The 288,358-nt window shown below is 36.4% G+C and overlaps 5 protein-coding genes, 1 long non-coding RNA gene, 2 other non-coding genes and 2 pseudogenes across 37 annotated transcripts in view; 9 read left to right on the top strand and 1 right to left on the bottom strand.

The window, feature by feature from the left end:
- Positions 1-85,606, top strand: part of HYCC2 (hyccin PI4KA lipid kinase complex subunit 2) — a 118,780-nt gene extending 33,174 nt beyond the window's left edge. For 6 of the 14 annotated variants that reach the window (XM_077154655.1, XM_077154648.1, XM_077154654.1 and 3 more), the window contains 12 exons: positions 17,140-17,239; positions 35,774-35,855; positions 36,838-36,939; positions 47,870-48,049; positions 53,148-53,228; positions 56,051-56,166; positions 60,713-60,808; positions 63,500-63,616; positions 64,205-64,292; positions 72,834-72,993; positions 73,737-73,904; positions 77,740-85,606. In XM_077154655.1, the coding sequence (XP_077010770.1) occupies positions 35,805-35,855; positions 36,838-36,939; positions 47,870-48,049; positions 53,148-53,228; positions 56,051-56,166; positions 60,713-60,808; positions 63,500-63,616; positions 64,205-64,292; positions 72,834-72,993; positions 73,737-73,904; positions 77,740-78,341 (1,761 nt within the window). In that variant the 5' untranslated portion in view covers positions 17,140-17,239; positions 35,774-35,804 and the 3' untranslated portion in view covers positions 78,342-85,606. The other 8 variants (XM_077154651.1, XM_077154652.1, XM_077154657.1 and 5 more) reach the window with 8 other exon arrangements.
- On the top strand, positions 23,289-23,359 carry TRNAH-GUG (transfer RNA histidin (anticodon GUG)). Its single transcript has one exon. It is a non-coding gene; the product is annotated as a tRNA-His (tRNA).
- A 30,680-nt stretch (positions 85,607-116,286) lies between the features above and the next one.
- ORC2 (origin recognition complex subunit 2) lies at positions 116,287-179,473 on the top strand. 7 transcript variants are annotated; one of them, XM_077154640.1, is made up of 19 exons: positions 116,290-116,506; positions 119,256-119,304; positions 120,935-121,038; positions 121,523-121,666; positions 128,946-129,035; positions 141,839-141,931; positions 142,405-142,440; positions 143,471-143,502; positions 145,942-146,002; positions 148,322-148,515; positions 152,949-153,047; positions 155,637-155,746; positions 157,487-157,619; positions 161,048-161,144; positions 167,447-167,593; positions 168,095-168,266; positions 173,425-173,486; positions 174,177-174,295; positions 177,695-179,470. In XM_077154640.1, the coding sequence occupies exons 3-19, from the start codon at positions 120,945-120,947 to the stop codon at positions 177,779-177,781; spliced, it is 1,770 nt and encodes a 589-aa protein (XP_077010755.1). In that variant the 5' UTR covers positions 116,290-116,506; positions 119,256-119,304; positions 120,935-120,944; the 3' UTR covers positions 177,782-179,470. The 7 variants fall into 7 exon arrangements, 5 of the variants coding, with proteins under 5 accessions (XP_077010756.1, XP_077010755.1, XP_077010754.1 ...); XM_077154639.1 differs by having other exon boundaries at positions 119,223-119,304; XR_013172992.1 differs by lacking the exon at positions 173,425-173,486 and having other exon boundaries at positions 116,287-116,506; positions 119,223-119,304; positions 177,695-179,473.
- LOC143677951 (lupus La protein homolog pseudogene) lies at positions 129,055-138,372 on the top strand (annotated as a pseudogene).
- A 97-nt stretch (positions 179,474-179,570) lies between the features above and the next one.
- Positions 179,571-203,422, top strand: LOC143677953 (uncharacterized). 3 transcript variants are annotated; one of them, XR_013172994.1, is made up of 4 exons: positions 179,571-180,072; positions 193,050-193,132; positions 196,008-198,184; positions 203,315-203,422. It is a non-coding gene; the product is annotated as an uncharacterized LOC143677953 (long non-coding RNA). The 3 variants fall into 3 exon arrangements; XR_013172995.1 differs by lacking the exon at positions 203,315-203,422 and having other exon boundaries at positions 196,008-196,107; positions 197,945-197,965; XR_013172993.1 differs by lacking the exon at positions 203,315-203,422 and having other exon boundaries at positions 196,008-199,291.
- NIF3L1 (NGG1 interacting factor 3 like 1) lies at positions 198,402-242,201 on the bottom strand. Of its 3 annotated transcripts, none has more exons than XM_077154645.1 (8): positions 242,173-242,201; positions 240,800-240,876; positions 240,219-240,679; positions 231,183-231,345; positions 228,419-228,545; positions 227,050-227,188; positions 223,182-223,265; positions 198,402-198,987 (listed from the first exon to the last, which is right to left on the bottom strand). In XM_077154645.1, exons 3-8 carry the CDS (start codon positions 240,652-240,654, stop codon positions 198,803-198,805), a joined length of 1,134 nt encoding a protein of 377 aa, XP_077010760.1. In that variant the 5' UTR covers positions 240,655-240,679; positions 240,800-240,876; positions 242,173-242,201; the 3' UTR covers positions 198,402-198,802. The 3 variants fall into 3 exon arrangements, with proteins under 3 accessions (XP_077010760.1, XP_077010762.1, XP_077010761.1); XM_077154647.1 differs by lacking the exon at positions 242,173-242,201 and adding an exon at positions 241,869-242,166; XM_077154646.1 differs by lacking the exon at positions 242,173-242,201 and having other exon boundaries at positions 240,800-240,994.
- A 16-nt stretch (positions 242,202-242,217) lies between these two features.
- Positions 242,218-253,933, top strand: PPIL3 (peptidylprolyl isomerase like 3). 6 transcript variants are annotated; one of them, XM_077154638.1, is made up of 7 exons: positions 242,218-242,295; positions 243,155-243,232; positions 244,253-244,327; positions 245,524-245,617; positions 245,894-245,961; positions 249,773-249,891; positions 252,846-253,933. In XM_077154638.1, exons 2-7 carry the CDS (start codon positions 243,230-243,232, stop codon positions 252,970-252,972), a joined length of 486 nt encoding a protein of 161 aa, XP_077010753.1. In that variant the 5' UTR covers positions 242,218-242,295; positions 243,155-243,229; the 3' UTR covers positions 252,973-253,933. The 6 variants fall into 6 exon arrangements, with proteins under 6 accessions (XP_077010753.1, XP_077010751.1, XP_077010750.1 ...); XM_077154636.1 differs by having other exon boundaries at positions 242,229-242,295; positions 243,094-243,232; XM_077154635.1 differs by having other exon boundaries at positions 242,230-242,592.
- Positions 253,934-256,682: 2,749 nt separating this feature from the next.
- Positions 256,683-265,353, top strand: CLK1 (CDC like kinase 1). 2 transcript variants are annotated; one of them, XM_077154629.1, is made up of 13 exons: positions 256,683-256,828; positions 258,853-259,013; positions 259,431-259,659; positions 260,675-260,765; positions 261,159-261,225; positions 262,192-262,308; positions 262,398-262,564; positions 263,106-263,200; positions 263,287-263,416; positions 263,707-263,789; positions 264,134-264,213; positions 264,812-264,902; positions 265,015-265,353. In XM_077154629.1, the coding sequence occupies exons 2-13, from the start codon at positions 258,853-258,855 to the stop codon at positions 265,156-265,158; spliced, it is 1,455 nt and encodes a 484-aa protein (XP_077010744.1). In that variant the 5' UTR covers positions 256,683-256,828; the 3' UTR covers positions 265,159-265,353. The 2 variants fall into 2 exon arrangements, with proteins under 2 accessions (XP_077010744.1, XP_077010747.1); XM_077154632.1 differs by lacking the exons at positions 256,683-256,828; positions 258,853-259,013; positions 260,675-260,765 and having other exon boundaries at positions 259,546-259,659.
- On the top strand, positions 257,714-257,816 carry LOC143678548 (U6 spliceosomal RNA). Its single transcript, XR_013173337.1, has one exon. It is a non-coding gene; the product is annotated as a U6 spliceosomal RNA (small nuclear RNA).
- A 14,524-nt stretch (positions 265,354-279,877) lies between the features above and the next one.
- LOC143676495 (E3 ubiquitin-protein ligase RNF146 pseudogene) lies at positions 279,878-281,868 on the top strand (annotated as a pseudogene).
- The last annotated feature ends 6,490 nt before the right edge of the window (positions 281,869-288,358 follow it).

Below are 288,358 nucleotides of genomic sequence, written 5' to 3'. Positions count from 1 at the left end.
TAGTAGGTTAGAAGATCAAAGTTCTTCTGATCTAAATAGTCCAGGGTCTGACTTTACCACTTGTTAGCCATGTGTACTTGGGCAAATTATTTAACCTCTCTATGCTTGTTTTTTCATCTGTAAAATGGAGATAATAATAGTACCTACCACATATATATGGTTGTTATAAATAGTAAATGAGTTGTGTAATCTACTTAGAATAGTGCCCAGGATGCAGTGAATGCTATATAAATATTAGTTTTTTAAAAATGCATATATAATACAAAGTCTAAGGAGAAAATATAGGTATCTTTATAATGTCAGAAGACAGAAGAACAAAAGGTAAAGTGAAAACTCAACAGGAGTTTTTATCTTTTGGGCTCTGAGGGGTGCCAGGCTTTCTCTTATACCATTTTATCAAGACTGAGGGACAGTTGTCATTTTTAGGTATATTAATCTTGGGATTCTATTTTTTTAAAGCACCTTTTTAAGTACTCTCTTTATAAATAAAATCATAGTATGTGTTGAATTTTCTTTAAAATAAACCAACAGGGAAGAGGGAAAGAAGGAAGTATAGACAAAAGGATATTGAACATATTAATAACTTATTGAAGTATAATGACCACATACGGGTTTGAGATACCATTTGCTATACTTTTGTGTATGTTAGAAAATTTCCAAATTAAGAAGCTTTGTTTTTGCTGAATCTCTTAAAAAAAAAAAAAGGAAGAGGGGAGGATTTTATTAAAAAACAGAAAAGCACAATATTATAAAAAAGAAAAAGATTAACAAATTTGATTAGGTTTTTTTCTTTATTACAGGAGTTGTGGATTTACAGAACAATCATACATATAATGCAAGATTCCCAAATATCACTTTCTATAATGCTTTGCATTAATGTGGAATATTTGTCCCAAAGATCAAAGCACATTTTATAATTGTACTTTTAACTATAGTTCATGGTTTAACTTATGGTTCCACAGGTTGTGTAGTATAGTTCCATAGATTAAAAAAAAATTTATTCTGTTACCATATATACAACCCAACATTTTGCCTTTTAACCACATTCAGATTTTATTTCAGTGCTGTTAATTATTTTTTTTGTACTAGCATCACCAGCATCCATTACCAAAACATTTCCACTGTTCCAGATAGGAATCTGTAGATTTTAAGCCATAACTTCCCATTCCCTATCCCTACCCTGTTGCCTTATAACCTATATTCTGGAGTCTGATTCTATGGGATAACCTTTGTTCTGCATTTTGATTTATGAGTTTGCTTATTCAAATTATTTCATGTCTGTGAAATCATACAATATTGGTTCTTTTTTTGTGTCTGGCTCATTTCACTTACCATATTGTTTTCAAGTTTCAGCCATGCTGTCGCACAGATGAGAACTTCATTCCTTTTTTTTTTAATTTTTTATTTTTATTGATACATCTTTGAGCACACACAGTCCATACATGGTGCACAACCAGTGGCTCACAATATCATTACATAGTTGTGTATTCATCATCATCATCATTTTTTAGCGCATTTGCATCACTCCAGAAAAAGAAATAAAAAGAAAAAACTCATACATTCTATACCCTTACCCCTCCCTCTCATTGACCATCACTATTTCAGTCTACCCAATTTATTTTATCCTTTATTCCCCCTATTATTTATTTTTTTTCTGTATTCATCTGTCCATACCCTGGATAAACCTTCCAGACACAAGGTTTTCACAATCACACAGTCACATTGTAAAAGTTATATATCTTTATACAATCGTCATCAAGAATCAAGGCTACTGGAACACTGCTCAGCAGTTTCAGGTACTTCCCTTCAGCCACTCCAATGCACCATAAACCAAAAAGGGATATCTATATAATGTGTAAGACTAACCTCCTGGGTAACTTTTCAACTCTGGTTGAAATCTCTCGGCTACTGAAGCTTTATTTTGTCTCATTTCTCTTCCCCCTTTTGGTCAAGAAAGCTTTTTCAATCACCTGATGCTGGGTCCCGGTTCATCTCAGGAGTTCTGTCCCATGTTGGCAGGGAGATTTACACCCCTGGGAGTCATGTCCCACATAAATGAGGAGGGCAGTGAGCTCACCTGCTGATTGATTTAGAAAGAGGGGCCACATCTGAGCAACAAAAGAGGTTCTCTGGGGGTGACTCTTAAGCATAATCATAGGTAGGCTTAGTCTATCCTTTGCAGGAATAAGTTTCATAGTGGCAATCCCCAAGTTTGAGGGCGCGGCCTGTTGATTTGGTTGTCCCTACTGCTTGCAAGAATATCAGAAATTCTCCAAATGGGGAAGTTGAGTATTTCCTCCTTTCTCCCCAGTCTCCCAAGGGAACTTTGCAAACACTTTATTCAGTGCCCAAATCACTCTGGGATAAATCAGGGCATCGCACTACCCTGGACAAACCAACAAAATCTTTGTCCTGTTCAAAATCCCATGTACTTATGGTGTTCAACTAAACTGACCATGCAAATTAAATTAGGAAATGCACTATTCAAAATATAAATTTTGCACAAAATAAACATCTCTTCCCTTGGTCTCACATAGATATTTAAAATATGACAATATTACTCTTTACCCTGTATCCTGCTCTGCCTTAGTCCTACCCAGATCTACTTTGTTCGTATCTCTAGTCAATGTCTGATCCCTTTTCAACAGTTCCCGCCTGGGGTACTACTGACTTTCATAACTTCAGAAGCTCTAACCCTGAGTCTCAGTTGTCACATAAATACCGGAAGTTCTTGGAAACAACCAAGTGAGATACAACTAGCTCATTTTCTCAGAATTTAGATATAATAATTACTACTCCTGACTATATGTGACTGCTGTTTAAGAGCTTACAATCTAGGACCCTTTACAATAGACCCCAACCTGATAACCCATGCTCTCAACATCAATTCACTGAGTTTTTATATTGTAGTTAGTCCATATCAGTGAGGCATGATAATATTTGTCTTTTTGTTTTTGACATTTCATTCAACATCCAGTCCTTAAGGTTCATTTACCTAGTTGCGTGCCTCACAGTTTCATTCCTTTTTATATCTGAATAAAATTCTTTTGTGTGTGTACCACATTTTATTTATCCATTCATCAGTTGATGAACTGTTAGGTTACTTCTATCTTTTGACAACTTTGTATAATGCTTCTATGAACATTGGTGTACAATATCTGTTCAAGTCCCTGCTTTCAGTTCTTTGGTGTATACACCTAGTAGTGGGATTGCCAGGTCGTATGGTAATTCTATACTTAATTTAGTGAGGAGTGGCTAAACTGTCTTCCACAGCAGGCACCATTTTACATTCCCACCAGCAATGAATAATGTTCCTGTTTTTCCACTTCTTACATGTATAATTTTCCATTTTTTTAATCGCAGCTCTTCTAATGGGTGTGAAGTGATGCTTCATTGTGGTCTTGATTTGCATTTCCCTAACAGCTATTGATGTTTGAGCATCTTTTCATGTGCTTTCTGGCCATTTGTATATTCTCCTTGGAGAAATGTGTATTGAAGTCTTTTGCCCATTTTTAAATCAGATTGTTTGTCATTTTGCTGCTAAGTTAAATGATTTCTTTATATAGTCTGTTTATTAAATCTTTATGGGATAAATTGTTTCCAAATATTTTCTCCCATTGTTTAGTTCTCATTTTACTTTCAAGATAAAGTGCTTTAAAGCACAAAAGTTTTTAATTTTGATGAGGCCCCATGTTCTAATTTGCTAGCTTCCGGAATGCAATATACCAGAAGCAGAATGGCTTTTTAAAAAGGGGGAATTTAATGAGTTTGTAGTTTACACTTCTAAGGTCAAGAAAATGTCCCAATTAAGACAAGTCTATAGAAATGTCCAATCTAAGGCATCCATCCAGGAAAAGATACCTTGGTTTCAAGAAGGCCGATGAAGTTCAGGGCTTCTCTCTCAAGTGAGAAGGCACATGGCGAACACAGTCAAGGCTTCTCTCTCGGCTGGAAGCACATGGTGGACACGGCGTCATCTGCTAGCTTTCTCTCCTGGCTTCCAGTTTCATGAAGCTCCCCGGGAGGCGTTTTCCTTCTTCATCTCCAAAGGCCTCTGGCTTGTGGACTCTCTGCTTCGTGGTGCTGCAACATTCTCTGCTCTCTCTGAATCTCCCATTCTCCAAAACGTTTCCTCTTTTATAGGATGCCAATAAACCAATCAAGACCCACCCAAATGGGTGGAGACATGTCATCACCTAATCCAGTTTAACAACTACTCTTGACTAAATCACATCATCCGGGGAGATGATCTGATTACAATTTCAAACATATAGTATTGAATAGGGATTATTCTACCTTTATGAAACGGGATTTTGATTAAAACATGACTTTTCTAGGGGGCATACATCCTTTCAAACCAGCACACCCCATTTATCTATTTTTTCTTTTGTTACTTTTGCTTTGGTTGTAAAGTCTAAGAAACCATTACCTAACACAGGGTCCTGAAGATGCTTCCCTATGTTTTCTTCTAGGAGTTGGAGGTTCTGACTCTTATATTTAAGTCTTTGATCCATTTGAAATCAATGTTGTATATGGTGTGAGGTAAGAGTCCTGTCTTCCTCTCTCTTTTTTTATTTTTATTTTGCAAATGGAGATCTAGTTTACCCAGCACCATTTGTTGAAGAGACTTTTTTCTCAATTGAGTGGTCTTTGTCCCTTATTAAAATCAGTTGGCCATAAACGTGAGGGTTGATTTCTGAGTTCTCAGTTCTATTCCATTGATCTATATGTCTGTCCTTGTGCTACTATTGTTTGTTTTGATTACTCTCCATGATCAAAGTTTTTTGACTCTGTAATAAGTTTTTTTTCAAATATTTTTATTGACAAATCTTCACACATATACTGTCCATACATTGTATACAATCAGTGGCTCACAATATCATCACATAGCTGTGTATTCATCCCTATGATCATTTTTAGAACATTTGCATCACTTCAGAGAAAGAAAGAAAAAGAAAAAGAAAAGACTTATACATCCCGTACCCCTTACCCCTCCTTAGTATTTCAGTCTACCCAATTGTAGTAAGTATTAAGATTGGGTGATGTAAGTCCTCCAACTTTTTGAAGATGGCTTTGGCTGTTCAGGGCCCCTGATTAGCTTTTCCCATAATTTGCACATCTAAATTTACAAATGTTAACTTTAGAGGTAAGCTCTTTTATGTACATTTAATAAAGTTTAAAATTAAAAAGAGTATATCAGAACTTTTCAAGTCTCTTCAAGAACTAATGGAGAGATAAAAAAGGAAGAAATATTTAGTCACTTGAGGATAAAGCAGGGACAGGCATCTACCTATTTCGTTTGGTGCTTTTTCTTTTTACTGATTGTAGTTCTGGATTATATTTAAAATGATACCATCCTTTGACTGAAATATTTTTTGCCTTCAAGAAGAGCTTTTTTGAACTGTCTTAAGAGGGAAATTCTTTTAGTGGTAAAAGTGCCATTAAAACCAGAAACTGCCTTCCGTGATGCAACTCTTTGAATACCAACTGCCTTAAACATTTATTCAGTATTTGTAAAATTTATTTTAAGATTTAGGAGATTTTCCTGGAGTTTAATTTCCACTTTGATTTGTTCTTTGCCTACATTACCTATACATGCTGTATATTCAGTATATTTATAGATTCTTCTGAGATAGATACTACTTTTTGTGGTGGGAAAATGTTTTTATCTCTTATACTTGGAATACAGGGATCTGAAATTGATTCCTTCCTTCCTTCCTGCCCCCATCACTAAATGAGAAGAAGTTTATAAGACATGCCCAGCTTTAGCATTGAGAATGTGGTCTCAATATTATTTCCCACTGAAAGAGCCAGGGTTCCTTAGAGAAGTAGTTAATTTCAAGTCTAGGACAGAAAAAGTACAAGATGAGCCTGGAACATCTTGTCCTGGCAGGAACCTAGGTGGCTATCATCAATTGTAGGTTTATGACAAAAGGTCTTGAAACTGTTTTAGGGGTCCCCAAAACCAATCCTAGGTTTGATGATTCACTAGAATGACTCTCAGGACTCAGGGGTCATTATTTTCACTGTTATTGTTTGTAGCAGCAAAATGATACAAAGCAAAATCAGCAAAGTATAAGGCACGTGGGACAGAGTTTGGAGGAAAACAAGCACAGAGTTCTCTCCTCATAGAGTTGCACAGTATGCACTTAATTCCTCTGGTAATGAGTTGTGACAGTAAGAGTGAAGTGTTGTCTACCAGGGAAGCTCACTTGAGCCAGGTAGTTCTTACTGGGGTTGATCACACAGGCCACTGTTACTAAAATTTCAGACCACCTGAAGGAAAGCAGATATTTACCATAAGTCATTTGGTTTGCACAAACTATCTAGATGAACTGCTGTTATAGTGTGATTCAAGGTCCCAAGGGTGCAAAACCCTCTTGTCAGAACATTACAAGAGCTCAGTTCCTGGGAGTCAGCCAAGTCCACTCATGGAAATAGGGCCTTCTTAGAAATGGGCAGGGTTTGAGCCATCCAGGACTGCTGAGTCACCTCTTTCCAGCACTGGAACCAAGTCTAAAGAAGCTCCCACTGACCAATGATAGGATGACAATGTGTTGAAACATATCGTGTATATTTAAACCCAGAATTTTATAATGATACTTCAAGCAGATCAAAACAAAACTAATTGGTTCCCAGTAAAGGATGCTAGTAAAGCAACTCATTTGGAAAACTGTTAAATAAATGGAAAGAATTAAGCATTTATGCCATTTTTTCCCATAAAAATTCTTTACCAAATAGTAAAGGAAGATTTTCTTTATAGAAGTATTCTAGGTTAATAAATGAAGAAGAAAAGCTGGAACTAAATAATTAAATTACTACCATTTTGCAATCCCTGAAAATCCCTGAACATTAATCACCAATGACTGCTAATATCATAATACGTTGACAACCAGGTATTATGAGCCTTTTGATTGAAGAACATACCACTGGTAGTCATCCCTCCTCCTTCCCCATAATTAACCTAATCTAATCAAAGCACTATGTACAAAACTACCATTCTACAAGAATTATCGAGAACAGAGAAATATGTTGACATAATGAAGGTACAATTGGCAAAATCCAGACAATGGTAAATAACTCTGTTTCTTCAATAAATAATTATAAGACACACACAGAGACTTCTGCACATAGATTAAAAGAGACTTGAGGCAAATCATCTACTCCTGGTATGTGAACCTCATTTGGATCCTGGTTGAAACAGTGTTTAAAAACATTGACACAATTGTAAATATAATCACTGTTGGGATAGTTGATGATATTAAGGAATTATTGTTAAATTACTTTTATGATATTTTGGTTATGTTTTAAAAAGTTATCTTTTTTCTTTTAATTATTTTTAATTGATGCGTATTATATATTCACATGTTATGTAATCATCCAGAGTGTACAATCAGTGGTTCACAATATCATCATATAGCTGTGCATCTGTCATTACAATTGACTTTTTTTGTTGTTAAAAATAACATATATACAAAAGCACATCACAACGATTAGTTGTACAATAGATTTCAGAGTTTGATATGGGTTACAATTCCACAATTTTAGGTTTTTAATTCTAGCTGCTCTAAGATACTGGAGATTAAAATATCAGTATTTTAATCAGCACATCAGCACTCATTAGTTAAACCTGACCTTCTCTGTATAACTCCACTGTCATCTTTGATCTTTCTCCTGCTGTTTAGGAGTATTGGAGCTATGCCCATTCTAGCTTTTTCATGTTGGAAGGGGATAGGGAGATGAAATGAGTTGATGCGCTGAGAGGCTGGTCCCTCTGCGTTCAGGACTTCTCTGGTCCAGGGATTCATCTGGAGGTTGTAGATTTCTGGAAAGTTATCCTAGTGCATGGAACCTTTGTAGAATCTTATATAATGCTGTAGGTATTCTTTAGGATTGGCAGGAATGGTTTTGGTTGAGTTCTTATCTTTTAGCAGAACCGTCTTATGAAAGTTCGTAAGAAATATATATATAAGGAATAAAGTCAGCTACTGTGATTGAAGTATGGTCCTGATACACTTCTTGTTTGAAAAACATTGGGTGATTTAATTTACTTCCTAAGAGAATTTTATTATAACATTCTTTGTATTAAATGGACAAAAAGGGTCCATAGGGCCAAGATGGTGGCTTAGCAAGGTGTGGGATTTAGTTCATCCTCCAGAGCAGCTAGTAAATAGCAAGTAACAGTACAGAACAACTGCTGGGGCCACGTCAGTGACCGGACACAGAGTGTACCCCAGTCTAGACCAGCAGGACTGTCTGTGATTCCACCCAGAACCATGAGTTCCACAAGCTGTGGCAGCCGGTGCCCCTCCCCCCACAGTCTCCTTCCCAGAGGGGAAAGGAAAGAGACTTTACCAGCAGCAGGGGCTGAGCACATTCAAGCGCCAATTGTGGAATTAATTAACAAATTCTGACTACTAAAAATAGGCCCCCTGTTCAACTGAACCTCAAGTAAAAGTAGAGGGTGTTGGTTTTGCCCCAGTGCAAAGGGGGCGGGGCTGACAGAAAAAGAAGAAAAGAAACAGAGGTATTTTGGACCAGATAGCATGTACTACTTGAAAGGTTCTATGCCCTGAAGGAAAGGAGGGAGCACATAGGACCTGAAGGTACACAAAGCAACATACCAATTTAAGCTCTTGATTGGCAAACCCGAGGAATGGGGGCACTGCTCTGAAGAGGATTTTTATTTCTTTTTTGTGGCTGTGTTTCTATGGCTTGACTGCCATTTGGGTACAGCTACAAGGCTTCTCAGGCTCCAGCTGCCCCCGGCATAGACAGAATTGAGCTTCTTGGAGTGTTTGTCTGGAGCCTGTGCCTTCCCCAGGAGAGGGGTGGGGCCCAGCTCAGGTGGAATCCCCCCCTCAAGGAAGTCAGACCCCAGGGTCTGGAACAGTGAAGCAATTAAAGCCAGCCTACAACCTCTCCTCTATCTCAACCACGGCCCCAGCAGGGAGAGTCTGCTGAAGTTAAAAGTACCACATTACCTTATGCTTGTGGGACCTGCAGGCAGAAAAGCACCACATACTGAGCAGAATAGGAAAAACAAAGAGTCCAGATGCTTCATAGGAAAGTCTTTCAACCTGCTGGGCCTCAACCTCTTGGAAAACTGATGCAGGTGACTCTTCTCCTGTTAGGAGGCCAGTTTGGTCTGGGAAAATCTGGCTGGGGCCTATAATACCTAAGTAGACCCTCCTAAGGGTGGGGGGAAGGCACCATGCAGGCAGGGCCAGAAACAAGAAAACAAAAATTGAAAAATTCTCATCTTTTAAGCAAAATCTAAGCTAGAGGTCCAGAATAAGCTGCACTGAATGTCAAAGAACAGATAGTTGACAAAATCATCCAGCAATAAAATCCTAGGTAAAAAAAAAGTGAGAACAATCTCCAGAATAAACTAATTAAGATAATTAAACGCCTAGAAGCCAGCAAAAAATAATGAATCATACTAGGAAAATTGAAGATATGGCCCAGTCAAAGGAACAAAGCAACAATTTGAATGAGATACAGGAGTTGAAACAATTAATTCAGAATGTTCGAACAGACATGGAAAACCTCATCAAAAATCAAATTAATGAATTTAGGAAGAATATAAAGAAGGCAAGGAATGAACAAAAAGAAGAAATTGAAAGTCTGAAAAAAACAAATCACAGAACTTACAGTATGAAAGGCACAGTAGAAAAGATGAAAAAGTAATGAAAACCTACAATGTCAGATTTCAAGAGGCAGAAGATAGGATTAGTGAACTGGAGAATGAAACATCTGAAATCCGACATGCAAAAGAAAATACAGGGAAAAGAATGGAAAAATATGAGCAGGGACTCGGAATAAAATGACAACATGAAGCACATGCATATGCATGTTGCGGGTGTCCCAGAAGGAGAAGAGAAAGGAAAAGGAGGAGAAAAACTAGTGGAGGAAATTATCACTGAAATTTCCCAACTCAGGAAAGACTAAAAATTACAGATCCAAGAAATGCAGCATACCCCAAACAGAATAGATCCAAATAGATGAACTCTAAGACACTTAGTAATCAGAATGTCAGATGTCAAAGAGAAAGAGAGAATCTTGAAAGCAGCAAGAGAAAAACAATGCATCACATACAACAGAAGCAGAATAAGACTGTGCGTAGATTTCTCAGAAGAACCCATGGAGGGGAGAAGACACTGAGATGATATATTTGAATTACTAAAAGAGAAAAAATGCCAATCAAGAATTTTATATCCAGCAGAATTGTCCTTCAAAAATGAGGGAGAAATTAAAACATTTTCAGACAAAAAATCACTGAGAGAATTTGTGACCAAGAGACCAGCTCTGCAAGAGATACCAAAGGAGCACTAGAAGGAAAAGACAAGAGAGAGAGAGGTATGGAGAAGAGTGTAGAAATGAAGACTACCGGTAAAGGTAAAAAGAAGAAAAATTAGATATGACATACAAAATCCAAACGGCAAAATGGTAGAGGAAAGTACTACCCATACAGTAATAACACTAACTGTTAATGGATTAATACTCCCCAATCAAAAGACATAGACTGGCAGAATGGATTAAAAAACAGGACCCATCTATATGCTGTCTACAGAAAACACGTCTTCGACTCAAGAATAAGCATAGGTTATAAGTGAAAGGTTGGGGAAAGATATTTCATGCAAATAACAATCAGAAAAGAGCAGGAGAAGCTATACTACTACCCAACAAATTATACTTCAAATGGAAAACAGTTAAAAGAGACAAAGAAGGACACTATGTATTAATAAAAGGAACAATTCAACAAGAGACATAACAATCATAAATATTTATGCACTGAGCAGAATGCTCCAAAATACATGAGGCACACACTGAAAAGAGAAATAGACACACCTACCATTATAGTTGGAGACTTCAATTCCCCACTCTCATCAACGGACAGAACATCTAGACAGAAGATCAATAAAGAAACAGAGAAGTTGAATAATACGATAAATGAACTAGACTTAACAGACATTTATAGAACATTACACCCCACAACAGCAGGATATACCTTTTTCCCAAGTGCTCATGATTCATTCTCAAGGATAGACCATATTCTGAGTTACAAAGTAAGTCTCAATAAATTTTAAAAGACTGAAATCATACAAAACTCTTTCTCAGATCATAAAGGAATAAAGTTGGAAATCAATAATAGGCAGAGTGGCAGAAAATTCACAAATATGTGGAGGCTCAATAACACACTCTTAAACAACCAGTGTGTCAAGGAAGAAATTACAAGAGAAATCAGTAAATATCTCGAGGTAAATGAAAATGAAAACACAACATGTCAAAATTTATGGGATGCAGCAAAGGCAGTGCTAAGAGGGAAATTTATTGCCCTAAATGCCTATATCAAAAAAGAAGAAAGGGCAAAAATTCAGGAATTAACTGTCCACTTGGAAGAAGTAGAGAAAGAACAGCAAACTAACCCCAAAGCAAGCAAAAGGAAAGAAAAATGAAGATTAGAGCAGAAATAAATGAAATTGAAAACAATTGAGAATGTCAACAAAACCAGAAGCTGGTTCTATGAGAAAATCAATAAGATTGATAGACCCTTAGCAAAATTGACAAAAACAAGAAGAGACAGATGCAAATAAATAAGATCAGAAATGGAGGAGGAGACATAACCACTGACCCCACAGAAATAAAGGAAGTAATGAGAGGATACTTTGAGCAACTTTATGCTAATAAATATGACAATGTAGATGAAATGGACACCTTTCTAGAAAGGCATGAACAACCAATTCTGACTCGAGAAGAAATAAATGACATCAACAAACCAGTCACAAGTAAAGAAATTGTATCAGTCATTAAGAAGCTCCCCAAAGAGAAAAGGCCAGGACCAGATGGCTTCACATGTCAATTCTACGAAACATTCAAGAAAGAATTAGTACCAATCCTGCTCAAACCTTTCAAAAGACTTGAAGAGGAAGGAAAGTGACCTAACTCATTCTACAAAGCCGACATCACCCTCACACCAAAGCCAGACAAAGATGTTACAAAAAAAGAAAACTACAGACCAATCTTTCTAATGAATATAGATGCAAAAATCCTCAACAAAATTCTTGCAAATTGAATCCAGCAGCACATTAGAAGAATTGCACTCCATAAGCAAGTAGGATTCAACCCACGTATGCAAGGATCATTCAACATAAGAAAATCAAATAATGTAATACACCATATCCACGAATCAAAGCAGAAAAACCACATGATCATCTCGGATGACGCAGAAAAGGCATTTGACAAAATTCAATACCCTTTCCTGTTGAAAACACTTCAAAGCATAGAAATAGAAAGGAACTTCCTCAACATGATAAAGGGAATATATGAAAAACCCACAGCTAACATCATCCTGAATGGGGAAAAACTAAAAGCATTCCCCCTAAGATCAGGAACAAGACAATGATGTCCACTATCACCACTGCGATTCAACATCATGTTGGAAGTTCTAGCCAGAGCAGTTAGACAAGAAAAAGAAATAGAAGGCATCAAAATTGGAAAGGAAGAAGTAAAACTCTCACTGTTTGCAAATGGTATGATTCTATATGTCAAAAACCCTGAAAAATCCACAGCAAAACTTCTACAGCTAATGAATGAGTTTAGCAAAATGGCAGGTTACAAGATCAATGCTCAAAAATCTATAGTGTTTCTATACACTAGTAATGAACAATCTGAGGGAAAGTCAAGAAAATAATTCCATTTACAATTGCAACCAAATGAGTAAAGTATTTAGGAATAAATTTGACTAAAGAGCAAAAGACCTGTGCACAGAAAACTCCAAGAGATTGTTAAAGGAAATCGCAGAAGACCTAAATAAATGGAAGGGCATACCATGTTCATGGATTCGAAGACTAAATATTATTAAGATGTCAGTTCTACCTAAATTGATTTACAGATTCAATGCAATGCCACCTGAAATCCCAAAAACATACTTTCCAGAGCTAGAAAAACCAGTAACCAAATGTATCTGGAAGGACAGGGTGCCCCAAATAGCTAAAATTATCCTTCGAAAGGAAAATGAAATCGGAGGATTCATGCTACCTGACTTTAAGGCATATTACACAGCTGCAGTGGTCAAAACAGCATGGTACTGGCATAAAGATAGAATTATTGACCAATGGAATCAAATAGAGTGTTCAGATATAAACCTTCTCATCTATGGACAATTAGTCTTTGATAAGACAGTCAAGCCATCTCACCTGGGACAGAACAGACTCTTCAATAAATGGTGCCTAGAGAACTGGATATCCACATGCAAAAGAATGAAAGAGGATCCATATCTCACATCCCATACAAAAATTAATTCAAAATGGATCAAAGACTTAAACATTAAATCTAAGACCATGTAAATTTTAGAAGAAAATGTAGAGAAGTATCTTTTAAATCTTATAATAGGAGGCAGTTTCCTAGACCTTACACCCAAAGCATGAGCATTGAAGAAAGAAAGAAATGGAAACGCCTCAAAATTAAACACTTTTGTGCATCAAAGAACTTAGTCAAGAAAGTAAAAGACAGCCTACACAATGGGATACAATATTTGGAAACAATATATCAGATAATGGTTTGGTATCCAGAAATTATAAAGAGATTGTTCAACTCAACAACAAAAAGACAGATAACCCAATTACAAAATGGGCAAAAGACTTGAACAGAGACTTCACTGAAGAGGAAGTACAAATGGCCAAAGGCAGATGAAAAGATACTCAACTTCCCTGGCTGTTAGGGAAATGCAAATCAAAACCACAATGAGATATCATCTCACACCCACCAGAAGGCCATTATCAATAAAACAGAAAATGACAAGTATGGAGAAAGAGGCACACTTATCCACTGTTGGTGGGAATGTCAAATGGTACAACCACTGTGGAGGGCAGTTTGGCATGTCCTCAGGAAGCTAAGTATAGAATTGTCATATGACTTGGCAATACCATTGCTAGGTGTCTACTCAGAGGACATAAGGGCAAGGACACAAACAGACATTTGCACACCAATGTTTATAGCAGCATTATTTACAATTGTGAAGAGATGGAAACAGCCCAAATGTCTATCAACAGATGAGTGGTTATACAAGCTGTGGTATATACATATCATGGAATATTATACAGCTGTAAAACAGAATAAAGTTATAAAATACATAACAACATGGATGGACCTTAAGGACATTATTCTGAGTGAGATTAGCCAGGAACAAAAGGAGAAATACTGTGTGGTCTCACTGATATGTACTAACATTAGTGAATGAATTTGAAATACTTCAGTTGTTAACAGAGGCCATCAGGAGATAGAAATAGGGTAGATATTGGGTAACTGGAGCTGAAGGGATGCAGATTCTGCAACAGGACTGATTGTAAAAATTCAGAAATGGATAGTTCAGTACTGCCTAACTATAATACCATAATGTTAGAACACTGAATGAAACTGAATGTGAGAATGATAGAGGGAGGAGGCCTGGGTGCACAAAGGAGATAAGAAGGAAAGATAAACGATAAAGACTGAGATAGTATAATCTAGGAATGCCTAGAGTGTATAATGATAGTGGCTAAATATACAAATTTAAAATGTTTTTGCATGAGGAAGAACAAAGGAATGTCATTACTGCAGAGTGTTGAAAATAGATGGTAATTAATATTTTAAACTTTTAACTTATGTGTGAGACTGAAGCAAAAAATGTTTATTTGGTACAAAATTTTTATTTTGACTAGTACGTTTCTTAATATAGCTTATGTGGGCAGCTTAATTGAACACCATAAGTACATGGAACCTTGGGTAGGGCATGAAATTTTGTAGGTTTGTCCAGAGTGATGCTCCGATAAATCCCAGAGTGATTTGAACAGCGAATAAAAAAGTATTTGTGAAGTCCCCTTGGGGAATGCTGAGAAGGGGAAAATTCACCTTCCTACAAATGGAGAATTCTTGATATTTTCACTAGCAGTGGGGACAGCCAAAGCAATAAGCTGAGCCCCCAATCTTGGGATTTGTTCATATGAAACTTCATCCCACAAAGGACAGGCTAAGACTACTTAAAATTAGGCCTAAGAGTCACCCTCAGGAGAACCTCTTTCATTGCCCTGATGTGGCCTCTCTCTCAGCCACCATGACAAGCAAACTCACCGCCCTTCCCCTCTCCATGTGGGAACGACTCCCAGGGGTGTGGACCTTCCTGGCAACGTGGGACAGAAATCCTAGAATGAGCTGGGACTTAGCAACAAGGGTTTGAGAAACCTTCTTGACCAGAAGGGGGAAGAGTGAAATGAGACTAAGTAAAGTGTTGATGGCTGAAAGATTTCAGACAGAGTCAAGAGGTTATCCTGGAAGTTATTCTCACACATTAAATAGATATCACCTTTTTAGTTAAGGTGTAACGGAGAGGCAGGAGGGAACTACCTGAAAATGTAGAGCTGTGTTCCAGTAGCCATGTTTCTTGAAGATGATTATATAGTGATACAGCTTTCACAGTGTGACTGTGTGATTGTGAAAACCTTATGTCTGATGCTCCTTTTATCTACCTTTTTGACACAGATGAGTAAAACATATGGATTAGAAATAAATAATGGGGGACAAATGTTAACATAAATCTAGTAGATTGAAATGTTAGTGATCAATGAAAGGGAAGTGTAGGGGTGTGGTGGTTAGATTCAGTTGTCAGTTTGGCTAGGTGAAGGTGCCTAGTTATGTTGCTGTGGACATGAGCCAATGATACGTGAACCTCATCTGTTACTCATTACACCTGCGGTCAACTAGGAGGCATACCTGCTGCAGTGAATGATGTTTGATTTAATTGGCTGGTCCTTAAATGAGAGACCTCAATGTAGCGCAGCCCACACAGCTCAGCATACCTCATCTCAGCACTCATAGCTGAGCCCAGGCCTTTGGGGATGCAGAAAGAAAACACCCTGGGAAAAGCTGTTGGAACCTAGAGGTCTGGAAAGAAGCCCAGCAGAGATTGTCCTGTGCCTTCCCACGTAAGAAAGAACCTCAGATGAAAGTTAGCTGCCTTTCCCCTGAAGAATTAATGAATAAATCCCCTTTTATTAAAAGCCAATCTGTCTCTGGTGTGTTGCATTCCGGCAGGTAGCAAACTAGAATAAGGGGATATATGGTATGTATGAATTTTTTTCTGTTTTCTTTTTATTTCTTTTTCTGAATTGATGCAAATGTTTTAAGAAATGATCATGATGATGAATATACAACTATGTGATAATATTGTGAATTATTGATTATATATGTAGAATGGAATGATCATATGGTAAGAATGTTTGCGCTTATGTCTAAAAAATTAATTAAAACACTTTGTTAGTGAACATACTTTAAAATGTTGATTTTCTTTTGGGATGTGAAATTTAAAATAATGATTTAGATTTTAAAATGGTGATTTTTAAATAGCATTTTGTGTCCTTTTTTCAGAGTAATTTTTTCAGTTTTGTGAGACTTATCCAGAATGATTTTGTAGCCTTTAATACTTTATTATTTATTCTTGGTTTTATACTGCTTATTAAAATTTAATGGGGCAGTTGTTAAAAGTATTTTTACTGACAGATCTTCACACACATACAGTCCATACATGGTGTACACAATATCATCGATGGCTCAGGATATCATCACAGAATTGTGCATTCATCACTATGATCATTTTTTAGAACATTTTCATCACTCCAGAAAAAGAAATAAAAAGAAAAATCTCATACATCCCATACCCTTTACCCCTCCCTCTCATTGACCACTAGTATTTCCTTATATCCAATGTATTTTATGGGGTTATTTTTTAATGATCATGTGTATGAGCATTGTGGGAACATGTTTCAGAAGTTAAAATCATAGAATTTTAGGACTGGAAGGGATAAAATAATCTATAATTTTATAGATTATTTAAGTGAGGCTCCAGACAATGTAAGTAGCCTCCATAAGGTCTTACAGATAATTAGTGGCAGAATTGAGATTAAAACTCAGACTTTCTGTCTCTAAAACAAATGTCTTTTTGTTAGATCTAATAAAGGTATACAAGCATTCTATTTATCAAATTTCTTGGATTCCTGTTTTTTAATTAGATAAATCACTTACCAAAACTATTCTCTTTTATTTTGCATTCTTGAGATTATTATCTCTCAGTATCTCACATTTGTTTATTTTCATTTTTTATAGACTTGGAAAATATTTAAGTCTCAACAAATGAATTCCACACTTGAAATCTGCTGCATTCCTGTGCCACCTCCTCCTTTAGAAAACTGATCTTAAAACAGAGGTAAAGTTATAGATTTCAGGTTTTCAGAGGATAAATAATGAATCTCCCCATATACTTAGGTATATTAGGGTTTTGTGTAATCTTTCATGAGTAGCTATTTGTTGAGCAGTTTTATTTAGAGGACTTGAAACAATCACATCTTAAATTATTGCCTTTGGATTTTACTTTTAAAAGTGTTTCCCTTTTAATAGTTTTGTTTTATAAAACCTTTTTTATTGGGTAAACTCTTAATTCATTGAATTATTGAATTTACTCAGCATAACTGCATTATCCAGCTGCCTCTCTAGTCAGTGGTATCCTATAGTACTTTGTTGATAGTTGGAATATTCTGTATCTGTGCTGTTCAAAGTGGGAGGCAGTGGCCACAAGGAGCTACTTAGCACTTGAAATGTGGCAAATGTAACAAAGGAATTCAATCTTTGAATTTAATTTTATTTTAATTAATGTAAGTTTAAATAGCCACATGATACTGGCGTCAGCTATATTGGACAGTACAGCTTTAGGTTTTTCTTAGTGTATTTGGTATTTATAATAATAGCACGTTTATACTCTAATATACATTTTGATTCACTCAAAATCCTTTAGTGGAGGAATTAGAATCAGTTTTATCCACTTCTAGATCCTCAGCATCCAGCTTAATACTTGGCATATAATTGTTGTTCAATAAATATTAGTTGAATAGATGGATGAATAATATCTGTACTTTATCTCTACAGTAAAAGTGCCCTCTAAATTGTCCAGAAAATTAAATAGTTGTATTAATATTTGTATAATAATAATAGCTAACATCTACTCCTGTTGTTTTGCCAGTCGCTGTTTAAAGTACTTATCTATGTTAAATTATTTAATCTTTTAAAGTAATCCTTTTGGTTAAATAACTTGAATCTCAAGGACGCAGCTTGTATGTAGATCATGGAGCTGGAATTTGAACTCATGAAATCTAATACCAGAGCTTCTGCTCTTTAGCCATTAGCCTATACTGCCTCTTTTGTTCTGATTCTCTGTAAATTGGCAATTCCTGAAAAAGATGCATGCTCACTCTCAGCTAAGGCACCACCTCTAACCATGTATATAGGGTGAAGAACTTATACTTGTGCAGGCACTCTGAGTTTGTTTTCTGGTCTCCTTTAAATTATGTTCTAGCAGTTTATTATCTGTTCATTATGTTGTAGTCAGTTCTTGGTAATAAAGTTTGCCATTACCATGGTCACTATAAAGATAATAATTTTCTGTGATATCCTGCTTACCTTGTCACATACTCTGGAAGTGAAATAGTATGGGCCTGAATTTTGTGCTGCATGCCAGAATATAGCTTGAGTGCTTGCTATTGAATATAGTTTGTACATATCAGGTGATGGGATGGGCAAAATATACAGTACAAGAAATGATCCTCAGAATTCTACATTGGTTAAATAAAAAAGAAGCTTGCAGTAGACTGACACCTGCATTCTCTCATTACCTCTGTGAAATACTGAGCCTAGTTTGGAAATATAAGTTTATAAAATTTCTCTTTAACAAGATTATTCTGTTTTTTTCAAATGATAGCACTGAAATATATTTATAGGATTTTAGGGTTGGAAAGTAACTTAACCATTGTAGGGAAATTGAAGTGATTTATCCTAGGTCAAATAAGCAGTTTGGTTCATTGATTAAACAAGTACACATTAAGTGTCTGTCATATGCCCAGGTGCTATAGTAAGGTCTATGAGCTCTGAGTGTATAATAGTGAGTAAATCAGAAATGGACTGTGTTCTCTTGGAACTTACAATCTAATGGGGGAAATAGATTACAATCTAATGGGGGAAATGAGGGGAATCTGAGGGTAGAGGGAGTTAATGCATAATGGGTATAGGATTTCTGTTTGGGATAATGGAAGAATTTTGATAATGGATGGTAATGAGGATACTGCAACATTGTGAATGTGATTAATTCCACTGAAATAGTATGCTTGGGAGTAGTTGAAATGGGAAAATTTAAGTTGTGCATATGTTTCCTCAATCAAAAAAATAAAAAGAGCAACTAAAGAGACGATGACAATGCAATACATGGTTTCCTAGACGGGATCTAATATGGGAGGAGAAAAAGCTCAAAAAAAGACATTATGGGCCACGTTAGCTCAGCAGGCAAGAATGCTTACCTGCCATGCCAGAGGACCCGGATTCGATTCCCGGTGCCTGCCCATGTTAAAAAAAAAAAAAAAAAAAAGACATTATTGGGACATGAAAAATTTAGAATATACTACAAAATATACTATAAGTTCAAGAAATTTAACATTGGTATAACTATACTTAAGGTGGTTACATAAGTGAATATCCTTGTTCTTAAGAAATGTACATGGCAATATTGTGTTCAAGGATCATTATGTATACAATTTATTCTCAGATACTTAGAATAGGTAGACAATTAGAAAGATTGATAAGTAGATGGGTGGATAAAATGATATGGCAAATCTAGTAAAATGTTAAAATTGGTGGTTCTGGATGTCTGATTCTCGATGTTGGAGATCTCTTTATGAGTTTTGTATTATTTTTGCAACTGTTCTGTAAGTTTGGAATTGTCCCAGAATAAAAAGTTTAAGGAAAAAAATCCAAATCCAACTTCTGCCACTTAAACTGTGTTACCTTGCAGAGGTCACTCAACTTCTTTACAATTTCATTTTCTTATCTGTTAGTTAGAATAACAGAAATACACAGTACCTAGTATCATGAAGACTAATTATATAATACTAATAGAAAACATGTAATGTTTACCATTTGATATAAACTCTTTTAAGTACACAATAACTATATGAAGTAGGTACTGTTATCCTCATTTATGAAATGAATGAAATGAGGCACACAGAGAGTGCACACAGAGAGTGCCTCATTACTCAAGATCACAGAACTAGTAAGTGACCTTAAATTTATGCCATCTGGCTCCTGAGTCAGTGCTCAAAGTGTGTTCTTTGAGCGTCCTTTGGAGCGGGAGCGGGAGTGGGTGGTGGGTTGGAGGGTCCATGAGGTCAAAACTATTTTCATGTTAATACTAAGACAGTATTTGCCTTTCTAACTCTCATTTCCTAATGAATAATCAATGAAAATTTCCAGCGATGATAGAATGTAGAAATAGTTATGAAATTTATTTTAAAAATATGGAACAATGCCACAAAAAATGTTTTTGTTTTGGAAAAATACTGTTACTCTTCATTTAAAAATGTGAATTATGTTGACATGTAATGGTAATATTATTATTATTATTATTATTATTAAATGAATTAATAAATATTTTTAAGATGTAAGAGTGTAAAGGGATCCTGAGACCAAAAGTTGAGAACTGCTGCTGTAAACCACTGGATTCCACTGCCTCTCATTAAATTAGGCAGTAATGTAGAAAACATCTGGTACAGTGTATAAACTAGATATGCTCAATAATAACTTACTTGTTTCTTCAGTTCTAAGATACATTTTTTTCCTCACATTTTAACACTTTCACATCAGAATGTGTCTTGTCAGAAGAAACTTTTCAGTGACCAGACAAGTAAATTATGAAACAGCAGCAATCATACATACTTGGTATTTTGATAATTTAACTTTGGAAATTTTTTTATTCAGTTATTGTTTCAGTTGACATGAGTAGTACCACATGGGACCACATTTTAAAGGGAATTTGATCCCTTAGTGTTGCTTAAAATATCATTATATTTTACAACTTGGAAATGAACAGTTGTCTCAACAGAAAATTGCCTGGCACATGCCAATTAATTGAAAGGCATCAAAATTGCCAAATCTTTCAGTCTCTAATTTCAAACCTGAGCAGGGGGAGTACAACTGGCTCACGTAAATGGAAAAATACCAGTCAGATGCTTCTGGGTGACTTCTAATGGAACTATTTAACTTCTGTAGTTCTGTACTCAGTTTGGAAAGATAAAATGATTAATTAAGCCTAACCCAGTGGAAAACACAGAAAAAAATCTCAGTGGGTTTTATTATGACCATAAGTAAAACTGTCGATGCTAAAGGTGCTAAATGAATTTAATTCATGAGCACAAGTAATTAAATCCACAAATATTTTAGTGCCTGCTATGTGTACGCTCTGGTACTGCTACTTTTTTCCCAAAAGGCAACTCTTTTTCATGTCTTAAAAGATAGATTTGATATAAAGACTTATATAATCATAAACAGATTAGGAGGAAAACTGTGAAATGTAAATGACATCCTGGGACTGGCCGGGTCCCTTCCTCCTTGCCCACCCTTTCCCCCAAAGCCACCTCCCATCCACCCTGAAATCCAGATCCCTCAGGGTTTAGAAGGTCAGGGTCTGGAGGGGGTCCCCTACCCTTGGCAGGCTTCTGGGAAAAGGGAAGAATCAAATTCAATATGAATCCGGAATTTCCTTTGGCTCTACATCTACTGGGGCCCATCTTAAGCCTCCAAAGTAAAAAATCCCCTTGCTGGGAGATCAGGGACCTAACACTTCAGCTGGGAGCTGCCCAGAGTCCCACACATTTAGGTTTTCCCCTCCCTGCACACCCCATTCTCCCTTCCCTGCAACCCAGTCCCACCAGCCTCAGGATGTCCCTCTCCCTCCACACTGGTGGCCAACTGAACTCTTCCTGGCTCTCCTCTCCCTGCATCTCTACCCCAATCCCACTTCTTGCACACTGACTCCAGATTCCACCTGCTCAGGCTCTAGGATAATTTATAAGCAAAGGAGATGAGACTATTTTCCTCCTGTACCAGAGGCCCTGGGTTGCTGGGAGAGAACCAAGCCTGTGCTGCTTGGGAGGCTGGTTTTGTTTTCTGCCTCCCACACTTCCCCTTTTTATCTTACTTGGCCCAGGTCCCTGTTTGTAAGGACGGAGGCTCAAAGAGGCGTGCCTGGTATCAGAGGTCAGGCTCCAGAGGCCAGGTTCCAGACCCCAACCCGCGGGCGGTCACCACACCCCCAGGCCCCAGCCTCTTTAAAGTAGCATTGGGTTGAAGGGACAAGGACAGGGGACCAAGCTTGGGGTGGGGCTGATTCTCCTCAGAGGGTGTGTTCTGCTGAGTCATTTGTGGGGTTCTAAATGGCAAGGATAGAAGGGCAGTTTTGATGGCAGGAGGTGTTAAAGGAAGGCCGAGATGTCCTAGACTGCAGGTATTTATAGGGGACGAGAAGGTGCTGAGAAGAGCTGAGGCAGAAACTGTGGAGGCCTTAGATGGTGCCCTGGGGCAACTTTGAAAGGTGTTTGAGCGAGGGAGAGGTAACCAGGTGGGGGCAGCCTCCAGGGTCCTCAAGCTGGGCCGGTTGCTCCCTTCCCCCTTCTCCTTCCCAAGTGCATGGAGGCAAAGGGGGTAGCTCACTGGCCAAGTTTGACAAAGGAGCCCTGTGCCAACCCTGGCTCTTCATGACAGGCCAGGGCTTCCCTATGAATGTCATGGGGTAGGGGTCTCTCCAGGGTGTGAGGTCTCTGTCTTCGCCCATTTCCTAAGCCATAAGAAAGCAATGGCCCACAGCCCCTGTAGGCCATCAGAAGGCCATATCCAGCCCTTACACAGAGGAGGAGAGCAACTGAATCAATGCCTGTGCCCTGGTGGCTGGGATGTACAAGTCCGATCCGAGGCCTCTGTTCCAAAGGCCCCCTGTGCACTCCCTCTCCCTTCCCCACAACACAGCTGGTCTCTGCAAGGTTGCATTTCATAGGACTTCTCTTCCAGCTCAGGTCTGGATGCAAGCCCTGCTCGTGGATGTGGGGGACCTTTGCCTTGGCTGGATCGGGCCCTTGTTAGGGAATTGGATTTCACCTTACCCTGCTGGCAGTGTGGGCCAACCAAAGCTGGCTCAGCCTCACCCTGCCCCCCTATGCAGCCAGGCTGCCATGGAAGAAAACCAGGGAGCCATCCTAGTTCTAGTTCTAGAGGGGGCCAGTTTGGCTCTAGAGTAAACAGGAAGGCCTCTCTGAAGAGGTAACGTATGAACTGAGGATAATTCAGCCATATACAGAGACCTGGGAGAAGAGTATGCCAAGTGGCACTACAAAGACCAGACGTATGAAAGGTAATTGAAAAATATATATATGCTATGAGGGAGTGCAAGGGTAGTTCAGTGGAAGAATTCTTGCCTGTGATGCAGGAGACCTGGGTTCGATTCCTGGCCCATGCACTTCCCCAAAACAACAAACAAAACAGAGCAAACAAAAATTCAACAAATGGTGCTGTAATAACAGGATACTCACATGGAAAGAGAATGAGTATCCCGCCATACAGCATACAAAAAAAAAAAAGAACAGAGAAAAAAATATATATATGCTATGTGATTATATAGATAAGCTTATGCTTTTTTTCCTTAGTTAAACATTTTCTTTTTAATAAAGTATTCTTAAAATTAGTGGCATCATTTTTGGGAAGCTGGAGGAAAGATGGCAGAATAGGATAGGTCAAGTTCACCCCTGCTTCAAGGAACAGTTAGAGAAGGGACAGGAGGGCGACTGAGATGGCGATTCCAGGGTATAAGTGACCTGGAAGGGTCTTCTGCACCACATAGGGAGGCCCTGGTTGCAAAAGCTGAGAAACTGAGAAGCAGAGAATCGAAAATTGAGAGTGTTGATGGACTGTGAGCTTTGGGCATTGTACATGATGCCTGATAAATGCACATGGCTAAAGGATGCACTGACTGAGAAGTAGATTGGCAAATGATGGTGTATACTTTTGAACGAATGTTGTGCTACTACAGAAAAGGAATGAAGTCATGAGGCAAGCAACGATGTGAATGAATGTGTGGGACACTTGTAGGAAGACAAAATAAACCAGAAACAAAAGGACAACAATGGTATGGTCCCCTTTAGAAAATGCTTACAAGAAAACAGGGACCTAGATTGTAAGCTTTCATAGCAAACACATTTAGTCTGGAGTGATAATTCTCATTTCTGGATTTTGAGAGTGAATCAAACACCTAAATATAAGAACTAACACCATAAACTTCTAGAAGAAAATGTAGGGAAACACCTTCAAGACCTGGTAATAGGAGGTAGGTTCCTAAACTTTACATCAAAGCACAAGTAACAAAACAAAAAATAGATAAAATTTAAGTTCCTCCAAATCAAATGCTTCTACACCTCAAAAGACTGTCAAAGAGGTGAAGAGGCAGCCAACTCAATGGGAGAAAATATTTGAAAATCACACATCGATGAAGGTTTGATAGCCTGTATACATAAAGAAATCATACATCTCAACAACAAAAGAACAAACAACCCAATTATAAAATGGGCTAAAGATATGAATAGGTATTTTTCTGACGAGTAAATAAAGATGGCTCAAAAGCACATAGGGTGGTGCAACAGTGACTCAGTGGCAGAATTCTTGCCTGCCGTGCCAGAGACTTGAGAGCGATTCCTGGAGCTTGCCATGCCAAAAAAAAAAAAATAAATGAAGAGATGCTCATTCTCATTAGCTATAAGGGAAATACAGATGAAGACTACAATGAGATACCATGCCACACCTATAAGAATGGCTGCTATTAAACAATCAGGCAACTGAATATTGGAGAGGATGTGGAGAAATTGGAACATTTTTGAACTGCTGGTGAGAATGTATAATGATACAACCGCTTTGGAAGACAGTTTGGCATTTCCTTAGAAAACTAATATTGATTTGCCCCATGACCCAGCAATTAGCACTACTTGGTATACACACCCAGAAGAGCTAAAAGCAGTGACACAAACAGACATTTTGCACACTGATGTTCATAGCAGCAGCATTCACAGTCACCAAAAGATGGAAACAATCCAGGTGCCCGTTAGCAGACGAGTGGATTAACAAAATGTAGTATTTACATATGATGGAATATTATGCAGCAGTAAGACAAAATGACAACCTGAGGCGTATGACAAAATGGATGAGCCTTGAGGACATAATGCTAAGTGAAATAAGCCAGACACAAAAGGATAGATACTGTATGACTCCACATTTATGAGCATGGTAAAGGTAAAATCTGAGGCTTATAATATAGAATATAGGGGACTTAGAGATACATAGAAGCTAGAGATGGGAGAATGGTTAGCTAATGAGGTTGAACTCCAATGTAAGGGAATACATTGAAGTGAAGGCAGTTAGTAGGTCTACAAGTAATATTATCATATTGAAAGTGAACATGATTGAAAGGGGTTGTATAGACCTATGTGTCCCACTGATTAACACTAGAAATATAAATAAGTTCTTGCATGATCTACTTCAAAGGTATGTATGATTTGTGTATAAAGAGTGTTTAAGTCCAGGGTACAGGGGGAAAACTGGTATCACATGCTATGGACTACGTTTATCAGGAAAACAGCAGTACCACAACAACAGCAGGTATAAATAATGGGGGAAGGGGCAAGAGTTAAGAGAAGGTTTAAAGTTCCTATTTAGTGAGGGTGTGTTTATTGATTATTTTTCTCTCGGAAACAATGGCATTATCTAAAATTGAGAGTATTGATGGCCTGTGGACTTGGGTATTATACATGATGCCTAATGAATGCAGGTGCTCAAGGATGTACTGACTGAGAAGTAGATTGGTGAACGATGGAATATATATATATGATCAAATATTGTGCTGCTACAGAACGGAACAAAGTTGTGAGGTGTGCAGCGATGTGAATGAACCTGTGGGACATTTGGAGAGGCAAAATAAGCCAGAAATGAAAGCAATTGTTATATAGTCTCCTTTAGGAAATGCTTATAGGAAAGCAGGAGCCTAGATTGTAACCTCTTATAGCAGTTATAGCAGAGACGTTTAGTTCAGAGTGGTAATTGTTATTTCTGGATTTTGAGAATCTGTTTTATGTATGTATAACCTGGTATTTAGAGATAAGATGAAGCCAATTAGTTGAGGATTAAGGTAATCCAGAACACAGGGGTAAGGAAGACTTTGGGTGTATTTTAGAACTGCACCTAGTCTTTGAGACCAAACGAAGAAATTTTATTTTGTCCATAGCCTAAATTTTCTGTAGCACATAACACAATCTGTCTGAATAGCTTATTTGAACAGTTGAAACAAAGGGAGCCCAAAACAAGAATGAGGGCCTTTAATCCTGTATAGCTTAATGTAATGCCTGAATCACATTACATTAGGGACTCCTAAATCAATAGGACAAGCCCTTGATCTTGAGGGTTACTCTGGTGAAGCTTATGTAGGTAGCAGAGAAGCTTAGCCTGCCTATAGGTATGCCTAAGAATTATTTCTGGAGGACCTCTTTATTTGCTCAGATGTTACCTCACTCTCTCTAAGCCCAACTCTGCAAATGAAATCATTGCCCTCCCCCGTACATGGGACATGACTCCCAGAGGTGAATGTCTCCCTGGCGGTATGGGATATAACCCCCAGGGATGAGTCTGGCCCGGACGCCTTGAGATCAACAATGCCATCCTGACCAAAAAGGGGAAAAGAAGTGTGACTAATAAAGTATCAGTGACTGAGAAAGTTCAGATAGAGTTGAGAGGCTACTCTGGAGGTCACTCTTATGCAAGCTTCACTTAGACATTGCTACATATCATAACTTGCCAAACTCCAACCAAAACCATTCCAGCCAATCCTAAAGAACACTTAGGGCAGTATATAAGATTCTGCAAAAGTTCCATGCACTAGGGTAACTTTCCAGAAACCTACAACCTCCGGATGGATTCCCGGACCAGATAAGTCCTGAAACCTAGGGGGCCCAGCCTCTCCAGAATATCAGGTAGTTCTATCTCCCCACTCCACATTAGTGACAGACCCTTCCAATATGAAAAAGTTGAATGGCCATAGCCCAAATACCCATAAAGAGAGGGATGGAAAGATCAAAGGTGATGGTGGAGTTATAAAATGAAGATAGGATTTAACAAACGAATATGAATGCTGAATCATTAAACTGATATCTCTTTTAGTCTCCAGTATCTTAGAGCAGCTAGAAGTAAAAACCTAAAATTATGGAATTAGAATCCATATCAATCTCTGAAATCTGTTCTACAACTAATTGTTGTGCTGTGCTTTGAAATTTATTGCTTTTTTGTATATATATATATGTTATTTTTCACTAAAAAGAAAAAAAAGTTGATTGTGATGATAAAAAAAAATGTTCTAGAGCAGCTAGAAGGAAAAAGCTGAGATGATTGTATGGTAGCCCATGACAAACTCTGGTATCTGTCCTGTAACTATTTGTTGAAAATGCTTGAAAACTATTGCTTTTTTCTTTCCTTACTTTGTATATATGTTATATTATACAATAAAAAAAAGTGAAAAAGATAGTGGTATCATAGAGATGAGGAAATAATGGTAGTATTATGAGTACACTTATTACTACCACTACTGTATTTCTCTATTTAAAAATATTTAAGTTTATTACTTTTAAAATATATTAGTAGATACTAAAGAGATTTAATGTACCAAATCTGTGATTATAGGGGAGATGAGAAAGAATTTCAATAAGAAATTTAACCTGTGATATTTTTTTTTTCTTTCATTGGAGAATGGTCATCAGAATTACTTGGGGAATTTTTTCAAAATATATATGTTGGGTCTTTGTTGGATAGGGATTCTGATATGCTGTGTATCAAGTTAAGATTTGTGTTTCTTTTTTAAATTAATGTTTGAGTTTCTTTTACAGTCTATGTTCTTTGAAGAGAATTTGAAAAAAATATTGACTAATCATAGTTTCATCTTGTCCTTATCTATAAGGTAATATAGAACACACTTTTAAAATCTTCTGATCTCTTATAGTTAACCAAAACATTGCTTAGTAATTTAGTGATTTTCCTAAGACATAGAAATCTTGATTTAAAACATTTTCAGTATTTTAAATAATTATCTAGTAACATAGTGATTTTGATTTTTTAAGACTTTAAAAATTTTGAGGTATAACAAGATCTATTAATTAGGAAGAATATTGGGGAAAAAAAAATCCCAATCACAATTGCAGCAAAAGTATTTCTATATATGCAAAAGTATATCTATCTATCTATTCATATATATATATATTTATATATATATATATACTACCTAGGAATTAACTTACTTGGAAATAAGTCAACTTATATGAAGAAAATTTGTTCTAAGACACATAAAAAATAATTGTGAGGATATTACTTGAAATTAATTTACAAATTTAATCGCAATGGTGTGTGGAAGAAACTTATCAAAATAGGTTTAATATTTATCTGGAAGAATGAAGCAAACAGGAATTCTAATTTGTACTATTATATAATAAAAAGGATATGTAATGTGGTGGAGTAGAATGCTCGAGGACTCATTTCATCCTCTACGGCAGGTAGTAAACAGCCAGGAGCTGTCTGAAACAGCTGTTCAGGGGCTCTGCAGACCAGAAGAACAGTGTACACAAGAGACTGATAAACTGTGGTAAAGATCAATGAGTAGAGCTCTCAACAGTGCAGAGGCAGTTGCCTGTTCCCTACTCTCATGGCAGACTGCCATGGGAGCCAGTGTCTAGCTGTACATAAAAGTTCTCTTCCCCAAGAATGGGGGGTGGTGAGGAGAGTGGGAGGAATGGGTAGCTGAAAGGGGGCATGGTGGAACACTGAGCACAGCTTGTTTTTAGCAAATTCAGAACAATGGGTCCTGTCTCTGAGGACCAGCCCAGGATAGAAAGCAAGTGGAAGCTTCTGTTTCAACCCTGACTCTGTTGGGTGGAAGCAGGGGTGATTGAAAGACGCAGTATCTTCTTAGGTCTTTGGGGAAAAGTATGCTGAAGAAATTTCCCAAGGAAAGGGGAGGGGGGCATGGCCCAGCACTGTTGATCACTTTTGATTAGCAAATTCAGATTGATGGGTCCTGGCTCCAGCTGTGGTTTCAATGGCTGCAGACGAAACTGGCTGACAGCCTCTGTTTCGACTCCTCCTCTCAAAGGGACAGAGTCAGTTGAGACTTAAGGGCACAGTACCACCTTAGGACTAAAGGAAGCAGTTAGCTTATGAGTGCCATCTGCTGGGAATGCCAGAAAAGCACAGATTTGGGGAACCATCAGAGAAGCTTGGTGTCTTTCAGGTCTCCTTCCCAGGGTACTTTGGAACCGAGCTATTGCCCCTTTGTGGGTCCATGTCCCTATTTGACTAGGAAATTCTGACTTGGGAGAGTCTTCTACGGGGTGACCCACCTCCTAGAAGTTGTCCTCCAGGCAACAGCAGATAGAACAACAAAAGGAATGTTGAAAACCTATAGAGGCAAACAGACAAATGAACAAAGAGAACAGATCAACATTCCTGGAAAATAAACAGGGGAAAGGAAACTTTCTCCTGGGGGTGAAAAATTGCACAAATATTACATCTCAAAAATTGTACCATATATCCAGGGCAAGAATCAGAAGAATAAGAGCTAGAAAATCTGACCAGTTAAAAAGGAGCTATGTCACAGGTCTAGAATAAGTGTCAAAGAAGAGCTTTAGCACAAAGTCAAGCGAGAAAACCCTAGGCAAGTAAGAGAAACTGGCCTCCAGAGTAAACTCATCAAGATAATCAGATGCTTGGAAACCAGCAAAAGATTAGGCAAGAAGTCAGTAGTAGTATATATTTAAGTTACCGAGAAATTAAAACTGCCAAATATTCTTTATTTGGAAAAACTGTCCTTCAAAAAAGAGGGAGAGTTCAAAATATTCAAAGATAAACAAAAATTGAAAGAGTTCGTCAACAAGAGACCGGACCTCAAGAATTAAACTAAAGGAAGTTCTCCAGGCTGAAAGGAAAAGACAGGAAAGAAAGGTTTAGAGGAGAGTGTAGTAATGAAGATTATGAGAAAGCATAATTAAAAGGATAAAAAGAGAAAAATAAAATATCACATATAGAAACCAAAGGATAAAATGGTTGAAGTAAATACTGTTTACACAGTAATATCTTTGAATATTAATGGATTAAATCTCCAATGGAAAGACAGATTTGGAGAATGGTTTAAAAAGTATTATCCATCTATATGCTCACCTTAAACTCAAGGACACAAATAGGTTGAATATGAAAGGTTAGAAAAAGATTTCATGCAAATAGTAACCAAAAAAAGAGAGCTAGGGTAGCTATGCTAATATTGGACAACTGAGACTTTAAGTGAAAAGCTGTTACAAGAGTCAAAGAAGAACAATCTATATTAATAAAAGAGACAATCCACTAAGAAGAAATAATCATCAATATTTATGCACCTGACCAGGGTGCCCCAAAACACATGAGGCAAACATTGGCAGAACTGAATGGAGAAATAGGCACCTCTACTGTAATAGTTGGAGACTTCAATACACCACTCTCATCAATAGAAAGAACATCTAAGAAAAAGATCAGTAAGAAAACCGAGAACTTTAATAATGTGATAAATGAAGTAGACCTAACAGACATCCACAGAATGTTACGACCCAGAACAGCAGGATATACATTCTTCTCAAGTGCTCATGGATCGTTCTCCAGGGTAGATCACATGTTGGATCACAAAATGCATCTCAATAAATTGAGAAAGACTGAAATTAAACAAAGAATCTTCTCTGACCAAAATGAAATGAAGCTAGAAATGAGTAACAGGCAGAGAATGGGAAAATCCAGTAGATGGAAGGTTACTACACACACATTATCAGTGGGTCAAAGAAGAAATTACAAGGGAAGTCAGTAAATACCATGAGATGAATGAATACTAGATCACAGCATATCAGAACTAAAGGATGGAGCTAAGGCAGTGCTGAGAAGGAAATTTATAGGCCTGAATACCTACGGTGAAAAAGAAGAAAGCACCAATACAAAGACCTTATTGTACACATGGAGGAACTAGAAAAAGAACAGCAAAACATCCCCAAAGCAAGGAAAAGGAAAGAAATAACAATTAGAACAGAAACAAATGAAATTCAGAATTAAAAAAAGAAGAGAGAAAATCAACAAAATTCACAACTCCTGACAAAAAAAATAAAGAAGATGTAAGAAATAAAATCAGAAATCAGTGGGAGGATATTATTACTAACCTCACAGAAATAAAAATGGATCATAAAAGAATACTTTGAACAATTGTATGTCACAAAAGTAGACAACTTAGATGAAATGGACAAATTCCTAGAAACACCAACAACGTGCACTGATCGAGAATAAATAGTGGACATCTACAGACCAATTACAAGTAAAGATCAAATCTATCATTAAAAAAACACCCTACAGGGATGTGCAAGAATATTTCAGTGGTAGAATCTTCACCTGCCATGCTGGAGACCCCAGTTCGAGTCCTGGCCCGTGCCCACCTCCAAAAAAAAAAAAAAAATCAACAAATGGTGCTGTAATAATGGGATAGTGACTTGGAAAAAGAATGAAATGTGACTCCTACCGTGTAGCATAGAAAAAAAAAAAAAAGAAAAGAAATCTCCCTACAAAAAAAATTGAAGAGGAGGGAACTACTACTTAACTGATTCAGTGAGGACAATATCACCCTAAATGTCACAGCCAGGTAAAGATACTACGAGAAAAGAAAATTACAGATGAAATTCTCAGATGCCTCTAGATGTAGAAATTCTCAACAGCATTCTTGTAAATTATATCCAACAGTATGTTAAAGTAATTATACCCTATTATCAAATAGGTTTTATCCCAGGTATGCATGGCTGGTTCACAAATTAATTAATGTAATATACCACATTAACATAATCGGAAGGGAAAAACCACATGGATATCACGATCACCACAGAAAAGCCATTTGACAAAATTCAGCATCCTTTTTTGATGAACATATTTCAAAAGATAGAAAAAGAAGGAAACTTCCTCAACAAGATAAAGGTTATATATGAATCACCCACAGCTAACATCATACTCTGATGAAAAACTGAAAGCTTTTCCTTTAAATTCTTTAAATTCCTTTAAATTCTAGCAAAAGACAAGGATGCCCACTGTCACCACTGTTATTCAGCATTGTGCTAGAAGTTCTAACAAAGCAGTTAGTCAAGAAAAAGAAATAAAAGACATCCCTTTTGGAAAGGAAGAAGGAAAACTTTCACTATTTGCAGATGATATAATCCTACGTATTAGAAAATCCTGAAAAATCTGCAAGTCTACTGGAGCTAATAAACGAGTTCAACAGAGTCACAGGATACAAGATCAACATAAAATCAGTAGTGTTTGAAAATGGATGGTGATGATGGCAGCACATTATTGTTAGTGTAATTAACAGTGCTTAATATGTCTGTGATTATTATTGAAAGGGGAAATGTAGTGTTGTGTATGTCACTAGAAGGAAAGCTAGAGGATAAAACATGGGTTTGTATGACACAGTGAACCCTGTTGTGGGCTATGACTTTGGTTAATGATAGAAATATAAGAAGGTTCTTTCATGAACTATAACAAATGTATGTCACTATGACATGATATTAATAATAGGGTGGTATTTGGACAAAAATACACCTAATGCAAACTATGAAATATAGTTAATAGTAATTCAATATTTTTTTCATCAGCTGTAACAAAGATACAATAGCAGTCAATAATAGGAGGGTACAGGGGGATGGAAATTTTCTTTTTGGAGTAATGAAAATATTCTAAAATTGATTGTGGTGATGAATGCACAGCTCTATGACTATACTGTGAGTCGTTATACAGTGTGGATGGATTGCATAGTGTGTTAATATATCTCATTAAAATACATTAAAACTGCTTTTAAAATGTATTATAAAGCGACGATAATTAAAATGGTGCAGTTGAGATATAAAATTAATGGGGAAATTAGCTGAGAAATAATTCCAAGTATATGTAAGAATTTAGTATATGATAAAAGTAACATTTCAAGTCAGTGAGAAAAAGAATGGATCTGCAAACATGGTATTAAAACGATTGGAACTATTGAGAGAAATAAACTAATTTAAATCTTAACTCATATCACATGAAAGTAACTTCTAGATTGCTTAAAAAGTTAGCTATAAGCCTAGTTTTTAAATTTAGAAGATTCAAGCCTTAAACTAAGCAAGCAAGATGATTTTTAAAATACAGTAAAATATATTATGACATCTTTTTCCATGTCCCTTTCATGTATATTACAACAATTAGGTGTATTAATTTTTTAATGTTTTGGCAATAGAATCTCTTGAATGTTCTGGTATCAGTTTTGAAAATCTTATAGATCATGTTAATAAATGTTGGAAATAGAAAGCTTTATATTTAAATATATTTAGGCTTCTATGTTCAGGTAGTCCATTTATAAAAAGAACAGGAAGAAATTGTTATGTATATGTAACAATCATATGCTTTAAAAATGTGCTGGAGGGTGGGCCATGGTGGCTCAGTGGCAGAGTTCTTGCCTGCCGTGCCGGAAACCCAGGTTCGATTCCCGGTGCCTGCCCATGTCAAAAAAAAAAAAAAAAAGTGCTGGAAAGGGTTATGGTTTGAAAAATAAAGTCTTGACAATTTAATATCCAGTAATATGGGAGTTTTTGAAAGTTTCTAATTATTTTGGAAAAGATATTGTTTCTGTCACCACTGCAATGAAACTGTGCTTTTCTTCTTAACATGATAGTAAATATATTGCAAGCATTTCTCCTTGTCTGAGTATTTCTCTAAGAGAATATAAAATTCAGTATATCTTGTTGAGTTTGTGGGTCACAGGAGTAATTAGAGGTAATGAAGTAGTAGAAGAAGAGATGTTATAAATGCAAATTAACAACTCGGCTTCTTTTGTTTTAGTTTCATAAACGAATTGGGAGGAAAGGGAAATAAAAGAGTAAGATGTTGAATTTAAGTCTTAAAAATTACTTTCTAAGAAATGAATGTAGGCTTTAATTATTTGTAATTTATCTGAAGCTTAATAAAAATGATTCTAGGACAGGCCATGGTTGCTCAGTGACAGAATTCTCACCTACCATGCCAGAGACCTGGGTTTGATTCCCGGTGCCTGCCCATGTTAAAAAAAAAAAAAAAGGTTCTACCATACTTAGGTACTTTGTAAATAAAAATCTTATTTGCAGTCAGTAGCTATTAAAGTTTTTTTTTAACTTACAGAGATTTGACAGAAAACCTGGAATTTCTACTCTTAATAGTACTAAGGAATTTCTTTGGAGATATATGTATTCAAGTCCTTTGCCCATTTGTAATTGGGTTGTTTGTCTTTTGTTATTGAGTTGTAGTTCTTTATATAGTCTAGATATTAAACCTTAACAGGTACATAATTTATAACTGTTTTCACCCATTCTGTAAAGTGTCTTTTCACTTTCAAAATCTTCCAACTTTTGTTCTTTTTCGATGTTCCTTTGACTGTTCTGGACCTCTTGCCATTCCATTTGAATTTGATGATTGGATTTTCCATTGCTGTATAAAAAAAGGCTGCTGAAATTTTGATAGGTATTGTATTGGATCTGTAAATTTCTTTGGGTACTATAGACATCTTAATAATATTAAGTCTTCCAAGTCATGAACATGGGATGTCTTGCCATTTATTTAGATTTTCTTTAATTCCTTTCAGCAGTTTTTCATAGTTTATAATATACGTCTTTTACATTCTTGATTAAATTTATTCCTAGATATTTTTTTTTCTTTTAGAAGCTATTGTAAAATAGTATTGTTTTCTTGATTTTCTTTTCAAATTGTTCATTGCCAGTATTTGGAAGCATCGCTGATTTTAGGGTATTGATTTTGAGCTCCACAACTCTGCTGAATTTGTTTATTAGCTTTCATATTTCATAGCTTTCTTTAGAATTCTTTGGGATTTTCTACATATGGGATCATGTGATCTGAAAATAGATGTGATTTTGCTTCTTCCTTTCCAGTTAGATGTCTTTTATTATTATTATTTTTTTCTCATCTAATTGGTCTGGCTAGAACGTCAAGTACTTTGTTATTATTTTCTCAGTCTTTTTTTTTTAACTAGCATTTCTTTTTAAAAATAGTACATGCTTATTTTTGTTTTTAATTCAAAACTACATAATTAGAATAGTCTCAATAATCCCTTCCCTTGGAGGGAAAAGTTTAATAGTTTAGTTATAAGCTTTTTTAGTTCAAGTATTTTTACATTTTATGTAATTTTTAAAGGAATTGTGTTTTAGTTCCAAGCTCTTTTCACATTTTTAAATAATTTTTTAATGGACTTGTAGTCTGCATATTCTTGTATAACTTGGTTTTTTCTACATGGACATTTTTCCATTTAGAAAACATAGCTCTACCTTTTTCAAAAGCCCTGTTCATAATATAATACTTTTATAATCAGTTTGTGAAGTACATGACTCCTGATTTCTAGCTCATTTAGCTCTTTCATTTATAATCTCTCCCGTGGTTCATTCCATGATGTGTAAGTTATTCCAGTTATATATTGGGAAGAGCTCCAGTTATAGACTATGCATTTATCTTGCCCAGTGTGCAGTTGATTTTACTTAGTAAACTTATCTTTACTACTTTTTAAGTGCAGTTGCTGTGGAAAATATGAAAACATTAAAATAATATGTTTAAAACATGTCTTTTAAAAAAAATTTCTGAAAAAAATTTTTGGTTTAATTGCACTTCATTCTAAACACAAGCCTCCTTATATAAAATATCTACTAGATAAATTTCTGTTTTAGTGAGAAGCATACATAATTTACCTTTAGTAGCTTCTGTTAATAATATGTTCAGTGCTTTTTTCTTTCAGAGATAGAAGAAAGAATAGAAGGTAGAAGAAGATGCTGGGATCTGAACGTGGTGTTGTGGAAGAATGGTTATCAGAGTTCAAGGTACATTGGATTGGTAATAAGAATGTGTTATGTGATTTTAGATATTAGTAATCCAAACAGCTAGTGAATATGTTTTCTATGGAGAAACCTATACGAATGTTATATGATGTATGGAGGTGCATGGGTGGTTCAGTGGTAGAATGCTCACCTTTCATGTGGTGGACCCCGGTTTGATTCCTGGACCATGCACCCCCCCAAAAAAAATTTGGTGTGAAATTTTTATATGATGTTAAAATGGTAAAATATGAAATCATGTGTTTCTATAACTACAATTCTGAAAAAAAAATACTAATAGGTTAAGGGCTAGAGAATAATATGTAAAAATGAAAATAGTTTTTTGTATCCATGTCCTGCATATCTGAATTCTAAAATTTATTCAATAAAAGAGAGGAAGCCTCCAAGCTTTAATAAGGCACAAAATAGAACTAATGCCTTAAGTTTGTATTTCCTATAATTAAAAGCCATGCAGTGGTTTGATTGAAAACTATGTAATTTATTAACTCCATGGATATAAATGTTTTTTTTTTAAACATAAAATGCTAGAATTGAAATATACTCTAACATTATTTGATTTTTCAGGCCAGATTAGTTTAAGATGACCTCTTTTGGCAAATCTTGATGTAATATTTATGATTTCTAATCAATTTTCATGGTTAAGTTTTTAGAAGAATTGTATAATATAATTTGTTTTATTAACTCACATGTTTAGTTCCTTGTAATAATTTACACTTATCCTGAAATTATTTATCTACTAAAAAGAGCATATTATTTACAGAAACTGTTAAAGGTAAATGGTGTATGCTTTTCACTACAACAGTAATTTATCTAGTAGATATGTAATTTTATATATCTTCCTTATATTAATTGTTTGCGCTTTTCCTAAAAATTGTAAGTTTTTTTCAGGAGCAAACATGTAAAATGATGTTCATTACTTCCGAAATAGTAAGTTCACTTTTTGTTTTCTTTTCGTGGTTTCTTGTAGGCATTACCTGACACTCAGATCACCAATTATGCAGCAACTTTACACCGGAAAAAAGCACTGGTACCAGCCCTCTATAAAGTTATCCAAGATTTGAATAATGAGGTAGGAGAGTTTGTAGGAAAAGTAATTTCAACATAGTAAAATGAAATATGTGAAATAAAACACATAAAAATTTTATGATTTTTCCCTCCTTTAAAAAAATATCCTTCCTTGTGGAATTAGAAAACTTGCCACTGTTTTTCATTCTAAATTGCTTTGACTTTCTCTATTTTCTACCTTTTTGTATTTTAAAATATGTTCCTGTTGAGGACAGCATGTTTTGATTCTTGATTTGAGGGACCATTATCTCAATAGATAATTTAATTTGAAACTTTTGTCTGTGACTATTTCCCATTCCAGAATCCAGATTTTAGCATTATACTGATTTGAGATTTATTTTAAATATTGCTTGCTTTTATTTTGTTGACAATATAGAACTATATATAATCACTCTAATCAGTGAAATCAAATGTGTGTAACATGAAATGATGATACTAGCAAATATAGCTTTAAAATGATCAGGGAAAGCATTTTCTCAGTCTAAATACTCAAGATTAATGAACTTAGAATAAGAATTCCTAGTATTCAGTCTTGAGCTGGAAGAAGCAAAAATGTATCTATATATTGCAGCTATAGAATCCATATGTCAACTTATACAAAATACACACACTCCCTTTCCATTTACACTTTAGTATGATATACAATTTTATCACCACTGATTTCATGTATGCTTTAAATGAAAGGAACACACAGGAAAGTAGCTTCTTATCTTCCCAGATACAGCCTCCCAGAGTGCCTCTGCAGTGTACTGGAGTGAGTTTGAAGAAGTTCAGGTAATCATCTCCTAACCAGCAGCTTAACTTAAAAGTGCATATTCAGTTTTGTCCTATCACTAAAAGCTTGCTTACTAACTGTTTTCTATCTCCTAAACTTGGATTGACTCACAGTTAGGCTTGCATCTGTTGCTATTTGTAGCAGCAATTGCAGGATTCATTTGGCTCTTTTTCTCTTGCTGTGGATTTCTAAATGTTTATAACTGTAGATATGAGTAATGTATATACATACATATCTTTCTTGGTCAGCAGTTTTCAAAGTTCTGGGTTTGAATAATGAATGTGTATATTCCCTATCTTTTGTTTTGTGCTAACTTATTTAAACTTTGCTTATTAAGACTTGTGTTTTATGTTTTTTCTTTAGAGTATAAGCTCTTCATGGGCAGATATTCTATCTTTGTTACATCCCTGGAATCTAGTACTTTGTAATGTACATAATAAACAATTTATAAATATTGATTAGAAGAATGGTGAAGTAAAAAATGAGGTTCTTAAATGCTGTCATTTTTGTTGAGATTCACAAATCTGTAAAAAAGTATCCTTTTCCTTCTTTACTTTTTACTTGCCTATTCCCCCAAAATATATTCTTTACATTGACAGGTTGCACAAGGGGCAAAGTAGTTCTTTATCCTTATTTCTTTCCTTTGATAGATGATCATTGGTGCTGTTGGCAAATGAGAATTACCTGGCAAGGCTGTGGGCCCTTTGTAATTGGGTTGATAATGAACCCCATTGAAGAAGGGAAAGGGGATAATGACAAGGAAGGAAAGGCTAGCATTACTAGAATCTGGTAAACTTGAATAAATATATATTTTGAACATTTTTTATTGTATAATATAACACATTCACAAAGCAAAGAAAGAAAAAAGCAATAGTTTTCAAAACACTCTTCCACAAGTAGTTACAGAACAGATACCAGAGTCTGTCATGGGCTACCATACCATCTTAGATTTTTCCTTCTAGCTGCTCTAAGCATTGGAGGCTAGAAGGAATAAATATTTTTGTATCATCACAATAGATTTTTTTTTCTTTTTTGTGAAAAATAACATATGTACAAAAAAGCAATAAATTTCAAAGCACAGCACAACAATTAGTTGTACGACAGATTTCAGAATCTGGTATGGGTTACAATTCCACAATTTTAGGTTTTTACTTCTACTTGCTCTAAGATAGTAGAAACTAAAAAAATTTCAATATAGTGATTCAGCATTCATACTCATTTGTTAAACCCTACCTTCTCTGTATAACTCCACTGTCACCTTTAATCTTTCTTTCACTCTTTAGGGGTATTTGGACTATGGCTAGTCTAACTTTTTCATGTTAAAAGGTCCTGTCAATACAGAGATGGGGAACTAGCTGATGTTCTGGAGAGTCTGGGCCTCTAGGTTTGAGGACTTATCTGGTACAAGGACCGATCTGAAAGCTGTAGGTTTCTGGAAAGTTACCCTAGTGCATGGAACCTTTGTAGATTTTATATATTGCCCTAGGTGTTCTTTAAGATTGGCTGGTATGGTTTTGGTTGGTATTTGGCAAGTTATGATAGGTAGCAATGTCTAACTGAAGCTTGCGTAAGAGCAACTTCCAGAATAGCCTTTTGACTCTATTTGAACTTTCAGCCACTGATACCTTATTTGTGTACACTTCTTTTCCCCCTTTTGGTCAGGATGGAATTATTGATCCCACAGTGCCAGGGCCGGCTTCATCCCTGGGAATCATCTCCCATGTCACCAGGGAGACTTTCAGCCCTGAATGTCATGTCCCATGTATGGGGGAGGGCAATGATTTCACTGGCAGATTTGGGCTTAGAGAGAATGAGGCCACATCTAAGCAGCAAAAGAGGTCCTCTGAAAGTAACTCTTAGGCATACCTATAGGTAGGCTAAGCTTCTCTGCTACATACATAAGCTTCAGAAGAGCAAGCCTCAAGATCAAGGGCTTGGCCTATTGATTTGGGTGTCCCTAATGTTTGGCACAATATCCGGGGTTTCTCCAGCAGTGAAATTTAATAATTCCATATTTTCTCTCCCATCCCTCAAGGACTTTCCCAATACTTTTTTATTTTCTGCGTAATATATTATGGGATATATCCAGGCATTACATTAAGCTATACAGGATTAAAGGCCCTCATTTATATTATATATTTGTTTTTATAAACATCTGGCTTAATAATGTGCCTTGAAAAATTCTGAAATTAGAATATTCCAAATAATTGTCAATAAACAGTCATGAAATGAAATGGAAAAAGAAGGGAAATGATGTATTCCACAGAGACTTGTTCTTAATTATGTTCAATTATTTGAACCTAAAAGAAGATTTTAAAAAAATGTCATTTCTTTTGATTACCATAAGTTCTTTGAGGATGCCTTGAGACAACCCTCAAATGTGTTTATAGGTTTACAAGTGTGATGAGGAGTTGAGCTAGAATGGGTTATTTCTTTTGTTTCATTTTAGTATTTTATTAACTTTATTTACATTACAATTCATATATTAAATTCTGGCTTAGAAAAAACAGCACAGGTACATAAATATTATAAAAATTTAAGTCAGAAGTCAGAAATTTTAATTTTTGAATAAAAGACTTGTTTCTAAGTTGATGAAAGTAAATCATTAAAAAAATAAACATCTGAACTTATACTTTGAAATGTCTTCTACAAATGTCACTTTGTGAGGCTCTCTGGTTTTCCAATAGTGCTACCTAACAGTACCAAAAAAATCCTATAATTTTTAAAAATTGCTTTCTAAAACTTTTTAGTTTTGTTGTTTAGTTTTAGTTTTGTAAACTTGTAATAGTTCTAAATTTTTTCTCTTGAGGAAACATTTAATTTTTAAAAAACCACCATAACTTTATTACATAATAGTATGTAAATAAAATAGGTGTTCGTGTGTGACATTTTTAAGGGCTCTCTTGGAGTAAAAGCTTTAATATCCATAAACTCCCAAACAGATCACCATTTTAGATTACTTCATTTTACCCTTACCTCTATCCCTCATCCCCAGCATTTTTGTTTGTTTTCTTTTTGGAATTATAGATCATTTCACAAGAATCAGTATTTATATAAAGACAATAAAATAAAGGCAACCCAAATTGCTTTTCTGATACTGGGAAATCCTAAAATGCCAAAGGCCTTTTATACTGTTTTATGGCCAAAGTTGTGATTAATTATGAAATAACAGAACTCTTTGTCTAATGTGATTTCTAAACTAACACTGAAATTATTTCCCAAAGATGTGTTCTATAATATTTTGAACAGTTTCTTATGTGGAAATGAATATATAACATTCAGAGATTATTATATTTTGGAAGCTGTAGCATTTAAAAAATTATTCTGGCAACTGGCTGATTATAATGAACGATGCATCTTGACCTCTTATCTCTGAAGTCATAATTTTTTTATTTCTAGCCATGATAAGATCTCATATTTAAGATACTGAAAGAAAACACTGCCAGGCAAATGTTCTTTATCTGGCAAAACTGTCCTTAAAAAATGAGAGAGTTTAAAATACGCACAGATAAACTGAAGCTGAAACAGTTCATCAACAAGAAAACTTGCCCTACAAGTTTTTTGGGTTCCTATTGGCAGAGCCTAATAAGGAACCAGTAGGAATATGAGAAATGGGGTTTCCAGAATCCCAGCCCCAACCTCCCAGAGCAGAATAGAGAAGGGTGGGTTGGGAGCTGATACACAATGAATTAATAAGTGGAGCATTATTCCTTTAATATTAGAAGGAAAGGTTGATGTATCAGTTAGCTGCTTTTTTTTTTTTTTTGCAATTTTATCAAGATGTAGTCACATGTCATACAATCCATCCACATGCACTTGTCCCCCAAATCAATTTTAGAACATTTTTATTAATCTAAAAAGAAACATTCCATACCCCATAGCAGTTACTGATTTCTAGCTTTGTTTCATTTTGGTCAGAGAAAATCCTTTGTATAATTTCAGTCTTTCTCAATGTATTGAGATGGGTTTTGTGACCCAACCTGTGATCTATCCTGGAGAATGATCCATGAGCACTTGAGAATATATATCCTGCTGTTCTGGGTTGTAATGTTCTGCATATGTCTGTTAGGTCTACTTCATTTATGATATTATTAAGGTTCTCTTTTTCCTTATTGATCTTCTATTTAGATATTCTTTCTGTTGATGAGAGTGGTATATTGAAATCTCCAACTATTACCATAGAGGTGTCTGTTTCTCCATTCAGTTTTACTGATGTTTGCCTCATGTATTTTGGGGCACCCTGATTAGGTGCATAAATATTTATGATTGTTATTTCTTCTTAGTAGATTGCCGCTTTTTTAATATATAGTGTCCGTCTTTGTCTCTTATAACTTAAAAGTCTGTTTTGTCCAGTATTAGCATAGCTACCTTAGCTCTTTTTTTGGGTACAATTTGCATAGAACATCTTTCATCCTTTTACTTTCTACATATTGGTGTTTTGGGGTCTAAGGTGAGTCTCTTGTAAACAACATATAGCTGGATCATGCTTTTTAAGTGCATTCTGTCCATCTGTGTCCTTTGGTTAGTTTCATCCATTAATAATCAGTGTTACTACTCTAAAGGCAGTACTTTAGCCATTTTGTCTTTTGGTTTTTATGTCATATCTTTTTCTTTTTTTGGTTTCTCTTTTCGTCTATTGCCACCTCCTGTTCTATACAGTTGATCTTTTGTGATGTATCTGATCCCTTTTTCATTTCTGTTTCTGTATGTTTACAAAACATTTCTTTGGAGATACCCTTTAGGCTTTATTACACAACCTACACCTAATTTGGAAAGATACAAACTTAGCATATTCTCTGCGCCTGAATCTATCTGCTTCCCCTTTTCATTTTGTTTTTGTCCTACTTTACATTTTGCATGCCCGTATCAGGAAATATGCCTTTTTCTTGTTCAGTTGTGTTCTGACTCATATTAACTAAAGAGTAGTGTTGTATATTGAGGTTACAGTACTATTGGGTCTAGCATTTACCCATTTAGTAGCCTTCACTGATGATCTTCATTTCTTTACACTACTGCAAGCCACTCTCTCCTGTCTTTTCCTTTCATCCTGTAGAACTCCCTTTAGTAATTCTTGTAGGACAAGTTTTTTGTTGATGAACTGTTTCAGTTTCAGTTTATCTGTACATATTTTAAACTCTCTCTCAGTTTTGAAGGACAGTTTTGCCAGGGGAAGAATATTTGCCTGGCAGTGTTTTCTTTCAGTACCTTAAATATATCATACTTCTGCCTTCTCACTTCATGGTGCTGATGAGAAATCGGCACTTAGTCTTACTGAGGATACCTTGTATGTGATAAATTGCTCTTCTTTTGTTGCTTTCAGAATTTTCTCTTTATCTTTGGCATTTGACATTCTGAGTAGTGTATAGTCTTAGAGTGGGTCTATTAGGATTTAAACTTGTACATTATGTCTTTCATAAGATTTTGGAAATTTTTGTACATTATTTCCTCAGATATTCTTTCTGCCCCTTTCCCTTGCATTCTCCTTTTGGAGCATCTAGGATGCATATGTTTGAGTGCTTCGTACTGTCGTTCCAATCCCTGAGGCACTGCTCAGTTTTTTCTATTATTTGTTCTTCTGACTGTATGATTTTGATTGTCCTATCTTCTTATTCATTGATTCTTTCTTCTGCCTGTTCACATCTCCTGTTTTATGCCTCTAGTTATTTTTAATCTCTACCAATGTGCCTTCATACCTATAATTTCTGTTACTTTTCTTTTTATACTTTCAAATTCTTATGCTCACAAATTGTCTTTTTAATATTCTTTAGTTCTTTATGCTTTTTTCCCTTCATCTCTTTGAATTGATTAGAAGATTTGTTTGAATATCTTGAGTAGTTGTTCCAACTTCTGAGTCCCTTCTGAAGTTTTAATTTGTTCCCTTGACTGAGCCATATCTTCTTATTTCTTAGTATGGCTCATAATTTTTTGCTGATGTCTAGGCATCTGATTATCTTGACGAGTTTACTCTGAAGGTCAGTTTCTCTTTCCTTGGGTTTTCTTGTTAATTGGCTTTGTGTTAAAACTCTTCTTTGAGGGCGGGCCGCGGTGGCTCAGCGGGCAAGAGTGCTTGCCTGCCATGCCGGAGGACCCCGGTTCGATTCCCGGCCCCAGCCCATGTAAAAAACAAACAAACAAACAAAATATAATAAAACAAGAAAATGTTTAAAGATGTTTCCCTTTCTTCCTCCTTTCCTTCCTTTCATCCTTCCTTCCTTCTCTGTCTTTCCTTCCTTTAAAAAAAAAAAAAAAAAAAAAAAAAAACTCTTCTTTGATGCTTGGTTCAGCTTATTCTAGACCTGTAAGCGTAGCCCGTGTTTAAATATTCAGATTTTTCTCTGCTCTTTTTCATCTGATTCTTGCTCTGGATATGCCGTGTAATCTTTAAGATTTCACTTTTAGTTCAGTTGTTTCACCTCCAGGAAAGAGCTTCCTTTCCTCCGTTCCTTCTCCAGGAATCTTGATCTGCTCTTTTTGTTTTTGTGCATACTTTTCTCCCCACCTCTGTGATTTGTTTAAATTCTCTCCCTCACTCAGTGCCCCCTTTTCCTTTCCTTCAATTCCAGTACCCATCCTGTCTTACAACAGTTCTATTTAATCCCCCTTTTTGTTTTTCTGTGAGGCTTTTCTGCCTCTGATTTCTTCCCCATTAGAGTATCCCGTCCTTGAGAGCCAAATGTGGTCAGTCCAGAGAGGTGTGTCACTTCAGAAAGGTCCATTTTGCCTTTAGGTGGCCCAGTTGACTGCAACGGGATTGAGTGAGGGTGCAGCAGTTCTTGTCAATATTCTATTTCTGTCCTGCACCCACTGGGGGCCCTTTTGTATGCAGGACTCTTCAGTGGTTTGTGTTCTGCTTGCATCTTTACAGACTTAGGTCTCTGTGCGTGGATATAAATGGATTTCAAAGTCTCTGCTGTGAATTACTCTACAGTTTTTGTGAAGGAAGGGAGTCAGGCCATGCTACCTCTGTGTGATTTTCAAGCAGTGCAAGATAAGTGAGGGCAGGGGGAACTGAAACAGATTGGCAGGTCTAGAATGGAATTTTCCTACCTGAAATTTTTCTGTTTCTTCTAGTCAGCATTTGTGGAGTCTTTCTGCAGTTTCTCCTGTCCACCAGCGTTCTAACTAAGTGGGGTTTGTCCTTTTATTCCTTAAATCTCTGGGAAATATTATTTAGGAAATATCTTATGTTGCCATGTGGATATTGTCACTGCAACCTAAATTTTAATGATGCATTTTACAATTATTCCCTCACAAATATTCTTAGCTTCTTTCCCTCTCATTCCCTCAGTTTATACTTTTTGGGCACAATCTCAACATTGGATAAAACCTAGCCATTCATCAACTTTATGCCTGTTCCTAGAGCGGCTAACGTGCCTAGAAAAAAACAATTTTATTGACTTGCTCCACTTTAAATTCAGAACTGCAAATTTCAGATGAGTACATGATCCTGTCATGCAGCCTTCTTTAATTCCTTGCTGTTCTACCTTTCATTTTACATCTTTTCTCATACTCTTACCCTACTTCTTCCACATTTTTAGTTTCCTTTCTTTATCATTAAAGAATAAAAAGAAAATAGTTGAGAACTCGCTTCTTTTGCCATTTTGCAAGCATTTCTGCCCACACTCTTCTGCACTTTCTCTTTTTCAGTAGATGAAGTATCCAGGTTCTATCAAAGACTACCTCTTCCATTTGGGTCTGGATCCCCTCTTCTCTTGCCTCCTCAAAGACTCTGCTCCTACAATTATTCCCTCTCTCGCCATCATTGGTTTTTTTTCCTTTTCTGCTGAATGGAATAAGGTCTCCTCCTTTTTATCGTCTATTCCATTTCTCTGTCCCTCTTCACATATGAACTTCATAAAATATTGCTTTATAATTTTGTCTTTACTTCCTTACCTCACATTCTTTCTCTAACCCACTCATATTGGGCTTCATTCTCCATTATTCCACCCAAACTGCTATTAGCTTCATTATATTCATTAGATTACATGTCTCTTAGTAATCATCACGTCAAAACAGTCTTTGCTGACTTTGGGGAATGTTTCAGTTATTTTTAAGCTTATTTTTTAACCCAAAGGATAATATTTTTTAACATCTTTTAATGTGAATTATAGTGTCATTTAGGGGAGATCAGAATAATTTATTATTTTGAGAATTTGAGAACATGATGATATGATTCATATGTTTAGAGGTAAAGATGTTAATAGATAGAATGGCTAAAATTTATACCTCTTACTTTGCAATGATATCTGCTTAAAAGCTACTGGATTGATTGCCAGAACAAAGTAATAATTTTAGCAAGTATATTTTTTCTCTATTTTCAACTAAAATAGAATTTTCTAAATGCTTTTTCCTACTGAGGAAGGAGATTTACAGGTCATTTGTAACATACACTCAATATAATTATACCATGACCAATCAAATTTAGAGAAGGCAATCTTTGAAGAGTCTTTTCTTACTCAAGAGGAAAGTGACTTTGAAACATAAGTGTATTTTTTTATTAAAAGTATTTATGAGAGCAACAATCTTTAATTCCTGAAAAGACCTGAATATTATCATCAGCACTTAAGAAGGATTCTAACAACTGACTATTTTCAAAAGCTTGTTACCTTTCATTATTGGCACCGCATGGAATATACTATTTTGTCATTACACCGCTCTCACTCCTACTGCACCTCCATTTTAGTATAAGAAATATGATATATTGAAAGCATCAGTTTGGTGTGAGATGACCTGGATTTAACAAATTCCTCCACCACTAACTTCTTGTGAGTTAGGTCAAGTTGAGTGATCTAGACTTCAGAATAAAGGAAGAGTTGGAATTTTTTTTTTTTTTTTAAGATTTTGACATTCTATGATAGTGACTCACATATAGGGCTTAGTAGTTACTAGATATGTATGTGTGTATAAAATTTTAACTTTAGAGCTATGCTGAATGCATATATATATTAACTATAAAACTGACATAGGGTTTGCTGACTTTTAATTTTACATTTGTTAAAGTAGTGATTTTTCAGAGTCTTAGATTATTTTATAAGTATATATAGATGTAATGTATATATATATATATATATATATATATATATAGGGTGGGCCATGGTGGCTCACTGGCAGAGTTCTCACCCACCATGCTGGATACCCAGGTTCGATTCCCGGTGCCTTAGCCCATGTGAAAAAAAAAAAAAAGAATATATATAGCTACATTCAAGCAAATTCCCAAATGTATATGCATTATTTTAATCATTCAGAATAGAGGTATTTAGATAAAATTACTGGATTATTTTTCATTTTGTAAGGAGTGTTAAATTTTAATTTAAAATTATTTTATACTTTCTTGTTACTGTTTGATCTTCATTTTAAAACCATAGCCAGTTTAGTTTTGTGCAATCTGCAGTTATTCCAACAAAACCATTCTAAATTAGTAGTATAATTTGGGGGGAAAAGTAGAGAAGTTTATTTTAACTTTTGCTCATTATCTTCAGGTTTCAAGAGCATTAGGTTTCCTCATAAGTTATATTGTATAATATATGAAAAATTAGCCAACTAAATATTGAAAAAGATATTTTGGTATACTTTTCAAAATCTCTAATATAAATACTATACTGGAATTTAAATCATTCTTAAAACATAAAGGTAATCAATTTGTTTCACTTATATTTAAAATATTAGCTTGCATTTTTGATTCTCAACTGTAATGTTAGAAAATTATATACTGCTCCATTGCTGAGTAGTATATAATTTTAAATCATTCTCTGAATTGAAATTTAATGTCTATTTCCAGACTATTTGAAATTATTTTCTTTCTCTGGAAACTTTAAAATGGAATATAGTAAGAGTTGGTAAGAACAGAAAGAGAAACTCACCAAATATATAGTATCTTGGCTAAAAAACTTATCATCTAATAATTTAGTAGTATAATATTTTGAAAGGTATGCTGATATTATATGGGCACAAATACTTCTTATAGTTAGTGATTTGGTCAATTTAATGTGTGGTTTCTACATATATAGGAATTAAAAGGTTTGGTTGAGTTAATTCAAAACATATAGAAATTAATATTGAGAATTTATTTTTAAAATGCCATAAAAGTGTATGTGCCTTTTAAAAGTACAGCTGTTCTCTAAAGAATGGAAATAACTAATGAACTTTATTTTTCTTTTAGCTCCTGGAGCCTGTCTGCCACCAGCTGTTTGAGCTTTACCGTAGCTCGGAAGTTCGACTTAAGAGGTTCACACTGCAGTTTTTGCCTGAATTGATATGGGTTTACCTACGACTTACAGTTAGCCGAGACAGGCAGAGTAATGGTTGCATTGAAGCACTTCTATTAGGAATTTATAATTTGGTAAGTTGAAAGTGATAGGAAGTTTTGGAAATTTTCAGTATTTTTTAAAAGTCCTCTGAAATAGGTCTTCTGTGTTCGTATCTGTCTCTAGTGCTCCCTTTAGTATTTCTTGCAGAACTGGTCTCTTGGTTACAAACTCTCTCAGTGATTTTTTTTGTCTGAAAATGTTTTAATTTCTCCCTCATTTTTGAAGGACAATTTTGCTGGATATAGAATTCTTGGTTGGCAGTTTTTCTCTTTTAATAATTTAAATATGTCATCCCACTGTCTTCTCGCCTCCATGGTTTCTGCTAAGAGATCTATGCATAGTCTTATTGGGCTTCCCTTGTATGTGATGGATTGCTTTTCTCTTGCTGCTTTCACAATCCTCTCTTTCTCTTTGACCTCTGACATTCTGATTAGTAAGTGTCTTGGAGTATTTCTATTTGGATCTATTCTCTTTGGGGTATGCTGCACTTCTTGGATCTGTAATTTTAAGTCTTTCATAAGAGTTGGGAAATTTTCAGTGATAATTTCCTCCGTTAGTTTTTCTCCTCCTTTGCCCTTCTCTTCTCCTTCCGTAACACCCACAACACTTATATTCGTGTGCTTTATATTGTCTTTCAATTCCCTGAGTTCCTGCTCATATTTTCCCATTTTTTTCCCTATATTTTCTTTTTCTTGCCAGATTTCAGATGTTCTGTCCTCCAGTTCACTAATCCTATGTTCTGTCTATCGAAATCTACCTTTGTAGGTTTCCATTGTTTTTTTATCTCTTCTATCTTGCCTTTCATTCCTATAAGTTCTGTGATTTGTTTTTTCAGACTTTCAGTTTCTTCTTTTTGTTCATTCCTTGCCTTCTTTATATTCTCCTTCAATTCATTGATTTGGTTTTTGATGAGGTTTTCCATGTCTGTTCATATATTCTGAATTAATTTTTTCAGTTCCTGTATATCATTTGAATTGTTGGTTTGTTCTTTTGACTGGGCCATATCTTCAATTTTCCTAGTGTGATTTGTTATTTTTTTGTTGGCGTCTAGGCATTCAATTACCTTAATTAGTTTATTCTGGAGATTGCTTTCACTTCTTTTACCTAGGTTTTTTTTGCTGGATGAATCTGTTGTGTATCTGTTCTTTGACATTCAATTCAGCTTTATCTGGACCTCTAGCTTAAGTTTTGTTTAACAGAGGAGAATTTTTCAGTTCTTGTTTTCTTGTTTCTTGCCCTGCTTGTGTGGTACCTTTCTCCCATACACACTTAGGAGGGTCTACTTAGATATTATAGACCCCAGCCAGATTTTCCCAGACCAAACTGGCCTCCTATCAGGAGGAAAGAGTCACCTGTGTCGGTTTTCCCTGAGGGTGAGACCCAGCAGGTTGAAAAGGTTTCCTGTGAAGTCTCTGGACTCTGTTTTTCTTATCCTGCCCAATATGTGGTGCTTGTCTGCCTGCAAGTCTCACCAGCATAAGATGATGCGGTGCCTTTAACTTTGGCAGACTCTCCCTGCTGGGGGCGTGATGGAGACAGAGGAGAGGTTGTAGGCTGGTTTTAATGGCTTCAAATTACTGAGCCCTGGGGTCTGAATTCCTTGAGGGAGGGATTCCACCTGAGTTGGGCTTCACCCCTCCTCTGGGGAAGGCACAGGCTCCAGACAAGCCCCCAAACGAGCTTGCCTCTGCCTGTGCCTGGGGCAGTTGCAGCCGGAGAAGTCCTGCTGCTATATCCAAAGGCAGTCAAGCCTTTGTAGAAACACAGCCACAAAAACCTCTGTTTCCTCCCCCCTCCTCCCCTTTTTCCGTCAGCCCTGCCCCCTTGGCACTGGGGCAAAAATGAGCAACCTCCGCTTTGACCAGGTTCACCTAAGCTGGGGGCCTATTTTTAGTGGTCAGAATTTGTGAATTAATTCCACACTTGAAGTTTGGTTGTGCTCAGCTCCTGCTGCTGGTAAAGTCCCTTTCCTTTCCCCTCTGGGAAGCAGCCTGTGAGGGAGGAGCTCCGGCTGCCGCAGCTTTGGAAACTTAAGGTTCTAGGGGGGCTTTCAGCTAGTCCAGCTGGTCCAGACTGGGGTACGTTGTGGGTCTGGTCACTGACGTGGCCCCAGGAGCTGTTCTGTACTGTTTCTGGTTATTTAGTAGTTGTTCTGGAGGACAAACTAAAATGCGCACCTTGTTAAGCCGCCATCTTGACCCTGAAGTCCGAACATAAAAATTTTATATAGCGCTTTGTAAATTTATTTTTTAGTTATTTTTACTTTTATTAGAGAAGGTTTAGGTGTACAGAGAAATCATGCAGAAAAGATAGAGATCTCATATACCTCTCCTTCACACACATAGTTTCCCTATTTTAACATTGTGCTTTGTGTGATACGTTTGTTCTAATTGTTGGAACAGCATTATTATACTAATAACTTTTGTCCATAGTTTGCATTAGGGTTCAGTCCTTTGGTTTTTTTGAAATTTTTATTCTAATTATATATGTATACACACATATTATTATTCTAATAATATATATATACACACATATACACACACTCCCTAAAAATTTCCTTTGGTTTAATGACATTCAAATATATAATTCAGTGGTGTTAATTACATTCACATTGTTGTGCTGTAAATTTATTTATTTATTTATCTTTTTTTATTTATTTTTGAATTTTTTTAAAAATGTAACAAACACAAACATTCTTAACTTATGATCATTTTAATAATCATTTGATAAAACATTATTTATGGAACTCTATTCCTCTAAGGAATTCTTAAGTACCTGAAACATTATTTTTCTATTTTTTCTCAAGATTCCTAGTTTAAGACTTTTGTTTTAAGATTCCTGTCCTTTGGAATTTTCTATTCTGTGCATTCAGTATGTACTATAAATGAACACTGCACATAATAAAGTTTAGCTCTATAGTTGAGAGATAATAAAATGTAGGAAGATGCAGTTTTACAATAAACAAATTCTGTTCTGCTCCAGTGCTCACCTTTTTAAGTATTATCAATTAAAAATTATTCAAATACATTTCTATCACTTGAGCATATGTCTGAAGGAAGGAACATGGGTTTTAGAGTCACTTGTGGTTATTTCAAAATTAAGCAAGCCCTGCCACTTTTGGCTGTTTTACATTTGGACAAGTTATTTAACATCTTCAGTTGCTTTTTCTGTAAAACATGTAGGTATAAAAAAAGTTAGTAGAATTAAAAATAATGAAAAAAATAATAATAATGTGAAGATCCCAGCATGTTGCCTGAGGATTGCTAAATGTTTATTATTATTATTATCATAATTAAGGTGAGTTTTTTAAAGTAAAGAGCTGGTTTAGATATAAAATTCTTTTTTGCTTAATTGCTTCACTGTTTTTTCTTTTAAAGTAGGAAATTTGTTTTATATATCACCATGTCTCCCATAATACCTAGCACAAGCATTTAATAAATATTTTTGAATTAATGATTGAGTTTAGGGCTTTATGCATTTAATGTTAAATTATCATTTTTATTAAACTTTTAGCATAATAAAATTCCTTAGTAGGTCAAGTGAAAAAGAAATATTGGCCAAAGTGGAATGTTTGACAAGCTATAAACAGTATTTGTTGGTGTGCTTTGTTTTAATTATCTTTTGGCATCTCAAAAATAGTGTATTGATTTGAAAATATATAGTTATATGTCAGAAATATAACTTGAAGCTGTTGATTTCCTTTAATTCCCTTGATATCTGTGTTCTCTCTTCTTTGTGATTCTGTTTTTCTTACCTCACTGGGTTTCTTCTATATATTCATTTCTCTTTTTTTCCTCTTTCCCTCCCAATATCCTAGGGAGAGTTTTATTTTGCCCTTAGCTTAAACATATTTCAGAACATCCTTCTTTATGAATACAAAGATAAAGCAAATGTATATGGCTCAACTTGAAATTTAGGTATAAACATAATTGTACAGATGTGATGGTTGCTAGAGTTTGAATATGAAGGACTCACATGATCTCTTTAGGGAATTTTCAACCTGTTTTCCTGCCCAAATAAGAAGTATGGCTATTATTTACTTATAATTGGTACTCTCCTATGACATATTAAACTCAGAAATGAGCCCTATAGGGAAGGTCCTTTGGGTTTATGTTTTGGTTTTGATAGTTGTTTTTGATGTTGTTTTTTTCTTTTATGCTGTGCAGCAATTCCATCTGTCTCTGACCACCTACTTCTAGGTTTCTTGAGGGCGATATCCTCTCTATACACTCTATACCAGTGATGTACACTGATATGAGTTATAAAAAATATATAGACTGAAATAATGCAAAGGAGAAAAGGAATGATGCAGCAGTATCTCCCCTCTCCAATTGCTGACCTATAGACAATTATTTATTGATTCCTGAGAAAAATTGTGGGTACCATAGAATGAAGAAATAAAAGACAGCACTGTCTTCTGTATGAAGAAAAAAAATAGTTTTAAAAATCAAAAAAGTTTTTTTGCAGTTCACTAAAAATTACCTAAATATGAATTTAATTTTTATCACTTGGACTAATATTAGGTTATATGTAGTTAGTTCAAGTTATTAGTTTATTGTAGAAAAACTGTAAGAGTTTCTTTTACTCCAGATTCATTCTGCATTAGTACAATGTGTTTTCGCATTTTATTAAGTGTGAATCTCCTAGCTAAAACCTTTAATTTTAATCTTATTTAGCTCAAACAAGTTTCTACTGAAAGAAGATCTAATCACATGTAATCTCCCTTTCCTGTCTGTAAATTTAGCATGAAAATTTATTTGTATCCCTTTTTCATGGTTTTACTGTCATGTCATCTTTTTGAAGAAGAAGAAATCGAACCTGGGTCTCTGGCATGGCAGGTGAAAATTCTGCCTGCTGAGTCTCCGTTGCCCTGCCCTGTCATGTCATTTTTTATTCAGTATAGTATTATGCTCAGTATTTCTCTTTGGATTATAACTTTATAGCAAATTGTACAAATTTGTTAATAAATTAAAAATGATATACTATGGTAGTAATAGTTTTTATATATTCCTTTATAAAAATATCTTTCTCAATTGCTAGTGATATATTGAGTAAATTAAGAAAGTAATTGTTACTTCTAATAAAGGCCTGTGATTAGTTCATTATGTCTGTATATTTTTTAAATTATAGGAAATTGCTGATAAAGATGGAAACAATAAAGTTCTTTCTTTCACTATTCCTTCCTTATCCAAGCCTTCAATATACCATGAGGTAAGGTTGGAAATGTGGAATTATTTAAAATTATATTAACAGATGAAATATCTATTATCTGAGATAAGTATTTCTAACATATCTTTAAGGTTTGTTTCTTAAAAGTAGATTTTTGTTTTAATGACGTAAAGCTGAGCTGTTATTATTAGTGGGAAAATTTCCTCTAGCCTATTTATTTCTTTTTTGTTCTTCTATCAGTGTCATTTTTGATCTTTGTTTATTACTCTTTTGTGGTTTTTCAAAATATTCTTTTATTTTTGAAGTCTTACATATTGTTTAACACTCACATATATTAGATTGATTTGCTTGTGTTATTCTTTAGGAAAATGACTAAAGAGATTTTTTTTTTCCCTCACAACCAATAGCCTCCACTTCAGTCCTTTTTTTTTTTATATATAATTTAAAAATTTTTTTTAAAAATACCAGAAAACACCAAACAAACGCAAACATTCTAAACTTTTGATCATTCCATTCTATATATATAATCAGTAATTCACAGCATCATCACATAGCATATTCATCATCATGATAATTTCTTGCAACATTTACATCTATTCATAAAAAGAAATAAAAAGAAAAACAGAAAAAAATTCATATATACCATGCCCCTACCCCTCCCTTTCATTGATCCCTAGCATTTCAATCTAAATTTATTTTAACATTTGTTCCCCCTATTATTCATTTTTATTCTGTGTGTTTTACTCGTCTGTTGACAAGGTAGTTAAAAGGAGCATCAGACACAAGATTTTCACAATCACACAGTCACGTTGTGAAAGCTATATCATTATACAATCATCTTCAAGAAACTTGGCTACTGGAACGCAGCTCTACATTTTCAGGCAGTTCCCTCCAGCCTCTCCATTACGTCTTGACTAAAAAGGTGGTATCTATTTAATGCATAAGAATACCCTCCAGGATAACCTCTCAACTCTGCTTGGAATCTCTTAGTCATTGATACTTATTTTGTCTCATTTCACTTTTCCCTCTTTTGGTCGAGAAGGTTTTCTCAATCCCTTGATGCTGAGGCTCAGCTCATTCTAGGGGTTTTCTCAATTCCTTAATGCTGAGTCTCAGGTCATACTAGGATTTCTGTCCCACATTGCCAGGAAAGTCCACACCCCTGGGAGTCATATCACAGGTAGACAGGGGGAGGTGAGTGAGTTTGCTTGCTGTGTTGGCTGGATAGAGAGAGGCCACATCTGAGCAACAAATGAGGTTGTCTTGGGGGTGACTCTTAGGCCTAATTTTAAGTAGGCTTGACCTATCCTTTGTGGGATTAAGTTTCATATGAACAAACCCCAAGATTGGGGCTCAGCCTATAGCTTTGGTTGTCTGCCCCTCTTGTGAGAATATCAAGACTTCAACTTGGGGAAGTTGAATTTTCCCCCTTTCTTACCATTCCCTGAAGGAACCTTTGCAAATACTTTTTATTCACTGTTAAACCACTCTGGGATTTATCCAGGCATCACTCTGGACAAATCAACAAAATCTCATGTCCTACTCAAGGTTCCATGTTCTCATGGTGTTCAATTAAGCTGTCTACATAAGTTATGTTAGGAAATACACTAGTCAAAATATGAATTTTGTACCAAATAAACATTTTTTACTTTAGTCTCACACGTAAGTTAAAATTTTAAAATATTAATTACCATCTGTTTTCAGCACCCTGCAGTAATGACATTCCTTTGTTCTTCCTCATGCAAAAACATTTTTTAAATTTGTACATTTGGTCACCATCATTATACACTCAAGGCATTCCTAGATTATACCATCTCAGTCTTTATCGTCTGTCTTTCTTTCTGATTTCATTTGTGCCCCCAGCCCTCCTCCCTACTAAAGAGAATTTTTACACTGAATTGTTATGTTTCAGTTTAAAGGAGTCTACTTGATGTATTTTAGCTGTTCAATATTACTCTTGATTTTTTGCTTATGTTTATTTGGTTGAAGATTGTAAGAGAGCACTTGTAATAGCAATATGAGCACTGGTAATCATATAGCTAAATGACTCCTGTTAAATTAAATTCTTCTATACGCTCTCATTAAAATCCAGTATATGTTATGAAATAAAATTCTTGTCTTTAGTGGTCTTTAATACATAAATTCATAAAGAAAGCATTCAAAGAAACTTTACCAGTACTAAAAATTATGTTCCATTTCCTGTCAACAAACAATATCTTGCTTGTCTCATAGCTCTATACAGCTATTTATTTCCTTAATTAATTCCCCAGGGACTTTGCTTTGTGATAGAAGTTGAATGACTCATAATTTAGCCAGGATTCATTTCAGCACAGACTGTTTCTCAGTAATAGATTTTAATTGTTTTGAGTATATTGTTATAAAATAAAATGTAGGGTAGTGAAGCATTAATGAATGGATGCTTCTAACTTTAGAAACATGAAATCAATTATATCACTGTTAAAGAAACATTTGATCATAATCTGGAATTTTTTTTTTGTAAATGTATGGGTTTTACTCTGTGTTCTAGAATAGAAACAAATTTTAAAATATGTGTCTTTAACCCTTATTCTTTATAGCGATTTTCTTACTCTTTCTTAATATAGATTCATTCCATAACCTTTCTAAAAATTGAACAGTATATTTTTAGTTATATATATTGTGTGCACATGCATGTGTATTTATATATATATTTATCTTTTCCATAAAGAGCTGAAGAAATTTGAAAGGTTTTGAAAAAGAAAAAGTGGGTCTGAGATTGCCTTTCTTGAAATAAAAAGTGTTGTGCAAAATTAAATATCATTATATGATACAGATTTTTACTTCATCTTAGAGACATCATCTCATACTCTACCTTATTTTTGTAGCCCTCAACAATTGGATCGATGGCTTTAACAGAAGGGGCATTGTGTCAGCATGATCTCATCAGGGTTGTTTATAGTGATCTGCATCCTCAGAGGGAAACATTTACTGCACAAAACCGGTAATGGTGAAAATTGTAAATGGTAACAATTAATTTATTCTTAATAGCTAACTATAATTACCTCATTAAAGTTTAGTATGAGAGGAGGCCAAAAGGTAAATACATCATACTAGTGAAATCCATCATAGTAGTGAAAAACCCATCTGTTTAATGCTTAGTATTATGTTATGGTCATCTTATATAAAGCAATGTAAAAAATAATAGTGTGTGCTTGAAGTTTGCCAAAACCGGATTCATGTACTTGCACTTAGAAGCTTGCTGTCTCACACAGCTTATCAACTCTCTATACTTTGCTTTTTCATTGTACGATGGGATTAATGGTAGTATCTGTCTACTCAGAGTTAGATAAACTGCACAATTTGAGGGCACAGTCCCCAAGATTTGCCTCTGAAACCACCTGCAAGTTTGAGTAGTTCCCAAAACCAGACTTAGGTTCAATAATTCATTGGAATGACTCACAGAATTCATTGAAAGCTATTATATTCATGGTTATGGCTTATTAGGGAAAGGATACAGATTGAAATCAGCCACAGGATGAGATGCATAGAGCAGAGTCTGTATGTTTGAAACACAAAGCTTCCATTGCCTCACCCCATGGAATCATGAACTATCCTCCCAGTATCTATATGTGATAATATGCTCAATGTTGCCAACCAAGGAAACTCACCTGAGTTTTTACTGGGGCTTCATTATGTGGACATGATTGATTGAAAATCCCAAGGCTAATTTCAATGCACAGGCTACTGATACCATGTGACCCAAAATCTCCACCCAGATCACTTGGTTGGTTTTTCTGGTCTTTAAACAGAGACACTCCTAACAGGTATGACATAGACTACTTCTCAGAAGCTGAGGGCAAAGGCCAGACCTCTCTTTGGGCAAGGTGAAATTCTTTACTACATCCTACCCTATATGGTTGTTGTGAGGAATAGATGATGCCTAAAATGTACTTAACACAGTGCGTGGCATATAATAAATATTACCTGATACTATTATTCATTATGTGATATTTTATGTTTGTAGTAAAACAGTACTCTTATCTTAATGGTTTATTATATTAGAATTAGAGAAGGACCATAGGCTTATGCAAATATCCATAGTTATGACCTTTGATCTCATGGTTTTATTTAGAATTCTGGTTCTTCCTGATATTACACAGATGATAGAAAATATAATGCTTCCCTTGTGTCCTGATACATTGTTTTGAAATCTGCTTAGTGATTGTCTTTTATTAGTCTGCAGGGTGCTATATAAAATTTGAAGAAGGTCTTATCCCCTCTAAAGTAACAGCTTAATGTTAACTACGTAGTTGGTTTACTCAGATCACTCTACAGTATAAAATTTATATTAGAATAACAGTTTGTAACTACAGTCTGTAGCCTGGCTTGCATAACAATCACTAGATACCTGGTTTCTTTCTTGTTTTTTAAATTTAATTTTTTAATCCATAAAATTCTATATTTGTGGCAAATTTAAAATAGAACAAGGTATAAAATGAAAATAGATGAGAGTATAAAGAGAAAAGAAAATTTGTCCTCTTTCCTCTGCTACCTGTCATTTCCTGGCTGCTATGACAAATATCACACAATGGGTTGGTTTAAACAATGGGAATTTTTTGTCTCATGGTTTCAGAGGATAAAAGGCTGGCTTTCTCCCAGGTTTGGTAGCTTCTGGCTGGCCAGCTGACAATCCTTAGGTTCCTTGGCTCTCCTATCACGTGGTAATATCACTTCCTTTCTCTTCTGGGTTCCTTTGACTTCTAGGCTCTATTCCTTCATGTGACTTTCTTTGTAAAGCCTCCAGGACTAGGATTAAGGCCCAGGCTCATTTAGTTGGGCCATACGTTAACTAAAAATATCTTCAAAAGTCCTATAGTGTGTTCACACCGTGAGAATGTATTAAGACTAAGACCTTGTGCCCTTCTCCATCTTCAACTGCCCCCCACCGTTGGAGTACATAATTCAATCAACCACACCATCCATTCCCACTTCCCAGAGTTAAACTGTTAGTAGTTTGTATGTATCCTTCCAGAAAGTTTTAATGCATGCAAAAGTATATATTCAACCATAAATACAGGATGCAGGCCCATATAGAAGAGATTCAATTGTTATTATTCTGCCACTTACTTTTTTCACTTAAAAATAAATTTAGTACATCTTTCACTAGCAATACATAGAGATCTTTTTTTTTTTTTAAGCTTGAACAGGCTCCGGGAATCGAACCTGGGTCTCCGGCATGGCAAGTGAGAATTCTGCCATTGAGCCAACATTGCACTGCCTGAGATCTTAATTTCTTTTTTAATGATTACTTAACATTTTGTTTCATATGTGTTTACCATCAGTTTTTAACAGTTTTATATTGAGTAAAATGTGATTGTTTTTAATTTTTTGCTATTGTAAACAATATTTCAAGAAGCACATTCTTGTTTGTATGTTTATTTGCATAATAGCAAAAGTTATCTGTAAGATGAATATATAGCTGTGATATTGCTATACTAAAGAATGTCTCTCTGCAGTTTGAGTGGATATTGCCACATTCCCTTCACCAAAATAACTGCACCAATTTAATCTCCTACCAGTAATCTCAGAGTGCCAGTTTCCTTACTAACCCCCAATACTGGTTATTTTCAATTTAAAAAAAATTTTTGCCAATCCAATAGTTAAAAATTGTTTCATATCTTTTACTTTGCATTCCTTTAGTTGTGACTGACCTTGAGCTCTTTTAATATGTTCATTAATTATTTTTCTTAACTGGGGAGCTTCCTATTCATATCCTGTGTCCATTTTTCTTTTGAGGCATGTATTTTTTTTAGTTATTTACAAGAGCTTTTATTGAGGAAACTACATTGTGTTTTACGCATTGCATGTAAGTTTTTCATTGATTATTGACTTATTTATTTTTTAAATTGAGATGTAATTCATATAACACATTTTTTGTGTTTTTTTATAAAAGTACCCCTTCTTTATTTACCCACTTTAATTTCAAAACAAAATAAAACAAAAAAACCTCACAGTACACAGCATCCAACTCCATTTCAAATGGGATGGGATTCATGGCCTTGCAATCTGAATTAGACACTAGAACAGGAAAGGGGAAAAAAAAACCACTAGATATCAGTAAATGGAGCCACGTGGGACAGGGCCACTCAACACAGTTTTGAACTTTTCATTTTGAAATAATTTCAGACTTACAAAAAATAGTACAAAGGTTTCTGTTCTAGTCTGTAAAAGCTGCTGGAATGCTATATACTAGAAACAGAATAGTTTTTTAAGAAGGAAATGTATTAAGTTGCAAGCTTACAGTTCTGTGGCCATGCAAATGTCCAAATTAAGGCAAAGATATAAAAATATCCAAGGCAAGGCATCCAAGGAAAGATACCTTCGTTCAAGAAGGCCAGTGATCTTCAGGATTTCTCTCTCAGCTGGAAAAGTCACAAGGCAATGTCTGCTAGCTTTCTCTCTAGGCTTCTTCAGTGGCTTCCCCAGGGCTCTCTCCATTCTGTTGGCTCTGTCGGTTCTGATGGCTCTGAAGCTTCTTCCAAAATGGTTCCCTCTTAAAGGACTCCAGTAAGCAACTCCACCTTGAATGGGTGGAGACACATCTTCATGGAAGCCATCTAATCAGAAGTTACCACCCACAATTGGATGGGTCATATCTCCTTAGAAATAATCAGAAAGATCTAACCCAGCAATATTGCATGAGGATTAAAGGACATGGCTTTTCTGGCATACATATAGCTTCAAATAGGCAGTTTCCATGTAACCATCATCCATCAATGGGAAACTTGTTAGAAATACATCTTCCTGGGCCCTGTCCGTGAAGATTCAAATTGAACCAATCTGGATTGAGACACAGGAATCTCTGTTTTTAAATAGCTCCTTCAATAACTGCACATTCAGGTTTAGGAGCCACTTTCTTAGAGATTATAAAGATTAGGAAAACATTCATTTAATAAATATTTATCAAGCAATTGTAATATAATGTATTAGACACTGTTGGGTACTGGTGATAAATGAATAAATCACGGTCTGTGTCCTAAAGTTGTGTATTGTTAAATCTTAAAAACAGAGCTATAGGTGAAAGAATTATGATTCAATGGGGTAAATGCTATATTAGAACTGCACAGATGAAGGAACAGCTTCATTTAGCTGGGAGAATAACATACAGCTTTATGGCTAAGGCAGAAATGTGAACCAGTGCTTGAAACTAACAAAAGTTTCCTACTGCCTTGATAAATTTGGATTTTATCATACAGTCAATTGAAAGACAGTGAACTTGGTAGCTAGGAGAATGATTGTTCAGGCATGATGATTTTTTCTTTAAGGAAGAAAAGATAGGTGAGAGCAAGAAATATGATCTTTAATAAGGAAAGCAGAAACAGAGAAATCACTGAGGAAAATGTTAAAGTAACCTAATTGAGAAATCATGAAGGTCAATATCAAGGCATTGTTGTTATAACCATGCAGCAAATAAATAATTTACTACAGTCTCGAGTAGAAATAATTGTTTGTAATCCTTTTCCCTTATGTTTATTTATTATTTCTAGGTTTGAAGTCCTGAGTTTTCTCATGTTGTGTTATAACTCTGCTATTGTGTATATGCCTGCCTCATCTTACCAGTCTCTTTGTCAGATGGGCTCCAGGTGAGAATAATTATCATTAACTTGCATATTAATTCATTTATTTAACAAATATTTTTTAGTACACTTTCTGTGCCAGGCACAGTTCTAACTTTTGGTGAGACAGCACTAAGCAGAACTCATGGAGCTTACAATCATTCATGTAAGAGTCCTTATCATCTCTCATGTGTCATGATTTCTTGAAAATTAATTAAAGTATTAGAGATTTTCTAGCTAAACATCAAGTTAAGCTGATGCATCTAAATTTAGGGTTATTTATTGATCACCTAATTACTCACTGAGTATCAATTTTTATATTTCAATTTGGGACCATTGAATAAATGGTCCTATAAATTGTCAAACTCTTAAGGAATGTGAACATTTTTCGTAGGATTCTTTGTATATTTCCAAATGACTGCCTTTGTGTTGGGTAAGAAAACTAACAATAATGCTCGTTTTCTGTGTGTCTCATTTGTGTGTGTATATTCTGTGTGTTTAGATTATAAATCAGAATTTCTAATAATTTGGACAGATCTGGGCTGAAATTTAAATTTCCATTACAGAAAAAAAAAAGTAAATTTGTTTTAGAATGAGGATCTTTAGAGTCACAGAATTTCAATTCTAGAAGGGAAACTGAGTCTCCCCCCACCCCCAGTTAAATGTTGTATTAGCTTTCTAGTGTTGCAGAACAAATTACCACAAACTTAGTGGTTTAAAACAACAAACAGTTATTACTTTACAGTTTCTGTTGGTCTGGAGTCTAGGCACAACGTAAGTGGATGTTCTGCTTAGGGTCTCACAAGCCTATAATCAAGGTGTCAGTTGGAGCTGAGGTCTCATCTTAGGGTAGATTGGAGAAGGGTACACTTTTGTTGGCAGAATTTAGTTTCTTACAGTTGCAGAACTGAAGCCTTCATTTTCTTGCTGGCTGTCTGCTGAAGGCCACCTTCACTTCTACCAAATGTATCTCCCAAACTAGGCAGCCTACGTCCTGGCAGCTTGCTTCTTCAAAGCCAGGAAGGGGTGAGAGAGACTCCAGCAAGATCTTCACTGCAATCCGATGTAACGTAATCATGCAATCATACACACTTAATCATTATATCCTGTTAGATTTGCAGTGTTCTGTTCTTTAAAGTAAGTCACAGGTTCTACCCACTCTCCAAGGGAGTGGATAACAAAAAGGCAGGATGCCAGATGGTAAAGATGATGGGAATTTTGGTCTCTTAAGAGTCTGTCTGCAAATGTATTTCTCAGGTTACCATGCTGCTGTAGGCTGGAAAGAGTGTGATCCCATTTCTAACAAACTCATTTATTTTACCAATTGGAGTAAGTCAATCTAAGTTTGCTGTTTGGTTTGATAAATTATATTAAAATAAATATACTATTTTAGTTGCCTATAATAACATGATTAATGGCTAACAAACTTCTTGTCTCTAATCTAGAAACTGTTGTCAAGATATATACTGTTTAAGCACTTATTGCTTATCTACAGATAAATTTGCTTTTAAGTGACTATTTTGGGTTCACTAAATAAAACAAACCTGTCCGCTCTCTAACAACATTTTTATGACTTTTTCATGAAGTTTATTAATAACCTAAGTGATGGCAGATTTCAGTAGTCGTTAAAGTTTTGTCACATATGAAAGAATTTTGGAAAACTATGTGACTTTGCACATTTGAAGTTGACATTCAAAATTGTTTTGTCTTATCTTAATTAGTTACAAACGATATACTTTCTAGTCTGTAAATAGTGATGTAATGAAAATAAACTTTTAGGTCATTATTCTAAATGTATAGAATGGAGTAAGCCACGGTGGCTCAGTAGGCTCAGTTCTTGCCTGTCATGCCAGAGACCCGGGTTTGATTCCCGGTACCTGCCCATGTAAATAAATAAATAAATGTATAATGTATAATGTATTATAGATATGATTTGATACCCACCATCATACATTTGGGAAATAAACAAGTTCTTAATAGTCTGATGTTACATTATTCCTTTGTCACCTAGATGCAAGTCTTTTATTCATTGCCCAGTCATACTTCTCTGTCACTCTATATGCATGTGTGTGTATGTGTGTAAATTGAAATTTAAATGTTTTCTTTTCTTTTTGTAATTTCCTATGACTATAAGGTACTACACACTAAAAAAAATCTTCTGGATATTGTCCAATTATCCTAAGGAATTAATTGATTAAAATTACATAGGTACATTGCAACTTTTGTAATTATAAATATGACTTTTTTGGAAAGCATCTCATTGAGGTTTCATAGACAACAAATAGATACTTTGATTAAAGGAGACCTCACACACACCACTATTTGAAAATTTCTCTTTATTTGCTTTGAGATTTCTGTACCTCCCAGCAATTTACCATGAAGCAAATTTGGGATTAGTGAGAGTTATGAATTTCTTTTGTAAAGAGAGAAAAGGATGATTCTGAAAGAGGTAGTCATCTCTTTAAGAAAAGTTTTTGCTCTTATTGAAAATAATTCCACTAGAATATATATTTTATGTAGGAAAGGATTTTATTTTAATTTTGTATCTTTTTGACTTTGCAACTGTATCTCTCGGTCCAGAACAGTGACTGGCTCATAATAGACACTCAGTAAACATTTGAAGAATGATCAAGTTGGATAAATAAATTTATGAAAGCAAAAGGCTATTTTACTTAATGAATTAGGAAATCACACATGGTGTATATGGTATTTCCCTAGGGTTTGTGTGAGTGGGTTTCCCCGGCAACATGAAAAGCGTTGGAAAGAACTCTGTGGTCGAGTGGTATTGGATCCTGAATTTATGGTACAACTTCTCACAGGGGTCTATTATGCCATGTAAGTAGGTAGATTTGAAATTGAGTGTTTTCCTTTATGCTTGGAAATTTAACATTTCTCTTTCTTCCTTTTCAGTTTTATAATACTGAATTTATTATTTTGTTCCTTGATGGACACATTAGCTTTCTTTTCTAATATGGATTCCTTTTATTTCTTTAAAAATAGCCAAAATATAACATAACTAGTCATTTAAAAAAATAGTCAAAATATAACACAACTAGTTATTACTATTGGAGTCTAGAAATTGTTAAGTTCTTTTTATGGAAAACCTTGTATCACTACCATCCTTAAGCATATTTACAACCATGTGTTTATGAATACTTTTTAAATAGATTACTTTGAATATTAGGACATGATAAAAATCAATTTATTAGCAGAAAAATCTGTAGACTGTTTTGAACATTGGTATTTGAAATCTGTGTTTTGTTCTTAAAACCAAAAGCAGAATAGTTTACAAATGAAATTATGCAAAAATTGTATGAAAAGCTTGTTTCAGAACCAAAATAACTAGGATCTGAAACAATAAGGACGTTGTGTTGAAGATTAGACATATTTGCTAAAAATAATAAATGATCTGTTTCTTTTTAGGTATAATGGACAGTGGGACCTTGGCCAGGAAGTTCTTGATGATATCATTTACAGAGCTCAGCTAGAACTCTTTTCCCAACCACTATTGGTAAGTTGCTATATTTGCTCTTTATTAACTCTCCTGTGCCTGAAAGAGTAGCTTGAAAAAGCTACTATTCTATAAAATAATTCAATATGGTAATATGAGGCAATCCAAAATCATTGGGGGGAAAAGGTTATTGCTTGATAATAGTTTGTTAACTCAGTCTGTTAACTGCTTGACAGAAAACAAAAAATGGTTTAGGTCTTCCTCCTTACCTATCACATACCAAAATAAAGTTCAGATTAATTAAAGACTTAAATGTTTTTAAATCCGTTAACTAAATGAAAGAGAAAAAAAGCTGTAAGAATTAACTCAAATATCTAGAGAAGGAAAGACATTTTAAGCAAAGTAATGAGAAAAGTCACTTAAAAAAGACTGATTTTTTTTTACATAAACATCTAAATTCTGACCATCAGTTTTTTAAAGTAAAGTCATTTTTCAATGGAGAGGATTACGGGAAGATGGTAGGGTAGGACACTCCAGGAATTAGTCCCTCCACCAGAACAACTATTAAGCAGGCAGGAACTATCTGGATCAACTATTTTGAAACTCTGGAGTATAGTAGAGTATGGTGCAGCATCCAGGGAGGAGAGGGAGGAAGAGACTGGTAAACTGTGGTAAATACTGGTGTATTGTACTTTCTGGGTAGTGGCTACCATCGCCCATGTCCTAGCTTGTGGTAGGCAGCAGTGAAGTACTCAAACCCACATCCTGGTGTACCTTGCTGGTACCAGGGTAGGATATAAAGACTTAGTTTCCCAAGATCCAGGGCTGTGCAGTCTGATAGCTGAACTGCTTTTGATTAGCTACTTCAGATTGTTGGGGTGCCTGGCTCTGAGGAAGACTACTGATCCAACCTGCCATGGGCAAAAGTGGCATAGGAGCTTTAAAGACCCTTCCTTGAAACTACAGAAAAGAGTTAAAGAGCTACATTTATTGTACAAGTGCTGAATCAAGAAAATGTATTTTCGAAGAGCCATAGAAGAAGCCCCTGACACCCTTGCTTGCTCCTCCCTTACCCTCTCCCTAGGGCAGTGTATAGCCAGCCACTGTTTTCTTCCTTTCCAGCTGGGAAAAACTGACCTGGGAAACTCTTCTCCATCTCCCTCTCCTAGAAATTGCCCTTTAGGCAAAAGCAGCTTGAGATGGTGAAAGCAGTATAAAATACAGTTGAGTCAAGTGGTCTTGGGCAAAGGCTTACTTGCTTTAAGTCCTGTGATGTAGCACCCAGGAGAGGGAGAAGGTCTGTTTCCTAGGAAGTGGGGGTGGGGGGCATTCAAATTCCTGTAAATAGGAAAACGTCTAAGCCCCTAGCGAGCACAAGCCTAAGACCAGACAGACCGGGAAAAAGACAGCAAGTACCCTGCACTTGGCATTTGTCCTGGGCTGACCTTCTTGATAGGAGGACTAAAGGCTGAAGGAGAGCACCTGCCAATGCAAAGTCAGTTTGCAAAGATTATGAAAGGTGTTTTTTGCATTGGGTTTGTTTTGTTAGTTCCTGGCTTTCAAGAAAACCTCTGTCATATCACTGCTGGGTATAAACTTAAGAAAGAGACATCTCAGAGAATAAAGCCCAGAGTTAATATTTTAAAACACTACAATGTACAGTGTGGGGTACACGGGTGGTTGGTGGTAGAATACTCACCTGCCATGCGGGAGACCTAGGTTTGATTCCTGGCTGGTGCACAAGCACCACCTCTCCCCCCAGAAATTAAACTGTGCAGCAAAAGATCACAAGACAAACAGAAAATGATGGCACATCCAAAGGAACAAGAAAAAAAATCAGTGAAGATGACCAGACTATGGAGAAACTGGACAAAATCTTTCAAAAATGATCTTCATTATACTCAAAGAGATTAAGGAAAATCAGGGAAAGAATGAAAGGATAACCGGAAGACAATGAATGAACACTATCAGTATCTCAATAAAGAGAAATTTTTTAAAGGACCATAAAATTACTGGAGTTGAAGACCACTGTAACTGAAATGAAAAATTCCCAGGAGAGTTTAATCAGCAGATTGAATCTGGCAGAAAGAAGAATCAGTGAACCTGTAGACAAGACAATTGAGAGAGTCAGGATGATGAACAGAAAAAAAAGAATTATAAAAAGTGAAAATAGCCTGAGACCTCTGGGACACCATCAAGCATATGAATGTACACATCTATGGCAGTCCCAGAAGGAAAAGAAAGAAAGAGGCAGAAGGAATATTTAAAGAAATAATAGCAAGACAGTTTCCGAACCTAGGAAAAGACGTGAATATACGCATCCAGGAAGCTCAAAGAATACCACACAGGACAAACTTGAAGAGAAATACACCTTGTCACATATGGATCAAACTGTTGAATGCAAAGCATCAAGAAGAGAATTCTGACAGCTGCAAGAAAAAAGCAACTTGTTTTATACCAGGGAGTTCCAATTAGATTACATGCCAAATTTTCATCAGTAGCCATGGAGGAAGGAAGGCAGTGGGTTGAAACTCTTAAAATCCTGAAAGAAAACAATTGCCAATGAAGAATTTTATATCCAGCAAAACTTTATTTTTAAAATGATGGAAAGATTAAGATATTCTCAGGTAAACAAAAGCTGAAGGAATTCATCCCCACTAGACCTGCCCTACAGGTAATGCTAATGGAGTTCTTCAGACTGAGAAGAAAAGACACTAGACATTGGTTCAAAGTGGCATAAAGAAATAAAGGGGCCACGGTGGCTCGGCAGGTAAGAATGCTTGCCTGCCATGCCCGAGGACCCGGGTTCAATTCCCGGTGCCTGCCCATGTAAAAACAAAAAAAAAAATGAGGGCAGGCCAGGGTGGCTCAGCAGGCAAGAATGCTTGCCTGCCATGCCAGAGGACCAGGTTCGATTCCCGATGCCTGCCCATGTAAAAAAATAAAAAAATAAAGGAAAACATTTTTTAAAATATTAAAAAAAAAAAAAAGAAATAAAGATCTCCCATAAAGGTAACAATATAAATGCCAGTATTGTATTGTATTGTATTTTTTGGTATGTGACTCACTCCAGCTCTTACTTTCCACAGATGCTAAAATGCAAATGCATAGAAAGTAATGATAAATGTGTAGTTTATGTATACACTATACAAAGATCTAATTTGTAACAAGTACCAAAAAAAGGTGTGGGGGGTAAGGTATAGGAACACTGTAGGTGCGTATGCTATTGAAGTCAAGTTGCTATTAAATCAGAAATGATTGTTATGTATTTAGGATGTTAAATTTTAATGCACAGGTAACCATAAAGAAAATATATATCTATATAGAAATGAGAAGGGGCTTAGTATGGTACAAGGCAAAGAAAATCAAATAAATATGAAAGTAGACATTAACAGAAGAATTGAAAGTTGAAAAAAAAGATCTAAGACTTGCAAAAACTAACAGCAAAATGGCAAAAAAAAAAAAAAAACAGCCTTGCAATAGCACTAGTTAGTTTAAATGTAAATGGATAATAATTTCTAGTCAAATGGCAGACATTGGCAGAAAAGATGAAAAAGCAAGATTCAACTGTATGCTGTTTATAAGAGACTAACCTTAAATTCAAAGACTTATGCAGATTGAAAGTGAAAAGATGGAAAAATATGTATATCATGTGACTAGTAATCAGAAGAGAGCAGGGGTAACTTTACTAATATCAGATAAAGTAGGCTTTAAGTCAAAAACTTGTAAGGGACAAAGAAGGTCATTATATACCAACAAATGGGTCAATTCAACAAGACATAACATTTATAAATATATATGTAGCTAACAGCAGAGCCCCAAAGTATATGAAGTAAACATTGACAGATTTGAAGAGAGAAATTGTAGGTTCTACACTAATAGTAGGAGACCTCAGTACACCACTCTCAATAATGAATAGAGTATCTAGATAGAAGATCAGTGAAGAAATAGAAGACTTGAATGATATGCTAAACCAGCTAGACGTAACAGACATATATAGAACTCTTCACCCAGCAGCAACAGATAACACATTCTTCTTATGTGCTCATGGTCATGTTCCCTGATAGACCATATATTAGGTCACAAAACAAGCCTCAATAAAATAATAAATATTGAAGTCATTCAATATATCTTCTCCAAGCACAACAGAATGAAAACAGATAAATAACAAGAGGGAGAAATGGAAAATTCAAAATATGTGGAAGTTAATCAACATGCTCTTAAATAACCAATGGGTTAAAGAGCAGATCACAAGAGAAATTAGGAAATATCTTGAGGTGTATGAAAATGATAATATAGCCTAACAGCACTTATGGGACATAGCAAAGGCCATACTGAGATGGAAATTTAGCTCTAAATGCTTATGTTAAAAAAGAAGAAAGACTTCAAATCAAAGATGTAACCTCAAGACTGGAAGAATTAGAAAAGGAAGAGCAACCTAAATCCAAAGCAAAGGAAAAGGTAAGAAATAACAAAGATTAGAGTGAAGATAAATGAAATAGAAAATGAAAAAACAATAGAATCAGCAGAACCAAAAGGTGGTTCTTTGAAAAGATCAATAAAATTGACAAACCTTTAGTTAGACTGACAAAGAAAAAAAGAGGGAAGATACAAATAATGAATATTAGAATGAAAAGGGTGACATTACTACCAACCTCACTGAAATAAAAAGGACTATAAAAGTACACTATGAACACCTATGTCAGTAAATTAGATAACCTAGAAGAAATAGGCAAATTGTTAGAAAAACACAAACTATCTACATTGACTCAAGAAGAAATAAAAGATCTCAACAAATTATTACTAGTTTCTGAATCAGTAATCAAAAACCTCCCAGCAAAGAAAAGCATAGGACCAGATGGCTTCAAGGGAAAATTTTATGAAATATTCCAAGAAGATTTAAATCCAGTTCTTCTCAAACTCTTACAGAAAACTGAAGAGGAGAGAACACTCCCTAATTTATTCTACAAGGCCAACATAACCCTCATACCAAAACCAGATAAAGATACCATAAGAAAAGAAAATGACAGACCAATATCTCTTATGAATATAGGTGCAGAAATCCTCAACAAAGTACTAGTAAACCAAATCTAACAACATTTTATAAGAATTATATACCAGGATCAAATGGGAATTATCCTTAGTATGCGAAGGTGGTTCAATATAAATAAATCAATTAATGTAATACACCATAGTAATAGAATGAAGGATAAAACCCACATGATCATCTTGGTTGATGCAGAAAAGGCATTTGACAAAATCTAGCACCCCTTATTGATAAAAAAACATGTATACATGATAAACATTACAACATGATAAAGGGCATCTATGAGGAATCCACTGGTAACATCATACTCAATGGTGAAAGACTGAAAGCTTTCCCTCTAAGATCTGGAACAAGGCAAGCATGCCTACTGTCTCTACTGTTACTCCACATACTGCTCTAAGTTCTTGCCAGAGCAATTACGCAAGAAAAAGAAACTTAAAAGGCATCCAGATTGGAAAGGAAGAAGTAAAATTTTCCCCATTTGCAGATGATATGATCCTATACATCAAAAATCCTGAAAAATCCACAACAAAGCTCTTAGAACTGATAAGTGAATTCAGCAAAATGGTGGGATACAAGATCAACAAACAAAAATCAGTAGTGTTTCCATACACAGGCAAAGAACAATCAGAACAAGAAATCAAGAAAAAACTTCCATTCACAATAACAACTAAAAGAATCAAATATCTAGGCATTAACCAAGAATGTAGAGGACTTGTACACAGAAAACTACAAAACATTGCTAAAGGAATTCAAAGAAGATCTAAATAAATGGAAGGAAACTCTTTGTTCATGGATTGAAAAATGAAACATTAAAATGTCTGTCCTACTCTAAGTGAATTATAGATTCAAGGCAATCACAATAAAAATTCTAACAGCCTTTTTTACAGAAATGGAAAAGCCAGCCATCAAACTTGTATGGAAGGGTAATGGGCACAGAGTTGCTGTGCTGGCCTGAATCTGTGGTGGACCCCAGAAAAGCCATGCCCTTCGATCCTTATTCAATATTGCTGGGTGGAAGCATTTTGATTGTTTCCATGAAGATGTGACCCACCCAGTGGTGGGTGGTAACTTTTGATTAGATGATTTCCATGGAGGTGTGTCTCCACCCACTGAAGGTGGAGTTGCTTGCTGGAATCCTTTAAAAGAAGAAACATTTTGGAGAGAGTCCCTTTTGGTAGAGCCACGTGAAAGCCAGCAGACATCGCCATGTTCGCCATGTGCCCTTCCAGCTGAGAGAGACATTGAACGTCGTTGGCCTTCTTGAACCAAGGTATCTTTCCCCGGATGCCTTAAATTGGACATGTCTATAGACTTGTTTTAATTGGGACATTTTCTTGGCCTTAGAACTGTAAACTAGCAACTTATTAAATTCCCCTTTTTAAAAGTCATTCCGTTTCTGGTATATTGCATTCCGGCAGCTAGCAAACTAGAACAGTTGCCAATTCCATCTTGCAAAAAAAGAATGAAGTTGGAGGACTCACACATTCCCAATCTTTAAACTTACTACAAAGCCACGGTAATCAAAATAGCATGGTACTGGCATAAGAACAGACATATAGACCAGTGGAATTGCGTTGAGAGTTCAGAAATTAACCCTCACATTTATGGCCAACTGATTTTTGACTAGGGTACCAAGTCCACAGATGTGAGAAAGAATAGTCCCTTCAACAAATGGTGCTGAGAAAACTGTATTTTCATTTAAAAATGAATGAAGGTGGACCCTACCTCATACCATATACAAAATCAACTTGAAATGGATCTCAGCATCTTTAATTTTATCCTAAGGTTTCATTAAAAGTAATAGGTAACAGAAAAAATGATATCCTACTAATACCATACCTTGTATTTGTGACCCTCTTTAACTTCAGTGTTGTACCAATCTTGTATATTAAGTACCAGTGGCATTTTCAAAGCAGTCTAGGTATAAAGAGATTAGTATTGTCTATTCCTAGAACATTCTTTTATTGTTTGGGGCTTTGAGAAACCCAGTAAATAATATTACCTTTCCCTATTCAAATCTAGAGCCAGGTGATAAATGGACAAAATAGTTGGCAGTTAAAGAAGGAAACATCACATTTAATTAGTAGTAAAGGGTGTATTGAAAGACTTAACTCACTACCCCTCAGTCTAGATCTTGGAATAGCCTACCTGGAGAGAAGGTTTGAACTAGCAAAGCTGGCACATTGATCCACATTGCTGCATTCCACTCATTGAAGTGTACAGGGTGGGAGAAAAACAATCCTCTAGCTCAAGATCTCTGCTAATTAGTGCAAACCAATTAAGAAATGTAGACTTTCTCTTTCTAAGCCAACTTGGCAGGTAAACTCACTGCCCTCCACCCTCCTTGGGACATGACTTCAGGGGTGTAAATCTCCCTGGCAGCGTGGGACAGGACTCCCAGAATGAGCTGGGACCCAGCTTCATTGGATTGAGAAAACCTTCTTGACCATAAGGGGGAAGAGAGAAAAAGTTTCAGTGGCTGAGAGATCACAAACAGAACCGAGAAGTTTTCCTGGAGGTTATTCTTATATATTATATAGATATCCTTTTTTAGTTTATGGTATATTGGAGTGGCTGGATATAAGTACCTGAAACTATTGAGCTGTGTTCCAGTAGCCTTGATTCTTGAAGATGACTGTATAACTTCAGTAGCTTTTACAATGTGAATATGTGATTATGAAAACCTTGTGTCTGATGCTCCTTTTATCCAGGGTATGGACAGATGAATAAAAAAATGAGGATAGAAAATTAATAAATAACAGGGGGGAATAAAGGGCAAAAATTGGGTAGATTGAATTGCTATTGGTCAATGAGAGAGAGGGGTAAAGGGTATGAGATGTATGAGATTTTTTTTCTTTTTCTTTTTTTCTGGAGTGATATCAGCATATGTTCTAAAAATGATCATGGTGATGAATACATAACTGTGATGATATTGGGAGCCATTGATTATATACTATGGTTGAACCTTATGTGTGTGAAGATTTCTCAATAAAAATATTTTAAAATATTAAAGAAAAAGAAATGTGACCAAGCAAGGTAGTTACTCTCCAACCAGATATCTCCCTCTTCCTCCATGGGGAGCAGAAAGTGATGGGACGAAAGCCCAGAAGTGCTTAGGGAAAATTTCTTTTCATGGAAATAGAGATTTGGAGAAAAGTCTGATATTTATCAAAGATTAAGTTTTGCATATTATCATTGGAAGGACCAGAAACCAATCATTCTTAAACTTATTCTAACTTTATGCCAAGTTTTCATATATCACTGTTCAAATGTTAGTTTTTCTTTCTTTGGAATGCCATTCTTTTCTCTTTGAAAGTCAACAACTTCAAGGAATCAGTGAGATATGTGACTCACATTTTAAATAAATAAATCCTTGTTTGAAAAGCCTGTATAAAGAATACAGAACAATGGAGATACAAACATTTCTGATATATTGTGTTTTCAAAATACAATTTTAAATACATTTTCAAAAATTTTGGAAACGTAATAACAGAGTAAGCATAAACTATATATTGATTATAAATTTGCATAGACTTTTATTATTATTTTAGGTTGCCAATGCCATGAAAAACTCATTACCATTTGATGCTCCTGATTCTTCACAAGAAGGCCAGAAAGTACTTAAAGTGGAAGTCACTCCAACAGTGCCGAGAATTTCTCGGACTGCAATTACAACAGCTTCAATTCGTCGTCATAGATGGAGGAGAGAAGGTGAGTATAAGATCTCCTTAGTCCACTTACAGATTGTAGTAAATTTATCACTGTTTTTACATGATAGTACATTATATTGTAGTACTTCTGTTTAATTAAACTAAATTTTTTTTTGGTTTTTAAAATAGCACCATAAATTTAATTTAAATGCCCAAAGTTATTTTACTATGACTCTTATATATATATAAGTAGGAAGATGTTAGACTATTCCATAAATGTTAAAACAGAAGATAAGAGCAGGTTAATTTTTGCATTTTTTTAAACTAGTAATAACAATAGGAAAGACGTTTCTTTGAGCCTGTTACCATAATAAAAAAGGTGCATGTATGAGCATTGTGGGAATAAACTATATAACTGGCCAAACTAACAGTATAAACCAAGCTATCTGTAAAAGAATTGGTTCTTGTTTTTAGATTTTTATCTTCACTTTTCCTTTTTTTTGTAAATGCTGAATCCAGCGGTGTTTTATAGGCATATGGTACTTGAATTGTCAAGCTGTCTTGCCTAAAAGATAGTGATTGCCATTTTAATGATCCCTATTTTTCTGTTCTATTCATTTGCAAACCTTACATTGTTCATCTGCTGCCTTATGTGTGTGCATCTGGTGCACACACATGTAACTATATATATAGTGTTTGTGTTTATATCATATCCATATATACATTCTCTTATCTGCCTGGGTCAAATGCTCAGAAAGAATAGAGCAGCACAAAAGCACTAAAATTTTATATGTTGAATCCCAGATGGCTTTGACTTCTCAAACGAGGCTGACTCGAGTATTCCTGGCTCCCCGATCCAACACGGCTCCACTGACCTAGGGATCAAACGTGTGCAAGAGGGGGAGGTGCTGGTGCGCAGGACCCCTGAGCATGGCTCGCCGGAGCCCAACTCAGCAGCAGCCACAACAGAGGGTAGGACAGAGATGAGGAGGCAGAAGTCAGTGAGGCAGTTGCTGGAGAAGGATCCTGGCTCTCTATCCCCAAGCAGAACATCTTTCCGTTCTAGTGTGTGTTTCCACTATCCTAGGGTGTATTAGCTCCTCCTTGCAAAGCGCACCCCCTATATGCCTAGCACAAGGTCAGGTACAATCTTTAGTTACCATTTGTGCTGGCCTGTAGTATGCATCCCTGTGTGATTCAAGAACAGCTTGGCATGGCTACTAACAAGGCAGAGGCCTGTATCCAAAAGGTCTGCAAATGCTTGGAAGTTTTGCATTACTGAGCATGTTTATTCTAACATTAGGAATGGAAGAAATGCACCCAATGTACATGAACCTTATTAGTCAGAATTAATTGCATTTATGTAATAACTTATTTTTTAAAAATCAATGAAGAGACTTTTAAAGCATAAATATATTATCTTTGAAAAATTAGACTGAATTGGAGCCAACTAATTTATAACTAATTTTAGTATGATCAGTTAACAAGAATTTCTTATCTGTTTGATAGTGTATAAAAGATTGACTGGCTTTTTATAATCTGTAAATCAAGTTGACTGGGTCTAAGTAGTGAACCATTAATATGTTTCCTCTACAAATTGTTATCCAGGTACATACTACATTTTGTTGTTTATTGTAAATAATGTTTGTATTATGTAGCTCCCAAATGGAATTGAAATGTATTATTTTGAGGTTAAATATCCTACTAGGTCTTTGTTTCTGCATGTAGTATCTCAAAATGAAATTTTTTACCCTCCCCCCACCACTGTCTATAAAAGAACACTTCTTTTTGATGAAACAGTATTGCTGCTTTGCATGTTATGCCATAGGAGTTGCCTTTGTGAAAGAAGGAACTATGACCTAACAGCTTTTTCATTATTTAATATATTGCTACAATGGAATCTTTACACTAATTTATGTTATGTAATAAGTAGTTTAAAAATAGTTTACATTGTTTTACTTATTTTAAAGACAAACATACATAAGGCAGTTTACCTTCCACCTTAGAAAGGTCTCTTGCTCTTTTGATGCATTAAAAATTTTAGCATGCTCAGTAAGAATCTAAATCTACCCTCTCTTCCCTTGCCTATGTGTCCAGATTGACATTACTTCATTTAACAGAATTGCATGTGCATGAGTAAGGGATCCAAAGAAGTTGGTGCTCTTTTGCTGAGATGGCTGTGAAAAATGCAGCCTTCCCTTTTTCAGTTTTTCTATGTATCTCTTTATGTTAAGTGCATAAAATAAGGATATGAGTAGATGTAGAATTCAGAGTCAGCCTAAATTGAACAATAGTCTATTTCTTGATGGCTGAATGAGCCACTTGAGATGTACCAGTGTTAGAATATTGGAGTATTTTTGCTAAAGGTAGAGCCATGTCAATTGACAATTGTTGAAATTCTAGAAAGTATGGGATTAGGCTGAAACATTTCTTCCAATTCATCAGAAGCTCTACACTCTGTAAAAGGAACCAAAATTGTAGTTAATTTTGATATCTCCTATTGTTAGTAAAAATTTTAGTTGGTGGATGGTATAGCCACAAGGATAGAGGACTAAGTTCCTTGACTATGTTTAGAATCTCTAAAAAAGTATTTTACCTTTTACTTTAGATTAATTGTAGATGAATTTCTTATAACATTTATAGGTAATGGCAGTTATGAATAGAAAAAGCTCATTAAAAATCCCTTTCAGTTGTTTCTTCTTTGGATCAATAATAATAATAATCAACCATAATAGTATTGTTATCAAATAGGGAGAAAATTAGAGAGGAAAAGTTGTGAGGCAATTTGCCTTTTTATTTCCTGAGGTCTATTAAATGGAAAGAAATGAGTTACTAATCTATGAAGAATTTTGATTCTGAAGTCTGCTGGAGCTTTTGGTTAATGTCGATAATTGACTTTTTTCTTTTAAAAGGAAGCAAGTTTTCTAGGATGCTGGTTTTAAAATTCAAATTGTGTTTATCATATTTTGAAATTGAAAGGAGAATATGACTCCATCACTTGCCTTTTTTTCTGATTGTCAAGTAACATTCTATTGCAACTTTTAAAGCTGGAATTAAAATTATTGTTAAACTGAGGACAGTATCTGTGATTAAAGTATATTCAGTGTTCCATTACAGTGAATCAGCATTTCTTAATATATAAAATGTCAGTAGATTCTTTTGCATGGTCGCTTTTGTTATCATCATATCTTTTATGGCCATATTGCTTGGGCATCAGATCTGCATGTAGCAAAATTCAGAAGCTAGCACTAAGTCTCTCAGTCTCATCTCCTAATTAAGTAGATATGCTCAGTGATACATTTCTGCTCATTCCCAGTTTTATATTACTAATATCAGTATTGAACCAATAGCTGCCTTTTCTTTGGCGACAGAAATGATATTGTACAATATAGTTTGAAATTTTTGTTTTGAGGTACTTTTTATGCTATTCTTATGAAGAAGGGGTTGAGAGAAGTGGTGTCAGCTGCTAGTATTCTTACTTAGTAAATGCATTTTCATATGGCTTTGCATGATAATTAAAGATTATTAAACTGCTGGATATAACAAAAAATGCCTTTTGTTTTAAGGATAGCATATTTCATTTTTCTTTTGAAAGGAAGGAAGTAACTAATCCCTATGAAAAAATAGAACTAAGAAAATATTTTTATTTTTCCAGGTACTATGTTAAATAAAAAATTAGATTTAAATATTTCATATGTGTGTATATATATATATATATATTATATAGGTAACCTTTATCTCAAAATAATATGTTTAGAATTGTCTTTCTTAACATTTTAACTTAATTGTAATATTGATGTCTGTTTTTTAGATACAGCCTAAAGTTTCTTGCAGTCTGGGAAATGTATTTAATGAAAAAAGCAACTGTATTACTTTCTAAGACATTTTAGTAATACTTTCAGTAAGAGAATTGAGTTTTCAATATACATATACTTCGTCTCTTTCCACAAAATCCCCAAATAAGAATTTTTTCACTAACTTTGGTTTTTGCATGAAACGTTTGGGACACTATAGTATTTTTTTGTTATAGCAATAATAGATACTCATTGCTAAAAACTTAAAATATGAGAGAAGTACATAATAAGAAAGTAAAAATTGCTCTTAAATATACTTGGTGGTTCCTCACCCTGCTTCCTGATAACCCGGCAAATACTTTCTTTACAATAGTGTATCAAGAAAATGTGGAAAACAGTAGATATGGCCATAAGACAAAATACATTTGTAAAGTTACTGAAATCAGTGCAGAGTTTTTTCAGTTTTGGGTTAGAAGGTTTACTAGTTCCACATTTAAGATTCTAAAACCATTTACAAGCATTTGGCTGTTGAGTAAATGTAAAATTTTATTATAGCTAATATGGGTTTGGCCTGTATGGATAAGTGAGTTTTTAGCGTAATCCTGGGTAATTTTTAGCATGGTTTATATTAAGGCGTGTTTAGGAAGACTAAGGAAAAAAGTTTTGTTTTGTTTTGTTTTTAAATAGGTAGATGTGGCCACCTGAGATTGACAAAGTGTATTATAAAGATTTATGCTAAAAGAATGTATTTTACCTGAAGTTTTTTTATGTGCCTAAATTTTGATATTATACCAAGCTTACAAGAGCTGGATTAATAAAAGCTAAATCCAAAATTAATAACAGAATAAGGTTGAGGTTTATTCCTTAAATAATTTAGGGAGAATGTTGCTACTTGGGTCATTATCAACCTATAGCAAACATAACCCAACAGATAAGGTCAGTGTTAAGTTGTTAGTCACAGCTGCTGCTTATATAATTTAGCTATTGCTGAGTGTGTCTGATTTGTTTTTTAGGTGCTGAGGGTATAAATGGAGGAGAGGAGTCTGTAAACCCGAATGATGCAGATGAAGGATTTTCATCAGGGGCTTCCCTCAGCAGTCAGCCAGTTGGGACCAAACCATCAACCTCCTCTCAGAGGGGAAGCTTAAGGAAAGTAGCAACTGGGCGTTCAGCTAAGGATAAAGAAACAGCCTCTGCCATCAAATCCACTGAGAGTCCTCGAGATCCATTAGTTCGCAAGCAGTATATACAGCAACCAACTGATCTTAGTGTGGATTCAATTGAACTGACACCGATGAAAAAACACCTGAGCCTGCCTGCTGGCCAGGTGGTGCCAAAAACCAATAGTATAAGTTTAATACGGACAGCCAGTGCTTCCTCAAGCAAATCATTTGACTATGTAAATGGCAGCCAAGCAAGTACCAGCATTGGGGTTGGCACTGAGGGAGTTACTAATTTAGCAGCTAACAATGCTAATCGATATTCAACCATCAGTCTGCAGGAGGACCGGCTAGGTCAAGCTGGAGAAAGTAAAGAGCTCCTCAGCCCAGGAACTCCCTTAACCAAGCAGTCTCGATCCCCAAGTTTCAATATGCAGCTAATATCCCAGGTGTAGTTTTGACATCCTCTCTCCTCTTTCTGCTTTCCTTTTAAATTGAGCATTTCATTGTGCAAGAAGACACTTCGTCTCACATTGTGAAAATATTGGTCATTGTAATCAGATTTGATTTAGTTTAGATATCTTCATACTGTATTTTGTATGGAAACAGCAATAAGGTTTTCTTCCCCTCTTCCTCTCTCTTCTCTTTACCTACTCTTTGTAAATGTGTTTGTGAAGCAGTATAAAATGTATGCCTCTTCCATGCCTTCCTTTCCCCTTGGATGATGTGCAATCCATTGTAGGCTGATCGGTCCCATTTCAACACTGTGAGACTGAGGATACATTAGAGGAAACGGTGTATACGATCTCTATGAAATGATTCTTTGGCTTTGTTTAAAAACAAAACGGGTTTGTTCTTTTAATCAATAGAACTATGAAGACTACTGGATCATATTTTTTTCTCTTAACCAGGAGTGCCTCAGAGATTCTGCTATGACTTTGGACTTCTCTGAGTCTGTGCAATCATGTTCTTGAGAAGCATGGGGAAAGGTAGCAGACTGCTGCACTTTTTCATTCAATGAGGATAGCCCTTTTTTCCACATCTCCTTTTATCCATCTCCTTTGTCTTGAGGACATAAATATTCAATTTCCAAGGCATTCAAATCAAGTCATGGCCCCTCTGTTGGATAGAGGGAGAAGGGGCTCTAAGTTGATTGCGTAGTTGATAATGCACTTTCAATGGCTCTTTAGTCGTAATTAACATGTATTCCCTCCTCCCCACAAGGACATAGTGTCATTTATGTCCTTAAAGCTTGAACAAGTAACAAATCAGAGAATCCAAGGGTATGTCCTATTTTCCCGGAATGATTGACACTTTGGTGCTGGGGTTTTGTGGGGGAGGGGTTGTTTTGTTTAGCTTGTCAGGGGTTATGTCTATGAAGGGAGGTTTGATTTTATATTGTTTGCCTGTTTTCCTTTGTGAACTGATGATGACTGAAAGTAGAACAAGTACGTCTTCAGGTAAAGGGAGGGATTTCTCAATCCACTTTCTGTGATGTGAGACTAGTGGAGAAACCCTTTCAGCTGCTTTCTAGATGTACCTGAGTTCAGTCAGATATTTTGGATCTGAAGTCCTGATAGATTGTATATTCTAAGGAAACATATCAGGGACGGATAATTGGCTGAAAACACTGACACTTCAATGTGACACATTTTTATAGAACATTTCTACCAGGGGCTACAGACTTTATTTCTCCTAAAAGGACCACACTGCCTTTGTGTTTATTGTAATGCAATTTGTGTACCTTATATATCTGCAGAAGTTTCTCATTTTTATAAAACTTTGAAAATCATGCCAGTAAGCAGCTAGATGTTGAATGTATGTAAGTAGCATTTTGGTAACTGTGCTAAGAACCTACAAAAAAAAAAGCATTGTTGGTTAAAAAAAAAAAATTAGTTCTGATTTGGTTGGATAAGATTTTGTTATATACTCTTTTGGGTCTTAGGCACTAAGACTTGAAGTAGAAGGGAACTATGTTGAGTATGTGAAAATCAGTGAGTGTATTGTGACTTGAAATGTTATAAGTTAACCTCTACATAAAAATGTTAATGCTTTGTATATGTAATAGTTTTACTTTGTTATTGTGAAAGAAAAAATACTAAATAATTTATAGAAAGCAAGTATTCTCCTAATTAGCAAAGTTTAAAATTTTTTCTCTAGCAATTAAAATTACAATAGATTTTTTTACTAGAGAAGTTGTAGGTTTACTGAAAAATCATGCATTAAATATAGAGTTTGCATATACCTAAAATAGATTTTGATGAATAAACCAGAAAAATCCCTCTTGTTTATCTCACACCTAAAAATCCCTTTCCCCCCTTTTCTCTTTTTTGATTATAAGAGCAGTTTTTAAAAGGGATTTTCTGTTAGACTCTTTATAAAAGAATAATGAGATGCTTGTTTGAATTTGGTAATCTGTGATATTTTTTTCAGCTCACAGAAAATAGAAAGCTAGAACCTACTGGTATCTACAACATTGCCAAAGTCCAGGATAAAGCTAAAAGATGATAAGTAGATGATTTATTGATTTGTGTGTCTGTATATGGTGTGTGTGTGTGTATACATATATATAAATATATGTATATATATATACACATATATATGTATACATATATATATACGCACACACTATGTATATGTATATATCACAACATATTTTAAATATCCCTTACTTCTTCTAATTTGACAAAGAAATGTCAGATAAATGAAAAGAATTTACAAAAAAACAGCCAAAATAAATGAGGGATAAATATCTATGACACCCTAAGAAAAACAAAGTTTCAGAATATAGAAGGAAAGGAGCATTGTACTTGGCAGGGAATGAGATCTTGGCCATGGCTAGAGGTCAGTCACTTAATGGCAGGGATGCCTGTTTTTTATTTAGAAATGCTGAAGAGTTGTTTTAATTCAACAAATGGTGCATTTTTTTGGCATCTAAATATAGCATGATTCTAGTTAAAGCACAAAGAAATATCAAATAATAGCAAAGCTGTAATAAATAAAATAGAATAAAACGTTATCTCCCTTTGTTTTTTTTAGAAATTTATTTTATGCCAGTAAAATTTGTTTTGAAAAAGTTTCACCTTGCTTAGGGGGTTTCATTTATCTAGTGTCTATATATGTATTTTGCATGTATATATACCCATTATCATTTCATGACCCTCTAGCATTTGTATTTCATTCTCTTGGGTGATGTGATTTGGAACCAATGAAGAAACATTTCATTTAGTTAAAACTTTACATTCAGATTCTTAGAGCAGATTTTTTGTGAAAGATATAAATAAACAGTTAAAATGGATGAGTTAGTTTAACAAATCATAAGTCAAATTTCCTGAAAGTTTTTTGATATTCATTTGCATTATTTACTGGTCTTTAATTAAAATAGTTTTGTTTCAGATGCACAACAGTTTGATTACAAATATTGGCCAGTTGTATTCCTACTTTATCCTTGAATAACCTCTGGTTTTATGGTTCCTAGATACTACTAAAAAGTCCAGCCAACTATGGAAAAATTATTTAGGGAGAAAATACGTATCTATAATAAAATAATGATTGATGCCATTTGCGCCAGGTAGGATTAAGGAATACAAAGAAATATCTGAGGGCTTTGGGAACTCTTCTCTATGACATTAACTAAAAATCATGTTACTAGAAAGCAAATAAAAGTGAAAAACTGAGAGGTAATATTTAAAATATGAAATATTTTAAGAAGCTAGAGGGAGACATAATTTTAAATCCTGATCATACCCTCCCAATTCACTCAACTGTGAATCAGAATTTTTGTGCTAGAAGCTGGAAATGATCTGGTTATTCTCCCAACATGCTTCCTCCCTCATCCAACCTAAGGAAACTGAGACTCAAAGTTTACGTTGTGACAATATCAAGGTCTCACTACTAAGAAGCACAGCCAGAATCAAATCTTTGTCTCCTGTCCAATGCATACTAACACCCCACTACCTCTGCTACCTCCCTTTACACATACTACAGTAAATGTGGTACCTAACACTCTCCATTTCTGCAGGCTTTTTTACAGTTTTGGTCTAGTAGTTGATGAATACATCACATTAAGAAAAGTATTACATCCAGAAAAATTGTAGAGTAATAAACATAGATGGGAAAGTGTTGGAAATGTCTGTATTATACAAATGTAAGGATCAATACAATATTCTGTATTCTGATTTATACCTTACTATTTTCTGCCACGTAACTGTTGTATGCTGCCATTTTATAGTTGGTTATATTTCTGGGCATATATTTAAGTGCAAAATAAACCCTGTGAAATGGCTTTGATTCAGTGTTTCTAGCTATTTTAATGTAATTTTTTAATCGGCCAGCTTTCACAATCAGCAAAGTGGCAAGTTCATTTTTTTGCACAATGGTGATGCAAGGTAAAGATTAAATAAATTTGATTTCATTAATGCCTAATGTAAAAGAAGATTGAAACTTACTTATGCTTAGAACAGATACAAGCAATATTTCCTTATGTGACTGAAAAAAATTTAGAGTGTGAAGTTTATGATTCCTCAGTGGAACAGTGACCATGATGCCATTTAAAGTGTATGTACAGTATAAAATGTCTTAAATGTGGTAGTCTCAGCTACGTAAGCTCAAAATTTACAATTTATATTCTCAGATTCCACTAAGTAGCTTAAAATTAATTAAAATTATTTATGAGACACTGGAATACCGAGAATGGCTTCTTTAGAAGTGTTCTGTTTGCACTACTTTTGTGAATATTTTAATGAAGTGGGTTATTTTCCTACACCTTACTTTGTGAGGTTTGTATGGGTCCGTTTTTGAGTACTTTTAGTTGTTGACAATCACTTGTCTCATTTAACTCTGCATGTTCATTTCTAAATAAAAAAAGAACAGTATCTGCCTTTAAGGAATAGTACAATATTTACCAAACACTGGCAAGAGGAAACTCTCCATTACTGAACTTGGATTACAAAGTAAGTTTTATTTTACATTTTAAAACAAAAAGTTACAGTTTTATTTTTCAGTTAAAAAAAGTTTAATAGGTCATGGTAGTGGTTGGGAAATCTATGAGAATTTTAGGTCATCTTTACCATGGCTGTGTTAGACAGTCTGAAGTGAGACTTTTTATCTTTCAAGTTAAATCATTATTGTCATGTTTCAAACCACTAAATTGATTGAGACACTTATTTGTAATACTTTAATTTTTTTTAAGTGCTTTTTAGAAGCAAATTACTTAAAAAACAGCTAGAAATTGATAGGTTAAACTCTAAAAAAATTAGGATATTTATCAGATTATAAAAAGATGGGATGCAGTGTAAAATTAACAATGCTAATAAAATCATAAGGGTGATTTTCCATTGCCAAGGTTGTCACATTGATAATGTGAGACATAAATTTTAATATTACCTGTGTTGTGTGTACCTGTTGGATACATCATATTGGTATACAGAACATACATAGGAAATACTGTTCATAGTCAGCCAATGTGCATTTTAACCATGTTAGATTTTTGCTCGTGTCCCTAGAATTAAAAGAGCCCAACCTTCCCTACCCATGTAGAAACAGTCCTTCTAAACTTGATGGCACAACTGTAAAATTCTGGTAACTTCAATCTTTTCAATATTTTTGGTTTAAAGTGATCGTTACCATTAGTCACATGAGAAATATGCACAAGAGTAAACAATTCAGGGTAGAATGTTATTGGTAAGCTGAGAATGCTGTGAAATAACTGGCAGCATAGTATAGAAATGTAGGCTTTATGTTTTGTTTCTGAATTTTGAGAAAATGTTTTTATAATGTTTACACATTAAGGTACTTACAGATGTCTGCTGTTAATGAATTTACCAAAATATATATATATATTTATTTATATATATATAATTAGGCATAGCTTAAATTATGTGAGACTTTTTTTTAATTGCATATCTGGCGGTAGGTCTAATTAAGAAGTCCTTTTATTTTCAAAGAGAAGTGAACTCAATTGGACAATCCATCCCCAACTACAGAATTGATGTCAATCTGGCTTGCTGTATTTGCATGTCAATAGTAGTGGTAATTATTTCAGAAGAAATTCTTTTCATCTTCATTGATAACAAAATTTACCAAAGAAAATGTATTTACCAAATAAAAGTTTTAATGCCTAACTATATAAAGGAATGAAGCCTCTTTAACATAAAGGATTATTTCTAAATCTGGAGGAAATAAATATTAAAAGATTATTTGACCTGGAATATAGGTTTTCAGTGGCTAGAAGATTTCATTTTGTATTTTCCTATGTCAGTGAAACATCAATATTTTACTCTTCCAGCAAAAATTCCAGTCAAAATGTTTAAAATTTTAGAAAAACGAGTGAAAGGTTAAGTTTAAATAATATTCCTCATGGTACGTTTTCATGTTTCCTTAACTAAAATTAAGGATTCTGCTCATCAGTATTGAATTTAAAAAGGAGGGTAGGATTTCTAAAACTGGTAATAGTATGACATTGATTTGTCTGTTTTTGTTGTTAATGAAATTGAGAAAATAATGGAAATGCATCTCACAATGGCAGTTGCAAATATTTCTAGTATGATATTGGTTAAAATGGTACAGATTGTTTACATAATTTGTGTATGGGATCACTCTAGGTGTATTTTTTTGCAAAGAAATAATAATTGGGTTAAGGAAAGCTAAAATACTGGTTTTATGAATGTATAGAATAATAAAAGCTAAGATTCAATTAAACTATTAAGTAATGATTTTTTAACATGAAATTATTGTAAATTAACTGATATTCCACACATGTTCTATGTATTATTTTTCTCTATCAGGTGGTAGATAAAAAGTAAAGAATATATTGATCAGACTGTCTTAAAAAGAGATTTGTTCTCCAGCAATTATTAATGTGGTCGGTTTTTTGTTTTTTTGAGTTTTATCATCCAAACTGAATTGAGATGATCAATGCTTACTGTGGTGATTTTTACACATTTGTAATAAGTTCCTCTACTACTTTGCGGTGAATATTTTTATTCTTATTCTAAAAACTTTGCTTGTTTTTACATTCCGTTTAAGTGTTTGAATGAAACAGTTTTTGCATTCAGAGTTTATTTTCCCACTATTTTTCTCATGATAATTTAGCTCTCCTGAGCTACAATCTCTGAAGGATTTTTACTACTTTGACATTAAGTAGTCTAATTTCTGTCACAATGGACAAGTAAGCAGCAAATATCCTACTTTCATATGTTTCCCTGATAAAAGGATATGGATTGTATACAACAGCTCTTTTTCACCAGCATCAACCTGTAGCTTGGTATAAACTTCTCAAGTATTCAGACAATGGTGCTGGTGAAAATTTAAACATGATAGACATGAAGAAAATATGATCTCTATTGAGTGATGTCCTTTCAATCTAGGACTAGTGGAGCCTTCTTTTTTTTTTTTTTCCAGAACTGAAGAAAAAACCCTGCACATTCAAGATCATATTTATTTGTGCATGTAAGCCATTATCTTAACTGTCTTACTGAACTGGTTAATGCTGTTGGTAGTTGAAATGTGAAATGTAATCACTGTTGATCTTGTAAATATCTGCCAGAGATGAAATAATATTTTAAGTTATTGTAAATAAAGATGTATAAAATTCAGTATCAGTCTGCAATGCAGAAATAGATCTAAAATGTTAAATATTGTGTTTCTTGAGAGATGTGTAATTTTTCCCTAGATGTATGTAGTTACATTAGGAATGTAAATTTTCTTTTGTACAGTATAAAAATACAGCTTTATTTGGCTTTTGACTGAGTTCCCGGAGTTTATTTTATATTTTACCTAAATTTTATACCTTAAAATAATCCCTGATGGTATTTTTCCAAAGCAGGCCATTTTCTTTATATAAATCTGAACTTTTTATTTATACTATAACACCCTATTAAATTAAGGCAATATATAAAATTACATATAACACCATTAAATTAAAAAAAATAGGCATGCAGTAACATAAAATATGTGCCATATTATTGAGCTTTGAATTTTAAAGCAGTCAATTACATGACTTACAGATATCTTTAAGATAAAGCCAATTTCTCAGGTGAAGCACAAATAGCACTGAGATGTTAGAACAGTTTCTTTGCTGGATCCTTATAAAGAGGAACCAATATATAGCATTTGTACAAGTCTCTTTAACAATTATGAAAGTACCTGTTTCCTCACACACCCTCACCAGCAGTGGTCGTTCTCACATTTTGTACTTTAAAAATACTTTAGCCTTCTCTTGGAGCATGAATTTATGCAAGGTCTGAGCCTCTAGCCCTCCATTCCTTCCTGTTTACATGTACTTATCAGAAAAAAATCTCTTTTATGCCCTATCCTTATGGCTTTTATTCTTTGCCTATGCACTTAAGCTGTATTCTCCATTTTATTTCAAATTCAAATAATCAGGCTTATTGGCTTTTGGGTATCTTGTTTATTATGCTTGAACTCAAAACTGCAGATAAAGACTAACAATTCCAAAAAAGAATGACCTAAGACAACTCACCAAGTCTGTTTTTTGCCTCCTTGAATCTGGATCTGCATTTGTTTGAAAGGATAAGATTGACAAGTTGACAGCTTTAATTTTTTTCCTTTTAGTAAAAATGTAATTCTCGCTCATTTTGAAAACCTTAGAAGATACAGAAAAGTATAAAGCAAAAAAAATCACTATAAGTTATTGTTAGATTGAAAGGATAGTGCAGACACTATCCTCTACATACATGCAACTCTGGTCCAGGCCACAGTATTTTTGGTTCAAGGATTCTTCTCACATGAATGAAACAATAACAGCTAAAATCTTCTACATTTAGGTACCATTCTAAACATTTTAAAGAAAATGCAGTATTGGGCTTAATAGTCAATAAAACACTATGAGATAAGTACCATTCTTTGTAAGAAAAGGAAAGTACATTGCACAAGGTCACAGAGTGGGTAAATGGTAGAGCTGATATTGAACTCAGACATTCAGATTTAGGGACTTGTGCCCTGAACCCTCATAAATACTGCTTCATGCAGTGTTGATTGTTCTCAACTGTTAGTGTGCTTGCTAAGACGACCAAAGGCACTGTGGGAATGGGAAGTGAGACAGGGTTGGATTTCAGTAGAGCTAGATTACTAATAGGCAAACTAAATCAATGAAAGAATGAAGGCCTAATGATCTAGGCATCTATAGTTGATTTCTTTCTTATGCATATACAATGATTCTGGTTATGTACCATTCTATTATGTACAGCCCTTCCTGTGTGTACATAGAAGGAACTGTAGTTAAGAAAAGCTAATTTAGAGCATAGTAAAGCAAAGAAGGATTCCAAAATATGATATTTAAAAGTATTTGGCAGTCCCTCTACCCCCTGAAAAAGCCTGAAAGGAAGCAAGGTAGCAAGAAAGGAAGCAACTTTGTGGGATTGACTTACAATTATTTTATTATTTGCTGTTATAATGTTACTTTAAATTACACGGGAGAGAGCAGATATATAAGATGTTTTTGCTATTTAGAGTCCCTTTCCCTTCCAAATAGATGTAATAATTGGCTTTTCCATTTCTTTAAAGTAGACTATTGGAATTTTGATTGATATTATGTTGAGTCTAAATCATTTTGACTAGAATTGACATCTTAACAATATTTAGTTTTCCAACCCATGAATGTGGAAGGTCCTTCCATTTATTTAGGCCTTCTTTGATTTCTTTTAGCAATGTCTTGTATTTTTCTGTGTGCAAGTCATTTTATCCTTCATTAAATTTATGCCTAAATATTTGTGTCTTACAGTTGCTATTGTAAATGGAATTTTTTTCTTGAATTCCTCTTCAGCTTGCTCATTACTAGTGTATAGAAACATTATTGGTTTTTATTTGTTGATTTTATACCCCACCACTCTGCTGAGTTTGTTTATTGGCTCTTATAGTATTGTTGATTTGGGGGGACTTTCCATATATACGATCCTGTCATCTGCAAATAGTGAAAGTTTTACTTCTTCCTTTCAAATTTGGATGCCTTGTATTTATTTTTGTTGCCTAACTGCTCTGACTATAACTTCCAGTAGACTGTTGAATAGAAGTAATGACTGTTGGTATCCTTGTCTGGTTCCAGATATTAAAGGGAAAGTTTTCACTCTTTCATCATTGAGTTTGATGTTAGCTGTGGTTTTTTCATATATGCGCATTGTTGTGTTGAGAAACTTTCCTTCTCTTACTGGTTTTCTAAGAGTTTTATCAAGAAAAGATGCTGGATTTTATCAAATGCCTCTTCTGTACCAATTTAGGTGGTCATGTGGTTTTTTCTTCTTCATTTTGTTAATGTGGTGTATTACATTAATTGATTTTCTTATGTTGAACCACCCTTGCATGCCTGAGATAGCACCCACTTGATCATGGTGTATAATTCTATTACTGTGCGTTGGGTCCAATTTGCAAGTACTTTTTTGAGGATTCTGCATCTATATTCCTAAGAAAATTACTCTATAATTGCCTTTTCTTGTAATTTCTTTATCTTGCCTGGGGCGATGTCATTCTCATGGAATGAGTTAGGCAGTGTTCCCTCCTCTTCAATATTTTTGGAAGAGTTTGAGCAGGATTGGTATTAATTCTTCCTGAAATGGTTGGTAGAATTCACCTCTGAGGCCAGCTGGTCCTGGGCTTTTCTTTGTTGGGAGGTTTTTGATGACTGAGTCAATCTCTGCTTGTAATTGGTCTGTCGAGGTCTATGGTTCTTCTTGAGTCAGTGTTGGTTGTTCATGTGTTTCTAGGAATTTGTCCATTTCATCATGGCTTTCAATTTTTTTTTTTTAACTTTTTAGATTGAATAATAGAACATATATACAAAGTAAAGAAATAAAAAAGCAATAGCTTTCAAAGCACTCTTCAAGAAGTGTTTACAGGACAGATACCAGTGTTTGTCATGGGCTACCATATGATCCTCTCATATTTTTCCTTCTAGCTGCTCCAGAATATAGGAGGCTAGAAGGCTTAAATTTTTTTTATCAAATTGACTTTTTCTCCTTTTTTTATGAAAAATAACATATATACCAAAAAAAAAAAAAAAAAAAACTATGAATTTCAAAGCCCAGCACCACAATTAGTTGTGGAACATATTTCAGACTTTGACATGGGTTACAATTCCACAATTTTAGGTTTTTGCTTCTAGCTGCTCTAAAATACTGGAGACTAAAAGAGATATCAATTTAACGATTCATCATTCATATTCATCTGTTGAATTCTATACTCCACCATCACCTTTGATCTTTCCATACCTCTCTTAAAGGTTGTTTGGGCTATGGCAATTCTAAATTTCTGATATTGGAAGGGTCTGTCACTAATATGGGGTAGGGAGATGGAGCTATCTGATGTTCTGGAGAGGCTGGACTAGGTTTCAGGATGTTTCTAGAACAGGGACCCACTGGAGGTTGTAGATTTCTGGAAAGTTACTCTAGTGCATGGAACCCTTGTGGAATCTTATGTATTGCTCTAGGTGTTCTTTAGGATTGGCTGGAATGGTCCTGGTTGGTATTTAGCAGGTTATGATAGGTAGCAAGGTCTTGCATAAGAGCAACCTCCAGAGTAGCCTCTCGACTGACTCTATTTGAACTCTCTCTGCCACTGATACTTTATTAATTACACTTCTTTCCCCCATTTTGGTCAGGATGGAATTATTGATCCCATGGTGCCAGGTCTGGATTCATCCCTAGGAGTTATCTCCCATGTTGCCAGGGAAACTTTCACCTCTGGATGTCATGTCCTGTGAAGGGGGGAGGGCAATGATTTCTCTTGCAGAGTTAGGCTTAGAGAAACTGAGGCCACATCTGAGCAACAAAAGAGGTCCTCCAGAAGTAACTTTTAGGTGTGCGTATAGGTTACCTACATGAGTTTCACAAGAATAAGCCTCATGAGGGCATGGCATATTGATTTAGGTGTCCCTAAAGTTTGACACAGAGTATCAGGGGATTCCCTGATAATAAGGTTTAATAGTTCCACATTCTTTCTCCCCTCCCTCAGGGGAGTTTGCCAATACTTTTTGATTATCTGCTTAATATACTTTAGGGTGTTTCCAGGAATTACAATAAACTATACAGAATTAAAGGACTTCTCTCTCATTCTGTGCTCCCTGTGTTTCAGTTGTTCAAACGAGCTATACAGATAGGTTGAATTAGATTATGAACTACAGAAAATTTCAGTTCCTGATCAAATAAACCTTTCTTCCTTTGGTCTCAAAGAGTATGTGTGGTTATAAAATATAGATACTGTATTCCTTACCCCTGTGTTCTGAATTACTTTAACCCCAACCTGTTCAGCTTCGTTCTTATCTCTAAGTGTCAGGTTATATATATAAACAGCCTCTCAAAATCCAAAAATCTTAATCACCAATCTGGACTTAGTATATCTGCTTTAAAAGCTTATAGTCTAGGCCCCTGTTTTCTTATAAGCATTTTCTAAAGGTGACCATACTATTGTTCTTTTGTTTCTGGCTTATTTTGTATCACAAACTGTCCCATGTGTTCATTCACATTGTTGCATGCTTCACGACTTAGTTCCTTTTTGTAGCAGCACAACCTTCGTTCATACGTATACACCATTGTTCACCGATCTACTTCTCCATCAGTGCCTCCTTCAACCACCTGCATTCATCGGCATCATGTAGAAGGCCCAAAGTCCACAGTCCATCAACGTTCTCAACTTTAGAGAATTCCATTGTTCCCAAGAAAAAGAAAACCAATAAACACACCCTCACCGAATAGGAAATCTAAACCTCCTCTTAACTCTTGTCCCTTACCCCATTATTTACCTCTGCTGTTGCTGTGGTAGTGTTGATGGTTTCCTTTTGAACATAGCTCATAGCATGCAATAGTAGTTTTCCCCCCCTGTAACCTGGACTTAAACACTCTTTAATACAAGAATCATACCTTTGAAGTAATTCTTACTAGAACTAATTCATATTTCTAGTGTGAATCCATGGGGCACATAGGTCTATACAACCCCTTTCAATCTTGTTCATCTTGAACATGGCAATATTACTTCTAGATCCACTAGAGAATCATCTTCGCACCTGTCTATTCCCTTATATTGGAGTTCTACCTCATTAGCTAACGGTTCACCCATCTCTAGTTTCTATGTATCTGTCAGTCCCCTATATTCTGTAATATAAGCCTCTGATTATATCTTTATGTTGGTCATAAAAGTGAAATCATACAGTAGCTATCCTTTTGTGTCTGCCTAATTTCATTCAGCATTATGTCCTCAAGGCTCATCCATCTTGTGTGCTTCAGGACATAATTTTGTCTTACTGCTGCATAATATTCTATTGTATGTATATACCACATTTTGCTGATCCACTCGTCTGTTGATGGGCATTTGGTTTGTTTCCATCTTTTGGCAATTGTGAATAATGCTGCTGTGAACATTGGTGTGCAAATGTCTGTTTGTGTCAATGCTTTCAGCTCTTCTGTTATTGCTGGGTCGTAGGGCAGCTATATTTAGTTTCCTAAGCAACTGCCAAACAATCCTTTATAGTGGCTGCACCATTATACATTCCCACCAGCAGTAAATAAGTGTCCTAGTTTCTCCACATCCTCTCCAACGTTTATAGTTTCCTGTTTGTTTAATATTAGCAATTCTTATAGGTGTGAAGTGGTATCTCATTGTAGTCTTGATCGGCATTCCCATGTAGCCAATGAAAATGAGCATCTCTTCATGTGTCTTTGAGTCATCTGTATTTACTATTCAGAAAAAATGCCTATTCATATCTTTAGCCCATTTCATAGTTGGGTTGTTTGCTCTTTTGTTGTTGAGTTCTATGATTTCTTTGTATATACAGGAAATCAAACCTTTGTCCGATATGTGATTTCCAAATATTTTCTCCCATTGAGTTGGCTGCCTCATCACCTTTTTAACAAAGTTTTTTGAGATGCAGAAGCATTTGATTGTGAGGAGTTCCCATTTATCTATTTTGTCTTTTGTTGCTTGTGCTCTAGGTGTAAAGTTTAGGAAGCTATCTCCTATTACTAGGTCTTGAAGATGTTTCCCTACATTTTCTTCTAGAAGCTTTATGGTTCTAGTTCTTATATTTAGGTGTTTGATCCACTTTGAGTTAATTTTTGTATAGGGTGTAAGATAGGGGTCCTCTTTCATTCTCTTGGCTATTGATATCCAGCTCTTCCATGCCCAGTTATTGAAAAGACTATTTTGTCTCAGTTTAGAGGATTTGAGGGCCTTGTCAAAAATCAGTTGACCATAGATTTGGTGGTCTATTTCTGCACTCTTGATTCAATTCCATTGGTCAGTGCTTTTGTCTTCATACCAGTACCATGCTGTTTTGTCCACTGTGGCTTTATAATAGGTTTTAAAGTCAGGGAGCATTAATCCTCCCACTTTCTTCTTCATTTTTAGGATGCTTTTAGCTATTCAGGGCAACAGCCTCTAGGGAACAGGGAGGGGGAGGTAGTGCTCAGGAGAGGTGCAGGAGAGGTGGGTTGGGCTGTACTTGGGGAGGGGGTGGGGGAAGGTACATACACTGGGGGCTGGGAAAGGTCATGTTATATACAAACAGTATCTCAGAATTTAGAATTAATAGTTACACCTCCTAAATATATGTGACAGCTGTAAGAATTTACAGTCTAGGAACCTTTACAATAAGCTCCAACCTGATAACCCATGCTCTCAACTTCAATTCTCTGAATTTGTATATTATAGTTATTCCATATGAGTGAGGCATGACAAATGTCTTTTGTTCCTGACAGTTCATTCAACATACAGTCCTTAAAGTTCATTCACCTAGTTGCTGGCCTCACAACTTCATTCCTCCTTGCAGCCGCCCAGTAGTCCATTGCATGTATACATCATAGTTTTCCCTTCCAATCCTCAGTCATACCCTTAAGCTACCTCCATTCATTGTGGATCAGGAACACTGCCACCAGAAACCCCAGCGTGCAAATGTCCATTCATGCCCACAAACTAAGTTCCTCGAGGTATATACTAAGCAAGGGGGTTTCAGGATCATATGGCAAATCCACCCCTAGCCTCCTATGGGAGTACCATATTGCCCTCCAAGGGGCTGCACTTCTCATTTCGCTATCAATAATGAATAGGTACATCTCTTTCTCTGAATTTTCTCTAGCCCTTGTTTTTCTCTATTCATTTTTAAGGTTTTACTCGTACATCATACAATCCAACCTAAGTAAATAGACATGCCTTCACCACCATAATCTATATGAAGACATTTCCTTTTCTTCCACAAAGAATCCATACCACCCAGATAAATCCGAGAGTGATTTGAAAAGTACATTAAAAAGTATTTGCAAGGTCCCCTTGGAGGAATGGTGAGAAAGGGGGGAAATTCAACTTCTCCATTTGGAGAAGGCCTGATATTTTCACAAGCAGTGAGAACAATAAAATCAATAGACTGAGCCCTCAATTTTGGGGGTTGTTCATATGAAACTTATCCCTGTAAAGGAAAGGCTAAGCCTACTTAAAATTAGGCCTAAGAGTCATCCCCAGAGAACCTCTTTTGTTGCTCAGATGTGTCCCATCTCTCAGCCAACATGGCAAGCAAACTCACTGCCCTCTTCTCTCTGCATGGGATATGACTCCCAGGGGTATAAACCTTCCTGGCAATGTGGGACAGAAATCTTAGAACGAGCTGAGACTCAGCATCAAGGGATTGAGAAAACCTTGACTGAAAGAGAGAAATGAGACAAATTAAAGGGTCAGTAGCTGAGAGATTTCAAACCGAGTTGAAAGGTTATCCTGGAGGTTATTCTTATGCATTATATAGATATCCCCTTTTTAGTTTAAGGTGTATTACAGAGGCTGGAGGGAAGTGCCTGAAACTGTAGAGCTGTGTTCCTGTAGCCATGTTTCTTTAAGGTGATTGTATAATGATATAGCTTTTGCAAAGTGACTGTTCTGATGCTCCTTTTATCTATGGTATGGACAGATGAGTAAAAAAATATGGATAAAATTAATTAATTAAATAAATAATAGGGAGAACAAATGTTAAAATGAATTAAAAATAAATAATCGGGGAACAAATGTTAAAATAAATTGGATAGAGGGAAATGCTAGTGGTCAATGGGAGGGAGGGGTTAGGGGTGTGGTATGTATGAGTTTTTTCTTTTTTCTTTTAATTTCTTTTTCTGGAGTGACGTAAATGTGCTGAGAAATGATCATGGTTATGAATATACAACTATGTGATGATACTGTGAGCCATTGATTGTACACCAAGTATGGAATGTTCATACATTAAGAATGTTCATGTTTGTATGTTGAATGGTTTTACTTAAGAAAAAAAGAATCCATATCCCTTTTCCATGCATCTCATCTATTGACATTTACTTTAGGCATAATGCCTTTGTTACATTCAGTGGAAACATATTGCAATGTTATTGTTGACTCTAGACCATAGTTTACATTGATTGTAGTTTTTTCCATATTCCATACATTTTCAACACCCTGCAATATTGACATTCATTTGTTCTCCCTCATGCAAAAACATTTTTTAATTTTTGCATTTAATCACCATCACTGTACTCTCTAGGCATTCCTAAATTATACCATCTCAGTCTTCATCCTCTATCATTCCTTCTGGTTTCATACATGCCCCCAGCCCTTCTCCCTCTATCATACTCACATTCAGCTTCGTTTAGTGTACTTATATTATTGTACTACAGTCAGGTAGTATTGTGCTATCCATTTCGGAATTTTTACAATCAGTTATTGTTCTAGTTTGCTAGCTGCTGGAATGTAACATACTAGAAGTGGTATGGCTTTTTAAAAAGGGGACTTTACCAGAGTGATTTGAATAGTGAATAAAAAAGTATTTGCAAATCCCCATTGGGGAATGGTGAGAACGGGGGAAAATTCAACTTCCCCAAGTTGAATTCTTGATATTCTCACTAGCAGTGTGGACAACCAAAGCTATAGGCTGAGCCCCCAATCTTGGGGTTTGTTCATATGAAACTTAACCCCACAAAGGTTAGGTCAAGCCTACTTAAAATTCGGCCTAAGAGTCACCCCCAAGAGAACCTCTTTTGTTGCTCAGATGTGGCCTCTCTCTCCAGCCAACACAACAAGCAAACTCACCACCCTCCCCCTGCCTATGTGTGCCATGACTCCCAGGGTTGTGGACCTTCCTGGCAACGATTTCTAGGGACAGAAATCCTGGCATGAGCTGAGACTCAGCATCAAGGGATTGAGAAAACCTTCTCAACCAAAAGGGGGAAGAGTAAAATGAGATAATGTGTCAATGGCTGAGAGATTCCAAACAGAGTTGAGAGGTTGTCCTGGAGGTTATTCTTACACATTAAGTAGATATCACCTTGTTATTCAAGAGGTAATAGAGAGGCCGGAGGGAATGCCTGAAAAATGTAGAGCTGTGTTCCAGTAGCCATGTTTCTTGTAGATGATTGTATAAGGATATAGCTTTCACAATGTGACTGTGATTGCGAAAACATTGTGTCTGATGCTCCTTTTATCTACCTTGTCAACAGACGAGTAGAACATATGGAATAAAAATAAATAATAGGGGGAACAAATGTTAAAATAAATTTAGTTTGAAATGCTACTGATCAATGAAAGGGAGGGGTAAGGGATATGGTTTGTATAAATTTTTTTTTCTGTTTTCGTTTTATTTCTTTTTCTGAATAGATGCAAATGTTCCAAGAAATGATCATGATGATTAATATGCAACTATGCGATGATATTGTGAATTACTGATTATATATGTAGAATGGAATGATCAAAATAGGAATGTTTGCATTTGTTTGGTGTTTTTTAGTATTTAAAAAAAATAAAATAAATATAAAAAAAGGGGGGAATTTAATAAGTTGCAAGTTAACAGTTTTTAGGCTATAGAAATGTCCCAATTAAAGCAAGTCTATAAAAATGTCCAATCTGAGGCATCCAGGAAAAGATACCTTGGTTCATGAAGGCCAATGAAGTTCAGGGTGTCTCTCTCAAGTGAGAAGGCACATGGCGAACAGAGTCAGGGTTTCTCTCTCATCTGGAAAGGCACATGGTGAACATGGAATCATCTGCTAGCTTTCTCTCCTGGCTTCCTTGAAGGTGTCTTCCTTCTTCATTTCCATAGGTCACTGGTTGGTGGTGGATTCTTTGCTTCTCCTGGCTATGTTGTTCTGCTCTCTCAGAATCTCCAACTTTCTCCAAAATGTTTCCTCTCTTATAGGATTCAAATGAACTAATCAAGACTCACCTATTCTAATCCAAATTAACAGCCACTCTTGATTGAGTCATATCTCCAGGGAGATGAATTTAATTACAGTTTCAAACATGCAGTACTGAATAGGGATTAGAAGAAATGGCTGCCTTTACAAAATGGGAGTAGGAGTAAAACATGGCTTTTCTTTGGTACATACATCCTTTCAAACCAGCACAGTTCTGTTGCACAATCTGTATTCCTTCAGCACCGATTGCCCAATCTCTACCTTATTCTTATCTCTCGATAACCTGTGTTCTTAAATTCAATTCCCTAAACTGATTAATGTTAGTTCATATTAGTGAGATCATACAGTATTTGTCCTTTGATTTCTAGATAATTTCACTCAGCGTAATAGTCCTCAAGGTCCATCTGCATTGTTACATGCTTCATACTTTGTTCTGTGTTACAGCTGTGTAATATTCCATCGTATGTTTAGCTACTCATCTGGTGATGGACATTTGGGCTGTTTCCATCTCTTGGCAATTGTAAATAATGCTGCTGTAAACATTGGTGTGCAAATGTTCATTTGTGTGCTTGCCCTCATGTTCTCTGAATAGATACTTAGCAATAGGATTGCTGGATCATATGGCAATTCTATACTTAGTTTCCTGAGGAACTGCCAAACTGCCTCCCAGACTTTTTGCATTCTCACCAACAGAGGATAAGTGTGCCTCTTTCTCCACATCCTCCCCAGCATTTGTGGTTTTGTTTGTTTTTTATAACGGCCATTTTAGTGAGTGTCAGATGGTATCTTATTGTAATTTTGGTTTGCATTTCCCTAATAGCCAGTGAAGTTGCGCATCTTTTCATGTGCCTTTTAGCCGTTTGTATTTCCTCTTCTGAGAAGTGTCTGTTCATGTCTTTTGCCCATTTTAAAATTGGGTTGTTTATCTTTTTTTTTTTATGCATATGCAGGCAATGGGAATCGAACCTGGGTCTCTGGCGTAGCAGGCGAGAACTCTGCCACTGAGCCACCATGGCCCGCCCTGTCTTTTTGTTTTTGAGCTGAAGAATCTCTATTTTACTGGATGCTAAACCCTTATCTGATAAGTAGTTTCCAAATAGTTTCCCATTCTGTAGTCTGCCTTTTTACTTTCTTGCCAAAGTTCTTTGATGCACAAAGCTGTTTAATTTTGAGGAGTTCCCATTTATCCATTTCTTTCTTCAGTACTTGTATTTTGGGTGTAAGATCTAGGAAATCTCCTCCTATTACAAGTTTTATAAGATATTTCCATACATTTTCTTCTAAAAGTTTTATGGTCTTAGCTTTAATGTTTAGATCTTTGATCCATTTTGAGTTAATTTTTGTATAGGGTGTGAAATATGGATCTTCTTTCATTCTTTTGCATATGGATATCTAGTTCTCCAAGCACCATTTATTGAAGAGGTTGTGCTTTTGTTCCAGGTGAGTTGACTTGACTGCCTTATCAAAGAGCAATTGTCCATAGATGAGAAGGTCTGTATCTGAACACTCTATCTGATTCCATTGGTCAGTATATCTGTCTTTTATGCCAGTAACTCTTCTCTTTTCACCACTGTAGCTTTGTAATATGCTTTAAAGTCAGGTAGTGTGTGAATTCCCACTTCATTTTTCTTTCTCAAGATATTTTTAGCTATTTGTGGCACACTGACCTTCCAAGTAAATTTGGTTATTGGTTTTTCTATTTCTGCAAAGTAAGTTTTTGGGATTTTAATTGGTATTGCATTGAATCTATAAATCAGTTTAGGTAGAATTGATATCTTATCTATATTTAGTCTTCCAATCCATGAACATGGTATGCCCTTCAGTTTATTTAGGTCTTCCATGATTTCTTTTAGCAATTTCTTGTAATTTTCTGTGTATAGATCTTTTGTGTCCTTAGTTAAATTTATTTCTAAATATTTTATTCTTTTAGTTGCTATTGTAAATGGATTTTTAAAATTTCCTCCTCAGATTTTTCATTACTGGTATATAGAAACACTACTGATTTTTGGGTGCTGATCTTGTACCCTGCCACTTTGCTGTACTCATTTATTAGCTCTAGTAGCTTTGCTGTAGATTTTTTGAGATTTTCAACATATGGTGTTATGTCATCTGCAAACAGTGAGAGTTTTACTTCTTCCTTTCCAATTTGAATGCCTTTTTTTTTTTCGTCTGATTCCTCTGGTTAGAACTTCCAGCACAATGTTGAATAACAGTAGTGACAGTGAGAATCCTTGTCTTGTTCCTGATCTTAGGGGGAAAGCTTTCACTGTTTTCCCATTGAGAATTATGTTATCTGTGGGTCTTTCATATATTCCCATTATCATATTGAGGAAGTTCCCTTCTGTTCCTAGCATTTGAAGATTTTTCATCAAAAAAGGATGTTGAATTTCATCCATTGCCTTTTCTGCATCAATCGAGATGATCATGTGGTTTTTCTGCTTTGATTTGTTGATATGGTGTATTATATTACTTGTTTTTTCTTATGTTGAACTTGCATACCTGGAGGAAATTCCATTGATCATGGTGTATAATTCTTTTAATGTGCTGTTGAACTTGATTTGTATGTATTTTTTTTGAGGATTTTTGCATCTATATTCATTAAGGTGATTGCGCTGTAATTTTCATTTCTTGTAGTATCTTTGTCTTGCTTTGGTATGAAGGTGATATTGGTTTCCTAGAATGAGTTATGTAGCTTTCCCTCCTCTTCAAATTTTGAAGAATTTGAGCAGGATTGGTACTAATTCTTAAATGCTTACTAGGATTGACATTTGAAACCATCTGGTCCTGGATTTTTCTTTTTGGGGAGTTGCTTGATGACTGATTTAATCTCTTCACTTGTGATTGGTTTGTTGAGGTCATCTATTTCTTTTGAAATCAACGTTCATTGTTCAGGTGTTTCTAGGAAGTTGGCCATTTCATCTACATTGTCAAGTTTATTAGCATATACTTGCTCTTAGTATCCTTTCATTACCTCCTTTATTTCTGCAGGGTCAGTGGTTTTGTCTCCTCTTCAATTTCTGATTTTATTTATTTACATCTTCTCTTGCTCTCACTCTTTTTTTTTTGGTCAGCCTAGCTAAGTGTCCATCAATTTTATTGATTTTTTTCAAAGAACTAGTTTCTGGTTTTGTTGATTTTTTTCATGTTCTCAATTTCATTTTTTTCTGCTCTAATCTTTGTTCTTTCCTTTCATTTGATTTGGGCTTAGTTTGCTGTTCTTTCTCTAGTTCTTCCAAGGGACCATTTAATCCCTTGATTTTTGCTCTTTCTTCTTCTTCTTCTTCTTCTTTTTGCATGGGCAGGCTCCATCTTCTTTTTTTAAAAAAATTATTTATTAATTTAAAAAATTGACAACAAACGAAATAAAACATTAACATGTGATCATTCTGTTCTACATATATAATCAGCAATTCACAATATCATCACTTAGTTGCATATTCATCATTTCTTAGAACATTTGCATCAATTCAGAAAAATCCATCTTCTTTAACATAAACATTTAAGGGAATAAGTTTCCCTCTAAACACTGCTTTTGCTGCATCCAATATATTTTCATATGTTGTGTTTTCATTTTCATTTGCCTCGAGATATTTACTAATTTCTCTTGCAATTTCTTCCTTGACCCACTAGTTGTTTCAGACTGTTGTTTATCTTCCATCTATTTGTAAATTTTCTGGCCCTCTGCCTGTTATTAATTTCCAACTTCATTTCATCATGATCTGAGAAAGTGTTTTGTATTATTTCAATCTTTTTAAATTTATTGAGACTTGCTTTGTGACTCAGCATATGGTCTCTCCTTGAGAATAATCCAATGGCACTTGAGGAAAATGTGTATCCTGCTGTTGTGGGTGTAATGTTCTGTAAATGTCTGTTTAGTGTAGTTAATTTATTGTATTATTCTAATTCTCTTTCTTTATTGATCCTCTGTCTAGATATTCTATCCATTGATGAGAGTGGGAATTAAAATCTCCAACTATTATGATAGAGGTGTCTATTTCTCCCTTCAGTGTTGTCAGTGTTTGCCTAATGTATTTTTGAGCACTCTGCCTCTTGGTGCATGAATATTTATGATTGTTATGTCTTCTTGTTAAATTGTTCCTTTTGTTAATACTGTGTCCTTCTTTGCTTTTAATTGTTTTACATTTGAAGCTTAATTTGTCGGATACTCCTGCTGTATTCTAAATGTTGTTTGCATGAAATATCTTTTCCCAGCCATTTACTTTCAACCTATTTTTGTTCTTGGGTCTAAAATGAATCTCCTATAGGCAGCATATAGATGGGGTCCTGATTTTTCAATCCATTCTACCAGTCTGTGTCTTTTGATTGGGGAATTTAATCCAGTAACATTTAGTGTTATTACTGTAAGGGCAGTACTTTCTTCTACCATTTTTCCTTTTGGATTTTATATGTCATATCTAATTTTTTTTTCTATTTACTTTTACTGATAGTCTTCATTTCTACAGTCTTCTCCAGACCTCTCTGTCCTGCCTTTCCCTATCTGTCTGTTGTTCTCCCTTTAGTATTTCTTGCAGAGCCAGTCTCTTGGTCAGAAATTCTCTTGATGATTGTTTTTTTTTTTATTAATTAAAGAAAAAAAAAGAAATTAACCCAACATTTAGAAATCATTCCATTCTACATATGCAATCAGTAATTCTTAATATCATCACATAGATGCATGATCATCATTTCTTAGTACATTTGCATCGATTTAGAAGAAGAACTAGCAAAACAACAGAAAAAGATACAGAATATCTTTTTTAATATAGAGAAAAAAATAAAAATAATAATAATAGTACAAAAAAAGACAAACAAACAGACAGACAAGAAAAAAAAACCTATAGCTCAGATGCAGCTTCATTCAGTGTTTTAACATGATTACTTTAAAATTAGGTATTATTGTGCTGTCTATTTTTGAGTTTTTGTGTCTAGTCCTGTTGCACAGTCTGTATCCTTTCAGCTCCAATCACCCATTATCTTACCCTGTTTCTAACTCCTGCTGGACTCTGTTACTAATGACATATTCCAAGTTTATTCTCAAGTGTTGGTTCACATCAGTGGGACCATACAGTATTTTTCCTTTAGTTTTTGGCTAGACTCACTCAGCATAATGTTCTCTAGGTCCATCCATGTCATTACATGCTTCATAAGTTTATCCTGTCTTAAAGCTGCATAATATTCCATTGTATGTATATACCACAGTTTGTTTAGCCACTCGTCTGTTGATGGACATTTTGGCGGTTTCCATTTCTTTGCAATTGTAAATAACGCTGCTATAAACATTGGTGTGCAAATGTCCGTTTGTATCTTTGCCCTTAAGTCCTTTGAGTAGATACCCAGCAATGGTATTGCTGGGTCGTATGGCAATTCTATATTCAGCTTTTTGAGGAACCGCCAAACTGCCTTCCACAGTGGTTGCACCATTTGACATTCCCACCAACAGTGGATAAGTGTGCCTCTTTCTCCGCATCCTCTCCAGCACTTGTCATTTTCTGTTTTGTTGATAATGGCCATTCTGGTGGGTGTGAGATGATATCTCATTGTGGTTTTGATTTGCATTTCTCTAATGGCCAGGGACATTGAGCATCTCTTCATGTGCCTTTTGGCCATTTGTATTTCCTCTTCTGAGAGGTGTCTGTTCAAGTCTTTTTCCCATTTTGTAATTGGGTTGGCTGTCTTTTTGTTGTTGAGTTGAACAATCTCTTTATAAATTCTGGATACTAGACCTTTATCTGATATGTCATTTCCAAATATTGTCTCCCATTGTGTAGGCTGTCTTTCTACTTTCTTGATGAGGTTCTTTGATGCACAGAAGTGTTTAATTTTGAGGAGCTCCCATTTATTTCTTTCCTTCTTCAGTGCTCTTGCTTTAGGTTTAAGGTCCATAAAACTGCCTCCAATTGTAAGTTTCATAAGATATCTCCCTACATTTTCCTCTAACTGTTTTATGGTCTTAGACCTAATGTTTAGATCTTTGATCCATTTTGAGTTAACTTTTGTATAGGGTGTGAGATACGGGTCTTCTTTCATTCTTTTGCATATGGATATCCAGTTCTCTAGGCACCATTTATTGAAGAGACTGTTCCGGCCCAGGTGAGTTTGCTTGACTGCCTTATTAAAGATCAAATGTCCATAGATAAGAGGGTCTATATCTGAGCACTCTATTCAATTCCGTTGGTCGATATATCTATCTTTATGCCAATACCATGCTGTTTTGACCACTGTGGCTTCATAATATGCCTTAAAGTCAGGCAGTGCGAGACCTCCAGCTTCATTTTTTTTCTTCAAGATGTTTTTAGCAATTCGGGGCACCCTGCCCTTCCAGATAAATTTGCTTATTGGTTTTTCTATTTCCGAACAATAAGTTGTTGGGATTTTGATTGGTATTGCATTGAATCTGTAGATCAATTTAGGTAGGATTGACATCTTAACTATATTTAGTCTTCCAATCCATGAACATGGTATGCCCTTCCATCTATTTAGGTCTTCTGTGATTTCTTTTAGCAGTTTTTTGTAGTTTTCTTTATATAGGTTTTTTGTCTCTTTAGTTAAATTTATTCCTAGGTATTTTATTCTTTTAGTTGCAATTGTAAATGGGATTCGTTTCTTGATTTCCCCCTCAGCTTGTTCATTACTAGTGCATAGAAATGCTACAGATTTTTGAATGTTGATCTTATAACCTGCTACTTTGCTGTACTCATTTATTAGCTCTAGTAGTTTTGTTGTGGATTTTTCCGGGTTTTCGACGTATAGTATCATATTGTCTGCAAATAGTGATAGTTTTACTTCTTCCTTTCCAATTTTGATGTCTTGTACTTCTTTTTCGTGTCTAATTGCTCTGGCTAGAACCTCCAACACAATGTTGGATAATAGTGGTGATAATGGACATCCTTGTCTTGTTCCTGATCTTAGGGGGAAAGTTTTCAATTTTTCCCCATTGAGGATGATATTAGCTGTGGGTTTTTCATATATTCCCTCTATCATTTTAAGGAAGTTCCCTTGTATTCCTATCTTTTGAAGTGTTTTCAATAAGAAAGGATGGTGAATCTTGTCAAATGCCTTCTCTGCACCATTGAGATGATCATGTGATTTTTCTGCTTTGATTTGTTGATATGGTGTATTACATTAATTGATTTTCTTATGTTGAACCATCCTTGCATACCTGGGATGAATCCTACTTGGTCATGATGTATAATTCTTTTAATGTGTTGTTGGATATGATTTGCTAGAATTTTATTGAGGATTTTTGCATCTGTATTCATTAGAGAGATTGGTCTGTAGTTTTCTTTTTTTGTAATATCTTTACTTGGTTTTGGTATGAAGGTGATATTGGCTTCATAGAATGAATTAGGTAGTTTTCCCTCCACTTCAATTTTTTGAAGAGTTTGAGGAGAGTTGGTACTAATTCTTTCTGGAATGTTTGATAGAATTCAAATGTGAAGCCGTCTGGTCCTGGACTTTTCTTTTTAGGAAGCTTTTGAATGACTGATTCAATTTCTTTACTTGTGATTGGTTTGTTGAGGTCATCAATTTCTTCTTGAGTCAAAGTTGGTTGTTCATGTCTTCCCAGGAACCTGTCCATTTCATCTAAATTGTTGTATTTATTAGCGTAAAGTTGTTCATAGTATCCTGTTATTACCTCCTTTATTTCCGTGAGGTCAGTAGTTATGTCTCCTCTTCCATTTCTGATCTTATTTATTTGCATCCTCTCTCTTCTTCTTTTTGTCAATCTTGATAAGGGCCCATCAATCTTATTGATTTTCTCATAGAACCAACTTCTGATCTTATTGATTTTCTCTATTGTTTTCATGTTTTCAATTTCATTTATTTCTGTTCTGATCTTTGTTATTTCTTTCCTTTTGCTTGCTTTGGGATTAGTTTGCTGTTCTTTCTCCAGTTCTTCCAAGTGGACAGTTAATTCCTGCATTTTTGCCTTTTCTTCTTTTCTGATATAGGCATTTAGGGCAATAAATATCCCTCTTAGCACTGCCTTTGCTGCGTCCCATAAGTTTTGATATGTTGTGTTTTCATTTTCATTCGCCTCGAGGTATTTACTAATTTCTCTTGCAATTTCTTCTTTGACCCACTTGTTGTTTAAGAGTGTGTTGTTGAGCCTCCATGTATTTGTGAATTTTCTGGCACTCTGCCTATTATTGATTTCCAACTTCATTCCTTTATGATCCGAGAAAGTTGTTGTGTATGATTTCAATCTTTTTAAATTTGTTAAGACTTGCTTTGTGACCCAGCATATGGTCTATCTTTGAGAATGATCCATGAGCACTTGAGAAAAAGGTGTATCCTGTTGTTGTGGGATGTAATGTCCTATAAATGTCTGTTAAGTCTAGCTCATTTATAGTAATATTCAGATTCTCTATTTCTTTATTGATCCTCTGTCTAGATGTTCTGTCCATTGATGAGAGTGGTGAATTGAAGTCTCCAACTATTATGGTATATGTGTCTATTTCCCTTTTCAGTGTTTGCAGTGTATTCCTCACGTACTTTGGGGCATTCTGGTTTGGTGCATAAATATTTATGATTGTTATGTCTTCTTGTTTAGTTGTTCCTTTTATTAGTAGATAGTGTCCTTCTTTGTCTCTTTTAACTGTTTTACATTTGAAGTCTAATTTGTTGGATATTAGTATAGCCACTCCTGCTCTTTTCTGGCTGTTATTTGCATGAAATATCTTTTCCCAACCTTTCACTTTCAATCTATGTTTATCTTTGGGTCTAAGATGTGTTTCCTGTAGACAGCATATAGAAGGATCCTGTTTTTTAATCCATTCTGCCAGTCTATGTCTTTTGATGGGGGAGTTCAGTACATTAACATTTAGTGTTATTATTGTTTGGATAATATTTTCCTCTACCATTTTGCCTTTTGTATTATATATATCATATCTGACTTTCCTTCTTTCTACACTCTTCTCCATACCTCTCTCTTCTGTCTTTTCGTATCTGACTCTAGTGCTCCCTTTAGTATTTCTTGCAGAGCTGGTCTCTTGGTCACAAATTCTCTCTGTGACTTTTTGTCTGAGAATGTTTTAATTTCTCCCTCATTTTTGAAGGACAATTTTGCTGGATATAGGAGTCTTGGTTGGCAGTTTTTCTCTTTTAGTAATTTAAATATATCATCCCACTGTCTTCTAGCTTCCATGGTTTCTGCTGAGAAATCTACACATAGTCTTCTTGGGTTTCCCTTGTATGTGATGGATTGTTTTTCTCTTGCTGCTTTCAGGATCCTCTCTTTCTCTTTGACCTCTGACATTCTAACTAGTAAGTGTCTTGGAGAATGCCTATTTGGGTCTATTCTCTTTGGGGTGTCCTGCACTTCTTGAATCTGTAATTTTAGGTCTTTCATAAGAGTTGGGAAGTTTTCAGTGATAATTTCTTCCATTAGTTTTTCTCTTCCTTTTCCCTTCTCTTCTCCTTCTGGGACACCCACAACATGTATATTTGTGCGGTTCAAATTGTCCTTCAGTTCCCTGATCCCCTGTTCAAATTCTTCCATTCTTTTCCCTATAGTTTCTGTTTCTTTTTGGAATTCAGATGTTGTATCCTCCAAATCACTAATTCTATCTTCTGTCTCTTTAAATCTATCATTGTATGTATCCATTGTTTTTTCCATCTTTTCTACTTTATCCTTCACTTCCATAAGTTCTGTGATTTGTTTTTTCAGTTTTTCTATTTCTTCTTTTTGATCAGCCCATGTCTTCTTCATGTCCTCCCTCAATTTATCAATTTCGTTTTTGAAGAGGTTTTCCATTTCTGTTCGTATATTCAGCATTAGTTGTCTCAGCTTCTGTATCTCATTTGAACTATTCGTTTTTTTTTTTTGACTGGGCCGTATTTTCAATTTTCTGAGCGTGATCCGTTATCTTCTGCTGGCGTCTGGGCATTTAGTCAGATTTCCCTGGGTGTTGGACCCAACAGGTTGAAAGATTTTTCTGTGAAATCTCCGGATTCTGTTTTTCTTATCCTGCCCAGTAGGTGGCGCTCGTGGCACACGTTTGTCTGCGGGTCCCACCAGTAAAAGGTGCTGTGGGTCCTTTAACTTTGGAAAACTCTCGCCCTGCGGGAGGTTCGCCAGCTGAAGCGGCTTGGAAGAGTGACAGCTGGCTCGGGGATCCGAACGCGGGGAGGGTCGCCGGCCGCCGCAGCCCAGGAGAGCGCCTGTCAGAATCTCCTAGTCGGCCTGGGGCACCAAGCATGGTGGGAGGGCACCAGCTGCCGTGGCCCGGGAGAGTGCACCGTTCCCAGTCGGACCGGGAAGTCACGTGTTTGCAAGGGACCTCGGTCACCGTTCTCTGGGGCTAGGGATCTCCGATCCAATTCTCCCAGTTGGTCCGGGAGGCCACGCATGGGGGGGGGGGGCACCAGCCGCCGCGGCTTGAGGGGACCGCCTGTCCAATTGTCCCAGCTGGCCCAGGAAGGAGGAGGGGCAGGACTCTGGCCGCTTGCCGCCCTGGCCCGGGGAAGCCCACACCCCTCGGCGATCTCACCCTAGCAGGTTCTCTCAGCTAGTCAGCCGTTCCAGGATGGGGTACGCTGTCTTTTTGATCTCTGTCTTGTCTCCGGGAGCTGTTCTGTATCGTTTCTACTCCCCTAGTAGCTGTTCTGGAGTTGATGATTGTTTATCTGAAAATATTTTAATCTCCCCCTCATTTTTCCCCCTCATCTTTGAAGGACAATTTTTCTGGATACACAATTCTTGGTTGGCACTTTTTCTCTTCCAGAATCTTAAATATATCATACCACTCACTTCTCACCTCCATGGTTTCTGCTGAGAAATCCACACATAGTCTAATTGGGCTTCCCTTGTATGTTGGATTGGTTTTCTCTTACTACTTTCAAAATTCTCTCTTTCTCTTTGACATCTGGCAATCTGACTAGTAAATGTCTTGGAGTAGGCCAGTTTGGAGCTCTTTTGTTTGGGGTGTGCTACACTTCTTGCATCTGTAATTTTTTGTCTTTCATAAGAGATCGGAAATTTTCAGTGATAATTTCGTCCGTTAATCTTTCTTCTCCTTTTCCCTTCTCTTCTCTTTCTGGGACACCCACAACATGTATATTTGTGTGCTTCATGTTGCCATTCAATTCCCTAAGACTCTGCCCATATTTTCCCATTCTTTTCCCTATGTTTTGCATGTCAGATTTCACATGTCCAGTCCTCTAGTTCACTAATCCTTTCTTCTACCTCTTCAAATCTATTGTTGTAGGTTACCCTTGTTTTGTTTTGTTTTTTCATCTCTTCTATTATGCCTTTCATTCCCATAAGTTCTGTAATTTGGTTTTTCAAACTTTCAATTTCTCCTTTTGTTTGTCCAGTGCCTTCATCATATCCTCCCTGAACCCATTGATTTGATTTTTGATGAGATTTTCCATGTCTGTTTGAACATCCTGAATTAGTTGTTTCAATTCCTGTATCTCATTTGAATTGTTGGTTTGTTCCTTTGACTGGACCATATCTTCAATTTTCCTAGTATGACTCCTTATTTTTTGCTGACATCTAGGCATTTGATTTCATTAATTCATTTATTCTGGTTGTTGTTTTCACTCTTTAACCTAGAATTTTCTTGCTGGATGGCTTTGTTCTTTCCCTGTTCTTTGACATTCAGTTCAACTTATTCTAGACCTCTAACATAGGTTCTGTTTAACTGATCAGAATTTTTCAATTCTTGTTTTTCTGTTACTTGCCCTGCCTGAATGGAACCGTTTTTTTTTTTTTTTTTTTTTTGAGGAAGTTCTTCTCAGATATCATAGACCCTTGTCGGATTTTCCCAGACTGGACTGGCCTCCCCACAGGAGGAAAGAGTTGCCTTCATCAGTTTTCCCTGACGGTGAGATCCATCAGGTTGACAGACTTTCCTATGAAGCCTCTAGATTCTGTGCTTTTCCTGTCCTGCCCAGCATGTGGCACTTGTCTGCCCATGGCTTCCCACCAGCATAAAGTGATGTTACGTCTTTAATTTCAGCAGATTTTCCTTGCTGGGGTGAGGTTGAGAAAGAGGTGAGGTCATAGGTTGGCATTACTTGCTTCCGTTTTCCAGTCCTTTGGGCCAAATTCCTTGAGGGAGGGATTCCACTTGAGCTGGGCCCCACCTTTCTCTTGGGAAAGATATACCTTTTAGTGAATTAATTCCTTTCACCTGACTTGTTACTTTGTCCCTCAGACAAGCTTAATTCTGTCCTTGCTTGGGGCAGTGCTGGAGCCTGAGAAGGCTTACAGTTCTACCTAATGAGCTGTTTAATAGTAGAAAAAAGCAAAAAAAAAAAAAAAAAAAAAAAGCCCTTTCAGTGATGGATCCCCCTCCTTGGGTTTGTCAATCAAGAGCTTAAACTGGTACATGGCTCTATTTGCCCCCCCTTATTTAGGGTCCAGCCCTGTTCCAGTATTTTTTGCTGTCTGACTCAAAAAGCCTCTGTTTGTTTGTTTGTTTTTCCCATCAGCCCCACCCCCTCTCTGCCAGGGCAAAATCTCCTAGTACCTTTAGTGCTTATTCCAGGTTTATCTGTGCTGGGGGCCTATTTTCAGTAGTCAAAATTTGTTAATTAATTCCTCTATTGGGGCTTGGTTGAGCTAAGCCCTTGGTGCTAGTAAAGTCTGTTTTTTTTCCCTTTGGGGAGCTAGCCTGCCATGCCTATAGGGGAGGGACACTAGGCTCTGTGGCTTGGCCCCTTACAGTTCTGTGTGGGTTCTCAGGTGGACCTGTTTGTCCAGACAGGTGTACGCTGTATGTCTCATCTCTGATGTAGCCCCAACAGTTGTTCTGTACTGTTCCTAGTTATTTAGTAGTTGCTCTGGGGGACGAACTAAATTCCACACCTCACTAAGCCACCATCTTGCCCTGCCTCCTCCAATCCAAGGTTATTTAATTTCTTCTTTTTTAATGTGTTTTACAGCTGTAAATTTCCCTCTCAGCACTGCCTTGGCTACATCCTTCAGTTTTTATATGTTGCAATCTAGTTTTCATTTGTCTAAAGATATTTACTGATTTCCCTTGTAATTTCTTCTTTGACCTACTGATTGTTTCAGAGTGTGTTGTTTTCATTCCATACATTTGTGGATTTTCCAGCTCTCTCCCTGTTAACTGATTTCCAGCTTCATTCCATTAGGTCAGAGAAGATGCTTTGTATGATTTTGATCTTCCTAAATTAATTGAAATGTGATTTGTGACCAACAGGTCACAGAATCTCCTGGTCTATAGTGGAGAATGATCTGTGAGCACTTGAAAAGAATGTATATCATGCTGTTTGGGGGTACAGTACATGTCTATTAGGTCTAGTTCATTTATCATATTATTCAAGTTCCCTGTTTCTTTATTGATCTTCCATTTAGATTTTCCATCTGTTGGTTTGAGTGATATATTGATGTCTCCAGCTATTGTTGTGGAGGTATCTATTTCTCCATTCAGTTTTGTAGTGTTTGCCTCATATATTTTGGGACATTCTGGTTAGGTGCATAAATATTCATGATTTTTATTTCTTCTTAGTGGCTTGCCTCTTTTGTTAATATGTAGTGTCTTTTGTCTCTTATAACAGTTTTTGACTTAAAGTCTTTTGTTCAAAATTAGTATAGCTACTCCTATTTTGGTTACAGCTTGTATGGAATATCTTCCTCCATCCTTTCACTTTCAATATATTAGTGTTTAGGGGTCTAAGGTGAGTTTCTTGTAAACAACATGTGGTTGGGTCATGCTTTTTTTTATACCTTCCATCCATCTGTGTTCTTTGGTGAATTTCATCTATTAACATTCATGTTATTACTCTAAAACTAGTATTTACTTTAGCGATTTTGCCCTTTGATTTTTCTATGTCATATCTTTCTCTTTTTTTAGGTTTCTCTTTTCCTTTATTGCCACCTCCTGTTTTGTATAATTGATCTTTGTGATGTATCTGATCCCTTTATCATTTCCGTTTTAGTATGTTTTAAAATACTTCTTTGTGGTTACCCTTTGGGTTATATTATACAACCTATATCTCTAACCTAATTTGAAAAGATACAAACTTAGCTTCAGTATACCCACAATTTCTGCACCAATACCTCTGTTTCCCCTCTTCATTTTGTATCTAAAATTATCTCATTTTGTATATAATTTTGTATATTAAATTATCCCATTTTATATTTTGCATGCCTCTTATCAGAAATATTCCTTTTTCTTCTTCAATTGTACTCTGATTCCTAATAAGTGAAGAGTAGAATTTCTTACTGAGGCTACAGTACTATTGGGTCTTGTATTTACCCTTTGACTTAACTTTACTGATGATCTTCATTTCTTCACACTACTCCAAGCCACTATCTCCTATCTTTTCTTTTCAACCTACAGAAGTCCTTTTAGTAATTCTCATAAGGCATGTCTTTTGTGGATGAACTTTGTCAGTTTCAGTTTATTTGTGAATATTTTAAACTCTCATTTTTAAAGGGCAGTTTTGCTAGAGAAAGAATATTTGCCTGGCAGTTTTTTTCTTTCAGTATCTTAAATACATATTATACCTCTGCCTTCTCACCTCCATGGTGCTGATGAGAAATCAGCACTTAGTCTTACTGAGGATTCCTTGTATGTGACAAATCTCTTTTTTCTTGCTGCTTTCAGAATGTTTTTTACCTTTGGCATTTGATATTCTGAATAGTGTGTGTTTCAGAGTAGGTCTATTAGGATTTATTCTGTTGGTAGTACATTTGATTCTTGGACATGCTTATTAATGTCTTTCATAGGATTTGAGAAATTTTGGCCCTTATTTCCTCAAATATTCTTTCTACTCCCTTTCCCTTCTCTTCTCCTTCTGGGATAGTTATGGTAGGTATGTTTGGGCACTTTGTGTTGTCTCTCAAATCCTTGAGACATTGCTCATTTTTTTTCTTTTTTCTATATGTATTTCTGACTGTATTATTCTGATTGTCCTGTCTTCTAATTCACTGATTCTTTCTTCTTCCTGTTCACATCTGCTGTTGTATGCCTCTAGTATATTTTCAATCTGTACTATTGTCTCTTTCATCCTCATAGTTTCTTCTTATACTTTCAAATTATTATTTATGCTCACATATTGTCTTCTTAATATTCCTTAGGTCTTTATCCATATTTTACTTCATCTCCTTGAATTTATGAGATTTGTTTGAATATCTTGAGTAGTTGTTCCAACTTCTGAGTCCCTCCCGAAGTTCTAATACATTCCCTTGACTGAGCCATTTTTTATTTCTTAGTACAGCTTGTAATTTTTTGCTGATTCTAGGCATCTGATTACCTGGATGAGTTTACTCTGAAGTTTAGTTTCTCTTGCCTGGAGTTTTCTTGTTGGTTGGCTTTGCATTAAGGCTCCTAAGAGAAGAAATGTATTCTGGATCTCTAAGAGTAGCCTGTGTTTATTCAGATTTTCTCAGCTCTTCCTCATCTGATTCTTGCTCTGCATATTCTGTGCAATTTTTTTTTTTTTTTTTGTGCATGGTACAGGAATCGAACTTGGGTCTCCTGCATGGAAGGCGAGCAGTCTACCACTGAACCATGCATGCATCTCCATTCAATTTTTAAGGTTTCATTTTTAGTATGATTGTTTCATGTCCTCGAGAAAGCTTCTTTTCCTCGGTTCCTTCTCCAGGAATCTGAATCTGCTCTTTTTGTTTTTGTGCAGACATTTCTCCCTAGCTACTATGATTTGTTTAAATTCTCTCCCTCACTCAGTGCCTGCTTTTTCTTACACTTTTCAGTTCTGTGATCTCTCCCCTCTCTCAGGAGTTCAGTTTAACCCCTGTTTCTGCTTTGTTTTGTTTTTTCCCCCCTCCCTCTGTGAGGCTTTTCTGCTTCTGCTTTCTTCCCTGTTAGGGTATCCTCACCCAGATATCTAAATGGGGTCAATTTAGAAACATGTGTCACTCCAGAAAAGTCCATTTTACATTTGGCTGGTTCAGCCAACAGAAACTGAATGACTGAGTGCAGCTCTTTCCAACAGTTCTGCCATCGTCTCTCTCTTGCTTCCCCCAGGAGTCCTTTTGTATGCAGCATGACTTAGAACCTTCTGTTCCACACTGGGTCTCTGCAGATTTGGGTCCTTGTGCCTGGATATGTGTGGGATTCTAACGTGCTGCTATGGCTTTTTCTGCCTCAATGGCAGGAGGGACCTGGGTTTATGCCTGTGTGTGACTCCCATACTGTAGGTCCAAGTGAGGGGGTAGAGTATGGATGAGTGTGTCTGGGATAGAAATTTCCAACCTGTTATTTTTCTTTTTCTTCAATTCAGCATTTGTGGAGTCCTTCTCTTGTCTCTAACATCCTCCAGAGTTCTAAGCAAGTGATATTTGTCTTTAATTTGCTGATTCTCTGAGATTTTTTCAGGTGAGGTCTTATGTTACCCATGTTGATGATGTCACTCCACTGATTCATTCCTTTTTATAGTCTTTGTTTTATACATAAAATATTTTACCTCTTTCAGATTTTTAATGATGGTTTTGAGTATATTTCCTTTTAGATTCTACATTGTCTCCTCCTTGTGCACTTGTATTGTCTCTTTCAGGGTTAAGGCTTTATTCAAAAGTTTGGTGATGCTAAATCTGATTGGAGCTGTGCTTATAGGGGTAGGGCTTTTCAACCAAGAGGTTTTAATATAGTTATCAGGTGAATAAGTATTTTCAACAGGGACATTCTGTACTTTCTGATTAGTTAGGAGGGGAAGCCTCTAAATTTAATGCTCAGGGATTATATAACTAGTTGCCAATGATCAAGGAGCCAAACAAGAGGAATTTCCTATACTCAGTTTTATCATGACTTCTCATTCTTACTCTTAGTTGTATCCCTGAGCATTAAGCACATTTAGAACCTCTTTGGTTCAACCTGTAAACTCATGGTCTTCCACTAAGTAGGATAGGAGATCAGTGATCTAATTGTTTCTTTCTTTCTTTCTTTTTTATAAAATAATTTTATTGAGAAATATCCACACAGTCCAACTATATTATACAATCAGTGGCTCACAGTATCATCATATACTTGTGTATTATTCACCTGATCTTTTTTAGAACACCTACATCACTCCAGAAAAAGAAAAAAAATAAAACAATTCATGCATCCCATGCTCCTTACCCCTCCCTCTCATTGACCCACAGTATTTCATCTACCCAGTTTTTACCCTTTATCTCTATTATTTATTTATTTACTATCCTTTCTTAAAAAAAAAAAATTATCTCTCCATACCCTGGATAAAAGGAGCGTCAGACACAAGGTTTTCACAATCACACAGTCACATTGTAAAAGCTATATAGTTATATAGTCTTCTACAAGAATCATGGCTACTGGAACACAGTTCAACAGTTTCAGGTACTTTCCTCTAGCCACTCCAATACACCATAAACTAAAAAGGGTTATCTATATTATGTGTAAGAATAACCTCCAGGATAGCCTCAGCTCTGTTTGAAATCTCTCAGCCACTGAGACTTTGTCTCATCTCTCTCTTCCCCCTTTTGGTCAAGAAGGATTTCTCATTCCCATGGTGCTGTGTCCCAGCTCATCCCCAGGAATCAGGTCCCATGTTGCCAGGGAGATTTCCACCCCTGGGAGTCGTAGGGAGGGTACTTGCTGAAGTGGTTTAGAGAGAGAGGCCACGGCCACATCTGAGCAATAAGACGTTCTCTGGGGGTGATTCTTGGGCATGATTATCAATAAGCCTAGCTTCTTTGCAGGAATAAAACTCACAGGGGCAAGCCCCAAGATTGAGGGTTCAGACTATTGAATTTGTTGTCCCACTGCTTGCAAGAATATCAGGAACTCCCCAGATGGGGAAGTTGAATATTTCCTCCTTTGTTGCTAGTCACCCAAGGGGACTTTAAAAATACTTTTTTTATTTTCTGCCCAAATTACTCTGCGATATATCGAGGCATCATAATAACCTGTATAAACCAATAAGATCTCACTCCCTATTTAAGATTCCATGCAAATATGGTGTTCAAGTAACCTGACCATAGAAGTTAAGTCAGATAATGTGCTACCCAAAATATAAATTTGACACCAAATAAACATCTCTTCCTTTGGTCTCGCACAGAGATTGAAGTTTGAAAATATGGTCCATATCATTCTTTACCCAGTATTTACAATTTCCTTAGTCCTATCCAGATCAGCCTCATTTATATGTCTGCACAAAGTCTGATCGCTTTTTCAGCTTTTTTAAGTTGCTGAATGGGGTAATGCTGACTTTAATAGCTTCAATGCTCTAACTCTGAGTCTCAGGTATCACATAAATACCCAAAGTTTCTGGGAACAACCAGGGTTATATACAAATAGCTTAGTATGGGATCTAATTGTTTCTTGCTTCAGACTTCCAACCAGTTCTCCAGTTCTCAACCCCATAGTGCTCTTCTGACTTCAGAGGTTCATATACACTAATTCCTGGAACTATCTTGAGTTCTGTGACAAGATTAGGCTTGATTCTTAACTGGCCTTCCCCTCCCCATTTGGATTTCAGCCTACTTTGTTTTGTCTAATCATTTATTACATATCTTACAAAATTTTAACTCCTTTCCTGTTCTTTGAATTATATTGATGCTTAAATTCAATTCCATCATTTTATTGACATTTTAAGAGATTGTTTAATTAACTACGTCTAACCAAATTGTAGACTTTTATAGCCAAGCCCTGAATTTCAAACCATAACCCAATTAGCTGCTGGTGATTCTACCCCTTAAGATGTACATGAAATTTACATAAAATCCTCTGCTATGTAAAGCCTAATGCTCTATCTAAGATTTCTGTGACTGCCTAGGGGATTTCCCATTTTATCATCCCCTCTGGTTTCAACTCCCTAGCTCTCTTTAAATTTTTTATCTCTATTCTGCATGGAATGACTGTTTATATCCATCTGGTATTGATTCAAATGTGAAGTTCAGCCCCTTCCCTTTCTTTTCCACACATATGCCATAAAAAGCAAAAATACCACTCAGACTGAGGACTTTGACTCTGTAGCAGGCTTTATTGCAAATTTGAGGGGAGATGGAAGAAAGCTTACCTCACAGAAACATAAAGAGTACAGTAATTGAGTATTTTATTCATGATTCTTTGATTTCCAAATTTTTAAGAACTCTTCAAGTAGTTCACTGTTAATTGTTAAGTTATATTCTTTTGCTTCTCTCCCTAAATTCTTTATTTCCAACGTATAGAAAATTATGTCTCTTATTGTTTTAACTCCTGCTAATCCAAATGTTCAGTTATCCAGGAATACTGAGGTATCCAGGCTTACACCATTTCTTTTTCTTTCCTGGATTAACTAAACAGCTTCCAAAATGGTATGATTCCATCTTTTTGTGAATCTCTCACAATTCCACCTCTACCTCCTTGATCTAGTGTGACCTCTCAATACAGATTTAACCAGTATCTTCAGGGCCAGACTAATACTTCATAATAAAGGATGCAACTGTTGGTACTTCCCTCTGCACTTTAAGCACCTATGTTAACTTGGGCCTTCTACGTGGAAAGATTTCCCCCTTCTCTTTGCCGGGGTTAACTGAAACTCACGCCTGAAGTTTCAGTTTAAACATTGCTTTCTCGACGGAAATTGTTCCTGTCTCCTGGCCTTTAATTAGATACTCCTGCCACATGCTCCAATGAACAGGTCACTTTCCATATCATAGTATTTTTCTCAGTGTTGTGCGTTGAATATCTTTCTTCCCCTATAGGATATACTGTGAGGGCAGAAATCTCATTTGTCTTGCTCAAAATTGTATCCTCAACACCCCATAGGCAGGGGACTTTTTTTTTCTAAATGTACGAATGAATTCAAAGGAGACAGTATTTTGTAAGTGGCTAAAAAGGCATCCCAGCAAGGTTCTTTCCTTTTCTTCCTCATTAACTCTTTCTGCAACTATTTCTTCTGTCTGTTCAATGGCTCTAATTTTCTTTTTATATAGGGATAGCGGTCTCTTCCCTCTATCCCAAATCCTTCAGATGCACGCGATCCTACCTTCACACCAAATGAAAAGTTTAAAAAACAAACCGTGAATCCGTCCCCATTTCTTTTTCTTCAAAGAAAAAAGCAAGATGTTTAGGAAGCCAATTAACATTTCTACGATTGCCTCAAGACAGAGCCATCACTCAGCCGACTACACTTTTCAAATAGTCTCAGATACAACCAACACTCCTTCCCCGGAAACGGAAATAGGCAAGGAAAGGCCCAGAGTCCTGCGCCTGCGGATTCGTTTTCCCCAGGTTTCACGAACAGCGTCAACTGGAACACTCCAACTGGTCGACAGAGCCGTCGCTCTCGGCAGTCTCCGCTTTTTACTGGCTGCTCGGGGCACCGCCCCTTGGGCAGGGCGGGAGATTCGGTGTGCTGCAGGTTGGACTTCCCATTCCCCGCCCGCCTCCGGGGCCCTTCTGAGTTTCTCAGCTCGTCCTGCTGGGGCTGTCGCTTTTTCCATGCCGAGACGCCACAGTTTGGCAACATCCAACGAGTTGTTTTGCGGGGCTGCCGGGCAGTCTGTCTCCCTCTTCTCCTAACCCTTGGCTCCTGAGGTGAGTCCAGGTGCTCCCAGCCTCAGCGGCCGTTTTGGGCACCCGGGTCCGTGGCGTTCATCTTCGGGCTTATTTTCGGCAGCCGGGGTAGGGCCGTTGCACCTCTTGCTCCCCCCTCCCGAGGTTGCCGCCCGGCCCCTACCACTTCGAGGTCCCCAGCGGAGCGCAACTGGCTGCTGAGCTGCGGGAGGCCCACGCCCAAGTCTCCCTATGTACTTGTTGCGGTGAGAGGTCCCCTCTGAGAAAGCTGTTAGTTCTTCTGTCTTGCCTCTCCAACTGTCTTGCCTTACGTGCAAAGGACCCCCAATAACAAGGTACCTGTTGCCGGGTTTAAGCAGTCTCCTGCTTGTGAAAGGAGAATACATGAAAATCTGTAACCAAAGTAAGCAAGCGCCCTGTGAGAGGAGCGGGTACGATGAAGGATGAGGAGGAAGAGACCATATATCCCAGAACTATCACTTGTAGCAAGAATTTTTTTATGTCTTCCCAGCCTGGAAGCCCCAAATGAATGCTGCTAACCGAACGGTCACTTTTGGGCGATGCATGGTTGTAAAATGTTGATAAAACAGGATCTTTTGGCAGAGCTTTTATTTTTCAAATTAAAAAGATGTTGATGCATTGCTTTTCATTTTACAGTTGAAATCAAATTAGACTAAAATTTCTTAATGGAACCGTTATAACATCCCTGAGGTAAATTGCAACCTGAGGAAACTAGCATAGTCCTAAACCTTAAATTCAGTTATTGGACACGGTAAATGGACACAATTCAGTTATTTATTGAACGCATTTTCTGTTATTAGATATTGAACAAGATATAGAGAAGTACAACATATGTGATTAAATTGAATTTTAAAGCAAAAATACCAATAATAACAAACGTTTTATTAAGCACTTTCCTATTCCAGGCACATGATCTCATTTAATCATCACAACTCCGTTCAAGATCACACAGCTGTAAGGTGTGGAATTGAGATTAGAACCGGGTTTATCTGATGTTAAAATTGTTGCTTAACCACTAGTCTGCATCATCTTCTTTTTAAGTATATATACATGGACAGGCACTGGGAAACGAACCCGGGTCCCCCCGCGTGGCAGGTGAGAACCCTGTCTGCTGAGCCACCGTGGCCCTATACATATATTTTTTAATGTAGTAAATCTTTTGCTCCCAAAGGAGTATGTTTTGCTGCTACCATTCACTTGGTGCTACTATACTATCTTGTACTTGCGTATTCATTTTTTCCCCCTAACTCAGAAAACTCCCAAGACAGTAAAATGGTTACTTAATATTTGCATTTGTTGTTGTTGGGTAGTGTTTTTCAGGAACTATTGATGATGGTAGAAATTTCTTCAGTTTGGTGATTCTGTACTGTTTAATATAATGCCTTAACATTTAGATAAGAAAATGTACATATACATGCATTCAGGTACAAACAAGACGGGGTTAGGTTACCTCTGTCCAGGTAATTGTTATTAAAAGAAAACTGCCTAGGACCATTATTTAACTGCCTAGAATATTTGCTTTAAAATTTTCCTTCAAAACCTCACCTCACCCCCAACACACACACAAGGAAGGAACTACTAAGCTTTTCTTAAAGAGAATTATGTAACTGACCTTTACTCCATTTTCCTTTGAGTCCCAGGAAGCTCAGAGACAAAAATCCTTGTACGATTTTTATTTTCTTCTTTTCATTGTTTTTTCTCTGGCCCAGATTCCCTATCAGTATTATAGTTTATCATTTGTTTTATTGCATTTCTTCATTGTCACTGCCTCAAATCCTTTGTCGAACACTGCAGTGTTTAAATAAAAATACAGTAGATTATGAATCTGTATAGATTCATAGAACTAGGTATGTTTAACCTAATTCTCAGGGAATTTATGGGAAACCATAGAGGTCTTTGGTTATTTCCTGCCATGTGGGAAAATGATTGGACATATTATGATTAGTTTCCAGAAGTCAAAACAATTGTTTGGAATAGCAGACTTTTAGTTAATGGCCAGGAGAGGTGTGTGGTATAATAAAGTCAGGGGCTTTGCAATCAGTCAAACCTCGGCCCTAACACACTTCCTAACCATGTAAATTTCGATAAGTAATTTAATATCTAATTCAGTTTACTCATCCATAATTGTGGAAATCATGTATATAATATATATAAAATCCCCCCTCAAAAAAATCTGTATTTTATGAGTTGGTAAATGTGAAAATGCCTAAGTGCCTGATATAGTACCTGACAAACAGCCCTTCAAAGAATTTGTTAGTTTATTTATACAAATAACATGTAGCTGCATTAAACTTTTTCTCTGATATATCAGGATTTCCTGTAATAGGAAGCTATATTATGACTAGAAAAATGGCCCTGAAGCATGTGCTTTTACTGGCAGTGGCCATATAAATTATAAGTACTATCTTTATATAAGAGTATAAACTTTGTAGAATTCTTGTGAGAATTAAATGAGAATACACATAGGGTACTCAAAACTGTCTAGTACATAGTTAAGTACTTAAATTTTGGCCTTTTCCCACCAGTCTAATATACTGATCTTCTTAGTCTATAAAGTTTCATGGCTAAAATGGTAATGACAGTTATGCTCTTTACTATGCCATCATAATTTACTAATTTACCTCTGCTTTTAAAAGGTTTAAATTTACCTTTCCATTCTTTTTTTTTAAAGACTCATGGATTTCTTGGTTTTTCCCTTGTGCTTTTGTTTCGTTAGCTGACCCTGACTGAGTTCTTCTTTGATTTGCAGAAGACAGTACCTGTATTTTCCAGCTGCAGAATGTGTAATAACTTTGCAGGTAAATGAAAACTGAAACAAGTCATTTCAGCGTGATAGTTGTGAAAAGAAAACTTGGCAAGCTTTAATTAGTTATCTGCATGCATGCAGCTGTCTCATGAGGGATGCAGTTCATCTAGTCAGGAGAAAAGACAAAAAGAGGGTTTATAAGAGGTAGAGGAAAAAAATCACAGGGGACACTTTTGGGGTTTATATTTAAATCAGTTTATAACTGATTGACTCCTAGTTTGAATCATATTAATTAGTTTCAGGTCATTAATTTTGTAAATTCTGAAACTAAATTTGGTCAGTCCTCAGAATTGATCAAGCTTTTGCTTGCTAACTAAACTCTGTAGTTTCTTTAGTGAAGAACTGACTGTGAAATATTGGAAAGATTCCTGTTTACTATTTAGTTACTGTTCTAGTTTGCTAGCTGCTGGAATGCTATATACCAGGAATGGAAAGGCTTTTAAAAAGGGGAATTTAATAAGTTGTTAGTTTACAGTTCTAAGGCCAAGAAAAATGTCCCAATTAAAACAAGTCTATAGAAACGTCCCATTTAAGGCATCAAGGGAAAGATACCTTGATTCAAGAAGACCGATGAAGTTCAGGGTTTCTCTCTCATCTGGAAAGGCACGTGGAGAACACAGCTTCATCTGCTAGCTTTCTCTCCTGGCTTCCTGTTTCATGAAGCTCCCCGGAAAGCATTTTCCTTCTTCATCCCCAAAGGTTACTGGCTCCTGGACTCTCTGCTTCTTGTGGCTGTGTTGTTCTGTGGCATTCTGTCGTCTTTCTCTGCTCTCTCTGAATCTCCTCCTTTCTCCAAAATGTTTCCTATTTTATAGGATTCCATAAAGTAATCAAGACCCACCTGAAATGGGTAGAGCCACATCTCTACCTAATCCAGTTTAACAGCCACTCTTGTTTAAGTCACACCTTCAGGGAGATGATCTAATTAAAGTTTCAAACATACAGTACTGAATAGGGATTAGAAGAAACAGCTGCCTTTACAAAATGGGATTAGGATTAAAACATGGCTTTTCTATGGTACATACATCCTTTCAAACTGGCACAGTTATGAAGATATTTAGCTGGCCACATTGGTAATTGTAAATTTGTTTGGTACGTGTGCAGAGAAAGGGAGATGCTTGAGGTATAGTTGATCCAGACTTAGTGTACCAGTGAAGTATCACAGGCTAACACCCAATGGATTATATCTCTTAGTGAGCAGACAATAAAATAAAATAATAGTGAACACATAATAAAATCCACCAAATCAATAGTCTTTGTTTGGCCTCCCTTTTCTAAGCTCCTCTTAATTCTTTCTGCTAATGTGATTGTTCTGTATATGCATTACATCTTTCTTTATAATCAGAATTGTTTTTCTGAGATTATATTTTAATTATCTTGATTGAATTTGGCTCTGCCCAAATCTCAGGTATCTCTTCTCCCTTCTTTTTTCAGATTAGAAATTGAGTCACGTATAATCAAAAACATAATACAGTAATGCATACTATATCTATCTTTCTTGCTTAAAAAAGAGTTTTTGAAGTGTTGTACAAATACATGTATTCTTCATGTTAATGGTAATTCATTTGACAGGTTGGTATGAATTCTTTATCACTTTTGAGTGATTTTTTGCTTTTGTTTAGATTGGCAGTGATGAGTAAACTGGAATTAAAAGAAGGCAAGATGCTGGAGGTTCAATTCGTGGGAGATGATGATGTTCTTAATCACATTCTTGATAGAGAAGGAGGTACTGAGTAATTATATGATCTAAGAAATGTTTATATAATGTTTATGAATTATGCACTTTTTAAAATGTTAGCATTCTTTCTATTTTGAAAATGTAGCATAATGTATTTAATCTAATAAGATTGTGAATAAAAACTGCTGTAATTTTTAGTTTGCTTCCTTAAACTTTTAATTGAAAAATTAAATGTAACAAAGCCTCATGTAATATGAAATGCTCAGCAGTAGTGGTAAATGATAATAACCCATGTGATTAAAATGTGTGGTTATTTTTACTTTATGTATACTTTAAAAGCATTTTTTTTAAACTTAATTGCATAAACTGTGTAAGCATAGTCAGTACTTCTAATGAGACAGAAAACACTGATAGAATTTTTTCCAGCTTTTAAGTAATGACAGTATAAGTAGTATAATTTTCTACTTATTTAATTGTAATGTTTAAAAGAATTTGTACCTGTCATGTTCTAATTCTTTGGGTGTAATTATAGGAGCTAAATTCAGAAAGGAGCGAGCTCAGCTTTTGATCAACGCAAAAAAAATAATGAAGAAGCCAGAATATGACTTGGAAGATGATGACCAAGAAATCTTAAAAGATCAGAACTATGTGAAAGTCTTGGGAAGAGATGTTCAAGGTATTTGGGGGTGGGGGTATATGTTCATATTTCTGCTAGTAGCAAATACTGTTTTGCAGGAAACACAAGAATAATCTGGGTAGAAAGGCATTGATGTGCTGTGTTACTACGTTTTTAATCAGAAAAGCATTTTTTTTCAGGTTTTTCCTCTGCAGTTTTTAACAAACAACCAGCCCTATCTTTAATTATTTTTAGAAAGAAGAACTCTACAGGGCAAGTACTCTAAAAGTTATTTTGTAAGGTATTTGTATTTTAACTAATTTAAAAATAACTCCATAAAGCAAGCCACTTCTTTGTTACCTTGATGTTCTTTACAGAAATAGTTGGAAGGAATGTTCCAGAAGTAGTGTTGTGTCTTGTTTCAAACCTATGCATGCTGGTGGTGTTTTTGTTTTTTTATGCCTAAACTAGATTACGCCCAGATTATACTTGATTTACAATTATTTGTTGGTTTGCAATTATATTTTAGTCATGGCTATATATATTTAGTAATGGTTCTTAAGAGTACAGGGAGCACAGATCCACTCACCTTGGCTTAAAAAAATATAGGTCAAGAAAAGAAATCAGTATTGCTGGGCATATGTTGGGTGTTAGAATTGAGATGATACTAAAAACTGAGAGACTTTACTGTCATGGGTCTCCTGATCTCCCTCATGTTCTCTTGCGTCTGCTCTGTTTTCTCTATGCTACCTAACTCTCATGTATGTTTTTTACTCTCTCATACTTGTTTTATAAATGGCTGTCATGGCCCCTCCTGACCTGTCCCCTCTCCTTAAGTCACAGTGCTTCTTGTTTGGTTATCAGTGTTAAATCACTTGGTTTATCAGTTCCTTAGTTCCAGATTCTCAAGAGTAGATTTAGTTCAGCTCATCTTTTTTTTTTTTTAATTATTTAATTTATTTTGTATTATCAAACCAAAACAACATACAAACATGAACATTCTTAACATACAAGCATTCCATGTATGGTGTGCAATCAGTGGCATCACATAGTGTATTCAGCTCATCTTTTTAATGAAGATGAAATATAGAAGTGACCTATTATTGGAAAGCCCATAGATGAATCACATTGGGTTATCTGTGCCTACTCCTTAGTTCACTGACTTTGATGAGGGCAGGGTTATATGATACAGAAAGGTAACTGCTGCCCCTAAATAGGCTTGAGATAGGGTAGATTCTCTTAAAAATGTCCACAACTAGGCAGTTAACATTTTTAGAAAATATTCTGAATAGAATTTGAGTTCTGGATTACTTGTTCTGCTATACGTAAGAAGAGATTGAAAACAATATTCTTAAAGAGAAACTTTTTTTTCTTAAAAATTGTTTTTTATAAAAGTAATACATATGTGTTGTAGAAACTCTGAGATAGTATTGTTTTGCCGTAGTATTATTGGGCAAACTTTTTCACATAAAAATACCAACAACAAATGATGATTTTGAGAGTCACACTGAAATAAAAGGAGGAGGATGCTCCAGATTAAGGACAAATGCTCCAGGGGTGCTTAATCCTGTGTCCTCTAAACACTCTGATTGGCATCCTCAAAAGCCCAAGGAGGGGAAAGTGGGTGGTTCAGTGTCTCAGCACACTTGTAAAACCCATAACTTTTGTTTCTGCCCATTGTTTGGGAAGCTATGTTTTAGAGTAGTGTTTCTCAACCTTTTCTCATTATTGTCCTCTAAGGAGCCTTTTTAGACATTTTTCTCTTAATTGCCCCCTTCCATGAAATTTTTTTTCTTTTTTTCTTTTTTAACTTTTTGTATTGTACAGTATAACATATATACAAAGCAAAGAAATAAAAAAGCAATAGTTTTCAAAGCACTCTTCAACAAGTGGTTATAGGACAGATCCCAGAGTTTATCATGGGCTACAATACAATCCTCTCATATTTTTCCTTCTAGTTGCTCCAGAATATAGAAGGCTAGAGGGCTTAAATGTTTTTTTAATTGTCACAATCGACTTTTTTCCTTCTTTTTTTGTGAAGCATACATACATAAAAAAGCTATACATTTCAAAGCACAGCACCACAATTAGTTGTAGAACATATTTCAGACTTTGACATGGGTTACACTTTCTCAATTTTAGGTTTTTACTTTTAGATGCTCTAAAATACTGAAGACTAAAAGAGATATCAGTGTAATGATTCAGCATTCATATTCATTTGTTAAGTCCTGTCTTCTATGTATAATTCCATCATCACCTTTGATCTTTGTATACCTCTCTTTGGAGTTGTTTTGGGCTATGGCAATTCTAAATTTTTTTTTATTGTAAGAGTGTGCCACTAATACGGGTTAGGAAGGTAGAACTATCTGATATTCTGAGAGGCTGGGCTAGGTGTCAGGACTTATCTGGACCAGGGACCCATTTGGAGATTGTAGGTTTCTGGAACGTTACTGTAGTGCCTGGAACCCTTGTGGAATCTTACATATTGCCCTAGGTGTTCTTTAGGATTGGCTGGAATGGTCCTGATTGGGAGTTGGCAGATAATGATAAGCAGCAAGATCTACCTGAAGCTTGTATAAGAGTGACCTCCATTGTAGCCTCTCAACTCTATTTGAACTCTCTCTGCCACTGATACCTTATTAATTATGCTTCTTTTCCCCCTTTTGGTCAGGATGTAATTGTTGATCCCACAGAACCAGGTCTGGATTCATCTCTGGGAGTCATCTCTCACGTCTCCAGTGAGACTCACCCCTGGAGGTCATGTCGCATGTAGGGGGAGGTCCATGAAATTTTTAATATCACAAATATACTGTATATCTGTTTATGTACTATGACCAGTTGGAGGCCCATAGACTATTTTAATATCTAAGTTTTTTTCACCCACCTTTTGCCAAAGAGCCATTGTTTGCCCCATTGGAAACAATATCATCTCTATGGGAATGTATGCTTTAGAGAACATGAAACTTAAATGTTTTGATATATATCCTCTGTTTGCACATACATAAGCTTATATAATTGTGTTTATTTGTTAAATAGGATATTGTGTTATGCTTTTGTACTTAATAATGTATTGTATATGGGCAGTGCGATGATGGCTCAGTGGCAAAAATTCTCACCTGCCAAGCCAGAGACCCGGGTTCGATTCCTGGAGCCTGCCCTTGTAAAAAATAATAATAATGATAATAGCAAAAATAATAATAATGTATACATATTATGTTGTTAAATATTCTTTTACAGTACTTTTATTTGCTATAGAGATTTTTCCATAATATGGAAATACCATAATTTGACCTATCCCCTATTGTTGGACATATAAGTTATTTCTAATCTTTTGCTATATCTTATACTAAATCTTTATGTACAACCATTATAAGTTCCTTCAGAAACTTGAAAGAGGGAGAGTTGCTTTCCACATGATATAAACATTGTTAAGAATTTTGACATATATGATGCATATCCCTTCCTAAAGTTTATGCTGGTCACACCCTTTTTATATCATAGTATATCTTCCTGAAGAGTCAGTTTTGCCTCTAGTTTTTTGAGGGGGTGGGGGTACAGGTAGAGGTGTTATTTAAATTTTATTTTATTTTGTAAGAAGTGCTCATTGTATTAAAAAAGATCTTTTAAACAATATATCCCATTCAAGTATAGAGAGTAGAAAAACAATGAAAGGAGCCCTCAATCTACTTTCCAAAGGTAACCACTGTTTAAAGTAAAAATAACTAGTAACTGTATCTGTGGTGTGTACTGGGGAAACACCAAAGCTGAAAGAGAATTTTTTTTTTTAATTTTTTTTAAGCATAGCAGCAAACACAAACATTCTTACCATATGATTATTCCATTCTACATATATAATCAATAATTCACAGTATCATCACATAGTTGTATATTCATCATCATGATCATTTCTTAGAACATTTGTATCAATTCAGGAAAAGAAGTAAAAAGGAAACAAAAAAATTCATACATACCATACCCCTTACCCCTCCCTTTCATTGATCACTACCATTTCAATCTACTAAATTTATTTTGACATTTGTTCCCCCTATTATTTATTTTTAATCTGTATGTTTTACATGTCTGTTGAGAAGGTAGATAAAAGGAGCATCAGACACAAGGTTTTCACAATCACACAGTCACATTGCGAAAGCTATGTATTATGGAATCATTGAAGGAGGATTTTGATGTGTGTTCTCACAGCTTACTTCAGTGTGAAGAATGATAGACTGTTGTTTAGGCAAGTATTTTTGTCAGACTCCTGTATCACAAGGGGTCTGTTACCCTGAGCAAACTTAACTTTTGATATTTGCTGAACAAAACTACATAGTCTCAGACTCTTGCCAAAATCTACGTAAAGCTAGTTTGAAACAGGGTTTAGGTACAGTTGCCTGTTGATGATATAGTCTATTTATCCAAATTTTTAAAATCTATCCCTGAAAGAAATCTTGGTCCTGTGTTGGTTCCAAGATTTTACAGAATTACAATTTATTGTGATGTCATATGTTTTTATTTCAGGAAACCTATGATAATAGAGTTCTGTGAAACTCGGATATAAAGATATTTTTGAGTTATTGATATATTACTGTTCTGAGGTCTGCCCAATAGTGAGTGGGGAAATGCAGAATAAGACATCTCTCCCCATGAGATTCATTTTATACCCATTAGATCAACAAAGATTAAGAAACTATAGTGCAACTGCAAGGATTAATGGGAACTCTTAAACAATAAGAAAAGTGAACATTGATTTTGGAAAAGCTTGTCACTATTTTCTAACTTTGAACTTTCACAGACCCTATGTCTCAGTAAGTCCACTACGTAAATACCCTAGATAAAAATCTTGCACATGGGGCGGGCCACGGTGGCTCAGCAGGCAAGGACACTTGCCTGCCGTGCCAGAGGACCCGGATTTGATTCCCAGTGCCTACCCATGTAAAAAAAAAGAAGAAGAAAAATCTTGCACGTGTGCATTGAACCTGAAACAATTTAAGATATTCATTTAATACTACTTGTAATAGCAAGAATTGCAAACTAAAATGTCTGTTAATAGGAGAATGGGTTAATTATGATATATTTCTGCAGTGGGACATTACAGAGCAGTGAAAGTAGATGAACTACAACTATATGAAAGAATGTGGGTAAAATTTAGACATAATAGTGAGAAAAGCGAATCAAAGGTTACTACATATACAATGGTATTATTTTTTCACACACATCAAAAAGAAGCAGAAGTAGACAACACTTTTCAGTGTTACAAACATTTATGGTGAAACTTTTTAAAAGCAAGAAATAAATTCAAGAAAGCAGTTACTTTTAGGGAAAGACAGGGGAGAGGGAACAGGAAGGTGGACCCAAGTAGGCAAGTAGTATTGTTAATGATGTGGTTCTTAGTTGGATGTGGGTACATAGTTTGTTGTTTGCTTTATGACATATGTGTGATGCATGTATTCTTCTGTATATATCAAACATATGATTTTAAGAACTTTTTAACCCCATTGGCATAGACATGCTTAAGAACAATTGCAGTGGACTCTAGCATAAATAATTAGCTGGTGGGAGCTACTATACAGATATACTAAAGGAACATTTCTCCTTTAGTTCTGAAAACATTTTATTCTCTAGGTTTCTTTATATTTTTAAGAAATATTGCAGGGCACAGAGACCTTTTGTTAATGTAAGTTATATCTGTTGATTTTTATTAGAAATTACAGTTGAAAAATTTTTAGAATATTTAATAATTTATTTAAAAATAGTAATAATAAATCCAGTATGTTACATAAGTTGCATTTTTTTTCCAATAAAAAGCAGCTGTTTCCAAAATTTAAAAATGTAGTGAAGAGGGCATTGCTGTACATTTTTGTAAATCTGTTTAATGTCTGGCTTAATAGCAGACAGCTGGATTTTCATATCTGTTTAACAAAACATTCTGTTTGCTAACATGGTAATGACATCATCTCATGTCACATAGTCTCTGGAATGTCTTACTGTACACACTTTAGAGACAAAGTGAAAATCATATTAAGATGTTATTTGACCTTATGAAATTAAATTTGACCTTGGAAACACTGAAAGATCCCCAGACCACACTTTGAGAACTATTATTCTATAAAGTAGGCTACTAGCTATGAATGTTCAATATATTATAGGTAACAGTTGCTATTTAAGGAGATAATTGGAAAATGTCAATTAAGTCAAGGTATATTAAGAGAGCTTCTGTCGTATAACAGCTATCTAAATCATATCCTCAATTAATAGTTATATTTTGAATGTTTGCTTCAAGAAAGGAATTAACTAATAAAATCCCTTTTGTCTTCTTTCCCCAGGGGCAACTGCTATCATGAATTGAATTCATACCTCTAGTCTAGGTTGTTGTTTTTGTTTTTTTGAATTTTTGCATACTTTTGTCTGAGTTTAAAAATATATAAACAATGTAATTATGTATCATTCTGTAACTTTTTTCACTTTACCTTATATGTTTAGATCCATATATTGATATATAGAGAGACCTTATTTATTTGTATTTAACTTATACAGTATTTATGTGTGTACCGCATTTTATTTCCCAGTTTCCTGATCGATGGACATTTATGTTTGTTTTCAGTTTTTCGCTATTGTAAATGATTCAACAATAAACATCGTCTGTACAAATTTTCCTGCACATATGCACTGGATTCTTCAAAATCCACAGACAGTGTAGGAGACTCCCATTTTTCCAAATCCCCATCAACCATGATATGAGTACTTTTTGTTTTGTTTTGCATTTCATTTTAATGTATGGATTTTTGTATTTAAGAAATCCATCTCTACTCCTAGGTCATAAATTTATTCTCCAATTTTTTTTTCTAGGGAGGCTTAATAGCTTTTTTCTTTCTTAATTTTACGTGAAGTGAAAGGTAGAGAATGAATTTTATCTTCCCCAAAGCCAGTTTTCCCAACAACTTTGAGTAGTCTTTTACTCCACTAATTTGTATGTTGGGACCAATTTTTAAAAAACATACGTGACCACCTCTGGTTAAGTTTGAGACCATGAAATAAGGTTAAGTCTGTGTCAACTGAACTGAAAATTTGGCTTCATCTTGGTGCAGTGAAGCTGACCTAAGCAGCTACCAACATAACTCTAATACAGTCCCTCTAAGTTCTTGGCGTCGTTCTCTGCTATTATGTCTTGTTTTCTTCATTATATTATGTATTTAAAAATATTTGATGTGTAACTATGTATTATTAAAACAGACCTTTATGCAGGGCATTAAGGGTTACAAATCTTAAGTTTTTATTTTTAGTTATACTTTTTTTTCTGTTAAATTGCCCAGTTCTCCTAAATGCTTATTTTGTTCTCTTTCAGAATCCTTGGAAAATGGCTCTGCTGCAGATGGTAGCAATAAAGTTTATTCTTTTCAGAACAGAAAACACTCTGAAAAGATGACTAAACTAGGTATGTTCCTTTCTGATTTGTATAATCAGTATCACTTTTTCTAAGAAGATGTATGTAACTAACCACATTCCCTACAATGCATTCCATTGCATTACTTAAAAGAATGATGAGAGCTTGTTATTTCAAATTACATTATCAAACATACTTTCATTAGGTTTTTTTTTCATTCTTTTCTTAGTTATCTTATAAGACAGTGAAGAGTTCGACCAGATTGGAGAAAGAAATGCATATAGGGAAATCATTTAAAATAGATTGGTTAGATAGGACTGGATAATAGCCTGATGAGAAGCTATTAGTAGGCAAAGAGGAATTTTTATTTCAAATTCTCCAATATGTTGCAGACCGTTCTTGTGTAAAATACAATGCAAATTAATTAATTACTAAAAAAATGAAGCCATGCAATATATAAACCCTAATTTCTTTATTATTAAAGCAATAGCCATGTAACTTTATTTCAGTAACATCAGAGCAAAATAACATAAGCAATAAAAGAATTAACCAAGTTGTTCACATTTTATTGAAGGTGGGCATATAGACAATGTAGAGAAGGGGTCAGCAAATCTTTTCTGTAACATGCTAGATGGTCTCTGTTGTGACTACTCAGCTCTGCTATTGGAACATGAAGGCAGCCACAGACAATGTGTAAATAAATGGTGTGGCTCTGTTCCAATAAAACTTTACTTTAAAGTGGCTGTGAGCAACAAAAGAAAAAATAGATGAATGGGACTTCATCAAAATTTAAAACTTTTGTACATCAAAGGACTTTATCATGAATGGTAGAAATATTTGGAGACCATATACCTGATAAGGGTTTAATCCAGGATATATAAAGAGATAGTACAACCCAATGATAAAAAGACAAAAAAAAAACAGGCAAAAGATTTGAATACACACTTCTCCATATATAAAATGGCCAAAAAACACTTGAAGAAATGCTCAACCTCATTAGGGAAATGCAAGTTAAAACACAATGAGGTACCATTTCACAACCACCAGAATGACTGCTAATTAAAAAAAAGAAAAGAAGTGTTGGGCAGGAGTACAGAAATAGAAATACTTGTTCATTGTTGGTAAAAATGTAAAATGGTTCAGCTGCTATGAAAGACAGCTTGGCAATTCCTCAGGAAGTTAAGTATAAAATTATCGTATGACCTGGGGATCCCACTTCTAGGTATTTGCCAAAAAAAATTGAAATCAGGAATTCAAACATATTTTTACACTGTTGTTCATAGTGGCATTATTAACAGTTGCCAAAAGATAGAAGAAACCCATGTGTTCATCAACAGAAAACTGAATAAACAAAATGTGGTATATACCTAGAATGGATATAAAAAGAATGAGGTTCTGATAGATGGATGTATCTACAACATGGATGGAGCTTGAAGACATCTTGTTGAATGAAATAAGCTAGTCACAAAAGGACAAATACTATATGACCTCACTGATATGCAATAGAATTTGCAAATTCATAGAAACTAGAATACAAGTTACCAGGGACCAGGATGAGGGTGGGGAATGGAAACTTTATGCTTAATTGGTACAGTTTCTGTTTGGGGTTATAGGGAAGTTTTGCTAATGGTACGTGGTGATTGTGGCACTACACTATAATGTAATTAATACCACTGAATTGTATATTCGAAGGTGGTTAAACTTCTAAAACTAAATTTTTGCTTGTATTTATTTTACTAGAATAAAAGTTTTTGAAAAAAACCATAAAACTACAACACAAACAATGAACCCTAATGTAGACCATAATTAATAATATAGTTATAATATTGCTTCATCAAATGTAACAAAAGTACCACACTAATGGACGATCTAAATAACAGGGAAAACTGTGTGTGCGAGAGATGGTATATGGGCACTCTATACATTGTTCATGATTTTTCTGTAAACTTACAACTTCTCTAATAAAATAAAAATAGATAAATAGATGGCAACCTGGGATTTGTCCCACAGATCATAGTTTGCCAACGTTTGGCATTAAGAATCACTATTAGTAACTTTGTCATACACAATTGCAACTGAACAAAAAAATTATGTATTAAATAGTGATTCACTGTATTAAGTGCTTATACACACATTTGAGGAAACACTTTGTATATCTGTGTTTAAAGTTTTAAATTTCACAAATGAACTTTTTCTTAGGTGCCTAAACATCTTCTGTATTTTAATAACACAGAAGAAACAGCAGTCTTATGGAGGTATACTGACAAGAATAGACATTTTTAGCAATGTCAGCACATTCATTTTTAACTTTCAGTCAAATGAAGCAAATGATATTTTTTCAAAATTCATTTTTAATCCTTCATCAGAAACCAGTTCACCCATATATCCTTTAAAATTATAGTTAAATTGAAATATTTTTGGTGACTGGAAAGGATTCCATATGAATATACATTTGGATTGCAGTTGACACATGAACCTTGAAATACCCCATATTGTAATGTACTTAGCTAATATGCAACTTCAGCCGCATGTTACTCTCCCATGATTTTGACAGCCATCAAACTGGTCTTGGGTTTAGTGAGATATCTTCATTAATTTGGATGTCACAGCAATATTGAATAACTATAAAAATTTTTAAATGTTTATTAATTTCTAAACTCATCTCATTTTGATCAGTAACAGTTTATGGGCTGTTACCAGTCTGTGGACAATAATTTGAATAACACTGATTTATAACGTGTTGGAATAAGGAAATTAGGAGTTACCTCATAACAGTATTTCATTTTGACTCTAAACAAGAGATTTAGATATGGAATAAAAAGCATTAATTTTAATTGTAAAAAAGACTGAAGAAATGACAGCACAAAGGAATATATTATAGACAAATCAACTGAAAAAAATTCCCACTTTTAACAGGTGTGGGGAAATCAAAAAGGAAGGTTTCACTGAAAGAAAATTTTTATTTTGGACATAGCGACATAGTGGTGACATATCTGTGTAGAGTAGGAATTTCCTTATGGCGTTCCTCTTGAGTGACAACTCATTGATTGCAGATGGCTACTAGAAGCATTACATTGAGAAGGATTCTTAAAGACCAGGGTTAGTAGGAAACAGTGCAGTGATTGGTTGGCCATAGGGATGGGAGGGCCAGTCTCTATTGAAGACAGAACTAGGACAGGAGATACAGATATTCCTCAACTTAGAAGGAAAAGGTAGGCAACAAAGGATGAATTCACAAAGGAGATGTTTGAGTAAGGGTCAAGCAGTGATATCCATTTGCCAATATTTATAAAAAGCAGTTCTGTTTTAAATCATTTCTGAGCAGTAATTTAAAGTCTACATCATGGGGTTGTTACTCTTTGATAATGATTCATTCTGCAGACATTTATTGACCACCTACCGTGGAAGTGAGGATACCCAAATGATTAAGACAGTTCCTCACAAATTGTTGAAGATTTTGTCATACTATAAAGAGATAAAAAAAGAAACTTAAGTGTAACAGATGTGTTATAGACAGTATACCAAGTGCTGTACTTTGTACGTTATATATTCTCATTAACCTTTGCAAACAACCCTGTGAGAGACTGCAGAGATGAAGCTTAAGAGAGGTTAATTAATTTGTCCATAATCACAGATAGATGGTAAAGCCAGATTTAGATCCTAAGACTATTTGAATCTAAAGCCTGTGCCCTTAACCACTACTACCCTACCTCCATAGAGTTATGTACAAGCTACAGTCATTGTTCAAAGTAGAAAGGGATCCTCTTGGGGTAAATCAAGGAATTCTTGAAAGATGGTGATATCAATTCTGGATGTATAGGAGTTCATCAGGATGACAGAGGGGTGAGTTATTCAAATAGGGAAAAAGGCATGATCCATTCAGGTAACTACAAGTCATGGATGACTTGTATGACTGGATCACAAATGCAAAATGAACTGTAGTAAAGATAAGACTAGACAAGTATTACGGGCTGGATAATGAGGACTTACATATCAGGCAAAGAAATTTAAATTCCATCCATGGATGAGGTGAGAAATCATTGGATGATTTCAGGGATGTTACCTGATCAGATATGTGTCTTGGAAAGTTCATGCTAACATTGTGAACTGACTACTGTTAGAGTCCAGACAGATATGTGAAAGCCAGAACAAAAGTAGTAGCTGTTGGGGGTGGGATGAGGTGATGGATTAGAGATGTAGTCAGAAATGGGAAAAGAGGGTGAGGCAACTGGATTCAATGATGATCCTGGTATTTCTGAACTTGTGTTGGTGGATAGAATTTAAGTACTATGAAGTAGAATAGGGAATTCTTAGACACATTGAGTTTGGGTCACCCAAGAGGTATTTTGGTCTTTGCCTATCTGTGCATTTGCAGATAACTGTTTTCCTTTCCCTGTTTAGTACTTTCTCTTTCTTCCCTTCTCCTTATTTCCTTTATATATACGTTAATAGTTATATGAAAGCAGATAGGGTATTTTTTTTAATTTTAAACCAAAATTGATCTCTGTGTTAAATTTTACTTATATGGCTTTTGGTTGATTTGAACTGGTATTTTTTTTTTAGTGTAAACCTTAGACATTTCTGTGAGTAGAATGTTGGAGAGGATAAAGACTGTGAAGAAGAGATGGAATAACTATAAACAGTAGTGGATTGGGATAATGTCATGGAACACAAAGGGAGAAATAGTTTCAAGGAATGATTTAGAAACCCTAGTAAATAACATAGAAGATCAAAGAGATGAAGGAAAAAGAAGCCAGTGCACTTGTGGAGACTGTCTTGGGAATCTTGGACCTATTTTAAGATTGAAAGATAAAAATGAGAGCCGAGTTAAAAGTGGTTTTGTAGGCAGTAAGTAGCATTACACCATGTGCTTTAAACATACATAAATTCAGCTATACCTTCTTGAAAAAAGGGCAGGGTGTGGAGTAAGTTAAACATGCTCACTGTTTAAGTGAGCATAACACTTAACCTTTATACTCTCAATGAGTGATCTCCCTGTGAGCAGGTTAGCTTGAGAGATTTAAGTCTATGCCCTCAGGCCAAGATGGCGGTATAGTGAGTTGTGGAATTTAGTTAGTCCCCCAGAGCAGCTAGTAAATAGCCTGGAATTGAATTAATTAACAAATTCTGACTTCTGAAAACAGGCCCCGAGCACAGATAAACCTGGAGTAAACACTAAGGAACCAAGAATTTTCACCCCTGCAGAGAAGGGGCAGGGCTGACAGGGGAGGGGTGGAGGCTTTTTTAGTTGGACAGCACAAAATACTGGACCCCAAGAAAAAGGCAGCACATAGAGCCATGTACCAACTCTAGCTCTTATTTGGCAAACCTTGAGAGCAGGTATAGGGCTCTGAAAAAGCTTTTTCTTTTCTTTTCTTGACAGCTCATTAGATACAACTGCAAATACTCTCAGGATCCAAACTGCCCCAGGCAAGGGTATGATTAAGGCATGTCAGAGAGGCAAAGTAAATAGGTGGACTATTCCCTAAAGGCTGTATCTTCCGCAAGGAAAGGGAGGTGGGGAATTCAGGGAATATGGGCTCCAGGGGATAGAAAACAGAAGCAATCAAAGCCTGCCTACTACCTCAGCCTGGTAGGGAAAGGGTGCTGAAATTAAAGGCACTGCACAACTTTACACTGGTAGGAAGCTGCAAGTAGACAAGTACCACATGCTGGCCAGAATAGGAAAAATAGAGTTTAGAGGCTTCATTGGAAAGTCAACCTGCTGGGTCTCACTTACAGGGAAACTTGGTACTAACTGCTCTCTTTTCCTGATACATGGGCCGGTCTGGGGCCAGTCTGCTCTGGGAAAGTCTAACTGGGACTAATCATGTCTGAGGAGACCTTCCTCAAAAAAGAAAAAGGCTTCATAATGGCAGGACAAGCATCAGAAAAACAAGAACTGAAAAAATATGATCAGTTAACCAGTGCTAGAAGTCTAGAATAAGTTGAACTGAATGCCAAAGAACAGATAGAGAACAAAGCCGCCCAACAAGAAAACCCTACGTAAAAGAGTGAAAACAATCTCCAGAATAAGCTAATTAAGGGAATCAAATGCCTAGGTGCCAGGAAAAATAATGAGTCACACTAGGAAAAACAGATATCCCTCAGTCAGAGGAACAAACCAACAGTCAAATGAGGTACAGGAGTTGAAACAACTAATTCAGTATGTCTGAACAGACATGGAAAATCTCATCAAAATTCAAATCCCAGTGAGTTGAGGGCGGATATAAAGAAGACATTGGATGAACATAAAGAATTTTCAAGTTTGAAAAGATAAATCTCAGAAAGGCACAATAGAAAAGATGAAAAAATTAATGGAGACCTACAACAATAGATTTGAAGAGGCAGAAGAGAGGATTATTGAACTAGGGAGCAGGATATCTGAAATCTGACACCCAAGAGAAAATATAGGGAAAAGAATAAAAAAATATGAGCAGGGTCTCAGGGAATCGAATGACAATGTGGAGCGCATGAATATACGTATTCTGGGTGTCCAAGAAGGGGAAAGTAACAGAAAGACTAATGGAGGAAATTATCATTGAAAAAATCCTATCTCATGAAGGACATAAAATTATGGATCCAGGAAGTGCAGCATGCCCCAAACAGAATAGATCCAAATAGACCTGCTCCAAGACACTTAATAACCAGATTGTCAGATGTCAAAGAGAACGAGAAAATGTTGAAAGCAGCAAGAGAAAAGCAATCCATCACATACAAGGTGAGCCCAATAAGATTATATGTGAATCTGTCAGCAGAAACCATGGAGGCAAGAAGGCACTGGTAGGGTATATTTAAGATTCTGAAAAAGAAAAACTGCCAACCAAGAATTCTATACCCAGAAAAACTGTCCTTCTAAAATAAGAGGGCGATCAGAATATTTTCAGACAAACAGTCACTGAGAGAATTTGTGACTAAGAAACTGATTCCACAAGAAATACTAAAGGGAGCACTACAGGTAGATAGGAGGAAAGAGAGAGAGGTCTGGAGAAGAATGTAGAAATGAAGACTATCAGTAAAGGTAAAAAGAGAAAAAAGTTTATAACATCTAAAATCCAAAAGACAGAATGGTGGAAGAAAGTACTGCCTTTACAGTAATAACTGTTAATGTATTAAACTCCCCAATCAAAAGACATAGACTGGGCCCACTTGTGCCACACAGGCTGCTGGGTCAACCCCTGTATTAGCTAGGGTTCTCTAGAGAAACAATCAGCAGGAGATATCCATAGATATAAAATTTATAAAAGGATTTTCTGTAACCATGGGAATGTAGAGTCCAGGGTCTGTGGGGCAGGCCACAAGCTGGTAACTCCGATGAAGGTCCTCACAGAACTCTCAGGAGAGGCTGGTTGGGCAACCATAGGAATGTAAGGGTCCCAGGTCTGTAGGGCAAGCTGCAAGCTGGTAACTGAGGAAGTTCCTCAAAGAGCTTTCAAGAGAGGCTGGCTGGACAGCTGTGGGAATGAAAGAGTCCAAAATCTGTGGGGCAGGCTGTGAAGCTGACAACTCTAAAGAAAGGTCAGGACAAACGCTACAGAAGAGGCTCACTCCCTGAAGCAGGAAGAGTGACTTTCTCTTCTGAATCCTTAAAAGCCTTCCGGTGATTAGATTAGCTGCCACACATTGCAAAGACACTCCCCTTAGCTGATTATAAATGCAGTCAGTTGTGGATGTAGTCAATGAAATCATGATTTAAGTTCATGAAATGTCCTCATAGCAACAGACAGGCCTGTGCTTGCCTGACCAGATAACCAGTCACCACCACCTGGCCAGGTTGACACATGAACCTGACCATGACAACGCCCACCTTGTTTAAGCGCATTAGGCCAGGCAGAGGTGTTAAAGTCCAGGCTATCACTGCTAGTGCATGGTGCAGCTCTGTGACACCAGGACCCTAAAGGTTACCACAATGGCCAAAAATGGTGATAATGAAAAAATGGCTGCTCTAGCAGCCAAAATCTGTCATCAAATTGAGTATTATTTTGGCAGCTTTAATTTGCCATGGAACAAATTTTTAAAGAAACAGCTCAAACTGGACAAAGGCTGGATACCTTTGGAGATAATGATAAAATTCAGTAGGTTAAATCATCTTACAGAAGACTGCAATGTAATAGTAGAAGCATTGAGCAAATCTAAGACAAAACTCATGGAAATAAGTGAAAATTAAACTAAACTCAGAAGATCTCCAAGTAAACTGAAGTGACTGACGAGTATAGAAATGATGCAAAAAAAGGATCTGTTTGTATTAAAGGCTTCCCAACTGATGCAACCCTTGATGATAGAAGAATGGCTGGAAGGTAAAGGTCAAGTACTAAGTATTCAGATGAGAAGAACATTGCATGAAGCATTTGAGGGATCAATATTTGCAGTGTTTGATAGTATTGAATCTGCTAAGAAGTTTGTGGAGACCTCTAGACAGAAATACAAAGACACAGACCTGCTAATACTTTTCAAGGAATATTACTTTGCAAGAAAGAAAGCAAGATGAAGTGGAAGCTAAATTACGAGCTAAATAAGAGCAAGAAGAAAAGCAGAAGTTGGCAGAGGATGCTGAAATGAAATCTCTAGAAGAAAAGATTGGATGCTTGCTGAAATTTTCAGATGACTTAGATTATCAGACCTATAGAGATTTGCACATCCTTTTCTCAAGTCGTGGTGAAATGGATAGACTTTGTCAGAGGAGAAAGAGAGGGAATAATTCTATTTAAAGAAAAAGCTAAAGAAGCACTGGATAAAGCCAAAGATGCAAATAATGGTAACCTACAATTAAGGAACAAAGGTGTGACATGGCAAGTACTAGAAGGAGAGGTGGAGAAAGACACATTAAAAAAGAATACAGAAAATCAACAAGAATCCCTAAACAAATGGAAGCCAAAGGAAGAGGAAAGGGAAGTAAAGCTGCCCAGGTTGGATCTGTTAAAGGAAATGTATAGTCTCGGGGCAAGAAAACTTAAGTTTGATAGTGATGCTGAACATAATGAAAATGGTGCAGCTGGAACAGTGAAAAAAGCAAGAGAAGAAGCAGACAGGGAATAAACTGTATCAATACAGCAGAAAATTTTTGTATTGAGACCAGTAGCCTAGGAAATAAAATTTTTATACATCTTAATTAGACTTTAAACTGCTTTTTCTTTGGAGGTTTTTTAAAAGAAAACCAAATTAGGTCCACTTCAATGTCCACCTATAAGAAAGGAAAGACTTTTTTGTTTGTCTTTTTTGTTTTGTTTTTTATCCAGTTGAGAATTTTTTTTAACATATAGATCTGTTGGTGTTATTTCAAATGATTCCAGTGTCAAAGGGAATGCTCTTCCACTAAATTGCCTTTGTAATATGAGAATGTGTTAGTAAAACTTAATAAAATATGTAAACAGAGCAAAAAAAAAAAAAAGACTGGCAGAATCGATTAAAAATCAGGACCCATCTATATGCTGTCTACAGGAGCCTCACTTTAGACCCAAGGAAAAAATAGGTTGAAAGCAAAAGGTTGGAAACAAGGTACTTCATACAAACAACAATCAGAAAAGAGTAGCTTTTTTGAGTAGTATAGAGTAGTATAGAAGTAGCTATACTAATGTCCGACAAGTTGGACTTAAAATGTAACAAAAGAAGGGACAAAGTAAGACAGTATGTATTAATAAAAGGAACAATTCAACAAGAAGACGTAGCAATCATAAATATTTATGCACCGAGCCCTAGTGATCCAAAATACATGAAGCAAATACTGACAGCAATGGAGAGAGAAGTAGATACCCTTACCATAATAGTTGGAGTCTTCAATTCCCTGCTGTGATCACTGGATAGAACATCTAGACAGGATAAATAAGGAAGCATTTTGAATAATATAATAAATGAACTAGACTTAACAGACATTTACAGAACGTTATACCCCACAACAGCAGTATACGCATTTTTCTCAAGTGTTCATGGATCATTCTCAAGGATAGATATGCTGGGTCACAAAGCAAACCTCAATAAATTTAAAAAGTTTGAAACCATACAAAACCCTTTCTCAGATCACAGTGGAATGAAGTTGAAAGTCAATAACAGGCAGAAGACCAGAAATTCACAGATATATGGAGGCTAAACAACACAGTCATAAACAACCAGTGGGTCAAGGAAGAAATTACGAGACAAATCAGAAAATATCTCGAGGCAAAAAAATTGAAAATACAACATACAAAAATTTATGGGATGGAACAAAGGCGGTGCTGAGAGGGAAATTTATTGCCTTAAATGCCTATATTAAAAAAAGAAGAAAACAAAAATTGAGGAATTAACAGTTTTCCTGGAAGAACTAGAGAAAGAGCAGCAGACTAACCCCAAAGCAAACAAAAAGAAAGAAAGAATGAAGATTAGAGCAGAAGTAAATGAAATTGAGACTACGAAAAAATAGAGAAAATAAGCAAAACCAGAAGATGGTTCTTTGAGAAAATCAATAAAATCAATGGTCCCTTAGGCAGTCTGAGAAGAAAAAAAAAAGAGGATGCAAATAAATAAAATCAGAAATGGAAGAGGGGACATAACCACCAACCCACAAAAATAAAGGTGGTAATGAAAAGATACTATGAGCAGCTATATGCTGATAAACTAGACAACATAGATGAAACGGACAGCTTCCTAGAAAGGCATGAACAGCCAACGTTGACTCTAGAAGAAATAGAAGGCCTCAACAAACAAATCACAAGTAGAGATTGAATCAGTCATCAAAAAGCTCCCACAAGGGTGGGCCGCGGTGGCTCAGCGGGCAAAGTGCTTGCCTGCTATGCCGGAGGACCTCGGTTCGATTCCCGGCCCCAGCCCATGTAACAAAAAACGGAGAAACAGAATACAATAAAACCAGAAAATGTTTAAAGATGTTTCCCTTTCTTCCTTCCTTCCTTCCTTCTATCCTTCCTTCCTTCTCTCTGTCTTTAAAAAAAAAAAAAAAAAAAAAAAAAAAAAAAAAAAAAAAGCTCCCACAAAAGAAAAGTACAGGACCAGGTGGCTGGCTACACATGTGAATTCTGTCAAGCATTCAGGAAAGAATTAGTACCAATCTACTCAAACTCTTCAAAATTTGAAGAGGAGGGAAAGCTACCTAAATCATTCTATGAAGCCAACATCACCCTAATACCAAAGCCAGAGAAAGATATTACAAGAAAAGAAAATTACAGACCAGTCTCTTTAATTAATATAGGTACAAAAATCTTCAACAAAATATTGCAAATTGAATCCAACAGCATATTAAAAGAATTATACACCATGACCAAGTGGGATTTATTCAGGTATACAAGGGTGATTCAACACAAGAATGTCAATTAAATATTTTCTAGTCTCGATATCCTTTATGTCATTAGCCAAACCGTTGAAGATTTGTATGAATGTCTTTGATTAATTGTTCCAAATTCTGTGTTTTCTCTGGTGTTTTAATTTTGTCATTTGTCTAGGCCATATCTGCCTGCATCTTCATATTCTTTCTGTTGCCTTCAAGGCATTTGATTATTTTATAAGGTTATTTTGAAAGTTGATTTCCCTCACTTGTCTAAGGTTTTGCATTTGCTTGTGTTTGCGTTGAAGGTCTCCTTTCACTCTTGGTTTGTCAGTATTCCCTGCCCAGATGTCATGCAGGAACTGCAACTCTATTGGAAGATCTGTTTAGAGCTAGATAGGCAGTTTGCCAAACTTCACTTTCCATGTCTTCCCAGAAGATTGTGCTCTTGGGCCTCTTCTTCCCATCAGGCTCACTTCTCCCCAGCTGTGGCAGCTGCTGAGTAAGATGGAGACCAGTTTCAGTTCTAGCCAAGGCTTCTGGTCTTGGTGCATGCTGAAAGCCGCCCATCCTAGGGCTGGAGGTGGGCACTGTGCATCTCAGCAGTGAATCTGCTTGTGGGCCCAATGGGTTTGGTGGTTGCCAGGCTCCCACTTGGGATGATCTTGGGCTGTGGAACTGAGTATTTCAACTGCACCTGCCCTCAGCTGCCTGGAAAAGCCTGGCAGCATGACACAGCTCGCATCTTTGGCTACCATCTCCTCCCAGGCAAACCTGAGGGCTCCAAGCCATGTCTTTTCACTGGTACACATCTGAGGGTTCTCTCGCCACACCTCTCCATCCTTGCATGCCTGAGGGCTCCGGGCTTTGTGGGGAAAGGAAAGTGGTAACAGGACCCAACAAGTCTCTTTTCTTGACCAGTTGTCAGCCTGGCTCCACTTTTCATTTCCCCCTCCTCCCAAAAGCAGGGCCCTCCCAGTCTTTGCCACAAAGCAGGCTTCCACAGCAGCCTTTGTCTGGGGTCAGAGGCAGGCACTCTATACTAGCTGGAAGTTCTCTGTGCACAGGCTAACCAAGTCTGCTGGCTTCTGGGGTTCCCATGGGAGACCAGAAGCTACAGAACTGAGAGGGAAGCTCTCCCAAGCTTGCTGTGGAGGCTGGGGACACCTTCCTGTGCACCACTAATTGCCCCAGGTGGAATCAAACCTAGCATACTCACCCCATTCTCTCTGTCCCAATTTCCCCGCTTTTTCATCCAGGATCTCCCTATATAATGTAGAAGTCCTCTCTGGTCACTTGCACCTTGAAACTGCTGTCCTAGTCATTTTTTTGTCACTTTTAGTTTTCCCATGGAGCAGGGATGAGCTTAGCCTATCCTATTCTGCCATCTTCTTTCATTTGATTTTAGATCATACCTTCTGGCCCTTCCCAATCCCTAGCAAAAATGTGCCTCAGATAAAGAAATGTAAGGAGTGTAAATTTGACAATGGAGTGGAGAGAGTATGATAATTAATGTTTTTATATAAGTTAAGGCTATTTCCCTCTTTAATCGATAGTTGTCCATTAAAAAGTTTTTTATATATTTCTTTTATTTGACTATTTACAGCTTCAGAATTAGCAAAAACACCAAGAAAAAGTGTTTCATGCGATTTGAAGGATGATCCTGCAATAATGGTAAACGTTCCTCAAAGTAGCAAAGGTAAGGTTTTACTTAAGTTCTTTGAAAAGAGTTTTCATAGTTGCTTCAGATTTATAGCATGTTACTTTTTTTACTTATCTAAGTAAATTTTTATGTATTTTATTCTTTTCTGCTTTGAAAATTCATTCAACAAAATCCAGTTAATGCCCCAACCTGTGTGCATTAATATATCTTAATATAAAAGAGGAACATATATTTGTGCTCATTCATTGTATGAGTTGACAGGGCCAACTAAAAACAGTGTTAAAATTGCTTTCTTATGTGTTTAACAGCTAAATCTTAATACCATTTGAAATAAGACTTTTAGAATTTGAAATTCTTATGGTTTGTAGAGGATCTATTTTGGGGGGGGGGGGGGTGCATGGTCCAGGAATCAAACTGGGTCTTCTGCATGAAAGGCAGGCATTCTAACTACTGAATTACCCATACACCCCAAAGCAATAGTTTTTTGTTTTTTTTTTTTCCATGGACAGGCACCAGGAATCGAACCCCAGTCTCTGGCACTGCAGGTGAGAATTTGCTGCTGAGCCACAGTGGCCTGCCCTATAGGGTGCTATTTTTGAATGATCCATTCCAACTAGATTACATATTTTATTCTTTAGTAGTTAACAGCAAAAAGCGATCCATTTTTCCTTGTCATACAAATGCTACAGAAGAACGGGAAATAGCTGTCACTAATGAGAACAATCATGGAATTAGTGAAAATTCATCTTCTTGTGGAGATGCAGTTAATTCAGAATTTCATAATATATGGTGTTACATTAGTTTGTTAAGCTGCTGGGATGTAGTATGCCAGAAATGGAAGGCAATTTAATAAGTTGCAAGTTTACAGTTCTAAGTCTATAAAATGTCCAAACCAAGGCATCTATGCAAAGATACCTTAATTCAAGAAAGAGTGATCTGGGAAGGCCATGGCTGGCATCTGCTGGTCCTTGTTCCCGGTTCTGTTTCTTCCAGCTTCTGATGCCAGTGGTTTCCTCTCTAAGCATCTGTGCATTCACTTAGTGCTCTGGGACAAAGTTCTGGGGTTCATCTCTTAGCTTAGCATCTCCTGGGGGCTGGAGATTTCTTCTCTTCAGGTTCAGGCTATTTCTGTGAGTCCTTGCTTAGTATCTGGGCTATTTCTGTTTCAGTCTCTAAATATCTACCTCGACTCTGCCTGTCAGCTTTGAGCTCTCTCCAAAATATTTCCTCTTTTAAAGGAATATAATACAATCAAGACCCACCTTGAATGAGCAGAGTCACATCTCCATCTAACCAAAAAGCACACCCGTAATTAGGTGCAGCACATCAGCATGGAGATAATCTAATCAAATGTTTCCGCCCTGCAATGTTGAATCAGGCTTAAAAGAAATGGTTACCCCCCAACGAGATTGGATCAGGATTAAAACATGGCTTTTCTGCATTACGTAATAGCTTCAAACTGGCACAGGTAGCCTCTGTATGCAAACTGCAACTTTGCTTTTAATGACACTAAACCACGATGAAAAGTGAAATATTTATAGTAAGTCATGGCTTTTTTCCCCCTCCATTATTTAGGACATTCTACTTCAGACAAAAGTCAGATGAAGGTAAGCAATTGACTTAAAAGGAACAAAATGCAATGGGTGTTTCAAAGTAAGACATTTAAAGTATCCATTTAATCTCTTAATTTACATGGTGCTTTATAATTTACAGGTATTTTTCAAATTAAATACCTACCGTCTAGTGAAAAATTTGAGGCTTAGGGAGGTAAGGTGACTTGCCTTGAGTTCACCGAAGTTGAAAGGAGAATAGCTAGAAAATGAAGCCAGGTCTACTGGACCCAACTGTTGCACTTTCTCTGCTATGCCAGAACTATCTCTGGGTATTTTCAGTTTACTAGAGTTGGCTTGGAAATTTTACTGTTTTGGGGGTGTTTTTTTTTTTTGCTCTTAATATATCTGTTCTGTTGTTTCTTAGGGGTTGTTCTTTCAATCCATTGATCTATTCTTTTATAATTTATATATGAAAACTAAGTTAACTATAAAACAGATAAATTAATTCCAAGGTTGCTGAAAATAATTGACTATTTTTATCCCCCTTTGTGTTTTTTGTGGTTTATTTTTACATCATGCCTGTCCACATGGGCCTGCCTGCATCAGGCAAGCCCATATAGGCATATAGGTATTTTAGGGTAATGTGTATGTGACTGTTGAGTTCATCTAAGTCTGGATGGCTTTAGATTTAGACATTTCTGGGTTTGTGTACAGACTAAATTAAGGGAACCCCTTAGATAGGAATTTGAGTGTGGACATTCAAGGGCATGATTATGGCCTGTGCAGACACAGCCTATTTAGGCAAGTCTAGATTTGGGATTAGACATGTCATACCCTCCTTTTTCTTTAATAATGCTTTTTTCCCCTGAATTTGGTCCTGTATACTGTATCATTGTAAAAGAATAAAAGTCATTCCATAATCTAATTATGAAATTAGATACGTTAGACCATTCTTTTTCACATTCTGGATCAACCATTAATAGATCTTGCTGGCTCCTCAAAAGACTACCAGAAAACCTGTTGATCCAGCAAAGCTCAGCTTAGTAGACCTGCTGTAATAAGGACAATATAACCATGATAGAGTCTTAATACAGTGCTTTAGAAGAGGAAGTTCTGGCAAGGATATATATAAGATTTGGGAATTTGGGCTTAAGTAGTTTAAGGCAGGTCTTTCAAGAAGGGAAGCTGTTTGATATTAGGCAAGGTGCATTACATGATATTTGAGGATTGGTAGACACATTAAGGAGAGTCTTGAAAAGTAAACTGTTTTTTGGTAAGTAAGCTGTTTGCTGTGGTGATTAATCTGTTATCCTTGTTCGAAAGAACAGGTTTGCCCAAGTGAGCAAACTGTCCCCAAAATTAGTTTTCAGGAGTGTCCTGTACAGTGAAGTTATTTAATAGTTTGTAACCTTATCTTCCAATAGGAATTTTCTGAAATAGTTATTTTGACACAGATTATCTCAGTTCTCAATTTTTGAAATAGTTTAGTAGGACATGAGCTGCATTTTAAAAAATGAAATGGAACAGAACAGAAAATTTCTGTTTTGGAAGTATTGTTTCATTATGTCTTTCATTTACATACTATTGGGTCAGGATAGCAAAATGTAAAAACTTGTTTGAGGATCTTTATCACAAAGTTAATTATGCTATACTTCATGCATCCACTGATAAAAGAGCAGCTTAATTATTATAGTACTATTCTTAATATCCCAAATCAAATTCTATTAATATTTGTAACTGAGACCAAAACTTATCACAAGACTGCAGACAAACTTTGTCATATTTTCATGTGACAAAAAAACACATGGTACTTTCACAAGACAGCAAAATTTGTCATATTTTCATGTGACAAAAAAACATGGTACTTTTTTTTATTAATACTGTTAAAAATTAACATGCATATAGCAGTGGCATTTTAATGTAATAAAATTTAGCATTGTTAAAGTATTTTGTTCAGTAAGGAGAAAAGCATGGAAATATCCTTTTTATTTTATACTTCTGGAAAATATTTTAAAATGTAAATAATTGATAAGTAACAAGTTTGAATCTCTGTTTCTTCTCTTTCACAGAATGTAATACTTTAACACAAGTAAATTTCTAGCACATTAAAGGCCCACTGTCATATGTGTGGAAATGCTCATTATTTTTATATTTTTAATATTCTACTACTCTGATGGGTGGCAAGGAATTCAAAAGGTGGATATACTTATTTTTTTTCCTTAATTACATACTTTGCAAATGTTCTGGAATTCTAATTTCTAGAATCACTCTAGGAATCCTTTGGAGTTTTTAATTTTTGTTATACTCTGTTTTTTTTCCAACAAATTCATTTGTCACTGTCTTCCTAAAGCCTTAAATTAAAGGCTCATCCAGTTCTAAGGGAGCCTTTTGATAGCAAAATAAATATTTTTCTAGCCTCTTTCACTCACATCAGTCAGTAATTTTCCATTAGTATTGTTTGACTATTTAATTTTAATGTTTTTTTTTTAATAGAGCAATGACAAAAGTGAATTTCGGTCAAAAACACCTAGTGGTCTAAGGAAAAGATTAATAGGTATGTATTTCTTTTTACAGTAAATTTTTATAAAAAGTAACATCTAAACATGGGACAGCAGTTGTTTCATATACAGATTATGTACACAGGTTCTAGAGTTAGACTGCTTGGTTTTCTATCTTTGGCCTCACTACGACCTCTTTATGCTTCAAATTTTTCATTTTTAAAATGGGGATAATAATAGTATTGGTCTCAGAATAGTTATGAGGATTAACTAAAATAAAGGGTTAAAGTGTGTGTTCTAGTTTGCTAGCTGCCGGAATGCAATATACCAGAAACAAAATGGCTTTTAAAAAGAGCAGTTTATTATGTTGCTAGTTTACAGTTCTGAGGCCGTAAAAATGTCCCAATTAAAGCAAGGCAATAAAAATGTTCAAATTAAGGCACAAACAATAGGTTACCTTCACTCAAGAAAGGCCAGTAAAGTTCAGGGTTTCTCTTTCAACTGAAAAGACACATGGCAAACATGGCGACATCTGCTATCTTTCTCTCCAGGCCTCTTGCTTTCTGAAGCTCCCCCAGGGGCATTCTCCTTCTTCATCTCCAAAGGCCACTGGCTGGTAGATGCTTTGCTTCTCAGGGCTGTGTTGTTCTCAAACATTTTCCAAAGAGCCTCTTCTTTTAAAGGATTTAGTAAACTAATCAAGACCCACATGGAATGGGTGGGGGCACATCTCTGGTGATAACCTAATCAGATTTCCAATCTATGGTACTGAATAGGAATTAAAAGAAAGACTACCTCCACAAATGGATCAAGATTAAAACATGGCTTTTCTAGGGTACATTATCCTTTCAAACCAGCATAGTTGGTTACCTCATTCATTTTGGAAGTTAACTTTTTAAAATAGTTTTTCATTTATTTTGAAAACTGTAAAACTATATTTATTGTTTCTGGGAGTGGTGGGCATAGTTATGGTTTGTTAAAAATTATTTTTTTCTTGTATCAACTCTAGGATGATGAACTGTGTGTATGTATTAGTAGTAGTTATAATAGTAGTTACCATTTATTAAATTCTGTATCAATTAATATGGAATTTTCAACCTACAACCTCCACATAGGTCCCTAGACCAGTTAAGTTGAAACCCTGAGTGGCCAGCCCTTCCAGTAGATCAGCTAGTTCCATCTTCCTACCCCTTATTATTAACAGCCCTTCCAACATGAAGAAGTTAGAATAGACAGAGCCCAATACCCCTAAAGAGTGGGAGAAAGATCAGAGGTGATGGTGGAGTTACATAGAAAAGGTAGGGTTTAACAAACAAATATGATTGCTGAATCATTATAGTGGTATTTCTTTTAATCTCTAGTATCCTAGAGCTGCTAAAAGTAAAACCCTAAAATTGTGGATTTGTAACCCATAACCAAATTCTGAAATCTGTTCTACAACTATTTGTTGCAGTGTGCTTTGGAACTTATTGCTTTTTCATATACATGTTATTTTTCACAAAAAAGAAAAAAAGGTCAATTGTGATGATAAAAAAACTATTCCTTCTAGCCTCCTAAATTCTTGAGCAGCAAGAAGGAAAAATCTGAGATGATGGTTTGGTAGTCCATGACAAACTCTGGAATCTGTCCTGTAACACTTGCTGAAGAGTGCTTTGAAAACTATTGCTTTTTTCCTTTCTTTGCTTTGTATGTATGTTATATTATACAATAAAAAAGTTAAAAAAAAAAAGTTGGGGTTTTCAGTAGTTAGCAACAGAAAATTCTGCCAGTGTAGCATAAGCCATAAAGAAATTTAAGTATCTCACATTATTAGAAGTTGAAAGGTACATAGTTCCATGGTTGATGTAATGACTCAACAGTACCATTAAGGACAGAGGTTCTTCCTGTCTTTTTGCTCTGCTATTGGTATTTTCATCCTGAGGGTTGACAATTCATACGTCAAAGTAGCTTTCAGAGCTTTAAGGTATAGGTGTGTAAAAGAAGGAAAATCTTTCCCAGAAGCTTTAGCAGATTTCCCCTCAAGTATCATTGGTCAAAGGGTACATAGCCAATGCTAATTGCAAGATAGGCTAAAATGCCAGTATCTGGCAAGAATAAAAACTGTTACTATGTTGCTCCTGGGGTAGGGCATATTGCTGCATTTTACAAGAAAGAAAGAATCATTTAGGCTTATTGAATTAGATACTAATTAGCCTCATTTGACAACTGAGGAAAGTAATGCCCAGAGAACTTTTGTAACTAGCTTTGGTATAATCATGAACAAGTAATGCCAAAACCGGAATTTGAACTCTTCAAAGTCAACCTTCTTTCCATTTCCCACAATGCCTCTATTATCACACCGTCAAATATTACCAATTTCTCTTTTCCCCCCACAGCTCCTAGATCTCACTCTGACAGTGAAAGTGAATATTCTGCTTCCAACTCAGAGAATGATGAAGTGGTTGCACAGGAATATGAAGAGAATACTAACGAAACCATACTGAGCCAAAAGATTCAAGCTCAAAATAGAGTAGTTTCAGCTCCTGTTTGCAAAGAAACATCTTCTAAGAAACTGAAAAGAGATAAAACAGTAAGTACTGAGATAAAACAATAAGTAAAGAGAGACTTTAAATGAAAAATGTTTAATACTTCAAATATAACATATCCTAAGAGATTAGATCTAATTGAGGCGGGGTAGAATAGGAATGATGTCAACATCATTTAAAAATTTTTCTTCACTCTCCTCTATTTTCTCAAGGCAGCACATTTTATTAACTGTCTCAATGAATCTCTGACCTATGAGCCTTTAATATACATTCTTAAGAATAGGAACTGTTTCTTTTTCCTTATAATTGTAATTTACTGTGCAAATTACTATAGCAGTATATTACAGGAATTTCAAGAACAAAAGTCATTCATAATCTGCTCTTCATAAAATCTGAATTTTCATTTTTAATATTCCCTTCTATTTTAGATTTTGTTTAAATTTTAGAAAAGAAATCTTTGTGATATTTTATTTTTTTAAATACCAAAAAACACGTAACGAAGCAGACATTCCTCTTTTGATCCATTATTATTTTTAATATGAAAATGTCATTAACAAAGTCCCTGTTTTGGGACATTTATGTTGTTATTCCGTATTTGCTGTTTTAGATAATAATTCAGTAGCTGTTCTTTTTTTTTTTTCCTTCTCTTGAATTATTTTCTAGGATAAATTCACAGCAATGATCTTAGAGCAGGAAAAAAGGCATGACATGTTTTTCATGCTTTTCAATTGCTTTCAGAGTTGTTCCAGTTACAGTGGCATCGGAGTGCATGAGTATAGCATTTTTACCCTCAACTTACTAATACTAGCATAATTATTTTTAACTTTATTCCTTCAATGTGTTTTAAATGAGTTCCTATTTATAGCCTGTTCTGCATCTCATTATGTCTATTGAGTATTTCTTCTGTTTTTCAGTGGCCATAAAGCTGAAATAAAAGGACTAATAAAAAATGATGTGCTTAGGAGGCTGGTAACTTGAAATTTTGTTTTAAGTTTTTCAATAGGTTCATTCATATGGTTAAAAAATTTTAAAGTTATACACTGAAGCTCTCTTCTTCCCTCTGCCCCATCTGCCCTGTTGCCCCCACCTCCCACAATAGGTAACCACTTTTATTATTTTATAATGTATCCTTCCAAAAGTTCTTTCTTCTCCTTAATAGTGCATTTTTTTCCTCAATAGTACATCTTGGATTGCTTTCTGTTTAGTATTAAAATAGTGCCATCTCCATGCCAGACACCCAAGTTCAATTCCCGGTACCTGCCCATGCAAAAAAAGAAAAAAAAAAAAAAAAAAAGCACCATCTTTGGAGTTATACAGAAAAGGTAGAATTTAACAAACGAATGTGCTTGCTGAATCATTAAGTTGATATTTCTTTTAGTCTCCAGTATCTTAGAGCAGCTAGAAGTAAAACCCTAAGATTGTGGAATTGTAACCCATACCATACCGAAATCTGTTCTACAACTAATTGTGTTGAGCTTTGGAATTCATTGCTTTTTTGTATATGCTATTTTTCACAAAAAAAGGAAAAAAAAGGCAATTATGATGATTTAAAATTAGATAAAAAAAAATGTTTTTTCCTTCTAACTTCCTACATTCTTGAGCAGCTAAAAGGGAAAATCTGAGATGATAGTATGGTAGCCCATGACAAGCTCTGACATCTGTCCTGTAACTACTTTTTGAAGAGTGCTTTGAAAACTATAGCTTTTTTATTTCTTTGCTGAAAACTATAGCTTTTTTATTTCTTTGCTTTGTACATATGTTATATTATACAATTTAAAAAAAAGTAAAAATAAAAGCGAACACAAAAATAGCACTATCTTTTTAAAAAATCACTGCATAGTGTCTATGTGCATATATACCACAATTTATTTACCCAATCCTCCATTGATGAGCATTTGTGTTGTAGTCATGCTATTACATATGGTGCTGCAGTTAATAACCTTTATACATAGTTTATCACGTGTTTTTTTTATCTGCAGTATGAATTTTCAAAAATTGAGTTACTTGGTCAACAAATAAATGCATTTATAATTTTGATAGATATTACTGAATTGCCTTCCACTGTAATTGTTCTGATTTATACTTGTATGAAAATACTTGTTTCTCTGCTACCTTGCCAGCTCTGTTGCCAGAGCTATCCCAGTGAAGTTTTAATTTACAGTTTTCTTGGTTGAGTGAAGCTGAGCATCTTTTCATATGTTGAAGAGCCATTTGTGTTTCCTTTTCTGTGAATTGTTTTTTCATATACTTTGCGTGTAAAGTTCTTTACATAATGCTGAGATTAGCTCTTTATAGCCACTTCTTTCTACCCTTCCTTCCCAAGAAAAATGTAAAGTACTTCACATAAAGAAAATTCTTAATGGCCAAACATAGGAAAATGTTCAAAATTGTAAACAGCAGTGAGGTATGTGCACAAAGATGCTCATAATAACATTATGCACAGTACAAAATTGAAAACAACTTAAATGTCCAACCATAGTGAAATGGTTAAGTATATTATGGATTTCATACTCAGTGGACTAGTATATAAACTTAAAGTGATAATTATATAGCAGCATGAAAAATTTACCCTAAAATACTTTTTTAAACTGCTAGACACCAGTTAGAAAGACACAAGTTTAGAAAAACTTGTAAAAGAAAGGGGGAAATTTGGTTAGTGTATTTGGTTGTTGCCATGTTCTAGTAGCTTAACTATGGTGGCCTAAGTTGTTTTTTAACTGTAGACTACTACCGAAACTGCTTGTGGTCCACCCTGTCTGTGACAGAGGTTGAGAATATGTGAGAGCTCACATAGGTCACATCCTGGGTTATCTCGGAACAAACATTATTTCATTGATAAATAGGCCCAACATGGAATAGGGAGACCTGCAACTTAATTCTGATGGTAGTTATTAGGGATATGTAGATGTGTTGTAGTCCTCTTTTTTTTTTCTTGCATAGGCAGTCACCCGGAATTAAACCTGGGTCTCCGGTATGGCAGTCGAGAATTCTACCACTGAGCCACTGTTGCTCTGCCCTGCAGTCGTCTTTTGGGGACAGAAAGGTTTGGTTTATATCTCCACTTTGTGTTGGAGAAGAGATCCAGAACAACAGATTTGGAGCAATTCTAAGAGATATAATGAGCATATATGCAAATGTACCGTGAAAGCTCCTTTTTTGTATAAAGCAGGCTCTTCTTACTCACATCTGATCTTCTACCTGAAAGTAAAGTTGGAGCAGCCTCTAATACAAAGTATGTGGCATCAAGTATGTGGCATCTGAACCTACCTGGTGCATTGGATCCTATAGCAAGAATAGGGTAAAATTATAATTAGAACAGCTAATGAAACTCAAAGTGCTCAGACTACATGTAAGTTTTTCTGCTCCTGCCTAGTAGCACAGGTCCTTTCTAAGTCTCCTGGCTAAAAATTTGTAGTTGAAAATCTGGAATGTATTGGCATTCAATGGAAAGAAGAGACTTTTCTTTTTAACCTCTAGTTAATGACATAAAAAGAAAATTAATTTAGAGACAAGGCCTCAATAATTAAAAATTATGGTATCAATATATGAATAAAGAGACAGGCCAGAATAGAAAGTCCAGTAATAGAGATATATGTGGAAATTTAATATATACTAAAGGTGGCATCTTGGTTCAGTTATGTAAGAATGGATTTTTAAGTAAATATTTATTGGACAATTGGAGGCCAGACTTCTGTTTACTGTGTTGTATAGCTTTCATAACATTTTACATAATTAATAATTCATAGGGCTACAGATCCATGATTTGTTTGGAAGAACAGTGTAGGTACCATGGCTTAAGGGGCTTATTATTATCCTGATGCTCTGTTGTAAAGGTTCAGCAGGAATATTACTGCTTATATGACTTCCTGTCTCTTTTCTAACACCCTAGAGGTTATCCCTCCCCAGAATCAAAGTATAAGTAGAGAGCCATTTTACTGAAACTATAGGCATGTTCCCCCCTCTCCACCCACTGTTGTTGATTTTTTTTTCCCATTTTCACAGTTCTTGAACCATATTAATATTAAAGGATTTTGCTAGAACTGTTGATGACAGGTAATGATTTATAAAACCGTCTTTTTTGGTTTTTAGTCTAAATGAAGTTTGTATTTTTGGTACTTGGGAGTCGTTTTTAGGAACCATCTAATCTTTTAGCTCTTATCCTAAGAGTTCCTCACTTGTGTTACTGGAACTAAATATGCGCTGTCTTTAACCCATGCTGTTGCTTTAAAAAGAAATACTATTAAATAAAGAATTTCATATGTTCTGTTTTAAAAATCTAAAAATTTAGAAAAGAAAGTGTATAAATGGGATAACATTTCAGCATTTATACTGTGAGCACGCTCAGATAGGCCAGTATAAATGACTACTGGAAATACTAGTGCTTTTTCTTTAGAGCTCTAATGCTGTTATAGCTGTCTGGTTTTGATATGAAACAGATGTCTGAAACTACTACTGACTTTGCTCTGTTTGCTTTCAGAGTGACTTAGTAGAAGAGTATTTTGAAGCTCACAGCAGTTCAAAAGTTTTAACCTCTGATAGAACACTGCAGAAACTAAAGAGAGCTAAATTGGATCAGGTATGTGGCAAGGAATGTTACATCTAAATTTTTTTTTATTGTGAGCTGAAAAATACCCTACATAAGCAACAAATTTAAAGATTAAGTTATGTACAAGCAGAAATCTTGTCCTAATCAAATGAAACACCAATTAATGTGATGTCATTATTATACATCTGTTTTGTTATATAAGAGGGAAATAGTTCACTGGACTAGAATTCTTTCTGAAATAGTATAATTATATATTTTCTCTCTTATTTTTCCAGGATCTGTAATCATCATCAGAGTTATAGTTTCTTTACTAGCCATGTATTATTGATCTGTTATTCATTTAACCCACCCTTCATTTTATCTCACGTTTGTCATAGAAGTCAGACCATGATCTGATTTCCTCTGAAGTCACCTTGCTAAAAGCAGAGTGTGTTCTGCTTACTGATGTAATAGGAAACCTGCCCACTAAAGTAAGGCAACAGGGTTACTATATACCAAGTTCTAGTTGCTCATTCTACTAAAAATACTGCATAATTATAATGGTTTGGACTTTGATAACCTCCCTAAGAGGAGGCAGACTGTCTGAGTGGGAAAATCTTTCAGTAGAAGATGGGATTGATGGACTCAAGAAGATGTTATTAGCTCAAATAGTATCAAGATTTTATTATTCTCTACAAGCCAGAACTTTGCGTGTGTCTTTTAATGAAGGAGTTTTAGTTTGGGACTGGTTATAGAAGAGAGAGGAGACTATAGGCTAAGTCTTTATGACCTGGATAACGTGGTGCTGCATTTTTTGGTCTCTTGGGTCACAGGTCTTAAGAGTATAACCAGAGACTAACTGAAAATGTGTCAAGAAGTTGTTCCAAAGAAGATCTTGGATCTTGCTCACATCTACTTAGTGCATATATTTTTATATAAGCAAATTCAGAGAAGGATAACTGAATCTAGGGTCAAGGAACTACTTCAAGTGGCCTGGAAATAAAAAGATCTCTTAAAGGATGATAGAAATACCGTGATGAGTTAGGAGGAGGCCTTTCACTGATTGTGGAAATAGCTAACCAAATCACCCTCAGTGGCATATGGCAGTAAGCATTTATTTCTCAGGTCTGCAGATCAGCTGGGGGGTTGGCTGATTCAGGATTTGATCTTTTTATGTTTTCTTCTTGGGTCAGTGGGCTAGCTGAGGTGTGTTTCCTTTCATGGCAGTGGCAGAGGCATACAGGCAAGTGAAAACCACAAGGTCTCGTAAAGCCTAGACTTGGAGCTGGCACACTGTCACTTCTGCCTCATTAGTGGCCATAGCAAGTCATATGTCTGAAAACAATGTCAAAGGGCAGGAAACTGTATTCCACTGTATTCTTCAGTGAATGGGAGTGCAAAGTCCTAAAGCAAAGAGTATAGATATGGGGTGGGGGGTAGGGGGTGAATTGAGGCCAGTAGTGTAATTCTCCACCGATACTAAAGTTTGCAATGAAAATGCATAAGTGAAATAACATTCCAGCAGCCACACTATGAATATACTCAGATATCCAGTATGAATGACACTGCAATGATACTAATGCTTTATTTCTGCTTTTTAGGGCTCTAAAGTCTAGAAATGAGAAAGATTTTTAAAACTACTATTTTACAGTTTTACTTAGAGTTAGTCCTATTTGTCTTTAAATATGTGGATAAGTACATTGGTACAGAGTTCCCAGAATGTTGATTACAAATTTCATCTTCAAAATTAAAAGAATGTGTTAATTTAAAGGTAGAATCATGAGAACACAATAGTGCCAAGGTAAAGATGCGTATACAGGTTTTTGCTGGGGGTTTCATTTTAAAAAGTGACCTGTATTTGGCCAGCATGAATTTCCAAGCTTTGGGTACAGGGCAGTACACCTTCTTCAGTTCATTTTCATTAGTGTTCTAAAAGCTTCGGCATATTCTTTTATGACATTTTCAATTCTAATGTATAATTCTACTTTACCATCTTTATAAATATTGCTTAGATGAGCTTAATGTGCTTGTTTTATATTTGTCTTATTGGGGAATGCATATTTAACTAAAAATGACTACTTCAATAAATAAATAAAAAGCTTAGGCATACTTATCAAAGATGAATTGTTTGTTAGAAATAGATTTTGCAAGAGATTCAGTGATATGAGTTTATTACATAAATATATATATAAATGGGTTTATTATATATATATTATAAAGAAGTTTTAATGTTTTCTGAGAATTAGTATTGAATTGTTACCTAAAGTTGTACATTTTTTCAAATCCATACATTTTTAAAAGCCTGTCTGGATTTGTTGTCAAAGTTGAGAGGTGGGTTAAATAATTCATTATGGGCATAATTTTTAGAAATTAAAGCCTTATATTTGGAATTTATAATCATATAAATGGTTCTAGACAAAACTTATTCTTCATTGTTATTACATATCTGTACCATTAACCAAGAGTAAAAAGAATGTTAAAAAAACTCAAATATTTAAATTGTATTTGTAGTTTTAAATAATAGTTCCATCAATGGCCTCTTTTATGTTCTACCTTTATGGAAATATATTTAGTTTGGATTGCTTCATATATCTAGTTTGAGAGTAATTTTCTCCTTCCTTTTTTTTTGTTCTTTAAAAGCAAGCATTGCATAACTTATTGAGCAAAGTTTCTCCTTCCTTTTCTGCTGAACTCAAACAACTAAATCAACAATATGAACGCTTATTTCATAAATGGATGTTGCAGTTACGGTAAGTATTACAATCATTACAAACTCTTGGAAAATGAATAATAAATTTATATAAATCTTTGCTAAATTAATGTAGTTTTCTTTTTACAAAGAAACATTTGCATAATGTTTTCCTAACTTTATGACTCAAAAGTAGAAATGTCATAAAATTATGTGATTCTTCCCAGAAATTCTACAGTTTTCAAGAAATTTATGTTTTCTAAGTTTGTCAGATTAGGCAGTATACTGGTAAAATAAATAGCCTTTCTTAGAATTGTGTGTCATTACTCATAAAACTATTTGAAAATCTAATTTGCCAAAATTAATAAAAATACCAATTAATTTTTCTGTAGTGTTCCATAGCAGAATTCCTGAAATGAAAGAATATAAATTTCTTTTACTCTCATTCTGTATACATGTACAGTAGACCCTCAGTTTTGTGAGAAGATCTGTTCTACAAACATTATTTTACCACTTTTTAAATTATTTCCTAGAATATTTTTTCAATTTTATTATTTTTCATTTGGCTCAGGTTACATTTTAAATTTCCATTATAAGAGGGTGCAAGGGTAGTTCAGTGGTGGAATTCTCACTTGCCATGTGGAAGACCTGGATTCAGTTCCCGGCCCATGCACTTCCAAAACATCAACAAATGGTGCGATAATGGGATAGCCACATGGAAAAAGAAAGAAATGTAACCGCCCCCCACCATACAACATAAAAAAAAAATTTCTATTACAACACCAAGAGCAGTGATTAAAATCAAGACAGCTTTGTTATCATGCTAATTATTTCTATAGTTATATTATAAAGGACCTTTATATAAGAAAGTGCTTAAAATGTACACTAATGTGAGGGTGCACCGTTGGTTCAGTGGCAGAATGCTCACCTGCTAAGTGGGAGACCCAGGTTCAAGTCCTGAGCCATGCACCATAAATTCATACATACATACATACATACATAGAATACATATATCCATTGAATACACACACACTCAATAATAGATCCAAGGGTTATTTCTGGGAAAGAAATGATTATCATCCCTGTAAGCATCTCACTTCTCAATAACGATATGATTCTGTGCAGTATAAATTTATAAGGCAGCCTGTCACTCTGATCCCATACCCAGTCCATCAAAATTTTCTGCTCCCAGTAAGTCAGCTCTCAATTTGCTTTGCTTTGCTACCCAGCCTAGACCTCATAGTCAACTATTTCAATGAAATTGCTGACTTATTATTCCTTTTCCTCTTTTTGTTCCTTTTACCATTCTAATCCCTGTCTCTGAAGGTTGTTTTCTTTTTTTCTTCTATTCTAGGCTGCCCTGCATTGCTAGAGAGTATCACATACTGTTTGCTGATGGTCTTCTGCAAATAATCATGTTTAGCTTTACCCCTATCTTTTGATATTCTGGGTGGTCTAATCTTAGTATGATTTAACAAGACCTTTGTGACCTGGCCCTTGTATCAATATAAACTCTACTTCAGCCTGTAAAACTTTTCATTGCCCTGTGTTGGCCATATTCTCACTTGCCTCCAGATATCTGATACTTGAAAGGTAATAGAAGCTGGAGAGAAACCCACTAAAGAAATTGAAGCTATAAACTTGTACCTTTACCATGTATAAGTTGGGTCTCAGTATATGTAATTGGCCATCCCATTTCTCCCTCTATTCTTTATAAGCTTAAAGTAATGAAGCTTGGTTGATTATAAAATGGCAGTAGGAGGTTCTGAATTGTAATTTCGTGAATACTCTTTCCTAACAGCTTGGGGTTCAACATTGTGCTTTATGGTTTGGGTTCTAAGAGAGATTTACTAGAAAGATTTCGAACCACCATGGTACAAGATTCCATTCATGTTGTCATCAATGGCTTTTTTCCTGGAATCAGTGTGAAATCAGTAAGTGTTCCAGAAATGTTAAAAGGAATAAAATTGTATCCCATGCCAATCCATACCATTTCAGTAATGAAGATGCTACTTTTCATTCTGGAGCATCCAGTTTAAAGAATGTTTGTATTTAACCTTCTGCATTGCATAGTGCTTAAGATTATGTGTTTAGAGTCGGACATAATGGTGAATACTAGCTTTGAATATCCATCTTTGAATTTTCTACTTTGTAACTGACACAGTGCTTTAGGGGAACGATAGCTTTATTAACTATAAAAAATATCAATGGTATTTCTCTGAGGTGTCGGATTATGGAGAACTTCAACTTTGCTATATCTTTATATCATTTTGGTATATTAAAAATATAAATAATAGGTTATAGTTTTATAATATGTTTATCATAGATCATTTTTATTCCAAATGCTCATGTTTTTTCATCATTTGAAAATTCACGTATGGCTTTTGGGTGCTAGATATTAAACAATGTAGAATTCATTTTTAAAATGTCCTTAATGGGCCCTACCCTGATCAGGATCACAGAATGAAACACTTAAGGGCCCTAACCCCCATAGATGCTTTGAACAACAGCAATAACTGGCAGAAATATCTTTCCAAAAGCTCCAGAAAACAGTTAAAGATTGCAGTAACAGGGTAAGTGCCTAATCAAGAAATAGGCCATTTAAAAATGCTAGGATCTTGTGGCACACTGGCTGGCCCCTTTCCCCATCCCCTCTCCCCATCCCTCTCACCAGCTTGGCATGGAGCTGGCCTGTGCTACCAGTGTAGATCCCTGATCATGGTGAGAGCATGCTAACCCTCCTATGCATTTTGGAAGCAGATATGTCTTACCCAGTCTGTCTGATGGTGGCCTGAGGGAGTCGCAGTCCAAGAACTTGCCCTGCATGTAGAAGGCAACTCACTAAGCTCTCCTACAGAATGTTGTGGAAGAGCAGTCAAATCTTGCGGCCTGTGACAAAGGATTGCTGGCTGCAGTAGAATTACTGTTTCCTAGAGAAAAGCATAAATTTTTATCCTTGTAACAGGGAGTTCCTTGGGCCAGATTGCACAGAAAGGATCAGGGAGGCCTCTAGACTTTGACCTTGAGCCATTCTCTAAATACATTGTATGGATAAACCTTAAAGGAAAGCACATTGCACAGGTCACGCTTCTAAGACTGGGAAAGATGTTTTCTCTGCCCCACTCGCCCTCCTTTTTTTTTTTTTTTTTTTTTGTTAGCTCCTGGCATTCAAGGAAAGCTCTAGTCATAACACTAGCTGGATCCATGCTTAAGGAACAGACACCTCACAGTCCAAATTCCAGCAATAATATGCTAAAATATCAAAATGACCAGGTTTCAACAAATATCACAGAACATACAAAGAAAGAGGAACTGATGACCTAAGCAAAAGATTAAAGCCATAGAAACCATCAATAAGAAAAACCAGATGTGGGACTTTCCATACATTAGAAAATGGTCCTTAATATGCTCAGAAGAAAGTGCCAATTTCTCATCAGAAACCATGGAGGCAGGAAAGCAGTGGGAAGACATATTTAAAGTTCTAAAAGCAAAAGTATTTGCCATATCTGACAAAGCTGTCTTTCACAACTGAAGGAGAGATTAAGACATCCCCAGATAAACAAAAACTGAGGAATTTTGTCACCTCCAGAACTCTATGTAAGAAATGCTAAAGGGAGTTTTGCAGATTGAAGAGACACTGTCTTAGACAATTGACTGAAGCCACATAAAGAAATAAAGAACTCCCATAAAAATAATGACATGAGTAAATATAAATGCCAGTACTATTGTATTTTTGATTTGTAACCCCATTTTATTTCCTACAGGATCTAAAAGGCAAGTGCATAAAATGTAATGGTAAATAAATGGTTTTGGACTCATGATGTATACATATGTAATTTGTGATAAAAACTACATAAAAGTGGGATAATGGTCGGGGATAGGAATATAAGTTTATGTATGCTATTGAAGTTAAGTTGGTATCAAAGCAAACAAGATTATTATGATTTGGAATATTAAATTTAAGCTTCATGGTAACCAGAAAAAAAATAGCTGAGAATAGGCAAACTCAGAGACAAGAAGTACAGTGCATTTTACTACAGTTGGAAGGAAGGGGCAGTGGGCAGTTAAGGCAAAATGAGTGTAGGGTTTCTGTTTAGAATGAAGGGAAAGTTTAGTGACGGCTGGTAGTGGGGGTACTGCAACATTGTGAATATGGTTATTCCCCCTGAGTGCTATGCTTGGGAGGAATTAGGATGGAAAGATTTATGTTTTATATATATTTCCACAATTAAAAAAAGAAAAACTAATGAGATAGTGACAACTAAATGCAATATATGATACTAGATGGGACCTAAGGATGGAGGCAAAAATGCTCAAAAGGACATTATTGGGGGCGGGCCGCGGTGGCTCAGCGGGCAAAGTGCTTGCCTGCCATGCCGGAGGACCTCGGTTCGATTCCCGGCCCCAGCCCATGTAAAAAACAAACAAACAAACAAAATACAATAAAACAAGAAAATGTTTAAAGATGTTTCCCTTTCTTCCTTCCTTCCTTCCTTCTCTCTGTCTTTCCTTCCCTTCCTCCCTCTTTAAAAAAAAAAAAAAAAAAAAAAAAAAAGGACATTATTGGAACATAAGAACAAATTGGAATATAGAATGTAAATCTTATGTCAGCACTAAATTTCTTGCACTTGATAACTGTACCTAAGACAATTACTTAAGTATATATCCTTAAGTATTATGTGTTCAAGGAGTGTGATCCATGCAACCTAAACTCTTGTTCGGTAGAGAGAAAGAAAGAAAAATGACAAAGATGTCAAAATGTTAAAATTGTTAGGTCTGGTTATCTGGGGGTAGGTATATTAGAGTTCTCTGTATGGAGTTTGCATTATTTTTGCAACTGTCCTATAAGTTTGAAATTATTTCATAATAAAAAGAGTGGAGTAGTTCTGTGCTGGAGTCTGTGGGGATGGGGGTGGGACCAGGCAGGTATCAGGTATCACAGGATCCTACTGCTTTTTTTTTTTTTTTTTTTTTCATCCTAGCGCATTTACATGACCATTTCAGTGGTACTTGCCCTGTTCCTGCATTCCTTTCACTGCTTTCTGGAACTTTTAGAAAGTTGTTTCTGCCAGTTCTTCCTAGTTGTTCAGAGGTTTTTGCGGGGCAGGCAGCACCCTGGAATCATCTCTACCATCTTGATCATAACGGGGCCATCCTTTTTCATTTCAACCATAATTTATATAAAGAATAATTTAAATCTTATGTTCCAAGGGAACTTTTAAAGTCATTTTTAAAACTTGGATGTGAAATCCAGTTTCATTTTTAATCTATGAAAAAGGATTGACTTGCTAGGTGTATTATTTTTTCTATATTACAGAATGACTCTAATTGATATGGTACTTCTTGTGCTTTTATGATGTAGGTCCTGAATTGTATAACAGAAGAAGTCCTTGATCATGTGGGTACTTTCTGCAGTGTACTGGATCAACTAGACTGGATAATAAACAAATTTAAAGAAGGTAACATCAAGTGGATAGATGCTTTATAATTTTAGGATGAAGTTAAGTGACACTTATTCATCTATTCATACACACCAAAATGATTATTTTTATAATGGAACTTATCTCAGTGCAGTAATTGCTGATTTATATTTCTAAAAAATACTTTGTCTTTGAAATTTTTCATTTAATTTAATTTCACTACAAGTATAGTTACTTCTACTACCATGGATTTGTATAGTCCAAAGTCTCTTAGTTCAAAATAATTTTCAGGATTTTAGCCTGTGTAAAGTATCTCCAGATGTGTGGTACATTTTTGACTGATGCACTTAATATTGTTTAATATTTTAATAAAACATTTTTATTTCTTTTGTGGGTAAATATCACTGCATGAGATAATGTCACATACTTAAAATCCATGGAATGGGAGAAAGATACTTGGTTTTTCTTTTGGTGTGAATGCTTTGATTATGTGAGTATATTAGAAAATTAGAAATAAAATTATTCAGGCTTTACAGATTGTCATTTAGTTATTACTTAAGAATTGAAAATAGTAATTGAAAATGCTTTGATTTGATCATTTTATTTATAATAATCCTGTCTCTTTCTCCTAGCACTTTTATTTTCTTGTCAGTATCCTAGTGCATTCTTAAATTTTTTTGTACCCTTATTCCCTGCTGAAAAGTTTTTCTATCTCAAATATCTTCCTTTTAGGTATCTTATGTCCATTTTATCTATAATCCTTTATAGACATGGACAAATACATTTTTATGCCAGCTCTATATATGTGAAAACAAATACGTATTTCACGGACCTCAAAACTAACTGCATATGTGAATGCTTTCTTGTTCATTGGTTATGTAGCTGTATAGAAAACCTCTAGCAGGCTTATCATAAATTTGTTTTATTTGTTTTTAGCTCTTTCAATCTTATTAGTTAATTAGGGCCAAGATGGCGGCTCAGTGAGGTGTGGAATTTAGTTCATCCTCCAGAGCAGCTACTAAATAGCCAGCAACAGTATGGAACAACTGCTGGGGCCACATCAAGTCACCGGGGACACAGCGTACCCCAGTCTGGATCAGCTGGACCAGCTGCGAGCCCACCCAGAACTGTGAGTTCCCCAAGCTGCAGCAACCAGCACCCCTCTCCCACAGGCTGCTTCCCAGTGCGGATAGGAAAGAGACTTTACTGGCAGCAGGGGCTGAGCACAACCAAGCTCCAATTGTGGAATTAATGAACAAATTCTAACTACTGAAAATAGGGCCCCAGCTCAGCTGAACTGCGAGTCAAAGTGGAGGTTGCTGATGGTTGCCCCGGCACAGAGGTGACAGGACTGACAGAAAAACGAAAAAGAAACAGAGGTTTTTTGGATTGGATAGCACATAATACTTGAAAGAGTCTGGACCCTGTAGGAAAGGAGGGGGCACATAGGACCTGAAGGTACACAAAGCAACATACCGACTTAAGTTCTTGATTGGCAAACCTGAGGAACTGGGGGGGTCCTGCTCTGAAAAGGATTTTTCTCTTTCTTATTTTGTGGCTGTGTCTATGGCTTGACTACTCTTTGGATACTGGTACAAGGCTTCTCAGGCTCCAGCTGCCCCAGGCATAGGCAGAATTAAGCTTGTTTGAGTGTTTGTCTGAAGCCTGTGCCTTCCCCGGGAGAAGGGTAGGGCCCAGCTCAGGTGGATTCCCTCCGTCAAGGAATTCAGACCCCAGGGTCTGGAAAAGGGAAGCAATTAAAGCCAGCCTACAATCTCTCCTCTATCTCAACCATACCCCCAGCAGGGAGAGTCTGCTAAAGTTGAAGGTACCACATCACCTTACCTTTAGGTTAGTGGGACCTGCAGGCAGAAAAGCACCACATACTGGGCAGGATAGGAAAACTGCAGAGTCTAGAGGCTTCATAGGAAAAGGCTTTCAATCTGGTGGACCTTACCCTCAGGGAAAACTGTCAGAGATGACTCTTCCTGAGAGGAGGCCAGTTTGGTCTGGGAAAATCTGGCTGGGGTCTATAATACCTAAGTAGACCCTCCTAAGGGGGCAGAAAAAGGCACCATTCAGGCAGGGCAAGAAACAAGAAAACAAGAACTGAAAAATTCTGATCTGTTAATAAGACCTAAGCTGGAGGTCTAGAATAAGCTGAACTGAATGTCAAAGAGCAGAGAGACCACAGAGTCATCCAGCAAGAAAATTTTAGGTAATAAAACTGAAAACAACCCCCAAAATAAACTAATTAAGGTAATTAAATGCCTAGATGCCAGCAAAAAATAATGAATCATATTAGTAAAATTGAAGATATGGCCCAGTCAAAGGAACAAACCAATAATTCAAATGAGATACAGGAGTTAATTCAGAATGTTCAAACAGACATGGAGAGCCTCATCAAAAATCAAATCAGTGAATTGAGGGAAGATATAAAGAAGGCAAGGAATGAATAAAAAGAAATCGAAAGTCTTAAAAAACAAATCACAGAACTTATGGGAATGAAAGACACAGTAGAAAAGATGAAAAAAAACAATGGAAACCTACAGTGTCAGATTTCAAGAGCCAGGATATAGGATTAGTGAACTAGAGGACAGAACATTTGAAATCTGACAAGCAAAAGAAAATATAGGGAAAAGAATGGAAAAACATGAGCAGGAACTCAGGGAATTGAATGACAACATGAAGTGTACAAATATACGTGTTGTGAGTGTCCCAGAAGAAGAGAATGGAAAAGGAAGAGAAAACTTAATGGAGGAAATTATCACTGAAAATTTTCCATAACTTATGAAAGGCTAAAAATTACAGATCCAAGAAATGCAGCATACCCCGAACAGAGTAGATCCAAATAGACATACTCCAAGGCACTTACTAATCAGAATGTCACATGTCAAAGAAAAAGAGTCTTGAAAGCAGCAAGAGAAAAGTAATCCATCACATACAAGGGGAACCTGATAAGATTATGTGGATTTCTCAGCAAAAACCATGGAGGCAAGAAGACAGCGGGATGATATATTTAAATTACTAAAAGAAAAAAAAACTGCCAACCAAGAATTCTATATCCAGCAAAATTGTCCTTCAAAAATGAGGGAGAAATCGAAACATTTTCAGGCAAAAAAAAGCACTGAGAAATTTTGTGACCAAGAGACCAGCACTGATTGCTAGGTATCTACTCAGAGGACATGAGGGCAAAGACACAAATGGACATATGCACACCAGTGTTTATAGCAGCATTATTTACAATTGCGAAAAGATGGAAACCAGCTCAAATGTCCATCAACAGACGAGTGGCTAAACAAGCTATGGTATATGCATACGATGAAATATTATGCAGCTATAAGACAGAATAAAGTTACAAAGTATGTAACAACATGGATGGACCTTAAGGACATTATGCCTAGTAAGATTAGCCAGAAATAAAAGGACAAATACTGTATGGTCTCACTGATATGACTTGACATTAGTGAATGAACTTGGAAAACTTCAGTTGATAACAAGACCATCAGGAAATAGAAATAGGGTAGATATTGGGGAATTGGAACTGAAGGGATACAGATTGTGCAACGAGACTGAGGGTAAAAATTCAGAAATGGATAGCACAATACTATCTAACTGTAATACAATAATGTTAGAACACTGAATGAAGCTGAATGTGAGAATGATAGAGGGAAGAAACCTGAGGGCACAAATGCAATCAGAAGGAAAGATACAGGATAAAGACTGAGATGGTATAATCTAGGAATGCCTAGATTATAATATATATGATAATTATAATTATCATATATATGATATTTGTAATATATATGATAATTATATGATAGTGACTAAATGTACAACTTTAAAAATGTTTTCATGAGGAAGAAGAAAGGAATGTCAATGCAGCAGGGTGTTGAAAATAGATGGTAATTAATATTTTAAAACTTTATCTTATGTGTGAGACTGAAGCAAAAATGTTTATTTGGTACAAAATTTATATTTCGACTAGTTCATTTCCTAATATAACTTATGTGGACAGCTTAATTGAGCAATGTAACTACATGGAACCTTGAATATGGCATGAGATTTTGTAGTGATGCCTTGATAAGTCCCAGAGTGATTTGAACAGTGAATAAAAAAAGTATTTGCAAATGATGAGAAAGGAAAATTCAGCTTCCACAAGTGGAGAATTCTTGATATACTCACAAGTAGTGGGGACAATCAAAGCAATAGGTCAAGTCCCTAGTCTTGGAGTTTGTTCATATGAAACTTAACCTGACAAAGGATAGGCTAAGTCTACTTAAAATATAGGCCTAAGAGTCACCCCCAAGAGAACCTCTTGGTGCTCAGATGTGGCCTCCCTCAACCAACATGACAAGGAAACTCACTGCCATCTCACTCTCTAAGTGGGACAGTACTCCTAGGGGTCTGGACCTTCCTGACCACGTGGGACAGAAATCTTAGAATGAGCTGGGAGTCAGCATCAAAGGATTGAGTGAACCTTCTCAAACAAAAAGGGATAGAGTGAAATGAGACAGAATAAAGTGTCAGTGGCTGAGAGATTCCAAACAGTTGAGAGGTTATCCTGGGGGTTATTCTTAATGCGTAATATAGATACCACTGTTTTAGTTAAGGTGTAATGGAGAGGCTAGTGGGACTTGCTGAAAATATAGAGCTGTGTTCCAGTAGCCATTTTTCTTGAAAATGATTGTATAATGATACAGCTTTTGCAATGTGACTGTGATTGTGAAAACCTTGTGACTCATGCTCCTTTTATCTACCGTATCAACAGATGAGTAAAACATATTAATTAAAAATAAATAAATAATAGGGGGAACAAATTTTAAGATAAATATGGTAGATTGAAATGCTAATGATCAATAAAAGGGAGGGGTAAGGGGTATGGTATGTATGAATTTTTTTCTGCTCTTCTTTTTCTGAATTAATGCAAATGTTCTAAGAAATGATCATGATGGGAATATATAACTATGTGATGATATTGTGAATTACTGATTATGTATGTAGAATTGAATGCTCATATGCTAAAAATGTTTGTGTTTGTATGTTAGTTTAAAATTTGAAAAAAAATCAATGCAGTATTTTGTCCCTAATAGTAATTTTGGTTCATTTTTCTGGACCTATGTTTCCTAACCTCTATCTTAATATGTATGTTGATATTAGTATCTTCTCCCACATGTAGAAAAAGAAGAGCGTTACTTCCTGTCTCTTTCCCACAAAACCTTGTAAGAGATCTTAGATATTATCTATTTGCAAACTATTGTTGTTTGCATATTAATGTGGATACCTGAATCACAGAAGGAAAAAATATATATACACATACCATTGATTGTAATGACTTCTGAATTCAGGGAACCTGGGATTTTCAAAATGTGTCATCTCAGAATCTTTGTCACTGTATTTTCTTTCTTGTCCCTCTATATTTAGTGGCATTTTACTCTCTATCAAAGACTCATCCTTTATCATAGATGCTAAGTGTCTCATTTATTACCAGCTCCTTAAAGACTTACCAGTACCCTTGGCTTTTTAACATGCACATGGCTTCTAGTCATTCAGGAAAAAAATGTACATAATTCTGCTGCCCCTTCAGGTTATTTTATTTCCCATTCCCATATTATTTCATAGCTTTTGAAAACATTTCCTGCCTTCTCTTTTTTTTTACCCATCTCTTTTTTAATTATATGCTTGAAAATCACCCATAATTTCCTTCTTATTAAATCCTTTGACCTTGACTCATGCCTTGTTTATCCTGATCTCTGCTACACTTGATAGTTTTGACAGCGCCCTCCTCAAAATTCTTCTTTCATTGACTTCTGTGATGTTTTACTTCCCTGATCTTTCTGATGTCTTGAGCAATATTCTAATCCTCTTTTTTCTCCTTTGGCTTTTGTGTTATTCAGGGTTTTCTATAATATCTCTTAATGCTTAATGACAACTCTTTAATAAGTCGACTATATGCAGGGGGTGTTTGGGTTTAGTGGTCCCCTTTACTTCCACCTTGTAATGTAACATGCACAGATTTACCTCAAATCTGTTATCTGCATCTTGCCTAAAAGTTCTCCTTTTTTCCTATGCTTTATTTAATAAAAACTTTGCTTCCTTTAGGCTCTGATTCAAGTGCTTACCAATCCAGTTAAGACCCCAGCTGCCCCATTCCCTACTGATTTCCCTGAATTTATTCTTTTTGAGGATTTGACATATTTTTCCAAATAAATTGCATACTCCTAGGAGGGTGTTATTTTGTTCTACATACTTTGATATATTCTTTAATTCCTAGGGATTATATATATCAGGGACTTCACAAATATTCAATGAAAATAATAACTGAGTTCCTTTTCCTTTAGATTCTTCTTTAGAACTCTTCCTGCTCATCCACAATTTGGATAGCCAAATGTTGAGAGGAGAGAAGAGTCAGCAAATTATTGGACAGTTGTCATCCTTGCATAACATATACCTTGTAGCGTCCATTGATCACCTCAATGCTCCCCTCAGTAAGTTAAATATTATTTTTCTTTCTTGAGATATCAGTCTCACAAAATTAATTTTTTTAATGGTGTAAGTCACAGCATTTTTGTTTTGTAGTTCAGTTTCCCCTTGTTACGTGTTTTAAAACACAGCTTACCTAAAGAGTAGGTCTCCTCTGAATTTATTTGGAAATAAAATTTTAGATACCAAACTGGGTGTTTTACACTTAAAATTACATGGGGGGAAGAGACTCAAATATCATTTTGGTCTCTTCTACTCTTGGAGGTTTTGCAAGATGTATTTTATGATGTTAATTCATAAAGTTTGTATTTAATATGTAAATAAATATTAAAATGTTGATTAACAGTGAAATTAGATCGTGGAGTACTGATTTGAATAGAGAAATGGCAAAAACTTCAGTATTCATTTTTGTTTAATACTTTTCCATCTTTCCTAAAGTGAAATCTAGTAATGTTACAGTATGAAAATAATTTTTAATTCTTTATTTCTTTGAACATATACTCTAGTGTGGGATCATGCAAAGCAGAGTCTTTATAACTGGCTCTGGTATGAAACTACTACGTATAGTCCATATACTGAAGAAACTTCCTATGAAAATTCTCTTCTGGTTAAACAGTCTGGATCACTACCACTTAGTTCCCTAACTCATGTCTTACGAAGTCTTACTCCTAATGCAAGGTGAGAATGAAACTGTGTTTTCTTTTTTAAAAAAAAGTCTGCATATTTCAAAATTCACATTTTAAAATCTTATTGAAGGGGTGGCCACGGCGGCTCAGCAGGCAGAATTCTCGCCTGCCGTGCCAGAGACCCAGGTTCGATTCCCAGTGCCTGCCCAAGCAAAAAGAAGAAAAACAAAAAAAAACTTAATTGAATGTACTAAGGTCCTTACTTAGTTTGGAAGATTAAGAAAAATAGCAGTAATAATAGTTGCTAGTTCTCGATTATGTATTAGGCTAGCCAATAGTAGTCTACCAAATGACCCAATAGCAAAGCAGGATTAACATTGTTTTCCTTAATAGACTTTGATGTATCTGAAAGAGTATCTACTTCTCTGTCATAGAAAAGAAGCAGAATCTTGATGTACTTTACTTAAATTTTATGGTTTCTTGTTATTTTTCATTGCATATTGAACATTACGAGCCAGGCACTGGGTCATTTACATAAAATAGCCTATTTAATCTTTGTAATCACTCTATGGTATATACTAAATGGCACAGAGATTTTGATTCAAATTTTCCTCATTCCAAAGCTCATAGTCTTAATCATCTGTCTATAATATTTCCAGTGACTATCTTAAGCTTTCTAACTGAGACGCATATCTGAATTAAGAGGTAAGAAAAGTGGCTGGGTATAGCATGCAAATAAATTGCATAGTAATTAACCAGGTAAAAGAGGTTTTCAGCAGCAACCTCCAAATTCTGGAACTGTATTTAACAAGATGTAAATATTGAAAAACCACAAACATTCCTGAGAAGAGAAAATGAAATTCAAATAAAATGAAGAGAAATTATGTTTTCTTAGATGGGTAGACTGAATATTATAAAAGTAGCAATTCTTTACAAGTTAGAAATTTATTAAGCCTGTACATTAATAAAACAAATTATTCTTTTGTACTCTAAATATGACAACAGTTCAATTTCTTAAAGAATAAAGAGGCAAGACTAGCAGAGACAAAAAAAAGAGCAGTGTGGGTATACTTGTCAAGGTGACAGTACTTTCACGCTTTTATTCATCCCTTTTTGTTTCAAAACGTAGCATAATGGATAAAATATAAAAACAATGCAAATATGTATAAGCTTGGACAAAAATATAAACATCTCAGTGGAACAAAATCATAAAGCAGTGAGCAGAATTGAAGCCACAGCGCAGCTGCTTTCTAGATCTAGGAACAGCAATGGCAGTCAGGAGATTGACTTGTCTGGAGTAACAACAGTGTGACCATAGTTACTGTCCAAACCAGGACTTTTTTGTTCAGGACAAATGCTAATGCAGATAGGATGATAGATAGAACAATAAAAAGCAGGCCAAACAACATTTTACAGAGTTCAAAGAAATAGATCCATATGAGTGAAAGATAAAAATATGTGTGGAAATGAAAAATACCTAATTCAGGATATTGCTTTCTCCTGGAGAAGATTGGAAGGGAATGAAATAGGACGGGGTATGTTTTCTTCCTAGCAGTTTATTTACCATTTTTTTTCTACACACACACACACACACACACACATATATATATATATGTATTTTCAGCTTTGAAATAATTATAGATGCACAGGAGATAGCAAGGAAATGTACAGGGAAGTCCCATGTACCATATACCCCTTCCCTCCATTCCCTATGCCAATATCCTGCAACCGAAGTACAAATATCAAAACCAAGGAACTGCCATTGGCATAATCCCATAGAGCTTCTGCAGATTTCACCATTTACATAGCACTCTTTTGTGTGTATATAAGTGTACATGTGTGTGTAACTTTATAAAATTTTGTCATGTGTGGCCTTCTGTAACTACCATCACAATCAAGATACCCAGTGGTACCATCACCACAAGACTCCCTTTGTAGCCACACCTATCTTCTTTTCCTCTTACTACCTAACCCCTAGCAACCACTAATCCATTTTCCATCTTTATATATTATCGCATGATTGATACATTAATGCAATCATGCATCCTTTTGAGATTGGCGTTTTTCACCTAGCCTGATTACCTTGAGGTTCATCCAAGTTGTTGCATGTATTAATAGTTCATGTCTATTACCTATCTGTAGTCCTTTCTTTCTTAAAAATCTGAAGGAAATATAGCAGACTATTAAGACTTGCTGAAGCAGGTTGATGGGGTACACTGGTATATTTTTTATTGTCCAGTAAACATACCTTTATTTACAAATATTTTGAGATAAAAATAATTTATACTCTCAATAAAAAATATTTTTAAAGAGAGAAGGAAAAAAGTGAAGAAAAAAAAAAGATAAACTAATCATGGATCTGATCAGTTTTCAAGCAGAATTTAAAGAGAATGTTTCCAACCCAAGAATTGCTGACTTGCAATATAAACTGTTTCTCATTTCCCAACTTCTCAAAGTTTTCTAAGTAAGAAAGAGCGTCAAGGAAGAAATCAAGTCCATTTCACTGCTAACACATGATCTCGGGTAACGATCTAATCAGTAATCAAGAGTATGATTATAAGAGCTCAGTTTAAGACCTGTGAAAGAGTTAAGGTAATGCTTCCTAAACATCACAGCTAGTTAAAGCTTGGCTTGGAAGTCAAAGGAATTCTAAAAATCTTGAGGGCATTGGCCCATAGTACCTTGACTTTCCAAGCAAAGTAGAAGAAAGTCTTTATCATAGACTTGTGGGTGTGGGTTTGTCTATTGGAGTGAACTATGAATTGATATATAGAAGGCCCACAAAGTGTTTAAGAGAATTGCACTGACAAAAGAACAGAGGCAGTTCAAAATGAAAACTTTCTATGGGCGGTCCAATTTTTATGGAAAATGAATGACTTAGAAGAAGGAGCCAAAAACAACAGAAAACCATGAACTAGGAGATTAGTCAAGAATCATCCTTTGATAGTATGCTATACAACATGGATAAATCTTAAAGTCTATCATGTTGAGTGAAATAAACCAGACACAAAAGGTCCAATACTGTATGATCTCATTTATATGAAATATAAGAATATGTAAATTCATAGAGTCAGAAGTTAGAATACACATTACCAGAAGCAGGGGTGGGGGTGGAGAATAAGGAGTTAATTCTTCCACCAGAGAAGAACCCAGGACCAAAACTGGATTGCTTGCCAGCTTTCATTGATTTAGAAGTGGACTGAATTAGCTATTTATTGCTGTGTAACAAATTATTCTAAAATTTTGCGGTTTAAGACAGCGCACGTTTATCATCTCAGAGTTTCTGTGTGTCAGGTCCATTTGCAGCTTAGCTAGGTCCTCTCGCTCAAGTTCTGCCACAAGGTTGTAGATATCGTAAGGCTTAACTGAGAAGAATTTGCTTCCTAGCTTACTTAGGGGATTGTTCACAAGATTCAGTTCATTACGGGTTTTTGAACTAAGGCCTCAGTTCCTTATTAGATATTGACCCAAGGCATCCTTAGTTCTTCACCATGTATGCCTCTATTTAAGCATACTGGCAGCTTGCTTAATTAGAGCAGGCAAACTGAGGGCAATAGTGAGAACCTGCAAAGTGGAAGTCATGGTCTTTTGTAACCTGATCACAGCATGACATCCGTATTTTTGCAATGGTCTTTTTGTTGGAAGCAAATTACTAGGTCTAATCCACTCTCCAGGGGAGGTGATTACACAGGATGTGGGATTACTGGGAGCTATCTCAGAAACTAGCTATTCCAAGTATTTTATGTACTCTGGAAACTATTCTTTTGTCAGTTAATGTGTTGTACATTAATTTTCCTACCCAGTGTCTTGTCTTTTTTTTCTCTTTGTGGTGTCTTTTAATGAACAGAACTTTTCATTTTAATACAGTCTGTTTTATTCGTTTTTTGTTTTTTTTTTTATGATTAGTGCTTTCTCTGTCTTAAGAAAACCTTCCCTACCCCTAGGTCATGAAGATACTCACCTAGATTATCTAAAAACTAAAAATATAAAACATTGCCTTTCACATTTGAGTTTTTAATCCATCAGTAGTTGATTTTTGTTCATGGTACCCAATTCTTCCTGCATTATTTATTGAAAGAAAAGAAACCTATTGTCTCCTGTTCTACTTGTGATGTACCAAGCTTTCTTATATATATGGATCTATTTCTGGCCTTTCTATTCTATTTCTTGGTTTATTTGATTATACTTGTTTAATAGTCATTGCCTTTAATTATTACAGCTTTATACTGATTCATTATCAGGTGGAGCAAGTCCTCTCATCTTGATCACTTTTAAAAGATAGCAGTTCTCAGCATTTCCATAAAAAGAATCATCTTGTCCAGTGCACCAAAAACTAGTCGGATTTTTATTGGGATTATACTAAAATTACAAATCACAAATTAGTAACAATTGGCATCTTTGTAGTATTGAGTTTTCCAGTCTATGTACATATCTCCACTTATTAAGCTCTTATTTAATGTCTTTAAGAAATCTTCCCTTTAGTGGTCTTGTACATAATTTTTTAGATTTATGTTTGAATATTTCCTATTTTTGATGCTATTATAAATGGTAATTTTTCCACTAACTTTATCACTGTATATTAAATAAAACTACTTTTGCATAGTGAGTTAAATTTTTTTTAAATAACATTCAAGTTGGTGAGGCTGTGCTGACCAAATACTACAGGTCCTCAAATGCTACATAAAGTGTGCAAATTGGCTAAAAAATTTCTGAAAGACAGTTTTATAATATGTATTAAGAGTTTTATTGTGTCTCCAAATCATTACTTTGATCATCTCATTTTATAGAATTTTAGATGTAAAAGGTAAACTATAGGCCAAGTATAATAAAAACATATCCTGGAGGTTAGCTCTTTAAAACTTTTTCAAAAGAAAAAGTTCCTACCCTTTTATCCTTCAGTGTTGTTTTCAATACTGAATATGTAAAGGACAAGAAAAAAACCTGATTCTGATAATGTTGCTGAAATAAATGTAGACATAAAGCTTTTGTATTTAAGTTGTTAATGATTTATAACACCTATACAGCTTTAAAACAGAAAAGTTTCCAAACTGGGAAGATAAACTATAAATTTAATAAAATTTTAAACTAACAGCAATTTTAATTTACACATCAGGTTGTTGGTGTCACTAAATTGTTGAAATTGGATTTAAGAGTAGTGTAGTCTTTTTCTGTATTTTTATTGAACTTCTGTTTGTTTGTTTTGTCCTTAGGGGGATTTTCAGGCTACTTATAAAGTATCAGCTGGATAACCAGGATAACCCTTCTTACATTGGTATCCGATATTTATTATATTAAATTCAGTGACTTTTGTTTCACCCCATGAATTCTTTTTTTGTGGAAGCTAATGATAGCATTACAGTTTTTCCCAGCAGCATGTAAGTGGTCTGCTCTGTGATGGGTGTGCCTACCAATAGCAAATTTTCGAGCAGCCCTGTGTATTATACCCTACTAAACAGGCTGTTTGCTAATGTGAACTGAAAACCAAACCTGACTTACTTTCAAAATTTAATATTCTGACAATGGTTATGTGTCTACAAATTACATATTTTTCATTCACTGGGCATCTTAAGAGATTTTCTTCCCCTTAAAGTTATGTTAATTTAAAGAAATATTTTAATAATTGTTTAGTTCTTATGATTTACTAATTTCCTCTTTAAAAGTCAGCCTTATCCATCCTGTTTAAGCTGCCTACGGGGTTGTGATTTTCAGTCACATTTGACTACTTTGAACCTCTTGGTTCTCTATAATAAATATAAGTCACAATGTATAACACCTAGGTGTTTTCCAGTTTTGCTTCTTCCTGAGATATGTACTTTTTAAAATTGGAAATACTTATTCACTGCTTTGACATACCATGCCACAGCACGTTTTTTCTATGTACTTTGCTATGTATATCTATATATGGGGTCATGTCTTAAATACTAACGTTTGTTCAAATATATATTTTTTTTTAACTCTACAGGACTTTCTTTTCAAGATTTTTACCAACAGTGTCGGGAATCATTCCTCGTCAATAGTGATCTGACACTTCGGGCCCAGCTGACTGAATTTAGGGATCATAAACTTATAAGAACAAAGAAGGTGAGACTCTGATATTGTGACATTGTATACCAGGAATAGTGTATCTTTTTACTTAAGGACAAGCATGCCTTTGAATCAGACCTGGTTCTGAAACTGAGTTTCCATAATGGATCACAGAATCCACATAGGCAGTGTGCCACTTGATTTCTATAAAAATTTTGTTTGTGGTAGAAGTACTCTGCCTCAAAGCAGAGCTAGAAACTCCTTATAAGTTCTAATCCAGGGTAATAGGCCATTAAAGATACAGTATGAGACAAATAATTCGATTCCCTCCTTCTTTTCTTTCCTCCCCCATCCCATTCATTAATCCAATGGTTTTTTAGTATATACAAGATAATGTACTAAATATTAGCACACAGTAGTAAGCAAAAACTTAATCACTTTTCTCATAAAGTTTACATTCTAATGGGGGAGACAGAAGTCAAATAATCACATACGTAAAATTATAACCAGAAAATCCTATGGTCAAAAGATACACAGTGCCATTAAGAGCATACAGTAGATGATTTGATGTAATTTTGGATATCTTTAGACAAGACTACTGTTTTGGTTTGCTAAAGCTGCTGGAATGCAATATACCAGAAATGGATTGGCTTTTACAAAGGGGATTTATTAAGTTATAAGTTACAATTCTAAGGCTGTGAAAATGTTCAAATTAAGGCATCAGCAAGAGGATAACTTCACTCAAGAAAGGCCAATTGCATCTGGGGTTTCTCTGTCATATGGGAAGGCACAGATGATATCTGCAATCCTCCTCTCTTGGCTTCTGGCTTCAAAGGGTTCTCTCAGTTTCTTTCATCTCCTGGGGCATATCCTTCCTCATCCCTAAACATCTGTTCTTGTTTCATCTCTCTGCTCCCTATTCAAGCTCTGAATACTCTCTCATAAAGGGTTCCTGAAAAGAATTAGGACCATCTTGAATGGGCAGGGTCATATCTCCATCGAAACAACCTAGTCAAGAGGCTCCACCTAACAATAGGTCTGCTCCTACAAGCACTGAGCTGAGATCGAAAGAAAGACCAGGAGGTAACTAGTGAAAGAAAAGAAGAGTATTCTCATAAGAAAATAGCATGTAGAGACCCTGTGGCAGAAAGAAGCACGTTACATTCAAAGCACGAAAAGAAGGCCAGCATGGTACAACATGAGACTGAAGAAGTAGTGTTATAGGGCTAGGCTGTGCGGATATTTTTTTAGGCCAAGGTAAGGATTTTAATGTTTATTCTTACAGTAATGGGAAGGCATTAAGAGATGACTGATTCTGGTACGGAGAGTAGAATGAGGAAGAGTGGGGTTGGGGTTGCCAAAATAGATGCATAGACAGACACAAGTTAGGAAGCTATTAATAGCATTAATCTGGATGTGATGGTGATTTGGATTAGGGTGAAACAGTGAAAGTGGTTAGATTCATGATAGTTAAGAGGGAAAATTGACTAGAGTTACTGATAGATTGAATATAGGGGCCAAGGGAATGGAAATTCTCAAGTGATTCCTGGTTTTGGGCTTACATAACCAGAGAGTTATTGGATGAGAAACTATAAGAACAGCATTTTGGGTGAGGGGTGGGGAGGACAAATCAGGACTTCAGTTTTGGACTTAATCTATTTGCGCTTCCATTGAGTTTTCCAAGTGGAGATGTGAATTAGGCATTTGATACACAGGGGAGGGGGGGAACAGGAAAGATCTGGGTTAGAGATACAAGATTATGACTGGTTTGTATTTAGTTTGTAACTGAAACCAGGCACTGGTGTGTTAACCTAGAGAGAGGACAAATAGTAAGATCATAGAGCCAGTGACACTAAGCCTAGAAAGAGTCTAGGCTTTGGATATCTTTAATGGCCAAGTGGAGAATAAACCTGCAGAGGTGACAACAACCAGAAAGTCAGTAAGAAAATCAGGGTATGACACATAAGTGATGGTACCAAGATGAGCATCAAAAAGATGAGCACCAAAAATACCCATTGGATTTAGGAATATGGTATTTTTTGTTTGTCTAAGCAAAAGCTCTTTTGAAACTCCAGAGTCCAGTAGAACACAGTATAGCATCCAGGAAAGAGCAGAGGCTTAAAATATACGGGTTTCTGTTGGGAATGATGGAAAAGTTTTGGTAGTAGATGGTGGCAACAGTATCACCACATTGTGAATGTAATTAACAGCACTGGATTTTATATTTTCATGTGGTTAAAAGAGGAAATGTTCGGTTATATATATAGTAACAGTAAAAAAAGGTTAAAAAATCCATGGAATTGCTTGTTTTGTTTTATAGGCTGCTAAAAGCAGATACCAAGAAATGTGTTGACTTAACAATGGGAATTTTTTAGCTTACAGTTTTGAGACTGAGAAAAATATCCAGTGTCAAAGCATCATCAAGGCAATGTTTTCTTCCCAAAGAGTGGATGCCAGCTATCCTTGACGTCTCCACCACATGGCAAGGAATATGGTGGCATCTGCTGGTCTCTCCCTTCTCTTCTGTATTTCGTTGCTTTCAGCTTCTTGCTTCTGTGGCTAGTGCTTGCACTCGCTTGCTCTCTCTCTCTCCTTTTTCTCTCTTCATCAGGTTTATAAAGAACTCCAATAAGGAGTTAAGACCCATTCCGATCTCTCCTTAACTGAAGTAATCTCATCAAAAGGTCTATTTACAATAAGTTTACACCCACAGGCATGGATTAGCTTTAATCCATTAAAGTTCTGTAATAGTACACACAGTTCCAAACTACCACACTGCACTATACAGTGAACCATAAGTTAAACCATGGACTACAGTTAATAGTTCAATTAGAGATGTGATTCCATCAATTGTAACAAGTGTACCACTTAAACCAGTGCAAGCAAGGCGTTAATGAGAACCCTGTATTTCATGCATAATTGTTCTGTAAACCCAAAAGTTCTCTAATTAAAAGAAAAGAAATGGATAGAGCCGTTATAGACAACTCTTCTGAAATTTGCTGTGAGGGTGTGCAGAGGTGGGTGATAGTTGGGGAGAAATGTAGGAGGCTGGTATGGGTTATTTAAAAATAGGAGATTTCTTATTTTAAAAGCCAGTGCAAAGTGATTCAATTGAAAGGTCTACAGGGAACAGAGAAATCAATAGTGTAAGGTTCTGGAGCAGGCAGGAGGATCAGGAAGGATATAAAGCAAAGTGAAGAAAATAAAACACCCATTTACCCACTCTGTAGAGAGACCAAGATTTAAGAAGGTATTTATCTTCCTTTCCACAATAGAATGGTTCGACTATAAACTGACTACATTTAAATAGATATATGTTTATGTGCCCTTTTATCTTACATATTTATATAAAATACTACATTAAAAATCAGATCATTTTTATCATACAATCAAAATAAATGTTCAGATATATCTCTTATTAAGGACTAAAGTCAAGGTTAATCTTGCATCTTTTAGGGAACAGATGGAGTGGAGTATTTATTAATTCCTGTTGATAATGGAACACTGACTGATTTCCTGGAAAAGGAAGAAGAGGAGGCTTGAAGCTATCTACTATGGAAGGGTTGTACCCAGCTGCCATCTTCTAGTCAAAGGTGTTGTGTTTACATCCAACATTAGATTACTTTTCCAGTGTACAAGACTTACAATTAGGGCTTGGGGGGAGATGTCATTAATTAGAACTTTCGATTAGCCTGGCTGGTGTACCATCTCTTGTACTATGCAGCTATCCTCAAATTGGAGAATATGTGCCTTTCATTCATTACCTCTCTGGAGACTTCTTGCTGGAATGAACAGTATGCTCAGGGACTATTTGGAACTGCATGTTTTTGAATTCTTTTATACTAGAGATATTATTCCTAATTTATGAGGGCCTTTAACACTCCCCGAGCTGTGTGCTTGCTCCAGAGTGTGGAAATATGAAAATATGGACATGATGTAAATCTGTTCTGTTTGCTGTTCTGTGTGTCTGAACTGATAAGTGCAATAGAGAAGGCAGATCATTTCTGAAATGGCTAACAAAAGGTGTAGATTGGGGAAAAAGTATCCAGCTTTCTCTATTTGGATTTAGACTACTACATGCTTGGGTAGAGGGGCACAGTTGCACTATTTAGTTGGAATAGTGGGAAGAGCATAAGGGGTATGTAGGTACGTACCCAACTTAAAAAGCACAATAGGTCATGAAATTCAGAAGAGTTATGTCTATGTCATCACCTTCATGATAAAAACGAGAAGCCAGGCTAGGGAAATAAAATCCTAAATTACATTTTAGTAATTGTTTTCAAGACAACAGAAAGTAAAAAACATTTCAGTCTTCTTGTATATTGTAATACTTTTTCTTTTCTTGAATAATACACAGGCAACTAGCATATTATTGACTACCTTTAAGTTAATCTTGATTTCTCTATTAAGTAGACCTAACGATATGTAAGATATTTCAATTTTTCATTTAAGCAATGATTTCAATCCTCCTAAATATTTATACAAGACTTTTTTTCTAAGAAAGATAAAAGGCTTGCCTTGGCCACTGTTGTCAGTTTATAGTCTTCACATATTCATTGAAATATTTCATCCTTGGAAATAAAATTCCTTGTTAAAATATCACTGTAATAAAATATATACTCATCATCACTTCTCATTTTTTAACTTGGTAAACACCTTTCATAGAAATATTTCCCAAAATACTCAGTTTTTTTTCATTTCTTTGTGGTATATGATTAAGTAATTTTATGTTAAATCTGTGTATTAGAGGTTATATATTAAATATAACCACTAATCAAAAATTAATTTATACATGCATATGTTTTTTTAATAAATTTTTGTAGTAGTACCAAATGATATTCAATGAGAAGTGAATTTCCCTGCAGCATCCTCATCCCTTAACCCTTAGGCAACCACTGATAGCATTTTAAGTCTTCTTCCAGAGGTATTCTATGCATATGCAAGGGTATTTGTCTATATATCTCTCCTTTTAAAAATAAAAATGGTAGCATATGATACTTGCTGGTTTGCACCTTGCTTTTTTTTTTTTTACTTAATGTCTAGTTTATAACTGTTGCAGTATAAGAAAAATGTATAAAATCTTCAGTTGCCTCATGTGCAAAAGTTTGCATTTGTCCTTAAATATCTGCCGGTGTATTTTTATAATTTTTGCGTCTACCCTATTTGCAAGCAGTGTGTGTCAATAGTCTTTATTATTAATAAATAAAAAGCCAATTTTGGTAGAATCATTGGTTTGGTGTCTTTTTTTTTTTTTAGCAGTGCTGATTTTTGACTAAAAATATCTTGAAGTGCTTTGTAAGAAATTTTATGAATGCACTTTACAGATCAGCTGAAGTTTTTAGCAGAATTATTGTATATTTTTTCTTAATTTATTTCAGCATCAGTGTTGCTTAAGCTGTATCAGTTGTGCTATGACTGCTAAGGCTCTAATTTCTTGTGCTATGTTACTTGTCTCTTGCAAGATAGAACACCATCTAAAAAAATTTCTGCTTTTAAAAAAATCATTATCAAAAAAAGGCAGTGGAGATGTATACCAGACATTTGCTTTTTACAAACTTGGCATAGTATTGAAATCCTTGTGTAGGAATACTAAATTAGTTTGTATAATACTCCAAAGACTGGGCTTTCTTAGAATCATGTTTGTTATTTGAATATATGATTAATGTTGCTTCAATTAAAAGAATTACTAACAGAACTTAGATGTAAACTTTTTTTTTAGCTAATTCTAATTCAAATGTAGAACCACTAGCATTGTTCAGAATTTATTTTTCTACATTCTAAGAGATGGGATGGATGACTTTTTCAACTTGGTCCTGAACAGCCATCAGATGACAGTAAGTCATGACAGTAGTCTGCCTTATTACAGATAATAAGAGAGATGAATAATTGTTAAGTAAATAACTTTGTTGTCAGGCTTTTTGTAGAAATTTGATTTCTGCCTTAACGTCTCCTACATTTTGATTCTTCAAATTGCCATTAAACTGTTTTAATTAATGTTGAGGACCTACTACATAGAAGGCTCTCTGATAGAACTTGTTGAGGATAAAAAGATGAAATATTCATCAGTTTATGAGGTTTTGATAACATCTTTCATGCATTGGATAAAGTAAATTTGAAATGATTTACTGATGCTTTGGAAAATATAACTTTAAACATGTGAGTACAATATAAAGCTCATTACCAAATTATCATTAATATTTGATATATATCACTTTGCCCTTAAGCCTTCCCAAGTATTTAGTTCAAAGTATGGTCCTCAAACCGGCAGCAGCAGCAGCATTTCTTTCATCAGCAAATGATTGAGCCCTATTCAAGCCTACTGAATCAGTCTGCATCTTAATTAAATCTCCAGATATCCATATTTACATTAAAGTTTAAAAAGTAACTACACAATTTAGCAGTCAGCACCCAAAAATGATAACTACCTCTAAGAGAAAGGTAACAAAATAGTTCAGAAAACTTGAAAGTAAAGAATAATGTAAGCTGATGCTTTGTTTAAAAAAAAAACAAACAACAAAGGATGTTTGCCAGGAGTATTTTTAGTTATTTGGAAGTACTCGTGTTTTGTTTTGCTAAAGTTGCCAAAATGCAATACACCAGAAATGGGTTGGTTTTTACAATGGGAATTTATTACCTTAGAAATTTACAGTTCTAAGGCCATGAAAATATCCTAATTAAGGAAAGCATCAACAAGACAGTACCCTCTCTGAAGAAAGGCTGCTGGGACATCTGGGGGGGTTCCTCTGTCAGATAACAAGGGACATTGTGGCATCTGCTGGACCTTCGCTCCTGGGTTCCATTGCTTTTAGCTCCTGGTTCCAGTGGCCTCCTCTCTGTGCTTCTTGTGGGTCTTCTCTTAGCATCTCTGGGGCTTTTCTCCCATAAGCTCTCTCCAAACTTCTTTGGGTATTTCTCTCTGAGCTCTCAAGGCTTTTTCTGTGTCCTTTATTCTCTCATAAAGGACTCCAGTAAAGGATTAAGCCCCACCTTGAACTGGGTGAGTCACATCTCAATTGAAATTATCTGATCAAAAAGTCCTACCTACAATGGGTCTGTACCCACAGGAATGGGTTAAAAGAAAATGGCAGAGAATCCCAGAATGACTTGAGATAAATCCCAGAGTGATTTAAACAGTGAATAAAAGAGGATTTGCAAAGTCCCCTTGGGGGAATGACGAGAAAGGGGAAAAATTCAACCTCCCCATGTGGAGAAGTCCTGATGTTCTCAAAAGCAGTGGGGACAACCAAAGCAATAGGCCAAGTGCTCAATCTTGGGGTTTGTTCAGATGAAACATCCCCGCAAAGGATAGGCTAAACCTACTTAAAATTAGGCCTACGAGTCATCCCCAGAGAACCTCTTTCGTTGCTCAGATGTGGCCTCTCTCTCTCAGACAACACGACAAGCAAACTCATTGCCCTCCCTCTCTCTATGTGGGACATGACTCCCAGGGATGTAAATCTTCCTGGCAGTGTGGGACAGAAATCCTAGAATAAACTGAAACTCAGTATCAAGGGATTGAGAAAAACTTCTCAACAAAAAGGGGGAAGAAAGAATGAGACAAAATAAACTGTCAATGACTGAGAGATTTCAAACAGAGTTGGGAGGTTATCCTGGAGGTTGTTCTTACACATTATATAGATATTACCTTTTTAGTTAAGGTATAATGGAGAGGCTGGAGGGAAGTACCTGAAAATGTAAAGCTGTGTTCCAGTAGACGTGTTTCTTAAAGATGTTGTATAATGACACAGGTTTCACAATGTGACCGTGTGATTGTGAAAACCCTGTGTCTGATGCTCCTTTTATCTACCATGTCAACAGATAAGTAGAACATATGGAATAAAAATAAATAATAGGGAGAACAAATGTTAAATTTAGTAGAGTGAAATGCTAGTGATCAATGAAAGGGAGTGGTAAGGGGTATAGAAAAAAAAAGTAGGGGAAACAAAGGCTAAAATATATTGAGTAGATGGAAATACTGGCAGTCAATGAGAGGGAGGGGTGAGAGGATATTGTATATATGAGTTTTTTCCTTTTTACTTTTTCTGAATTGATGCAAATGTAAGAAATGATCATGGTGATGAATGTACAGCTATATGATGATATTGTGAGTTATTGATTATATACCAAGAATGGAATGAGCATGTGGTAAGAATGTTTATATTTGTATGTTGTTATGTTTAAAAAAGGCATTTTCTGGGATATATAACAGCTTCAAATAGCACAACTAGCATGTCAATAAAGAAACTTACAAAATTTATTATAGTAATCTCATTCAAAAATGATTTGGCTATATGTATAGCCAATCATAAATTCTTTAGTCTATTAACCCCTTCTAGAACTCTATCTGAAGAAATTAATCCATAACCTTTAACCCCATTATATCCTTACTGTTCTAGTTTGCTAGCTGCCGGAATGCAATATACCAGAAACAGAATGGCTTTTAAAAAGGGCAATTTAATAAGTTGCTAGTTTACAATTCTAAGGCCGAGAAAATGTCCCAATTAAAACAAGTCTGTAGAAATGTCCAATCAAAGGCATCCATCCAGGGAAAGATACCTTGGTTCAAGAAGACCAATGAAGTTCAGGATTTCTCTCTCAAGTGAGAAGGCAAATGACAAACACAGTCATGGTTTATCACTCAGCTGGAAGGGCACATGGCGAGCACGACGTCATCTGTTAGCTTTCTCTCCTGGCTTCCTGTTTCATGAAGCTCCCCGGGAGGTGTTTTCCTTCTTCATCTCCAAAGGTCGCTGGCTCATGGACTCTCTGCTTCGTGGTGCTGCAGCATTCCTCTGCTCTTTCCAAATTTCTTTCATTCTCCAAAATGTTACCTCTTTTATAGGACTTCAGAAACTAATCAAGACCCACCCAAATGGATGGAGACACATTTCCCCCAATCCAGTTTAACAACCACTCTTGATTGGGCTGCATCTCCAGGAAGATAATCTAATTACAGATTCAAACATACAATATTGAATAGGGATTATTCTGCCTTTACGAAATGGGATTTAGATTAAAATCTAGGGGACATTCATCCTTTCAAACCAGCACACTTACTGTCATTGTGAGTTACCATTACAGGTGAGATGATAATAATATCTTAAGTGTGCTACTTAAGATATTAAGTATCTTAGGAGATACTTAATCTTAGGAGATACAAGGAGAAAAACAGTTGAGGATCACTGTTCCTAGGTTTTTTTTTTTTTTCATTCTATATTTTTTTTATTAATTAAAAAAAATTAACGAACAAACAAAAATATTAACATATCATTCCATTCTACATATACAATCAGCAATTCTCAATAAGGCTATTTTTAAAGCATCATCTCTGGCTGTGGTTTTCCTGCTTCCAACATTCCACCCTGACAAATACCAAATGAATTACTTAAGCTTTTTCAATATATTGTTCAGTTTTTCTCCTTGATGCATTTGCTCAAGCTGTCCTTGACTGAATTCTACCCCTTTTCCCCAGAAAAACCTACCCTACATACCCTTTGCGCATCATTGACATAGGTATTTAAAACAGTGCACTGTTAACTATCATAGCTGTTACATAGTTTTATAGTCAATATATTTCAGAGGTAGATTAAGAAGTGGTTAAGTACACAGGCTCGAGACTAGACTGCCAGGGTTTGTATCCTAGCTTCATCACTTCCTAGCTTTGTGGCCTTGGGCAAACTATGTAGCTTCTCTGTTTCAGTTTCCTCATCTGTAAGATGGGAATAATAATGCCTATATTCTTTTTTTGTGTGTGTAATTTAAACTTAAATATTTAATATTTATTTATATTTTTATTGACAAAAACTCACACAAATACATTCCATGCATGGTATAAAATAAGTGCTTACAATATCTTCACATAAATATGTATTCATCACCAGGATCATTTCTTAGAACATTTGCATCACTCCAACAAAAGGAAAAACTCAATATCCCATACCCCTTATTCCTCCCTCTCATTGACCACTAGTATTTCCATCTACCTAATTTATTTTACGCTTTGTTGCCCCCTGTTATTTATTTTTTTATCCATATTTTTTACTCATCTGCCCATACCCTGGATAAAAGGAGTATCAGACACAGGTTTTCACAATCACAGTTATATTGTAAAAGCTATCTCTTTATACAATCATCTTCAAGTATCAAGGCTACTGGAACACAGCTCAACGATTTCAGGTACTCCAGCTACTCCAATACATCATAAACTTAAAAGGATATCTATTTAATGCATAAGAATAACCTCCAGGATAACCTCTTGACTCTGAAATCTCTCAGCTACTGAAACTTGATTTTGTTTCATTTACCTCTTCCTCCTTTTTTGTCAAGAAGGCTTTTTGAGTCCCTTAATGCCAGGTCCCAGCTCATTTTAGGATTTCTGTCCCATGTTACCAGGGAGATTTATATCCCTGGGAGTCATGTCCCTTGTAGGGGGGAGGGCAGTGAGTTCACCTGCTGAGTTGGCTTAAAGAGAGAAGTCACATCTGAGCAACAAAAGAGGTTCTCTGGAGGTGACTCTTAATTGCCTGTTTTCTTGTTTATGAGGATTGAAAATGTTTATAAAGCATCTAGTAGAGTGCCTGGCACAAAATTAAGGCTGTAGTGTGGACAACCAAAGCTATATGCTGAGCCCCCAGTCTTGGGGTTTGTTTATATGAAACTTAACCCCACAAAGGATAGGTCAAACCTGCTTAAAATTAGGTCTAAGAGTCAGCCCCAAGAGAACATCTTTTATTGCTCAAATGTGGCCTCTCTCCAGCCAACACAACAAGCAAACTCACAACCCTCCCCTGTCTACGTGGGACATGACTCCCAAGAGTGTGGCCCTTCCTGGCAATGTGGGACAGAAATTCTAGAAAGAGCTGAGACTCAGCATTAAGGGATTGAGAAAAACCCTAGAATGAGCTGAGACTCAGCATCAAGGGATTGAGAAAACCTTCTCGACCAAAAGGGGGAAGAGGGAAATGAGACAACGTGTCAATGGCTGAGAGATTCCAAACAGAGTCGAGAGGTTATCCTGGAGGTTATTCTTACACATTAAGTGGATATCATCTTGTTATTCAAGACGTGATGAAGAGGCTGGAGGGAAATGCCTGAAAATGTAGAGCTGTGTTCCAGTAGCCATGTTTCTTAAAGATGATTGTATAATGCTATAGCATTCACAATGTGACTATGTGACTGTGAAAACCTTGTGTCTGATGCTCCTTTTATCTACCTTGTCAAGAGACAAGTAGAACATACGGAATAAAAAATAATAGGGAGAACAAATGTTAAAATAATTTAGTTTCAAATGCTAGTGATCAATGAAAGGGAGGGGTAAGGGGTGTGGTATGCATAATTTTTTTTTCTGTTTTCTTTTTCTGAGTAGATGCAAATGTTCCAAGAAATGATCATGATGATGAATATGCAACTATGTGATGATATTGTGAATTACTATATGTAGAACGAAATGATCAAAATAGGACTGTTTGCATTTATTTGGTGTTTTTTTGTATTAAAAAAATAAATTATTAAGGTTGTATATAATAAGGTATCACTATTGGTATTTTGAGAGTTAATCATCTTTTATAAATTACTAATTTAGGGGAATCACCTAAAAAACAATAAAACAATAGTAATGTGAATATTGATTGTCTTAGTTTTTCAGGGCTGCTGACAAATACCACACACTGGTATTTTGCAAACAGAAATTTATTTGCTCCTGGTTTGGGAAGCCAGAGGTCCAAATCAAGGCATTAGCAGGACTTGTTTACCCCATGGGCTGCATAGTGTTCTGGTGATTTCAATTCCCCATCTTTTGGAGATCCCTCTCTCTTCTTTGGCTTCATCTTCTACTGGTTTCTGGCTATACCTGTGGCTTTCTATGACCAACTCTAATCATACAGATTAAGACCTACCCTGATTTAATTTGGCCACACCTTAATAAAAAGTAACATCTTCAAAAGGTCCTACTAACGTTTTGTAATCTTCAGCTAGATATTGCAATTTACCATGGTTTGCCAACCCCCAACCAAGACCATTCCTGCCAACCCTAAAGAACACCTAGGTTTCTATCTGAGATTCTACAGTTTCCATGCACTACGATTACTTTCCAGAAACCTACAACCTCCAGATGGGTTCCTAGTCCAGATGAGTCCTGAAACCCAGAGGGACCAGCCTCTCTAGAACATCAACTAGTCCCATCCCTGTACCCATATTATCACCAGCCCTTTCCAATATGAAAAAGTTAGAATGGACATAGCCCAAATATCCCTAAAGACTGAGATCAAAGGAGAAGGTGGAGTTACAACAGAGAAGATAGGGTTTAACAAATCAGTAAGACTGCTGAATCATTATATTGATATTTCTTTCAATCTCTAGTGTCTTGGAGCAGCTAGAAGGAAAAACCTTAATTTGTGGAACTGTAGCCCATGCCAAACTCTGAAATCTGTTCTACTACTGACTGTGTGGTATGCTTTGAGATACTGCTTTTTTGAATATATGTTATTTTTCACAATAAAAAAAAAAAGAAGTGGTACAAAGAGTAATGTTCAAAGTTTTAAAAGATTGGGGAAAAAAGCCCTATTAACAAATGGGTTCATATTTATAGAAACACAGATTATAAAGATTTGAACATGTCTTTTGTGGGAGACATTCAACCCCCAGCAATGAACATATATATATATATTTTAAACAGCTTTATTGAGATACAACTCACATACCATACACTTACCCACTTAAACAATACAATGGTTTGGGTTTTTTTATTAATAAAAAAAAATTACAGAAAGAAACACAAACATTCCCAATATGTGATCATTCTATTCTACATATACAATCAGTAATTCACAATATCATCACATAGCTGCAGACTCATCATCCTGATCATTTCTTAGAACATTTGCATCAATTCAGAAAAAGAAACAAAAGGCCAACAGAAAAAATAAAACGAAAACAGAAACAAAAAACATACACACCATACCCCTTACTCCTCCCTCCCACTGATCACTAGCATTTCAAACTAAATTTATTTTAATATTTGTTCCCCCTATTATTTATTTTTATTCCATATGTTCTACTCATCTGTTGACAAGGTAGATAAAAGGAGCATAAGACACAAGGTTTTCACAATCACAGTCACATTGTGAAAGCTACACCATTATACAATCATCATCAAGAAACATGGCTACTGGAACACAGCTCTACATTTTCAGGCGGTTCCCTCCACCCTCTCCATTTCCTCTTAGATAACAAGATGATATTTACTTAATGCATAAGAATAACCTCCAGGATAACCTCTCAACTCTGGTTGGAATCTCTCAGCCATTTGTCTCATTTCACTCTTCCCCCTTTTGGTTGAGAGGATTTTCTCAATCCCTTAATGCTGAGTCTCAGCTCATTCTAGGGTTTTTCTCAGTCCCTTGATGCTGAGACGGAGTTCATTCTCAGATTTCTGTCCCACGTGGCCAGGAAGGGCCACACCCTTGGGAGTCATGTCTCACGTAGACAGGGGAGGGTGGTGAGTTTGCCTGTTGTGTTGGCTGGAGACAGAGGCCACATCTGAGCAACAAAAGAGGTTCTCTTGGGGGTGACTCTTAGGCCTAATTTTTTTCTTTTTTCCTTTTCTTTTTTTTTTTTTTTAATTTTTTTTATTAATCAAAAAAAGAAAAGAAATTAACACAACATTTAGAATCATTCCATTCTACACATGCACTCAGTAATTCTTAGTATCATCACATAGATGTATGATCATCATTTCTTAGTACATTTGCATCGATTTAGGAAAAGAACTAGCAAAACAGCAGAAAAAGATATAGAATGTTAATATAGAGAAGAGAATTAAAATAATAATACTAATAAAAATATATATATATATAAAAAGGAAAAAGAAAAAAACAAAAACAAAAGATACAAACAAACAAACAAAAAACCATATTTCAGGTGCAGCTTCATTCAGTGTTCCAACCTAGTTACATTACACTTAGGTATTATTGTGCTGTCCATTTTTGAGTTTTTGTATCTAGTCCTGTTGCACAGTCTGTATCCCTTCAGCTCCAATTACCCATTATCTTACCCTGTTTCTAACTCCTGCTGGTCTCTGTTACCAATGATATATTCCAAGCTGATTCTCGAATGTCGGTTCACATCAGTGGGACCATACAGTATTTGTCCTTTAGTTTTTGGCTAGACTCACTCAGCATAATGTTCTCTAGGTCCATCTATGTTATTACATGCTTCATAAGTTTAGTCTGTCTTAAAGCTGCATAATATTCCATCGTAGGTATACGCCACAGTTTGTTTAGCCACTCGTCTGTTGATGGGCATTTTGGCTGTTTCCATCTCTTTGAAATTGTAGATAATGCTGCTATAAACACTGGTGTGCAAATGTCCGTCTGTGTCTTTGCCCTTAAGTCCTTTGAGTAGATACCTAGCAGTGGTATTGCTGGGTTGTAATCCATTCTGCCATTCTATGTCTTTTGATTGGGAAATTCAGTCCATTAACTTTTAGTGTTATTACTGTTTGGATAATATTTTCCTCTACCATTTTGGCTTTTGTATTATATATATCATATCTGATTTTCCTTCTTTCTACACTTTACTCCATACCTCTCTCTTCTGTCTTTTCATATCTGACTCTAGTGCTCCCTTTAGTATTTCTTGCAGAGCTGGTCTCTTGGTCACAAATTCTCTCAGTGACTTTTTGTCTATAAATGTTTTAATTTCTCCTTCATTTTTGAAGGACAATTTTGCTGGATATAGGAGTCTTGGTTGGCAGTTTTTCTCTTTTAGTGATTTAAATATATCATCCCACTGTCTTCTAGCTTCCATGGTTTCTGCTGAGAAATCTACACATAGTCTTATTGGGTTTCCCTTGTATGTGACAGATTGTTTTTCTCTTGCTGCTTTCAAGATCCTCTCTTTCTCTTTGACCTCTGACATTCTAACTAGTAAGTGTCTTGGAGAACGCCTATTTGGGTCTATTCTCTTTGGGGTGCGCTGCACTTCTTGGATCTGTATATTTAGGTCTTTCATAAGAGTTGGGAAATTTTCAGTGATAATTTCTTCCATTAGTTTTTCTCCTCCTTTTCCCTTCTCTTCTCCTTCTGGGACACCCACAACACGTATATTTGTGCGCTTCATATTGTCATTCAGTTCCCTGATTCCCTGCTCAAGTTTTTCCATTCTTTTCCCTATAGTTTCTGTTTCTTTTTGGAATTCAGTTGTTCCATCCTCCAGTTCACTAATTGTAGCTTCTGTCTCTTTAGATCTACCATTGTAGGTATCCATTGTTTTTTCCATTTTTTCTTCTTTGTCCTTCACTCCCACAAGTTCTGTGATTTGTTTTTTCAGATTTTCTATTTCTTCTTTTTGTTCAGCCCATATCTTCTTCATGTCCTCCCTCAATTTATTGATTTGGTTTTTGAAGAGATTTTCCATTTCTGTTCGTATATTCAGCATTAGTTGTCTCAGCTCCTGTATCTCATTTGAACTATTGGTTTGTTCCTTTGATTGGGCCATATCTTCAATTTTCCGAGCATCATCCATTATTTTCTGCTGGTGTCTGGGCATTTGATCAGATTTCCCTGGGTGCGGGACCCAGCTGGTTGAAAGGTTTTTCTGTGGAATCTCTGGGCTCTGTTTTTCTTTTCCTGCCCAGTAGGTGGCGCTCGTGGCGGTCGTTTGTCTGCGGGGCAGTCGGCCCGGGAAACCGCGCGTGGAGGCAGGGGTCGCTGGTTGTGGCTTGGGGGAGTGCCGGTCCAAATTGCCCAGCTGGCCCGAGACGCCAAGCGTGACGGGAGGGCCCCGCTATCCAATGTTCCCAGTCAGACCGGGGAGCCACGTGCGTGGAGGGGACCCCAGTCGCCAGCCGCCCCAGCCGGGAAAACGTGCACCCCTCGGGTATCTCACCGCAGTGGATTCTCCCTACCCGTTCAGCCATTCCAGAATGGGGTACGCTGTCTTTTTTGGTCTCTGTCGTGACTCCGGGAGCTGTTTGGTATTGTTTCTGTTTCTTTAGTTGCTTTTCTGGAGGAGGAACTAAGACCCGCGCGTCTTACTAAGCGACCGTCTTCTCCGGAAGTCCTTAGGCCTAATTTTAAGTAAGCTTGACCTATCCTTTGTGGGGTTAAGTTTCATATGAACAAACCCCAAGACTGGGGGCTCAGCCTTTAGCTTTGGTTGTCCACACTGCTTGTGAGAATATCAAGAATTCAACTTGGGTTTGGGAATCCTAAAAATTTCTAATTATTACCTTATATGGGTAGGATTTCTATATCAGCATAACCATTTTGAGATTTACATTTATGGTTTTGTCTATTGGTACATTTTGTCCTTTCCATTCCTGAATAGTATTTTTTTGAATGGATCTGCTAAAATTTGTCTATCTTAAGCCTTTGTAAGAAACCTGAAGCTAATTTTTTTCCATCTGATCTTGTTGATTGAAACATAAACTCCAAAGTAGCACCTCTGCAGGATTCTCCCAGCAGATGGTTATAATTTTAAACTTCATGCTGAACACTTAAAAGTAATCAAACACCTAACTATTTAATACCATATACTTCTTTGAAACTCTTGCTCAGTAAAAGACAAGCAAAAACATTGTGATGTAGTACTATAGTTTTGATACTTTTCCAAATTTTATTATGGAATCCTAAAGCAATATTTTCCATTAACAGTTTATTAAACTTAATCACATACCTTTATATCCATCCATCAAGTCATTATGTTTTTAGTGTATTTCAAAGTAAATTGCAGACATCAGTAAATTGCAGGAAATATTTCTAAATACTTCATCATGCTGATTATTCACTAGAGTTCAATATTTATTTACAGAATTTTCTTTAATGTGAAATAAACATATATAAATCTTAAATGAATATTCAGTTAGTTTTATCATATATATACACATGCATAGTTCTTTCAAGATATAGAACATAACTTCCACCTAGAAAGTGCCCTTACCCTCTTTTCATTGAATTCTTGCCCATATCATAGCCTTATTTTGCTTGTTCTAGAATTTCATGTAAATAGAAGCACATTATATATAGCCTTTTGTGTATGTCTTATTCTGCTCAGTATAGTGTTTATGAAATTCATTCATGATTTTTCATGGATTGATAGTTCATTCCTGTCATTGCTGAATCAAATTTTGTTTATTTAATGTATTATCTTTAAGAAAACAGAACTAGAGCTTCTATCATTGATTCCTTGTGACTGCTACAATGTAAATTTTGTTGAGGCTTCATTATTTCCAATATTATTCTAGCTACCTGATATACTGGGAGCTTTCATTCTGGGTCTGAAGTTTTGGATGTTTATGGAAGTCAATCATTGTTGCTGCCTACTTGGAAATTGCCTTATTTGCTATTTTCATCTGGAGCACTGTTTTTTCTGTGAATATATTCAAGTAACTTGTAGGAGTACTTTGATTCATACATAAGCAGAACATTTATAACTCACTGGCCATTTAAGTTGTTTCTTTTTAGATGAATGGAACATGAGCAGAAATCAAGGTTTGAAACGGAAAAATAACCTTGTAAAATCATCTAATCTTTAAATTGGGATTTCAGGGAACAAGACAACTATATAACTCTGATATGAATACTTCAATTTATAAATCCTTTTTATCAAAACTAAATACTAAATATTAAAATTTTATGGCTTTTTCATATATTTACTGGACTATGGAATTCTCCTGAAAAAATGGTTCAATAGGATTTGACACTTTTAAAACATTTATATTCATTTCAATCACTCTATTCCCAGTCCTGATTGTCTGTCCTAATGATATAACATAAATGTTTTCAAAGTTCTTGTTTAAGAATTGACAGTTTAAGAACTGTCAAATATTCCCGACAGTGCATGAGTAAATCCTTACCATGGAATATTGAAAAGATCTTAAAATATATTTGTTTCAATATCATTTCAGGAAAAAGACAATCCTCTTTATCTAATCTCAAGTAGTAAAAAGCAGAAACAGAAATTTTATGTAGTCTAGTTAGAAATATATACACCTCTATACACATATAGAGTGAAAGGATGCTGCATGAAAATGCCATAAAGTATTTAAAATACTAATTTTAGATGATGATGTAATTTTTATTCCTATTCTTAATAAATCTTTATGTTCAAAATTTCCCAACAATTATGTACTATTGTATTCAGGAAACGTATTTTTGTTTGAAATATATGACATAATATCTGATACCTAAATTCTAAAAAAAAAAAAGAATTCAACTTGGGGAAGTTGAATTTTCCCCTGTTCTCACCATTCCCCAAAGGGGACTTTGCAAATACTTTTCCGCTCACTGATCAAATCTCTCTGGGATTCATTGGGGCATCACTCTGGGCAAACCAACAAAATCTCATGTCTTACCCAATTTACAATGGTTTTTAGTATAGTCACACACATGAGCAAACCACAATTTTAGGACATTCTCATCACCTCAAAAAGAAACCCTGTACCTTTAAACTTTCTGCCCCAATTCCCTACATATCTTTCCACCCCACTCTCCTAGCCCTATGCAACCACTAATCTATTATCTGTCTGTATAGATTTTCTTATTCTGTCCATTGTAAGGAAATACTACAGTTTGTTTATTCATTTGTCTGTTGACGGACACTTGGTTTGTTTCCATCTGTTGGCTATTAATAATGCAGCTGTAACATTTGCATGCAAATTTTTGTGTAGCTATTTATCTTGGGAATATACCTATAATTGTTAGGTGTTTTGAATTAGTTAAACTGGATTTTAAATTTGGTTCTGGGTGGAGGTCAGGTTTGACAAAATGGGAAACTGAGACCATAATGCATGAGAAAAAATAATTTGTTACAGGTCCCAGCAGAAGAGAGATGCCATAAATGATCAAGGGGACACAAGATCTGCTCAAGTGGCTCAACCAGCAGCAGGGTCCAGAGGTAGAGATTAGTAGATTTCCTGCAGTGGTCAAGGATTGGTTAGTTTAAATCAAAACGATATATGAAAAGGGAAAGGGACTGGGGGTCTGAGAGTAGTGGAGATGGTTAGCTTACATTTTGGGCCAACTCTAAGTTCTGGGTGATGAGGTGTGGATTTTGACTGCAGATGTGGATGAGCTCTGGAGAATAAAGGCCCCAGGAGTTGAAGATTTTTTATTGACTAGGCCGAAGGTCAATGTTGAGGCAAGTGGCTTAGCCCAAGTAAGAGAGATGCCAGTGCAGCACACACAAAAAATGATAAGACAATCCATCCTTCAATGTCTCAGCATCTATTTGGATGGTTGATACTAACTACCAGGTATACAGCACTATCAAGCCAGTGCATAAGGCACTAGAGGATGTTGGCTATTATAAAAATACCAATAAATAGTAAAACCAAGAAAGGGGATAGCCAGGAGAAAATGTCAGAGGATTCTTAAAGTCTGAGGTATCTGTTGAAAACCTTGGTTCTATTTTGAGACACTTTTATCTCTTGGGCCATCTTTTGGAAAATGATTTTGACCTGCCTCAAATTATTAATATACATTTAGCAAGAGGTGCTTCTTATGGTGCAGAAAACCCCTTTGGTCAAGAAGTAGTATAAGGCTAGGCGGTTATTCAAGACTACCTGGAGTAGGGAATCTATTTGTTGTTTTATCAGTCCTTATTAGCTTACAGAGGGACAAAAGATCATGCAAAGGACCCGAAGGCACATATGGGCCTTCAGTGTCCCGTTTGCTAGGGAGTAGTAGAAGGCGGCTGTACAGCCATGGAAGGTACAACTCATGGTGATAAGCATCACATAGTAGTAGAAGGCGGCTGTACAGTCATGGAAGGTACAACTCATGGTGATAAGCATCACATAAGTGGAGCCCCTATCATTTGATGCAGTGGAGCCCCTGCATCAAATGAAGCAGGCTATCATTTCAGCCAAGTAATATTTTGAAGGCTCTCCTTCCCATTTCTCAAGGTCAGTGTCTGGATTCATTAGCTGGCTTGAGCGTACAAGTGACTCTGGTTCATCAGGGTGATAGGAACAGCAGTCGGTGACCTTCAGTGGTGGTCACAAGCAGTGTTGTCTCCATCAGCAAACTCGTGGAATAAGCAATGTTGTCAGAGGCAAGGTGGTGATTGCCAGGCATCAGTCTGGAGCTGGAGATAGTTACCCTCCCAAGTAGCAATCCATAAAGGATGGGGAATTTTGTCATGGACTTTTAAGTACCATTGAGCAGCTCTACTCATGGTTTCTCTGCAGGTTTCTGTAAAATGGTTGTTAAAGAGCTCCATGATTAAAAGTCAGGGGTAGGGTGGGCCGCGGTGGCTCAGCGGGCAAAGTGCTTGCCTGCTATGCCGGAGGACCTCGGTTCGATTCCCGGCCCCAGCCCATGTAACAAAAAACGGAAAAACAAAATACAATAAAAAAAAAAAAACAAGAAAAAATGTTTCCCTTTCTTCCTTCCTTCCTTCCTTCTATTCTTCCTTCCTTCTCTCTGTCTTTCCTTTAAAGAAAAAAAAAAAAAAAAAGTCAGGGGTACTCTGGGTTGCACCAAGCAAAGGCTTTGGCTGCATGTCACACATGGTGCCCTGCACTTCCCTCCACAGGAGGAATATGTTTTATCCACAGTATTTGCCAGTTGGGTGTTAATTCTTTGTAGGACCTCTTTGCAATCCAAGCTTTTGCCTCAGAACAAGCGAAAACAACCCCACGGGCAGAGTTGATTTGATTATACTCATGAGACTGTTGGTGCTGTATGAGAATTTTATTTTGGTTATGCCTGGATCAAGGGTCATTCGTGCATTGATGCCAATGTGATGCCAATCAAATGTGAACTATTTGATATATAGGTTGGATAGCTCTAGGTTATTAACCACACCATGTGGCATGCTGGGCACAAGTGGTTGAGACGCGACAGCCAGCAATCTCTGTCCAATCCCTGGGTACAATTTTAGGATTATCCAAGTATTGTTTGAGCATTCTTGGACCTACGAGGTGAGGCCTTATGGGTGGGTAAGTAAGCCTGTAACCCAAGCAGACTGCAAAAACTAAGACCCAGAGCCAGGGTCAACAGTGACATTGCACTGGTAGGCAGAAACCAACTTCTGGGGCTGCTGCTTGTATCATGACAGCCAGACTTGGTTGGTATGTCTCCCTTTCTAAGAAATTGCATAATGTATTCTCACAGACTTGCTCTATGTCTGCTGCTCGTCAGCCTGGGTATTGTGTCTTGTCATGGGTAATAGATACTCATGGAAGAGTAAAAGGAGGTCTTTTATTACGTGACTGACATCTACCAGGTGTAACTTCTCTTCACCTCTAAAAGTAACCCAGAACATTCCACTGCTTGGTCTGGAAGCAAAAACCTCTATTTCCTGGTAGCTCTGGCAGTAATGGGAAGTGGTCCTATGTAATAAATATGGCTGTGAGAAAAGGGTTTACACATATCCCCCAACCCCCCATGGAACATGATCCCAGCTATGGGATGCCAATGTTTGGTTTTGGAGCACAGTCACAGCCTTATTAACTATTTTGGCTAATGATGGGTCTAGAGGCAATTCCTTTCTATGTGCCCACTCTGAGTTCCAAGATGCTATGATCCCAAGAGTGCCATGCCAGTGTGTCGGGGAAGCTTGGGGGTCCTAACTGGGTAGTCTCTGAGTGACCTGCTGAATACACTGTGTAGCAATGAATTTCAGGTAGTTTATCAGCAGTGTCCTTGAATAGTGAGTTGAGCATGGGTGAAAAGGGTGAAGCTGAAAGCTGTTTCCCAATGTGGAGCTCCCCACAAGGGCCTTCCTTGTATGAGAAAATTGTTTCTATTGGTCTGATCCCCACCAGCCCTTTGGCCACCATCCAAGAATCAGTGAAGATTCAGATGTTGGATAACCGACCCATTTCCAGCTTTGCCAACGGTGCTTACCTCAAACAGCCATCTTGGGTAAGTGCAGTGTTTAAGGCCTGGTGATATGCCATGGCCCTACAGTGAGCAGTACTGCATACAATGATAGTATATCGATTCCTTTTCTATTATCAGGTCCCAAAGGGCTCCCCAGTTAGCTAGTGAAGGGAGCAGTGTGGGTACCATCACAGCATCTCAGGATCTGTGGGCAAGGGGCTGAACAAGGGGGAAGCCACATCCATCTGTAACTTGAAAAAGGCTCTGTCAGATTTAGCCCCCTTCTGTAGATACCATTTCCATTCTATAAGCAAGGCTTCTGCGGGGAAACTATCTTACATGGCATCATGGGAATATGCATATGCAAGCGGACCAGTTGTGGTCCTGCAAGCTGTTCTATCTCTAGAAGAAGCCAATAAGCAGACAGGAACTGCCCTTTCCAAACAAACAAACAAAGAATGCCACTATTTGCCAAGCTTAGTCCAAAGGCTAAGACTAAAGTCCATTCCTGGTGGGACAAGGGGCATGGATTGGGAAATGGCCTGTTGTGCCAATTCTAAGGCATGTGTTTAGGGCTCTCCCCAGTGGAAAGCAAGTTTATTTGCAATTTTGCATATGGGCTGTAATTAGAGTGGGGGATGTGGGGTATGTTAACTCCAAAATATGAAAAATCTTAATAAGTGAGGTCTAAATAGATGAGGTGGGCTTCTATTTGATGGTGAGGGGGATCTCAGATGAGGTCTTACAGGACCAGATGATGCCCAGAAACTTGACAGAGTTTGATGGCCCTTTGATTTTCTGGGGTGCTATTGTCCAATTTCACTCTTGTAAATGAGTTGAGTGTGGCTAGGTCCTATCAGAGGACCTCTTTAGCATTGCCCCTTAATTGGAGATCAGTTATATAGTGTTAGTTTGTAGAGTGCTTTGTTTGTAGAGTTCGTTAAGGTCCAGGTGGCAGTAGTTAGGATTCTTTGGTTACTGGCCAAGTAAATCACAACAAAGCAATTGCCTGTGTTCCTGAGTATATCTTGTATTAATTTGACAATGTTAAGTATAGGAGCTTTGATGGCAAGACTTGTGCATTAAGGTTGGTATAATTGATGGTTAAAGGCCCTTCACTGGTGGAGGCTTTGACTTGGCCAAAAAAGACTACTACATGGGGAAATTGTAAGTATGACTCCCTTTCTTTAGATTACAGGTACCTTGTTGCAAATTATATTGCAGCATTTATTACCTTGATTGGCAGGGGCAGTTTCACACAGGCCCTATTTTGCCTGGCCCAGGGGAGCCAGGCAGTGTGTTAAGTGTCAATAGCTATAGTGGGGAAAGAGCAAAAAGTACTGCCACGAGGAGTACCTATTTAATAAGAATTGTTCATTAGTCACTTTGGGAGGTGGGTAAGGACTCGGCCTGATATGCAGGAGGCCTTGGGGGAGAGGGGAATGGGAGGGCCACATGGTCCCCTATAAGAGTGCCTGATAAGCCGGGTTCTGTGACTTGATGTGAGTCCCCCGTTCATATCCTGCCAATAGTCCCACCCATTCATAGCCTCCTAGATAGTATGAGCCATGCAGATAATGTTGAGCAAGGCTGTCAAGTGATTGAGAAAGGCTGTAGAGGGTTTCCTGTAAGAAAATTTCCCATGACCTTGTGTCAAAGGTTAGAATACTGATTTCACATCTTTCTTCTTTCTTAACATACAGATATGTACCCTATAAAATTCCCTCTAATCTCTTTAGTTTTAGCTATATTCCATAAATTTTGCTGCATTATATCATTTTCATTAATCTCAAAGCATTTACTTCTCTTTTTATTTCATCTTTGACCCACTGGTTACTTAGAAGTGGGCTGTTCAATTTTCCTGTTTTTGTTTCCCAAGTATTTTCCAGAGTCACCCCACATTTTGACCTAAGAACAAGATGGGAAACACTGAAGTCCTTCTCCTCAGAAGAAAGCCCTCCAGGACAGGAGAGGAGGAGTCCTGTGTTCTTGGCTGCAGCAGCCTAGAGTGGAGTCTATCCTTCACTGAGCTGGGCGGGAAGAGGAAGACAGCAGTCTTAATTCAAATACCACGGACTCTGACCTTTCTCACTGAATTTTCACAGATTTTTCTGAATAGGTATTTCATCATTTGCTGTTTACCCTTAGGGATGTTTCCAGAGGCTCTGACTTGTATTTGTGTAATTTTCACCAGTTTCACTGGGGAAGCAGGTCAGCAGAGCTCTTTATGCTGTTCTGCCAAAAGTCAATCCCTCCATATGTATATTTTCAGATTACTAATAAATCTCATTCTCATTCTAAAATTTGGTGGGAGACACGTGAAACAGGAACAGGGACATATAGATAGACTTTATTACCCCTAAAGAGGCTACTAGCCAAGTGTTCTAATCCCCAATTTTTTAAGTATATTTTTACACTAATCCGGTACACATACAGCTATATTGATACATCCTATATAAATGAGGAGAGGATTACTTGAGCTACTTACCAAGAATGTTAATCAACAATTTTAGTCAATGTTTCCTAGAATTTATAATGAATATTTGTTCTTTAAAAGGTAGTTTTCACCTTATGAACTACAGAACATTTGGTAAGCCAGATTAAAATACCAGAAATGATAATTCACACTCTTAAGACATTCCTCCAGAAATATACCGACTCCATAAACTCATGTTACACATTCAACTTGGGATCCAACTGATTTGTAGATTGGGTCAACATGTCGTTCCTGTATGTGTTAGACCACATGAACAGGGTCTCTGTCTGTCTCTGACAGGATAATATCAATCTTATTCTCCAAGTGAGCACACAGCATATCTTGAAGGTCAGAAAGAAAGCCTCGTTCAGTGTTGCTGTGTTCACAAAGGATGACATTTATTCCTTGGGAAGTTGCATCCAGAATATCATGATGGGACATCTCACCTGCCAAAAAGGACAGAGCAAATGCGTAAATGTTAGACATGGAGTCTGAGGAATACTGAACCATAACTGCAGAACTACCAAGTTTGTGTTCTGTATAAAGTAAATATAGTACAGCAGAACTACTTTATATAGACATCCAGAAAACTGTGTACAACTTTTCTTACATGTCCTCTAATTGAAACAAACAAACAAAAAAAGACCACTCTATTGAGAATTCCAATTTCTTTCTCCTAGGCAGACCCAAAATAAATGTCCACAGTAATGGACACACACAGCCATAATCTAGTACTGCCAGAGCCAGAACTGTAAGAGCATCCAGTCAACATGTATTCATAATTTTAAAAGTGACCACTGCTAAGTAAAATGGGGCTTTCAGAAAGCTTCTTTCTTATGTAAGCAATAAAAACGAAATACCTCAGGAGAAAAAAATCTTATATTTCCCAGAAGACCCCTTTTTGTTTTGTAGCACTAATATTTCCAGCATCAACCCTATTTAATTCATATAGGGGAAATGAACTTAAGGTTATTTCAAGATGAAAAACAAATTATTTCCCTTTTACCTTAGGTAAAATTTCTATAAATTCTGAAGTTATTGGAAGAAAATCTCATCTTCTATGAAAAGATTTTGGAAAAATTCAAATGTTTTAAATTTTTTAAAACCCCAACTGTCAATTTGATCACTTCTAACTTAAGAGCAAAAATATACTGTGTGCAATTTAGTTTGTTTATAAAAAGCATAATTTGAAAATATATTTAGAGACATAAAAACACTTAAAAAATTAAGGAAAAAAGTGAGGATTTTTCCCCCTGGACATTTTCAATTCCCCTATACTTTCCCCCAATCTTATCATTTCACTATAAGGAATACTTTTTATTCCAGTACCCTTTAAAATATCTTAATCTATAATAGTAATGGTATATATAGCAAAATAAGAAAAGACACTAAGGTGGCCTGGTTAGAAGCCATGCTTTAGGAAAGACAAATCTAGACGCATAGATTATTAATTGTACTGACAGGACAAAGTACGAATGGGGGGAAATCCATGAAGACAATGCAGTAATAGCTGAGGGCAAAAGAAAACTAAAGTCTGGCTCAGGAAAGAAAAAGCAAATGGGAAAGTGCAAGCATGAGTCAGACAAATGAGAAAATGTAATCACATTTGCAAGGATTATACCTCATCTGCTTGTCTTTAGAGGCTATTACCCTTAATGACCTAATGCCATGAAAATACAATTCCTGGTTCACAGGATGAGTTATGAACTTCAGCAGAGGCCTATATATGGTCCTTGGGCTGGTGCTTCCCATCCGTGAAGTTCACTTCAAATAATACTTTTAAGGACCATATATGTAAAGTTAGCCAACATAACAGGACTATTTTCTATTTCACAAAGTAGCCAGACAAGGACGTTTAAACATTTTGGCTTGACTTTACTTTGTGCATAGATTACTTTCAATTAAAAAAAAAAATAGTTTAAAAAAAAATCATTAATTATGAGAACACGGAAATAATCACACAAACCCAAACTGAGAGAGACCACAAATTAAATAACCTACACTACTAAAAAATGTGAGTGCTATGAAGACAAAGTGAGGAATAATTCCAGACTGAAAAGAGACTATACAACAACTAAATGCAATGTGTGATCCTGGATCAGATAAGCATCAGAAAAAGAAATGCTATAAAAAATTTGAATACGGACTATATATTAAAAAATTGCTTTAACAATATTAAATTTCCTACATTTGACAATTGTTCCACGGTCATGTAAGAGAATATCCTGTTCTTAGGAGATATATGCTAAAGTACTTAGGAGTAAACAGTCATGGTCTCTACAATTTACTTCAAAATGCTTTTTTGGGGGGAGTAGTTATAAATACATACAAACACACAAACATTCATACAGCAGATGATATGGACAAATGTAGCAAAATATAAGTATCAGTAATCTAGGTGAAGGGCATACTTCATTATACTATTCTTACAACTTTTCTGTAAGGTCTGAAATTTCTTCAAAATAAAATGTTAAAAATAATTTTAAAATAGTCACACGCCAGAAAAAAAAATAGTCACACACCATACTGTCAGAAATTTAGTCACATTCTCTATATATACAAAGTTTATTTCAATTTGGTCCAGGTTTGAGGGTTTGAAAAAAATCTTTCATCTTGAGAAAAATAGGTAACAGGTATATATATATATATATATTTTAAACTGTGAAATACAATGAATATATGAAAAAGCAATAAATTTCCTAGTACATTGTATCAAGTAGTTATAAAACAGATTTCAGAGTCTGTTATGGGTTACAATTCCACAATTTTAGTTTTTTTCCTTCTAGCTGCTCTAAGACACTGGAGACTAAAAGAAATATCAATATAATGATTCAACAGTCATACTCATTTGTTAAATCTTATCTTCTCTGTTATAACTCCACCTTCTTCTTTTATCTTTCTCCCAACCTTTAGGGGTATTTGGGCTATGCACATTCTAACCTTTTAATGCTGGAAAGGGCTACTGATAATATGGGATAGGGGGATGGAACTACTTAATGTTCTAAAGAGACTGGCCCCTCTGGGTTTCAGCACTCATCTGGCCTAGGAACCCACTGGAGGTTGCTGGTTTCTGGAAAGTAATTATAGTGCATGGAAAAATAACCGGTGAACACAACCTCACCAAAGAGAAAATCCAAACCGTCCGTTTACTCTTGTGCTCTACCTCTCCCTGCCCCCACAATTATTTACCCCTGGTATTGCTATGGTACTGTTGATGTCTTCCTGTTAAACACAGACCATAACATGCAATAATTTCCACCCTATAACCTAATATTGACTCTTTGTACACGATTCCTACCTTTGAACTAGTTCATACAATACCTTATTTGAATTTGTAGTGTCAACTGGTGGGATGCATGGATCTACACAACCCCTTTCAATCATGTTGGCCTTCAATATGGTAATATTACTTATAGACCCACTAATGATCTGTCTTCACTTCTATCCATTCCCTTACATTTAAGTTCAACCTCATTAGCTAACAATTCACCCATCTCTAGCTTCTGCATATCTCTATGTTCCTATATTCTACATTATAAGCCTCTGAGTTTATATTTACCAAGGCATAAAAGCAAAATCTTACAGTATCTGTCCTTTTGTGTCAGGTTTATTCCATTCATCATTTTATCCTCATGGTTCATCCCTGTAGTCATATGCTTCAGGAACTCATTTCGTCTTACTGCTGCATAATAATCGATCATATGCACATACCACATTTTGTTTATCAACTCGTCTACTGATGCTGCTATGAACATTGGTATGCTAATGCCTGTTTGTGTCACTGCTTTCTAGCTCTTCAAGGTATATATCAGTTAGTGCTATTGTGAGGTAACAGGGCCACTCGATATTCAGTTTTCTAGGGAACCACCAGACTGTCTTCCATAGTGGCTATACCATTATTCATTCCAATCAGCAGTGCACAAGTGTTCCAATTTCTCCACAAACTCTCCAAATACATTTATAGTTTCCTGTTTAATAACAGTCATTCTTATAGGTGTGAGGTTATATTTCATTATAGTCATGATCTACATTTCCCTTATAGATAATGAAAATGAGCATCTCTTCGTGTATTTTTCAGCCATCTGTATTTGCTCTTCAGAAGATGTCTATTCATATCTTCAGCCCATTTTATAAATGGGTTGCTTGTTCTTTTGTTGTCGAGTTGTAAAATTTTATGTACACAGGAAATGAAACCTTTATTCAACACAAGATTTCCAAATATTTTCTGCCATTGAGTTGGTTGCCTCTTCACCTTTTTGACAAACTCTTTTGAGGCACAGAAGCATTTGATTTTGAGGAGTTCCCACTTATCTATTTTTGATTTCATTGCTTGTGCTTTGGGTGTAAAGTTTAAGAAGCTACCTCCTATTACTAAGTCTTGAAGGTGTTTCCCTGTATTTTCTTCTAGGAGTTTTATGGTACAGGCTCTTATATTTAGGTCTTTGATCCACATTTTATAAAAGGTGTAAGGTAAGGTTCCACTTTCATTCTTTTGGCTATTGAATTCCAGTTCTCCCATGCCCATTTACTGAAAAGACTATTTTGTCCCAGTTCAGTGGACTTGGGAGACTTGTCACAGATCAGCTGACCACAGATTTGGTGATCTATTTCTGTACTCTCAAATCAATTCCTTTGGGTCAATCCTTCTATCTTTGTGCTAGTACCATGCTGTTTGGGCCACTGTGGCTTTATAATAAGCTTTAAAACCAGAAACTGTTGCTTCTGGGCCAAGATGGCGGCTTAACAATGTGTGCATTTTCCTTCGTCCTCCAGAACAACTACTAAATAACCAGACACAGTACAGAACAGCTTCTGGGGCCACATCAGTGGCCGGACATACAGCGTACCCCAATCTGGACCAGCTGGACTGGCTACGAGCCCCCCCCCGAACTGTGAGTTCCCCAAGTCCCGGTGGCCAGCACCCCTCCCCCACAGGCTGCTTCCCAGAGGGGAAAGGAAAGAGACTTTACCAGCATCAGGTGCCAAGCACAACCAAACGCCAATTGTGGAATTAATTAACAAATTCTGACTACTAAAAATAGTCCCCCAGCTCAGGTGCAGCTGGTCAAAGCAGAGGTCACTCATTTTTGCCCCGGTGCCAAGGGGGCAGGGCTGACGGAAAAAGGAAAAAAAAAAGAAGGAAACAGAGGTTTTTGTGGCCTTTTGTCACTACAAAGGCTTGACTGCATTTGGATACAGCAGCAGGGCTCCTCAGGCTGCAACTGCCCCAGCCATAGGCAGAAACAAGGTAGTTTGAGGGCTTGTGTGGAGCCTGTGCCTTCTCTTCCCCAGGGGAGGGGTGAAGCCCAACTCAGGTGGAATCCCTCCCTCAAGGAATTCAGACTCCAGGGCTTGGTAATTTGAAACCATTAAAACCAGCCTACAATAGGTCAAGTCTACTTAAAATTTAGGCCTAAGGGTCACCCCCAAGAGAGCCTCTTTTGTTGCTGAGATGTGGCCTCTCTCTCCAGCCAACACCACAAGCAATCTCATCACCCTACCCCTGTCTACATGGGACATGACTCCCAGGGGTGTGGACCTTCCTGGCAACGTGGGACAGAAATCCTAGAATGAGCTGAGACTCAGCATCAAGGGACTGAGAAAAACCCTAGAATGCGCTGAGACTTAGCATCAATGAATTGAGAAAACCTTCTGAACCAAAAGGGGGAAGAGTGAAATGAGACAAAGTGTCAATGGCTGAGAGATTCCAAACAGAGTCGAGAGGATGTCCTGGAGGTTATTCTTATGCATTAAGTAGATATCATCTTGTTATTCAAGATGTAATGGAGAAGCTGGAGGGAACAGCCTGAAAATGTAGAGCTGTGTTCCAGCAGCCATGTTTCGTGAGGATGAGTGAATAATGATATAGCTGTCACAATGTAACTGTGTGGCTGTGAAAACCCTGTGGCTGATGCTCCTTTTATCTACCTTGTCAACAAACGAGTAGAACATATGGAATAAAAATAAATACTAGGGGGAACAAATGTTAAAATAAATTTAGTTTGAAATACTAGTGATCAATGAAAGCGAGGGGCAAGGGGGTATGGTAGGTATAATCTTTTTTTTTCTTTCCTGTGTTCGTTTTATTTCTTTTTCTGAATTAATGCAAATCTTCTAAGAAATGATGAATATGCAACTAAGTGATGATATTGTGAATTACTGATTATATATGTTGATGTTTTATTTGGTTTGTTAATTTTTTAATTAATAAATAAATTTTAAAACACACAAAAAAATAAGGAATGGGGGAACAAATGTTAAAATAAATTTAGTTTGAAATGCTAGTGATTAATGAAAGTGACGGGTAAGGGGTATAGTATGTATAATCTTTTTTTTCTGTTATTGTTTTATTTCTTTTTCTGTTGTCTTTTATTTCTTTTTCTGAATTGACGCAAATGTTCTAAGAAATGATGAATATGCAACTATGTGATGATATTGAGAATTACTGAATATATATGTAGAATGGAATTATATGTTAATGTTTTTGTTTGTTCTTAATTTTTTAAATTAATAAACAAATTTAAAAAAAAACCCAGCCTACAACCTCTCCTCTCTGTCCACCATGCTCCCAGCAGGGAGAGTCTGTCAAAGTTAAAGGTACCACATCATCTTATGCTGGTGGGCCCTGTAGGCAAACAAGCGCCACATACTGGGCAGGATAAGAAAAACAGAGTCCAGAGACTTCACAGGAAAGTCTTTCAACCTGCTGGGTCTCACCCTCAGGGAAAACTGACGCAGGTGACTCTTTCCTCCTGATACAAGGCCAGTTTGGTCCAGGAAAATCCAGCTGGCGTATGTAATACCTTTGTAGACCCTCCTAAGTGTGGGGAGAAAAAGGCACCATACAAGCAGGGCAAGAAACAAGAAAACAAGAACTGAAAAATTCTCCTGTGTTAAACAAAATTTAAGCTAGAGGTCCAGATAAAGCTGAACGGAATGTCAAAGAACAGATACACAACAGATTCATCCAAAGAAAACCCTAAGTAAGAGACGTGCAAGCAATCTCCAGAATAAACTAACTAAGGTAATTAAATGCCTAGACTCCAGCAAAAAAACCAAATCACACTAGGAAAACTGAAGATATGGCCCAGTCAAAGGAACAAACCAACAATTCAAATGAGATACAGGAGTGAAACATTTAATTCAGAATATACAAACAGACATGGAAAACCTCATCAAAAACCAAATCAATGAATTGAGGGAGGATAAGAAGAAGGCAAGGAATGAACAAAAAGAAGAAATCAAAAGTCTGAAAAAACAAATCACAGAACTTATGGGAATGAAAGGCATGGTAGAAGAGATGAAAAAAACAATTGAAACCTACAATAGTAGATTTCGAGAGACAGAACATAGGATTTCTGAACTGGAGGATGGAACATCTGAAATCCAGTAAGAAAAAGAAAATATAGGGAAAAAAATGGAAAAACATGAGCAGGGATTCAGGGAACTGAAACACAATATGAAGCACATAAATATACGTGTTGTGGGAGTCCCAGAAGGAGAAGAGAAGGGAAAAGGAGGAGAAAACTAATGGAGGAAATTATCACTGAAAATTTCCCAACTCTTATGAAAGACTTAAAATTACAGATCCAAGAAGTGCAGCGTACCCCAAAGAGAATAGATCCAAACAGACATACTCCAAGACATTTAATAATCAGAATGTCAGAGGTCAAAGAGAAAGAGAGAATCTTGAAAGCATCAAGAGAAAAGCAAGCCATCACATACAAGGGAAACCCAATAAGACTATGCGTAGATTTCTCAGCAGAAACGATGAAGATGAGAAGACAGTGGGATGATATATTTAAATTATTAAAAGAGAAAAACTGCCAACTAAGAATTCTATGTCCAGCAAAACTGTCCTTCAAAAATGAAGGAGAAATTAAAACATTTTCAGACAAAAAATCACTGAGAGAATTTGTGACCAAGAGACCAGCTCTGCAAGAAATACTAAAGGGAGCACTAGCGACAGATATGAAAAGACAGAAGAGAGAGGTGTGGAAAAAAGTGTAGAAAGGAAGACTATGAGTAAAGGTAAAAAGAAGGAAAATTAGATATGACATATAAAATCCAGAAGGCAAAGTAGTAGAAGAAAGTACTACCCATGCAGTAATAACACTAAATGTTAATGGATTAAACTCCCCAGTCAAAAGACATAGTCTGGCAGAATGGATTTATAAACAAGACCCATCTATATGCTGCCTCTACTCAAAGGACATGAGAGCAAGGACACAAACAGACATTTGCACACCAATGTTTATAGCAGCATTATTTATAATTACCAAGAGATGGAAACAGCCAAAATGTCCATCAATGGATGGGTGGCTAAACATACTGTGTCATTTACATAAGATGGAATATTATGCAGCTGTAAGACAGAATAAAGTTATGAAGTATGTAACAACATGGATGGACCTTAAGGACATTATGCTGAGTATGATTAGCCAAAAACAAAAGGACAAATACTGTATGGTCTCACTGATATGAACTGACATTAGTGAATAAACTTGGAATATTTCGTTGGTAACAGAGACCATCAGGACACAGAAATAGGGTAAGATATTGGGTAACTGGAGCTGAAGGGATACAGATTGTACAACAGCACTGAATATAAAAACTCAAAAGGACAGCACAACACTACCTAACTGTAATACAATTATGTTAAAACACTGAATGAAGCTGAATGTGAGAATGAAAGAGGGAGGAGGGCTGGGGGCATAAATGAAATCACAAAGAAAGATGATAAAGATTGAAATGGTATAATATAGGAATGCCTAGAGTATATAATGATAGTGACTAAATGTACAAATTTAAAAATGTTTTTGCATGAGGATAAACAAAGGAATGTCATTACTGCAGGATGCTGAAAACAAATGGTAATTAATATTATAAAATTTCAACTTACTTGTGAGACTAAAGCAAAAAATTTTTATTTGGTACGAAATTTATATTTTGACTAGTGCATCTCCTAATATAACTTATGTAGATAGTTGGTTGAACAACATAAGTACATGGAACGAACCTTGGGTAGGACATTAGATTTTGTTTGTTTGTCCAGAGTGATGCCCCGATGAATCCCAGAGTGATTTGATCAATGAGTGCAAAAGTATTTGCAAAGTCCCCTTCGGGGAATGGTGAGAACGGGGGAAAATTCAACTTCCCCAAGTTGAATTACTGATATTCTCACAAGCAGTGTGGACAACCAAAGCTATAGTCTGAGCCCCCAGTCTTGGGGTTTGTTCACATGAAACTTAACCCCACAAAGGATAGGTCAAGCGTACTTAAAATTAGGCCTAAGAGTCACCCCCCAGAGAACCTCTGTTGTTGCTCAGATGTGGCCTCTGTCTCCAGCCAATACAACAAGCAAACTCACCACTCTCCCCTTGTCTACATGGGACATGACCCCCAGGAGGGTGGACCTTCCTGGCAACATGGGACAGAGATGTTGGAATGAGCTGAGACTCAGCAACAAGGGATTGAGAAAACCTTCTTGACCAAAAGGGGGAAGAGTGAAATGAGACAAAGTATCAATGGCTGTGAGATTCCAAACAGAGTGGAGAGGTTATCCTGGAGGTTATTCTTATGCATTAAGTAGATATCAGCTTGTTATCCAAGATGTAATGGAGAGGCTGGAGGGAACTGCCTGAAAATGCAGAGCTGTGTTCCAGTAGCCATGTTTCTTGATGATGACTGTATAATGATATAGCTTTCACAATGTGACTTTGTGATTGTGAAAACCTTGTGTCTGATGCTCCTTTTATCTACCTTGTCAACAGACGAACAGAACATATGGAATATAAATAAATAGTAGGGGGAACAAATGTTAAAATAAATTTAGTTTGAAATGCTAGTGATCAATGAAAGGGAGGGGTAAGGGGTATGGTATGTAAAATTTTTTTTTTCTTTTTCTGCTTTTGTTTTATTTTTCTGTTGTCTTTTTATTTCCTCTTCTGAATTAATGCAAATGTTCTAAGAAATGATCATGATGATCAATACACAACTATGTGATGACATTGTGAATTACTGATTATATATGTAGAACAGAATGAGTTTATAATAAAGATGTTTGCATTTCTCTCGTAATTTTATTTTTAATTAATAAAAAATTATTTTTAAAAAAGTAGAGAAAAAAACCCAGAAACTGTGAATCCTCTCACTTTGTTTCTCTTCTTAAGGGTATTTTTAGCTATTCAAGGTCTCTTTCTATTCCAAATGAATCTGATAACTAGCTTTTCCAAGTCTTCAAAGTATGTTGTTGAGATTTTAACTGATACTGCCTTGAATATGTAGATCAGTCTGGGTAGAACTGACATCTTAACTACATTTAACCTTCCTATCCATGAGCAGGGAATGTCTTCCACCTATTTAGATCTTGATTTCTTTTTGCAATATTATGTATTTTTTGTGTACAAGTTCTTTACATCCAGTCACGTACATTTTTAACTTTTTATTCTGAGCAATTACATCAGACTTGCTCAGATGCTCACTTGGTTTCTCTATTTCAGGATGTTAGAATGTTTCAAGTGCAGCAGACTTTGTAAGATAGTATGTCAGATAATAAAGCACAGGTACAGAAGGTAGAAGACGCACAGAAGCAGTACAGTAATAGAAAGGCATAGAAGCAGCCAAGGAAGTGGTCAGAGGTTAAGACCCTAGAGTTTGGAGATGAATGAACCTGAAGAGCTGTATGTTGAATAAAATGTCAGGAACAAAAAAGACAAATATTATCATGCCTCAATCACATGCACTAACTATAATATAAAAATTCAGTGAACTAAAGTTGAGAGCATGGGATATGAGGATGGAGCCTATTGCAAAGGGTCCTAGTTTGTAAGCTCTTACAACAGTGACATATATTCAGGAGGTATAAATGTTACTTATAAATTCTCAGATACTGAACTATTTGTATATAACATGATCTTTCCCAGACGCCACCATGTGCCTTGCAACCATGTGCCTTGCCACAACCAAAGGATTGCCAACAGCATGTCCTCAGGTGGAAAGCATTGTCTTGGTGATGGCTTCATTTGGACATTTTCATGGCCTCAAAACACTAAGGATATAAATTTTCATAGTTAAAGCCAACACATTTCATAATATATACTTTGTACACTGTAGGAAAATTAAACAAAGAGGAAAGGTTTAGAAAGATTATGGAACTAGATCTGATAGGAATTGATGACTGACTGATACAGGGCTGAGTAAGAAGAGGAATCAGTTTCTAGCTAAGGCAACAGAACAGCGTAGAAAGTGTCCCATTAATGGACACATGAAATCTGAGAGAAATCAGATATAGGAAGAAGTAGGTTAAATTATTAATCATCACAAATGTCCTAAAAAATGATCATGGTATTCTCGCAAGCAGTGGGGACAAACAAATCAATAGGCCGAGCCCTCGATATTGGGGTTTGTTGATATGAAACTTATCCCCCACAAAGGAGAGACTAAGCCTACTTAAAATTAGGCCTAAGAGTCACCCCCAGAAAACCTCTTTCGTTGTTCAGATGTGGCTTATCTCTTGCTGAGCCAAGATGGCAAGCAAACTCACTGCCTTCTCCCTCTCTACATGGGATATGACTCCCAGGGGTGTAAACCTCCCTGGCAACGTGGGACAGAAATCCTAGAATGAGCTCGGATGCACCGTCAAGGGACTGAGAAAACCTTCTCGAAGGAAAGGGGGAAGAGAAAAATGAGACAAAATAAAAGGTCAGTGGTTGAGAAACTTCAAATAGAGTCGAGAGATTATCCTGGAGGTCATTCTTACACATTATATAGATATTCCCTTTTTAGTTTAAGGTGTATTAGAGAGACTAGAGAGAAGTCCTGAAACTGTAGAGCTGTGTTGAAGTAGCCATGTTTCTTTAAGATGATTGTATAATGATATAGTTTTCGTAATGTGACTGTGTGATTGTGAAAATCTTGTGTCTAATGCTCCTTTTATCTGCGGTATGGACAGATGAGTAAAACATGGATTAAAAAGAAATAAACAATTGGGGAAACAAATGTTAAAATAAAAAAATATATATATATATTGGGTAGATGGAAATACTAGTGGTCAATGAGATGGAGGGGTAAGGGCTATGGTATGTATGAGTTTTTCTTTTTTCTTTTTGTTTCTTTTTTCTGGAGCGATGCAAATGTTCTAAAAAATGATCATGGTGATGAATATACAACTATATGATGACGTTGTGAGCCACTAATTGTATACCATGTATGGAATGTTTGTGTGTTAAGAATGTATGTGCTTGTGCATTATCAATAAAAATTTTTTTTAAATGATCATGGTGATGAATATACAACTATGTGATGATACTGCAAGCCACTGATTGTATACCATATATGGAATGCTTGTATGTTAAGAATGCATGTGCTGACTTCCAGAGAAGATGGCGGCTTAGTAAGACGCGCGGATCTTAGTTTCTTCTCCAGGACAGCTACTAGGGGAGTAGAAACGATACAGAACAGCTCCCAAAGCCACAACAGAGAAAAAAAAAGACAGCGTACCCCATCTTGGAACGGCTGGCTGGCTGAGAGAAGCCGCTCGGGTGAGATCACCGAGGCGCGCAGGGCTTCACCGGGCGGGCGGCAAGCGGCCAGAGTCACTCCGTTCCCCCTTCCCGGGCTGGCTGGGAGAATTGGAGAGGCGGTCCCCTGAAACTGCAGCGGCTGGCGCCCACACCACGCATGGCCCCCAGGACCAACTGAGAGAATTGGATCAGAAATCCCCAGGCCGCGGAGAACGGTGACGGGTTGGGGAGGCCCCTTCCAAACCTGTGACTCCCCGGGAACGTGCACTCTCCCAGGCGGGACGCTGCCGCTGGTGCCCTCCCGCCACGCTTGTCGCCCCGGGCCGACTAGGAAATTCGGAGGGGCGCTTTCCCGGGCTGCGGCAGCCAGCAACCCTCCCCGCGTTCGGACCCCGGGCCGGCTCGCACTCTTCCAAGCCACTTCGGCTAGCGAACCTCCCGGACGGCGAGAGTTTTCCAAAGTTAAAGGTCCCACAGCACCTTTTACTGGTGGGACCCGCAGACAAACGTGTGCCACGAGCGCCACCTACTGGGCAGGATAAGAAAAACAGAACCCAGAGATTTCACAGAAAAATCTTCCAAACTTTTGGATCCAATACCCAGGGAAATCTGTCTAAATGCGCAGACGCCAACAGAAGATGACAGATCACGCTAAAATAATTGAAAACATGGCCCAGTCAAAGGAACAAACCAATAGTTCAAATGAGATACAGGAGCTGAGACAACTAATGCTGAATATACGAACAGAGATGGAAAACCTCTTCAAAAATGAAATCGATAAATTGAGGGAGGACATGAAGAAGACATGGGCTGAACATAAAGAAGAAATAGAAAAACTGAAAAAACAAATCACAGAACTTATGGAAGTGAAGGACAAAGTAGAAAAGATAGAAAAAACAATGGATACCTACAATGATAGATTCAAAGAGACAGAAGATAGAATTAGTGATTTGGAGGATGGAACATCTGAATTCCAAAAACAAACAGAAACTAACGGGAAAAGAATGGAAAAATTTGAACAGGGTATCAGGGAACTCAAGGACAATATGAACCGCACAAATATACGTGTTGTGGGTGTCCCAGAAGGAGAAGAGAAGGGAAAAGGAGGAGAAAAACTAATGGAAGAAATTTTCACTGAAAATTTCCCAACTCTTATGAAAGACCTAAAATTACAGACCCAAGAAGTGCAGCGCACCCCAAAGAGATTAGACCCAAATAGGCGTTCTCCAAGACACTTACGAGTTAGAATGTCAGAGGTCAAAGAGAAAGAGAGGATCTTGAAAGCAGCAAGAGAAAAACAATCCATCACATACAAGGGAAACCCAGTAAGACTATGTGTAGATTTCTCAGCAGAAACCATGGAGGCTAGAAAACAGTGGGATGATATATTTAAATTACTAAAAGAGAAAAACTGCCAACCAAGACTCCTATATCCAGCAAAATTGTGCTTCAAAAATGAGGGAGAAATTAAAACATTCTCAGACAAAAAGTCACAGAGAGAATTTGTGACCAAGAGACCAGCTCTGCAAGAAATACTAAAGGGAGCACTAGAGTCAGATACGAAAAGACAGAAGAGAGAGGTATGGAGAAGAGTGTAGAAAGAAGGAAAGTCAGATATGATATATATAATACAAAAGGCAAAATGGTAGAGGAAAATATTATCCAAACAATAATAACACTAAATGTTAATGTACTGAACTCCCCCATCAAAAGACATAGACTGGCAGAATGGATTAAAAAACAGGATCCTTCTATATGCTGTCTACAGGAAACACATCTTAGACCCAAAGATAAACACAGATTGAAAGTGAAAGGTTGGGAAAAGATATTTCATGCAAATAACAACCAGAAAATAGCAGGAGTGGCTATACTAATATCCAACAAGTTAGACTTCAAAAGTAAAACAGTTAAAAGAGACAAAGAAGGACACTATATACTAATAAAAGGAACAATTAAACAAGAAGACATAACAATCATAAATATTTACGCACCGAACCAGAATGCCCCAAAATACGTGAGGAATACACTGCAAACACTGAAAAGGGAAATAGACAAAAATACCATAATAGTTGGAGACTTCAAATCCCCACTCTCATCACTGGACAGAACATCTAGACAGAGGATCAATAAAGAAATAGAGAATCTGAATATTACTATAAATGAGCTAGACTTAACAGACATTTATAGGACATTAAATTCCACAACAGCAGGATACACCTTTTTCTCAAGTGCTCATGGATCATTCTCAAAGATAGACCATATGCTGGGTCACAAAGCAAGTCTTAACAAATTTAAAAAGATTGAAATCATACACAACACTTTCTCGGATCATAAAGGAATGAAGTTGGAAATCAATAATAGGCGGAGTGCCAGAAAATTCACAAATACGTGGAGGCTCAACAATACACTCTTAAACAACAAGTGGGTCAAAGAAGAAATTGCAAGAGAAATTAGTAAATACCTCGAGGCGAATGAAAACGAAAACACAACATATCAAAACTTATGGGACGCAACAAAGGCAGTGCTAAGAGGGAAATTTATTGCCCTAAATGCCTATATCAGAAAAGAAGAAAAGGCAAAAATGCAGGAATTAACTGTTCACTTGCAAGAACTGGAGAAAGAACAGCAAACTAATCCCAAAGCAAGCAAAAGGAAAGAATTAACAAAGATCAGAACAGAAATAAATGAAATTGAAAACATGAAAACAATAGAGAAAATCAATAAGACCAGAAGTTGGTTCTATGAGAAAATCAATAAGATTGATGGGCCCTTATCAAGATTGACAAAAAGAAGAAGAGAGAGGATGCAAATAAATAAGATCAGAAATGGAAGAGGAGACATAACTACTGACCTCACAGAAATAAAGGAGGTAATAACAGGATACTATGAACAACTTTACGCTAATAAATACAACAATTTAGATGAAATGGACGGGTTCCTGGAAAGACATGAACAACCAACTTTGACTCAAGAAGAAATAGATGACCTCAACAAACCAATCGCAAGTAAAGAAATTGAATTAGTCATCCAAAAGCTTCCTAAAAAGAAAAGTCCAGGACCAGATGGCTTCACATGTGAATTCTACCAAACGTTCCAGAAAGAATTAGTACCAATTCTCCTCAAACTCTTCAAAAAAATCAAATTGGAGGGAAAACTACCTAATTCATTCTATGAAGCCAACATCACCCTCATACCAAAACCAGGCAAAGATACTACAAAAAAAGAAAACTACAGACCAATCTCTCTAATGAATATAGATGCAAAAATCCTCAATAAAATTCTAGCAAATCGTATCCAACAACACATTAAAAGAATTATACATCATGACCAAGTAGGATTCATCCCAGGTATGCAAGGATGGTTCAACATAAGAAAATCAATTAATGTAATACACCATATCAACAAATCAAAGCAGAAAAATCACATGATCATCTCAATTGATGCAGAGAAGGCATTTGACAAGATTCAACATCCTTTCCTGTGAAAACACTTCAAAAGATAGGAATACAAGGGAACTTCCTTAAAATGATAGAGGGAATATATGAAAAACCCACAGCTAATATCATCCTCAATGGGGAAAAATTGAAAACTTTCCCCCTAAGATCAGGAACAAGACAAGGATGTCCACTATCACCACTATTATTCAACATTGCGTTGGAGGTTCTAGCCAGAGCAATTAGACAAGAAAAAGAAATACAAGGCATCAAAATTGGAAAAGAAGAAGTAAAACTATCACTGTTTGCAGACGATATGATACTATATGTCGAAAATCCGGAAAAATCCACAACAAAACAACTAGAGCTAATAAATGAGTACAGCAAAGTAGCAGGTTACAAGATCAACATTCAAAAATCTGTAGCATTTCTATACACTAGTAATGAACAAGCTGAGGCGGAAATCAAGAAACGAATCCCATTTACAATCGCAACTAAAAGAATAAAATACGTAGGAATAAATTTAACTAAAGAGACAAAAAACCTATATAAAGAAAACTACAAAAAACTGTTAAAAGAAATCACAGAAGACCTAAATAGATGGAAGAGCATACCGTGTTCAGGGATTGGAAGACTAAATATAGTTAAGATGTCAATCCTACCTAAATTGATTTACAGATTCAATGCAATACCAATCAAAATCCCAAAACTTATTTTTCAGAAATAGAAAAACCAATAAGCAAATTTATCTGGAAGGGCAGGGTGCCCCGAATTGCTAAAAACATCTTGAGGAAAGAAAACGAAGCTGGAGGTCTCGCGATGCCTGACTTTAAGGCATATTATGAAGCCACAGTGGTCAAAACAGCATGGTATTGGCATAAAGATAGATATATCGACCCATGGAATCGAATAGAGTGCTCAGATATAGACCCTCTCATCTATGGACATTTGATTTTTGATAAGGCAGTCAAGCCAACTCACCTGGGACCGAACAGTCTCTTCAATAAATGGTGCCTAGAGAACTGGATATCCATACGCAAAAGAATGAAAGAAGACCCATGTCTCACACCCTATACAAAAGTTAACTCAAAATGGATCAAAGATTTAAACATTAGGTCTAAGACCATAAAACAGTTAGATGAAAATGTAGGGAGATATCTTATGAATCTTACAATTGGAGGCGGTTTTATGGACCTTAAACCTAAAGCAAGAACACTGAAGAAGGAAATAAATAAATGGGAGCTCCTCAAAATTAAACACTTTTGTGCATCAAAGAACTTCATCAAGAAAGTAGAAAGACAGCCTACACAATGGGAGACAATATTTGGAAATGATATATCAGATAAAGGTCTAGTATCCAGAATTTATAAAGAGATTGTTCATCTCAACAACAAAAAGACAGCCAACCCAATTACAAAATGGGAAAAAGACTTGAACAGACACCTATCAGAAGAGGAAATACAAGTGGCCAAAAGGCACATGAAGAGATGCTCAATGTCCCTGGCCATTAGAGAAATGCAAATCAAAACCACAATGAGATATCATCTCACACCCACCAGAATGGCCATTATCAACAAAACAGAAAATGACAAGTGCTGGAGAGGATGCAGAGAAAGAGGCACACTTATCCACTGTTGGTGGGAATGTCAAATGGTACAACCACTGTGGAAGGCAGTTTGGTGGTTCCTCAAAAAGCTGAATATAGAATTGCCATACGACCCAGCAATACCATTGCTGGGTATCTACTCAAAGGACTTAAGGGCAAAGACACAAACGGACATTTGCACACCAATGTTTATAGCAGCGTTATTTACAATTGCAAAGAGATGGAAACAGCCGAAATCTCCATCAACAGAAGAGTGGCTAAACAAACTGTGGTACATACATACGATGGAATATTATGCAGCTTTAAGACAGGATAAACTTATGAAGCATGTAATGACATGGATGGACCTAGAGAACATTATGCTGAGTGAGTCTAGCCAAAAACTAAAGGACAAATACTGTATGGTCCCACTGATGTGAACAGACATTCGAGAATAAATTTGGAATATGTCATTGGTAACAGAGTCCAGCAGGAGGTAGAAACAGGGTAAGATAATGGGCAATTGGAGTTGAAGGGATACAGACGGTGTAACAGGAGTAGATACAAAAACTCAAAAATGGACAGCACAATAATACCTAATTGTAAAGTAATCATGTTAAAACACTGAATGAAGCTGCATCTGAGCTATAGGTTTTTGTTTTGTTTTGTTTTGATTTTACTATTATTACTTTTATTTTTTTCTCTGTATTAACATTCTATACCTTTTTCGGTTATGTTGCTAGTTCTTCTAAACTGATGCAAATGTACTAAGAAATGATGATCATGCATCTATGTGAGGATGTTAAGAATTACTGATTGCATATGTAGAATGGTATGATTTCTAAATGTTGGGTTAATTTCTTTTTTTCCATTAATTAAAGAAAAAAAAAGAGAGAAGGGGTAATTGGAGCTGAAGGGATACAGACTGTACAACGGGACTGGATATAAAAACTCAGAAATGGACAGCACAATACTACCCAATTGTAATGCAATTATGTTAAAACACTGAATGAAGCTGCATGTGAGGTATAGGTTTTTTGTTTTTTTTTTTTCTATTATTGTTTTAATTCTTATTCTGTTGTCTTTTTATTTCTTTTTCTAAATCGATGCAACTGTACCAAGAAATGATGAATATGCAACTATGTGATGTTATTAAGAATTACTGATTGTACATGTAGAATGGAATGATTTCTAATTGTTTTGTTAATTCTTTTTTTAATTAATAAAAAAAGAATGTATGTGCTTGTACATTGTTGTATCAATAAAAATCTTTAAAAAATGTATTAAACATCAGTTTTACAGACAATCTAATAATAGTTAAATGTTTTCTTCCCTGTACAAATCTGTATATCCTCCAATTCTGGTGTGATTCTTGTTAAATTCAGGTTTGACAACATTTATTAGATCCCATGTACACTGCTATCCTAAAATCTGCTATTTTGGGATTTGTTAAAAAATAAACCAAGGTGGAGATACACTAGAAAAAAAAAGTAACAGAAAGATACACCAGCAGCACATTAAAAAGCCCAACAGCATATTAAAAAAATTATACACCATGACCAAGTGGGGTTTATACCAGGAATGCAAGGATGGTTCAACACAAGAAAATCAATTAATGTAACACAGCACATTAACAAATCGAAAGAGGAAAAAAATCACATGATCATCTCGATTGATGCTGAAAAAGCATTTGACAAAATTCAGCATCCTTTTTCTGATAAAAACACTCCAAAAGATAGGAATCAAAGGTAACTACCTCAATATAATAAAACGAATATATGAAAAACTGATAGCTAGCATTGTAGTCAATGGAGAGAGAGACTGGAAGCTTTCCTCCTAACATTAGGTACAAGACAAGGATGCCCACTGTCACCATTATTATTCAACATTGTGGCAGAAGTTCTAGCTAGAGCAATCAGGCAGGACAAAGAAATAAAAGGCATCCAAATTGGAAAGGAAGAAGTAATATAAAACAGGGATATAAAATTAATGCGCAAAAATCAATAACATTTCCATATACAAGCACTGACCTAGCTGAGGAGTCAATCAAGGAAAAAATTTCATTCAAAATAGCAACTAAAAGAATCAAATACTTAGGAATGAACTTAACTAGGGACATAAAGGACTTGTACACAGAAAACTACATAACACTGCTAAAAGAAATCAAAGGAGAACTAAATAGGTGGAAAGATATTCCCTGCTCATGTATAAGAAGGCTAAATATAGTTAAGATATCAATTTTCCCCAAATTAATCTACAGATTCAACACAGTACCAATCAAAATTCCAACAACCTACTTTGAAGATTTGGAAAGCTAAATACCACATTCATCTAGAAGGGAAAGAGACCTTGAATAGCTAAAAGCATCCTAAAAAAAAGAACAAAGTGGGAGGATTAACACTCCCTGACTTTAAAACCTATTATAAAGCCACAGTGGTCAAAACAGCATGGTACTGGCACAAAGATAGAAGCACTGATAAATGTAATCAAATCCAGAGTACAGAAATAGCCCACTGAATGGTCAACTGATCTTTGACAAGGCCCCCAAATCTGAACTGGACAAAATAGTCTTTTCAATAATTGGGCATGGAAGAACTGGATATCCAAAGCCAAGAGAATGAAAGAGGACCCCCACCTTATACCCTACACAAAAATTAATTCAAAGTGGATCAAACACCTAAATATAAGAACTAGAACCACAAAGCTTCTAGAAGGAAATGTAGGGTAACATCTTCAAGACCAACAGGAAGTAGCTTCCTAAACTTTATACCCAAAGCACAAGCAACAAAAGAAAAAATAGATAAATGGGAACTCCTCAAAATCAAATGTTTCTATACCTCAAAAGACTTTGTCAAAAAAGGTGAAAAGGAATCCAACTCAATAGGAGAAAATATTTGGAAATCACATATCGAACAAAGGTCTGATTTCCCGTACATACAAAAAAATCATTCAACTCAACAACAAAAGAACAAACAACCCAAATATAAAACGGGGTAAAGATATGAATAAGCATTTTTCTGAAGAGCAAATACAGATGGCTCAAAAGCACACGAAGAGATGCTCATTTTCACTGGCTATAAGGGAAATGCAGATCAAGACTACAATGAGTTGTTTTTCTAGAGTGATGCAAATGTTCAAAAAAATGATCATGGTGATGAATACACAATTATGGGATGATAATATGAGCCAACTACTGAATGTACACCAAGTATGAAATGTTGATATGTTAAGAATGTTTGCATTTGTATGTTGCTTTGTCAATTAAAAATATTTTTTTAAGTAAAAAAAAAAAGACTACAGTGAAATACCGCCTCACACCTATATAAATGGCTGCTATCAAACAGGAAACTATAAATGTTGGCGAGGATGTGGAGAAACTGGTCCACTTATGCACTGCTGGTAGGAGTGTATAATGGTACAGCCAATACGGAAGACTATTTGGTGGTTCCTTAGGAAACTAAGTATTGAGTTGCCCTGTGACCCAGCAATAGCACTACTTGGTATATACCCAGAAGAGCTGAAAGCAACGACACAAACATTGGCACACCAATGTTCATAACAGCATTATTCATAATCGCCAAAAGATGGAAACAAACCAAATGCCCATCAACAGACAAGGGGATTTACAAAAGGTGGTATATACATACGACAGAATATTATGCAGCAGTAAGACAAAATAACATCCTGAAGCACATGACAAGATGGATGAGCCTTGAGGACATAATGCTGAGCAAAATTAGCCAGGCACTAAAGGAACACACTGTATGATTCCACTTTTATGACCAGCATAAAGGTATAATCAGAGGCTTATAATGTAGAATATAGGGGACTGAGAGATATACAGAAACTAGAGATGGGTGAACCATTACCTAATGAGGCTGAATGCCAATGTAAGGGAATAGACAGGCGCAAAGGTGATTCTCTACCATATTGAAGATGAACAAGATTGAAAGGGGTTGTATAGATCCACACGTCCCACTGATTCAAACTAGAAATATGAATTAGTTCTCATAAGAATTACTTCAAAGATATGATTCTTTTATAAAGAGTGTTTAAGTACAGGATACAGGGGGAAAACTGCTATTTCGTGCTATGAGCTATGTTCAAAAGGAAACCATCAGCACTACCACAGCAACAGCAGTGGTAAATAATGGGGTGAGGGACAAGGTTAAGAGGAGGTTTAGATTTCCTATTCGGTGAGGGTGTGTTTATTGGTTTTCTTTCTCTTGGGAACAATGAAAATCTCTAAAATTGAGAATGTTGATGGACTGTGGACTTTGGACCTGCTACATGATGCACTGACAGAGAAGTAGGTTGGCAAACAATGGTGTATACTTGTGAATGAAGCTTGTACTGCTACAAAAAGGAACAAAGTCATGAGGCATGCAACTATGTGAATAAATATGTGGGATATTTGGTGAGACAATATAAGCCAGAAACAAAACAACAATGGTCTAGTCACCTTTAGAAAATGCTTATAAGAAAACAGGGGCCTAGACTGTAAGCTTTGAGCAGACACATTAAGTCTAGAGTGATAATTAATATTTCTGGATTTTGAGAGGTTGTTTTATATATATAACCCAATATTTAGAGATAAGAATGAAGCCAAACAGGTTGGGGTTAAAGTAATTCAGAATATAGGGTAAGGAAGACAGTGTCTATATTTTAGAACCACACCTACTCTGTGAGACCTAGGGAAGAAAGTTTATTTGATCTGGAACTGAAATTTTCTGTACTGTATAATCTAATTCAACCTATCTGTATAGCTCATTTGAACAACTGAATCACAGGGAGCACAGAATAAGAAAGAGGTCCTTTAATCCTGTATAGATTATTGTAATGCCTGGAAACATCCCAGAGTATATTAAGCAGATAATAAAAAAATACTGGCAAAGTTCTCTGAGGGAGGGGAGGAAGAATATGGAACTATTAAACTTTACTATCAGGGAATTCCCTCACACCATGTCAAACTTTAGGGACCCCCAAATCAATAGGCCATGCCCTTGATCATGAGGCTTACTCTTGTGAAGCTTATGTAGGTAGCAGAGAAGCTTAGACTATCTACAAGCATGCCTAAGAGTTACTTCTGGAGGACCTCTGTTGTCGCTCAGATGTGGCCTCAGTCTCTCTAAGCCCAACTCTGCAAATGAAATCATTGCCCTCCCCCTACATGGGACATGATATCCAGGGGTGAAAGTCTCCCTGGTGACATGGGAAATTACTCCCAGGGATGACTCCAGACCTGGCACCATGGGATCAACAATTCCATCCTGACCAAGAGAGGGAAAAGAAGTGTAATTAATAAAGTATCAGTGGCAGAGAGAGTTCAAATAGATTTGACAGGCTACTCTGGAGGTTGCTCTTACACAAGCTTCAGGTAGACCTTGCTACCTATCATAACCTGCCAACCCCCAAACAGGACCATTCCAGCCAATCCTAAAGAACACTCTAGGGCAACAGATAAGATTCCACAAGGGTTCCAAGCACTAGAATAACTTTCCAGAAACCTACAACCTCCAGATGGGTCCTTGGTCCAGATAAGTCCTGAAATCAAGCCCAGACACTCCAGAACATTAAACAGTTTCATCTTCCTACCTCATATTAGTGACAGACCCTTCCAATATCAAAAATTTAGAATTGCCATAGCCCAAAAACGCCTAAAGAGAGGTATGTAAAGATCAAAGGTGATGGTGGAGTTATACAGAGAAGATAGGGTTTAACAAATGAATATGAATGCTGAATCATTAAACTGATATCTCTTTTAGTCTCCAGTATTTTAGAGCAGCTAGAAGTAAAAACCTAAAACTGAATTTGTAATGTCAAAGTCTGAAATATGTTCTACAACTAATTGTGGTGCTGTGCTTTGAAATTTATAGCTTTTGTATATACATTATTTTTCACAAAAAAAAAGAAGGAAAAAAGTCGATTGAGATGATAAAAAAAATATTTAAGCCCTCTAGCCTCCTATATTCTGGAGTAGCTAGAGGGAAAAATATGAGAGGATCATATGTTAGTGCATGACAAACTCTGGGATCTGTCCTGTAACCATCTGTTGAACAATGGTTTAAAAACTATTGCTTTCATAGGCTGAGCCCCCAGTCTTGGGGTTTGTTCATATGAAACTTAACCCCACAAAGGATAGGTCAAGTCTACTTAAAATTTAGGCCTAAGAGTCACCCCCAAGAGAGCCTCTTTTGTTGCTCAGATGTGGCCTCTCTCTCCAGCCAACACGACGAGCAGTCTCACCACCCTCCCCCTCTCTGCACGGGACATGACTCCCAGGGGTGTGGACCTTCCTGGCAACGTAGGACAGAGATCCTGGAATGAGCTGAGACTCAGCATCAAGGGACTGAGAAAAACCCTAGAATGAGCTAAGAATTAACACCAAGGGATTAAGAGAACCTTCTCGACCAAAGGGGGAAGAGTGAAATGAGACAAAGTGTCAATGGCTGAGAGATTCCAAACAGAGTCGAGAGTTTATCCTGGAGGTTATTCTTATGCGTTAAGTAGATATCACCCTGTTGTTCAAGATGTAGTGGAGAGGCTGGAGGGAACTGCCTGAAAATGTAGAGCTGTGTTCCAGTAGCCATGTTTCTTGATGATGATTGAACAATGACATAGCTTTCACAATGAGCCTCTGTGAATGTGAAAACCTTGTGTCTGATGCTCCTTTTAGCTACTATATCAACAGAAGAGTAGAACATACGGAATAAAAATAAATAATAGGGGGAACAAATGTTAAATTTAGTTTGAAATGCTAGTGGTAAATGAAAGTGAGGGGTAAGGGGTATGGTATGTATGATCTTTTTTCTCTATTATCATTTTATTTCTTTTTCTATTGTCTTTTTATTTCTTTTTCTAAATTGATGCAAATGTTCTCAGAAATGATGAATATGCAACTATATGATGATATTAAGAATTACTGATTGTATATGTAGAATGGAATGATATCTTAATGTTTTAATTTTTTTAATAAAAGTTTTAAAAAATAAAAATAAAATAAAATAAAATATATTGCTTTCTTTCCCTTTGCTTTGTATATATGTTATACTATGCAATAAAAAAAGTTAGAAAGAAAGATACAAAGGCTATCTTACCTGTGAGATAAAGGTCGGCCTCAACACCCTGCAGAACGCTGCTCCCAGAACCAGCACACAGGGCTACAACTTTGATTTGAGATTCTTCAAAATACAGGAAACAAGAGACCAATAGGTTATGATTCCTTTTCATTTTAGTATTATAACTTGTACTGAGAATCCTAAATATAATACAAATTTCACTCCTGGTTTTATTACCAGTATATGAATTTTGCTTACTAATCATATATTATGATTTGATCACTAATCCAGTGCAGGGTTTGTGATTCTCCCGGCCCTGGCTGCAATTACCCCCGCAAGGCAACCACTAAGTGATATTAATGGTACAGCTCTAGGCTTTATTTCAGTGCTGCTAACTAAAGTAACCTCAGCTGGGTCTCCAGACAATAGTCAGAGCAAGGCAGGTACTATCTCTATTCATACGTTTGGAAGCGGAGGTACTATCTCTATTCATACGTTTGGAAGCGGAGGCACTAAGTGGGCTAATTAGGATTCAGTAAATACTTTTTAAGATAGGATTTATCCTCAAAGAGGACCCCCTAAAAAGGGAAATAACAAAAACATTCAAGCCAAAATCCTTAAATATTTAACACTTAGATTTCTAGAACGGACATTTTATTAGTGCTTACTCCAGTTTGGCAACATTCAAAAAAAAGGGCTTTTTATAATTCTGAAACCTGTTGCTCAGTATATATCTGGAGAAACTGAGTGTGGGGACGCGAATGGACATTTAGACACTGGTGTTTATGGTGGCAGTGTTCATGATCCACAATGAATGGAGGTGGCCTAAGGGTACAACAACTAAGGAATGGAAGGGGGAACTATGGTGTACACAGACAATGGACTACTGAGCTGCAGCAAGAAGGAATGAGGTTATGAAGCATGCAACTATGTGTGAGAACCTTATGTTGAGTGAAATGTCAGGAACAAGAAGACAAATATTATTATGCTTCAAAATCATTTGGACTAACTCTAATATAAAAACTCAGTGAACTGAAGTCAAGAACATTGGTTATCAGGTTGGGGCCTATTCGAAAGGGTCCTAGATTGTAAGCTCTTACAGCAGTCACATACATTTGGGAAGTATAACTGTTATTTCTAAATTCTGAGATACTGAGCTGATTGTTTAGAACGTGGTTGTTCACAGAAACTTTGGGTATTTATGTGGCACCTGAGACTCAAGAGTTAGAGTTCTGAAGTTATGAAAGTGAGTGTCCCATACAGGAACTGTTTAAAAAGTTGAAAAAGTGAGCAGACATCAAGTATAGATATGAATGGAGCTGATCTGGATAGACTAAGGTAAATCAGAAGACTGGGTAAAGGATGATATGGTCCATATTTAAAAACTTCAACTTTCTTTTGGTGTGAGACGAAAGGGAGAGATATTTATTTGGTGCAAAACTTATATTTTGGGTAGTACATTTCCTAAGTTTACGTGTATGGTCAGTTTAGTTGAACACCATAAGTACATGGAATTTGCCCCGATAAGTCCCAGAGTGATGTGGGCAGTGAATAAAGAAGTATTTGCAAATTCCCCTTGGGGGAATGCAGAGAAAGAAGGAAGTATTCAACTTTCCCACTTGGAGAATTTCTGATATTCTCCCAAGCAGTGGAGACAACCAAATCAAAAGGACAAGCCCTCGATTTTGGGGTTCAGCCCTATAAAACTTATTCCTGCAAAACATAGGCTAAGCCTACTTAATATTAGGCCTAAAATTCACCCACAGAGCACCTCTTTGTTGTCATACCTGGCCTCTCTCTCTAAGCCAACTCAGCAGGTGAAATCACTGCCCTACCCCTTACATGGGACATGACTCCAGGGGTGTAAATCTCCTTGGCAACATGGGCCAGAACTCCCGGGATGAGCCAGGACCTGGCATAAAGTGACTGAGAAAGCCTTCTTGACAAAAAAGGGGAAGAGAGAAATGAAACAAAATAAAGTTTCAGTGGCTGAGAAATTTCAGAGTTGGGAATTTATCCTGGAGGTTATTCTTATGCATTATATAGATATCCTTTTTAGTTTATGGTGTATTAGAGTGGTTGGAGGGAAGTACCTGACACTGTTGAGCTGTGCTCCAGTAGCCTTGATTCTTGACGATAATTTGCAGAAAAAATAGCTTTTACAATGTGACTGTGTGATTGTGAAAACCTTATGTGTGATGCTTACTTATCCAGGGTATAGACAGAGGAGTAAAAAAATTTGGATAAAGAATAAATAAACAATAGAGGGGACAAAAGGTAAAATTGGGTAGATGGAAATAATAGTGGTCACCGAGAAGGAGAGGTAAGGGGTATAGTATGTATGAGTTTTTCCCTTTTTATTTCTTTTTCTGGAGTGATGGAAGTAGTCTAAAATATGATCTTGGTGATGAATACACAACTATGTGATGATATTGTGAGCCACTGTATGCCATGTATGGAATGTATATGCGTGAAGATTTATCAATAAAAATATTTTTAAAAAAATATGTATGATTTTGGATAGACAAAGGGAAGCAGTAGGATGTCATTTTAGGGACAGAAATAATAGCAAAGGCAAAGGCGAAGCAATGAGTAAACAAGCATACAGACTCCATAACAGCGTTTGGGAAGCAGTGGGACCTCAAGCCAGAAGAGGAGGCTGGAGTTATTAAGCCAGGCTGGTGGTTTTTGAGATGTGATGGTAAATACGATCCGGTGATTGTTTTAGAGCACAGAAGTGACTTCAATGATTTGTTTCATAACTTCCCACAATGGCATCATACAGACTGTGGATTCATGTCATATGAGTTTGTGATTTTTTTTTAAGTAAATAAATAATATGTGATCACTATTTTAAAAAAGGATCCAACTTTGAGTTGGATCAGAAGTCACATTCCACTGTGAGATCATTTTGTTTGGAAACTAACTTCCATGAGTTGTTTGATCCAGCTATGGACTTCCGTATAATACTTGTGCTTTCTGAACCTCAATTTTTTCATCTATAAAATGGGAGTAATAATAACTACCAGATAGCTAACAGCAAGCAAGAATTTACTGAACTTAAAGGAACACCAGTCACTTCTAAGAATGTCACATGGAGTATACTTTTACCCATGAGTTAGGTTTTCTTATTGGTGCAGTTTTACAAATGAGGTACTGAGACACAGAGGAGTTAAATAACTGTTCCAAAGTCATGCAGCAAATAGGACAAATTTGAACCCAGGTCGTTTTACTACCTGCACTCTACTCTTGGAACCTCTACGTTCCACTCTTTTTGCAGTGGGAGATAATATACTTAGGACACACAGTACAGTTTGAGGCTCAATGCAGGTGTTTAACCAGTTTCTCTTCATTCTTTTTGTTCCCAATAGTACTAGTAAAGGCCAAAAGAAAAGACAGTGGCTAAAAGTCAGAAACTGCAATGAACCACATCATTTTGTAGTACCTCCCTATAAAATACTGCCAGCATAAAATGCAAGATTTATGTTGAAATTGTAGTAATCATGATTTCCAGTTCTCTTCCTGGCACATGGTAGGACTGTACTTCATACCCTCCCTGGGTTGTGTTGGGGAATGTGACTAATTCTGGACAATGAGTTAGCAGAAGTAGCATGCATCAGTTCCAGGCTGGAGTTTTGTTTTAGACACTCCAGAACTCTTTCTCTACAACAGTAACTCGTTTACAATGAGCAGATGAACAGGTAATGTGACTGAAAAATAAATCTTGTTTAATCCACTGAGATATACACACTATAGTATAACCTAGCCTATCCTGATCACCAAAGTAAATAATGTCCCATAAGCTGTTGACACATTTTCTATTATTTACATTAACACAACCAAGAGTTTCAACCTCTGCCCAGTGTTATCAGTGGTTATATTGGCAATATAAAGGGAATGTATTTACCTAGGGTCCTCCCTACCCCAAGAGCTAGGCGAACATGAGATAGTTTCAGGTGTCTCTTTATTTGCTCAATCACAGTTGCCAAGGAGACAGAGTCATCCAGTATACATAACCGTCCCATTCCAGTATATAGAAGCAGAGGCTGAAGAGGAAACAAAAATTACAAACACTGTTACAGAACAAACAGCAAATACTGAAATCATGCTGCACACTGTTACAAGCTCCAGGCTCAAGTACGAGGATGCAAAACATTCTCTGACTTCTGGTTGCTCAAGGCCTCCTAGGAACACAGATATCTAAATAAATAATCACAATAAAAATGCTTTAATGCAAGATGGATACAACTGATATGGAAGCACAAAGTAATGATAAACCAAGTAAGCTGGGATTTGGTGGGGGGTGGGGAGTGCTTAGAGGAACTGCGATGAAAGGAGGTTTCACAAGGACTTGGGTCTTGAAGCAAGACCAGAAAAGAGTTCAAAAAGGTGGCAGGTGAAATGTAGAGTGATAGGGTAGCGGCAGAGTGAGATGGAGAAAGGCATCCTAGACAGAAAGAATATGTATTAGGGGTGTGCAAGAGTACACTGTGGGGGCAGATCCAAGAGCAAACAATATGTCTGGCATGAAGAACATGTTATGAGAAGTACACAAAACTGCAGACAAGGGCTACGGCTCACAGGCTATGCTGAAAAGTCTGGTCTGTCTTCAAGAGGTGCCCACTTAGGAGACTATTAATATCCAAGTGAAGGAAGATGAGCGTTTCAATTAATGCTGTGGCAGAGGTAATAGGAGAAACACTTTCTAGATTTGGGATAGAGTCAGTAGGGCTGGATTTACAGGGGGCAAGGGAACAGAAGCTGTGGAAACATGAAAAATAAGGTAATGATAATGCCATAAAAAAAAAAAAGGAAATGATTTAAAGGGAAAGAGGGGAGTGAAGCTTAAAAATAAGGTCAATTTTTGTATATATTAGATTTGAGATACCTGTAAGAGATCCTTAAGTGGAAAATATCCAGAAAATAGTTGGAAATGTAGGTTGGTTGGTTGGTTTACCTTAAGAAAGCATTCTAAACCAAAAAGTAAAGATAGAGAAATCGTCATAGATATAGCTATCAAGTTAAAGGAGCAAACGAAATGGTCCAAGCAGAAGGAAAAGAACAAGAAGATTGAATCCGTAACTCTGAAGAAGTAGCATTTTCCTATTCCTGGAATGTCTCCCTCTCTAAATATAATTCCCAGGGTAAACTATACCCTTGTTACATCTTTACGCTTCTTTAGGTAATAGTCAATGTCTTATTGATCTAATAGGAATAAATTTACAATTTACTGAAGAAAAATATACAGAATATAAGATCAGATATATATTTATTACCTTCTCCAGTGACAGAATTTCAGTCTTCTGATAAAGATTTTTGTTTTGGGAAAGAAAAGCAACCACCTGCAGCAAAGCTTTCTCAGTACAATTCAGACTGATCCGTGTCTGCTCTTCGTCATCAGTCCTGCAGTCGGGAAAGGTATGGGGAGAAAAGGGGAGAGTCACTCCTTGGTTTATATTTGGTTTATGACAAATATAAACAAAAACGTGTATTAAATAATACAGTTTACAAACCCAGTATAATAGGAGATTAGATTTATATGGAACTACTTTAGTTAAGGTGTGGCCAAGGATAGTTCATAATCTATTACTGTAGTCCTTTATAAGCAAAATGAAACTCAAAAGATTTAATCAGCAAAACCCATTTAATCCTGAACCAATCTATTTTCTAGAATAGTGGTTCTTTCCATTGCCATATCATCAGGATCATCTAAATGACTTTTAAAACATTTAAAATTCTGGGCACCCTCCCCAGTTTCTAATTCATTCAGTTTGGGTAGAGGCCCAATAATTTCCCTTCCCAACAAGTTCCCAAGTGATTCTGATGTTTTTCATCTAGGAACCTCACTTTGAAACCACTGTTCTAGAACTGTTCTTATTGCCTGTGCATCAGAAATCTAGTAGCATCTTAAAATAACAGATGCTGAACCCTTACATACATATAGTAAAATAGAAAATCTTCAAATAGACTAGGGCAAACTGAATTTATTTTAACGCCTAAAAAAGTTAATTCTCAAACATTACTGAATTCTAATTACAAGGATCTGGGATGAAACCAAAATTTCACATTTTTGACAAGCACCCCATTAATAATGGTGCAGAGGGTCCCTGAATCACCCTCTGACAAGCAATACTTTAGAGTGTCTCAAAAAATACTGGCATCAAAAAAGTTTTGCATTTAATCATACACTACATAAAAATAATAGAATCCAATCTGGACCTAAATATAAAAAGCAAAACCATAAAACTCTTAGAAGAAAATACAGGGGTAAATTTTCAGGACCTTGGATTTGACAATGGATGCTCAGATATGACATCAATAGTGTGAGCAACAAAAGAAAAAAATGATAAATTGGACTTCTTCAAAATTAAAAATTATGTGCGTCAAGCACTTGATGAAGGAAGTGAAAGCAAAACCTAATGAGAGAAAAGAGTTGCAAATCATGTATTTAATAAGAGTTTAATTTCTACAAGATATAAAGATCTACAATTCAACAACAACAAAAAATAAAAATGGGCAAAGGACTTGAAAGAGATTTCTCCAGAAGAGATATTCAAATGGCCAATAAGGGCCTGAAAAAATGTTCTATATCATTAGTCCTTAGGGAAATACAAATCAAAATGATGAGAAACACTTTGTACCCACAAGGATGGTGTGGTGGTTTGGAGCTATATGTACCCCAGTGTGCCGATGTGAAGCTATTATGTACTCCAAATAAGTCATGTCCTTTAATCGTCATTCAATATTGCTGGTGAGATCTTCTTTACTATTTCCATGGAGATGTGACCCACCAATTGTGGGTGGTAACTTTGGATTAGATGGTTTCCATGCAAATATATCTCCACCAATTCAAGGTGAGGTTGCTTAATGGAGCCTTTAAGAAGGAACCATTTTGGAAAAAGCTTAGAGCCACCAGAACCAAAAAAGCCAACAGAACAGACAGAGACCCAGGGAAACTGTTGAAGAAGCCTGGAGAGAAAGCTAGCAGATGTTGCCACGTGCCTTTCCAGCTGAGAGAGAAACCCTGAACATCACTGGCCTTCTTGAGCTGAGGTATCTTTCCATGGATGCTTTAGTTTGGACCTTTTTATAGGCTTGCCTTAATTTGGACATTTTCATGGCCTTAAAACCGTAAACCCGCTAACTTAATAAATTTCCCCTTTTAAAAAGTCATTCCATTTCAGATAGACTACATTCCGGCAGCATTTAAGAAACTAATACACCCAAAAAACATGCGTTTAAACTTAATCCATTCCTTTGGCGTGTGAACCCGTTCTATAAGTAGAACCTTTTGATGAGGTTACTTTAGTTCAGGTGTGGCCCAGGATGGGATCATAATCTATAACTGGAGTCCTTTATAAACAGAATGAAACTTTATATTTCATGGAATGAAAATATTCCAGGATATCTGCAAAGATATTACTATAAGGAATCTAAACTTAAAACCATTTATCAAAGAAATCACTTTTTGGTGTAAACTGTAAGTTTCAATTTTATTAAAAAGTCATATTTATCTTTACTCTTTAACAATTGTTGAGTCCCAGCTGTGTATAGCTTGTCTTTTATGACACTTCATCAGGTATTAGGATAAATTAGCCTAAAAGAAAATTTCCTATGAGGCAACATGTTGGAATCTCTGCCCTAAATAACTAAATGATTATTCTTATTAGGAATACCTTAATATATTTTTCCTTTAAAGTACTTGGAATCACTGATTTGTTGGGAACTGATTAAAGTACTACTTTTCAACATTACTAGGAGGATTAGAAATGCTGTGCATAAAATGTAATATAGTCCCTCCCACAATGAAAAGTGCTCAAAAATCTTACATATGATTTTTACTGTCTTGAAAATGATTCCACAGTTCTCCACTAGCACTCAAGTGCAAATGAGATGTACACTGCTTTGTAAGCTCAGCCCAGGATGGGGGAAAGGGTACAGGGGAATAACAATACAATTGGTTTTAAGCCTAAATACCAGTGTTCAGAATTTCTAAGGAAGATCCTATAAATAAATTCATAAACACAAAACATACTGTACCTAGCAGAAAAAGAAGTGACAGAAACATCTGCAATTCCTTTTACTGCAGACATAACTTTGTGCAGGTCTTCAGTGTGATTGATGTCGAATTCTATTCGGTAGGATCCCTCTGTAGGGCACCTGGGAGCTCTGGAAGGATGTATGGGGCTAGAAGTACATAACCCTAGAAAAAAAAAATATGGAAAAACGGAGTATGTTTTTCCTAAGATTAAGAAGTAAGATAAACTATTAAGGATAAAATTTATAAGAAATATTTTTTAAAGACCCGTATATTCATATGTTTATAACTATATAGACATACAAACCCCTTACATATACATCCACTAACAATCCTCGCAATCTAGGCATTTAGCATAGACATACAAAACCAAATTTATTTTCAGTATTCTTTTCCAGATGGCTCTTCAACATAAGAAAAATTTGGACAAGAAACACTGATGCATGGAATTTTAAATAATATATAGAATTGCTCAACTCTTGGTTAGTCTACCCATGTAAGCCATGACTCAAGTTGCAAATGTTAGGTCGGGGGGAACGGTGAAGGGTACTGCAACCAGAGCTGAGGAGGAGTGTCACCCCTCCCAGCCTGACTTCTGGAACTAATGAACTGCTCCTTCAGGATGTCACTTGACCTCCATCCTTAAAATCTGCCTGCGCCAAAGCCCGCATGCGCACTCACCTCCCTCCATCTTAGGTTTGGTGAGTTCTGCCCGGGAGTGCAGAAATACCCCACCCCCTACTTTAAATTTCCTGGTGTACCTTTGTTCTTTCTCACCCTTTTGCCTCCTAAACCTTCCAGCAAATGCTCATAAAGTGTTAGGGCACATTAATCCAGATCATATAATCATAAAAGCTTCAGCCAAAAATGAGTGAGCAAACTAAAATATTTATTGCAATAAAGCTAAAACTCATACTGAATTTCCTCATTGTTCTGGGGCTAAGTAAGCATTCAGTAAAGCTCTGATATCTATTTGACTAACATATAAGGTACGCTCTTGGGAGGCCTTAATTTTCAATTCAATTTAACAAACATTTTTTTAATGCTTAGGTACAAGGTGCACTGTGCCACATAAGTGAGAATTATAAAGAATCAGGAAGCTCAATCAAGGAAGATTGTGGAAAAATGGCAGAACAGGAAGCACGAGGAATCAGTCCCTCCAATGACTGAACTAGCAGGAATTATCTGAATCAAATATTTTGAAACTCTGCAATCTAGTGGGACACTATGCAGCATCCAGGGAAGACCAGCATGAGAGGCTGGTAAACATCAGTAAATTATTTCACACCTTTCCCCACTCAACCATTCATATAGTAGACAGCAGTAGGGACTGCAGTCCAGGTTCCTGCTACAGCTTGCTGGTACCAGAATGGGATATAAGAATCTAGTCCTCCAAAATCAGAGGATGAGTAATCTGATCACTGATCAATACTTTTGCTCAGTTACTTCAGATTGCCAGGGACCACCTCTGAGGATAGCCATTATTCCAATTTTTTTCTCTTGCTGGTCTCTTTCCATTTCCTGTTTGGGAGCAAAATCAGTTCGGAAAAGTCATAAACTGACAGCTCCAGCCCTCAAAACAAACAACAAAAAACTAACAACAATCCCAAAGAAGTTAGGGTTGCTTTATAGTGCATTGTGGGAACACAGGCTCAGGTACAACAAGGACTTTCAGAGAATGACCACTTAGTTATTTACACAGCTCAAAGGGTCCAAAAGAGCAAGGGGAGAAATCCCGTGTGGCTGGTCTCCCAGGAAGGCCAATGTATGGCAACTTGCACACCCACTTCACAGTGGAGAGGAGAGACAAATCTGTACTTCCCAAGCGGAAAGGAGCCCTGCCACTGAGCAAAAAGCATGCATCAAGCAACCTTTGTGCTGAGATCCTGCCCTGTTAAGCAGCTGGAACTGCTTCTTCCCAAGTTCAGGTTTAAGGTATGGTTAGGCTGCTCATTAGACCTAACAAATCCCCTGGGGCTGAGGAACAAAAACATACTAAGCCATCTGCACACAACAGAAAAGGAAGGAGGAGTAGACAAGGGCTAGGAGATGTCTACTAGGTGTGTCCGTGAATTACTCAGCAGTTAGTATCTGAGAATTTCCCACCACCAACAGAACGAGATTTCCAGAGTTATAATACTCAGAATGGCTAGTTCTCAATGAAAAATTACAAAACACACAAAGAAACAGGAAAGCAGGGCCCCATTCATAGGCACAAGTTTCCAAAAAAAAAAAAAATCCATAAGGAAGCTCATACATTGAAACTATCAAAGACTCTAAAACTACTATCTTAAGTGTGATCAATGAGCCAAAGAAATTCATAGATAAAGAATTAAAAGAATTAATAAAATGAACAAAATAAAGAGATAGAAATTATAAAAAGGAATTAAGCAAATTTTGAAGCTTCAAAGTATATAAATTGAAATGAAAATTCATTAGATTCAACAGCAAATTTGAATAGGCAGAAGAAAGATCAGCAAACGCAAAAACAAGACAACCAAAATTATCGAGTGTTAGAAGCAGAGAGTAAAAATAATGAAGAAAATGAACAGAGCCCATGGGACCAGTGGCACACAATCAAGCATACCAACATATACATCATTGGAATCCCAGAGGGCCAGAGAGAGAGAGAAATGGACAAAAAAAATATCTGAAGAAATAATGACTGAAAATTTTCCAAATCTAATGAAAGATAGGAATGAATATACATAATGAACTCCAAGCAGGACAGACTCTAAGAGATCTATACCAAGACACACTATACTGAAGTTGTCAAAATACAAAGTCAGAGGAAGGATTTGGAAAACACAAGAGAAAAGCAACTTGTCATATATAAGGGATCCCAAATAAGAGTAATAGAGGATTTCTCATCAGAAACCATGGAAGCATGAAGACACTGGAATGGCACATTTTAAGCCCTTAAAGAAAAAAATGTCAACCAATAATTCTATATCTCTCACAATTATCTCTCAAAGGTGAAGGATAAATTAAGATATTTACAGTTAAACAAAAATAGAAAAAGTCCATTACCAGAAGACCTGCCCCATAAGAAATGCTAAAGGATCCCTTCAGGATGAAATGAAAGGACACGGTAACTCGAAACCATATCAAGAAATAAAGAACAGGTTCCGGGTCAAGATGGCGGCTTAACAACGTGCGCATTTTAGTTCATCCTTCAGAACAACTACTAAATAACCAGAAACAGTACAGAATAGCTCCCAGAGCCACGATAGTGACCAGACACACAGCGTACCCCAGTCTGGACCAGCTGGACCGGCTGTGAGCACCCCCCAGAACCGTGAGTTCTGAAAGCTGCGGCGGCCAGTGCCCCTCCCCCACAGGCCGCTTTCCAGAGGGAAAAGGAAAGGACTTTACCAGCAGCAGGGACTGGGCACAATCAAACACCAATTGTGGAACTAATTAACAAATTCTGACTACTAAAAATAGGCCCCCAGCTTAGGTGAAACTGATCAAAGTGGAGGTTGCTCATTTTTACCCCGGTGCCAAGGGGGCAGGACTGACAGAAAAAGGGGGAAAAAAGAAAAAGAAGGAAACAGAGGTTTTTGTGGCTGCGTATCTACAAAGGCTTGACTGCCTTTGGATACAGTGGCAGGCTTTTTCAGGCTGCAACTGCCCCAGGAATAGGCAGAAGTGAGTTCTTTGGGGGCTTATCTGGAGCTTGTGCATTCCCCAGGAGAGGGGTGAAGTCCCACCCAGGTGGAATCTCTCCATCAAGGAATTCAGACCCCAGGGCTTGGTAATCTGAAGCCATTAAAACCAGCCTACAACCTCTCCTCTGTCTCCACCACGCCCCCATCAGGGAGAGTCAGCCAAAGTTAAAGGTACCGCATCATCTAATGCTGTTGGGACCTGCAGGCAGAAAGGCACCATATATTGGGCAGGATAAGAAAAACAGAGTCCAGAGACTTCACAGGAAAGTCTTTCAAAACCTGCTGGGTCTCACCCTGAGGGAAAACCAATGCAGGTGACTCTTTCCTCCTGATAGGAGGCCAGTTTGACTAGGAAAATCCAGCTGGGGTCTATAATACCTACGTAGACCCTCCTAAGGGTGGGGGGGGAAATGGCACCATACAATCAGGGCAAGAAACAAGAAAACAAGAACTGAAAAATTCTCCTCTGTTAAACAAAACTTAAGTAAAGGTCCAGATAAAGCTGAACGGAATGTCAAAGAACAGATAGACAACAAATTCATCCAGCAAGAAAACCCTAGATAAAAGTAGTGAAAGCACTAGTGAAAAGTAGTGAAAGCATTTAATTAAGGTAATTAAATGCCTAGACGCCAGCAAAAAATAACAAATCACACTAGGAAAATTGAAGAAATGGCCCAGTCAAAGGAACAAACCAACAATTCAAATGACATACAGGAGCTGAAACAACTAATTCAAAATGTACGAACAGACATGGAAAACCTCATCAAAACCCAAATAAATGAATTGAGGGAGGATATAAAGAAGGCAAGGAAAGAACAAAAAGAAGAAACTGAAAGTCTAAAAAAACAAATCACAGAACTTACGGGAATGAAAGACACAGTAGAAGAGATAAAAAAAACAATGGAAACCTACAATGATAGATTTCGAGAGACAGAACATAGGATTTCTGAACTGGAGGACGGAACATCTGAAATCCGACAAGAAACAGAAACCATAGGAAGAAAAATGGAAAAATATGAGCAGGGACTCAGGGAATTGAAAGACAATATGAAGCGCATGAATATATGTGTTGTGGGTGAGCCAGAAGGAGAAGAGAAGGGAAAAGGAGGAGAAAAACTAATGGAGGAAATTATCACTGAAAATTTCCCAACTCTTATGAAAGACTTAAACTTACAGATCCAAGAAGTGCAGCGTACCCCAAAGAGAATAGATCCAAATAGACATACTCCAAGACATCTAATAATCAGAATGTCAGAGGTCAAAGAGAAAGAGAGAATCTTGAAAGCATCAAGAGAAAAGCAAGCCATCACATACAAGGGAAGCCCAATAAGACTATGTGCAGATCTCTCAGCAGAAACGATGGAGATGAGAAGACAGTGGGATGATATATTTAAATTATTAAAAGAGAAAAACTGCCAACCAATAATTCTATACCCAGCAAAATTGTCCTTCAAAAACGAAGGAGAAATTAAAACATTTTCAGACAAAAAATCACTGAGAGAATTTGTGACCAAGAGACCAGCTCTGCAAGAAATACTAAAGGGAGCACTAGAGACAGACATGAAAAGACAGAAGAGAGAGGTGTGGAGAAGAGTGTAGAAAGGAAGCCTATGAGTAAAGGTAAAAAGAAGGAAAATTAGATATGACATATAAAATCCAGAAGGCAAAATAGTAGAAGAAAGTACTACCCATGCAGTAATAACACTGAATGTTAATGGATTAAACTCTCCAATCAAAAGACATAGTCTGGCAGAATGGATTAAAAAACAGGACCCATCTATATGCTGTCTCTACTCAAAGGTCACGAGGCCAAGGACACAAATGGAAATTTACACACCAATGTTTATAGCAGCAGAATTAACAATTACCAAGAGATGGAATCAGCCAAAATGTCCATCAACAGACAGCTGGCTAAACAAACTGTGACATTTACATAAGATGGAATATAATGCAGCTTTAAGACAGAATAAAGTTATCAAGTATGTAACAACATGAATGGACCTTAAGGACATTATGCTGAGTGTGATTTGCCAGAAACAAAAGGACAAATACTGTATGGTCTCACTGATATGAACTGACATTAGTGAATAAACCTGGAATATTTTGTTGGTAACAGAGACCATCAGGAGACAGAAATAGGGTAAGATATTGGGTAATTGGAGCTGAAGGGATACAGATTGTGCAACAGGACTGAATATAAAAACTAAGAAATGGACAGCACAATATTACCTAACTGTAATACAATTATGTTAAAACACTGAATGAAGCTGCATATGAGAATGACAGTGGGAGGAGGGCTGGGGCATAAATGAAATCACATAGAAAGATAGACGATAAAGATTGAGATGGTGTAATCTAGGAATGCCTAGAATGTATAATGATAGTGACTAAATGTACAAATTTAAAAAATGTTTTTGCATGAGGAAGAACAAAAGAATGTCATTACTGCAGTGTGCTGAAAATAGATGGTACTTAATATTTTAAAATTTCAACTAATGTGTGAGACTAAAGCAAAAAATGTTTATTTGGTTCAAATCTATACTTCGACTGTGCATCTCCTAATATAACTTATGTGGATAGCTGAATGAACACCTTAAGTACATGAAACTTTGTATAGGACATGAGATTTTGTTGGTTTGTCCAGGTGATGCCCTGATGAATCCCAGAGTGATTTGATCAGTGAGTGGAAAAGTATTTGCAAAGTCCCCTCCAGGGAAGGGTGAGAATGGGGGTGGGGGGGGACTGAAAACTGAACTGCTAGAAAAACTGAACATATCTCCTCAATTAGAATGTATAAGTTAAAGTTTTTAAAAGTTTTTACTCATTATATATCATTTCAAGGTTGTTAACTTGGTTACCTCTGATTAGAAGTTCTGATTGGCAGCTTTAGGTTTCTTGATTAAAACTTGAACTGATTAGGTAAGTTTTAAACAGATCTTTCAAAATAAGAGTAACTTATGTGTGAGACCAAAGCAAAAAATGTTTATTTGGTACAAAATTTGTATTTTGACTAGTGCAGTTCCTAAAGTAATGTATGTGGACAGCTTAATTGAACACTGTGAGTATATGGAACCTTGAGAAGGGCATAAGATTTTGTAGGTTTGTCCAGAGTGATGTCCCAACAAATCCCAGAGTGATTTGAACGGTGAGTAAAAAAAGTATTTGCAAAGTCCCCTTGGTGGAATGGTGAGAAAGGGGGAAAATTCAACTTCCCTAAGTGGAGAATTCTTGATATTCTCACAAGTAGCGCAGACAACCAAAGCAAAAGGCTGTGTCCCCAATCTTGGGGTTTGTTCATATGAAACTTAACCCCACAAAGGACAGATCAAGCCTACTTAAAATTAGGCCTAAGAGTCACCCCCAAGAGAACCTCTTTTGTTGCTGAGATGTGGCCTCTCTCCAGCCACCACAGCAAGCAAACTCACCGCCGTTCCCCTGTCTACATGAGACATGACTCCCAGGGGTGTGAACCTTCCTGGCAACGTGGGACAGAAATCCTAGCATGAGCTGGGACTCAGCATCAAGGGATTGAGAGAAACTTCTCGACCAAAAGGGGGAAGAGCGAAATGAGACACAAATAAAGTGTCAATGGCTGAGAGATTCCAAACAGAGTCGAGAGCTTATCCTGGAGGTTATTCTTACACATTAAATAGATATCACCTTGTTAGTCAAGATGTAATGGAGAGGCTGGAGGGAACTGCCTGAAAATGTAGAGCTGTGTTCCAGTAGCCATGTTTCTTGAAGATGATTGTATAATGATATCGCTTTCACAATGTGACTGTGTGATTGTGAGGGCCTTGTGTCTGATGCTCCTTTTATCTGCCTTACCAACAGATGAGTAAAACACATGGAATAAAAATAAATAATAGGGGGAACAAATGTTAAAATAAATTTAATAGATGCATGAAATGCTAGTGATCAATGAAAGGGAGGGTAAGGGGTATGGTATGCATGAATTTTTTTCTGCTGTCTTTTTATTTTTTTTCTGAATTGATGTAAATGTTCTAAGAAATGATCATGATGATGAATACACAACTATGTGATGATATTGTGAATTACTGATTACATATGTAGAACGGAATGATATGTTAAGAATGTTTGTGTTTGTTGTTATATTTCTTTTAAAAATTTAAAAATTAATAAAAAATAAAATAAAATAAAAAATAAGAGGTTCTTGGTAGAAAGATTGGAGACTGTTCTATTTAAGGCTTGGTGAAAAAATTTTAAATTGATGTGTATAGCAGTTATTGCTACTTCTTTCCTAAATTTAAAGCTTTCTTTCAAATAAACAGCAATTAAAAAAAAAATGGGCCAAGGATTTGAAAGATATTTCTCCAAAGAAAATATTCAACTGGCCGATCAGTATATGAAAACATTTTCAATGACATCACTGACCATTAGAGAAATGCAAATTAAAACAACGAGATACCACTTCACATTTAATAAGATAGCTATAATTAAAAAAAATGAAAAACAAGTTTTGTGAGGATGCAAAGAAATAGGCATCCTTACACATAGTTGTTGGGAATATGAAGCAGTGCAGTCACTGTGGAAGACAATTCGGCAGTTCCTCAGAAAGTTATACAAAGAATTACCATATGACCTGACAATCCCACTTCTAGGTATACAGCCAAAAGAAAAAGCAGGAACTCGAACAAATATTTGCACACCCACGTTTATAGTGGATTATTCACAACTGCCAAAAGATGGAAGCAATTCAGGTGTCCGTCAACCAATGAATGGATAAATGCATACTATGGAATATTATAAAATGGTAAAAAAAAAAAAAAAAAGTTTCATATGGATGAAACTTGAAGACATCAAGTTGAGTAAGATAAGCCAGACACAAAAGGACAAATATTGTATGATTTCTCTTATTTTAAATATTTAAACAAATTCACAGAGACAGGAAGCAGAATAGTGATTACCATAGGTGGGGAGGGGAGGGAATGGAGAGTTATTGCTAAATAAGTATGAGTTTTGGTTTTGGTTGATGAAAATAGTCTGGACCTAGGCTTGGTGAAAATTACACAGTATTATCAATTTACTAAATGCTAAAGAATTGTTCACCAAATAAGGTTAAAATTATTTTTATATTATCACAATTAAAAATACACAATTATAAAACAAGTTTAGTTCTGCAATCAAGACTTCCCATGCTATCATCAGTCATTAAAGATAAAAATGTTCCATTTTTCAGATGCAACGTAATTGCCACATTTCGGCATTATTTTTAAATATATTTTATAAACATAGGATAATACCTTCTTCTGCTAAAGCAATTAAAGGTTAATTGGTAAGACACCTAAAATTTTCAAAGTAATTGTGGAGAAAATGTTAATTATGAAAGAATAAGAGGCTTCTCACCAAGTCCTTTAGCCAACCAGCTGTTGACTCCCTGGGGTGCAGCATCATAGGCTGTGTGAGGAGAGTAAATACCAACTCTGTTCTCTAGAGCCCGGATCACTAGGCGCTCCTTCCAGGTTTTCCAGGTTATACGTTTCATGGGTCGGAAAACAGGAGGATGGTAGGAGAGAATGAGATCAGCCTTCTTTTGCAGTGCCTCCTCCATCACTTCCTCGGTTAAGTCATTGGTCAGGAAAAGTGTGTTTACAGTATGTGGTGGGCTTGGTTCCACCAATAATCCAACATTGTCCCAACTCTCAGCAAATGAGAGTGATGTAAAATCATTCAAGGAGGAAATGAGAGTTTTCAACTCCATGAAGGAACGGGAGGAACTGCAGGTCGGGGAATAGACAAGCCGGACTATGGCAGGGACCAGGCGTACACAAGATGCCAACATACAGAAATCAGGTAAAAGTGAGTATCTGGTGACAAAAACAAAAAGTGGAACATATATAAGCTTTAGGGCTAGACCTCTGAAGGAACAAAATATAATGGCAAAAGAGCGACATTCAGATCTGGGTTCAAACAGCTCAGCCACTTACCAGTACATGGTATGTTGAGAAAGTCATTTAACTTCTTTGAACTTGTTTTCTCATCCACAAAATTAAGATACTGCAACCTATGTCACAGGTCACGGGAGAACCAAGTGAATTCCTATATGCAGGTCACCTAACACAAGCCTGGTACATAACAAATATTCGTCCCCTCCCCACCCCCACATACACACATAATCTTGTTTCCCCCCACCTGCCTCAACCACCCTCCTCCCCTACCCATCTCTCAATATTCTCATTCCTTCCAAGCCTACTTCAACTTTCGACATAAAACTTTCCCTAACAAACTCCTTTTCAGTGCTTCCTCCACCCATGTATTCTCATAATGTTTTGAGGACAGGAACTATCTTTTATAAATCCCTATCAGCAATCAGGCACACTAAATGTTTTCTGCAGACTGACAAAGCCAATGCCTCTCCCCTGTCCTGCAGAATTTGGAGTTAGTATGGTATCTTTTGGCATTAAAAAGCACTTCACCAAATAAAATAATTAAAAAAAAAATTTTGGAAGTGCTTTACCAACACCCCCATGGGACACATAGGTGGGTCACTCCACAAACGGAGCGTCAAGGTCACGAAAAGGCAATTCCTGCCCCTGAACCATCAACAGTAACAAGCACAAACGCCACACTCAAGAGATAGGAGGGGTTAAGATGTGAGGCATGTTGCCCATACAGTCTGTAAGCTTTCTGGACAACTATAACGAAAAAGAAAATGGAAATGTTGGTTTAAAAAAAAAGTGGCAGATAATGGGGAAGTGAACAAAAATTGTTAGGTGTAAAATATGAAAACTGCAAAATCAAAATCAGTAAATGTTTAACTTAAATGAAATCACAGCCAATCATAAATGTAATGAAATATTAACAATGCTTTCAAAAGCAAAATAATTTTGAACATTTCTACAGCAAAAAAATACTTAATGTGAAATATGGGTACTTTTTCAATATTTGAAGCTCACACGGTTGTCGCAAGACTTAAACAGTAAAGCATAGAGAACAGTGCCTGACCTACAGTAATTAGTGTTTGCTACTGTTAAGGTGTAGAAGCCACTTTACAACCTGCAAACTCTTCCTCTTCAGTCTCATTCCCTCTTATTTCAGTCCCACTTTAGCGCCTTTTCCAAGACAGTGAAGAACCCAGATGGCACAACAAAGAAGCCTTGGAGTGAGGACCCCCGCCCCACTAGCGCCCTGTACTGTTTCACGGCAGACCAGTTCTCTGCACTAATCTATTCTTCCGCCTCCTTTCCCCGCAGTAATCTCACAACAAACATAGCCCGCCCTAACCAGACCCTGCCCAAAACCATAGAACCCCACGCGGGTTTTTAAGCCACTCTTTACTCACGAGTTCCGAGAAACTAACCCTATAAGCGTCACTTCCGGCCTTGGCACTAGACATCCGGGCGTTGTGGGAATGGGCGGGGTTAAGGAGCCGGGCGGAAGTGGCCCAGGCCATTTCACAGGGGAACCCAAGGAGCCTATTCAGGTAGCCCAGTAGAGTCCCGATTTGCGCTTCTTGAGCAAGGACAATTATTAATAGAACTATTAATTAGGACGGTAAATTACATGGTTTTTGGAAACATCATTCTAGACGTTTGGTTTGAGCCAGGGTGGCGGGGCGACGGCGACTTGAGGAAATAAGAGGAGTCCTTCCTGCGAGGGCCCGCTCTTAATTTCCGGTATCCAAGACAGACTTCATGGCTTTGAGCCCACTGACCGTTTCGGAACCTGCGATTGTGTCTTTTCTGTTTTATGCCACTATTATGCAAACTGCAGTGAGGAAGTAAGCATGAAGTAACATTATTCATTCTTTCCTTCACTTATTCAAACGCTTCCTGAGCTCAAACTAGATATTTAAGCATTGTTTTACTTCTCAGGATACCGCTCGTGAGTATTCTGAGCGGGGAAGGTGGTGATAGAGAGATTTAGTAAATAAGAGAAGTATGTAGTATATTAGTAGTATGGGGAAAAGGAAATAGGCCAGATACGAGGGTTAAAACAATTTTAAATAACGTCGTCAGTTCATTGAGCCCTGACAGTTGAGCAGAGACTTGAAGATGAGGGAATTAATTAACCGCATGGGTGTCTGAGTGTAAGCGTTCCAGGCAAAGGCAGGAATATGACAGGCTTGTTAATGGACTTAGCAGAGGCTCCTACAGAGGAGTGAGCGAAGAAAGTAGAAGATTGGGGGCTGGACTCGTGAAGGATTTCTTAAATCACTTCTATAACTGAATTTTTGTTATTTAAGGGGTGCTATCGGAGACTTTTTCTTCCATATTTGCAGAAAAACTGAACCTCTATGAGTTAAGAGGAAAAAGAACTTATTTTTTTTCTTTGGGAAATAGAGACTCGTTTTCGAGCTTTTCTCGGGAGGACGCTGAGAAATTTAGTAACAGTGCTTCCTGAAACCATCAAAAAGAATGGTAAGTTTTATAGAATTCTATGAATACCTTTCAATATAAATAATTTTTATAAATTCAGTCCAGGAAAAAAAAGAAGTATGAAAATTTCAGCACCGAGAGGGAGAGATAGAATGTGGTAGCATATAAAGTAGAAAAACTAAAAAAATGGAAATAAGCAAAATTATTTTTCAATTCTTTAGTGTTTGAAGAGTATAATCAGGTGTAATAATTTTAATTGGACCCTTTTGCTTTGGATATAAGGAGGGCATCTAGAGCTTGGAGTAGAAAATAAGCAATGAAAATAGTGCCCCGCTCCCCATTCCCACCCCATCTATCTTTAAGCTGGCCTGCCAGATGCTGTTGTAAGAAGAGAAATTTTAAAAGGAGCTTCAAAATAGTTTTTCCACTCTCTGGAATAGGATCACAAAGTATACAAGCTACCAAACAACAGGTACTTCCTACAAAAAACAGTACAAACAAAAAATGCAGGCGAGAAAAAGCATTAATGTTACAGCTCCACATTTATAATCCAGTAGCACTGATGCTTATGTTTGTTGTCTTCAGTCAGGAAAGGAATTGGTTTTCAGCCTTGTTTCTTCACATGAATTTGCATAAGGGAAATTGTGGAATCTATGTTTTGAAAAAGTATTTTCTTACCATTTTTCAGTATTGTTAATGATGGTGGTTATTTGCTAACAACAGTAATACATAATAATTTGTTTTCATTTTACTTATGAAACAATTCAAACTTAAAATAATTATGTCCATCACAATATTTGCTTTAAATTTTTTAGTGTGTATACCATTTTACCTTAACGTGCTTATCTTCTGATGTGTTTTTTTTTTTCTGCTATTGGAATAAATTAGGGAAAGGAGTACAACTTATTTCATAGCTTCTAGGTGAACAGGTCATTACAGAAGCAGCATTTCTTTCTGTTTCTCTTATTCAATTTATCATCTTGCATTTTTAGACCAGAATAATCTAGTACAAAAAGTCATCTGAAAAAATGTCATTGACCTCACATTCTTTCTCCCTTTTAGTCTGTAACACTGCATACAGATGTAGGTGATATTAAGATAGAAGTCTTCTGTGAAAGGACACCTAAAACTTGTGAAGTAAGTACCATCACTTAGAAAAAATGAGTTAATGCACTAGTATAACCATTCTGAAATTGAATCACCTGAACAAAAAAAGAAAGTTTGTGAAATCATTGTCAGGAAATACCAGCCCTAGTAATTTCTAGCCTAATTTCCACTTACCTTTCCTGATGTCAAAGGTGGATCAAAGATAGGTATTTTTCTCTAACCATGGAGTATTTGGAATTTTTTCTTTTGATGCATTTTCCTCAGGAAACATAAATAACTGTTAGGTTATTAGATAATCTATACGTTATTTCATCTGTTTAAATGATAAGGATTTTATTTTATTTTTTTGCTGAATTTAATCCTAAAGTTCTTGCTTGGTTGGTGGAAAACAAATTCGTGGGCTCAGTAGGCCTTCTTGACCCAGTGCTTTGGAAACCTAAGCCTGTAGCTTAGAGGGGAAAAATTGTTGGCTAAAAGAAATAATTAAATTCGAATACTTATTTGAATATTTCTGTGCATGGCAGTGTGTTAAATATAAAGATGATACTGTTCTAGCTGTGTATACTCACTTATTCAATGACTATTTATGAAAGACTGTCTTGCCATGGGGATATAGTGATAAGCAGGAGGCATTCCTTGCTCCTCATGGAGCTTATATTCTAGCTGGGAAGACAGGCAGGGGAAAAAACTTAAGTAAATCTAGAAAATGGTAATGCCAAGTGGGATTGAGAACAATGGGAAAGAACTGTTTAAGAGAGGAAGGTGAGGGCATGAAGTTTTAGCCAAGAAAGTGGTGAATAAATTGAGTCCAGAATGTAACAAAGGACTCTCATCATGGAAAGAGATAGAAGAAGAACAATTCAGGTATTGAAACAGCAGGTACAAAAGCCCTGAGGTGGAAAAGCCCATCTCTTTTGGATGAATTGTCAGAAGATTGATGGGATTAATGTAGTAAACACAGGGAAGGGGGCATTATCATATGAGATATTTAAGGTACTGGTCATGCAGGACCTATTAGACCCTACTAAGGATTTTGTATTTTATTCCAAGAGCAGAAGGAAGCCATTTGAAGTGTTTTAAGCAGGAAAGTGACATTAGTCAAAGTAATGCCAAAAAGAAGTCATAGTTTAAATATGTTATCATGTATTCCGTAAATATGATTGGTGGTTTTTCTTTAACATGTTTCTACTACATCATTTCTCAATCATTGTTTTTACTGTCTTCAGAATTTCTTGGCTCTTTGTGCCAGTAATTACTACAGTGGCTGTATATTTCATAGAAATATCAAGGGTTTCATGGTTCAAACAGGAGATCCAACAGGTAAGTTATTCTACTAATTAATATCTAGGGAATTTGGGTATATAATGTGAAGGGGGTAGAAGAAGAATTAAAAATAAAAGCATGTGGAGATTTTATAACCAGGCTACCTTCCTATAATAAAGCAGAAGCTATTAGTACCTACTCCTAAAACGAGCCCTTAAGTTTTAAAAAAGGTACATAAGGGTCTCTAACACACACATACACACACATGCACCCATGAACGTTTTTTCAACTTTAATTAGATACTCCTTTTGTTTTACTTGATTTGTAATATAGGTACTGGAAGAGGAGGTATCAGTATCTGGGGCAAGAAGTTTGAGGATGAATACAGTGAATATCTTAAGGTATATCCCCAATGCTTCACAGTCAGTTTTCTAATGCCTTAATTACCCTTGATAATTTTGATGTATATATTATAGTAAGAGAAGTTAGCATCATTTTTGTGTTTTTTGTACACTTGGTAAGTAATGTCAGAGAGAAAATGTAAATAGCAGTTCTAGCCTAACATATGTAGTGAAATTTCACCATCACATGGCTCTCACTATTATGTAAGTTCATCTTTGGGTCCGACCTGAAATGTTTAATTGTAATGTACCCAAGGAGCTGAATGTCTCACCGTAGACCTGAGGTAGAATGATTTGAGAGTGGGTAGAAAAGACTATCAAACCTCCTGGTTGAAGATATTGCCCACTATTGAGCTTTTCATACTTTTGTCATCTTCCATTAGATGTGTGAATATTCCTGTATTAACTTTACCTAATGTGCACAATAGATCTCAGTTGGCTTAAGAGAAGTACATATGAACAAACCTTCGCTGTATTAAAGTTAGAAGTTTTTATTTCCTTTATTATATTTTTTTCTGTAATTTTCAAAACTTCTGAAGGATATATGTTTCTAAAACTCAGCTCCACTTCCCAGAAATAACTGCAGTTAACAGTTTATTGTGTGGTCTTTCAGACTTTAAATCTGCATAGAATTATTTAAAAATTCTGCCAATCAGAATATGTAATTTAATGTATTATATTGCAGTTACATTAAATTATACCTAGCAGAAAATTCTGAAAAAAAATTGATTGCAGTGTTTTTACCTCATAATTTTGAGATCAGAGGTAATATATCTCCTTTTTGCTCATCTATCATAAGGAGATCTTATTTTTGTTATGGGTGTTAAAGTTGGGAGATGATAAACAGTTTTAAAAGTCATCCATTTCCTATATTAGAACTAAGTTCTTTTTTTAGGCATTAATTAATGATTGCTCTCATAGCACTGATCAAGCATCCAAAAGTGATTTTCAATCCTGACTGTGGCAGAATCACCTATGAAAGTTGTGAAAATTTTGACTATGGAAGGCCTTACTCCCCTAAAAATTGAGAAAAATAGTCAGAATGACTGCTTAGGACCATGACTATATTTTAAGATCCCCCAGGCAATTCTTATGCAGCCAGGGTTAGGATTGTGCATCCTGGGGCTTGTCCCTATGAAACTGACTCTTGTAAAGGAGAAGCTAAGCCTACTTATAATTATGCTTAAGAGTCACCCCAAGAGAACCTCTTCTGATGCTCTGATATGGCCCCTATTTTTAAACCAACTTGGCAGGTAAACTTACTGCCCTCCCTCCAACATGGGACATGACTCCCAGGGGTATAAATTTCCCTAACAACATGGGATATGACTCCTGGGGATGAACTAGGACCCAGCATTATGGGGTTGAGAAAGCCTTCTTGAACAAAAGGGGGAAGAAAAAAATGAGACAAAATAAAGTTTCAGTGGCTGAGAGATTTCAAACGGAGTTTAGAGGTTATTTGTACACAATATATAGATACCTCTTTTTTTAGGTTCTGGTGTATTGGAGTGGCTAGTGGGAAGCACTGAAACTGTTGAGCTGTATTCCAGTAGCCTTGATTCTTGAAGATGATTTTAGTTGTTTTTTTTTTGTTTGTTTTTTTTTTTTTTACATGGGCAGGCACCAGAAATTGAACCCGGGTCTCTGGCATGGCAGGCAAGAACTCTGCCACTGTGCCACCATCGCCCACCCAGAAGATGATTTTATACCTATATAGCTTTTACAGTGTGTCTGTGTGGTTGTGAAAAACCTTGTGTCTGACACACCCTTTATCCAGGGTATGGACAGATGAGTAAAAAAATAAGGACAAAAAATAAATAAATAATGCAAGGATGGATAAAGGGTAAAAAAATTGGGTAGATTCCAGTACTAGTGGTTATTAAGAAGGAGGGGTAATGGATATAGGATGTATGAGTTTTTTCTTTTGTCTTTTTTATTTCTTTTTTTGAAATGCAAATGTTTAAAAATTATCATAGTGATTAATACACAACTATGTAATGGTATTGTGAGTCATTGATTGTATAGTTTGGATGGATTGCATGGTACTTGATGATATCTCAAAAAAAAATTTTTTTAAAAACTGTTGTCTTATACACTAAGATTGATGATGTATATGAATATACACATACTTTGAAATGATTCAGTAATTCCATTCCCAGATGTTTGCCCTAAAGAAACTCTAGTACCTGTGCATCTGGAGACATGTACAACAATATTCCTAAAGTACTATTCATAATCACACAATGTAGACACAACAGATGTCCATTGATCATAGACTGGGTAGATTGTAGTATATTTGATAATGGAATATTATATAGCAGTGGAAACCAGTGAACTACAGCTACATATTCATATATGAGTCTTAGAAATAGGATATTAGGCATAAATAGCAAGTCCCAGAAAACTATAAATAAAATGAAACCATTTTATCCAGCTCAGAAATAAGCATACAGAAACAATGTATTGTTTAGGCATATATAAATACTTTGGAATAGTTGTTACCTGGAGAATTGAGGGTTGGGATGAAAAGGAACACAGGCAACACTATTTATAAATTCTAATTCTTAAAGTTGGGAATTAGGTTAATGGGTGCTTGTTTTTTTAACTTACAAGTGGTACATATATTCTTTTATATGTGTTGAATATTATATTTGATTGGTAGCAACCTTTTAGGGGGACTGCGGGGTTGACATCTTGATGTAACTACATCTCAAGAGTTTGTCTAATTTCACCTGTTGAACAGCTAAAAAAATAGCTATCTGTTGAGTTACCCATTATGTATTTTATACGTGGGCCCCTTCCTATAACATGGTTCTTGGTCATGTTTCAAGCTTTCTTATCATTAAGATCCTTCTAATTCTTGTATACGGTTGTTTGCTTAACAAATAGTATCATAAATATTAGCACTGAATAAGACCTTCCTTAGATCATCCAATCCTGGAGCCCTGAACTTAGTGCCCATGGACAAATGACCCATATTCTCTTTGGCCATTAGTTTAAAAAATATATATTAAATACCTTTAGGTGAGAGATGCACTATTTTGCCAGGTCCATCACTCCTTAAAAAAAACTCCTTAACTCTGCCCAGTTATCAGTTTATTATCTGTCTGGCTCTTTTTTTTTCATTTTTTACTAATTTTTAAATTTTTTTAAAAATATAACAAACTAACACAAACATTCTTAACTTATGATCATTCCATTCTACATATCAGTAATTCACAATATGATCACATAATTGCATATTCATCATCCTGATCATTTCTTAGAACATTTGCATTAATTCAGGAAAAGAAAGAAAAAGAAAACAAAAAGATTCATACATATCATACCCCTTACCCCTCCCTTTCATTGATCACTAGCATTTGAATTATGAATAGACCCCTGAAATAGACTAGTCGCCCTTCTTTTACCAATAAGGAAACTAGTGAATCCAGCATATATGTGAAAACATCGTGGGGATTTTGGTTTTGTGTCTACCCAATTGTGTCATGCCAGCACACTATTGCTTAATATAAATCTAAGGATTATTTCTATTGTATATTGATATTGTTGAAAATGTTTGTGGCAATACTTCTCCATAAGGAAAATTGATTAGGGGTTATAATATGAAAAATAAAGAATTTACATACAAGTTTTCAGGGATCCAGATAATACTCAAACTGAACATTGGGATAAATTATAATAGAAGCTAGTTAATCTTTTCTTAGTCTCTTAAATATTGGGAAGATAAACAGTGTAATTCTTTTTCCAGTCCTGTATTTGGAATATTGATGTATAAACATAGTTAAATACATACTTTGGTCTTTTTCAGCACAATGTTAGAGGAGTTGTATCCATGGCTAATAATGGCCCAAACACCAATGGATCCCAGTTCTTCATTACCTATGGCAAGCAGCCACATTTGGACATGAAGTACACAGTATTTGGAAAGTAAGTGTTCTGATTGTGGTTTTACTTGGTATTTCAATGCAAGGAATGCCTATGAGTGGCTGTGATAGTAACATAACTAATATTGCAGAGAGTAATGTGAGAACTAATTGTTTAGATCCGCCCCTTACTTGCCCTGTGACCTTGGGAAAGTTATAACCTCTCTGAGCTTCGTGTCTTTTTTTTTGTAAAAATGTGGCCAATACTTTTTTTTCAGGACCATTATATAAATTAATAGTAATGTATCTGTCTTCATTAAGGATAACATTTGGCTGCAACTAACAGATCTGGAAAACAGTAGCTTAAACAAGATGGTATCCAAGACTGATATGGTGGTTCCATTATGTCATCAATGTTCCAGGAGCTTCTGTTTTTATTCTCTACCATCTTTACCGTCTATCTTCAAGCTCACCTCCCAATCATAATATGGGCACCATAGCTCCAGTCAAAACATCTGTGCTCTGGGCAGAAAGAAGGAAGGACAAAAGGTGCTTGCCAGCTAAGTTAGCCCGTTTTTAAAGAGCTTTCCTGGAGAACCTAGAACTTACTAATGTGGCCACCCCCAACCTACAGGGAAGACTGGGAAATATTTTTTAGCAGAAACATTGCCACCCTCAGTAAAACTGGGATTCTATGAGTAAGAAGGGGATCATGATCCTAGGGAAACATATTTAGCAGTCTCGGCCAGAATGTCTGTTGCCAAGTACTATACCTGGGAGTTGCTTTTACAAATCAGTGGTAAGTCAATCTGTTTATTCAAAAAAAGATTTACCTTTATCAATAAACGAAGGCATTGTTCTATAGTTTGTTTTATTTATCAGTTTGGATGGCAAAATTAGGTTGATTAAAAAATAGAAAACTGGGTGCATTGGTGGTTCAGTGGTAGAATGCTCGTCTTTCATACATGAGACCCGGGTTCAATTTCCGGACCATGCATCCCCCCCCCCCCAAAAAAAAATTCTACATCTCCTTTTCATCTCATATATATATATATACATCTATTTTATAGATTATTAATAATCACTGAAATTAATGAGATATTACAGCATCTAGTGGTCCCTATATGTAGATAACCCAGGTTCCCTTTCTTTTTTTTCCCTTAATCCATTCAGAATTATTGCAGTAATTAGTAATTATCTTATTGGATTTATGACAAAACTTAGATCCATTAGCTCCTTGAAATTGAATGCAATGTTATGCGTATATGTACACACATTTTTTCTGGGGAGTTGGTCCATATCTTTCTTCATATTCTATAAAGGGCCCATCTCCCAGAAACTTGACTGGACTGACCCTGCTTCAATTCTACTTTCTCTTTTTCCCAAGACCTTTGTTTTCTATATCCTGTTTCTGTTACTAACCCAGAAGTGGTAAAGGCTTTAGAATTTAGACTCTAAAGTCTAAATTGTCTTGCATTTTGGAGTAAAATAAAAAAGTTTTGATTATTCTGGTTATTGTTCCTGATATCCTTTCTATGGCAGTCTTATCTAAAGTACCATTTTAGTGAAAATGCAAAATGAAATCTAAGTCTGTTTTTTTATGTACATACTATAAATCCTGTGAATGTGTTTGAGTTACCCTAAGAGGTTGTTCTAGTTTGCTAGCTGCCGGAATGCAATATACCAGAAACGGAATGGCTTTTAAAGGGGGTGATTTAATGAGATGCTAGTTTACAGTTCTAAGGCTGAGAAAATGTCCCCATTACAACAAGCCTATAGTAATGTCCAATCAAAGGCATCCAGGGAAAGATACCTTGGTTCAAGAAGGCCGATGAAGTTCAGTTTTTAGTCCATGGAAATGTCCCAATTAAAGCAGAAATATCTAATTTAAGGCATCCAAGGAGAGATACCTTGATTAAGGAAGGCTGATGAAGTTCAGGGTTTGTCTCTCATCTGGAAAGGCACATGGCGATCACAGTCAAGGTTTCTCTCTTGACTGGAAGGACACACGGTCAATGAACACAGCATCATCTGCTAGCTTCCTCTCCAGCTCCCTAGGAGGTGTTTTCCTTCATCTCCAAAAGTTGCTGGCTGGTAGACTCTCTGCTTCGTGGTTCTGTGGTGTTCTCTGTTGTGGCTTTCTTGTGGCTCTGTCGTTCTTCTCTGCTGTCTCTGAATCTCCCACTTTCTCCAAAATGGTTCCTCTTTTATAGGATTCCAGTAAAGTAATCAAGACCCACCTAGAATGGGTGGAGACACATCTCCACCTAATCCAGTGTAACAACCACTCTTGACTGAGTCACATCTCCAGGGAGATAATCTAATTAAAGTTTCCAACATACATACAGTACTGAATAGTGATTAGAAGAAGTGGCTGCCTTTACAAAATGGGATTAGGATTAAAACATGGCTTTTCTAGGGTACATACATCCTGGCAAACCAGCACAGCTCTCAATATTTTTTTTTCTGGTGGAAATATGAAATAAGTTTGCTGGAGGCTGTCAATCTTTCCTAGTTTTATTATTACTGCTTATTGTTATTGTCCAGAAACAAAAAGTAGACACCATATCTTTACAATAAAATAGAAAGTGGCCTCCTACTTCAGGATTTTCAGAGTAGGACTACATTGATAATAATAGTATCATCCCTACAGACTTTTCTCTGCTAATTTCCTATAGCAAAGAAATCCTTATAACTGGTGAAATTGGTCCCATTTGTAGCTATTGTGTGACTGTGAATGGGACAGAATATAGTTGTTTAGGTACTATGGAGGAAATGTTTTTAGACAATGCCAATGTTGACTAAGAGTATAGAAATTAACCTTTATTTCTGAATTTTGACCCGTATCTATGGCAGAAAATCAAATCAATAAATATTTTGCTGTAAACTCAACTAGGGAACTCAAAGAACTGTAAGACATGGTCCTTTTCTCTTCAAGAGACTATAATTTCTATAGATACTTGAGTATTATGTTTCAATCTGAGGAAACTTTCAAACATTATACTGTTTCTCTTTCAGGGTAATAGATGGTCTAGAGACTCTAGATGAATTGGAGAAGTTACCAGTAAATGAGAAGACCTATCGACCTCTTAATGATGTACACATCAAGGACATAACTATTCATGCCAATCCATTTGCTCAGTAGCTATAATACATCTGAACAAATACTTGGCAAGCTGTTCGTGGAACACACCTACTGTGCTTTACCCAGTTTTAATTATGTCAGAGATTGCATGATGCTTCTACTTGTTTACAGCTGAGCTCTTCTATGAGTGGGTAGAACCAAAGGGATATAAACAGCTTTTATCACCACTCTTAGGAACATATACTTACTACTGTATATGTTATCCAATGTATTTCTTTAATTTTAATATTAAAAAACTTCTTTTAATTTTTGTTATAAAAAATTGTATTTCTAATTGCCAAGAACTTTTATTAAATCAGGCATTTTTTAAGCATTCTAATTAAATTATCCTACCATATCTAGTCCATATCCAAAAAGTATTATTTTCTATTAACTGTTGTTCATCCTGTGCAATTAGAAAGAGCAGGAACAAGATAAAGGATTTGTGTAGAAAGACCATCGAATCCACTTGTTTTCTCTGATCTTTAGATTTACAGTAAAGGCTCTCTTAGAAGTCCTGGAATATAGTAAATAGCATTTCCCAACAGTTTGGCCGTGGAACAATTTGTTAAGGTGTAACTTTTGAGGTACTGCAGGATAGAGTTCTACAGAACATCCATTTACAAATCTGTGAATTGGTTAAAAGTACCTTATGGCTACAACTAATTGCTGCAATGTATTTTGAAATCTATGGCTTTTTGGTATATAATTTATTTTTCACAAAAAGGGGAAAAAAAGAGGAGGAGTAAAATAGAGAAGATAGGATTTAACAAATGAATAGGACTGCTGAATCAATAAATTGATATTTCTTTCAGCTCCAGTGTCTTGGAGCAGCTAAAAAAAAAAATGAAAAATCGTGTAACTGTAACCCATACCAAACTTTAAAATCTGTTATATAGCTACTTGTCAAAATGTATTTGGAAATGTATTACTTTTTTGTATATATGTTATTTTTGCACAATAAAAAACAGTTTAAAAAGAACTTTATGGCCTCCCAGTCTATGTTTTGTTTTTTGCTTTTTTTTTAACAAAGCAAAGAGAGAAAAAAGCAATAGTTTCAAAGCCCTCTTCAACAAGTAGTTACAGGACAGATCCCATAGTTTGTCATGGGCCACCATGCCATCCTCTCAAATTTTTCCTTCTAGCTGCTCCAGAATATAGGAGACTAGAAGGAATAAATATATACTTTTTTAATCATCACAGTTGTCTTCTTTTGTGTGTGTGTGTGTGTGTGTGTGTGAAAAATAACATATATACAAAAAAACAATAAATTTCAAAGCACAGCACAACAATCAGTTGTAGAACACATTTCAAAGTTTGGTATGGCTTACAATTCCACAGTTTTAGGTTTTTACTTCTAGCTGTTCTAAGATACTGGACACTAAAAGAAATATCAGTTTAATGATTCAAGAACCATATTCGTTTGTTAAACCCTTGATACTTTCTTAACTATAATTTAGGAATGGTTTTGGAAGTTTTTTTGGAATTCAGCCATGACCATTGTTTTTGGCTGTTTTGCACTACAATGGCAGAATTGAGTGGTTGTGACAGAGATATGACCTGCAAGCCTAAAATATTTACTGTCTGGCCCTCTAAGAAAAAGTTTACCACCCCCTGCTAGACTATCAGAAGTTTCTAGATAACCATGGTATCACAGAAAAGGGAGCTGGATGAGCTTAAGGGATGGAATAGTATAATCAAATTATACCTTATACTTCCTTAACCAATCTAAAACTGTACCTGCCTCTGTCACTGCCCTTAGAATGCTTAGGTCTTATTAGATCTTTGTGGAATGGATATTCCAATAAATTGGTTTGCAGACTTTTTGTTAACAGTAAATTGAAGTTTACAGCTTATACCTTGATTGAACTTGTGTATTTTCCAAATCTACTTTGCAACACATTTATAATCTCTATGTTGGGTAAATCTGAAGACATCTATTCTCATTTTTATTTGAACAACTGAAACTAGTAAAAATAATTTATATATTTTTAATATTGAGCCTCTTCCAGGCTTGGATACAAAGGTGCATAGGACACTGCCTGCCCTTGGGATGCTCACAGATATAAACAATAAAATCACAATGCAGAGGGACCAACTGTTAATCAGCTTAAAATAAATACTTCAATTACTATTTCATTAGTCAGTTGGAAAAAAACAACTAGTGGTTCTTTTCAATAAAATTTGTACAATTTGTAAGTAGTGTAGTGATAGTGGGATCTCATAATAATATCAAAGCTATCTAGAAAAATAATGAAAGATTTTTTTTAATAAATTACAATTAAAAAAAAGCCCTAATCTTCATAATGTTGCAAGTATTCGAACTGTGGTGGTGTCAAGATAAAGCTAGAGTTACAGAACAAGAGTGTCAATAAACAGCATGTATGTTAAAAGTTCAATATCCCATTAAAGCAGCATCTAAAATCTTTAAGAAAGGGAAGGATTACTCCATAATGATCTTAAATGATATGGGGGAAAAAATTACAGATGGATAAGAGTTGTTTTACTAAAGAAAACACCAGAAAAACCTAAAACATTTCAAAGAATTACCTTCAAGTTTCTGAAGAGAAAAAGAAATTCTCAGCTTCTAAACATCACATAGGTAATGATGGGACAGGTTTAACCACATGAAAATTAAAAACTTTTTTCCAATTAAAAAACTTAAAGGATACTTGCTAGTCCAATGTAACTGTTATCCTCCAAAGATTGGAAATCCTTAAATTTTATTAAGTTATTGTGCTAAATATATCCTCAACAGCTATAGATAAATCTCACAAGTTACTGTGATAGGATTTCTCTTTGAAATCTTTACCTTATATTTAGTGATCCTGGCCATAATGTGAGGATCTAGGCATTAACGAATTTAAAACTTTACAATTAATAAAAGGGGGTTGAGAAATGCAAGCTATATGAATTTTGGGATTGTGTACTCCTCATCAGATTGCCCTAGATTAGTTGTGCATTTGTATAGAGCAGGTTATCTAAATTGTTGTTCAAATATCACTTTAATATTTGAGTTCGCGAACCAAAGTCATGCTTCATCTTAATGTATGATAATTTTTTATTTTCCACTAAATTTGGCTCTCGCTCATTGATTTATTCTACTTTTAAAACTCTGGGAATGTGGTAGAATTCTCGCCTGCCATGCAGGAGACCGGGGTTTGATTCCCAGCCTCTGCATGTAAAAAAAAAAATTAAACAAATGGTGTTGCCATAATGGGATACTCACATGGAAAAAGAATGAAACGTGACCCCCACCATACAGCATACAAAAAAAAAAAAAAAAAAAAACAAAACTGGGATTATCTTTCCAACCCAATTTCAGTACATGTGGGCCCCAGGCACTAATACTTAACTAGCTTTAAATAGGTCTCAGAAATTAAGCAAACCCAACCAATGCCTAATCTGACGCTGGTGCTGTAATTTTTCAAAAGCACTTTTTAATCATTGCAATTAAGGTACGCTGCCTTCCTCGCGTTTCCTTGTTTCTGGCGTTCGTCAGTGCAACTTTTAATGAGCGTGAGAAGAGATTTTTCTCTCCAAACCTCACGGTACTTTCAGAACCACAGAGGACTCAGCCAACAACATAGTCACCAGCAGCTCCACTTCTCAATTTCTGCCAGTTCAAGTTTCTAACCCGGCGCCTGCGCATACAGTGGCCTTGAGCCCAGCCCCCAGCCCCACCCCCGCGTGCACGCGCCGCCCGCCTCCAGCGGCGGAGACGCGCACGCAGCGTCCCGATTGTTTTCGAGGAGTCTCCGGACGTCGCGACTGTCAGCTCCATTTTGTGACCCGGGCCTTTCGCAGTCAGCTGGTTGTTTTCCTGTGGTCGCGCAGACAGCTTTGTCTCTGCTGGCTTGATTCTCTGGCCAGGACGGTAAGTCGCAGGAGGCGGTAGACTAGGTATCAGTGTCCTGTTTCTGCTTCAGAAGCCCCTGGCGGCTTCCTTTTCCTCAGTTGTGGTCCGCAGTCTCCGACGCAACCGCCTCCCATTTCCTTCCGTTCCATCCTCCCTCCCCAGGCTGCACAAAGGTGGCCCATTGCCTTCCCTCCTCTGCCAAGCCTGTCGCCGCGAGTTTCTCCTTAAACCGCGGCGCCCCACTCTCAGCGGAAGCTAATAGTAGTGTTTGCTAGACGGGGAACTCAGCTTGAATTGTTTGCCTCCCTCAGAGGTAAGTAGGCTAACTGAGGGTCGAGGAAGGCTGAGCCGGGGGTCTCGCGGCTCCCGGCCCGAGGCGCCCTCGAGCGCCATATTGTCTTCGGCGGGCCTTCGGTCCGACCCTAAGATGGCGGCGGGGCGGAGGCAGGACTTCGCTCTCACGGAAAATGCGTAGCTGCCTGTTGCGGGTGGTGTTTGCTTGTATTCTGATGTTTGCGTAAGTCACGCTCTTGTGGAGAAATGTGTTGTCGCGAATGGAGGGAAATGACTGAAAATGTCACATCATAGATAAAGAGCTTCGTTCAACAGCTAGTTGCGTCTTAAAGGATTGGAGTGAAAATCGCGACTATTTCGGCCCAGATTTAAGAACCTACAAGAGGGGCTCAATTTGAAGGCTCGTTGTGGGGAAATTAGGCGATTATATTTTCTGGGTTGAGCTCCCTCCCATGCCCCATTCGATCCTCTTGAGATGACTTGGGGGACTATTTTATCTGGTTGTATGCAGGGAAGTGATGGTATTCGAGCAATTAGTAAAATCATTAGTTGTTGAAAATAATTTCTGTGTAATGTTTTTTTTTTCATTACAAAAATAATTTACATTGCTTGCCTCAGCGGCACATACGCTAAAATTGGAAAGACATAGTGATTGGGATGGCTCCCTGCGCAGGGATGACACACGCAAATTCGTGAAGCGTTCTTTCTTTTTTTTTTCTATAACTAATAGCTGCGGTGTGCTTTGAAATTTATTGCTTTTTTGCATATATATTTCACACACAAAAAAGTCGATGTTGTGATGATAAATGCACAGCTATAGGTGATATTGTGAACCATTGATAGTACACTTTGAATAATTACATGTCAATAAAAATGCTAAAAAAGTGATTTACAGTTAGCGAATAACTAAAATAATGGTTTTCACAATTGCGTTTTCTCAAAGGCCTCACGTTTTATTTATCTTAGGAATTTCGTTGGGAAATAAGTGGCATATAAAGTGGAATAATTTCGTGACAAATTTTGTTTTGTAAGTTTTGTTCCAAACATTTCTGAAGGCAAAGTGGCACCCTCCACCCTTCCTTCCCGAAAATTGATGGTGTTAATTTGCTTTTTTGCAGTAAGCTAGGGTTTGTTAAAGTACGAATTGATGAGTGGTACTCTAATGACAGTGTTTTGCAATTTGTGTTTTCTAATGCCATGGTTGGCTTGTGTGCATAATAAAAGTCCTTGGTAGTTTGATCGTTTTGCCTTTTGAAAAAAATTCAATAATGGTTCTGCGTCAACTGTAAATATAATTAACTTAGTGATGGCGGAAATCGTTCGTGATTACGTTTAAATTGGAAATTAGTTTCCGATACACATTTAAATGGGGAGAATTATATATTATGGTCTTACAGTTCATTTGTGCTACTGGCAGGGCAGGAATAAGATTTTACCAAAATTAGTAGATTGAGATTCTCTCTCTCCCCCACTCCCATCTTTCCTTTTTTCTTACACTCTTTCAATAAACTGCATAATCTGGTGCCTGGCTGGATTATGCAGAATAACTGTGAATAACGTTCCAACGTTGTAGTATATGGGGTAATGTGATGTGATTTCAGGTTGGCTAAGGATGACTTTGGGACATAGATTTAAAAGAATAATTTTAAAGGTCTCAACTAGGGTGAATTGATGTGAGAATTTTACTAAGCAATTCTGTGAGCACTTAGAAGACAATTTAAGTGGGAAAAACTTTTCTTGCTTTGCAGATGAGACACTCAAAGAGAACTTACTGTCCTGATTGGGATGAAAAGGATTGGGATTATGGGAAATGGAGGAGCAGCAGCAGCCATAAAAGAAAGAAGAGATCACACAGCAGTGCTAGGGAGAACAAGCGCTGCAAATATAATCACTCTAAAACATCTGATAGGTAAGGAACATTGTTTTGTTTCTTTGCTTTTATTTGAAAATAGTTTCAAACTTTCAGGAAAATTGCAACAATAATACAGAAACAATACATGAAATTCCGTCTCCTCCATCCAGATTTACCAAATGTTAGCATTTTGACATGTTATAGCATTCTATTTTCTGAATATTTGAGAGTAAATTGCATATACATATTTAAAGGAGTATCTTGATGTTTTCATGTTTAAAATTTGTCTCTTAAACTAAGAAACTATAATTACCATTCCTTCCTGTTTGCAGTGATATTTTAATGGCTTGTAAAATTGTATTCCTTTTGTATGTGGGAAAAAGTACAAAGTCTTATTCAGAGTACTGTTTTAAGAGATTTACTGAGGGTGTTAGGTATTGGCATAAAGCATTGAAAATTTTTAAATTTCTCTAGCCATTATATGGAAAGCAGATCTATAAATGAGAAAGTTTATCACAGTCGACGCTACATTGATGAATACAGAAATGACTACTGTCAAGGATGTGAACCTGGACATCGACATAGAGACCACGAAAGCAGATATCAGAACCATAGTAGCAAGTCCTCTGGTAGAAGTGGAAGAAGTAGTTATAAAAGCAAACACAGAAATCATCACAGTACTTCACATCATCGTTCACATGGGGTATGAGCTCTTTTAAAACACGTTTGGAAATTTGATTTCCCATGTGGAACAGGGAAACTTGAATTTGTGTTTATTTGAGAAAGTTTTAAGATGAAGTCATCTCAATTTTAACTTGCAGCATTCTTTCTGTGTGCATTGGGTAGGAAATTCTTGAAATACGGTTCATATTTAATTCTGTAATATTTTATTACTAGTTGGCTACTATTTGTCATTCCAGTGAAATAGTGAAAATAATTTAAGAAATTATTGTAGTTTGTAAAGAAATGACTTCAAGATATTCCAAAGGGTTTTTCATGATATTTCAAGAAATCTGATTTATTCTGATAGGTTGAAGCCTTGCAACAAAAATAGGAAAAGATATTTTATTTTTGTATGATTAGGATTAGGTGTCCTCTTTGTTCTAGCAAAGCATGCTCTCTAATCGTTTTTTCACTAAGCGAAAAACATTTAACAGATTTGAACTTTGAGTTATGTATTTGGAGATGAGCTCAGACGACATTTAAAATGCCATAGTGTTATTCCTGTATACCAAAACTTTTTCCCTTCCCCAAAATTAGGACTTTAATTTATTTATTGTTTCAATATTTATTTTCTTAGGTTAGATAGGAAATCTTAGTTTGGCCACAGTTTACTTTGACAAATAAATGTTACATCCTACAGTTTTGCAACATTAAGTTACAACATTAGAAACTTAATTATGTTTCAGTGAATGCTACAACTAAGCATTTTTTTTAAAAAGAAAAACAATTGTATTATGTTTTGTTGCCTTACCACTTTGAGTATCTTATCTGAAAATCTGTTCCTTGCCATGTTTTTCTCCTGTTAACATAAACTATGTGCCCTGTGAATTTCTGGGGACTGAATTTGAAATTGCTCCTGCCAACCGTTTGTGGCCTGGCGTGTATCTGAATGCCTGAATATCTCCCCGCTGAATGAATTTCGTATTCTGCCCTGAATTCACTCGGGTATATTGATTGGCTGGATGATCTTGGTGCCGCCCACTTGACGTTTCCAGAAGAGTCACCGAAGGAAAAGAACCAGGAGTGTAGAGGATGATGAGGAGGGTCACCTGATCTGTCAGAGTGGAGACGTACTAAGTGCAAGATGTATAGAATATTTTTCAACACTTTTTACTTTTCAGATAACATAATCTATATATATAGATTAAGATATCAGGGATTTGGAAATCTTTTTTTCTTTCTCTGTTTTTGTTTTGTTTTATTTCATTTTGCTTTTCATTTCTTTTGGTGGGGGGGATTGTGTTTTTGCTTTCTTTAGAAATTTAATGTTTGTTAAACAGAACTTCCAGAACAGTAAATCAAGTTAATGAAAATAGACCTAAAAATAGTTATATATGCTTTTTGATGGCGTTGACCAATAAAATAAATATCTAGTGATAAAGAAATTTGTAACATCAATTAGAATAATCTGCATTGATAGTATTATAAGTAAAATGTTTCCATGTCTTAGTATGACTGAGGTTTACTTCTCTCTTCTAGATGAAATTGTTGATACATTAGGTGAAGGAGCTTTTGGAAAAGTAGTGGAGTGCATCGATCATAAAGCGTAAGTTTCCTATCCTGTGTTTACACTTGGGGACGTCGGTGATAAAGAAAATATACTTAGCTGTAGAATATGGTCTGAGATGTATCTCTTTACCCTTTAGCTTGAGTCTTTGACATGAATGTAGGAAACTTCCAGTAAAAATTACTGGCACTGTGTATTTTTAAACTGTCATTAATGTTTTATTGTTTTTAAATGATTCTTTTGTGTTTTTTTGTTGTCGCACTGAACCAATCCTTTTTTTTTCCTTTGGAAAAAAAGTGCCATGATCCATCTGATTCACAGCTAAGGCTGAGAACTCTTCTGTGTTGGTGTCACAAGTTTATTTATTAATGCCCATCAAACCATTTAACTGAAATTGCTTATGGTAGTATAAGAAATTTTTCCTTTACTTTTTCTGTTCTCTGTTTGAGGGTGTTTGTTTTTGTGGGGTTTTTGTTTTTTTGTTTTCCTTCTGAATGGCAGAACTTTTCTAATTGAATTATTTGAGAAGCCTTCCTACTGTAGATCGCTAAGGTTCTGAGAACTAGAGCTCTTTCCTATACCCCCACGATATCCTAACTTTTCTGTTAACCTGGGCCAAAGGAACATTTGAGATATTTGCCAGTGACAAATACTATAAAAAGAAGTCACTTTATGTACTTTTTTTAAGTTGAGGTTTCAATGAAATGCACATTTAAGTGGTGGCATCCCAGTATAGTTGATATAAATTAGAATTGTTTATTACATGGTTTAAAGATCAAGAAATATTTAATGAGTGGTCCTGATGAAAACAATTTATGCATTAAACATTTATTTTTCATTATCAACCTGCCCAACAGTAAGATTACTTATATAATTGGAGAAAAATTAAGCTAGAGCATAAAGAAAACAACTATAGGTTAGAGTGAAGTAGTAAAATTTGCAGTGTGATAGAAAAATGAAATTGCTAATCTTTTTTTTTTTTTTTTAACTTGTTCTTTTTAATAGGGGAGGTAGGCGTGTAGCAGTAAAAATAGTAAAAAATGTGGATAGATATTGTGAAGCTGCTCGCTCAGAAATACAAGTTCTGGAACACTTAAATGCAACCGATCCCAGTAGCGCATTGTAAGTATCAAATTAGAACTTGAGAAAACAACCTCCTGTAGATTTGAATTGTGAGAAACTGTACTCAGTTATTTTTCATGTGTTTCTAGTCGCTGTGTCCAGATGTTGGAGTGGTTTGAGCACCATGGTCACATTTGCATTGTGTTTGAACTGCTAGGACTTAGTACTTATGACTTCATTAAGGAAAATGGTTTTCTACCATTTCGACTGGATCATATCAGGAAGATGGCATATCAGATATGCAAATCTGTGAATTGTAAGTACTTGGAGTAGCTTCCAGAAACTTAGTTTGCTGAGAGTAAATTAAGAGCAAACTGATTAGGATCTTTTAAAAAATAATAATGGACGTAGTATATGGGCCTGAGAAGGCTGACCTACACTAGGTATAAGAAAGATTAAGTTGATTACAACTGTCTGACAGTAGTATGTATGTGTCATTCAGTAAATAGTATACTATCCAGATAATATATTGAAAATGTTATTTTAAAGATGCCTTTGCTTCTTTAAAATAGGAACCTAGAACCATTGGGTTAAAGTTAAGGAATGGTGTATTTCAGCTTAAGAGGAATGAAAGTTTTGTTTTGTTTTGTTTTGTCTTTGAGTTGTTAGCTGTCTAAACTGAGTAACTCTTTAATAAAGAGGGTAGTAGGTTTTAGGTCTCTGGTTTTCTAGCAGACTGAAATGTTGACCACTTTTGAGTAAGCAGGAAAGGGATCAGAGCAGTTCTTTTGTCATAGGGTTTGGGGGGTTGTGTTTTGATTTTCAGATTATAGCAACTTTTTTTGTTTCATTCTCAGTTTTGCACAGTAATAAGTTGACTCACACAGACTTAAAGCCAGAAAACATCTTATTTGTGCAGTCAGACTATACAGAGGCATATAACCCCAAAATGGTAAGTCTTTCCTATATTGTCTTCATAGTTCCAAATGAATGTTTTTCCTCTTTTATGCCTTACTAATCATGATCTATGGTTTTTAGAAACGTGATGAGCGTACCTTAATAAATCCGGATATTAAAGTTGTAGACTTTGGAAGTGCAACATATGATGATGAACATCACAGTACACTGGTATCCACAAGACATTACAGAGCACCTGAAGTTATTTTAGGTCAGTATTTATTGTGCTTTATTAATGGTTGTATCAATATGTAAAGTTGACAGTGCAAAATATTTTTTAAATTTAAGTGGAAGACAGTATATGTCTTTACTGACACTTGAAATTTATTTATAGCTCTAGGTCTTTACACCTTTGGGGGCGGGTTCTCTTTTTCCTCTTGATTAGTCAGTGTCTTAAAACACATTAAAGGATTTTAGGAATACCTCATAAGAAAGTGTTTTTCTTGTTAACTAACTTCTAGCGTTGAGTGTGTTTTTCTCTAATCACATTTCACTTTGCAGCCCTAGGATGGTCCCAGCCGTGTGATGTCTGGAGTATAGGATGTATTCTTATTGAATACTATCTTGGATTTACAGTGTTTCCAGTAAGTAGCAATGATCTGTTTAAGTGACTTTGCATAAGAATACTGCCTGTTAATGTGAATGGATACTTTAACTCCTTAACCTATGCAGACTTAGGTAATATTGTAGGTAAGAATAAAGAAACAAAGACCATGTCATTTGACCACCTTTGGATTTTGTGTTTCCTTCATAATTTATCATTTTATATAAACTTTTAAGTATATTATAAGCAATTATCCCTGTCCATAAAAGGAAAAGATTGATACAAGTTTTTTAGTGATCACCTTTTGCTTCTATTTATCTGTGTTGGATAAGAATGAAGCACAGTGTGCAAGTAGAGATAGTTGATAAATTTTCTTTATTTTAGACACACGATAGTAAGGAGCACTTGGCAATGATGGAAAGAATTCTTGGACCTCTACCAAAACATATGATAGAAAAAACCAGGTATGTTTTAAGAGTTAGTGCCACTTGAACACATTCTGATTAGAGCTTTGTAAAACAGTAAAATCAAACTAATGCTTTTTTGCTTTTGTGGATAGCAGAAAACTTGATTTATGCAATATAATGACCACTAGAATAGTGTTTGACATTTTAAATCTTTAGAAAAGTGTTACTGTTTGATCTATAAAAGCATTTGCAGATTAAAAAACTATTTTAAATACCCTACATCTATAGTTGTATGAGGTGAGCATAATTTCTTTGAGACTTAACATTTGAAATCGTATTTGTCCTTATAAATATTTTATATCCTTGTAAAACGTACGGATGTACAGTACTGAAAATTCTATCATAGAACATTTACTGTCATCATAGCTTTAAAGTTTTAGTGTTATACCTTCTGGGCTTTTTTTTCTTATAGCTATCCATAATTGGAAATATATGGTTTGAAACATAAAAGATAAGATGTGAAGGTGGCACAATGGTGCTTTTAAGGCATTATAATAGTGCATAGAAGCTTCTTTGTAGTCATTCACCTTTCTTAGCTGTTTTATGTTTTTAGTATCAGAATTATATGTGTAAATGAATATTGACTTGTTTTTAGAAAACGTAAATATTTCCATCATGATCGATTAGACTGGGATGAACACAGTTCCGCTGGCAGATACGTTTCAAGGCGCTGTAAACCTCTGAAGGTAAGCCTGGGATATTATTTAAGTGGTTTCGACTCTGCTTTTATGGTAGAGAAATAAATTAGAAATAGATGGAAGTAGAAAATTTGTTAAATGTGTTTCTCTCTCATTTCAGGAATTTATGCTTTCTCAGGATGCTGAACATGAACTCCTCTTTGACCTCATTCAGAAAATGCTGGAGTATGATCCAGCCAAAAGAATTACTCTTAGAGAAGCCTTAAAGCATCCTTTCTTTTCCCCCTTAAGAAAAAATGTATAGGTGTATGATTGTGTACAGTTCTCTTGGAAGAAATTACCTAGACTGTATCAGTCTAATTTTTAAATATTAAGTTATTTTGTACAGCTTTGTAAATTTCTTAACATTTCTATTAGTACCATGTTTATTTTGTTTGAATCATTTGATTTGTTAGATACATAGCCTAGTAAAATAAAGGACATTCATCTTTTTGATTAATTGCTGTATAAAATGATTTAATCACAATAAAATGTTTTGTTATGGAATTTATAACTGCAGTTTTCACCACCACTTTTCTTTTTACCTCTGACTTTAAGGAATGGATGTAACATTTTTTGCTGTAGGTTTCCATAAATCCTTGGGGATACTTAGCTTTGTTTCCATTTTAGAGATTACCAGAATTGGAATTTATTCCTTTTCTTGGCTGCTACTGCATCCTCTGGGTGGGGGCTGCTCATAATTAAAAAAAAAAAAGAAACATGATAAATGGGATAAGTTTTACGCATTCTGAAATCCCTTGAATAGTAATGCATCCTGGCCATAGCACAAAGGGCAAGGAAGGTAAGCCCATATTTGAAATCTGTGTCCATTTCCAATTACTATGAACTGCTTTTTCCAGAATGAATATGGTCTGATCTATTAACTCACCACTGGGGGGCTGGTAGTAGGTCATCTTCAGACAGAGTACCAAATTGAGTGGTAGCAGTGATTTCTGCACTGGCACTCAGCATTGAAGAAATGCTATCGGCTTCAGTGAGAGGGAGCCCACATTGTTGGGCCCGTTCATCTTCATCCTGTAATTACAGTTTAATGGACCCATTGTGGAAGCATGAGATAACTAACCTCCAAGGGATGATGAATCTCAATTGCTTGGTGGGTTCAGTGCCTTTTCTACGGTGCACATTCTCTCTGACCGTTGATGTGAGATCACTTCTTGCCTCTTGGTTAGGCTCTTGGTCTCTAAAGCACCTAGTAGCATTCCAGAAGTTACTTTACGGCAGAGAAATATTCCCCATTTGAACACAGCAGATACTTGCTTCAGAACACTAGAGATCTGTGCTGTGCCTCTCCTCTGTAGGCTTTCTAACTCTTCTATACATATACTTGCTGTATTGTGGGATATGACCTAGCCCCACTCGGCTGTTCATAGCACAGCATGAGCTGAAGCAAAGCATTTTCTTTCTTTAGGACCTATGCAAAATTGACAGCTTCCTGAGTCACCCAATAAATGAGTAAGAAGAATATTCCTAAATGTGGTATGTGCTCTCCAAATTTTTACGTTTTCACAAAAATGTGAAAATTTACTTTGGAAGAAATGTACTTGGGCATACCCCAGACCACTGTTACCACTGAAAATTTTGCTAATGTGGCAGACTCCTGAATATTTCTATGGTTTGTTTCCCACCTTTTGGTATGCATGTGTCTTTCCATATCATCCAGAGTACTTGTCATCTCAGATTTCATAAAGTGGACCAGTGTGATGATGGTCTGTGGAATATACAGGTATTACAGCAAATAGAATTAGCAGCCCTGGGGTAAAGATCAGGAACGAGTATTACTGACTTAAATATGAGACTTCTCATTCTCTATCTTTAAGAATATCTTTAAAAATAAATAAAAACAGCTTAAGATGGGAGAAAATCTGGGTGACTTTGGGTTTAGCTAGTTAGCTACATCACCATGAAATTAAAAACTAATAAGTAGCACTACAGTAAAATTCAAATTTTCTGCTTTGAGAAGGATGCTAAGAGAATAGAAAAATGGGCAAAATAATTTGAAAACACCTGACAGGACTTGTGCACAGAATTTACAAATAACTCTTAAAACTCAGTAAGAAAACAGTCCAATTTAAAAATGGGCAAAAGAGAAGAACATACATGGCAAACAGGCATATGAAGGGGAAAAGATGCGCAACATAAAACATGGAATTACAAATTAACAGATATCATTACATGCCTATTAGAATGGCTAAAATCCTAAACGCCACCACCAAATGTGAGGATGTGAGTTTCCTGTGGGGATGCAAAATAGTAACGGTCAGTTTTGAAACAGTTTGGCTGTTTCTTAAGGGTAAACAGCCTTACAATATGATCCAAGAGTTGCACTCCTAGGTATTTTACCCCCAATGAGCTGGAAACATGTCCACACATTATAAACCTGTACATAAATGTTTATAGCAGTATTATCCGTGTTTCCCACAAATTTTGGAAGCAACTAAGATGTCCTTTGTGACTTCCGGAGAAGATGGCGGCTTAGTAAGACGTGCGGATCTTGGTTCCTCCTCCAGAACAGCTGCTGGGAGAGTGGAGACGATACAGAGCAGCTCCCGGAGCCGCAACGGAGATCAAGAAGACAGCATACCCCATCCTGGAACGGCTGACTGGCTGGGAGAACCCGCTCCGGTGAGATTGCAAAGGAGCGCGGGCTTCCCCGGGCCGGGGCGGCGAGCGGCCGGAGTCCCTCCCTTCCTCCTTCCCGGGTCAGCTGGGGGAATTGGACAGGCGGTCCCCTCGGGCCGCGGCGGCTGGCGACCCCCCACGCATGGCCCCCCGGACCAACTGGGAGAATTGGATCGGAAATCCCCTGCCCGTGGAGAGCGGTGACCGGGGTCTCTTCCAAGCACGTGACTTCTCGGTCCGGCTGGGAACGGTGCATTCTCCCGGGCCACGGCGGCTGGCGCCCTCCCACCACGCTTGGCGCCCCGGGCCGACAAGGAGATTCGGACGGGCGCTCTCCCGGGCTGCGGCGGCCGAAGACCCTCGCCGCGTTCGGATCCCCGGGCTGGCTGGCACTCTTCCAGGTCGCTTCGGCTGGCGAGTCTCCCCCACGGTGAGAGTTTTCCAGGGTTGGAAGAACCACAGCACCTTTTACTGGTGGTACCCGAAAACAAACATGTGCCACAAGCGCCACCTACTGGGCAGGATAAGAAAAACAGAACCCAGAGATTTCACAGAAAAATCTTTCAACCAGTTGGGTCCAACACCGAGGGAAATCTGACTAAATGACCAGACGCCAGCAGAAGATAACGGATCACACTCAGAAAATTGAAAATATGGCCCAGTCAAAGGAACAAACCAATTAGTTCAAATGAGATACAGGAGCTGAGACAACTAATGCTGAATGTATGAACAGAAATGGAAAACCTCTTCAAAAACGAAATCGATAAATGGAGGGAGGACATGAAGAAGACATGGGGTGAACAAAAAGAAGAAATAGAAAAACTGAAAAAACAAATCACAGAACTAATGGAAGTGAAGGATAAAGTAGAAAAGATGGAAAAAACAATGGATACCTACAATGATAGATTTAAAGAGAAAGAAGATAGAATTAGTGATTTGGAGGATGGAACATCTGAATTCCAAAAAGAAACTATCCAGAAAAGAATGGAAAAATTTGAACAGGGGATCAGGGAACTGAACGACAATATGAACCGCACAAATATACGTGTTGTGGGTTCTCCCAGAAGGAGAAGAGAAGGGAAAAGGAGAAAAATTAATGGAAGAAATTATCACTGAAAATTTCCCAACTCTTATGAAAGACCTAAAATTACAGATCCAAGAAGTGCAGCGCACCCCAAAGAGAATAGACCCAAATAGGCGTTCTCCAAGACACTTACTAGTTACAATGTCAGAGGTCAAAGAGAAAGAGAGGATCTTGAAAGCAGCAAGAGAAAAACAATCCATCACATACAAGGGAAACCCAAAAAGACTTTGGGTAGATTTCTCAGCAGAAACCATGGAAGCTAGAAGACAGTGGGATGATATATTTAAATTACTAAAAGAGAAAAACTGCCAACAAGACTCCTATATCCAGCAAAATTGTCCTTCAAAAATGAGGGAGAAATTAAAACATTCTCAGACAAAAAGTCACTGAGAGAATTTGTGACCAAGAGACCAGCTCTGCAAGAAATACTAAAGGGAGCCCTAGATAAAATACGAAAAGACAGAAGAGAGAGGTATGGAGAAGAGTGTAGAAAGAAGGAAAGTCAGATATGATATATATAATACAAAAGGCAAAATGGTAGAGGAAAATATTATCCAAACAGTAATAACACTAAATGTTAATGGACTGAACTCCCCAATCAAAAGACATAGGCTGGCAGAATGGATTAAAAAACAGGATCCTTCTATATGCTGTCTACAGGAAACACATCTTAGACCTAAAGATAAACATAGGTTTAAAGTGAGAGGTTGGGAAAAGATATTTCATGCAAATAACAACCAGAAAAGAGCAGGAGTGGCTATACTAATATCCAACAAATTAGACTTCAAATGTAAAACAGTTAAAAGAGACAAAGAAGGACACTATCTACTAATAAAAGGAACAATTAAACAAGAAGACATAACAATCATAAATATTTATGCACCGAACCAGAATGCCCCAAAATACGTGAGGAATACACTGAAAAGGGAAATAGACACATATACCATAATAGTTGGAGACTTCAATTCACCACTCTCATCAATGGACAGAACATCTAGACAGAGGATCAATAAAGAAATAGAGAATCTGAATATTACTATAACTGAGCTAGACTTAACAGACATTTATAGGAGTTTACATCCCACAACAGCAGGATACACCTTTTTCTCAAGTGCTCATGGATCATTCTCAAAGATAGACCATATGCTGGGTCACAAAGCAAGTCTTAACAAATTTAAAAAGATTGAAATCATACACAACACTTTCTCGGATCATAAAGGAATGAAGTTGGAAATCAATAATAGGCGGAGTGCCAGAAAATTCACAAATACGTGGAGGCTCAACAACACACTCTTATACAACGAGTGGGTCAAAGAAGAAATTGCAAGAGAAATTAGTAAGTACCTCGAGGCGAATGAAAACGAAAACACAACATATCAAAACTTATGGGATGCAGCAAAGGCAGTGGTAAGAAGGAAATTTATTGCCCTAAATGCCTATATCAGAAAAGAAGAAAAGGCAAAAATGCAGGAGTTAACTGTCCACTTGGAAGAACTGGAGAAAGAACAGCAAACTAATCCCAAAGCAAGCAAAAGGAAAGAAATAACAAAGATTAGAGCAGAAATAAATGAAATTGAAAACATGAAAACAATAGAGAAAATCAATAAGACCAGAAGTTGGTTCTATGAGAAAATCAATAAGATTGATGGGCCCTTATCAAGATTGACAAAAAGAAGAAGAGAGAGGATGCAAATAAATAAGATCAGAAATGGAAGAGGAGACATAACTACTGACCTCACGGAAATAAAGGGGGTAATAACAGGATACTATGAACAACTTTACACTAATAAATACAACAATGTAGATGAAATGGACGCGTTCCTGGAAAGACATGAACAACCAACTTTGACTCAAGAAGAAATAGATGACCTCAACAAACCAATCACAAGTAAAGAGATTGAATTAGTCATTCAAAAGCTCCCTAAAAAGAAAAGTCCAGGACCAGACGGCTTCACATGTGAATTCTATCAAACATTCCAGAAGGAATTAGTACCAACTCGCCTCAAACTCTTCAAAATAATCGAAGTGGAGGGAAAACTACCTAATTCATTCTATGAAGCCAACATCACCCTCATACCAAAACCAGGCAAAGATATTACAAAAAAAGAAAACTACAGACCAATATCTCTAATGAATATAGATGTGAAAATCCTCAATAAAATTCTAGCAAATCGTATCCAACAACACATTAAAAGAATTATACATCATGACCAAGTAGGATTCATCCCAGGTATGCAAGGATGGTTCAACATAAGAAAATTAATTAATGTAATACACCTTTTCAACAAATCAAAGCAGAAAAATCATATGATTATCTCAATTGATGCAGAGAAGGCATTTGACAAGATCCAACATTATTTCCTGTTGAAATCACTTCAAAAGATAGGAATACAAGGGAACTTCCTTAAAATGATAAAGGGAATATATGAAAAACCCACAGCTAATATCATCCTCAATGGGGAAAAATTGAAAACTTTCCCCCTAAGATCAGGAACAAGACAAGGATGTCCATTATCACCACTATTATTCAACATTGTGTTGGAGTTTCTAGCCAGAGCAATTAGACAAGAAAAAGAAATACAAGGCATCAAAATTGGAAAGGAAGAAGTAAAGCTATCACTGTTTGCAGACAATATGATACTATACGTTGAAAACCCGGGAAAATCCACAACAAAACTACTAGAGCTAATAAATGAGTACAGCAAAGTGGCAGGTTACAAGATCAACATTCAAAAATCTGTAGCATTTCTATACACTAGTAATGAACAAGCTGAGGGGGAAATCAAGAAACGAATCCCATTTACAATTGCAACTAAAAAAATAAAATACCTAGGAATAAATTTAAGTAAAGAGACAAAAAACCTATACAAAGAAAACTACAAGAAACTGCTAAAAGAAATCACAGAAGACCTAAATAGATGGAAGGGCATACCGTGTTCATGGATTGGAAGACTAAATATAATTAAGATGTCAATCCTACCTAAATTGATTTACAGATTTAATGCAATACCAATAAAAATCCCAAAGACTTATTTTTCAGAAATAGAAAAACCAATAAGCAGATTTATCTGGAAGGGCAGGGTGCCCCGAATTGCTAAAAACATCTTGAGGAAAAAAAACGAAACTGGAGGTCTCGCGCTGCCTGACTTTAAGGCATATTATGATGCCACATGGTCAAAACAGCATGGTGTTGGCATAAAGATAGATATATCGACCAATGGAATCGAATAGAGTGCTCAGATATAGACCCTCTCATCTATGGACATTTGATCTTTGATGAGGCAGTCAAGCCAACTCACCTGGGACAGAACAGTCTCTTCAATAAATGGTGCCTAGAGAACTGGATATCCATATGTAAAAGAATGAAAGAAGACCTGTATCTCACACCCTATACAAAAGTTAACTCAAAATGGATCAAAGATCTAAACATTAGATCTCAGACCGTAAAACAGTTAGAGGAAAATGTAGGGAGATATCTTATGAAACTTACAATTGGAGGCGGTTTTATGGACCTTAAACCTAAAGCAAAAGCACTGAAAAAGGAAAGAAATAAATGGGAGCTCCTCAAAATTAAACACTTTTGTACATCAAAAAACTTCATCAAGAAAGTAGAAAGAGCTTTCTCCGCCGGCCCGCCCGCCCTCCTTCTCCCCTCTCTTTCTCGCCAGGCCACCGTGCGGCGCCCACGCCCCGCATCAGCCGACCCGCCCGCTCTCCTTCTCCCCTCTCTTTCTCCACCGGCCTGCTGCGCCCCGCAGCAGCCGACCCGCCTGCCCTCCTTCTCCACTCTTTCCCCTCCTGCTCCGGCGGCTCTCCAACCACCACAGTGCCCTCTTTCCCCGCCTTCACCGGCTCCTCCGCCACCAGCCTCGACAGCCTTGCCGCCCTCACCTTTCCTCCTCCAGAACAGCTACTGGGGGAGTGGAGACAATACAGAGCAGATCCCAGAGCCACGACGGAGATCAAAGGGACAGCGTACCCCATCCTGGAACGGCTGACTGTCTGGGAGAACCAGCTCCAGTAGAACACCGAGGGACACGGGCTTTCCTGGGCGGGACGGCAAGTGGCCAGAGTCCCTCCCTTCCTCCGTCCCCGGCCAGCTGGCAGAATTGGGTAGGCGGTCCCCTCAGGCCGCGGCGGCTGGTGTCCCCACCACGCGAGGCCCCCCAAACCAACTGAAAGAGTTGGGTCAGAAATCCCCAGACTGCAGAGAACGGTGACCAGGGGGTCCCTTCCAAACATGTGACTCCCCGGTCCGCCAGGCAACAGTGCACTCTCCCGGGCTGCGACAGCTGGCGCCCTTCCACCACGCTTGGCGCCCCGGGCCGACTAGGAAATTTGGTCGGGCGCTCTCACGTGCTGCGGCGGCCAGCAACCCTCACCGCGTTCGGACCCCCGGGCCGGCTGGCACTCTTCCAAGACGCTTCGGCTGCCAAACCTCCCCTAAGGCGAGAGTTTTCCAGAGTTAAAGGACCCACAGCAACTTTTACTGGTGGATCCCGTAGACAAACGTGTGCCACGAGCGCCACCTACTGGGCAGGATAAGAAAAACAGAACACAGAGATTTCACAGAAAAATCTTACAGCCTGTGGGGTCCAACACTCAGGGAAATCTGACTAAATGCCCAGACGCCAGCATAAGATAACGGATCATGCTCAGAAAATTGAAAACATGGCCCAGTCAAAGGAACAAACCAATAGTTCAAATGAGATACAGGAGCTGAAACAACTAATGCTGAATATATGAACAGAAATGGAAAACCTCTTCAAAAACGAAATCGATAAATTGAGGGAGGACATGAAGAAGACATGGGCTGAACATAAAGAAGAAATAGAAAAACTGAAAAACAAATCACAGAACTTATGGAAGTGAAGGATAAAGTAGAAAAGATGGAAAAAACAATGGATACCTACAATAACAGATTTAAAGAGAAAGAAGATAGAATTAGTGATTTGGAGGATACAACATCTGAATTCCAAAAAGAAACAGAAACTATCCGGAAAAGAATGGAAAAATTCGAACAGGATATCAGGGAACTCAAGGACAATATGAACCGCACAAATATACATGTTGTGGGTGTCCCAGAAGGAGAAGAGAAGGGAAAAGGAGGAGAAAAACTAATGGAAGAAATTATCACTGAAAATTTCCCAACTCTTATGAAAGACCTAAAATTACAGATCCAAGAAGTGCAGCGCACCCCAAAGAGATTAGACCCAAATAGGCGTTCCCCAAGACACTTATTAGTTAGAATGTCAGAGGTCAAAGAGAAAGAGAGGATCTTGAAAGCAGCGAGAGAGAAGCAATCCATCACATACAAGGGAAACCCAATAAGACTATGTGTAGATTTCTCAGCAGAAACCATGGAAGCTAGAAGACAGTGGGATGATATATTTAAATTACTAAAAGAGAAAAACTGCCAACAAGACTCCTATATCCAGCAAAATTGTCCTTCAAAAATGAGGGAGAACTTAAAACATTCTCAGACAAAAAGTCACTGAGAGAATTTGTGACCAAGAGACCAGCTCTGCAAGAAATACTAAAGGGAGCCCTAGAGTCAGATACAAAAAGACAGAAGAGAGAGATATGGAGAAGAGTGTAGAAAGAAGGAAAGTCAGACATGATATATATAATACAAAAGGCAAAATGGTAGAGGAAAATATTATCCAAACAGTAATAACTCTAAGTGTTAATGGACTGAACTCCCCAATCAAAAGACATAGACTGGCAGAATGGATTAAAAAACAGGATCCTTCTATATGCTGTCTACAGGAAACGCATCTTAGACCCAAAGATAAATATAGGTTGAAAGTGAGAGGTTGGGAAAAGATATTTCATGCAAATAACAACCAGAAAAGAGCAGGAGTGGCTATACTAATATCCAACAAATTAGACTTCAAATGTAAAACAGTTAAAAGAGACAAAGAAGGACACTATCTACTAATAAAAGGAACAATTAAACAAGAAGACATAACAATCATAAATATTTATGCACCGAACCAGAATGCCCCAAAATACGTGAGGAATACACTGAAAAGGGAAATAGACACATATACCATAATAGTTGGAGACTTCAATTCACCACTCTCATCAATGGACAGAACATCTAGACAGAGGATCAATAAAGAAATAGAGAATCTGAATATTACTATAACTGAGCTAGACTTAACACACATTTATAGGAGATTACATCCCACAACAGCAGGATACACCTTTTTCTCAAGTGCTCATGGATCATTCTCAAAGATAGACCATATGCTGGGTCACAAAGCAAGTCTTAACAAATTTAAAAAGATTGAAATCATACACAACACTTTCTCGGATCATAAAGGAATGAAGTTGGAAATCAATAATAGGCGGAGTGCCAGAAAATTCACAAATACGTGGAGGCTCAACAACACACTCTTATACAACGAGTGGGTCAAAGAAGAAATTGCAAGAGAAATTAGTAAGTACCTCGAGGCGAATGAAAACGAAAACACAACATATCAAAACTTATGGGATGCAGCAAAGGCAGTGGTAAGAAGGAAATTTATTGCCCTAAATGCCTATATCAGAAAAGAAGAAAAGGCAAAAATGCAGGAGTTAACTGTCCACTTGGAAGAACTGGAGAAAGAACAGCAAACTAATCCCAAAGCAAGCAAAAGGAAAGAAATAACAAAGATTAGAGCAGAAATAAATGAAATTGAAAACATGAAAACAATAGAGAAAATCAATAAGACCAGAAGTTGGTTCTATGAGAAAATCAATAAGATTGATGGGCCCTTATCAAGATTGACAAAAAGAAGAAGAGAGAGGATGCAAATAAATAAGATCAGAAATGGAAGAGGAGACATAACTACTGACCTCACGGAAATAAAGGGGGTAATAACAGGATACTATGAACAACTTTACGCTAATAAATACAACAATGTAGATGAAATGGACGCGTTCCTGGAAAGACATGAACAACCAACTTTGACTCAAGAAGAAATAGATGACCTCAACAAACCAATCACAAGTAAAGAGATTGAATTAGTCATTCAAAAGCTCCCTAAAAAGAAAAGTCCAGGACCAGACGGCTTCACATGTGAATTCTATCAAACATTCCAGAAGGAATTAGTACCAACTCGCCTCAAACTCTTCAAAATAATCGAAGTGGAGGGAAAACTACCTAATTCATTCTATGAAGCCAACATCACCCTCATACCAAAACCAGGCAAAGATATTACAAAAAAAGAAAACTACAGGCCAATATCTCTAATGAATATAGATGTGAAAATCCTCAATAAAATTCTAGCAAATCGTATCCAACAACACATTAAAAGAATTATACATCATGACCAAGTAGGATTCATCCCAGGTATGCAAGGATGGTTCAACATAAGAAAATTAATTAATGTAATACACCTTTTCAACAAATCAAAGCAGAAAAATCATATGATTATCTCAATTGATGCAGAGAAGGCATTTGACAAGATCCAACATTATTTCCTGTTGAAATCACTTCAAAAGATAGGAATACAAGGGAACTTCCTTAAAATGATAAAGGGAATATATGAAAAACCCACAGCTAATATCATCCTCAATGGGGAAAAATTGAAAACTTTCCCCTAAGATCAGGAACAAGACAAGGATGTCCACTATCACCACTATTATTCAACATTGTGTTAGAAATTCTAGCCAAAGCAATTAGACAAGAAAAAGAAATACAAGGCATCAAAATTGGAAAGGAAGAAGTAAAACTATCACTGTTTGCAGACGATATGATACTATACGTCATAAATCCGGAAAAATCCACAACAAAACTACTAGAGCTAATAAATGAGTACAGCAAAGTAGCAGGCTACAAGATCAACATTCAAAAATCTGTAGCTTTTCTATACACTAGTAATGAACAAGCTGAGGGGGAAATCAAGAAACGAATCCCATTTACAATCGCAACTAAAAGAATAAAATACCTAGGAATAAATTTAACCAAAGAGACAAAAAACCTATATAAAGAAAACTACAAGAAACTGCTAAAAGAAATCACAGAAGACCTAAATAGATGGAAGGGCATACTGTGTTCCTGGATTGGAAGACTAAATATAATTAAGATGTCAATCCTACCTAAACTGATCTACAGATTCAATGCAATACCAATCAAAATCCCAACAACTTATTTTTCAGAATTAGAAAAACCAATAAGCAAATTTATCTGGAAGGGCAGGTTGCCCCGAATTGCTAAAAACATCTTGAGGAAAAAAAACGAAGCTGGAGGTCTCGCGATGCCGGACTTTAAGGCATATTATGAAGCCACAGTGGTCAAAACAGCATGCTATTGGCATAAAGATAGATATATCGACCAATGGAATCGAATAGAGTGCTCAGATATAGACCCTCTCATCTATGGACATTTGATCTTTGATAAGGCAGTTCAAGCCAACTCACCTGGGACAGAACAGTCTCTTCAATAAATGGTGCCTAGAGAACTGGATATCCATATGTAAAAGAATGAAAGAAGACCTGTATCTCACACCCTATACAAAAGTTAACTCAAAATGGATCAAAGATCTAAACATTAGATCTCAGACCATAAAACAGTTAGAGGAAAATGTAGGGAGATATCTTATGAATCTTACAACTGGAGGTGGTTTTATGGACCTTAAACCTAAAGCAAGAGCACTGAAGAAAGAAAGAAATAAATGGGAGCTCCTCAAAATTAAACACTTTTGTGCATCAAAGAACTTCATCAAGAAAGTAGAAAGACAGCCTACACAATGGGAGATAATATTTGGAAATGACATATCAGATAAAGGTCTAGTATCCAGAATATATAAAGAGATTGTTCAACTCAACCACAAAAAGACAGCCAACCCAATTACAAAATAGGAAAAAGACTTGAACAGACACCTACCAGAAGAGGAAATACGGATGGCCAAGAGGCACATGAAGAAATGCTCAATGTCCCTGGCCATTAGAGAAATGCAAATCAAAACCACAATGAGATATCATCTCACACCCACCAGAATGGCCATTATCAACAAAACAGAAAATGACAAGTGCTGGAGAGGATGCAGAGAAAGAGGCACACTTATCCACTGTTGGTGGGAATGTCAAATGGTGCAACCACTGTGGAAGGCAGTTTGGCGGTTCCTCAAAAAGCTGAATATAGAATTGCCATACGACCCAGCAATACCATTGCTAGGTATCTACTCAAAGGACTTAAGGGCAAAGACACAAACGGACATTTGCACACCAATGTTTATAGCAGCGTTATTTACAATTGCAAAGAGATGGAAACAGCCAAAATGTCCATCAACAGACGAGTGGCTAAACAAACTGTGGTATATATATACGATGGAATATTATGCAGCTTTAAGACAGGATAAACTTATGAAGCATGTAATAACATGGATGGACCTAGAAAACATTATGCTGAGTGAGTCTAGCCAAAAACTAAAGGACAAATACTGTATGGTTCCACTGATGTGAACCGACATTCGAGAATAAACTTGAAATATGTCATTGGTAACAGAGTCCAGCAGGAGTTAGAAACAGGGTAAGATAATGGGTAATTGGAGCGGAAGGGATACAGACTGTGCAACAGGACTAGATACAAAAACTCAAAAATGGACAGCACAATAATACCTAATTGTAAAGTAATCATGTTAAAACACTGAATGAAGCTGCATCTGAGCCATAGGGTTTTTTTGTTGTTCTTTTTTACTATCATTACTACTTTTATTTCTTTTCTCTATATTAACATTTTATATCTTTTTCTGTTGTGTTGCTAGTTACTCTAAACTGATGCAAATGTACTAAGAAACGATGATCATGCATCTATGTGATGATGGTAAGAATTACTGAGTGCATATGTAGAACGGTATGATTTCTAAATGTTGTGTTAATTTCTTTCTTTTATTTTTATTATTTTTTCTTTTTTTCTTTCTTTCCGTTAATAAAAAAATAAAAAATAAAAAATAAATAAAAAAAAAGAAAGTAGAAAGACAGCCTACACAATGGGAGACAATATTTGGAAATGACATATCAGTTAAAGGTCTAGTATCCAGAATTTATAAAGAGATTGTCCAACTCAACAAGAAAAAGACAGCCAACCCAATTACAAAATGGAAAAAAGACTTGAACAGACACCTCTCAGAAGAGGAAATACAAATGGCCAAAAGGCACATGAAGAGATGCTCAATGTTCCTGGCCATTAGAGAAATGCAAATCAAAACCACAATTAGATATCATCTCACACCCACCAGAATGGCCATTATCAACAAAATAGAAAATGACAAGTGCTGGAGAGGATGCAGAGAAAGAGGCACACTTATCCACTGTTGGTGGGAATGTCAAATGGTGCAACCACTGTGGAAGGCAGTTTGGCGGTTCCTCAGAAAGCTGAATATAGAATTGCCATACGACCCAGCAATACCATTGCTGGGTATCTACTCAAAGGACTTAAGGGCAAAGACACAAACGGACATTTGCACACCAATGTTTATAGCAGCGTTATTTACAATTGCAAAGAGATGGAAACAGCCAAAATGTCCATCAACAGATGAGTGGCTAAACAAACTGTGGTATATACATACGATGGAATATTATGCAGCTTTAAGACAGGATAAACTTATGAAGCATGTAATAACATGGATGGACCTAGAGAACATTATGCTGAGTGAGTCTAGCCAAAAACTAAAGGACAAATACTGTATGGTCCCACTGATGTGAACCGACATTCGAGAATATCCTTGGAATATGTCATTGGTAACAGAGTCCAGCAGGAGTTAGAAACAGGGTAAGATAATGGGTAATTGGAGCTGAAGGGATACAGACTGTGCAACAAGACTAGATATAAAAACTCAAAAATGGACAGCACAATAATACCTAATTGTAAAGTAATCATGTTAAAACACTGAATGAAGCTGCATCTGAGATATAGGGTTTTTTTGTCTGTCTGTTGGTTTGTTTGTTTGTTTGTTTTGTACTATTATTATTATTTTTATTTTTTTCTCTATATTAACATTCTATATCTTTTTCTGTTGTTTTGCTAGTTCTTCTAAATCGATGCAAATGTTCTAAGAAATGATGATCATGCATCTATGTGATGATGTTAAGAATTACTGATTGCTTATGTAGAATGGAATGATTTCTAAATGTTGGGTTAATTTCTTTTTTTTCTTTAATTAATAAAAAAAAAAAAAGATGTCCTGTGACAGGTGAACGTATAAACTGGTATAGTGAAATACTCCACGATAAAAAAATGATCTGGTCGCCCCTAAGCCACGCCAGGCGGTCACGTGACATCTGCGCGCATCCCCTGGCCGCTGCCATTCCTAGGCGGAAGAGAAATGACTGAGAAGTGGTCGCGGACGTGGCGGGTAAAAAAGGATGAGCCAATAGTGGAAGAGGAATGCAAGCTGGCAGACTGTTGGTGAAGATGATGTTTTACTTTGGGGGCAGGCATCTGTGGGATCTGTAATAGAAACGATGGCTAGCTATGGTGAAATTGATTGATCACTCAGTAAATAGACTTCCTACCGAAAGGAATGCTGAATCCTGTATGAATACTTCACCTTCGGTAGCTGTCTCAGCGTGTGTCGTTTGTCTGCAAATGTGTTCACCCAGTCAGTCTTGTGAACATGTTTTCTACTATCTGAATGTAGAGGGAGCTTCATGGATTGGAAAACGATATGCCCTCTGTCGGCTAGAAATTCCTGAGGATTTCCTTGAGAAGCCAACTTTGTTGTCACCAGAAGAACTCAAGGCTGCGATTAGACGAAATGGTGAATATGCATGGTATTACAAAGGAAGAAATGCACCATGGCAGTATGATGAGCGCACTAGTAGAGAGCTAGAAGATCCTTTTTCCAAAGGTAAAAAGAGCACTGAAATGCTAATTGCCGGGTTTCTTTATGTTGCTGATCTTGAAGATATGGTTCAGTATAGGAGAAATGAGCATGGACGTCGCAGGAAGATTAAATGGGATATCATAGGTATGCCAAAGAAGGGAGTAGCTGAACTGAGGCGGTATGGTAAACCTAGCAAGAGAAAGCTCTGCTGATGGAGCGGACTGTGTATCAGCACAGAGTGGAGCTTTGGTTCAGCCTCTCATGTCTTCTTCTGTAAGGCCTCTAACTTCAGTAGATGGCCAATTAACAAGCCCTGTAACACTGTTCTCTGATGTAAACGCTTCTCTGCAAGACTCTTTCGCTCATTTACAACTCAGTGGAGACAGCATAGCTAAACGGAGTTGTAGGGGAGAAGGAGAAGATCGCTAATCACCATCTTCAGGCAGGGTACCAGCCAGACATCTCCATTGAAGAAACTGAATTGAATGCTGTGCTGGTTTGAAAGGAAGTATGCCCTCTAAGAAAAGCCATGTTTCAATATAAATCCCATTTCTTAAAGGTAGAATAATCTTTTTTCAATACTGTATATTTGAAACTGTAATGAGATCATCTCCCTGGTTGATGTGATTTAGTTAAGAATGGTTGTTAAACTGGATTAGGGGATGATATGTCTCCACCCATTTGAGTGGGTCTTGATTAGTTTCTGAAGTCCTATAAAAGAGGAAACATTTTGGAGAATGAGAGATTCAGAGAGAGCAACATTACAAAGCAGAGAGTCCACCAGTCAGCGACCTTTGGAGATGAAGAAGGAAGACGCCTCCTGAGGAGCTTCATGAAATAGGAAGCCAGGAGAGAAAGCTAGCAGATGACGCCATGTTCGCCATGTGCCCTTCCAGCTGAGAGAGAAGCCCTGACTGTGTTCGCTATGTGCCTTCTCACTTGAGAGAGAAACCCTGAACTTCATCAGCCTTCTTGAACCGAGGTATCTTTCCCTAGATGCCTTTGATTGGATGTTTCTTTAGACTTGTTTTAATTGGGACATTTTTTCGGCCTTAGAACTGTAAACTAGCAACTCATTAAATTCCCCTTTTTAAAAGCCATTCCGTTTCTGGTATATTGCATTCCAGCAGCTAGCAAACTAGAACAGATGCCAGTAGTGATAGTGAGATGTATTCGTGCTTCTTGCATAGCATTCCTTGACCCAATAGAAACTTTTGGTTTCTAATGCAAGCCAGACACTTGCTGATCAATCAGATCATTCAAGAACTGATTGATCAGTAACAGGTAATACAACAATCTGAGTGTCAGTTCAGATCTCAAAAGCCTTTGAACAGTGAACATAACTGCAGTTTAAATGAAAATAGTCTTCAGCACCATGATTAAAGTTGAAATGGTTATCTGTAAATTTCTGCCTACATAACATACTCGTTCCTAGTAGTGCATTTTGGGATTGGAAGTGGGAAGGGGTACGGACAAGATAGATCTGCAATTGAAATGTCTAACATGTCTCTTGAGAAATTTAGTTAATGTATGGAACTTGGGTATTAATAGTTGGGAGCTGTTTGGTAATAACCCAGTTTTCTTGCAGTCTGTTTAAAGATTTTTTTTTTACAATTTTCTTCAGTTCTTTTTGCCAGTATGTTATTATCTGTACATTAATGGTCCTCATCTGACTTTTGCATTGTTTTATTTTTCTGCATGAATTGACATAAAATCATTACTAAAATTTGGCACCTATGAGATACATTGTATCAGTCTTAGCAGTAAGCTTAATTTAGTGAGAGAATAGATGTGAATTTGGGATTTAAAAATAGATGAGTGACAACCATTATATAATAAAGTTACTGAAATGGAAATGTAAAGAAAACAACTAATATCTTATGTTTCTGAATTTTGTATGTAATGTACTTCATGGTATTCTCGTAGACTTTGCTGTCTAGTCCTTTTGTAGTTTTGAGGTTTCTCTTGATCCATGTATTTTTGATTGCCGAATTTATAATTTAATAAATAATACAGTTTAGAAAAAAGAAAAGAAATGAGCTAACAAGCCATGGAAAGGCATAGAGAAAACTTAAATTCGTATTGCTGAGTGAAAGTCTGAAAAGGCTACTACATACTGTGTGACTCCAAATAATAACCTTGTGAGAAGGGCAAACTTATAGAGATATTTACATTGGTTACATTGAGGGATGTCACCCAGAGGGGTGGGGGGAGAGATAAGTAGGTGGAGCCCATCATCTTTAGGAGACTGAAACTATTCTGTATGATACTCTAAAGGTAGCTACATGACGTGTATGTCAAATCCCAGAGATTTGTGCACACACGAGTGAACCCTAACTAAAACTTTGGACTTTTCATCCATTGTAACAAACACACCACACAAATACAAGGTGTTAATTTTAGAGGAAACTGGGAGGTACATGGGAACTACTTTCTGTGCAATTGTTCTGTAAAAGTAAAACTGCTCTAAAATAATTTTTTTACTTAAAAACTGCACCTGGACTTCCGGGTCAAGATGGCAGCTTAACAACGTGCGCATTTTAGTTCGTCCTCCAGAACAACTACTAAATAACCAGAAACAGTACAGAACAGCTCCCGGAGCCACGATAGTGACCAGACACACAGGGTACCCCAGTCTGGACCAGCTGGACTGGCTGCGAGCATCCCCCAGAACTGTGAGTTCCAAAAGCTGCGGTGGCCAGTGCCCCTCCCCCACAGGCCGCTTCCCAGAGGGGAAAGGAAAGGACTTTACCAGCAGCAGGGACTGGGCACAATCAAATGCCAATTGTGAAACTAATTAACAAATTCTGACTACTAAAAATAGGCCCCCAGCTTAGGTGAAACTGATCAAAGCAGAGGTTGCTTATTTTTGCCCCAGCACCAAGGGGGCAGGACTGACAGAAAAAGGGGGGAAAAAAAAAAGAAGGAAACAGAGGTTTTTGTGGCTGTGTATTTACAAAGGCCTGACTGCCTCTGGATACAGCGGCAGGCCTTTTCAGGCTGCAACTGCCCCAGACATAGGCAGAAGTGAGCTCTTTTGGGGGCTTATCTGGAGCTTGTGCCTTCCCTAGAAGAGGGGTGAAGCCTCAGCCTCTCCTCTGTCTCCACCACGCTCCCAGCAGGGAGAGTCTGCCGAAGTTAAATGTACCACATCATCTTATGCTGGTGGGACCTGCAGTCAGACAAGCGCCACGTACTGGGCAGGATAAGAAAAACAGAGTCCAGAGACTTCACAGGAAAGTTTTTCAACCTGCTGGGTCTCACCCTCAGGGAAAACCGATGCAGGTGACTCTTTCCTCCTGATAGGAGGCCAGTTTGGTCTGGGAAAATCCGGCTGGGGTCTATAACATCTAACTAGACCCTCCTAAGTGTGTGTAGGGGAAAGGCACCACACAAGCAGGGCAAGAAACAAGAAAACAAGAACTGAAAAATTCTCCTCTGTTAAACAAAACTTAAGCTAAAGGTCCAGATAAAGCTGAACGGAATGTCAAAGAACAGATAGACAACAAATTCATCCAGTAAGAAAACCCTAGATAAAAGAAGTGAAAGTAATCTCCAGAATAAACTAATTAAGGTAATTAAATGCCTAGATGCCAGCAAAAAACAACAAATCACACTAGGAAAATTGAAGATATGGCCCAGTCAAAGGAACAAACCAACAATTCAAATGACATACAGGAGCTGAAACAATTAATTCAGAATGTACGAAATGAATGGAAAACCTCATCAAAAACCAAATCAATGAACTGAGGGAGGATATAAAGAAGGCAAGGAAAGAACAAAAAGAAGAAACTGAAAGTCTAAAAAAACAAATCACAGAACTTATGGGAATGAAAGACACAGTAGAAGAGATGAAAAAAACAATGGAAACCTACAATGGTAGATTTCGAGAGACAGAACATAGGATTTCTGAACTGGAGGACGGAACATCTGAAATCCAACAAGAAACAGAAACTATAGGGAAAAAATGGAAAACTATGAGCAGGGACTCAGGGAATTGAAAGACAATATGAAGCGCATGAATATACATGTTGTGGGTGAGCCAGAAGGAGAAGAGAAGGGAAAAGGAGGAGAAAAACTAATGGAGGAAATTATCACTGAAAATTTCCCAGCTCTTATGAAAGACTTAAAATTACAGATCCAAGAAGTGCAGCATACCCCAAAGAGAATAGATCCAAATAGACATACTCCAAGACATTTAATAATCAGAATGTCAGAGGTCAAAGAGAAAGAGAGGATCTTGAAAGCAGCAAGAGAAAAGCAATCCATCACATACAAGGGAAGCCCAATAAGACTATGTGCAGATCTCTCAGCAGAAACCATGGAGTCAAGAAGACAGTGGGATAATATATTTAAATTATTAAAAGAGAAAAGCTACCAACCAAGAATTCTATATCCAGCAAAATTGTCCTTCAAAAATGAAGGAGAAATTAAAACATTTTCAGACAAAAAATCACTGAGAGAATTTGTGACCAAGAGACCAGCTCTGCAAGAAATACTAAAGGGAGCACTAGAGACAGACATGAAAAGACAGAAGAGAGAGGTGTCGAGAAGAGTGTAGGCAGGAAGACTATGAGTAAAGGTAAAAAGAAGGAAAATTAGATATGACATATAAAATCCAGAAGGCAAAATAGTAGAAGAAAGTACTACTCATGCAGTAATAACACTGAATGTTAATGGATTAAACTCTCCAATAAAAAGACATAGTCTACTTCCGGAGAAGATGGCGGCTTAGTAAGACGCACGGGTCTTAGTTCCTCCTCCAGAAAAGCAACTAAAGAAACAGAAACAATACGAAACAGCTCCCGGAGTCACGACAGAGACCAAAAAGACAGCGTACCCCATTCTGGAACAGCTGAACGGGCAGGGAGAATCTGCTGCGGTGAGATACCCGAGGGGCGTGCATTTTCCTGGCCGGGGAGGCTGGCGACTGGGGTCCCCTCCACGCACGTGGCTCCCCGGTCTGACTGGGAACGTTGGATAGCGGGGCCCTCCCGTCACGCTTGGCGTTTCGGGCCAGCTGGGCAATTAGGACCGGCACTCTAAAAAAAAGCTGCGGCGGCCGGCGACCCCCCCCCCCACACGCAGTTTCCCGGGCCGACTGCCGTGCAGACAGACGAGCGCCACGAGCGCCACCTACTGGGCAGGAAAAGAAAAACAGAGCCCAGAGATTTCACAGAAAAACCTTTCAACCAGCTGGGTCCCACACCCAGGGAAATCTGATCAAATGCCCAGACACCAGCAGAAAATAATGGATGACGCTCGGAAAATTGAAGATATGGCCCAGTCAAAGGAACAAACCAATAGTTCAAATGAGATACAGGAGCTGAGACAACTAATGCTGAATATACGAACAGAAATGGAAAAACTCTTCAAAAACCAAATCAATAAATTGAGGGAGGACATGAAGAAGACATGGGCTGAACAAAAAGAAGAAATAGAAAATCTGAAAAAACAAATCACAAAACTTATGGGAGTGAAGGACAAAGAAGAAAAAATGGAAAAAACAATGGATACCTACAATGGTAGATCTAAAGAGACAGAAGCTACAATTAGTGAACTGGAGGATGGAACATCTGAATTCCAAAAAGAAACAGAAACTATAGGGAAAAGAATGGAAAAACTTGAGCAGGGGATCAGGGAACTGAATGACAATATGAAGCGCACAAATATACGTGTTGTGGGTGTCCCAGAAGGAGAAGAGAAGGGAAAAGGAGGAGAAAAACTAATGGAAGAAATTATCACTGAAAATTTCCCAACTCTTATGAAAGACCTAAATTTGCAGATCCAAGAAGTGCAGCGCACCCCAAAGAGAATAGACCCAAATAGGTGTTCTCCAAGACACTTACTAGTTAGAATGTTAGAGGTCAAAGAGAAAGAGAGGATCTTGAAAGCAGCAAGAGAAAAACAATCTGTCACATACAAGGGAAACCCAATAAGACTATGTGTAGATTTCTCAGCAGAAACCATGGAAGCTAGAAGATAGTGGGATGATATATTTAAATTATTAAAAGAGAAAAACTGCCAACCAAGACTCCTATATCCAGCAAAATTGTCCTTCAAAAATGAAGGAGAAATTAAAACATTTATAGACAAAAAGTCACTGAGAGAATTTGTGACCAAGAGACCAGCCCTGCAAGAAATACTAAAGGGAGCACTAGAGTCAGATACGAAAAGACAAAAGAGAGAGGTATGGAGTAAAGTGTAGAAAGAAGGAAAATCAGATATGATATATATAATACAAAAGCCAAAATGGTAGAGGAAAATATTATCCAAACAGTAATAATACTAAAAGTTAATGGACTGAATTTCCCAATCAAAAGACATAGAATGGCAGAATGGATTATGACCCAGCAATACCACTGCTAGGTATCTACTCAAGGGACTTAAGGGCAAAGACACAGACGGACATTTGTACACCAGTGTTTATAGCAGCATTATCTACAATTGCAAAGAGATGGAAACAGCCAAAATGTTCATCAACAGACGAGTGGCTAAACAAACTGTGGCATATACCTACGATGGAATATTATGCAGCTGTAAGACAAACTAAACTTATGAAGCATGTAATAACATGGATGGACCTAGAGAACATTATGCTGAGTGAGTCTAGCCCAAAACTAAAGGACAAATACTGTAAGGTCCCACTGATGTGAACCGACATTCCAGAATCAGCTTGGAATATATCATTGGTAACAGAGACCAGCAGGAGTTAGAAACAGGGTAAGATAATGGGTAATTGGAGCTGAAGGGATACAGACTGTGCAACAGGACGAGATACAAAAACTCAAAAATGGACAGCACAATAATACCTAAGTGTAATGTAACTAGGTTGGAACACTGAATGAAGCTGCACCTGAAATATGGTTTTTTGTTTGTTTGTTTGTGTGTTTGTATCTTTTGTTTTTGTTTTTTTTCTTTTTCCTTTTTATATATATATATATATTATTAGTATTATTATTTTAATTCTCTTCTCTATATTAACATTCTTTATCTTTTTCTGCTGTTTTGCTAGTTCTTTTCCTAAATCGATGCAAATGTACTAAGAAATGATGATCATACATCTATGTGATGATACGAAGAATTACTGAGTGCATTTGTAGAATGGAATGATTTCTAAATGTTGTGTTAATTTCTTTTCTTTTTTTTGATTAATAAAAAAATTTAAAAAAAAAAAACATACTCTAGAAGTCCAGTTGGATAGAGATACTTAGCTCTCATTATAAAAAAGAAAAAATGAAAAAAAAAAAAAAAAAAGACATAGTCTGGCAGAATGGATTAAAAAACAGGACCCATCTATATGCTGTCTCTACTCAAAGGACACGAGGCCAAGGACACAAATGGACATTTACACACCAATGTTTATAGCAGCATTATTAACAATTACCAAGAGATGGAAACAGCCAAAATGTCCATCAACAGACAGTTGGCTAAACAAACTGTGACATTTACATAAGATGGAATATTATGCAGCTGTAAGACAGAATAAAGTTATGAAGTATGTAACAACATGAATGGACCTTAAGGACATTATACTGAGTGTGATTAGCCAGAAACAAAAGGACAAATACTATATAGTCTCACTGATATGAACTGACATTAGTGAATAAAATTGGAATATTTCCTTGGTAATGTTGCTTCCTGTTGAAACAGAGCTCAAAGGATATTAAGGAATGATGAGAAAGAGAGAGAGAAAGGAAGAAAAGAAAGACACAAATGGGTTAAGGGGGTCTGAGGCTTAACTCTACATCAGACATCAGACATCAGACAACTTTATTCTCAACCAGATCCTGGTTATATACCACAGGATGTCAATAGATATGCAGGCGTTTCCTGAGGGAGCAAAGTTTTATCTGACAGTGTTCTTCATACTTAACAAAACCATTTGGGGTAAACATTCTCTTCCTCCCAGACTGCTCTACATA

This window comes from Tamandua tetradactyla, chromosome 3 (assembly GCF_023851605.1).
Source record: "Tamandua tetradactyla isolate mTamTet1 chromosome 3, mTamTet1.pri, whole genome shotgun sequence".
NCBI classification, from domain to species: domain Eukaryota; kingdom Metazoa; phylum Chordata; class Mammalia; order Pilosa; family Myrmecophagidae; genus Tamandua; species Tamandua tetradactyla.
Note: the sequence above shows the minus strand (reverse complement) of the source record. Positions and strands in the feature narration are given on the sequence as shown.

What these genes read in the sequence shown, in the direction of transcription:
- CLK1 (XM_077154629.1), top strand. Translation starts at nt 258,853, where the DNA reads ATGAGACACTCAAAGAGAACTTACTGTCCTGATTGGGATGAAAAGGAT. An exon ending in AGGCATATAACCCCAAAATG is followed by an intron (nt 263,201 to 263,286) that starts GTAAGTCTTTCC and finishes TATGGTTTTTAG; the next exon opens with AAACGTGATGAGCGTACCTT. An exon ending in TTGGATTTACAGTGTTTCCA is followed by an intron (nt 263,790 to 264,133) that starts GTAAGTAGCAAT and finishes TCTTTATTTTAG; the next exon opens with ACACACGATAGTAAGGAGCA.
- ORC2 (XM_077154640.1), top strand. Translation starts at nt 120,945, where the DNA reads ATGAGTAAACTGGAATTAAAAGAAGGCAAGATGCTGGAGGTTCAATTC. An exon ending in CTTGGGAAGAGATGTTCAAG is followed by an intron (nt 121,667 to 128,945) that starts GTATTTGGGGGT and finishes GTTCTCTTTCAG; the next exon opens with AATCCTTGGAAAATGGCTCT. An exon ending in TCACCTCAATGCTCCCCTCA is followed by an intron (nt 167,594 to 168,094) that starts GTAAGTTAAATA and finishes CATATACTCTAG; the next exon opens with TGTGGGATCATGCAAAGCAG.
- PPIL3 (XM_077154638.1), top strand. An exon ending in GGACACCTAAAACTTGTGAA is followed by an intron (nt 244,328 to 245,523) that starts GTAAGTACCATC and finishes TACTGTCTTCAG; the next exon opens with AATTTCTTGGCTCTTTGTGC. An exon ending in TCAAACAGGAGATCCAACAG is followed by an intron (nt 245,618 to 245,893) that starts GTAAGTTATTCT and finishes TTTGTAATATAG; the next exon opens with GTACTGGAAGAGGAGGTATC.
- NIF3L1 (XM_077154645.1), bottom strand. Translation starts at nt 240,654, where the DNA reads ATGTTGGCATCTTGTGTACGCCTGGTCCCTGCCATAGTCCGGCTTGTC. An exon ending in CTGGTTGGCTAAAGGACTTG is followed by an intron (nt 231,346 to 240,218) that starts GTGAGAAGCCTC and finishes TTTTTTTTCTAG; the next exon opens with GGTTATGTACTTCTAGCCCC. An exon ending in GGCCGACCTTTATCTCACAG is followed by an intron (nt 198,988 to 223,181) that starts GTAAGATAGCCT and finishes CCTTTTTGGCAG; the next exon opens with GTGAGATGTCCCATCATGAT.